Raw genomic sequence first — 288,358 nt, forward strand, 5'->3', positions numbered from 1 at the left:
GTTCAGCTCACCGGGCTTGCCAAACTTTCGGAAAGTGTTCGGTAGTGCAACTTAACTCTTTTGTCACAGTGCTCTGGCCAAGCATGGAAGGAGTTACTTGGCCCTGTTGAGCAGTGCTAGTTAACTCCTTTGGGGCTGTATACATTAAACAGCCATCTATGTGGCTGTATAATGTATACAGTGAAGAGAGTGATGCTTACCATATTGTCACTGGTCTGGGCCTTTTCTTGTGAAGCTCCACCAAGACACAAGAAGAGGACTGAACAAGTGATGAGATGCAGCGAGTCCGGCAAGTCTAACTTTCAGAAAACTTGGTCATTCTTGGGCCTGTGCCTAAGGCAGTAGTGTTGAGAGTGGCAGCACTTCTTTGATGCTGTTGCTGCAGACATGTTGTGGCCTGGAGAAAAAAATCAATTTCCCCTTTTAGGTAAATCCACAAGAAGTATAATGTATACACTAGGGATCGACCGATTATCGGTTTGGCCAATATTATCGGCCGATATTCACAATTTTGGGCGTTATCGGTATCGGCAATTACCTTGCCGATTATCTGATAATGCCCCACCGCACCGCCCACCGCACCGCGACTGCCCCCGCTGACCCACCGCACCGCGCCGAACCCCCCCCCCCACGACCCACCACACCAGCCCCATTGCCTCCCCAATCCCCGGTTTTATAATTTCCTGTTCCCGGGGGCCGGGGTCCACGCTACTTCTGGTTCCTGCTGAGTTCTGTGTTACGCTGTGCGCTGCGCAATGACGAGTGACATCCTCAACGCGACGTCACTGTCAGTGCGCACAGTGACAGCTCAGGAGGACGCCACTGGAGCCAGATGTAGCGTGGACCCCGGGCCCCGGGAACAGGTAATTATAAAACTGGGGATGGGGGAGGCAATGGGGCCGGGGAGGTGTGGTGGGGGGTGCGGCGCAGCGCGGTGGGGGGTGCGGCGCAGCGCGGTGGGGGGCGCAGTGCGGTGCAGCGTTGGTCGCGGTGATAGGACTCAGGAGGACGCCTGGACAGGCAGGGGGAGAGAAGCGGGTGGCAGCGGCCTATGGCACTGCAAAAGCCGCTGCAGTTCATTGATTTAAAGCGCCCGCTTTAAATCAATGATCTACAGCGGTGTCGCGGGAGGGGGGATAAATAGCCGATAACTTATACCGGAATATCGGTATAAGTTATCGGCTATCGGCCCTAACCTCCACAGATTATCGCTGTCAGCCCTAAAAAATCGATATCGGTCGATCCCTAGTATACAACCCCCCCCCCCCCCAGGAGTTAACTAACGCTGCTCAGCTGTGCTGATTAAATTCTTTCTTGCTGGGCTGAGCTGTCCCCTTGGCTTTCAGCTGCAGGCACAGCTCAAGCCCAACATTGCCAGGTTCAACTCATGCATCGAATTTGAGTTTGGGGGGGCTTGTCTCACTTAACGCTAGTGCCAAATGGCTAAAATAGCCTTCTACTATTAATCTTTTGGATAAAGTTATAACCTAATGTTGCACTGAATAATGTACTACACTGTGCTACTACTACTGAGACATTCACCTGTTGATTTATTGTTGCATCGTTTGGGGGCACCATACATTGGAACATGGAATGTCAGTGGAATAGTGCTAAATTAAAAAATAATAAACAAAAAGTTAAAAATAAAAAATTAGTCAGCACATCCAAAACAAGTGTTCTAAATATTCAGGTGAACGCTGCCATGGCTGCAACAGAAATGGAAACATACAGAAATGACAGCAGTGCACTACAAGGGCTAAGATATATGTATATTATGAATCAATTAAAATTCATTACTGCTATAGTAAAAGGTAAGGTTATTAGCATATTATTTTGGTCAAATAGTGTGTACCATCCCACAACCGTAAGATGACCTTATTAGGACAGACCCTATACTGTAGATATGCCTCTCCTTGGCTAGTATTAATTTCGGGGGATATAGGGTCCAGCTTTTTCCTGATTAAAATCTACCTGGGGATGGGTGGAGTGTACGACCAAGATGGAGGCAGCCACTCACTTCGCATGCAATACAAAAAACAAAAAATTGGTCTGCACATCTAAAACAACTTGATATAAATACACAGGTGCCCACTGAAATAGTAGAAAGCTGTATGATTTTACAAATCTTCCCCCCTTACCCTTTGTGCCACATCACTTTTCCCCTTCCCTCCACCCCCTTCTTACATGGTCCGCAAGCAGGCTCAGTTGCAGGAGCTCTCAGCGGGTTTGACATTATCCTGCCGGCGCTGTACTTACTGAGTGCAGCAGCGGTGGCTGCAGGCACTGACACAACCGCCGCTGCTCACAGCCTTTCAGTGAGCTTAGCAGAGAGGACTTCAGGAGAACATCAAACTTGTTGAGAGCCCCTGCACCTGAGCCTGCTGGCAAGGTAAGAAAAACAAAAGGGGGGAGGAGGGAATGGGAAAAATTATGTGGCAAAAGGAGTAAGGGGGATGATTTGGCACAAGGGGAATAAAGTGACACAGGGGGTTAAAGGACGAATGAAATTGCACTAGGGATAAAGGGGGGGATGAAATGGCACAGGGGGTGGTAAAGAGGGGGTGATGAATTTGCACAGAGGGTAATAAAGGGGGAATGAAATGGAACAGGGGAGGTCAAGGTGAAATAATGTGGCATAGGGGGTAAGCGGGGGATGACTTGGCACAGGGGGATTAAAGTGGCCCAGGGGGATCAAAGGTAACGAGTAAAGTGGCATGGGAGGGATCAAGGGGGGAATAAAAAGGATGAAATGGTGCAGGGGGTGATAAGGGGTGATTACACAGCACTAGGAGATTCTACTGTAATTTAGCTTTTTATCGTGTTTCATAATTACACTCTAGAGTGAGTACAGTACAGTATTCCGTCATTTAGAAAGATTTTTTAGCCTTTTTTTCCCCCAATAGAGGACATCTCTCAAAAGCATACACTTTTTTTTTCCCCATGAGTGTCCGCTTTTGGGAGATTCTACTATATTTTGCGGATAACCAAAGGTTTCAATGAATTGTACAACTGCCCTGCTCACAAAAGACTGAGGTGAACCCCAGATTGGCGGAGGATGTGAACTTTCAGAGCACCAGAATTTTTGTACTCTTGGAGCTCCAGTTTTGTGCCTCCACATAAGCCTGTCTCTGAGCTCTTCAGACAGTTCTTTCCTACTCTTGGCTTTGTTTTAGCTTTGATATGCATTGTCATGAGATCTTATATACACAGGACCTTGTCTTTTTAAATCCTGTCCTGTCAGCTGAATTGACCACAGGTGACTCCAAAGAATGTGCAGAAACATCTCAGAGATGATGAAGAGAAATGGGAGGAGCCAGATCTACATTTCAAGTGTCGTTGTAAAGGGTTCATTCAAAATGCTATTTTTACGTGATGGGGGAAACATTTGATTATTTTATTCATTTAGCATTGGGCCACAACGTAACAAAATTAGAATAGGGCCTGCAAATATTCCCAATGCATTGTATACAGCTTGAATACAAACGAAGCTGAATAAATCTGCTTTAAGTAAGCATCCTCATGGCATTTTGGACCACTGAAGGAAAACTTAGGTGTGGATGAGCCCATATCCATCTGCACATATGGTATGCCTGCCCATTCATCCCTATACAGCTACACCAGCTGCACATATGGTACATCTGCCCACTCACAAGGCTTTAGGGTGCCATGGAAAAAACGTAGAGTTAGCTAAGCAACTAAACGAAATAAACACAGTTCACCCACAATAGATGCAATAATGATACAAATGATACATTTATGTAAATTCACAGTAGCTTGCAGTTTGGAGCTCCGTGGCTCATTTATGGGTAGCAGACTATGAATAACCAAAGTTCAGCTCCTATGTGGAAGGAAAGGTCAAATGCTAAGATAATGTCAAATTCTTACATCCTAAGACTCATTTATGCTCCTTAAAGGTGCTTCATAATATTTCAACAAATGCCTCATTTTACAGGAGAAGGAACGTTGCAAAAGTGACATTTCCCTGACAACTTTTACGATGATAAATGATCCCCTATGGGGCGTTGTTGTGTATTGCGCGATGGCGGTGCGGCAGTCATTTACCATATTTTACCTATGCCACTTTAATGGAAATTTATCGAGGTAACTGACTCCACTGTCACCTCGGTTTGTGGTGACGCATATAAGTACTCGCTTAAAATCAGAACAACACACGTAGGATGGCTGTGTAGACATTAAGCGAATGTCAGGGAGAGCAGGACGACATAGCAAGTTGTCAAGGTGTTACACTAATAGAATGGATGTTACAATGTAGCATATGGAGTCATTACATGTTGTGCAAGTACTGAGGAAGCATCAGTATCTAATATATATCTGTTAGGGGAAGTGTCATTGCATATAAGATGTTCAGAGGAGTAACTCCATTCATCAGAGCGGAGTTGAATTCTCTCCACCTACCATAGATACAGCTAGGTTTTTTTCTTTTCTATTGTGATATATCATTAGGGCTAAAATATCAGAAAATAAAAGTGGTGGGCAGCAAATAAATGTACCCCAGGTAGGAACCACATATATGTCTTTAAAACTATCATGATTTATTTGCGGCTAGGAATATTTGACCTTATGACTTCACTGTGTTAGTGTTGTTCAACGGCAGTGTCCCAGTGCAGTATGTTTTGTGCAGTTTGATGGCCTATAAGCTGACCTTCTCCTACTATATGTAGAATGCACATACAGTACTGTGGTTTAAATGGCACTTTTTGCATGTTACCAGGCATTGGCAGATGGTAATGTGGTATCCCAGAGTGGGATTACCTTGTGCTATCGTGAATGCTGTTCGGGTGTCTGTCGCCTCAAAGGTCCCCAGCTTAATCTCAGGTTTATGCTTTTAAATGTATTGCGATGCAATGTATTTTTGTGTGTCTTGTTTCCTGTTTCCTGCAACCTTCTAGCGTGTCCCGCTACAGGAGTAGTACCAACATAAGTGGCAGCTTTAGGGACAGTAGTAGCAAAGCTGACGGGCCGTCTAGCAAAGTAAGGACTAGGTTGGGGTATTCTCTAGGTTGGCCTGTCAAAAGCGACAGACGAACATCTGGAATCTTCATTTTGGATGTTATTCAATAGTAGAAAAACAAACTCGGCACAGCTCGCCTAATCACTAGCACCTGTCATCCACTGCCTCTGCTGGCTCAACCATGTCTGATGGTGCTCACTGGTAATAGCAAAGTCCAATGCAATATTCAAATGAAGAGAGAAAAGAAAACCAGGGCAACTCACCAAGTACGTAAACTTCAAGCTTCTTTATTAATCCATGAAGGGTATAAACAGTGCAAGACACGGGTGGACAAAACACAGGGGGACGTTTGTTCGGACAAACATCCCCCTGTGTTTTGTCCACCCATGTCTTGCACTGTTTATACTCTTCATGGATTAATAAAGAAGCTTGAAGTTTACGTACTTGGTGAGTTGCCCTGGTTTTCTTTTCTCTCTTCATTTGAATATTTCATTTTGGATGTTCTCAGTGATGTCTCAAAGTAACCCAGGTAAAGATAGGTGAGGGAGACTTTGCAAAGTTTACCACGGAACAGTCCCCCATGAAAACCCCTGAAGTATGCACTCTCACTTGGATAGCGGGCAGCATAGGAGTGCAGCCACAAAGGCTGAAGTCTCAGGTTTAGTGTATCCTGAAAGCCATGAGGAAATGTATCTACAGAAGCTACTCATAGCAGTAGTTCACTGGACTGCAAGCCTGTGAGTCTGTGCGTGCTTTGAGGGAGAAGCTGAGTTAAGTAAAGTCTGTCCCCAGTTAAAGAAAATATGCAGCGGAAAGTGGTAAAAAAATAATAATAATAGGTTGCAAATAAACTACACAAACCATCAGCCCCTGCACATGTTTCCTGTGTGAGCTGCAGGGAGGGGCTTGCTTTAAGAGAGTAGGTCACATGTTAGAGAAGCAGTTAATATAGATGAGAGAGGTGTATGCAGCCACAGCCAATCACGGACAATCACACACTGCTTTGAAACCTGAGAAGAAGGTAGTGTGACCTTATATAATGATTTGTAAGGCAAAATGGTGCCGATCATGTTGTATGATACACCAATTTAGGTGCACTAGTTGGTAGATGTAAACAATGACATTGGCTAATCCCTCAACACTGATGTTTAAATTGAGACATTAGCCAGTAAATCCTTGTATGAAGGACATACCTGAGCCCGCACACCAATGCCAAGGTTTCTCAAATGGCACAGGACCTAACACTAAACCTACCTGTGCGTGATAAGCAAAACAGGGGCCAGTGGGCAATTACGGCAGCATTAGGCCGACTTACAGCCTCCCCCCAGATACCCTCCAGTGTGGCTGAGCACACATACAATGGGAGGAGGGAGGCAGACTACAAGCCCCACCTGAGTTGGCTGATGCAGTTGCCGGCCTCACATGTGCACCTTAATGCTGCCTTGAGGTATTCAAGGCGCACTACATATGGAGTTTACACACCTCCAAGTATAAATTTAAAGCAACACTGAAAACGTGGTCTCAAATGGCTGGAGGTGCTCAACCCCAAATGCAGTTGTGCATTTATACTGGGGGAGCAGATCCTGCCCTTGTAGTCCATTGCTAGGGGCGATCCCCAGCATAAAATGCATACAATGGATGATGCCTACAGCGGACTACAAGTGCCACAATAGAATCCTACACCAGATAGACAGTGTGGATGTGTAACAATTAGAATAATACAATACAGGAATTAAGTTGCACTAGGTGGTAGATGTATACAATGACATTGGCTATCCCTCAACACTGATGTTAAAATTGAGACATTAGCCAGTATATCCTTGTATGAAGGACATACCTGAGCCCGCACACCAACGCCAAGGTTTCTCAAATGGCACAGGACCTAACACTAAACCTACCTGTGCCGTATGGGCAATTATGGCAGCATTAAGCCAACTTACAGCCTCCCCCCAGATACCCTCCAGCCATTTGAGACCATGTTTTCAGTGTTGCTTTAAATCTGATTGACAGGCAGGGAGAGAGCGCATGCTGAATGAATTCGGACCGATTGCCCGGCCGGCATCGGTCTGAATTCAGGTGTGACATCACGCCAGACTGCAGCCGGGCACTAGGAGGGAGACCCCTAGTGGCCAGTTTTCAAACGTAAATTAAAAGGTTTTAATAAAAAATAATAATAATGAAAATATATTAGAGATATGTTGTAGTACATATGTACTACAACATATCCCAAAAAAAATTTGATGACAGTGGCCATTTAAGGTATTTATTCCCCGGGCTATGATACAGATAGCTGATTTATTGAAGCAGTGGTTCGTGGGAACTGTCAGTTAACTACAGGGTTGTCACACTTCAGCCACTGGACACTACAACCCTCATCAAAGTCACACATACTAACTATAACCTTACTTCTGACGTCACAATCCTGACAACCTGCCAGCCAACCATCCATACTAACTGTCTAACCCTCATTATCCCGCCTTCCACAGTAAAAAGGAGTTTAACAAAAAATATCTGTTGTGCTGCAATAACCCTTTAAGTCCCAGTGTCTTGGTTTCTACTACACGCATAATTCTAATGCCTTTCACACACTCCCAGCCAGGATATCATTGCCAGGGAAGTGGCCCAGGGGATTATAGAAGATTAACTTCTGCTGCAGGGGAGATACCAGGTCGCTACCAAAAGAGTGGCCCCAGTTAGGTGGCGACTGGCCTGGTTGGCCAGAATGCTCTGGTGCCAAGCACTGGGGATATAGGCAGGAGGAGCGAGCTGACACTGTAGCACAGCAGAGTACAATGTAGCAGAGCTGAGTGGGTGATATATCTGTGCTGAGTCCGTAGAACAGCAGAGCTGAGAAGTTCAGATGCAATCAGGTGGTGCAGACTTGATGGGAGCACAAGCGTGGCCAACAGTCCGGATCATACACTGGAGAATCAGGCAGGATCAGGATAACAGAGGTCAGAAACACTATTGCTCAGGCACCAGAGAAAGGATGGAGCAGAGCTATATAGACAGTTCCTAGTAGGGATTGGTAGGGAAAGGGAATCAGGAACTCTGGCTCTATAAGGGGTGGCTCGGGAATGCGCACAGCCCTTAGGGGAGAAACCAGAAACTCGCAGCACACTGGTCGACTCCATCCATTGGTGTTACTTGTGATGAAAGTGCTTTGTACCTATCTATTGTAAAGGAGAGATTGTTTTTCTAGTTAATCCTGTGTTGTCTACTAGAGATGTTGCGAACATAAAATTTTCCATTCGCGAACGTGAATTTCCGCAAATGGTCGCGAACCGGGCGATAGACTTCAATAGGCAGGCGAATTTTAAAACCCACAGGGACTCTTTCTGGCCACAATAGTGATGGAAAAGTTGTTTCAAGGGGACTAACACCTGGACTGTGGCGTGCCAGAGGGGGATCCATGGCAAAACTTGCATGGAAAATCACATAGTTGATGCAGAGTCTGGTTTTAATCCATAAAGGGCATAAATCACCCAACATTCCTACATTGTTTGGAATAACGTGCTTTAAAACATCAGGTATGATGTTGTATCGATCAGGTAGTGTAAGGGTTATGCCCGCTTCGCAGTGACAGACCAAACTCCCCGTTTAACGCACCGCAAACAACTGCAAACAGTCCATTTGCACAACCACAAACTCCCCATTTGCACAAGGTTGGATACCAAGCTAGCCATGTCCCGTTCCTTGTCCTCACTGATGTAATTGAAGGTCTCTTCCTCCACCCAGCCACGTACAACACCAAGGGTCCCCAAAAGTTGACAAGTCCCCTGGGACGCCTGCTGTGTTTGGTCTTCCACCTCCTCAAAGCCACCTTCCTCCTCTGACTCCTCTTCTTCAGACTCCTCTCTCTGCATTGCCTCTCTCTGTGTTATTATAAGGTGTGTTAAGTAGTACTATTCCTATCAGTTTAATCCCTGTTACGTCCCCTATCAGGGGACGTGTATATGGCATCTATTTTAGGAACCGGGAGATGGAAAAAGATGCTTTGTTGGTCCTCCTACTTCAAATTTGGGGCACTGCGCGTGCAATCTAATGTGCCACCAGATAGAAGTGGTGTGCTAAGTAGTTCTATTCCTATCACTTTAATCTCTGTTACGTCCCCTATCAGTGGGAAAAAAAATGCAGACTGATGTTCTAGCCCTAAAAAGGGCTTTTGGGGTGCTGTCCTTACAGCAGAGATCAGATGAGTCCTTCAGGACTTTAGTGGACACTGAATACACTAGCCTAGCTATCGATTTCCCTATTAAATCAGCAGCACCTACACTATCCCTCCTCTCACTAAGAATGCAGCTTCAGAATGAAGCTAAAATGGAGTCTGTCCGGGAGGTGGGAGGGTCTGCTGCTGATTGGCTGGAATGTGTCTGCTGACTGTGCGGTACAGGGTCAAAGTTTACTCAATGATGACGAATAGGGGGTGGATCGAACATCGCATATGTTCGCCCGCCGCGGCGAACACGAACAAGCTATGTTCGCCGGGAACTGTTTGCCGGCGAACTATTCGGGACATCTCTATTGTCTACTTCTCTCGTGTACCTCTTCATCACTGACTACACTCCACTCCGAGGCATGGATACGTCAGGAAACTGTGAACATGACATGCTGAAAATGACGTAATCAGGCTGACATTGACTCTATTCATTTCAATGTCCTAAGAGTAGTCAGCTAGTGACTACGTTCTGGTCATTGTCCCAGCATACCTTCAGGTCATTGTCTGAGTTTTGACTCGGACTGAAAAGTGCTGCAAGCCACGTTTCTCAGTGCGGCCAAAACTAGCATATGTTCTGGAAATTACCTGAACATAGTCACTAGGTGACTACTCTTGTAACACTAAAATGAATGCTAACAAAGTGAGCCCTTTATGGATAACAGAAAATCATGTAATCCCACACTTTGAACACCGATCTACATTAAAGCACATCTGCAGCAAAAGACAACTTATCCCGTATCCACAGGATAGGGAATAAGTGTCTGATCGTGAGGGGTCCGACCGCTGGGACCCCCCGCGATCTCCCAAACGGGGCCCCCACATTGCCGTTCTATGTGTGTGAGTGGCTAATGCGCATAGCATCGACCTCTCTGAGGTTGACGGTACACCCCCTCCACACCCCCTCCCCATATAGTTCTCTAGAGATACATGGATAGGGGATAAGTTGTCTTTTGCTGTAGATTTCCTTTAAAATGGGTTTTCCTAAACTAGGCAACTTAAATGTATTTTTTCAGGTTCCCTTTGTCTAATATAACATTATTTTAAAAGACCGTAAACCATTGTGTTTAAGAAATCTAGAAGGGGCAAATGCTCACAGCAGTATTGGAATTGACTATATAAATGAGCCGTAGTCCGGCTATGAATTATTCGGAGAAATTGTTATGTGTATTATTTAATGATTGTGTAGGAGTATATACTGTGCAGAAGGGAGAAGGCCAATACCATTACATTGTTCTTGACTTTTATTAAATATTAAAAACATGGGTCATGACTTTATGAGGAAAAATAAGTGGGATTTATGTTAAGAAAGGTAAGGCTGAAAGTAAAAAGTAAGAAAATGCAGAAGATAAGTCAAAATATAATAATTTAAAGGTCGATAAAGTAACATTTCAAATCAATAAACTTCATATATAATTTTCTGCTCCCTGGTATAAATAATAATTGTATTTTCTTCCACAAAACAGCTGAAAGAAATAATGTTTATTGTCTCTTTATCAGATTTATATCTTAAAGGGGTACTCCAGGGGAAAACACTATTTTTTTTTTATATCAACTGGCTCCAGTTGATATGAAAACAGATTTGTAAATTACTTCTATTAAAAAATCTTAATCCTTTCAGTACTTATTAGTGTTAGGATTCGGCTAGCTGGATGTGGATCCTCTGTGTCAGCGAGGGATTGGGTGGACCGGTTCTAGGCTGCCACCGGTTTTCACCAGAGCCCGCCGCAAAGCGGGATGGTCTTGCTGCGGCGGTAGCAACCAGGTCGTATCCACCGGCAACGGCTCAACCTCGCTGACTGCTGAGAAGGCGTGGGACAGAAGGACTAGGCAGAGGCAAGGTCAGACGTAGAAGAAGGTCGGGGCAGGCGGCAAGGTTCGTAGTCAATAGCAGAAGGTCTGGAACACAGGCTTTGGACAACACTAAACGCTTTCTCTGGCACAAGGCAACAAGATCCGGCAAGGAAGCGAAGGGGAAGTGAGGTCAAACAGACAGGGAGCAGGTGGAGGCCAACCAGACTGACTGGGCCAGGCACCAATCACTGGTGCACTGGCCCTTTAAATCCTAGAGAGCTGGTGCGCGCGCGCCCTAGAGAGCGGAGCCGTGCGCGCCAGAACGTGACAGCCGGCGACCGGGACGGGTAAGTGGCTTGGGATGCGATTCACGAGCGGGCACGTCCTGCTATGCGAATCGCATCCCCTCCGGCAGTGTCAGTGCAGCGCTCCCGGTCAGCGGGTCTGACCGGGGCGCTGCAGAGAGAGGAACGCCGCGAGCGCTCCGGGGAGGAGAAGGGACCCGGAGCGCTCGGCGTAACAATTAGCTGCTGTATACTACAAAGGAAATTCTTTTCTTTTTGGATTTCTTTTCTGTTGACACCTCCTGTCGGGAACCTCTGACTGCTGACACCTCTGTCCATGTCAGGAACTGTCCAGAGCAGGAGCAAATCCCCTTGCTCTGGACAGTTCCTGACATGGACAGCGGTGTCAGCAGAGAGCACTGTGGTCAGACAGAAAGGATTTTCAAAATGAAAGAACTACAGCAGCTGATAAGTACTAGAATGATTAAGATTTTTTTTTTAAATAAGTAATTTACAAATCAAGTTAACTTTCTGTCATCAGTTGATTTAAAAAAAAAATTATGTTTTCCAGCGGAGTACCCCTTTAAGTCCACAGCTCCATTATGGCTTCATATAAGCTTCAGGTTCTACAGATCTGTAATACATTAATACAGCACTTACAGGAGTCTGTGGAATTGTACCCGGGGATGGTCTTTAGTTGTATGGTGGATTTCCAGTGTGGTACTTCCAATGGTAACCCCTTCCCCCCATGGAGTACCGTTATACAGTGTACTATCAACCATAAAACTCTGTGCCTAATTGTGTGCCATAACGTTGGGCATCCAAATAACAGTGCCATACTTTACTCATATAACTCTTTTTTTTTTTTTTTCAATTCAGTTTTAATGAAAGTTAAACATATGAAATCACGAATTGGTAGTTTAAATGACATTTAAAAAACATATCAACATAAGAAAGATGTCAAGGAAACAGGTAATTTGACAGACCAGACACATCAATGTTGCATAGAGATAAGTTGTTCATCTAGAATATAATGGTACATTTCAGAGATTCGGATATGGTTAAAGCTAAGTTATGTGAAGTCTGATCAGTAAGCTCGTAAAGACATCATTAAAAGTAAAATAACCAAACAAACATGGTTAACCGAGAACACTGCGTTGTCATGTTGCTGAGCCGTGCGATCTACAACGTACTACAGGAGCAGAGTAAATTGAATCAGAAGATCAACAGAAGCTAAGTTTTTAAAGAAGTGAGATCCCGGGACCCCGTCCATCCCCTATATGTCATGTGGTCTTAGCATCGGTTGGTAAAGTAGTGGATTGATCAATGAGACTATGTGCAGTTGTATTGGCCAATTTTCCAATTGTGTAAGAAACCTATCATATCTGTGTTCTTGTTTAGCTATGACTTCCTCAAAGAGAAGGTTGTAGTTAACCATGAAAATGATTTCTGATGTAGAAGGGACATTGTGAGATTTCCATTTTCTTGTAATTAGGAGTCTATAGTTGTGAAGAACATGGCATATGGGGACACGAATTTCAGCAGGAAAATCTTCAATAGCTAGCAATAAGATGGCCAGTTCATTCGGTATAGTCTTTATCGAAGGCATAAGGGATTGTAGGAGGAGAAGTAAATCTTGTTTTGATTTGGCTAGTTTTGGGCATTTCCAAAAAAGATGGGAGATTGAGCCCACCATGCCACATATAACTGCCTAAATAATAGTACTAGAGTCTCCTTTCAGTTGTACAGTTTTCCCCAATAAATGTATCTTTTCACTCTAATATTGTAATCACTTATGTATATCATTACATTCACACGTATATTGTTACATTTAATTCCAACAACTTATGCTTGATACGTAAGGTTTTTTGTTTTGTTTTGGCATTGAGTGTACTGTATTTTATTAAAGAGTACCTGTCATCAAACCATATTTTCTAAAGTAACTCAGATTATGTAACTATTCTTAACACCTTTCCCCTTTCTCACATTGTATGAGTTCCCGGCAGGAGAAAGTGGGCGTTCCACAGCAGGTGTGACGTCACTGCAGCCTGTGAGAGCTGTGTCTCTCCATGCCCCACACGCACGTCCTGAGTTTGGTCTTCTGCCAGGCCAGGAGGAGACCGAACTGTACCACCATCTCTTGCTGTTAAAAGATGGAAACCATTATGGAACTGGTAGAATCTATTCAGCAGAATAAGCACCACATCATAGCTGGTGAACAGAAGCCAAGTCTAACCCAAAGGAATATCCGCTGACACATGGAAAACCAGCTTTGTCACCAACCAGCCATGGTGTCATTGCTGGACAGTTGATGAGAACCTTTTGAGTAACACAGTGTTAAATAGGATGTTTTACAACAGTAACATTAATGATTCAACGTAAAAGATTTGTTATGATTCGGCAGGCTGGAGGTGGATCCTCTGTGTCAGAGAGGAATTAGCGTGGACCGTACCGGTGGACCGGTTCTAAGTTGCTACTGGTATTCACCAGAGCCCGCCGCAAAGCGGGATGGTCTTGCTGCGGCAGTAGCAACCAGGTCGTATCCACCGGTAACGGCTCAACCTCTCTGACTGCTGAGACAGGCGCGGTACAGAAGGACAAGGCAAGAGCAAGGTCGGACGTAGCAGAAGGTCAGGGCAGGCAGCAAGGGTCATAGTCAGGGGCAACAGCAGAAGGTCTGGAACACAGGCTTGGGACATACACAAAACGCTTTCACTGGCACAAGGCAACAAGATCCGGCAATGCTGGGAAGGGGAAGTGAGGTTATAAAGGCGTGGAGCAGGTGGAAGCTAATTACACTGATTGGGCCAGGCACCAGTTAGTGGTGCACTGGCCCTTTAAATCTTAGAGAGCTGGCACTCGTGCGCCCTAGAGAGCGGAGCCGCGTGCGCCAGGACGTGACAGCCGGGGACCGGGACAGGTAAGTAGATTGGGATGCGATCCACGAGCGGGCGCGTCCCGCTATGGGAATCGCATCCCCGCCGGCAGTGTCAGTGCAGCGCTCCCGGTCAGCGGGTCTGACCGGGGCGCTGCAGAGAGGAGAACGCCACGACCGCTCCGGGGAGGAGCAGGGACCCGGAGCGCTCGGCGTAACAGTACCCCCCCCCCTTAGGTCTCCACCTCTTTTTGTCTGCTTGTCCCTTCATACGAGACGAGACCATTGGGAGCGACTCTTGAGTTTCCTTCCGGAAGAAAGAGAAGACCTGGGTAACTTCATCAACGGCAGGCAATCCAGAAGAAGTGGGAATGGGGAGGGGGGGCAGAGGGTGAAGCTTGCCACGGAGCAGAGTGTTACCAGGAAGGGGGCTATGAGGAGGCAAAATCTCAGCTTGCTTTTTGCCGAAGATATCCTGGTAAGCCTTGGGAGGGGCCGGTATGGGTGGAACCTCAGGAGTTAGACAAGTGGGAGCAGATGTGAGGCATCGTTTGTGACAAGAGGGGCCCCAATTTTTGATCCCCCCGGTGGTCCAGTCAAGGGTGGGAGAATGACATTGGAGCCATGGCAGACTGAGGAGGACTTCAGAGGTGCAGTTGGGCAGAACAAAAAATTTAATTTTTTCGTGATGCAGTCCAATGCTCATAAGCAGGGGTTATGTGCGGTAACGCACAGTGCAGTCCAATTTTTCTCCGTTGACAGAAGAAATGTAGAGCGGCTTGACGAGACGGGTTACTGGGATGCTGAACTTATTAACAAAAGAGGCCAAAATAAAATTTCCTGCAGAACCAGAGTCCAAGGAGGCCACAGCTGAGAAGGAGGAGTTGGCAGAAGAAGAAATCCGCACAGGCACAGTGAGACGTGGAGAAGCAGAATTCACACCAAGGGACGCCACTCCCATGTGAACAGGGTGCGTGCGTGCGTTTCCCAGACACGGAGGACGAATAGGGCAGTCCACTAGGAAATGTTCGGTACTAGTGCAGTACAGGCATACGTTTTTATCTCTGCGACGAGACCTCTCTTCATGGGTCAGGCGAGACCGATCCACTTGCATAGCCTCCTCGGCGGGAGGCACAGGGGTAGATTGCAAAGGATACTGGGAGAGAGGTGCCCAGAGATCAAGGTTCTTTTCCTGGCGGAGCTCCTGGTGTCTTTCAGAAAAACGCTTGTTGATGCGGGTGGCCAAAAGGATAAGTTCAGACAGGTTAGCTGGAATTTCTCGTGCGGCCAGTACATCTTTGATGTTGCTGGATAAGCCTTTCTTGAAGGTCGCGCAGAGGGCCTCATTGTTCCAGGCTAGCTCTGAGGTGAGGGTACGAAACTGGATGGCGTATTCGCCTACGGAAGAAGTTCCTTGGACTAGGTTCAGCAAAGCAGTCTCGGCAGAGGAGGCCCGGGCTGGCTCCTCGAAGACACTACGGACTTCAGCGAAGAAGGACTGGACAGTGGCTGTGGCAGGATCATTGCGGTCCCAGAGCGGTGTGGCCCAAGACAAGGCCTTTCCAGACAGAAGACTAACTACGAAAGCCACCTTAGACCGTTCTGTAGGAAATTGGTCCGACAACATCTCCAAATGTAGGGAACATTGAGACAGGAAACCACGGCAGAGTTTAGAGTCCCCATCAAATTCGTCCGGCAGGGACAAGCGGAGGCTAGGAGCGGCCACTCACTGCAGAGGAGGAGCAGGCGCTGGCGGGGGAGATGGTTGCTGTAGCTGTGGCAGAAGTTGCTGTAGCATGGTGGTCAACTGCGACAGCTGCTGTCCTTGTTGGGCGATCTGTTGGGATTGCTGGGCGACCACCGTGGATAGGTCAGCGAGACTTGGCAGCGGCACCTCAGCGGGATCCATGGCCGGATCTACTGTTATGATTCGGCAGGCTGGAGGTGGATCCTCTGTGTCAGAGAGGGATTAGCATGGACCGTACCGGTGGACCGGTTCTAAGTTGCTACTGGTATTCACCAGAGCCCGCCGCATAGCGGGATGGTCTTACTGCGGCGGTAGCAACCAGGTCGTATCCTCCGGTAACGGCTCAACCTCTCTGACTGCTGAGACAGGCGCGGTACAGAAAGACAAGGCAAGAGCAAGGTTGGAGGTAGCAGAAGGTCAGGGCAGGCAGCAAGGGTCGTAGTCAGGGGCAACAGCAGAAGGTCTGGAACACAGGCTTGGGACATACACAAAACGCTTTCACTGGCACAAGGCAACAAGATCCGGCAATGCTGGGAAGGGGAAGTGAGGTTATAAAGGCGTGGAGCAGGTGGAAGCTAATTACACTGATTGGGCCAGGCACCAATTAGTGGTGCACTGGCCCTTTAAATCTTAGAGAGCTGGTGCACGCGCGCCCTAGAGAGCGGAGCCGCGCGCGCCAGGACGTGACAGCCGGGGACCGGGACAGGTGAGCAGATTGGGATGCGATCCGCTATGTGAATCACATCCCCGCCGGCAGTGTCAGTGCAGCGCTCCCGGTCAGCGGGTCTGACCGGAGCACTGCAGAGAGGAGAACGCTGCGAGCGCTCCAGGGAGTAGCAGGGACCCGGAGCGCTCGGCGTAACAAGATTAAAGGAAAACTGTCAACTTGCTCCCCCCACATTAACCAGCGGTACTGGCTGGTAGTGCGGGGGACGCCGATCAGTTTGTTGCCTACTGTGCCCGGATCCGCCCCATCGTTCGGCCGTAATCTTCTATTTTCGATATATGCTAATTAGGTGCTAACTTGCACCGGCCGGGCTAACTGGCACTCTGACGTCAGCGTTTTTGGCCGCAGTGCCGCCCAGCTCATCAATATTCCTCCCCTCCCTCCGTCTCTCCCTCTTCTTCCCGCTCTGTAATGAATAGGGAGAGGTGGAGGGAGGGGAGGAATATTGATGAGCTGGGTGGCGCTGCGTCCAAAAACACTGACGTCAGAGTGCCAGTTAGCCCGGCCGGTGCAAGTTAGCACCAAATTAGCATATATTGAAAATAGAAGATTACGGACAGTAGCGCTGGTTAGTGTGAGCAGAGCAAGCTGACAGTTTCCCTTTAACTACACTTTTTGCTGATGTGGTAACCACGAGTGAAACCTGCGACTACGCTGGGGTTAGCTACTTGGTTCTTGGGGGGGTTATGAACCCAGGGTCGGATGGTATTAACCCTTAATGTCACGTGACGCCACTGTAGTCTTGGTATCTCCCGGGGTACTACAGGTCTGGGGAACTCCGTCTCCCCACAGGCTAGCAAGGAAAGAATTGACTCCACACTAGGTTGCAGTATAACGAAGGCTTTACTAACTTGAAGATAGGTGGTACAATCTCCACAGCGCTCAACCAAAGTCTCCCAAAGGTTTAACAGACAGTCTCTAGAGAACCACACAGCTTGCAGTGCCTGGACTTGATATTGCATATATGCTTGGCTCTTACGGCCGGACTAGGAGTTTTAGGTTTGTGCTATATTAGGCTTGAGATTAAAGTCACTTACTGAAGTGTCGGTAGATTTGTGGCTTTTCACCGGAAGATGATGAATTGTCCTTTAGGAATTCTCTGATCAAGGCTGAAGTAAAGGCTTGCTATTAGTTCTGGTTACTTCATGCTTTTCTTATCTCTCTCTCATCTTTGCTCTCACTCCTCTGCGGATTCTTCACTCTGCACTCTGAACTCAACTCCTTTACTCCTCTACTCTCCTACTCTTCTCAACTCCTCTCCTCCTCTACTCCTACTCTCAGGAAATGCCACCCCTTCTAAGGGAAGGCTAAACTAAAGCCCATTGGCCAGGCAGCTGTGGATCATAGAGTTGTCTGTATCCCCTTTAGGATTTACAATAAAGTTACTTACAAGTAATAACATAATATAACACCTTACACAAAAGTTTAGTCTATGCCATCAGTCCTCCACTCTCATATACCCTGACTAAGCATGAGTTTGCTAGGTAACATACTTAAAGCTACATACACCTAATAACGGATTGCTAAGTTATAGCAGTGCAAATACACATTAGAAATGGTTGAGTCCCTGCAGGGGAGCACCCAGGACACTGGAGGTCTCAATCTGACAGGGCCTACAATACCTTGACACAATGTACCTGTACTGGGACACCACACTGACAATCGCAGTTGACTCAGTATATGCAATTTATTTTAGCACACAAAGTGGTGGAAGTATTGTATGTCCACTGTTTATGGTCCTTGTGACACAGAAGTTCAGCAATCTCCATCTCCTGGGGAATTGCAGAAACTTTCAAAATTGTCCCCGACACCTTCTAAATGTCACTAATGGTGATAGGAGTGATTGAAAGTAGGGTGTAAGATAAAGTTTGTGACGCCAGGGCACCATTAACCTTCACGGTCCGAGGATGAGATAGCTTCTCCTGGGCCAGGCGCGGGGTAATAAAAACTCTGATGCAAGTTTGCAGATAACTATCTTTACTGTAGCTAAAATTACTGAATTCCTGACAATACAAGCTTTAGTGCAAAGGGATGTGCAGGGATTAACCCGGGGAACCTGTTGCCTTGCTGAGAGTTGTAGTTGCTGTTGCTGCAGCTTTCAGATGAGTAGCAGCCCACGCTGATTTGAGAGATTTAACTTGACTGACTGAATGAAGACATGGTTTTCCCCAAGAGCTTTGCTTATCACCAGGCTTCGACATCGCCAGGGCCTTCTTGAGATTGGCGTGGCTGTGGAATTTTGAGAATTTCTTCTCCCTAGGCTTCTCCTCATGGTACCTGCACTCCACTCTCCAAACTCCTTATTTAACTCCTCTAGAACTTTGAACAGCTCCTCCCCCCTACACTACATAAGGGATTTTTGGGGGTCCCCATTGGGGTGTCAGGGTCACCTGGTTGCTCTGCCACAATCCCTTAAATGTACAGTGCATCATAAAGACATAGCACAACCTAACAATATATCACATTACAAAAGGTCATTCCATGGAGCAGTGGGCCCAACACAGAAACAGCAGGGATGCCTGAGGCAATCTTTAGCCCACAGAACAGCCTTTGGTGCTGGAGCACCACTTGTAACCTCCCACGGGGTCCAGATCATGGAAGATGACTGCATTAATAGACAGATCGCAGCGAGTGTCACTTCTGACACCTGTTGCGATCTGTCTATTAATGCAGGTACTACAGCTCCCAGCATAGAGCAGAGTGTGCTCCATGTTGGGAGCAGTAGTACCTGCAGTTAAGAAAAGATCACAGCGGGTGTCACTCCTGACACCCGCTGTGATCCTCCTGTATAATGTATAGATGCGGCCGGCGCTCTTCTATGGTCCCCTGCACTGACGTGTATATATATATATATATATATATATATATATATATATACACCTATTCATATTTCCCACAGAGAGCTGTGATTGGCTGGAACCATCTGGAACCAATATAAATAGGTGTATATATATATATATATATATATATATATATATATATATATATACGTCATTGCAGGGGACCATAGAAGAGCGGCCGGCTACATCTATACATTATACAGGAGGATCGCAATGGGTGCCAGAAGTGACACCCGGGGAGATCTGTCAATTAGTACATGTACTACTACTCCTTTCATGGAACAGTGTGTTCCATGCTGGGAGTAGTACTACCTAAAACATTTAAAAAAAAATTAAAAAAAAGTGAAAAAAGTGAAAAACACACACACACTTTATTCAACACATTATTAAAATACTATTAATGAAAAGTTTAACGAAATTAATTATAACAAATAAATTATTTTTACATTTAAATGGCCCCTTTCTACATTTTTATTATTGTCGGCTACATTTTTAGTTCCTTGCCCGCCCACATCAATTGATCCCTGTTTAAAAATAAAAAAAAATTTTGTTGTAAAAAATATTTTATAAATAAAAATCATTTTTTAATGGTACCCTACGAAACTTTAGTAAAAAAGGTATCTCCATAATTTTTTGGGATCGCTAAAGCTCAAAAAAGAATAAAAACCACAGGCAAAAACGCCAAAGTTAAAACACACATGGCGTTTTTCTTGGCGTTTTTTTTTTTTACTCCTATAGACTTTTATGGGAGAAAAACGCCAAGGTTTTCCCCCCAAAAACCCAAAGTCTCAACAAGAGGTCGGTTTTGAAAAACTGCCAAAGAGCCAAAAAGAGCTGAAAAACACCCAAAGGATTACAAAAACGCCAAACTGAAAAATGCCAAGTGGATCTGGCATTTTGCAGTTCACTATTGACTTGCAGCTAACATCTGGCCGCCGTGTTTTTTCCGGGAAAAAACGCTGTAGCAAAATGGGAGTTTTATCTGTGTTTTTGTATGAAAAACCTCAGTGGAATCCTAGCCTAACACTGGTTGGTTTGCAGATTTGACTCCTCATCAGATTCCATCTTGCCGACTACACCAATATGAAAGGATTACTGCCCAGATGCTCAGGGTAGTGTCATGGCAGTATGGGCTTCTGACCCATCAGCTGGTGGACAGATTCAGGTTGTGGTTTTCTTTGGTCTTTACTATGGAACTACGACTATAAACAGACTTATGATCTTCCAACTGGGATGGGGCTGTTTAATTGTTTTTTTTTTTTACCCCGGGCTTTGGCCCTTGGATTTGGAAATTACCAACTGGAAGCGCACACATGGACATTGCTGGGACAGTACTGCTGTCCCTGTTTACCCTCTTGGTTCACTGGCTGATTCTTCTGTAACATAATAGTAGGTCTTACTCTAAATCATAGCAGGGAATAAGGAGTATCCTATCAGGCTCCGAAGCTTGTGGGATCACCTGGCTCATTTCGGATGGACCTAGGTCCTAGCTAACTATCTGTAGCAATGGAGAGTCTTCTCTGCAGCAGTAGGCTTCTCTTGGTCTAGTAGCTTTTCATACTCTCTAATGGGCCTTCTACCACTGCCTATTTGTCCTATACTGGATGCAGTAGTGTCTCCCTTTGAAGTTGCTTGGTCACCATCCACTTGAAAAGTAAGAAAACCAACCTGTGTTTCCCAGTACGTGAACAAGCCATGGCCCCAGGACTAGGGTTGCCACCTGGCCGGTATTTTACCGGCACAGAAGGTATTTTGGGCACCCTGACGGTATTTTTATATTAAAAATACCAGCTATGCAATGGCAGGTATTTATCCAACCAATCCTCCAACTCCCGGAATGTTGCACTATAAGCTATACTAGTTTTTCCCAACCAGAGCGCCTCCAGCTGATGCAAAACTGCAACTCCCAGCATGCCCAACAGCCAACGGCTGTCCTGGCATGCTGGGAGTTGTAGTTTTGCAAGAGCTGGAGGCACCCCTGGTTGGGAAACACTGATGTATACTTTATTCTACTATATAGTAAACATTGGGGCACTCTGGCTGGCGCTATACATTGGGGCACTCTAGCTGGTGCTATACATTGGGGCACTCTGGCTGGCACTATATACAGTATTGGGGCACTCTGGCTAGCACTATATATTGAGGCACTCTAGTTGGCATAGTTGGAGCACTCTAGCTCGTACTATAAAATAGGGAACTCTAGCTGGCACCATACATTGGAGCACTCTGGCTGGCGCTATACATTTTGACACTCTAGTTGGCTGGCACTATATATATTGGGGCACTCTGGCTGGCACTATACATTGGGGCACTCTGGATGGCATTATATATTGAGGCATTCTAGTTGGCACTATGCATTGGGGCAATCAAGCAGGCACTATACATTGGGGCACTCCAGTTGGCACAGTTGGAGCACTCTAGCTGGCACTATACAATAGGATACTCTAGCTAGCACTAAACATTAGAGCACTCTGGCTGGCACTGTACATTAGGGAACCACACTAGTTGGTACTGTACATTAGGGAACCACACTAACTGGCACTGTACATTAGGGAACCACACTAGCTGGCAGCCTGGCATTGTACATTAGGGAACCACACTAGCTGGCAGCCTGGCACTGTACATTAGGGAATCACACTAGCTGGCAGCCTGGCACTGTACATTAGGGAATCACACTAGCTGGCAGCCTGGCACTGTACATTAGTGAATCACACTAGCTGGCAGCCTGGCACTGTACATTAGTGAACCACACTAGGTGGCACTGTACATTAGGGAACCACACTAGGTGGCACTGTACATTAGGGAACCATACTAGTTGGCACTGTACATTAGGGAACCACACTAGGTGGCACTGTACAGTAGTGAACCACACTAGGTGGCACTGTACATTAGGGAACCACACTAGTTGGTACTGTACATTAGGGAACCACACTAGTTGGCACTGTACATTAGGGAACCACACTAGTTGGTACTGTACATTAGGGAACCACACTAGTTGGTACTGTACATTAGGGAACCACACTAGTTGGTACTGTACATTAGGGAACCACACTAGTTGGTACTGTACATTAGGGAACCACACTAGTTGGCACTGTACATTAGGGAACCACACTAGTTGGTACTGTACATTAGGGAACCACACTAGTTGGCACTGTACATTAGGGAACCACACTAGGTGGCACTGTACATTAGGGAACCACACTAACTGGCACTGTACATTAGGGAACCACACTAGTTGGCACTATACATTAGGGAACCACACTAACTGCCACTGTACATTAGGGAACCACACTAACTGGCACTGTACATTAGGAAACCAAACCAGCTGGCAGCCTGGCACTGTACATTAGGGAACCACTCTAGCTGACGCTGACACAGTTTTATAAACCACATGCTGTTTCCTGACTCACTAACATCAGATACTTCCATCTGATCGGAATATAAAAAGTGTCAGGGAGGAGACAGAAATATAATACACATCTCTGCGGTATAAAAAATGTCAAACGCGAGCGCGCGAGTAAGTTTGTCCCAACGGGCGCGCCGTAGCCGGAGGACAGCCGCGCGTCACGTGACCAGAAGCAGTTAGATACAGTGTAGCAGCTGCGGAGCGAGAGTAAGAGGAGGAGGAGATGATGCTGCAGATGTAAGTACAGGGCTATGGGCGACAACATGTCCTCTTACTGGGAGAAGCTGACCTATACTGGAATGCGGTCAAGGACTCGGTGGGACTACAAGTCTCAGCAGAGAGGCTTGTAGAATGGTCTCTAGAGCCGTGTTTCCCATCCAGTATACCTCCAACTGTTGCAAAACTACAACTCCCAGCATGCCCGGACAGCCTTTGGCTGTCCGGGCATGCTGGGAATTGTAGTTTTGCAACAGCTGGAGGTATACTGGTTGGGAAACACAGCTCTAGGGAAATAGTACTGGTGTTATATGAGGCTATAGCTGCTGTGGAACTACAAGTCTCAGTAGCTCTTACATTACAGGAGAACTACAAGTCTCAGCATTTCACACACTTGACTCCTGATCTGTCTCCATGGTGATGCGGACAGCAGTAGATGTATCCGGGCTGGTTCTAGTAGCTGGTGATGAACTACAAGTCCCATCTTGCCTTGCAACTGTCAGTTGGTACCCTAACTGCCTCTAGACGTGGTGGAACTACAAGTCTCAGCCACCTGTTATGCAAAAAATTCCCCATATCTTATGGCTGGTATGTAATGGGTTGTAACAGTGTTTCCCAACCAGGGTGCCTCCAGCTGTTGCAAAAGTACAACTCCCAACATTCCTGGACTGGCCGAATGCTGTTTGAGCATGCTGGGAGTTGTAGTTTTGGTAGTACACATCTAAGTTATGCAGGACATTCTATCTTATGGCCTGAATGTAATGGTTTATAGCAGTGTTTCCCTAGCCGAAGGCTGTCTGGACATGCTGGGAGTTGTAGTTTTGCAAGAGCTGGAGGCACCCTGGTTGGGAAACACTGACCTATTCACAGGATAGAGAAATCTCTGGAGTTCCAAGTGCCTTTGTTTAAATGGCGTTGTGGTTGAGTGTGCATGGCTGTTCCACTCAGATATATATATATATATATATATATATATATATATATATATATATCTCTCTATCTCTATCTATTTGGCTGAGTACTCAGCGTTGCCCGGTTTTTCCTTCCTAATCCTTGTTGGGGAGGAAAATAAACAGAGGAGGAAGCTTTTGACCCCATATCCCCGGTCCTCCTATCCCCGGTCCGTAATATGTGTACCAGTTATTGAAATATCTAGAGATGAGCGAACTTACAGTAAATTCGATTCGTCACGAACTTCTCGGCTCGGCAGTTGATGACTTTTCCTGCGTAAATTAGTTCAGCTTTCCGCTGCTCCGGTGGGCTGGGAAAGGTGGATACATTCCTAGGAAAGAGTCTTCTAGAACTGTATCCACCTTTTCCAGCCCACGGAAGCACCTGGAAAGCTGAACTCATTTATGCAGGATAAGTCATCAACTGCCGAGCTGAGAAGTTCGTGACGAATCGAATTTACTGTAAGTTCGCTCATCTCTAGAAATATCTCCAGCCGTACAGAAGTTATGTGGGAACATACATTTCCCATTGATTTGAATGGGACTTTAAACAAAAACCCCGACCCTCACAAATGGGGGTAGTTAAGGGTTAAATTAACTATCCTATATTTTAAGTGGATATATAAGTAACATGTGACCAAGTATTATAGAAATATCTCCAGCCATTTGGAGGTTATGCAGTAACAAATATTTCCCATTGACTTGTATGGGACTTTAAATATAAACCCTGCCCCTGGCAAATGGGAGTGAGTAAGAGTTAAATCACCTATCCTATGTTTGTTGTTGACATATAAGTAACATGTGGCCAAGTTTCATGTTAAAATCTTTAGTGGTTTGGACGTGATGCTGGAATATAAATACATACACACACACACACACATACACATTGAGTTATATATAGATAGATAGATAGATAGATAGATAGATAGATAGATAGATAGATAGATATATAGATATATATACATATAGATAGATATATATAGATATAGAGAGATAGAGATAGATAGATAGATAGATATGTGTATATTAGGGATCGACCAATTATCGGTTTGGCCGATATTATCGGCCGATAATCACGATTTTGGGCATTATCGATATCGGCAATTACCTTGCCGATAATGCACCGCGACCGCCTCCTCACCAACCCGTCGCACCGCCCCGGCCCCATTGCTTCCCCCATCCCCGGTTTTATAATTACCTGTTCCCGGGGTCAACGCTACTTCTGGCTCCTGCTGCGTCCTGCAATGATGAGTGACGCGACACGACGTCAGTGCGCACAGTGACAGCTCAGGAGACCAGGCCACCGGAGCCAGATGTAGAGTGGGCCCCGGGAAAAGGTAATTATAAAACCGGGGATGGGGGATGGTGGCGATGATAGGACTCAGGACCCCTGGACAGGCAGGGGGAGAGAAGCGGGTGGCGGCGGCGGTCTATTGGGGGGGGGGGGGGGGGGGGGGGTAAATAGCCGATAACTTATAACGGAATATCGGTATAAGTTATCGGCTATCGGCCCTAACCTCCACCGATTATCGGTATCGGCCCTAAAAAAAACGATATAGGTCGATCCCTAGTGTATATGTGTGTATGTCAGATGTAGCAGAGTGTTCTAGTCCTTCAGCTGACTTTCCCCTGCCCTTTGCCCGCTCAGTTTAGTGATCGGTGGGCATCTCACCTCTCATGTCAGAACTTTTTCACAGGGATAAGCATCCAATGATACCAGCGCTCAGTGCTCTGCAATGTCCGGAAGCCCCATAGAGAATGCATAGGGCACTGGCCGCTCATGTGTGCTGCTGCTCTATTTATTTGGAGGACATTTTACCTTCATTCTCACAATCGGTGAGGGTCTCAGATAGAGATTGGAGGTCAGATGTCGCCTGAATGGATGGATTGGCAGCACATAGGCGCAGCCAGCGCTCCAGTCATTCTCTGTGGAGCTTTTGAACATTGTTGAGCACTGAAAGTGGTGAGATTGTTGGGGGCCCCAGCAGTTAGACCCCCCCCCCCCAAATCAGCTACTTATCCTGTGACTTGGGACTAGGGCTGGGCTGTATGACCAAATATGTGTATCACAGTATTTTTTAACTTACGGCGGTTCCACGGTATATAACGCTATTTTCACTCCCCCCCCCCCCCCCCAAAAAAAAAATCATGTGACCCACGTGCTGTGTTCGGCGACCCCCCCCCCCCCCCCCCCAATCATGTTACCCGCCAGCGCTGTTCTTCCCCCCCCCAATTAATGATCAGCCCAGCGGGTTACTACTCACAAATGTCGCCTTCAAGCACTGCCCTCCTCTTTGTTGCGGGCCGCTGGAACTCACTGTACGCCAGTGGTCTCCAACCTGTAGACCTCCAGTTGTTGCAAAACTACAACTCCCAGCATGCCCGGACAGCCGTTGGCTGTCCGGGCATGCTGGGAGTTGTAGTTTTGCAACAGCTGGAGGTCCGCAGGTTGGAGACCACTGCTGTACGCTGTATCCCTATGCCCGGGCTGCCAAAGATACAGAAAATAAACTTTAAACTCTCCTACATCGGCCACACGCTGGGGACTGGAACGCCGGACAGCCGTCAGCCTATCACCGACCGCAACGATATCCCGCCCCGGCCAGTGATAGGCTGAGCCCACTGTCATGTAAGAAGCCGGCCAGAGCCGGTGTTCCAGTCCCCAGCGTGTGGCCGACGTAGGTGAGTTTTAAAGTTTATTTTCTGTATCTTTTGCAGCCCGGGCATAGGGATACAGCGTACAGCAGTGGTCTCCAACCTGCGGACCTCCAGCTGTTGCAAAACGACAAGGCTGTCCTGGCATGCTGGGAGTTGTAGTTTTGCAGCATCTGGAGGTCTGCAGGTTGGAGACGACTGGCGTACAGTGTAGAGCTCCAGCGCCCGGCGGCCCCCAACAAATAGGAGGAGGGCAGTGCTTGATCGTGACATCTGTGAGTAGTACCCCGCTGGGCTGATCATTAATTGGGGGGGGGGGGGGGGCAGAACAGCGCTGGCGGGTCACATAGGATTAGTTCCCCAATGTGGGGACAGCGCTGCGCTGGGCTGATAATACATTCCCGAGGGGGAGGGGCCCAACCGGTATTGCGGTATGGGGGGAAATTCATATCGTGCAGCCCTAAAAACTTCGGTATGAACCGGTATACCGCCCAGCCCTACTTGGGACCTTGGAACAACGCCTTTTAAGAGTGAAATCCTACTGTTTTGTTTATTTATTTGTATTCATGTTATTATTTTTCCCTTACAGTTTGGCCGACGTAAAATCCTAACACTGGAGAAGGCACGAAGCATCTGAATGTGCAGGTAGGTAACATGTATGACGGTGGGTGGATTATGTCTACCGTAATAGCATAATGGCTACTTGTTACAGGAGTTTCATGATAATACAGTGATGACCCTTTAAGCAGTTATTATACAGTGTAATTGTTGGGTGGATGAGCTGTAATCTGAATTATTGCTTTTATCCTTTTATACTCGTGACAGTCATTCCAGATTTAAAAGGGTTTTGGCAAAATAGACAGACAAGTGGATTTGTAATGTACTTAGTACTTCAATTCCCTGATAGATGAAAGATTTTTATATTGCGGTCATTGAATCAAAACATTCTTGTTCGTTTTCTCTTTAACTGGAGCTGACGAAGGCACATGGTTCATTAAAGGGGTACTCTACCCTGTCTGATCGCGGGATCCCACCGCTGGGGACCCCCGCATTATTGCATGCGGCACCCACCTGGTTTTTCACCGGAACCGCTGGAGGGTCTGAGTCGCGACTCTTGGAACGGAAGTCCGTGACGTCAGGACTCCGCCCCCGTGTGACGTCACGCTCCGCCCCTCAATGCAAGCCTACGGGAGGGGTCGTGATAGCTGTCGCGCCCCCTCCCATAGACTTGCATTGAGGGGCGGAGTGTGAGGTCACACGGGGGCGAAGTAATCGGACCCGGAGCGAACACGCTCCAGGGACTGATTACAAACGGGGTGCCGCGTGCAAGATCACGGGGGTCCCCAGCGGTGGGACTCCCGCGATCAGGCATCTTATGCCCTATCCTTTGGGTAGGGGATAAGATGTCTAAGCACCGGAGAACCCCTTTAACCCCTTAACGACAATGGACGTAAATGTACATCCTGGTGCGGTGGTACTTAACGGTGCTTGCAGCAGGTCCCGGCTGCTATGTCCGCCATTAACCCCTCAGATGCCGTGATCAATACAGATCACGGCATCTGCGGCAGTGCGGTACTTTAAATGGATGATTGGATCACCCACAGTGCTGCCGCAGGGATCCTATCATCCAGCATGGCCGTCTCCCGGGGTCTTCTACTCTGGTCTGAGCAGACCAGAGCAGAAGATCACCAATAATACTGATCAGTGCTATGCCCTATGCATAGCACTGAACAGGATTAGCAATCAAAGGAGTGCTATAGATAGTCCCCTATGGGGACTGTTAAAGTGTAAAATGAAAGTTTAAAAAAAGGTTAAAAAAAAAGAAGAAAAAATTGAAAAATCCCCTCCCCCAATAAAAATGTAAAATGTCCTTTTTTTCCCATTTTACCCCCATAAAGTGTAAAAGAAAAATTAATACACATATTTGGTATCACCTCGTGCGTAAATGTCCAAACTATTAAAATATAATGTTATTGATACCGTATGGTGAATGGCGTGAACGCAAAAAAAACAAAAAAAAACTAAATTGATGATTTTTTGTCACATTTTATTGAAAAAAAATTATAATAAAAAAATTATAAGTTTTATATAAACGTGGTATCAATAAAAAGTACAGATTATAGCGCAAAAAATGAGCCCTCATACCGCCGCTTTTGCGGAAAAATGAAAATTATAGGTCATCAAAATGGGATTTTAGACATACTAATTTGGTTAAAAAGTTAGCGTTTTTTTTTTTGGTTTTTTTTTTTAGCGCAACAATAATAGAAAAGTATATAATCATGGGTATCATTTCAATCGTATTGACCCTCAGAATAAAGAACACATGTCATTTTTAACGTAAATTGTACGGCGTGAAAACGAAACCTTCCAAAATTAGCAAAATTGCGTTTTTCTTTTTAATTTCCCCACACAAATAGTATTTTTTTGGTTGCGCCATACAATTAATGGTAAAAAGAGTGATGTCATTATGCAGGACAACTTGTCGCACAAAAAACAAGCCCTCATACTAGTCTGTGGATGAAAATTATAAAAGAGCTACGATTTTTAGAAGACGAGGAGGAAAAAACGAAAAATGCAAAAATATAATTGGCCTGGTCCTTAAGGGGTTAAAGAGAAACTGACAGCTAGTTCACCCGCACTAAACCAAATATACCGGGTTATAGTGCGGGGGAATATCTGTAAAAAGTGGGGTTACTCGCTTATTTAGGTAAAGTATTTCCAGAGTTATGCCTGTTACTAATTCTACAAGACCTTTGGCTGTCCGGGCATGCTGGGAGTTGTAGTTTTGCAACAGCTGGAGGCACCCTAGTTGGGAAAGACTGCTTTAGAGTTTTGGAGGTTTTGTAACAGACCCGTCGACATGTTTACACTATTAATGTTCTACCAGTATGACTTGTTCCTATGCTATAGGATTCTTTAGGATAATTATATCTGTGGGACTCGGACTCTATTATAAATAAAGACATGTATATGCGGTATGTTTTGGATATGATTAGATCCTGATACACTTATGGTTTTTATTTGTTTTTACGTCTGTTCTTATGGATGTAGTGGGAAACGATGCACGTGAAGGGCTAAATGCCTTTTGTGTATGCAAAACATAATTATTATTATTCTTCCTGCTTACTTGATATTTGTGATCATGACTAAAGGGGTGTGAGACGCCAGAAATGTGTTGGTCATTTTGTGGCCCTTGAGCAATGTGTGTATTTTTAAAATGCCTTAATAAAGTTGGCGTTTCTTCATTGCTCGAGCCTGATCCACCTGTTTTAAAACTTTTAGCGGTGACTTCTCCAGTAGCCGCAGTTTGCAGGGGGTATTGTGAGTCCTTGTAGCGCTTTGTGACGTGATTTTGGACAAAGATCATTCTGAGCAAAGGGACATCTCATGGGTGGAACTATTGTTTAGAGCAGTGGTCTCAAACTGTGGCCCTCCACATGTTGCAACACTTCAACTCCCAGCATGCCCGGACAGCCGTTGGCTGTCCGGGCATGCTGGGAGTTGTAGTTTTGCAACATCTGAAGGGCCACAGATTAAGACCGCTGGTTTAGAGAGAGCGTTTTGGGAACCCAGAGGCGAGTGAGTAAAGCGAGACAATACAATCCATAATAATCCATTGTGTCTGAAATATCTGAATCTTCTGACGCGTTTCAGGCATAATTCACGTATACATTTCAATCACTTTATATGTCTGACAACAAACCTAAGTGGGTACTCCGCCCTTAGACATCTTTTCCCCTATCCAAAGTATAGGGGATAAGATGTCTGATTGGAGGGCGTGTGGTATGACGTCACAACCACGGCTAGCCAAACCCAGCGTTCTGAACTTAAAGGGGTATTCCAAGAAAAAAAGTTTATTTTATATATCAACTGGCTCCAGAAAGTTAAACAGATTTGTAAATTACTTCCAAAAAAAAAAAAAAAAATCTTAATCCTTCCAGTACTTATTAGCAGCTGTACTGTATACTACAGAGGAAATGATTTTCTTTTTGGATTTGCTATAGGGATTTTCTTCTGCTATGGACAGCAGAGGTCAACAGAGAGCTGTGGTCGTGACAGAAGAGAAATCCAAAAAAGAAAATAATTTCCTCTGTAGCATACAGCCGCTTAGAAGTACTGTAAGGATTAAGATTTTTTTTAATAGAAGTAATTTGCTAATTTTTTTAACTTTCTGGCACCAGTTGATTTAAAAAAAAAAAAAAAAACACATTTCAACCGGAGTACCCCTCATGTTTAGAAAGCCGGGATGCCTGCACAGAGATCGCAGTTGGTCCCAGCGGCCGGACCACCGCAAAGTGATATGTAGTAGTAGTAATAGAATACTGCTGTGAGATGTGGCCTCAGTATGGTGTCACGAATGTATTATAGGGGCATTTTTGCGCCTGTGTTACAGCAAACTGTCCCAACCATGGGTTTTATTTCTATGATGCTGTGAGTTTGGGTCACTAAACCCACAGATGAGCCTAAACATGCAGCAAAAATGTCACCCTAATGCAGCAAAAATGTCACCCTAATGCAGCAAAAATGTCACCCTAATGCAGCAAAAATGTCACCCTAATACCGTATGAAAGTGTCTTATAGAGTCATTAATGGATCTGACTAGGGGGTTTATATGAATCTTAAACTGTTTCCCTGACTATCCCTAAATGCTCTCATTTTCACCTTAATTAATTAATTATTTATTTATTGTTATTTTTAATTCCTCTTTTCCCCCTTCCCCCTTGAAGCATTAGGCTACCTACCTGTATTTTTTTTTTTTTTAACTACTTTTTGTTGACTACAATATATAATCTAATGATTGTTAATTTGGTCACGTTGCGACATAACGGAGCCACGACACAACAGTTGCTTAAAGAGTACCTGTCATCAAACTATATTTTCTAAACTAACTCAGATTATGTTCCCTAACTACTCATAACACCCCTCCTGCCCTTAAAGGGGTACTCTGTTGCTCAGCGTTTGGAACAAACTGTTCTGAATGCTGGAGCCTGGAGCTCGAGACTTCATAGCCCCGCCCCTCATGATGTCACGCCCCACCTCTTCAATGCAAGTCTATGGGAGGGGGCGTGACGGCCGTCACGACCCCTCCCATAGACTTGCATTGAGGGAGTGGGGCATGATGTCATGAGGGGCGGGGCTATAACGTCACGAGCTCCCGCCTCCAGCGTTCAGAACAGTTTGTTCCAAACGCTGAGCAGCGGAGTACCCCTTTAAGAAAAAAAGAACTCTGAGCCTTAAAAAGCTGTGTATCATACGTTTCCCCTAGCTCCTGGCAGGAGAGATTGGTTGTTCACCAGCAGATGCAACATCAATGAAGCCTATGATAGCTGTGCCTCCCCATGCCCCCCGCACACGCTTTGAGTTCAGTCTCCTGCCAGGCCGGTAGGTGACCACACAATTGTTTGACTTCCGCAGGGAACAGAACAGAGCCACCTAGTGGCTTGTTTTTCAATCACATTAAAAATAAATAAAGGTTGAGAATTTTAAAAGGGTTCTCCACTGGCCAGCATCCGGAAGTAAATGTTCTGAACGCTGTTTTCATGCTGCAGGGGTCGGCCATGCCCCCTCAATGCAAGTCTATGTCCATTGACTTGCATTTAGGGGCAACCTGGAGCTCGTGATTTCATAGCCCCACCCCCTCATGGTGTCACGCCCCACCTCCTCAATGCAAGTCTATGGGAGCGGGCGTGACGGCCGTCACGCCCCCTCCCATAGACTTGCATTGAGGGAGTGGGGCATGATGTCATGAGGGGCGGGGCTATAACGTCACGCTTTTTTCATGCTGTAGGGGTCGGCCATGCCCCCTCAATGCAAGTCTATGTCCATTGACTTGCATTTAGGGGCAGCCTGGAGCTCGTGACTTCATAGCCCCACCCCCTCATGGCGTCACGCCCCACCTCCTCAATGCAAGTCTATGGGAGCGGGCCCCCTCCCATAGACTTGCATTGAGGAGGTGGGGCGTGACGCCATGAGGGGTGGGGCTATGAAGTCAGGAGCTCCAGCGTTCGGAACAGTTTGTTCCAAACGCTGAGCAACAGAGTACCCCTTTAACTACACTACACAAGGGGCGTGGCCGACCCCCATTCCCCCGCAGTGCAAAAACGGCGTTCGGAACATTTACTTCCGAACGCTGGCCAGTGGAGTACCCCTTGTAAATAGCAAAGTGTCTTCTATTAATATAAGGAACAATATGCTAAAAGTTTAGTTTGGTGACAGGTACTCTTTAAAATCCAAACTTGATGGATTTTTGAGCACAAGTTGCACGTGATTCTGCTAGTGCCGACCTCCATGCACGTTCCTTGCGACTGTTCCCGTTGCAGCTCCTTCTGGATCCCCACTGCTCAAACCTCCAGTTTTTTCCTGGGATGTAGGTTTCAATTATGTGTAGGGACAAAACAAAGCTGCATCATAGTTCACGTTATAAAGTGCAGCACGAATTCTTATTAGAAGCAATGGGGCTGGGAACCCTGTGCAGTTTTCTCACACAACATACTTAAGTGCACAAGGACTTTCTTTCCTGCCTATTTCAGCTTTTTACTTGTTATTGCAATAACGTTTCTGATCCGGCGTGAGGTTTTTCTAATTCCGCGTGTCTTCTCCGCATATGACTTGTAGAATTAATTAATATGTGACGGCTCCTATGGCAGCTAAGGTTGTCTGAGAAATCTGCATTATCGGGGCCGGTGAGGGAGATCGATGTCTGCGCTGACTGGTGTCGTCTCATTATAACTCTGCTAATTACATAGGTAAAATCTATCCGCATAGATTAGTTTCTGCAGATCGGGCGCGTTACTATGTCCCAGGCTTGGGATGGAATAATTACCTGGATGAGAAACATCTGCAGTGCCTGGTGGTGTGGTTTATGGAGAATTTATCATTTGGTTTTAGATTTTTATTTTTATTTTTTATTTTTTTGTGGTGTCATTTTTTATTTGTTGCAATTGTAGTTTTGCGACTTTTTTTTTTTTTTTTTTATAGACAACTTATTTTTTTTCTAAAATAGCCAAAATCCGGTTGAGATGCTGCAGTGGTTCTGAAGTTATCACGTGCGTCTTTTTACTCCACTAAGGCCCCTTTCTCACTGCCCGTATACGGCGGCAATCTCCCCTATTTTTCTGTTTGACAGCCGTAATTTTGACGGGTCATAACGGCCAATAACTGATCCCGATGGACCCCATTATAGTCAATGTCATGCAACACACTTTTTTAATTTTTTTTATATTTTGGTTAAAGTTTGTACTGTTAAAGGGGTATTCCAGGCATTTTTTTTATATATATGAATTGGCTCCAGAAAGTTAAACAGATTTGTAAATTACTTCTATTAAAAAATCTTAATCCTTCCAATAGTTATTAGCTTCTGAAGTTGAGTTGCTGTTTTCTGTCTAACTGCTCTCTGATGACTCACGTCCCGGGAGCTGTCCAGCTCCTATGGGGATATTCTCCCATCATGCACAGCTCCCGGGACGTGACATCATCATTGAGCAGTAAGGCTGGGTTCACACCACGTTTTGTTAAATACGGTTACCGTATATGGCTTGGAGGAGGGGGCGGGGCTTAATCGCGGCGCCCGCACTCAGCCGTATTCGGGAACCGTATTTAAAGGAGTAGTCCAGTGGTGACTCAGTGGTGAGCAACTTATCCCCTATCCTAAGGATAGGGGATAAGTTGCAGATCGCGGGGGGTCCGACCGCTGGGGCCCCCTGCGATCTCCTGTACGGAGCCCCGACAGCCCGCGGGAAGGGGGCGTGTCGACCTCCGCACGAGGCGGCGGCCAACACGCCCCCTCAATACAACTCTATGGCAGAGCCGAAGCGCTGCCTTCGGCAATCTCCGGCTCTGCCATTGAGATGTATTGAGGGGGCGTGTCGGCCGCCGCTTCGTGCGGGGGTCGACACCCGCTATCTGGGCCGAGAGCCGGGGCCCAGTACAGAGAGCGCAGGGGGCCCCAGTGGTCGGACCCCCCGCGATCTCAAACTTATCCACTATCCTTAGGATAGGGGATAAGTTTTTCACCACTGGACTACCCCTTTAATGTATGTCTATGAGCCGACCGGAGTGAACCGCAGCCTCCGGTCGGCTTCGTTTTCGGCCGTATGCGGTTTCCCGACCATAGGCAAAAACGCGGTCGACCACGTTTTTGCCTGCGGTCGGGAAACCGCATACGGCCGAAAACGAAGCCGACCGGAGGCTACGGTTCACTCCGGTCGACTCATAGACATACATTAAATACGGTTCCCAAATACGGCTGAGTGCGGGCGCCGCGATTAAGCCCCGCCCCCCTCCTCCCAGCTGTATACGGGAACCGTATTTAACGAAACGTGGTGTGAACCCAGCCTTAGACAGAAAACTTCAGAAGCTAATAACTATTGGAAGGATTAAGATTTTTTAATAGAAGTAATTTACAAATCTGTTTAACTTTCCGGAGCCAGTTGATATATATAAAAAAAAGTTTTTGCCTGGAATACCCCTTTAATGTTGTATAATGCTACCTATGTTTAAATCTCAAAATAAATGTTGTTATTCTAAAGAAATGTTCCTGATATTTCTACTTTTTTTTATTTAAAGGAGGTTTAGTTACCCCGAACTGCAATTCATATAGAGGGACATTTATCAGTGTTTGCTTATATATTCTTTTTTTTTTTTTAGTAATTTTTTCCTTACTTTTTTTTGCTTATGTGCGACTTATTTATCAACTGGGTTCATCCTGTTGATAATTTTCTTTCACGTAAGCAATTTTTTCTTTTTTACTTTGGTAGTAGCTTTTTCTGCTCCATGTTTGAGTAAATTTAGTAAATTTTTAACCCTGTTGTGACTTTTTTTTGCGCAGGTGCGACTGTCGCAGTTAATAAATACCTGACTACCCGAAGTCCATTTTAAAATTATTACTACGTAGTAAATTTTTGGAAAACTTGCTTTTCTCGCTTTCCAGTCAAAATGTCGCACGAAAAATCGCGTAGTCGCAGTTGTGACAATTTTGCGACAATTATAGTAAAGAAAACCTGACTAAACCCGTTGATAAATGTCCATAATCGTGCTTTACATCCCATTTTAGGGCCAAAACTTCAGACCCTGGTGGCTGAGGTGCTTTTTGTGAGGTGAATTTTCATTTGCGCCAAATTTATGAATTGATGTGTGACTTTTATAAATTTGACAAAAAATATGCCAGAAACACTAATTCCCCCCCTATATGTCTATACCCCAGGCTTTGTTGAATGGTAACATACATACACACACTATATTAAACTCATGGCTCTGTTCATATCTGTATTGGAGTCTTCCTCACAGATTCAATCACATTAAAGGAATACTCCGGCCATAAGACATCTCATCCCCTAGGGGATAAGATGCCTGATCACGGGGGTCCCGCCTATGGGAGGAGGCTTGCATTAAGGGGGCAGAGCGTGACGTCACATAGTGGCGGAGCCGAGACGTCACAATACTCCGGCCATGTGATGGGCAGTCATCAGACCCGGTGCGAACATGCTTCGGGGGCTGTTGGTAACGGGGTGCTGCGTGAAAGATCACGGGGGTCCCTAGCAGCGGGACCCCCGCGATCAGGCATCTTATCCCCTATCCATTGGATAGGGGATAAGATGTCTTAGCGCCGGAGTACCCCTTTAAGGGTAGGGACATACACGCCATATTTTACTGTGTATTTTCCTACCCATTGAAGTCAATTGGTGGCATAATGCACAGCTGACTTTGCTGGTCATTCACTTTAATGGGTGGGAAAATAAACAGCAGCAAAATATGGCTTGTGAGACCGTTTTCTTAAGGTCTCTTCACACGTACAGGATCCTCCGCATATTTGATGACCAGATTTGAAGCTGCAGATTTCAATGTAAACTAAATGATGGAACACAGCTTCTAATATGTGCAGGATACTGTATGTGTGAATAATCCTCAAAGGGGTATTCAAGGTATGAAAAATATAGGGGACAGGATAGGAGGTAAGTGTCTAATCAGGGGGTCTGACCGATTGGACCCCTCCACGATCTCCAAAACTGGGCCCAGCTGTCCCCGATAAGCTCTCCGGCACCCACTTTCTGAGACAAACCAGTCTCTGCAGCGGCGGTCCAAAGGCATGTACTTCATATCGGTGGGTTGTCTGTGGAGGACCTGGCCCATCTTTCATCACACAGTAAGATTGACTTTGCCATTCTGGCCAAATGATGAGGATGCTACCCATAGCAATAACAATGTTTTTTGATTATTATTATTTTGACTGGCAGCTTTAGAGGGAGGCACATACTGCAGTGCCCCTCCACCACTTATAGCTCCAGATTGCAATCACAGGAGTGAGACCTGGTGCGAGTGCATTTTTTGACATGGTTGGGCAACATGTCAAAAGTTGTTTTAAATGACAGTAACTCTTTAAAGCGCTCTCTCTCTCTCTCTCTCTCTCTCTCTCTCTCTCTCTCTCTCTCTCTCTATATATCTATATCTATATATATATATATATATATATATATATATATATATATATATATATATATATATATAATCTATCTATATATACGGTGTATGTGTATATATATATATATATATATATATAATATATATATATGGAGAGGGATGGATGATAGCGATGGGCGGCTGAAACGTTGCTATGGATTGGAATAAAACTACTTGAAAATTTACTTGTGTGCTGCAGCTAACCTCCCCTTTTTGGGTGTGTGTGTGTGTGTGTGTATATATGTATATATGTATATATAATATATATATATATATATATATGTATATATATATATATAAATATTTATATATATATATATATATATATATATATAAATATTTATATATATATATATAAATTTATATATATATATATATATAAATATTTATATATATATATATATATATATATATATATATATATATATATAATATTTATATTTATATATATATAATATTTATATTTATATATATATATATATATTTATATATATTTATATTTATATATATTTATATTTATATATATATATATTATAATATATATATATATATATATATATATATATATATATATATATATATATATATATATATATTATATATATATATATATATAATATAATATAAAATTTTGTATCTCGTCAACCATTCGTTCGGTCAGTAGCTCTCTCCCGAACTAGCCTGATTCTCCGATGTACATGCATGCTCTGCCAAGCATTCTTCTATGCCAGTGTTTCCTAACCAGCGTGCCTCCAGCTGTTGCAAAACTAAAACATCCAGCATGCCCCAACAGCCAAAGGCTCTCCTCCAGGAGTTGTAGATTTGCCTCAGCTGGAGGCACCCCGGTTGGGAAACACTGATCTTTGCAGTATGGAGGGGGCAGGTTTGCTACTGTCGGACTCCTCAGGCGATAGCTTCCCTCCCTGAGAACAAAAAGGATCGGGAAAGTTAAATTTCATCTGCCTGATCCTTATGACATCTGCCATTAGAGGGGGAGTCTGTAGGCCTCGTACACTTAAGATTAGAGCTGCACAATATATATCACAATCCCATTGCGATAATTGGAGATTGCGATATAACGGGGAGGAGAGACAGTGAGCCGCACGTCGGGGGGGGGGGGGGGGGTGGTTGGTCCGCACACATGGGAGCCGAATCAGGGGAAAGATGGGAGTAGAGTCTGGCTTCGTCGGCGGCTGTATTCTATGCTCCCCTGCGGCACGGTCCGGGCCCTTCACTGTGCGGCTGACTGTCTCTCCCAGCAGTGCCGAGCACTGGGAGGAGGTGAATTAACCCCTCTACAACTGGCCGCCGTATGTATACAGCGTGGCCGTGCAGCGGGTGTATGAAGCGAGCTAAGGAGCTGAGCTCACTTTATACTGGCTAATGTCGGCCATCACCGATCCGGCTGATGTCCGGAATTAACCCTTTAGACGTCACAATCAAAGTTGATTGCGGCGTCTAAAATGCCAGCAGCTCAGTGGAGCTGATCGGGACACCCGCGGCTGAGAGGACTGGCGGAGGTTCCCTACCTTCGTTCGTTCTGTCTGATAACACTGATCCGTGCTGTGCTGTAGGCGTTGTGCTGTGCTATAGGTTCCTATGGCACAGCATTGATCAGTGTCTGCAATCATAAGATTGCATCTAATAGTCCCCATGGCAGTGTTTTCCAAACAGTGTGCCTCCAGCTGTTGCAAAACGACAACTCCCAGCATGCCCGGACAGCCAACGGCTGTCCGGGCATGCTGGGAGTTGTAGTTTTGCAGCAGCTGGCGGCACACCTAGTTGGGAAACACTGACCTAGACTATATACTACTGTATAGTCCAACATGCTGGGAGTTGTAGTTTTGCAGCAGCTGGAGGCACACCTGGTTGGGAAACACTGACCTAGACTATATACTATTGTATAGTCCAACATGCTGGGAGTTGTAGTTATGCAACAACTGGAGGCACCCTTGTTTGGAAAACACTGCCCGATCCTAGCTCGGCCTCCTCACCCTTATGTGCGCCTTACCTGTGCCAGTGCCTCTGTTCCTCCTTTCTTCTGTAATGCTAGGTATATAGCGGTGCCCACTTTATTTAGTATGGCCTTTTTATGTTCTCCAGAATGCAGCTTTATTGCTTTTTCTCAGTACGGCACATGAGAGGATAGCGACTCCCCTGACAGCCGGTAACTGTTTCCTTCTGCTAAAAGCAAGATGTTTGGTTTTCGGTGTGTACCCCCCCCTCTATTTATGTGTCACACCAGATATAAAGCCAAGGTTAGCCCGCTCTCCTGCTAAGAAGCAAAGCTTCACTGCTAGAGCCTAGAATCCATAGGAATGGCGACAAGGCTAATGATGTGGGCATTACTCTTCATATATGTTCACATGGAGGCAGAACACAAGGGTTAAAGAGGTACTCCGGTGGAAAACTATTTTTATTTTTATTTTTTTTTTTTAAATCAACTGGTGCCAGAAAGTTAAACAGATTTGTAAATGACTTCTATTAATAAAAAATAATAATAATCTTTACCCTTCCAGTACTTTTTAGCAGCTGTACACTACAGAGGAAATTATTTTCTTTTTTTAATTTTTTTTGTCTTGTCCACAGTGCTCTCTGCTGACACCTGATGCCCGTATCAGGAACTGTCGAGAGAAGGAGAAAATCCTCATAGCAAACCTATACTGCTCTGGATAGTTCCTGATACGGACAGAGGTGTCAGCAGAGAGCACTGTGGACAACACAAAAAAGTTATTCAAAAAGAAAAGTTTCCTCTGTAGCATACAGCTGCTAAAAAGTAGTGGAAGGATTAAGATTTTTTTATGGAAGTAATTTACAAATCTGTTAAACTTTCTGGCATCAGTTCATTTAAAAAACATTTTTCTTTTTCCCACCCGAGTACCTCTTTAAGCAGATTTTGTTTTATTCCTTTTGAGTCTGTAGCAGGACCCCCTGGATTACAGCTGGTAAAAGGGATTGTACAGAACTAATCAAATATAACAGAAAACAGTACCACATCACTTCATAAAACATATTATCTCCTTTTCATAGAAATCATGGCTTATAAAAAGACCAATAGGGGTCCCCATACTATCCAGAACATAATCCTCTCCGGCTGCAGTATTCTCTTTGTCCCAGCTGAAGCACAGACTGGGATAAAGTCCATAAAGTGAGGGTGGGACTAGCACTCTTCTGTGCCCACTCCTGTCCTATCAGACTGCAGCATGAATACAGAGAGGAGGGGGTTACAGAGCAGCCTGCAGTGATTGGATGAGGAGACACAGCACAGCAGACTTGAGGAGCAAGATGAGTCTTATAGTGTGAGGACATGCCCCCTTCGAAGCACAGAAAGACAAAGTGAGCAACAGTAAGAAGGTATTTGTGAGAGAAATATAGGTGCTAGACATATTCAAATTATATGTACATGATCAGGATTAGGTACCGAGTAATATAACTCAACAGGTAATCTTTAAGGCCCCTATATAACCTATATAACAACGCGGCCGAGAGACTTTAGTTGATTTCAGTGAATTGAGTTATTACTTTGCGCACCAATTATTATTACGGTATTTATTTTTTTTTATTTTTTTTACATTGACCCCCAGTTACAGCTTCACATTACATGGGGCCATTGAGGTCCGCCTGGTAATTCTTTTTAATTGTCCTACATTGTTTCTTTACTTCTTTGTTGCGATATCGGCAATTAAAGCCGCTCCGATCCTCTGACCCCTGTGCTGAGATACAGATGTATATATATTTTTTCTGGTGGAATATGAAATGTATTACCGAGTAGCGGGGTTGTGCTCATTTATCTTGCTTAACCTTTGCCTCAAGCCGTGCACTTATTTTCCCACTCACCCGGCTAATCCCTATGACATCTTTTGTTCTACAATTATAGATCGCATCGTCTTTTACAATATGCAGAGGGAAGAAATAATAAAGCTGATTTGTTAGCATTAACAGTAATTTAATCTTTACTAGATGTCCATTTATAGACATACGGCTCCTGTGAGTAACGCCCCCTGTTTTTCACATAGTATCCAGTTTTATATTTATGAAATTAGTTCATAGCTGTGTTTAGCACTGTTTTTCAAACAGTGTGCCCCCAGCTGTTGCAAAACTACAACTCCCAGCATGCCAACGGCTGGGAGTTTTGCAACAGCTGGAAGCACCCTGTATAGAAAATACTGATTTAGTGGCTCCATAGTCCCTGTTTACATCACGCTTTTGACATATTACCCTACCAATGGTGACCGAACTATGCTGACAATATGGAGCATGCTTGGCCATTTAACCCGCAAAACACTGTGAGGAACAAAGACTGTGGCCTCAATGGGGTTAGACAGGTAGGGGGCTCTCTCGTTCTTATTTCAGCCAAGGGGCCTAGTAAAAGCTTACGTTCCTTCTGGATGTTAGCTTATCAGCAAAAAGGTATCTCAACTTATACTGAGGTTAGTGGACTAAAAGTAGTCTAAGTCTATGGGGGACATTTATCATTGTTTGCTTTGGTAAGCAAGTTGTGAAAGCACTTTTTTTTTTTTTTTTTTTTAAATCCCTTCGTCATGTAGATCCTGGTCGGGCAATCACTGAAAATCAGCGATCTCCAGTCCACACACAATATGATAGTGACTGCCCGATCAGAGATGCTCTGTACCTACTGAATGGGGGGAGGCTGTGGTCATGTGACAGTCATGTGACCTGTGCGGGTGAAGAAGGTCCTATAGAGCAGCCCGGTGCCTGGGTGAGTTCTTCCTACAGGTGCTGGTGTGAGCGAACTGTATAAGTGTTTTCCAACTAGAGTGCCTTCAGCTGTTGAAACCTACAACTGCCAGTACGCTGGCAGTTGTAGTTTGCAACAGCTGGAGGCATCCTGATTGGAGTTATATCCTGATCCTGAGTTATATCCTGTATTATACTGCAGAGCTGTACTCACTATTCTGCTGGTTAGGTCACTGTGTACATGCATTACATTACTTATCCTGTACTGATCCTGAGTTATATCCTGTATTATACCCCAGAGCTGTACTCACTATTCTGCTGGTGTGGTCACTGTGTACATACATTACATTACTTATCCTGTACTGATCCTGAGTTATATCCTGTATTATACTCCAGAGCTGTACTCACTATTCTGCTGGTGAGGTCACTGTGTACAGACATTACATTACTTATCCTGTACTGATCCTGAGTTATATCCTGTATTATACTCCAGAGCTGTACTCACTATTCTGCTGGTGAGGTCACTGTGTACATACATTACATTACTTATCCTGTACTGATCCTGAGTTATATCCTGTATTATACCCCAGAGCTGTACTCACTATTCTGCTGGTGTGGTCACTGTGTACATACATTACATTACTTATCCTGTACTGATCCTGAGTTATATCCTGTATTATACTCCAGAGCTGTACTCACTATTCTGCAGGTGGAGTCACTGTGTACATACATTACATTACTTCTCGGGGGGTTTGATGTCAGCAGTGATCTTAAGGGGTGATGTCAGTAAGCACTGGTGATATCAGGGTCCATGTCAGGGGGCAATGTGAAACGGGATATCGGGGGTGAGGTCATTGAGCACTCAGTGGTGATATTAGATGACAAAAAAAATATCGAAATCCAGAATTGCTGATTTTTGGTCACTTCAAATACCAAAAATTTATAAAAAGTGATCTAAAGTCCCATCTAAGCAAAAATGGTACCGAAAAAATCTACAGATAATGGCGCAAACAATGAGCCCCCATACAGCGCTGTAAAGGAAAAAAATATAAGTGTTATTTTTAATATCATCGCTCTCACACACTCTAATACTGGTCACTAGAAGTTCAACAAGGCACGTCACATCAATAAACTCTCTAAGGATCTGAACAAAAGAATTGTTGCTTTACATAAAGATAGCCTAGGCCAGTGGTCGGCAAGCCGCGGCTCTTTACACACTTTAATGCGGCTCTTCTGTGTGCCGGGCGCCCGCAGGCCCGACGCTTGCATTAGGCAGACCAAGTGGTCGCTTAAGGGCGCAAGGACCAGGGGGCGGAAAAATGAAGGACTTTTTTATTTATTTTTTATTTTTTGCTTTCTTGCGCCGCTCGCTGTGTTATTCGTGCCATGTGTCCAAAAGCACCTCCTTCAGCTGCCACCCGCCCCTATCCCGTAGCACCCCCGAACCCCCTGTCATCCAATGCGCCCGCTCCTGTCCCATAGCACCACTGTAACACTCCCCTTTCCCCGTCTGATGCGGCCACTTCAATAGCGCTCCATTACCTCCTCACAGTTACGGCGGCAGCCCGGGCCTGCCGAGAGACGTCGTGCTAGTGACGTCACTCCGCAGACCCACGAAGGAGTACGCCGTCGGAGAGGACTCGTGGGCCACCGCCGGAGAGGAGAAGCGAAGCCTATGCCAGGTAAGTGTTGCCATGTGTCTGTGTGTGTGTGTGTCTGTGTGTGTGTGGGGGGGGGGTTAACTATGCTACCGTGCTGAACCTGCTACTTAATGTGGGGAAGCCTAATGTGGGGAACCTAATACTTAATGTGGGGAAGCATAACGTGGGGAGCCTGCGACTTAATATGGGGAAGCCTAATGTGGGGAACCTGTGACCTTATGTGGAAAACCTGCTACTTAATGTGGGGAACCTGCTACCTAATGTGGGGAAATTATGCTACCTTATGTGTGGAAACTGGGGGTGTGGGGCAGGAGTACACTTATCATCCACCAGCAACACCACAATTCCCCCCCCCCCCCCCCTCCCGTAGTAATAGCATCAGCTTATGGGATATATGGGGTGCTGCTGCGGTTGTAAATTGAGAAATCGTCTCATCGATGAGAACCTGGAATCGTGCCTAAAATTAAAAACAACAATATACAAACCTGCCTTACTCAAACTATCCAAGGAAATGCAAGGCCAATGTTCACATTAGTGGTTGTGACTTTGTCAGTCATTGTCAGGATGTAATTTTCTCTACACATTGTAAGGCAAATCTTACGGAATTTAACGTTATCGATAAATATCGTTCTAAAGTTTTTGTTTTATTAGTTGTGTTATTTGTATCCCCCCGACCTATGTGGATACTTGCATGCAGAAAATTCTCAATAAAAACTTATTGAAACTAAAAACAGTGTACCATCCTATGTATTTTCGGTTTTAAAAATGTGGCTCTCAAAATAAATTTCACTTGTGGTTTTGGCGAGATTTGGCTCAGTTGAAAAAAAAGGTTGCCCACCACTGGCCTGGACTATAAGAAGATTTGAGATTCAATGGACAGGAGTTTCCCTGAAAGGACAATTCCAAAAATTCCATAAAAAGCTTTCTACTACCAAATATTTAGCAATATAAAAAAAAAAAAAAACATAAGCCATAGTAAAAAAATATCTAATTCATTGTTTTTCCTTCACAACAGATCATCTCAGGGCATCTAGGATAAAATGGATCCATACCGACCTAGACTTCGAAGGCCTGATAAAGCCTTGTATGTCCCAAAGGCCAGACGACATGCAGCAGGTGACGAAAAAGTCAGTAGCGAAAACCCCACTGAACAAACTGGTTCCTCTTCTGATAAGACCCCAAACCAGTACAGATACAGGAATTCTACCGTCCAAGAGTATGGAGAACATCAAGATGGCAAGTTGTCGAGATCGCCCATTTTGAAGAAGCAGTCTGAGCACGAAGACCAGAGAACAGACTACACGTTGACAGAAAAGTCTGGAAATGATTCATTATGTGAAACTCTTAATAGCCTAAGCATTAATGAGAAGATGTTGCCGGGCTCGGTTGAAAGCCGTTTGTCTGCGTCACACGTTGATTCCTCTGCTACAGTGACCGAAATTAAACCCTTTCTTCCCCATGCCACTTCTGCCAACCATCGTCAGCGAAAACAGCCCAACTTTAGTAGAAGAAAGTCCGAGGAGACTTGGTCAGAACGAGATCGAGTCAGAAGGAAAGAACAAAACAAGGGAAAGTTCAAGTTTACGAAATCAGAAAGTGCTGCCGAAGCTTTACGAAGGAACGAGGGCATGTCCTCGCCAGGCTTAGCAGGGTTATCCGGCAGCACAGAGCAGTTAAGAGGCGACGCCGCGTCTGTATGTAATCAGGCCAATTTAGGTTTACCATCTCATACCGTAGATAACAGCTGGGAATGCAAAGTAGAGAATATAGATGGCACGACTGTACAACAAAGTGCGGTCTTATTTCCCGGCGCAGATAGCGCTGAAGTAATCTTTGTAAGTGACACTACTAAAGACCCATCTGGACAGCTTACAGTCTTAGAAAGCAGTGCAGATAACATGGGTAATGCACTCGCGTATGAAAAGCCAGAAGATATTACAGAAAGAAAATTAGATCCCTCTGCTGTTATAGCAGAATGTGTCTTAGAGGAGGATAACAGAGCCATTGTCTGCGCCATTGAGCCCAGCGTCGGAGCTGATGATGAACACTGGGCTGATTTAACTACGTACCCGTCTGAGAGCTCCAAAGCTGGATTAGATGGCGCACGTACTTGTGTATCACCAGTGCATGGCAATGAAGCTCAGGTTAGACTTCAAGGTATTAGCGAGGAGGAGGATGGAGAACAAGAGGGTGCGGTGGATGATGTATATAGTTATGTTGAGTATACAGAGTTGAGTCTGGTGGGTACGGGTAGCACAACAGACTTTGAAAGCAATGTAGAACAGCAGAGTACCAAAGAGGCACAAAGTATGGAGGGTTCAGAACCTGAGGAAGTCATAGCAGAGCTACCAGAGATGGTGGCGGAGACTTCAAAGCCTGGACCTGCACTGGAAAATGCAGAGTTCGCTGCATTGACAAGCCTGGAAGTTGCAGATAAGTTGCCCACTGCAGAACTTGTGGAGTCTATGCCAGCAGGGGTGAATGCGGAGGCACCATCAAAACAAGCAGAGCTTTGTCCAAAGGTTAACCATGTGAAGCCGGGTGTGTGCTCTAACAAAGTGATTGCCTTGAACTGTTCAGATGACCTAAGGGAACACAATTCATTGACTGGAACAGACTGTGTACTGGAAGGGCATTCAGACCCTTGTGGGACATCTTCATGCATAGCGGGTGCTACTGATGAAGAGAGCTGGGATTCTCTCTTTAATGACGATGGAGAGTGTCTTGATCCTCACCATATTAAAGAGGTAAATTCTGATTGACCTATCCCTTGTTTTAAGGGTGTGATCCCACATAGCATATGCCATGTGGCTTGTCGCAAATTTGAACAAAATTTTTAGCCAATACAGAATACTCTACTTTGCATAGCCATAGAGTTAAAGGATACCATTCGAGCTGCTTCAAGCCACCACTGGGGGGCGCTCATACCATACAGATTTATACAGTTCCAACTGAACTCTGTATGAAAGGTTAGGCGATAAGTGATGTGGGGGTTTAATTGCTGTATTCAGGATGCTCTTAAAATGGGTACTCTGCTGCTCAGCGTTTGGAACAAACTGTTCCGAACGCTGGAGCCGGGAGCTTGTGACGTCATAGCCCCGACCCTCATGATGTAACGCCCCGCCCCCTCAATGACGTAACGCCCCGCCCCCTCCCATAGACTTGGATTGAGGGGGCGGGGTGTGACATCATGAGCGGCGGGGCTATGATGTTATGAGCTCCCGGCTCCAGCATTCGGAACAGTTTGTTCCAAACGCTGAGCAGTGGAGTACCCCTTTAAAGGGGTAGTCCAGTGGTGCAAAACTTATCCCCTATCCTAAGAATAGGGGATAAGTTTGAGATCGCAGGGGGTCCGACTGCTGGGGCCCCCTGCGATCTCTCTGTACGGGGGCCAGGCTCTCCGGCCAGATAGCGGGTGTCGACCCCCGCACGAAGCGGCGGCTGACACGCCCCCTCAATACATCGCTATGGCAGAGCCGGAGATTGCCGAAGGCAGCACTCCGGCTCTGCCATAGAGTTGTATTGAGGGGGCGTGTCGGCCGCCGCTTCGTGCGGGGGTCGACACGCCCCCTTCGCGCGGGCTGCCGGGGCCCCGTACAGGAGAGTGCGGGGGCCCCAGCGGTCGGACCCCCCGCGATCTGCAACTTATCCCCTATCCTTAGGATAGGGGATAAAGTTGTTCACAACTTGTTCACTACTGGACTTCTCCTTTTAAGTTCCCCCCAGTGGTGGTTATTGTTTCAAAAAACGCTACATAACATTGAAGGATGCTATAACCATTTTCCATATAGATATAAAAACATTTAATGGTGTTTTTATGTTTTACATAGATTATGGGGAAATTGTAGGTTTTACTGCATATTGTCACTTGGGAACCCTGGCAGGCTTTGTGTGAATCCGGCCCTAGTCATTCCTTTAACACTGGCTTTGGAGCACTCTATTAAAAGAAATAAAAGTTGTTTCTATGATATATATTTTTTTTAGATACAGTATTTAATCCTAACTTCTTGCTATATAAAATAGGATCACTTCTAGTTATTTTTTTCTTTAAGCCGACCTTGAAAGAGGACGAGAATGAGGGCCCGAAGGAGTCCAGATATGACTACTATGGCTACGAGCCTAAAGAGCTGGAGATAGATGATCTGGAACTGTCACATGTCATTGAGATCTATGACTTCCCTGCAGACTTTAAGACCGAGGATTTAGTCCGTGCATTTGCAAGTTACCAGTGAGTCCTGTCCTCCCTGTTATTCTAGTATATTTATTTAATGTTTTATTGTATATGCAATAGATAATAGGTCCGTTTGTTTTCTGAAAATGTATCTGTCATAGCCCACAAAAAAGTTAGGTTACTCATACCTAATCCTAATCATGTGTATATATATATATAATTATGTATCTAGGACCTATATTTCTCTCACATTTCTTATTTCTTTTGCTCACTTTTTCATTCCTTGCTTTCGAAAGGAGTGTCCTCACTGTGCATGACTCCGCTTACTCCCTGAGTGCTGGGTCTCTTCATCCAATCACTGCAGGCTGCTCTGTAACCCCTTCCTCTCTGGTTTCATGCTGCAGTCTGATAGGACAGGAGTGAGCACAGAGGAGTCTCACTTCCTGGACAAAGATGATGATGATGCTGCAGCCAGACAGGATTATGTTTTGAATGCTATGGGGGCCAAAGTGGTCTTTTCAATAAGCCATAATTTCTATACATAGGAAATAAAAAATAAAAAAATGTATGAAGTAGATAAAGTAAATGTTTTGCCAATATGTACAACATATTAAAAAAATTTAAAATTTAAAATTTAAAAAAAGAATTGTGTCTGACAATGTGCACATTTAAGTATGTATTTTTCTGGGAAAGCTAAGTGACCACCATTCCTACGGTTACAGCTTGAAAAGATTGTCGCACTGCATTTCCAGACTATTAAATGGCAAATCGGTGTGTAAGTTATACAGAAGTGCTTTCCCCAAATTTTCTGTCCTGTACCCTAGAAAAGCTGGGAGATGATTATTTAAACAACTGTGCTCGCAACCAAGCGTTGAAATATATCCAGATTAAAAAAATGGAGTTGTGGCCTAGTCTTGCTCACAGCCTTGGTTTATAACCGTGTATCAAGTCAAGATTATGAAAGCCTAGTCTTCAGAAGAAAGGATTATTTTGCTGGTGCATATGTGTATCATGAAAATAGGAGGACCTGATGCTGAAACAAAATAAATTTTAATATTCAGAACATTTCCTTATACAGCGATTAAAGGGTTAATGTCATTTAAATGGTAAATGGGCAATATCACATGTCAGAGACAAGTAAAAAAAAAAAAAAAAGCTTTGATCAGTCGGAGTGGAATGAGCCAAGGAATAGTGTGTAAGCAAATTATCACCTGACTGAGACTGACCCCCAATGTAAGTCTATGGGGCCGTCTTGCTTGAATGCGCAGAGAAACGGGGGAGGAAAGGTGCTCAGATGCGTGCTTCGCTCCACACGCTTTTTTTAATTTTATTTCTTTTAAGCAGTCATTCGGGGTATGAACACTCAAACACGTCATCATTTTGTTTTGTTTTTAAACTGATAGGTACACTTAAAAAAAATAAATAAAAAAATAAAAAAACATAGTTTTTACTAGTTAAAGGGGTACTCCGCTGCTCAGCGTTTGGAACAAACTGTTCCGAACGCTGGAGCCGGCATCGGCAGCTCGTGACGTCCCATCCCCACTACCTCATGATGTCACGCCCCACCCCCTCAATGCAAGTCTATGGGAGGGGGCGTGACGGATGTCACGCCCCCTCCCATAGACTTGTATTGAGGGGGCGGGCATGACATCATGAGGGGGTGGGGCTATGACATCACAAGGTGCTGGCTCCAGCGTTAAAGTACCCTTTTAAGGTCTCATTGCTGAGACCCCTACAATCTAGATTGTGTGCTTCACTCCCCGGCTCGCCACTCGATCTGACTCATTGCGGGAGCTCTGCTCCATTGTAGGTCCATTGGGTAGACTAAGAGTGAAGCCCACAGCCGCGTGCTTCTCCTGACTGTATTTACAGATCTGTGGAGGTCTGCACACAGAGACCCCAACAAATCAAAACTTTCTATAAATAACAGTAACGCTTTATGTAAATAAACCTATACAACTTTAGCTCTAATTTAGAGGCTTCATTACTACATAAATCTCCCAAAAATTCACACATTCTCACCTCTCCAATTCCACACTTTATTCCCTATATGTACCCATAGCTGGGTCACATATGAATTAACATGGTGCATTGTGAGCAGATACATGGTATGTAGTAACTGGACACAGTGACCAGGCTTTATATGTGTGCAAGGCATACAGTGCCCTGGTAATAACTTTATTACCTATATGTCTCTCCCTTGCCTGCAGCTCTTTGTGTGACTTGTGTATTTAAACGTATCCATCTTTTATTCCACAGGAAGAAAGGTTTTGATATCAAGTGGGTAGACGATACACATGCTCTTGGAGTGTTCTCCAGTCCTATCACAGGTATGGTGATCTGCCTGAGAATGCCATGCATAAACTAGATGCCCTGCCTTTAAATAGTGCAAAGGGAAAAAAAAATACTACGCAAACACAGGCCTTATCTGTTTTACATTATAGAGAAAATTTAGGAGTGTATCCAAACCCTGTTTCTTACCCTTTCAGTATCTTGTTAAGGACCAAGCCCATTTTGATCTTAAGGACCAGGCTCATTTTATGCAGTGATCTGTATCTGTATTGCAATCGCGGATGTCTGCCATTACCGGCGGGTCCCTGGCTGCTATCGGCAGCCGGGACCTGCCACACATGACCCGAGCATCGCTCCGATGCTCGCAGTCCTGTACAGGACTTAAATGTACGTCCAGGTGCGCGAAGTACCACCGCACCAGGACTTACTTTTTCGTCCTTGGTCTTTAAGGGGTTAAGGGAAATCTGCTGTAAAAGACAACTTATCCCCTATCCACAGGATAGGGAATAAGTGTCCGATCGCATGGGGTCCGACTGCTGGGATCCCCCGCGATCTCCCAAAAGGGGCCCCCACATTGCTGAGGTCGACAGTACGCCCCCTCTCCATACAGTTCTGTGGGAGAGGCAAGGAGGCACGAACGCTGCCTCCCCGCCTTTCCCATAGAACTACATGGAGGAGGCATGTCGGACGCGATGTCATGCTGCGGCCGGCACGCCTCCTGCACGGGAGAGCTGCGGCAGAGCCGTGGCCCCGAACGGTAGATCGTGAGGGGTCCCAGCGGTCGGACCCCCCGCGATCAGACACTTATCCTCTATTCTGGGGATAAGGGGATAAGTTGTATTTTGCTGAAGATGTCCTTTAAGGATCTATCCAAACGTACAGTATCCTGCGCATATTTGCTGCACAGGATTTGAAGCTGCCGATTTGAAGCTGTTCAGTCATTTAGTTGACATTGAAATCTGCAGCTTCAAATCATGTGCATATTGCAAATATGCGCATACTGTACGTGTGAATAGAGCCTTAAGTGACTAAACAAATATCGGCAAGGTTGGACAACTTGGTGATTTTGGCAGAACCAGCCAACTGATCTTAAATGGTTTGGGGATGTACCAGCTCTTGTCGAATTCCAGCATATGGCACTTTTGTTCTCAAGGGAGTTAATCATCCACCAGAGGCATCTGGCAGCACATTATTCCCCTCTCCCCACTAACCATACATACATACATACATACATACATGCTCGGCCTAACTGAGTGTACATATGTGTATTGGAGGCCAGGAAAAATAGATGGCAACCGAACGAGTAGGCAGGTGTATGGGAAGGACAGGAGGAATAGCTGTCTTTGTCATCATCTATGGGAGCTGTATGGCTAACTTTAAATTTTAAAGGGGTATTCCGGTCTTATACATTACATCTTATCTCCTATCCAAAGGGGGACCCCTGCGATCTCTGTGCAGCCCCCAGCATTCTGTGCTGGGTGCTGTCTCTACAACCATGCCACCTCGTGACATCACACCATGCCTCCTCAATTCATGTCTATGGGAGGGGGCTTGACGGGTCATAGACATGAATGAATAGAGGGGATGTGGCATGATGTCAGGAGGGGGCATGTTCATGACGTCTCATCTCGGAGGCAGCACCCGGCACAGAATGCCGGGGGATGCACAGAGGTTGCGGGGGTCCCAGAAGTGGGACCCCTGCAATCATACATATCTATCCTTTGGATAGGGGATAAGATGTATAGAGCTGGAATACCCCTTTAAGGCCCCTATAGGCTGCCACACAACACTGTGTGCCCATACACATTGGGTAATTGTTGGCTAGAATCACTGATTGTGATAATCTAGTGAAGTGTTTTCCAACTAGTGTGCCTCTGACCGTGCATGCTGGGAGTTGTAGTTTTGCAACAGACAGCCTTTGGCTGTGACTACAAAAAACAACTTGCCTTATATAAAAAAAATGTCAATAATCAATTAAAACTTCCATGAAACGCTCAAAGATAATCAATTATAAAGTAATCACTGATGTAGTTATCATATAGGCCTATTGATTATGTTTTTCTTTCAGCTCGTGATGCATTGTCCAGCAAGAACCCATTGGTGAAGGTCAGGCCTTTGTCCCAAGCCACCAGATCATCTAGGGCTAAAGCCCGCTCCTGTGCTGGTAAGATAAAGATTTTCTAGACTCTTTGATAGGGCTGGGCGGTATACCAGTTCATACCGAATACCGAACTTTTTGGGCTGCACGATATGAATTTTCCCCCATACCGCAATACGGGTTGGGCCCCTCCCCCTCGAATGTATTATCAGCCTGCTGCGCTGTCCCCACATCGGGGAACTAATCATATGTGACCCGCCAGCGCTGTTCTGCTCCCCCCCAATTAATTATCAGCCCAGCGGGGTACTTCTCACATATGTCTAGCACTGCCCTCCTCCTCTTTGTTGGGGGCCGCCGGCGATGTAACTCACTGTACGCCAGTGGTCTCCAACCTGCGGACCTCCAGTTGTTGCAAAACTACAACTCCCTGCATGCCCGAACAGCCATCGGCTGTCCGGGCATGTTGGGAGTTGTAGTTTTGCAAAAGCTGGGGGTCTGCAGATTTGAGACCACTGCTGTACACTGTATCCCTATGCCCGAGCTGCAAAAGATAAAGAAAATAAACTAACTTGCCTACGTCGGCCTCACGCTGGGGACGGGAACGTCGGACAGCTGTCAGCCTATCACCGGCCGCAGCGATGTCCCGCCCTGGCTTCTTACATGACAGTGGGCTCAGCCTATCACTGGCCGGGGTGAGAGATCGCTGCGGCTGGTGATAGGCTGACGGCTGTCCGACGTTCCCGTCCCCAGCGTGAGGCCAGCGTAGGTAAGTTACAGTTTATTTTCTTTATCTTTTGCAGCCCGGGCATAGGGATACCCCGTACAGCAGTGGTCTCCAACCTGCGGACCTCCAGCTGTTGCAAAACTACAACTTCCAGCATGCCCGGACAGCCAACTGCTGGGAGTTGTAGTTTTGCAACAGCTGGAGGTCCGCAGGTTGGAGACCACTGGCGTACAGTGAGTTCCAGCGCCGGCGGCCCCCAACAAACAACAAAGGGCAGTGCTTGTGGGTGACATATGTGAGTAGTACCCCGCTAGGCTTATCATTAATTGGGGGGAGCAGAACAGTGCTGGCGGGTCACATGATTTGGGGGGAGCAGAACAGCGCTGGTGGGTCACATGATCTGAGGGGGGGGTGAAAGAAATACCGTTATATACCGTGGAACAAGAATACCGTGATACACATGTTTGGTTATACCGCCCAGCTCTACTCTTTGATAATCTTTCGCACTGGCTCTTTCTAGCTTTAAGCTTTACAGTAACAAGAAACTTTATTAAAGGGGTATTCTAGGCAAAAACTTTTTTCATATATCAACTGGCTCCGGAAAGTTAAACTTTCTATTAAAAAATCTTAATCCTTCCAATAGTTATTAGCTTCTGAAGTTTTCTGTCTAACTGCTCAATGATGATGTCACGTCCCGGGAGCTATCCATGATGGGAAAATATCCCCATAGGAACTGCACAGCTCCCGGGACATGAGTCATCAGAGAGCAGTTAGACAGAAAACAGCAACTCAACTTCAGATGCTAATAACTATTGGAAGGATTAAGATTTTTTAATAGAAGTAATTTACAAATCTGTGTAACTTTCCAGAGCCAGTTGATATATAAAAAAAGATTTTGCCTGGAATACCCCTTTAAGACTTAGTGCCCATTCACACTACGGATATTATGAGCAGAATTCCACTTGGAAAATACGGTGCCTCAGCCTCCTATTGTTCTCAGTGTGATTCTGCTGCACTATTCACACTACAGAACTCTGGACCTCAGAATCTATTTATCCTTTCGCCAGAATCTGCTCTGCTGTCTATTGACAAGTCGCCATCTTTTGCCGGCATCACCTCCAGATGAAATCCGTAGTGTGAATGAGCCCCTAGGTTGGCGCAGAATGAAAATGATTTTCAGTCCTATTTTCTACAAAATCTACTTTGTGTGAATCCACCCTTATAAATATTTTTAAGGTCATTCTAGAACTTTCTAGTCATGTTTTCGTGCTCAGGGTTGTAAGTAGTAGGCTACATTCACACAGGACAGAAATCTAGAGGAATCTACATTGAAAAAGTGTGTGCAGATTTTGATGCAGTTTTTTGTTAAATGTTTGGTTTTTGCACAGCAGCAAAAATGTATATATGTGTTTATTTTTCAGACCTGCTTTTCCACAGCAGAATATCGTGCTGTAAAGTGGAAATTCAGCAGCAAGCCTCCATACATTTTATTTATTAATATTTATTTTTTATTTTTTGCATTTTTGAAAAAAAATGAATGGATAATACAGTGGTCCCTCAAGTTACAATATTAATTGGTTCCAGGACGACCATTGTATGTTGAAACCATTGTATGTTGAGACCATAACTCTATGGAAACCTGGTAATTGGTTCTAAAGGCACCAAAATGTCATCCAAAAATAGGAAAAAGTGAGGATTAACGAAAAATAATTAGAAAACTAATATGGATAAAGCAAATCCTTACATAAAAGTAAGAAAGATCTAAAAGTAAGAAAGATCTGCTGGGAGCTGTAATCACGGTCTATGTCAGTGTTTGCTAAGCAGGGAGCCTCCATCTGTTGCAAAACTACAACTCCCAGCATGCCCGGACAGCCAAAGGCTGTCCGGGCATGCTGGGAGTTGTAGTTTTGCAACAGCTGGGGGCACCCTGCTTGGGAAACACTGGTCTATGTAGAGGACAGGAGCTTCTTCAGGGTCCTGAACAGTACACAGTGTCCTAAAAAAGTAACATGGAGTCTACCTCACCTGGTGTCCAAAGGAGCAGGTAACCCTGGTACAGGTAAAGTGCACATGTAATACCTCCCTGTACTGTAGGGAGCTCTACCAGACATCAGTCAGTGCATACGCTTCAGGCATACAGGGGTTTTACCAGTGAAATGCCCATTCTGATTGGTCAGTTCTTCCGGCCATTGACACGTTTCACAGATCTGGACTGTCTGTAGCATTGTATGTTGAGTCTGGTTTCAACTTACAATGGTCCAGAAAAGACCATTGTATGTTGAAACTATTGTATGTTGAGGCCATTGTAAGTTGAGTGATCACTGTACATGGATTTTAGGGCTTGCTGCAGATGGCCATTGTAGGAGGGGGAAAAAAAAGATGGTCATTTTTCTGCAGTGATAAATCCACAGATCTAAACCCCCAAAACATGACCTCTTTTGTGATACTTTTGTGCCTTGGGTAGCAAAAAGGCTACATGGACTTATAATTACCTGATATGTCACCAAATATTTGCTTTCATTAGATTTTTTTTTTTTCAGGCTACAGAAAGAGATATTACTATATTTACATATATTTACACTCCTTACTAAGTCCATTCATTATTAATAAAGGACTGAAATCAATAAGGACAGGATTGCAGTTCTTGTATGCATTAATGCTGCATAAAGGAGGAATGACCTTGTTGAGGTCAGTATCACAAGGGTATTAAATGCAGAAGTCCGATGAATGAAAGAGGTGAAGACTGCAGGGCTGGTCCTTCACACGTCCATCCATGGATAAGTGGAGGAACATCTTCTGCTCTTCAGCATTCTGGCACAAAGGAGTTTTTGCACTTCAAGGCATTGTACTATTGCCCTGGAACAGTGGACTTCAAACTGTGGCTCTCCAGATGTTGCAAAACTTCAACTTCCAACATGCCCGGACACCCAATGTCTATCCGAGCATGGTGATGGTTGTAGCCTTGCAGCATCTGGAGGTCCACCGTTTGGAGACTACTGCCATAGAAGGATACGGAGGGTGTAAAACGGGACCTTATGACTCCTCAGCCTGTTGGCAGATATAATGCTTGACCCATTATGGTTAATATAGCATCACTTACACCACACACTAGTTCCTATGACTTGCTACCAGTCGATTTGAAAAAAAATTTCTTCTCCTCCAGAGTACCTCTTTAGACAGGTACGTTTGCATTTAGCAACTTATCTGCCACACATAGGAAAAGTAATAAGTAGTGTCAGAAGATGGACCTTCTGAGATCTTCAGAACACGGCGCCGAATCTCCACGCCACATAGAATTTGGGGTCACCAGGCTCTCGATACATTCTCTATAGAAACTAGAGTGCTCATATATCTCCAGTTCTCCCATAGAAAATGTCTGGAGCGCATGCTTACCCAACCCTCCATACAGTGTGGAGATTCAGGGTCCTATTTTGGGTATCATGGGGGGGGTACCTGCGGTTGGACCCCCTGTCCCCACAATCAGACACTTATCCCCTATGACAGTGTTTCCCAACCAGGGGGGCCTCCAGCTGTTGCAAAATTGCAACTCCCAGCATGCCCGGGCATGCTCGGAGTTGTAGTTGTGCAACAGCTGGAGGCTCCCTGGTTGGGAAACACTGCCCTATCATGTGGATAGGGAATATGTTGTTAATCGCTGGAGTACTCCAAGTTTGTTTCCTTTTTATTTTTTTATTTTTTTTTCCAGTCTAGAATGGGAACATTTTTGTGCAAACAATTTTTCAGTGCTCAGCCACAGTTATCTATGGTAATTAAAGAGTATACAAAAAAGAAGGTTGCAACAGCACTCGAGGCTCTTAGAGCACTTTATGATCAAAACGTGTCCCCCATCCGCCACGCAGAGGTGGCCTCATTTACTCTTTGTTTTTCCTCTGGTAGTTAAAGCCTGAAACGCTGGCACGTCAGCTACACTATAGCCCTACAGGATGTCCGGCGAGAGCTGCAGAAAAAATGACGGCCAAATTGCGGTCATTTAATCTGTTGTATAAGGAGCGCGAACATCTAGTTTGGTGAATATTTCTGACATTACAGAGCCGTTCTGCTGCTCACAGGCAGTCACATTACCCTCCAAGCTTTTAGCAGCACTTTTAAGGAAAGGGAAAACATCACGCTGAGGAATGAACAGGAATCCTCCGGGGGCTCAGCTTTTGTGAACTTTCTCCATTCTCTCTCCTTCAAACACTAAAGCTTTTTCCGTTGAACAGTGATCTTGACCTGGCTTTGTCCGCTGCTTAGGGAATGCAAAAGAAAAAACTTCATTTTCTTAAGCCCTGCTCTCCTCAGGACCTCTATAGAAGTGTGTCAGGCAGAATACGTGCGTCTTTACTGCCTGTTGAACATTGGGGCAAGATGTCTCTAGATCCAGACTTCTCAGCCAGTCCTCATGCATCGGATTATGTTGAAAAATTCCTTTTTTCTCTAATTTCTTGAAGGCTATCGTTTATATTCCTTGTGCCTTTCCCATCCTCTGGGAATATATAAACCCGTTTATAGACGTCTTATGTAGACACCCCTGTCCTTATGTCCTTTGAACCTGCATCCTAAAAGGTCTCTGACAACCCCTTTGTGAGAATCTATAGATTTATTTTGTAAATTATTTTACTTTTTTTTTTTTTACTTTGCCTTACCCTGTGTCCTATTCTCCATTTATATCAAAAGCTAAACTCAGAATCCCTTTACAATTCCTAGCGAGCAGTGCATTGTGGGAACTCTGTTGACCTTTAGAGTGCAGCTAGATCCTCCTGAATCGGTGCTAATGTCTGGATGTAAATAAAGTGTAGCCTGGCACTCACCAATAATGCTTGAAGTGGAGAGTCTATTCACATCACAAGAAAAAGGTACAGGACGTGTTTTGGCATGAGCCTTCCTCTGCTGTCACTGAGACAGCAGAGGAAGGCTCATGCAGAAACGAGGCCTGTACTTGTGATTCTTGTGATGTGAATAAACTCTCCACTTCAAGCATTATTGGTGGGTGCCAGGCTGTACTTTATTTACACCCTGGTTTTTTTTTTGCCATGAGTACCACCCCTACGGAAGTCCTGACCCATACACTATCCTAATGTCTGGGCGGACATTTAAGGGTACCTCTAAACATGCTCCCAGTGGCAGGCTATGTAAAAAATATCGGGCCACTTGAAACCCATTTGACTTGTTTGCAGACTATCACGATTCGACGATGGAATTGTAAGAAGTATTATAGACCTGTATAGGACTTCTCAAAACTGTTTCCTGATCATGATAGTTTGCAAGCAAGTCATGAGATCAGAAGCAGCTCCATATCCTGCTACAAAAACGGTAAGGGGTACCCTTTAAAGCGCTGTCCCCATTGACAGCAATACAGTTCTACCTTTCATTCATTTGGCGGAATCTCGGATTTCCACAGTGTACACAGCTGCAGAATTCCATTGAAAGCAATGATAGTCTGCTGCAAATGGAGCGGAAATTCCGTAGTGTGCATGGGCTCTTGCGTATTTGGGGCCTAGGTTCCTTTTTTTGACAGACAGACTAGCTGCAGGAAATAAGTGGGGGGCGATTAACAATGATTTATCTGTCGGCTCCATTGGGGGACACAGAGACCGTGGGTATATGCCACTAGGAGGCTGATACTAGCCAACAAAAAAAGACTGCCCCTCACGGCAGGATATACCCTGCCTACAGACTCTGAGCTAATCAGTTTTAGCTTAGTGTCCGTAGGAGGCAGACACAGGTCTGGAGCTCTCCAGACGTGGTCTTTTGCTTTTTTTTTTATTTTCTAGTTAGGGACTACCCCCACCCCACCCCAAAATGCGAAGAAGGGGCATAGACTATGCACTGTTAACTCCATTTCTCCACTGGCCAGCACCTGGGGTTGTACCTTGGGTCTGGGTCCCCCTATCTACCTGCTCTTCTCGCTGTTTCAGCCTGGCATGATGCAAGGCGACACCTAGCTGGCTGAAGACATCTCTAGGTGAGTATTCTGGGTAACAGGGTGAGTATTCCTGCCCCCCCTTCTCCTTCTTTCCTATTCTTGCCTGGAGCGTCATATTTTATTATCTCTCTGTCTGTCTCTCTGTCTCCTTCCTGGAAGTCGTATTACCGTTTAGGCCACTTTGCAGCCAAGTTAGGCACCGGAAAGCCTCCCTCCGTCTGAAGGGACTCCCCCACCCGAGAATTCCTTTAGTTTGTCCCTGTTCAGGGACGTTTGGCTTGTTTAGGTGCAGGATTCTTGGGTCCCAGATGTCATTTCCGATTATCGGATAGAGTTTGCTTCCTTTCCAAGGGAACACTTTTTTTTTTTTCAATCACGACCTCCTCATTCTCCTTCCTTGGTGGCGGCCTTTTGGGTTGCTCAGGGAGTGATAGTCCCAGTTCCTCCCAAGGAGCGTTTTCCAGGGTTCTACTCAAATCTTTTTGTTGTCCCCAAAAAAGGGGGTTCCGTACGCCCTATCCTGGATCTGAAGCTCCTCAACCACCACCTACTCCTGCGTCATTTCCATATGAGTCTCTCTGTTCTGTGGTGGCATCCATGGATCAAGGAGAGTTTCTTTCATCGCTGAATATCCGGGACTCGTATCTTCACATCTCAATTTTTCTGGCTCATCAGCGGTATATCTCCGATTCGCCTCTCCGGAGGGCCATTTTCAGTTTGTAGCCCTTCCCTTCGGCCTGGCCTTGGCCCCAAGGGTCTTCACAAATGTCCTGGTGGCGGTGATTGCCATCCTTCGAGCCCAGGGTGTGTCCGTGATCCCTTACCTGGATGACCTCCTGAACAAGGCTCCAACCAGGGACCAGAATCAGGAGAGTCCTGTTTCGGCTGGATGATCAACCAGGAAAGGTCCAACCTGAATCCCACCCAGTACCTCATCTTCTTGGGACTCCAATTCGACACGGCAGCTGCCCAGGTTTGGCTCCTGCCGGACATGCACCACTCTGAGCAGGCGTTCGTCTTCCCCATCGTCCTGTTCCAGTTTCCATTCGCTTCTGCATGGAAGTGCTGGGTCGGATGGTGGAGCCATGGAAGCCGCCCCCTCGCCCAGTTTCATTGTTGCCGTCTTCAACTGGCCCTTGTCCCACCGGGACACAAGTCTCCGCTTTCCCTCAATCGCAGGATTCTTTTTTCCCCTGAGGATTTGCCAGTCCCTCCTGTGGAGGCTCCAGTCTCCCCTTCTTCGGCAAGGACTGCCATTCCTGCCTCTTCACTGGCAGGTTATTTTGACGGATGTCAGTCTCAGCGGTTGGAAGGGAGACTTTTGGGATCAGACGATCGAGGGTCGTTGGTCCTCTCAGGAAGCACTTCTCCCCATCAACATCCTGGCACTGTGGGCAATTTACCTTTTTGCCTACTCCATTGGGAGCGGCATCTCCAGGACCGTCATGTTCGTGTCCAGTCGGAAAACTCCACAGCTGTGGCGTATATCAATCGCCAGGGCGGCACTCTCAGCCCCGCTGCAATTACCTAGGTCCCCAGGATCCTTCTCTGGGCGACTCCAACTTGGCGATTCACATCCCGGGGGTGGACAATTGGGATGCGGACTTCCTCAGCCGATCCTCTGCCGAACACAGCGAGTGGTCCCTTCATCTGGAGGTGTTTGCGGAAATCTGCAACCTCTGGGGGATTCCGGATGTGTCTCTCCACAACCAGAAAGCGATCCTCTGGCCGTGGACACCGTAGTGATCCCCTGGTCGCACTTCGTCCTCCCCTATCTCTTCCTCTACTTCCCAGGGTCCTGAGGAAGCTCAAAGCAGAGGGTGTCTCCACCATTCCCATGGCTCCAGACTGGCCCAGACGCGCATGGGACGCCGACGACGTTCGCCTAGTGGCTCACGTACCACTGCGTCTCTCAGTTCATCCAGACCTGCTCTCTCAAGGTCCTCTTTGCCACCCCCTTTACTGTCCCTGCATTTGACGGCGTGGCGGTTGAAACCGTGGTTCTAGGGGCCAGTGGGTTCTCTCCCCAGGTGATCCGGGCTCGTAAGCCTTCCTCTGCGAAGATTTATCACTGTACTTGGCGGTCTTACTTTCGATGGTGTGAATTCGATGGTGCTTTTCTGTAGGGCGTAGCTCATGTGGCTCCACCGTTCAGATCCCTTACTCCTCCGTGGGATCTGAAGGTCATTCCTTTGAACCTCTCCAGGATGTTTCTCTTTGCATCCTTTCCTGGAAGGTGGCCTTCCTCATTGCGGTCACTTCCATCCGGAGGGTTTCAGAGTTGGTGGCTCTCTCCTACCGTTCCCCCTACCTGGTCCTGCACCAGAACAAAGTTGTTTTCCGAGCGATCCCCACCTTTTTACCTAAGGTGGGCTCCTTTTTTTTCACCTGAATGAGGATATCCTCCTTCTGTATATATAGAAATAGACATAGACAGACTGGGAATTGCACTTAAAAAGTTCTTTATCTCCAAATTCATCCATGTACTAAACAGTAAAGAGATATACAGAACATAATCACCCGGTGCTCGATAGACTGCTCAGAGGTAATTCCACTCGGTGTCTTCAGAACCTTCCATCCCAGACTTGCTGTTTGCTGGACGGTGTGTTCCTGGCCATGTGGACGCTAATTCTGAGGGGGGGTGAAAACGCTCGCTGGCATGCCACTATGCTCCACTATGCTGCATGTGCCAGGCTAAAGCCAATAGTACTGTGCACATTATTGAACAAAATAATTGTTGATGGCCATTTTGCTTTTACAAGACAGAAGCTCTTTTTGGTAGGGTCACACATGCCTTATTTTGCCTTGTATTTTCTGCAGCTGATTTCGATACCCGTTGACTCTGAGTAGGAAAATATGCAGCAAAATAAAGCATGTGTGACCCTACCCTTAAAGTGTACCCGTCTTGGTCATCTACAAGTTTCCTATAGAACATTGAAGGGGGGGTTTAGCAGTAGAGTGACTGCATTTATGCTGTCTGTTCATTGTATGTGAAAGCAGCTGAGCTGAACTACCAGCCATGGACGAGTGGCACTGACATAAATGATACTACTCTGCATATAGTCTTCATTAAAAAAAAATATATATAATATATTTTTTTATAGAGAGAGTGGGTGGGTATGTGTGTGTGTGTATGTGTGTATATATATGTGTGTGTGTGTGTGTGTGTATATATATATATATATATATATATATATATATATATATATATATATATATATATATATATATATATATATAAATATTACATATACACACACTCTTTATCTCATAGTGCTGGGCGGTATACCACTTCATACCGAAAAAAAAATTTACTGCACGATATGAATTTTGCCAATACATGTTGGGCCCCTCCCCCTCCAATGAGTGAATTATCCGCCGCAGCGCACTGTCCCCACATCGGGGAACTAATCCACGCTGTTCTGCTTTTCTTCCCCCCCCCCCCCCCCCAATGAATTATCAGCTGCGCTGTCCTGTGTCCCCACATCATGTCACCCGCAAGCGCTTGCGGGCTGCCGGCACTAGAAATCTGTACTGCACTACAAATAACATTTCTTGGGCTGCAAAAAATAAACAAAATAAACTTTAACTCACCTGCCTACTTTCCCCGTTGGTCCAAATTCCACCCATCACCGCCTTGCCTGCTTCCTGGGGATGGGAACGTCACAAAGCCGTCAGTCTATCAGCGGCCGCAGCGATGTCCCGCCTTGGATGATGATAGGCTGGCGGCACTGTGAGTTTCCCGTCCCAAGGCAACAGCAAGGGGATCGCAGTGCAGGACAGTGAAGACGGTACCATAGCAACGGGGGAACGTAGGCAGGTGAAAATTTATTTTGTTTGGTTTTGCAGCCCGGGAAACATTATTTGTAGTACAGTACAGATTTCTAGCGCCGGCGGCCCGCAACTCATAGGAGGAGGAGGAGCAGAGGCGCGCTTGCGGGTGACATGATGTGGGGACAGAGCAGCTGATAATTGGGGGGGGGGGGGGGGTGTTGGCAGAGAAGCGGTGCCCAGGTTACATGAATGGTGGGAGGGGGGGGGATACCGTTAAATACCGTGGAACCGCCATCACAAAAATACTGTGATACACGTTTTTGCTCATACCGCCCAGCTCTAATATATCATAAATTTATTTGCGTGTGTCTAGATGGTAACAGACTACATACATATGCTATGTAGTCTGATCTGGCAAACAAACTCCCTTCCATCTTAACCCAACTTCTTGTCAGTGTAAAAAGTGCATCAGCAGGAAGTAAAGCGAAGATAGAAGAGAGAATATGTGCAGGATCAGACTACACAGGGTTTGTAGTCTGTTACCATGGTGACAAATATTTTGCATAGGAACTGTATACCATATTTTTGTTGTTTTCGATTCATCCAAAATATAAAAAAAAATAAAATAAAAAAAAATAACAGAATTGGTTTCCTTTTATGTATCAGGTGGTTAATTTGTTCTTATCTTTTATTATCCCTTTGTGCTCAGGGTTTGACCTAATTATCATTCATTTTATTGTTGGACCCATAATTATCATTCCTTAACGTTACAGCGTTTTTCATCAACCAGCGGCGAGCGTTTTGTCTGCCATTATCTCAAGTGTTACAGTAATTGCACAGTGTTTGATGAGTCTTTTATTGGTCAAGAACAAGCATTACCAATCTGAGCTTCTGTGTTGGGGAGATAAGGATCTGAGCTTGGGGGGGGGGGGGGCGCGGCACAGAGAAACCTTTGCAATTCTCAATGTCTGTATTGTGTGACACCCTGTACTTTTTTTTTATTCTTCTTTTGTTCTTGTGTGACTTAGACTTTCTGCAGCCCGCTAAAGACCGTCCAGAAACGTCTGCGGTTCTTGCAAGGAGACTGGTGATTAGTGCCTTGGGAGTGCGAAGTACCCAGAGCAAAGCCGAAAGGGAGGCAGAGCGCAAGAAACTCCAGGAAGCCAGAGGTGAGAGGAAGCAATTAGATTGCGCACAGTCTTCTGTTCCGTAGGATTCTGTTGTTAACAGCTGCAGACGCTGTCAAACTGTATTAAGTGGCACAATCTTCTCACTGCATATGTACAAGTACTTATCTCTCCTCCTCTTACTCCGACTGGGGATGAGCAAAGCCTTACATGTGGGATCATGACATTTCTGACGCCTTACAATCGGGCTCGGAATGGCATTAAAACAATGGGGTTTATGTCAAGAGACCTCTATTAAGAGTGTGAAGCTGTTGCGTCATTGCACAAAGTCTCCTAACTATGTATTGTACATCTCATAGTTCATTTTGTACTTTTGAAATATCCACGACATTACAGGGTTAACCTAGTCTCTGATACATGTAAACGGTGTTTATCAGGTTGATAGACCTGCTTTCCATTTCTCTAAATGCCCAGTTTTTATGCAATTAATGGTCTAGACCAGTGGTCTTCAACCTGCGGACCTCCAGATGTTGCAAAACTGTAACTCCCAGCATGCCCGGACAGCCGTTGGCTGTCCGGGCATGCTGGGAGTTGCAGTTTTGCAACATCTGGAGGTCCGCAGGTTGAAGACCACTGGTCTATACTATACTCCGGTTTTTCCCAACCAGTGTGCCTTCAGCTGTTGCTAAACTTCAACTCTCAGAATTTCCTGCTATAAATCAACAGAACAAATGGCAATAGAAACTCCCTCTGTCTCCTGCAGCGGTCACTCCACTCGATTTACTGGTCCAATCCATCTTGAGTCACAGTTAATGCTGCTCTATAATGTCCTCCATACTGCTGCTTCTGAGAGTGTGCTATAGAGATATAGAGGAGCAGTATCCTCTCTTCTTTGTATGTAAAGTGCAGTGTTTCTCAACCAGGGTGCCTCCAGTTGTTGCTTAACTACAACCAAAGCCAAAGGTTGTCTGGGCATGCTAGAAGTTGTTGTTTTGCAATAGCTGGAGGCACCCTGGTTGGGGGAACACTGCTATACTCACTAGAGAATTTGGGACAGCTTTTATAGGTGTGGGTAGATGGAATTTCCTTGTGAACATTTTGGCAGGATTCCACTTAAAGCAGCAGCAGCCACCTCCGGAATAGGCGCTTAATGTCAGCAGGAATCTCCCATTCACAACAATGCTGATTTGGTAGATTTAATCTGCTGTCAAAATCCAATTCTGTGCCGAAAGTTCATCTACAAACCCTCAGTTGTGTGAACCGAGCAGGAGTTCCTGCTCCTCTATATCTCTATAGCACACTCTGAGAAGCAGCAGCATGATGGACATTATAGAGCAGCACCGAGCAGCATTAGCAGCAGCAGTGCTGGAGGCATGGGGAGCAGGAGAGGAGTCTGAAAAGTGTATTAGAGGTATTTTGTGTAACGTGATAGTCACATGAGTTTCTATCACCGCTTTTACTACTGATTTATAGTCGGGGGAACAAATTGAACCGACTTTTGCTCTGTAAGTCTTGGGAACCTTAATCCTGACAGTACAACTAGTGATTCTGGATAACATTGCACCTATAGAATACAAATAAAATGTGAGTAAACCCTCCGCAGTTTTGATGGTGGCGTTCTTTCAAGTCTTAGTCGCTGCACGCTTTGTGCTCCTGGCCTTATTTTGCCTCACTGCTGTTATGAACTTGTCATTGTGACTGTCACATGTGCTGAAAAGCTCTGAAACCTTGACAGCTTCGGCTTTCTGTAGAAATAAAGAAGGAAATAAACATTGTGCTAAAGTGTTTATCTTGGAGGAAATATGTGTTTTTGCCCATTTTTATTTTCTTCTTTTTTACCTGTGGAAAACGCCTCAATTTTCATAAATGCTTTGTAGCAGGTTATCGCTTGACAATACTCCGCTCTTAATTTGGCATTCACTGTGTCCAATTTATTCCCCAGGAGGCACCTCTCTACTGTTGTAAACCTTGTAGCTCAGTACTGTTATTGTATTATTAGTCCCTGGATATCTGCTTGTAAAAATGACTTATGTATGTGTGTTAATTTTGTATTATTTCTCATGTACAGCAATGTTTTCCAACCATAGGATCTCTGTTTGTTGCAAAACAGCTCTAGGCTGTCCAGGCATGCTGAGGGTTGTAGTTTTGAAACAGCTGGAGACACCCTGGTTGGGAAATACTGATATACAGCAATAGTGCTTATGGAACAACAGCTTAAAAAGCGTGTCCCTGGACATTAGTTCTCTTGATGAGACCTGATACCCATGTAAGCCCGGACATTCCGCTGCAGCAGAGTCCCATTGTTTTTTGTGGGATTCTACTTCATTGTGCACATGGCAGAATTTCTGTGACAGATTTATCTATTCTTTCTGCATATTCCGCTTGGAAATGCATTGCCGTCTATTCACCCTGGAAGTGGCGCATGAGCCGTAGAGTAAACCAGCAGCACAAGGAGGGGTTATGCATATCGATGAGCCGGGTGGAGTGCCCGCCTGGCCGAAGATGACGTAGGGGTGCCCGTAGCTCCGCCCATGCCCCAAGGACCTAATTTACATATCGTTAAGGCGGAATAACTGCTGGACGGTTCCAGACACTGCGTCATTTTGATTATCACCCACACTACAAGCCTGTATGACAGCTAAGCTAAAACAGACACTTTGACAGGTATAGTGCGTTACCTGTGTACATAGCGGGTGCAAAATAGCTGACAAAGGGTCCCTTGCAGACCAGAAACGTGTTGTGCTTATTAAATTCTGTTTTTAGAATCCTGTCTTAGAGAACTTTGCTGGATTCTCACTGTACTTAAAGAGGACCAGTGCCAACTGCAAAAAAAAATTTTGGGGGTTGTTACTGTCATTAAATAGCTTTGGGTGCCCAGATCAAAAATATTTTTACAGTTTAATATGTTTTTCCCATTCCCAAGATATTTGGGTCTCTAACTTGACAGATTATAATGTCTTTGATGTTCAATGCTTTATGACGTTTCCTATACCGTTTATACACATAAGAGGGGATCCGGCTCCCTGTATTTCTATAGCACACCCTTAGAAGCAGCAGCATTGTGGACATTATAGAGCAGTGTATAGCAATGCATAGCTTGCTAGAAAGTTTAATACAATTGTGCTGTTCAGGAAGAGCTTGTATAGAATTAGCACAAGTGTTAACTCCGCACATTGCCTTTTCTAGAAGCAGCTTTTCTATCATTGTTTACTAAAGAAAATAAGTAAAATATCAGAAATAACTTTAATCAAGTTTGAATAAACTAAACAGCACAGGGATTACATATAACACTCACTCCAAGCTGCTGTAGTCTCTGTGTACCTCTCTGCGTCTCTTACTCTGCAGCTAATTTCTCCTCGCTGTCCTCTCTTCATGCACTTCTATGGGCAGCATGGTACCTACCTGATGCGTCAGTGAGCGGATAGACAATCTAGTCTCTTACGTAGTTTTTCATCTAGTCTCTCACACGGGGATGGAGCAGGATTGTTGCCTCATAAATGAAGAACGAGGCATTTTTCTCTTATAAGATATTAGAAAGTTTCTTTTATTTGATTATAATTTTGAGCTATGCAAAGTTTGTTGAGAAATTATTGACCCTCTAGCTCTAAAAAATCTGATTATTGCTGAGGGGAAAATCTATTTTATGACTGGCATCAGTTCCATCTCTCCCAGTTACAGTGAGGGGAAAAAAATGCATTTGCTTTAATAAAAAATACTTTAGACTGGATCGGCGAAAGATGTTCCTTGTGGCAATTATTTAATCACATGTAGTCAAGTGAAGCCGTGAAATTGCAGAACTGTTAATTATTCACACATACGGGGAGCAAAATCGCAGATTAGACTAAATGAAGTATCCATAGAGAATGAGCACTTGGAGTGAGGTCGGTGGGAGAGCAGAGTGTGCCGGGGTGCGGGATCTTGTTTTTGGTTCACATGTGCATTTTCACTCTGCTTTAATTTTCTAGTATTATTGAGGTCTAGTTTTGCACTGGAAGTGAATACGAAGCGGCAGAATCGGTGTTCACCGTGATTATTATCCAGCAGTTGAAGCTTTAGTGGCCAGATGACTATTGGGGACATGCCCAGAGAGGGATTGGTGGACATGGCCACGGCCACCTTTTTAAAAAGTTCCTTTTATCCAGACAGTTCCTGCCCATGTAATTTTTCTTTAAAAGAGTGCCTGCTGCTCGGGCGGACCCGGTCTGTCCATGTTTTACATGGATTTCTGTCATTTATATCTCTGTATGCTGCACTCATGTTATCAGAGGTGACCCACAGCATGAATAGTGTGCTAGGGCTGGGCGGTATGGCCAAATATGTGTATTGCGGTATTTTTGTAACTTATGGCGGTTCCACAGTATATAACGGTATTCCAACCCCCCCCCCCCCCCCCACAGTGGGCTCAACCTATCACCGGCCGAATCAGAACATAGCTGCGGCTGGTGATAGGCTGACGCTGTCCGACGTTCAGGTCCGGACCGACGGGGAAGGTGAGTTAAAGTTTATTTTGTTTTCCTTTTGCAGCCCGAGCATAGGGATACAGTATAGAGCAGTGGTTTGCAATCAGCAGACCTCCAGATGTTGCAAAACTACAACTCCCAGCATGCCCGGATAGCCCACGGCTGTCCGGGCATGCTGGGACTTGTAGTTTTGCAACATCTGGAGGTTGAAGACCACTGGTATAAAGTGTCAGCGCCGGCGGCTGCAACAAGCAGGAGGACCAGGAGGACAGCGCTTGCGGGTGACATATGTGAGTAGTAGCGCTGGGCTGATAATTAATTGGGGGGGGGGGGGGCCCGAACAGCGCTCGCGGGTCACATATGATTAGTTCCCCGATGGGGACAGCGCAGCGCTTGGCTGATAATTCATTCCCGAGGGGGAGGGGCCAAACTGGTATTGCGGTATGGGTTAAAATTCATATCGTGCAGCACAAAAATTTTGGTATTCGGTATGAACCGGTATACCGCCCAGTCCTATATTGTGCACCTAGCACTGCAGCAGATGATCGCATGCCTATACTCTTTATAGGATGTTGCTGACTCACCAAAACAGGGTGTTGACTAGCCGACTATTTGGTGTTGCTCACTGCCGTGTAGACAATAACATAAATCTGATATAGGTAGAAAGAAGGCACATAAAGTAGCAGGGGGGGGTGTAGAGACAGATGGAGCAGGGGTGTCAAAAGAAAACAGCCGTTTTTGCCTGTATGGCACAAAACTGCTGTTTCCTTACGACACCCCTGCCGCAAGGCAACATCTGTTTCATGCCTTTTACGGCATGAAACGGCTGTTACCTTATAACACCTCTCCGATAGGAGGTAGTGGGGAATGTAGAGACAAACTGGGCAGGGGTGTTGTAAGGCAACGACCATTTTATCCCTTTGCAGCAGGAAATGGTTGTTGCCTTACAACACCCCTGTTCGGTTTGTCTCTACGCCTCCGATACCTTGTGTGTCTTGTCGTTGGATAGGAATAAAGGAACATACTACAGACTGGTGAGATCCCTGAGACATTTCTACCTATATCAGATTTATGTGCCCCAATCTTCAATTTACTGCCCGTACACCTGGGGAGCTGGTCTCGCGGTATTCAAGCAAAGAGAAAGGAGAAAGCATTGACCGCTCACCCAGCAATCACACGCCTTCTGTGCGCGGATCCACCAGTCCCGCCTCCGGCTTCAATAGTAGACAATAGTCACTCTATGACTAAGCGCGAAAGCGTGAAACGCGTCAGAGATTTCATGTATGTAGCTGTCTTCATTGAATAAAGAAACCCGTTTTTATCCACATCCTGGTGCTGGACATAATTTTCGTTTTGTCTACTATTGAAGCCGGAGGCAGGACTGGTGGATCCGCGCACAGAAGGTGTGTGATTGCTGGGTGAGCGGTCAATGCTTTCTCCTTTCTATGTGCCCCAATGGTAAATCTGTAGTAGGTCCCCACCTGCTAGTATATCTTTTATATTTCTACCTCTGCGTCCTCTATTGCGATCCCTCAGCATGCGATGACGTGTATATGAATTCTAGCACATCGTAGATTCAAGAGGTGACATTGCTCTTTTAGTGATATCTATATGTGACTGTAATGGCGTTGAGTCTCCATTGTTTACAGTGCTGGTCGCCTACAGCTGCAAAATAGTTTATAGAAGAAAGTTTCCTTTTTGTTATTTTAGAAGTTAGGACCCTTTTTTTTTAAAGAAACATTATCAGAACTGAAGCCCCAGAAAGAAAAGAGCTGTGACTATGATAGATTTTTATATATCTTATGTGGGTTCTTTTACAGCACGAAGGCATCTTGAAGCAAAACAGCGGGAAGATGCCTGGGAAGGAAGGTGAAGGCAGCGGTGCCTGAACGCAGCGGGGGGAACGACACGTCTCTGAAACATGGAGAAGCAGCGAGGACATTGGCTTGAGATGACACGCGCCGGTGACCTGTTTTTGAAGTCCCTCTGCTCGGCCGGCAGAGAATAAAGAGTTTGTCGTACAGAACAGACGCTGTCAATTGTGTCACGCACTTAATAGTTGGGAAGAGATGGATTTACCAAATTCATCCTGGATTGGGCTCGATAAGAAAAAAAAGGTTACGATTTTTGGGAAAACCATTTTTTTTGTAGTTTTTTTAATAATGTGATTTATGTTCTTTCTGTCCTGTGAGTTATCAGAGTTTGGAATCTTGAGACGCTCCGCCCCAGTGATAGCTCTTCCTGGTTCTGTGCAGCTCGGTGTTGTCATGGGCAATGCTGGGCCTCATTGTATTCAACTCAATGTTTTAATCTGTGTGTAAGTAATAAGTCCTTTTGTGTCTGGGCTGTATGTCTAGGTAATTATGATAACACTGAACAGACATATACAGGAAGGTATAACAGATGGGCTCTGTTTTCAGCATCTGATAACTCTGCACAGAAGAACAAGATTATTCATTTTTATTATTCTTAAAGTGGTACTTCGCCCCTAGACATCCTATCCCATCCTATAAGATGTCTGATTGCGGGGGTCGCACCGCTGGGGACCCCCACAATCTCTGCTGCGGCACCCCAGACATGGTTCACTCAATGCCAGATGACTGGGGATGTGGGGCGGAGACTTGTGACATCATGGCGCTACGCCCCCTCATTGCAAGTCTACGGGAGGGGGCGTGGCGGCAGCCACGCCCCCTCCCATAGACTTGCATTGAGGGGGCGTGGACATGACGTCACAAGCCTCCGGCAATGCACCCGACGCTCTAAAGAAACACCGGGTGCAGCAGGGAGATTGCAGGGGTCCCCATCGGTGGGACCCCTGCAATCAGGCATCTTATCTCCTATCCTTTGGATAGGGGTTAAGATGTCTAGGGGCGGAGTACCCCTTTAAGGACTTCTGGGAGTTGTTATCTGTTTTTGCTTGGTTACCCAGGAATAGAAAAACTGAGCTAGTTTATCCCACAAAACAGCACCACACCTGTCTTTTTGGGCATGTCTGGTATTACAACTCCATTCACTTCAACTGAATTGAGCTGTAGTACCATACACAACCTGAGGACCAGTGTGGTGCTGTTTTTGGAAAGATATCAGCTCTGTTTTTCCAATCCTGGATTACCCTTTTAAAAATTAATGTACAGGCATGATGTATAACATCAAAATCTTCTCATGTGGCTGGATGCATACTTATGTACAGTAGTTATGCCCTTCTGTCTACCCAGAATCAATTTAGAGGGGAAAAAAAAGAAACCTTTCGAATCAATTTCTTTTGGGAATATTTTGGTTCCACCATATGAAATGTTTTTTTGTAGCCCTTTTATTACACATTTTTTGACATTCTATGTCTGCAGCTTTAATGCAGACCTTGGTGTCTCCCTGGTAACAGACAACAAACAACCCCTTTTGTAGTCTGGTTTTTCAGCTATACCATCTGCCCCCCTACTTCATGCTAATTTAAAGGAGTACTCCAGGTTCTGAAAACGTATACCCTATCCTAAGGATAGGGGATAAGCGTCAGCACTATGGCGGAGCCGGAGATTGCCAAATGCAGTGCTCCGCCTCTCCCATAATGTTGTATTGAGGGGGTGTGTCTGGCACTGCTTCGTGAAGTTGTCGGACCCCTCGCGATCTGACACGTAGGATAGGGGATAAGTTTTCAGATCCGGAGTACTCCTTTAACAATTTGTAGGTTAGCAAGAAAAGGGTTTCCCAACCAGAGTGCCCCCAGCTGTTGCAAAACTACAACTCCCAGCATGCCTGGAACGCTTGGAGACCACTGCTCTATGGCAATAGTACAATGCCTGGAAGTGCAAATACTCTGGGCATGCTGGAAGTTGTAGTTTTTCAATGGCTGGAGGCACCCTGGTTGGGAACCAACGGGTTCTACACTGTATGCTACTGTGGAGATGCAAACCGCATAGGATCTGTAAACAAACCTTGTGGTAGTTGAGACTTTTTTGCTTTTATTTTTCATTTTGCAGCTATGGTGTACACTGTTATCTGTGACGATAATGGGATTTGTTTTTATTGGAGGTATTTTCATGGTGCATATGGTAACTAAATAGGTTGGCCAAATATTAAAATGAACCCTAAAAACAAAGAAAAATTCTACAAATATTTCCCTTCTCCCTTGGAGAGGTTGGTGTCCTAATTTTTAGTAGCCGAGGTTACAGAATGTAAGTGTACATACAGCCTTTGAACTGGAAGCTACTTATTGCAACATCAAATTAGAATAAAGACCAACATTTTAAGGGGACCTGTCATCACTTTTCATGCTGCCTGAACCACAAGTCATCAGGATGGTCCCTAGTTGTTTCTCCCCACCCTACCAGCCTTAAAGGAGTACTGTATTCCAGTGCAGTAAAACTTATCCCCTATCCTTTGGATAGGGGATCAGTTTTAGATTGCAGGGGTCCAACCTGTCAGAACCCTGAGACTTCCTGCATGGCACTCTGGCAGTCCCCAGGAAGCGGGCATGTTGACCCCCGCGCAATGCAGCAGCTGACACGCCTGCTCTATGTATATTTATGGGAGAGCAAGAGACACTGTATCTCCGACTCTCCCATAGAGATACGTGGAGGGGGCGTGTCGGCAGCCATTTTGTGCTGGGCCCCATTCTTGGGGACTATGGGAGTGCCGTGCAGGAGATTGCAGGGGGTCCTAGTGGTTGGACCCCCCACCCCCACATGATCTAAAACTTATCGCTTATTCTTTTGGATACGGGATAAACTTTACTTCACTGAAGTACTCCTTTTAAGGAATAGATTTTTCCGAGGACCATCCTGGTGCCTTGTGGGTCAGGCAACATGAAAGGGATAACAGGTCCCCTTTTAAAAAAATATTTTTTTTAGCCTATCGTGTGGCTCCAATCTAGCTGGAAATGCTGTTTTTGGGAATTTTCATCTGTAGCAATTCAAGAAGCTCTGGGTGTTTTCATTATGTTAAAAAATGTGGAGATGCGGTGATAAATGACTTAACTTTCCACAGGGCTTCATTATCATAAGGGGAATCGGTGAAGTGAGAACGCTTCTTCATTTAGCACAACAAACAGTGGCATGTGCCTGACCTAAAGCAATATACTGCACACATCTCCTGCGTTCCTGTATATGCGGGATAACCTTTTATATGAAGGCATTCTAATCCTGTTTTATGCCGAGAACAAATCAGGGAAAATGCTCTTCAGACCCCCCCCCCCCCCCCCTTAGAGAAAATATTTTATAAAGAACATAAATTATGTTCCTTTCCATCATACGGTTTTATCAGTCACTATTTAGTCCATGTTTCCATGTTCACACTGATGCTGGGTTTTGTTCCATCTCCCCAAAAAAAGGAGAAAAATAAAAAATTATATAAGACTGTAGGAAACCAGTTCCATCAAAGCTGGATCGTCTTATGGCTGCCATTAAAGGGAAGGTCCACCTTAAAGGAGAACTCTGGCGGGAGGGTGTTTGTTTGTTTTTGAACTATGGCCATTGTGTGCAATATAAAAAAAAAAAAGCTACTTACCTCCAGCACTCCCACCATGCCTCTGGTGTCCTGCTCCGATCCCCTGATGATAATGAGACAATAGTCTTCCTAAGCTGCAGCATGAATATCTATGGAATCACCTGGGCCCAGTGTGTGTGGCCGAGGTGGGTTATCACTGTGGCCAGCAATTCACTGAGCTGCAGTGCAACACATTGGGCTCTGGTGCTTCCGTACATGACAATCATGCTGCAGCTCAGGAGGACTATTGTGGCGGTGGACCGGAGCAAAACACCGGAGGCATCGCAGGGACCTTGAAGGTAAGTATCTTTCTGTTTTTCTTATATTCCACACAGTGGCCGTAGATAGAAGAAAAAAAAAACTTCTACTGGAGTTCTCCTTTGACACTATACTATTTATCACTAAACTCTTGTATTTCAATGCATCTAAAATAAAGAAAATTGAGCAGCTTGGTAAATAGTAATAAAAAAAAAAAAATTGTCTACAGATCAAATACAAACCTATGTGACCCCATGGTAACAGACTACAATCAAACCCTGTGTGGTCTAGTTTTATCCTGCCCACTTTTAGGATAGGATCACACGTGATGGATCTGCAGCTTATTTTACGCCGATGACCGACCCCAGAATGTGCGTCCTGCTGTGCCCGTGTGTCTACTGTAGCTGCAATCTGGCGCTACAAGCAGACATTCAGGGATCTGTGCGACTGTAGTTAACTGCGCGTGGGCACGCTGTTTACTACAGTCTTACAGATCCTGCTTGTAGCACCGTATTGCTGCTACTAGTGGACACACGGGCACAGCAGGACGCACATTCTGGGGTCGGTCATCGGTGAATCCGCAGTGTAAAATACATTGCTGATCTGTTACATGTGACCCTACCCTTAGGCAAAAAATCTCATCCAGTGCGTTGCCCATTTTTCTTAGGAAGATAGTGGCACATAAAAAATAAAAATAAAAAAAAGCAGACTACATAGCAATATATTTTTATCTGTTCTTTTTTTTTAATTATTTTTATTAAATTAAAAAATAGGCCACAATCTACTACAAAAAAGATCATTTGGAGCTACCGTAGCCGTTGTGGGTGAACAGTGTAGGATGTTTCATGGGTTTCAAAACTAGATGACCTTTCATCTATTAGGACTAGAAAAATTGCTTCTGTAGTTCAACCCTATCTGCGACCATATTGGAGTTCACTCAGCTTTGCTTTTTAAGTGATATAAATGAGGAAACTGAATAAAATTCCGAAGGGGCCGACTGAATTTAGGGGAAATGTTCTTAAATTAGTTTTGTGGCACCAACAGATGGATATGTAAGAACCCAAGACCCCTGGGGCTAGTCGCTTTCTTATGCACCGCCTAATGTTTTCTGAACATAACACCATAGCATTAAAATGGTTTTATGATGTGATACAATAAAGCTGGGGAAAAAACAGAACAAATATTCTAGAATTCTTTTAATCCACCCTTTGATTAAAAAAATGGTGATCTTTTCAGTCAATATGTAAAAATTTGCAGAACTAGAGGCAGAAGTCTGAATGGAAAGAACTAACTAGGTTTAATAAATATATATATATATATATATATATATATATATATATATATATATATATATATATATATATATATAATTATATAAAAAAAAATTTTTGCTTTCTATCCAAGTTTTATGTACATTTCTATAGCCATTTGATCAAGAATGAATCCAGAATAATTGATAATGAAATTTTGTGTTACAGAAATAAGGGACTTATTGGGTAACCAGGACATTGATTGATTAGTTTATTGGGGCTAAATTTGCATTCTAAATAGTGTGGAAAGATCAGTTGTGTGAACAGGGCCCTGAACTTGAATTGTAGTATGCTAAAGGAATCGGTCTCCTTTTTGTAATCAGAGGCTCCCAGAAAATGGCCGTCCTGTATCATAAGGGTATGTTCACACAGTGCATTTTTTGCCAGGGGAAAACATATGCCACAAAATACACTGCATACATTCTTGCCTTAGATTTTTTGGAAACGGGCCTATATATTTTTTTTTTTTTAGGTTTCTAACAATTGGAATTAGTACTTTTGGCCTCCTTTTTGCATTATACCGGTCACCATTTTCATGCTGTCTCAACCAGAAGTCATAAGGGTGGTCCCTGGTGGCTTCTCCCCTCCCTGTCTGTCTTGATTGATGGATTTCTCCTTGTTCGGGTATAGAAAGATGTCTATCAATTAAGTCTGGTCAGATAGGGGAAAAGCCTCTTGGGACCACTCTGAAGACTTTCCTCTTTGACTCAAGCTCTTTAAAAGTGTGGGTCAAGCTGGAATAGTAACGCCTATGAACAGAGTCTTATGAGGGTAGATTATTTTACATAACATATGTAAAGAAGATTGAGGGCCTGATGCTCATGAGTGAGTGTGGGGGGGGGGGGGGCAGGGCACTACTCAAATGCATATCTGAAATCTTTTTTATTTTGCTTTTTTATTTTTAGTTTTGTTCCCTGAAGGATAATCTCAAGCAGTTTTTACAGCCTTTTTTTTGTTATAAACATTTCTCGAATGTACAAATTTTCAATTTTTTCTCTGTAATATTTTTATAAACTTTTTCATTTGTTGTTGTAATAAAGATATCTTTTATGAATTTGTGATCCTTTAAAAAGAGTTTCTAGAAATGTTCCTTGTATTGTTTTTAATTTAAGATTAAACAGTCATGATGAATGTGACTTTACAATACTTGTGTCTTACAATTCTTTTCCACTGATCCAATTGTTTCGCTTTTGTACTCGCCTCAGTTTTTCCTTAGACCGCAGCAATGGTGCTTGGCCCAGTCATCTGTTTTAACCCAGAGACAAGGTTGTACACATTAGTTTGAGCCACCATTGTATTCATCGGCAGTTTTTTTTTTGACTGCGCACCTTCTGACCCCTTTTGATGAGTTATTTCCATCCATAGGAACCTCTTTTGTAGGATGTTTGTCCACCATTACATCATTCTCTATATATTCTTGACACCATTGTAGGATAAAACAAGGTTTGCCGTTGACCTAGGCCAGTCTACGACCATAGACCAGAACTCATTCCAAGATTCAATTTTCCCATCTAATGTGGATTTTTATTTTATTTTATGCTGCGCTCCAGAGTCATTGTTCCAATCTCCAGTCATAGAGGGAAGGTCCAATGGTGAAAATGGAAGTGTCTCTAGCAAAGTTGCCACTCTCGTAGTTTTGATACTAGGATGAGGCTGAATCTAATAATAGAGTTGATGAGGTTATCCAGCTGTTACGATGTTAAAAAAAAAAATAATACTAATAATTTGGTGCAAAACAACCAAAGCTATGGTTACTCACCTGTCTGATCCAACAGTGATCTCCCTGGAGACAGTGCTTTTTGCTATTTCTTATATATTGTTTTAAATCTGCTTTTTATAGCATACCTGACTGGTTTAGTATATTTAGAGGTTAGTACCCATTACTTATTTTTTTATCTTTTTTCAGTTTCTATTTTTATTGCTTTAATTGTGATCTCCTTATCCAGTTCTCATTCCATTATATACGTTCCCTATTACCTAGTAGGACTGTTAGGCTTTTATTCCCATACAAACTTCACTAGTCAGAACAACAAAGCAATGGCTACTCCTCTGTCTGAAGCTTGTACAGGAGGATGTCGCCACTGGGTCAGACAGGTGAGTAGCGATTGCTTTGGTGTTTTGAGACATTGAAGCTTTTACAGGAGATCACCACTGGATTAATGTCTCAAAACAACAAAGCAATGGTTACTCACCTGTCTGATCCAGTGATGATCTCCCGTACAAACTTCAATGGTCCAAAACAACAAAGCAATGGTTACTCACCCTTCCGGTCCAGCGGCAATCTCCTGTACAAGCTTCAATTGGACTCTGGTCTCAAGGGGTCATGTCCTGGGAAGAAAATTGTGGGAACTCGCCCAAGATTTCCACTCACGGGCTGGTTCAAGGACTGCTGGTCTTCCTGCACTAGTGGAGATCAGAGACCTCAGCGGTCACTTTCCTTACTCTTGGCATCACAGCTTTGATCACTGAGTAGCCATTGCCAGTTTAAGGAAAGAGATAACTGCAACCACCGATTGGCCGCAATGTGGTCTGAGAACAGAGCGCCAACTGGAGCATGTATGGGGATCACCGCTGGATCGGATGGCCGTAACCATTGTTTTACAGCCTTTTGGGCCCTTTTTTAACAAAAAAAAAAAATTTTTAAAGAGTACCTGCCACCAAACTAAACTTTTAATATATTGTTATTTATGTTATTATAAGACCCTTTGCTGTTTACTTGCTGTTAAAATTCTCAACCTTTTATGTTTTGAATGTGATTGAAAAAAAAAACTGCCAGTGTCTCCATTCTGTTTCCTGCCTCAAGTCAAACAGTTTGGTCTCCTCCCAGCCTGGCAGGAGACCAAGCTCAGGAAGTGCATGCGGGTCATGGCGAGGAACAGCTTACAGGTTTCAGTGACGTCTCTCCTGCTGCGGAACGCCCTGCCGGGAGCTCACACAATGTGAGCAAGGGGAAAGGTATGATACACAGCTTTTTAAAGCTCCCAAAAAAAAAAATGTTTTTAAGGGCAAGAGGGGTGTTAGGAGTAGTTAGGGAATATAGTCTGTTAGCTTAGAAAATATGGTTTGATGACAGGTACTCTCTAATAAATCTGGATAACTCTTTTAACCAAGTACATAATCTGGAACTGAGACAGGAGTTACTGTAAAATGACAGCCAATGGGGGAGATTTATCAAAACCTGTGTAGAGGAAAAGTGGTGCAGTTACCCATAGCAACCAATCAGATCACGTCTTTCAATTCTCAGAGGCCTCTTTAAAATGAAAGAAGCAATCTGATTGGTTGCTATGGGTAACTGCACCACTTTTCCTCTACACAGGTTTTGATAAATCTCCCCAAATGACTGGACTGCAGCCAGTGTTTCCCAACCAGGATGTCTGCTTGGTACAAAACTACAGCTCCCAGCATGCCCAGACAGACAAAGGCTGTCTAGTGGTTCTGCAGGTGATGACCACAGACCACTTCTCAGTTTCTATGCTTGTCTTGTCTATCAGCGTATTGGCCAGAGCATGGAGGCACTACCAGGAGACAGGCCAGTACATCAGGAGATGTGGAGGAGGCCATAGGATACAAACCAGCAGCAGGACCACTACCTCTGCCTTTGTGCAAGGAGTAGCACTGCCCAAGCCCTGCAAAATGACCTCCAGGAGGCCACAAATGTGGATGTGTCCACTCAAACGGTCAGAAACAGACTTCATGAGGGTGGTATGAGGGCCCAACAACCACAGGTGGGGGTTGTGCTTACAGCCCCATGCAGGACATTTGGCATTTGCCAGAGAACACAAAGATTGGCAAATTCGCCACTGGCGCCCTGTGCTCTTCACACACACTGAGCACATGTGACCGAGTCTGGAGATGCCGTGGACAACGTTTTGCTGCCTGCAACATCCTCCAGCATGACCAGTTTGGCAGTGGGTCAGGAATCGTGTGGGGTGGCATTTCTTTGGGGGGCCGCACAGTCCTCCATGTGCTTGCCAGAGGTATCCTGACTGCCATTAGGTACCGAGATGAGATCCTCAGACCCCTTGTGAGACCATATGCTGGTGCGGTTGGCCCTGGGTTCCTCCTAATGCAAGACAATGCTAGACCTCATGTGGCTGGAGTGTGTCAGCAGTTCCTGCAGGAGGAAGGCATTGATGCTATGGACTGGCCGCCCGTTCCCCAGACCTGAATCCGATTGAGCACATCTGGGACATCATGTCTCGCTTCATTCACCAACGTCACGTTGCACCACAGACTGTCCAGAAGTTGGCGGATGCTTTAGTCCAGGTCTGGGAGGACATCTCTCAGGAGACCATCCACCACCTCATCAGGAGCATGCCCAGGCGTTGTAGGGAGGTCATACGGGCACATGGAGGCCACACACACTACTGAGCCTCATTGTGACTTGTTTTAAGGATATTACATAAAGTTGGATCAGCCTGTAGTGGGGTTTTCCACTTTGATTTTGAGTGTGACTCCATATCCAGACCTCCATGGGTTGATAAATTTGATTTCCATTGATAATTTTTGTGTGATTTTGTTGTCAGCGCATTCAACTATGTAAAGACGAAGGTATTTAATACGATTAGTTCATTCATTCAGATCTAGAATGTGTTATCTTGGTGTTCCCTTTATTTTTATGCGCAGTGTATTTGTTGTGTGTCCCAGTATGATTGGTCATCACTTTATATGTCTACACAAGGTGCTGATAAGAATTCACACCCCTTCCCCGATAACCCACTGATCCCTGACCTCTTGTTTCCTTTATGTTGTTTCTTTTATAACCCTTTATCCATCTCCATGTTGTAGGACGCGGCGTGAAATTGCTTTCTTTCATACGTTAATTCTGTCTCCCAAGGTATACCCCATATAATTAATGCATGTCAGTGAGCTTCATTTTCGGCTTAAAAGAAAGCGATGCCTAGGGGGACCCGTTCATCAGAAATCAGCTTGTTTTTATATGAGCGATCAGGCTACAAGTTAGGGGGGAAAAAATAATGTATATTTATATTCTGGACGAGTAAACTTATAGCCGAGAGAGGTTGCATATATTACGGCATGCTCACCGGCTATAAAATATCCGCACCTCTGCATTGAAATTGCACATGATTTTTTATGGTGTACGGCCTGAAATTAGAAATAAAAATGTTCTATCTTCAAAGGAGATACCTCATGGATAAAAACATATCCCCTATCCGCCCCAGCACTCGGACCCCCTGCAATCTCCGGCACGGAACACTGGCTTTCCCCTGGAGCGGCGCGTCACGACCCCTTCCTGAAGCGGGAGCCACCACGCCCCCTCCATATATCTCTATGGGACGACCGTTCAGCTATCTTTGGCTCTCCCATAGAGATATATGGAGGCGGTGTGGGGGCTCCGCATTGGGTGGGGGTCGTGATATGCTGCACCAGGGGAGAGCCGGGGCCCCAGCGCAATCTAAAATAGGGGATACGGATAGGGGATACGTTTTTATCCATGAGACTACTCCTTTGACGTTATTAAAGGGCTACTCCAGAAAGATATACAGAAATTACTTCTATTTCAAAATCTTAATCCGTCCAGTATGTATCATCTGCTGTATACTACAGAGGAAGTTCTTTTCTTTTTTTAATTTCTTTTCTGTCTGATCACAGTGCTCTCTGCTGACACCTCTGTCCATGTCATGAACTGTCGTGAACAGGAGAGGTTTGATATGGGGATTTGCTTCTGCTCTGGACAGTTCCTGACATGGACAGAGGTGTCAGCAGAGAGCACTGTGGTCAGACAGAAAAGAAATTCAAAAAGTAAAGAACTTCCACTGTAGTATATAGCAGCTGATAAGTATTGGAAGGATTAAGATTTTTAAACAGAAGTCATTTACAATTCTGTATAACTTTCTGGCACCAGTTGATTTTATAACAAATTGTTTTCCACTGGAGTACCCCTTTAATAACGTACCGAACAGATCATAAAGGTGGCTGCTGCTGGGCTCAGTCGAGCAATCGCATTAAAAACTAATGCCCAATGTTGTTCAGGCTGTGATCACATGTTCAGGTTTTTCTTTGCAATTACTGAATACAAAGGAGAAACTAAGTAGAAAAGTATCGGGTATCTACCCACCACATATATATAGACTGTAGACGGCGCGGTGAGAGCGACGAGCCCGGGCAGCAGAGACGTTCCGGAGCGGCAGGGATGTCACGGGGACGCGGCGACAGCGATGGAGCGCAACATCCAGGGTAGCGGTGACGGTCCGGAGCGGCGGGGACACCTTCAATACCAGTGGTCTATACTTTACATTGCACGGATCCCTCAACATACGATGGTTTCAACAAACGATGGTCCGTTTGGAACGGATTACCATCGTATGTTGAGGGACCACTGTAAGTGGTTTTTTGAACACTTTTTTAATTACATTTTTTCTGGGATGAGATGTGACCATGTGGGATCGATAATTTTACAGTATATTTCAATAGTTCTGACTAGAGATGAGCGAACTTACAGTAAATTCGATTTGTCACGAACTTCTCGGCTCGGCAGTTGATGACTTTTCCTGCATAAATTAGTTCAGCTTTCAGGTGCTCCGGTGGGCTGGAAAAGGTAGATACAGTCCTAGGAGACTCTTTCCTTGGACTGTATCCACCTTTTCCAGCCCACCGGAGCACCGGAAAGCTGAACTAATTTACGCAGGAAAAGACATCAACTGCCGAGCCGAGAAGTTCGTGACAAATCGAATTTACTGTAAGTTCGCTCATCTCTAGTTCTGACAATTCTGCATGCGGCATTACCGAATGTTTGTTTTATTATTATTTTTTTTAATTTTTTTATTCAAATATCCATAACTCTTTCAGTTTTCGTCCTACAGACCCATATGAGGCTTGTTATATGCGGGACCAATTGTACTTTGTAATGACATCAGTCATTTTAGCGCAAAAATCTACTGGGCAAAAAAGCAAAATTTCTTCTGACCGCTCAGACACTTTTATTTTTTTTGTATACAGGGCTGGATGAGGGCTCAATTTTGGGCCGTGATGTTTAGTTTTTATCTGTACCATTTCTGGTTAGATGGGAATTTATGGGAATTTTTTTATCGCTTCAAGTAAATGTTTCTGAAAAGTGACATTCTACTGTGGTTCCAGCTGATCAGGAAGCCTGCGATTTCCCCTTAGTGGTCCTGATCAGCCCCACCGGCACTAGGAATTTTACACTTTAAAGGGTACCTCTCATCAAAAAAACTTTTGATATATTATAGATTAATGTATGCAGAATAACTTTACAATTGCATGTTATTAAAAAATATGCTTCTTTCTATTTAATTTTCCACTTTGAAGAAATGACCACTAGGGGTCTCCCTACCAGTCCTGGCAGCAAGCATTTCAGACTCATGCTGGAGTCCTAAACACTACGAGCTGCCAGTCTGCTTTGTTCACAAAGGAGAACACTCAGAGCTGCCAGCCTGCTTTGTTCACAGCCTGTTTGGCTGTGAACAAAGCAGGCTGGCAGCTCTGAGTGTTTAGGACTCCAGCATGAGTTAGAAATGCTTGCTGACAGGACTGATCGGGAAAAATACAATAGAAAGAAGCATATTTTGCCACCCTGGTTAGAAATCACTGGCCTTTTGAACGTAATGCAGCTCATTTGTGTTTCAATGGGTGGGGTAGGAGGGAGGAAAGTGACCTCACACTTGCAAACTATGAAACTATGGGATGTGTAGTTTTAGAGACCGAACGGCAATAGGTAATATCAAGTTCACAAAAAGATAGCCACGTATTATGGTAATCTTACAACACAGCCCAAGGCAAGCACAGATCCTTCCTAAACATGTCCATTACTGTCTACCAGGTACGTACTAAAATCACCTGATGGTGGAGAACCCCTTTAAATCCTGGGATCAATTTCTCACCATCTCTAGGTGAAGCTCCTGCGTTTGCTTCAAAGAAATTATGTGAATGTACATATATATATATATATATATATATATATGTGTGTGTACACTGCTCAAAAAAATAAAAATAAAGGGAACACAAACAACACAATGTAACTCTAACTGTAAAGTCAATGACACTTCTGTGAAATCGCACTGTGCACTCAGGAAGCAACACTGAATGACAATCAATTTCACATGCTGTTGTGCAAATGGAACAGACAACAGGCGGAAATTATAGGCAATTAGCAAGACACCCCCAATACAGGAGTGGTTCTGCAGGTGGTGACCACAGACCACTTCTCAGTTCCTAAGCTTCATGGCTGATGTTTTGGTCACTTTTGAATGCTGGCGGTGCTTTCACTCTAGTGGTAGCGTGAGACGGAGTCTACAACCCACACAAGTGGCTCAGGTCGTGCAGCTCATCCAGGACGGCACATCAATGCGAGCTGTGGCAAGAAGGTTTGTTGTGTCTGTCAGCGTAGTATCCAGAGCATGGAGGCGCTACCAGGAGACAGGCCAGTACATCAGGAGACGTGGAGGAGGATGTTGGAGGGAAATAACCCAGCAGCAGGACCGCTACCTCCGCCTTTGTGCAAGGAGAAGCAGGAGGAGCACTGCCAGAGCCCTGTAAAATGACCTCCAGCAGGCCACAAATGGGCATATGTCCACTCAAATGGTCAGAAACAGACTCCATGAGGGTGGTATGAGGGCCCGACGTCCACAGGTAGGGGTTGTGCTTACAGCCCAACATTGTGCAGGACGTTTGGCATTTGCCAGAGAACACCAAGATTGGCAAATTCACCACTAGCGCCCTGTGCTCTTCACAGATAAAAGAAGGTTCACACTGAGCACATGTGACAGACGTGACAGAGTCTGGAGCCGCTGTGGAGAATGTTCTGCTGCCTGCAACATCCTCCAGCATGACCGGTTTGGTAGTGGGTCAGTAACGGTGTGGGGTGGCATTTCTTTGGGGGGGCGCACAGCCCTCCATGTGCTTTCCAGAGGTAGCCTGACTGCCATTAGGTCCCGAGATGAGATGCTCAGACGCCCTTGTGAGACCATATGCTGGTGCGGTTGGCCCTGGGTTCCTCCTAATGCAAGACAATGCTAGACCTCATGTGGCTGTAGTGTGTCAGCAGTTCCTGCAAGAGGAAGACATTGATGCTATGGACTGGCCGCCCGTTCCCCAGACCTGAATCCGATTGAGCACATCTGGGACATCATGTCTCGCTCCATCCACCAACGCCGTGTTGCACCACAGGCTGTCCAGGAGTTGGCGGATGCTTTAGTCCAGGTCTGGGAGGACATTCCTCAGGAGACCATCCTCCACCTCATCAGGAGCATGCCCAGGCGTTGTAGGGAGGTCATACGGGCACATGGAGGCCGCACACACTACTGAGCCTCATTGTGACTTGTTTTAAGGACATTACATAAAGTTGGATCAACCTGTAGTGGGGTTTTCCACTTTGATTTTGAGTGTGACTCCATATCCAGACCTCCATGGGTTGATAAATTTGATTTTCATTGATATTTTTGTGTGATTTTGTTGTCAGCACATTCTACTATGTAAAGACGAAAGAATTTCATAGGATTAGTTAATTCATTCAGATCTAGGATGTGTTATCTCAGTGTTCCCTTTATTTTTTTGAGCAGTGTATATATATATATATATATATATATATATAGATAGATATATATATAGATAGATATATATATATAATTGTATTTATACTTTTTGGACACTACCTCACTAGAGTGCTAATACTGAACCCCGGTCACCAATGAAGTCTATGTCGCTTTAGTGTCGCTTTAGAGCAGAACTTCTCATGTAACTTTTTTATAAATATATATAAATACCACAAGGAAAACCAATATCCCATTGGGAAATGATCCGGCCATACGGTGAACCGCTCTCTTTTAGGAAACAAACCATTTATTTTAATGTTTAATTCGGCAAAATAACTCCTCCAATTATGAGCATTAATAATTGTACTAAATATAACCCTGCGCGGGGCGAAGCTTTTGGGAGATGATTGATTCCCTTTATGATGAAATAAGTTAAGCGTGAACTCTCTTCTCTCGGCGAGATCACTTTGTAACAGATGAATACGAAATTGACAGGGCAGAAAAATGATTCTCCGTTGTATTTAGTAATTGCTGCGCGCCCACCTGCCTGTACATCACATTATCCGGAACAGCAGAGCTCTGCGTAGATGGATGTAGTGCCTGTCATGCCCTCCTCCGTCACTCCACCCTCCTCGCCTCCTCTCCTGAGTGTTACCTAGAGGATAGCTCAACTTCTAGCAGTCCTGGCCTTCCAGTTTACGGGGAATGTATCAAATTATTTCTTTGCACAATTATGAAGGCGGCCATCTTGTTTGTAATGCTGCGAAGATTGGCACCGGAACATCGGGGGCAAGAGAGGGTTGTGGGCATGCTCTGTGAGTTGTGCAGGGAAAAGAAGTTATCAAGTTGTCCATTACAACTTGATGAGGTTGTTTGGTTTCAGCACCGTTTGCCAACCCGTTGCAAAACTACAATTCCCACCATTACAAAAATCTTAATCCTTCCATTACTTATTAGCTGCTGTATACTACAGAGGAAATTCTTTTCTTTTTGGATTTATTTTCTGTTTGTCCACAATGCTCTCTGCTGACACCTCTGTCCATGACAGGTACTGTCCAGAGCAGGATAGATTTGCTATGGGGATTTCTCCTACTCTGGACAGTTCCTGACATGGACAGAGGTGTCAGCAGAGAGCACTGTGGACAGACAGGAAAGAAATCCAAAAAGAAAAGAATTTCCTCTGTAGTATACAGCTGCTAATAAGTACTGGAAGGATTAAGATTTTTTTGATAGAAGTAATTTACAAATCTGTATAACTTTCTGGCACCAGTTGATTTTAAAAAAAAAACAAAAAAAAAATGTTTTCCATCGGAGTACCCCTTTAAAGAGAAACTGACAGCTAGCTTACCCGCACAAAACCAAATATACTGGGTTATAGTGCGGGTGAATATCTGTATTATGTGGGGTTACTCGCTTATTTAGGTAAAGTATTTCCAGAGTTATGCCTGTTACTAATTCTACAAGACCTTTGGCTGTCCAGGCATGCTGGGAGTTGTAGTTTTGCAACCTGGTTGGGGAAACACTGGATTACAGTCTCACCTTCCCACCATAAAAGGCAGCAATCAGCATATGTGAATGTCGGATGGCAGGTAAGGGTTTAAAGTGGTACTCAGGGGGAAAAATATTTTTTTTTGTATTTTCTTTACAGATTTGTATATTACTTCTGTTTAAAAATCTTAATCCTTCCAGTACTTATCAGCTGCTGTATGCTGCAGAGGAAGTTGAGTTGTTCTTTCCAGTCTGACCACAGTGCTCTTTGCCTCTGTTCATGTCAGGAACTGTCCGGAGCAGAATAGGTTTGCTATGGGAATTTTCTCCTACTCTGGACAGTTCCTTACATGGACAGAGGTGTCAGATTAGAGCAGACTGGAAAGAAATACACAACTTCCTCTGGTGCATAGAGCAGCTGATAAGTACTGGAAGAATTAAGATGTTTAAATAGTAATTAAGTAATTAAATAGTAAAAAAAAATCATCCGGAGTACCCCTTTAAAGCTTTCACATAATACTTCATTTAAATACACACAGATAACCACCATAATCTCCTAAGTAACACTGGTTTTAATTTGTGCCTCGGGTTCTAAAATATAAGGGCCCAGGGCATTGCCTAGTTTGCCACCCCCTAACGCCATCCCTGTAAACCAGTGGTCTTTATACTGTTGACCTCCAGATGTTGGAAAACTACAACCCCCAGCATGCCCCGATAGCCATGGGCTAGTAGGTTTAGGCAGATGTTGTCTACACCAGTGGTCTCCAAATTGTGGACCTCCAGATGTTGCAAAACTACTACTCCCAGCATGCCCGACAGCCATCGGCTAGTAGGTTTAGAAAGATGTTGTCTAAACCAGTGGTCTCCAAATTGTGGACCTTCAGATGTTGCAAAACTACAACTCCCAGCATGCCCTGTCGGGCATGCTGGGAGTTGTAGTTTTGCAACATCTGAAGGTCCACACTTTGGAGACCACTGGTGCAGACAGTACAGTGCTTCTGATGCTGCACAGTGCTAGTGTTGAGCACGAATATTCGTAATGCGAGTTTTTATCGCGAATATCGGCACTTTGCGATTTCACAAATATTTAGGATATAGCGCTATGAGGAATATTCTGTTTTTTTGTATATTTTTTTTACATGCAAATTTTTATGCAAATTTTTAATCGCATGGAAAAAAAGTGAACGAACATAGCGAATATGTGAATTTCACGAACATAGGACAAATAATCGTCTCTATCGCGAATTCGATCAAAGAACAACTCAACTTCCTCTGTGGCATACAGCAGCTGATAAGTACTGGAAGGATTAAGATTTTCTTTTAAGTCATTTACAAATCTGTAAAAAAAAAAATAAAAAAAAATTATAAAAAAATATTTTTCCTCCAGAGTACCCCTTTAAACCCTTCGCGAATTCGAATATGTCCCCTGCCGCTCATCACTACACAGTGCCCCCTATGATGGTGCCAACCACCATGAACCTGCTACTAATACTTACCAATTCTTTTTGTCTCCGTAGATAGCGATAATAACTGCAACATTTTCAGGCAAGCCATAATGATCCCTCAGATGGAGGTAGGTGGCCGTAAGCCGCCCTGATAACGTCACGCTGACTTGTTCACCTGATTGTTGGCTACAGAGGATATATCAGGGACTTTCTCATTTCTGGGGATAAACATGTCCATCTGTTTCTTTGTGAGTATGAAATCCAGCTGAGCCTGTCATCTGCCGCTGGTTCACATGCAGGTTAGATCTATAGATAAATGAGTGACAAGAGGGAACTAACAGCAGGTTAAGGTTGTGTACATTTTTGCTTCAATATTTACTGCTCCATGGCTTTAACCCCTTAAAGGAAAACGGTCACATGTTCACTCCCGCACTAACCACAGGTACTGATGGATAGTGCGGGGGACGCTGATTCATATGATCCCTACCTTGCCCGGATCCGTCCGGCCGTTCACCCGCAATCTTATTTTTTTCTATATATGTGCATAAAGCTGGCATGGGCGGGGTTAAGGTTGGCTGCTGGTTAGGCCTTAAAGGGGTACTCCGGCCCTGAGACATCTTATCCCCTATCCAAAGAATAGGGGATAAGATGTCTCACCGCGGGGGGTACCGCCGCTGGGGAACCCCTCAATTTTGTATTCGCCACCCACCTGTTTGAGCTTCACGCCGCAATGCCAGCTCACAAACAGCCTGGTGGCGACCACGGGGCCGGAGTATCGTGACGCGACGACTCCGCCCCCCGTGTGACGTCACCCCCCTCGCACACGGGGGTAGAGTCGTGACGTCACGATACTCCGGCCCCGTGGTCACCACTCGGCTGGCGAATAAGCATCAGAACAAATGTTGGTATATATCTCCTTCTCAGCATACCAGCTAAGGAGCTGTCCCAATGAGTTCTGTTTTTTTATACGAAAGTACATTGGTTTTTACATTTGACAAAAAGGGGAGGTTAGTTATCACGTCAAAATCATCATGTTATATTTTGATTGGTTATTTGAGCATTGCATCTGTATATATTAGCATATTTAAGCATACATTTCTTTCTTAGCCATAGGTCACTTATGTTGGAATTTCCCTATTCTACCAGAAAATTCCAGATGTATCCGTCCTGCACAGTCTATATTTTTTCAGATGTTTTGTCTTCCAACTTCCAACCTCTTCTTTATCTTGCGTCTTTTGGCCTCATCCCAAGGTCTTCATCTTAGTCACAAGCAAGTAGCAAGCTGATATGTCTCATGAGGAAAATAATGTTTTTCTTCAGCATATTATCATATATGTCCATTTTTAATAAATATATATTGATCAGTAATCAAAATCATAATGGTCATCCTTATCAGTGGCACTGTGATGTCTGCTCCTCCCGTCTGCAGCGCGGCCCGCTTATGAATATTCATCCCCCTCCCTCCGGCTCTCCCTCTCCCCGCCGCTCCTAACTGGTCTTCACTGCGCAGGTGCCGCTTCCTGACATGCGCGGTGAAGACCAGTTAGGAGCGGAAGGGAGAGGTAGAGCCGAAGGGAGGGGGGATGAATATTCATAGGTGGACGGCGCTGTGGACGGGCGGAGCAGACGTCACAGCGCCACTAGACTCCTGAATCCCCGCCCGTGCCTGTTACAGCCACATTTGCATGTATAGAAAAACTAAGATTGCAGGTGAACGGACGGACAGATCTGGGCAAGGTAAGGATCATATAAAGCAGCATCCCCCACACTATCCAACAGTACCTGGGGTTAGTGCGGGAGTGAACATGTGACAGTTTTGCTTTAAGGACCAAGCCAATTTTAGTTTTTGCACTTTCGTTCCCCCCCCCCCCCTTCTAAAGATCATAACACTTTCAATTTTGCACCTACAGAGCCATATAAGGATTTGTTTTTTGCGCCACCAATTGTACTTTGTAATGATAGCAATCATTTAATAACAAAATCTACTGCAAAGCCAAAAGAAATATATTTGTGCGGTGAAATAAAAAAAGAAAAACACCATTTTGTTAATTTTGGGGCTTCTGTTTCTACCCAGTGAAATTTTCGGTAAAAATGACACCTTATCTTTATTCTGTAGGTCCATACGGCCACAAGGATACCCAATTTATGTAGGTTCTGTTTTATTTTACTACTTTAAAAAAAATTATAACCACATACACCAAAATTAATATGTTTAAAATTGTCATCTTCTGACTCCTATAACTTTTTTTACGCATACAGGGCTATATGAGGGCTCATTTTTTGCGCCATGGTCAGCAGTTTTTATTGATGACATTTTTTGATAGGTCTTTTTGATGTCTTTTTATTAGTTTTTTTTATGGTATATGAAGTGAGCAAAAATGCACAATTTGGACTTTAGTGTTTTTTTACATGTGCGCCTAACCAAAAAAAAAGAAAAGAAAAAATATTTTGGTTTTGGGGTAACATACATAAAGTAATACACAAATATTTCATATACTAGCTGAGTACCCGGCGTTGCCCGTTTTTTCCTTCCTAATCCTTGTTGAGATGAGGTTGGATGGGAGGGAGGTAGCATAGGCCATTATGATCTACTCTCTTAAGCAGTGCCTGAACTAGTTTAGAAATACTTGTGGGGTCGTGTGTAACCAGTCTTATAGATTGTAAGCTCTTCCGAGCAGGGCCCTCACGCCGCGCGCAACTACTATCATGCTATTTTTGATGAAATTTCCGAGACTTTACCTTAGGGGCGCACAGCTGTCCACTCTGCATATGATTTTGTGACACATAGCATCACCAATGGGCGTCAGCTGCATTGACCTGGTCCCAGTCTTCATGTAACTATGTGAAACCTGAAAAAGAAAGGAGAAAAAAGAGGGACCGCGCCTCGTGTATTACTCCAGGGTATATAGCCGTAAGGGGGTTTTATGGGAGTGGTCGCCAACCCGTGTGGGTGGGCGCTCACCTATTGAAGATGAAATGTGCGCTTATCACCCCTGTTAAGTGGGATATATGCAGGAATACAGCCGAACTGCCGATGCCCAACAGGTCACAGGAACCAGGAAACCAGGTCCCTTCAGTGAATGGAAAATCAGGAAAAGAAGACCTTGATGCCAGGCGCTGTTCCATGCTTGTGTTCCAAAGAAACAAATGGAGGTAGGTAGTATTAATAGTACCAAGAGGTACTGTATATTTATTAAATAGTACCAATGATGCGTTTCGGTGGAGCACCCTCCTTCCTCAGATTGGCATGGCAATCTGAGGAAGGAGGGTGCTCCTCCGAAACGCATCATTGGTACTATTTAATAAATATACAGTACCTTTTGGTACTATTAATACTACCTACCTCCATTTGTTTCTTTGGGACACAAGCACGGAACAGCGCCTGGCATCAAGGTCTCCTTTTCCTGATTTTCCATTCATGTGACTATGGCCTCTATAAATAAGGTTCAACCGGAGCAAAACTTTCTAACAGTCCACCTGACGACTTATCCTCCCCCCAACCCCCCCCCCACCCCGCCCCCGCCCATGTTCCCTCAAATCTTGAGCTATTTTGAATAGGTCTAGGACCCATTAGCCTTTCTCAAGCACCAGGGATGGTGCACCTGCTTCCTCTGCACACCCTACATCTAGACCTGGGTCTCACCCTAAACTATGAAACTGTTAAAATAAATAAATGAATAAATAACATTACACAAGTTCCCGATCCTCTGAGGTGCGTAACAGGATATGTAAGAGAACACTGTTCTTGAAGAATTATTTCCAGGTTTAGGAGGAAACTAGGTGGTAATGCAATAATATTGTCATGTTTCGATGTAAGTCTGGTCTCATTGGGCTGGACTTTAGAGTTGGCCATACATTCCTGTCCTCTGAGGTGTAAATATCGTCTCTATGTAGAAGGCCTCTGTGTCTCCCCGGCCTCTGGAATCGCTGCCCTATTTCAGGAATGAAGATTATGTCAAATATGTGAATAGACCTGAAGTGTTTACCACAAACCTGGTCTAAGTGAGTTGACTTTCCCCGTTTCGAGCTGTTGCCTGCCAGGACATTCATTGGCCGTTCCCTTACAATCCTCCCAGTAACTAAGTCCCATTGAAGAGCTGCCTAAACCAACTTGTATTTTCTGCTGCTGTCCGCCAAAAAAACGACATCTATACCCACAGTGAATGGAGCGTATTTATAGTGTCTTCTTAGTCGCTTTCAGTTGCCTATTTAATTTAGCATTTTTGCTGCATTTTTCTGTAGACATATTTATTCAAAGTTTGTAGATATTAAACAACATACTTTCTTTTTTTATTTAATTTAATTAATACTTACACCTGAAATACCTTTAAAATAAAAATGTGGCGTTGTATGCAGAGTACATAGCAACCCTCCTGTTTCTCCGCAGGTGGTATTGGATACACAAAGGCAGAACCCGGAGCAGTCGGTGACTAAAAAACCATGTTATCCTACAACCTACTGAGGCTTGTTTAGCTAATAGACAGATGTACTGGTTGGAAACCATGGGCGGCTATGAAATGGGGTCATCGGGACCAGAACCCCTGTCCATATACCCTAATAATGCATTTGGATTAATAAGGCTGGGTTCACACTACGGTTTGTAATTACGGTTCCCAGTATACGGCTGGGAAGAGGGGTGGGCGGGGCTTAATCGCGGCGCCCCCACTCAGCCGTATTCGGGAACCGTAGTTAATGTATGTCTATGAGCCGACCGGAGTGAACCGACCACGTTTTTGCTTGCGGTCGGGAAACCGCATACGGCCGAAAAAGCAGACGACCGGAGGCTGCGGTTCACTCCGGTCGGCTCATAGACATGCATTAACTACGGTTCCCGAATACGGCTGAGTGCGGGCGCCGCGATTAAGCCCCGCCCACCCCTCCTCCCAGTCGTATACGGGAACCGTAATTACAAACCGTAGTGTGAACCCAGCCTAAAGTGGGGCCAACTGCTTTGGATTCCCCCTATGTGTCAGAAGGGTGAACAATTGGCAGCGCGTTTCGAATTCGAAATTAATTCTTCGTCAGGCCAAGCATTCATTTCGAATTTGAAACGCGTTGCCAATTACTAATAAAACCCATCTCCGACCGATTAAAGGGATACTCTGCTGGAATTATTATTATTTTTTTTTTAATCAACTGGTGCCAGAAAGTTAAACAGATTTGTAAATTACTTCTAATATAAAATCTTAATCCTTCCAGTACTCATCAGCCGCTGTATGCTCCACAGGAAGTTCTTTTTGAATTTCCTTTCTGTCTGACCACAGTACTCTCTGCTGACACCTCTGTCCATTTTAGGAACTGTCCATAGTAGGAGCAAATCCCCATAGCAAACCTCTCCTGCTCTGGACAGTTCCTGACATGGACAGAGGTGTCAGCAGAGAGCACTGTGGTCAGACAGAAGGGAAATTCAACTCTTGAGCATCCAGCAGCTGATAAGTACTGGAAGGATTAAGATTTTTAAATACAATTAAAGGGGTTATCCAGGAAAACACTTTTTTATATATATCAACTGGCTCCAGAAAATCTTAATCCTTCCTGTACTTATTTGCTGCTGAATACTACAGTGGAAATTCTTTTCCTTTTGAAACACAGAACTGTCTGCTGACATCACGAGCACAGTGCTCTCTGCTGACATCTCTGTCCATTTTATGAACTGTCCAGAACAGCATATGTTTGCTATGGGGATTTTCTTTTACCCTGGACAGTTCCTAAAAATGGACAGAGGTGTCAGCAGAGAGCGCTGTGCTTATGATTCAGCAGAGAGCTCTGTGTTTCGAACAGAAAAGAAGTTCCACTGTAGTATTCAGCAGCTAATAAGTACAGGAAGGATTACGATTTTTTAATAGAAGTAATTTACAAATCTGTTTAAATTTCTGGCACCAGTTGATTAAAAAAAAAAAAAAAAAGTTTTTCACTGGAGTACCCCTTTAACCCCTTCATGACCCAGCCCATTTTCACCTTCATGACCTGGGCATTTTTTGAAAATCTGACCACTGTCACTTTAAACATTAATAACTCTGGGATGCTTTTACTTATCATTCTGATTCCGAGATTGTTTTTTCGTGACATATTCTACTTTATGTTATTGGTAAAATTTCACTGATATTTGTATCCTTTCTTGGTAAAAAATCTAAAAATTTCATGAAAATTTTGAAAATGTTGCCTTTTTCTAACTTTGAAAGTCTCTGCTTGAAAGGAAAATGGATATTCCAAATAAATTACATATTGATTCACATATACAATATGTCTACTTTGTGTTTGCATAAAAAAAATTGACAAGTTTTTACTTTTGGAAGACACCAGAGGGCTTCAAAGTTCCGCAGCAATTTTCCAATTTTTCTCAAGATTTTCAAAATCGTAATTTTTCAGGGCCCAGTTCAGGTTGGAAGTGGATTTTAAGGGTCTTAATATTAGAAATACCCCATAAATGACCCCATTATAAAAACTGCACCCCCCAAAGTATTAAAAATTACATTCAGTAAGTGTTTTAACCCTTTAGGTGTTTCACAGGAATAGCAGCAAAGTGAAGGAGAAAATTCTAAATCTTCATTTTTTACACTCGCATTTTCTTGTAGACCCAATTTTTGAATTTTTACATGGGGTAAAAGGAGAGAAATCACCCTAAAATTGGTAACCCAATTTCTCTCGAGTAAGGAAATACCTCATATGCGTATGTAAAGTGTTCGGCGGGCGCAGTAGAGGGCTCAGAAGGGAAGGAGCGACAATGGGATTTTGGAGAGTGAGTTTTTCTGAAAGGGTTTTTGGGGGGCATGTCCCATTTAGGAAGCCCCTATGGTGCCAGAACAGTGGACCCCCCCACATGTGACCCCATTTTGGAAACTATACCCCTCATGGAATTTAATAAGGGGTGCAGTGAGCATTTACACCCCACTGGCGTTTGACAGATATCTGAAACAGTGGACTGTGCAAATCAAAAATTTTATTTTTCATTTTCACAGACCACTGTTCCAAAAATCTGTCATACACCAGTGGGGTGTAAATGCTCACTGCACCCCTTATTACATTCCGTGAGGGGTGTAGTTTCCAAAATGGGGTCACATGTGGATATTTATTGTTTTGCGTTTATCAGAACTGCTGTAACAATCAGCCACCCCTGTGCAAATCGCCTCAAATGTACATGGCGCACTCTCCCTTCTGGGCCTTGTTGTGCGCCCACAGAGCACTTTGCGCCCACATATGGGGTATCTCCGTACTCAGGAGAAATTGCGTTACAAATTTAGAGGGTCTTTTTTCCCTTTTACCTCTTGTGAAAATGAAAAGTATAGGGCAACACCAGCATGTCAGTGTAAAAAATGTATTTTTTTACACTAACATGCTGGTGTAGTCCCCAACTTCACCTTTTCATAAGGGGTTAAAGAAGAAAAAGCCCCCCAAAATTTGTAAGGCAATTTCTCCCGAGTACGGCGATACCCCACATGTGTCCCAAAACTGTTGCCCTGAAATACGACAGGGCTCCAAAGTGAGAGAGCGCCATGCGCATTTGAGGCCTGAATTAGGGATTTGCATAGGGGTGGACATAGGGGTATTCTATGCCAATGATTCCCAAACAGGGTGCCTCCAGCTGTTGCAAAACTCCCAGCATGCCTGGACAGTCAATGGCTGTCCGGCAATACTGGGAGTTATTATTTTGCAACAGCTGGAGGCTCCGTTTTGGAAACAGTAGCATACCAGACGTTTTTCATTTTTTGGGGGGAGGGGGGCTGTGTAGGGGTATGTGTATATGTAGTGTTTTTCACTTTTTATTTTAGGTTAGTGTTAGTGTAGTGTTTTTAGGGTACAGTGACATGGGCAGAGGTTCACAGCAAGTTTGCCGCTGGAAGTTTGAGCTGCAGCGCAAAATTTGCGCCATCTCAAACTTGCAGCACTCACTGTAAACCTCCGCCCATGTGAGTGTACCCTGTACATTCACATTGGGGGGAGGGGGCAAACATCCAGCTGTTGCAAACTCCGAGCATGCCCTTTGCCTGTCCGTGCATGCTGGGAGTTGTAGTTTTGCAACAGCTGGAGGAACACTGGTTTGGAAACACTAAGTTAAGTAATAAACTTTCAAGTGTTTTGCAACCAAACTTAGTGTTTCCAAACCAGTGTGCCTCCAGCTGTTGCAAAACTACAACTCCCAGCATGCATGGTCTGTCAGTGCATGCTGGGAGTTATAGTTTTGCAACAATTGCAACAGCTGGAGGCAAATTTGCTCCTTTCTTTATCCTGTAGGATAATTAAGGGGGTTACCCCACTGGTGACCCCCATCTGGGAACCAAAGAGCTCCTATAAACCGCAGATCGCAGCCTGAATGACTTGACCAAGTGATAATCTAACCTGTAATGAGTCTAACCCGTCCGGTCCCTGTCCTTTACATTAACAATAAAGTAGTAAGAGTGCAAAATTGTCCACAACCGTAGGGGCTGTCAAATACAGTCTATCATTGATGTAGATGTTTCCAGGGCTCGAAGTCCCACAGGAACAAGTGGGAACTGAGTTCCTGCACTTTTTCACAGTAGAAACACCGTTCCCATTAGCAGGAGTCCTGCAGGACCAACCCTTAAGTGGAGGTTTTGGGTTTATCCCCAAACTTTTTTTTTTCCCAGGACTTGACCCCTGGATGTTACTGTATAATTTACCACCTATCTAAACATGGAAGTGGCCTCTTTCAGCAGGAGCACCCGGCCACACTGACAAATATATGAGATACATGGTGACCTACCTCCAAATTCCCCAGATCTATGGGATGTTCTGGGAAAAACAAGTCCGATCCATGGAGGCCATGAATCTACAGCTTCTATAGCATGTTTAAGGGGTCCTCTGGTGCTGAACAATGCATCCATCTAGACATAGGATAGGGGATATGTTTCTGATCATGAGGGTTCCGACTACTGGGACCCCTCCACGATCTGCTGCCTGGCGCCCGCTTCTTCTTATGCGGCTTCTTCTTATGCATGGAACTGTGGCCAACACGCCCCCCCTATGTTTCTATGTATATATGGGAGAGCTGGAGATAAACCCCTCATGTGCCCGCTCCATTCATGTGAAAAAATGCTTTCCACCGGAGTACCCCTTTAAGAGCTTCTACTCCCCCCCCCCCCCCTCTCTTCATTTATCTGTAAAAGAAAACCTTTTTTAAGTTGTTAACATTTTCTGTACGAGTTTACAGATTTTTCCAATCTGCGTACAGTATATACCGGGGACAGTAGTGTCTACCATGTTATGTTAGTTTTAGAAATAATTATACGTTCTCATTGATGCTTTTTTGTCGCTGCCTTGTTATCTACAGATCGCACCGTGTTATATTTAGGTGGGTGCAGCAGATAACATGTACATTTCTTGCTTTGTGTCTGATCTTTTTTTTTTATATTTGTCTCCTCAAATGATTTTGTCTCTAATTTATTTGAGCCCAGCAGAGATCTGTAGGCAGAGACCATATATCTTGGTATAAAAAGTGAAAATATACTCCCATTAAAGAGCCGGTACAAAACATGTACAGAGCCGTAATGGGACCGCCATAGAGGAATATAGACCATGCGGCTCTGTACTATGGAACTATGAATGAGCCTTAAAGGGGTACTCCTCTGAAAACATCGTATCCCCTATCCAAAGGATAGGGGAAAAGATGATAGATCGCGGGAGTCCCACCACTGGGGACTCTCGTGATCTCCGCTGCGACACCCCTGTCATTTGGTGCACGGGTGATGCCAGCCGCCACACCACCTCCATTAACGTCTATGGCAGGAGGCGTGATGGCTATGTACTAGCCGTTACACCCCCTCCCATAGACCTGAATGGAGTGTTCCGGATACTGCCGGCCTTGAGATCGCTGCCCAGCGGCAGAACCCCCACGATCTAACATCTTATCCCCTATCCTTTGGATGGGGGATAACATGTTTTCAGCAGGCAGAGTACCCCTTTAAGGCTACATCAACACTCGACGGAAAGTCTGATGACTTGTATATGACCCTGATTACTTTTGGATCAGGAGCCATGAAAGTGATGACAGGTTCCTTTAACTCTTTAATGACACATGCCCTATATATATATATATATATATATATATATATATATATATATATGGTGTCCATGCTTTGAGACCGATCCTGCTTCATAGCCTGTGACTGCCAGCACTTACAGTTATTGACGGACATCAGGGATTACTCTGATATAGGTGTCATTTAACTAGTCACAATCGGTACCAATCTTGGCATATAGATATCAAAATGAAAAGTTATTAAGGCCGGGGAAGGCCTATGTGCTATATACTGGTTCCGCTAATACAGTCAGCCTCAGGCAGACTGTACTAGCAGAGTCCGATTCACCTGATCAGTTCTATGCAATTGCACAGCATTGAACAGTATAAGCAATTTATTGGTAGCTTATCATTTTTGGTATAGCCGTGTGCAGTATTGTCTAAACTATTAAAATGTAATGTTTATGATCCTACATGGTGAATTGCGTAAACGAAAAAAAAGGCAGAATTGCTGATTAAAAAGTCCAACCTAAACTAAAAGTATAGATAATAGTGCAAACAATGAGCCCTCACACAGTTCCTTAGAAAGGAAAAAAACGAAAACACATTTATTTATTATTTTTTAGTAGTAAATAAGTTAGTAAAATAAAACAAAACCTATATAAATAGGATATCATTATATTGCAAGTGCCCAAACGTTGGACCCTTCATGATCAATGCCCACAGTGATAAGTCTTAGCCCTAGTGTCCAATCAGGAGAGAGTCAAATTCTCTCAGATGAGAAAGCAGTCAGTGCATAGAGCTCTGGGCACCTAGCCAAAATGGTCCGCCTTCTGGGCACTTGCAATAGCAGTGCTCCAGATGCTACAGGGCATTTTTACTGGTCATGTAACCTGCATTACTTGAACCCTTAGGTAAGTTTTAACTTCCTTCCCCATCCCCTGTGTTGAGCAGTCTGTGGACAAATGCCGCTTCATAAGAAGAGCCCACCAATGGAAAGATGACCACAGGGTGTCCTACTTGCACAAATGTGAGAACTTCATCCTTAAGAGAGACTGTTTCCACACAATCCTTTAAAGGGGTACTCTGCTGCTCAGGGTTTGGAACAAATTGTTCCGAATGCTGGAGCCGGCAGCTCGTGACATCATAGCCCCGCCCCCTCATGACGGCACGTCCCACCCCCTCAATGCAAGTCTATGGGAGGGGGCGTGACGGCCGTCACGCCCCCTCCCATAGACTTGCATTGAGGGGGCGGGGTGTGACATCATGAGGGGGCGGGGCTATGATGTCACAAGCTCCCAGTGTCGGCTTGTTCCAAACACTGAGAAGTGGAGTACCCCTTTTAATTGGGTTTCCCAGGCTAATATGGTTAATGGCCTATCCTCAGTATAGCCACCAATGACTGATTCGTGGGGGGGGCCAAAACCTGGTACCACCACAATCAGCTATTTAGTGCCCACACTACACAGGGTAGGGATCTGAAGCAGTTGGCTCCAATCAATGTGCATTGGCCCGGCCTGGTAATTGCAGCTTAGCTCTCTTTCTCGCCAATCAGCCTTGGATGGTCTATCCTGTGAACGGGCCAACAATGAAATTAGCCTAGAAAACCCCATCAATTTTTTTTGGGCTCATGTTGCATTAATGATGCAATTGTGGACCAACTGTTAATTCATATGTAGAATTGCCATCCATATTTAATCTATGCAGGTCTGACCACTGGGACCCCTACCAATCAGGGAAACAAAGAATGACCAACACCTCTACCACCCCCTCCCCCCACATCCCATATATTGGCTTTGTCCAGTCAGAGAGCACTGTGGTCACTGGTCAGAATGAAAAGATCAATACAACTTCCTCTGTAGCATACAGCAGCTAAGTATTGAAAGGATTAAGATTTTTTAAATAGAAGGAATTTACATATCTGTTTGTTTATCTTTCTGGCACCAGTTGATTAAAAAAAAAAAAAATATATATATATATATATATATATATATATATATATATATATATGTTTTCCACCAGAGTACCCCTTTAAGAGCTTCTACTTCCCCCTCTTCATTTATCTGTATAAAAAAAACTTTTTTGTTCTTTTAAAGTTGTTGAAAAGTTTCTGTACGAGGTCTCTGATTTTACCAATCTGCGTATAGTATATACCGGGGACAGTAGTGTCTACCGTGTTTTAGAAATAATTATACGTTCTCATTGATGCTTTTTTGTCGCTGCCTTGTTATCTACAGATCGCACAGTGTTATATTTAGGTGGGTGCAGCAGATAACATGTACATTTCTTGCTTTTGTGTCTGATCTTTTGCAGAAGTTTTTATATTTGGTCTCCGCAAGTGATTTTGTCTCTAATTTATTTGAGCCCAGCAGAGATCTGTAGGCAGAGACCATACAGTGGGGATCAAAAGTTTGGGCACCACAGGTAAAAATTTGTATTAATGTGCCTAAAGAAGCCAAGGAAAGATGGAAAAATCTCCAAAAGGCATCAACTTACAGATTAGACATTCTTATAATATGTCAACAAAAGTTAGATTTTATTTCCATCATTTACACTTTCAAAATAACAGAAAACAAAAAAATGCCATCTGCAAAAGTTTGGGCACCCTGCAGAATTTATAGCATGCACTGCCCCCTTTGCAAAGCTGAGACCTGCCAGTGTCATGGATGGGAAGACCAGGTGATGTAGATCTCAAAGGTTTTAAATGCCCAGACTCATCCAACCTTGCCCCAACAAACAGCACCATGGGTTCTTCTAAGCAGTTGTCTAGAAATCTGAAACTGAAAATAGTTAACACTCACAAAGCTGGGGAAGGCTATAAGAAGATAGCCAAACGTTTTCAGATGTCAATATCCTCTGTTTGGAATGTAATTAAGAAATGGCAGTCATCAGGAACAGTGGAAGTTAAAGCAAGATCTGGAAGACCAAGAAAAATATTAGACAGAACAGCTCGCAGGATTGTGAGACAATTCAAAACCCACATTTGACTGCACAATCCCTCCAGAAAGATCTGGCAGACACTGGAGTTGTGGTACACTATTCCACTATAAAGAGATACTTGTACAAATATGGCCTTCATGGAAGAGTCATCAGAAGAAAACCTCTTTTACGTCCTCACCACAAAAATCAGCGTTTCAACTTTGCAAATGAACATATAAACAAGCCTGATGCATTTTGGAAACAAGTTTTGTGGACCGATGAGGTTAACATTGAACTTTTTGGCCGGAATGCGCAAAGGTACGTCTGGAGAAGAAGGGGAACAGAATTTTATGAAAAGAACCTCTGTCCAACTGTTAAGCATGGGGGTGGATCAATCATGCTTTGGTGTTGTATTGCAGGGAACATCTCACGAATAGAAGGAAAAATGGATTCAATAAAATTTCAGCAAATTTTGGATGCTAACTTGATGCCATCTGTGAAAAAGCTGAAGTTAAAGAGAGGATGGCTTCTACAAATGGATAATGATCCTAAGCACACCTCGAAATCCACGGGTGATTACATCAAGAGGCGTAAGCTGAAGGTTTTGCCATGGCCTTCACAATCTCCTGACATCAACATAATTGAAAATCTATGGATAGACCCTAAAAGAGCAGTGCATGACAGACAGCCCAGAAATCTCAAAGAACTGGAAGTCTTTTGTAAGGAAGAATGGGCAAAGATACCTCAAACAAGAATTGAAAGAGTCTTGGCTGGCTACAAAAAGCGTTTACAAGCTATGATACTTACCAAAGGGGGCAGTACAAGATATTAACTCTGCAGGGTGCCCAAACTTTTGCAGACACCATTTTTTTGTTTTCTGTTATTTTGAAAGTGTAAATGATGGAAATAAAATCTAACTTTTGTTGACATATTATAAGAATGTCTAATCTGTAATTTGATGCCTTTTGGAGATTTTTCCATCTTTCCTTGGCTTCTTTATGCACATTAATACATATTTTTACCTGGGGTGCACAAACTTTTGATCCCCACTGTATATCTTGGTATAAAAAGTGAAATTATACTCCCATTAAAGAGCTGGTAGAAAACATGTACAGAAATTCAAGCATTCCGTGCACAGCCCACTTATATGTACATAGCTGCACCAGATACTGTGCTGACCCATTGTTCTATAAGTGCTGCTATCACTTTGCTCTTCAGATTAATGGCGATCGTGAGATTCACAATCCCACGGACATTTACGGTCATCATTTAAAAATTCCTTATATCTCCAAAAAAACTCTAAATTGGACCATTCTCCCCCAGACTATATGTGGCGTTCTTATTTTTCTCCACTATAATGCTGGCAGGGATGGCACGTCTGCTGCTCTGATTACTTTCCAGGTCCCGGTATTGCAATATCTGATTTTGCTTTTCAAGTTGAGCATTAGCAGAAATTACAGTCCGGAGTCAAATTCGGGAGAATCACATAAACCTGATGAGCAAATTCTTCACAAAAAAAAAAACTTGATTGAACAACCTCTTACTGTAACCAGAAGGAGGATGCGAATACTAGAAATGGCGAGGAGTCATCGCGAAGAATTCTGCCTGGCCCGGAGCTTGTGTGACCCATCTATTTCACAATCAATAATATTTCAGATTTGGTTTTAAGAAAATTATGGTCTGGACAGTTCTCCGAGAAACCGTCTGAGCACTAAGCCTTAATCCTTGTTTTGTTTGATAACAAAGTGTAGAATAATCGTGAAAATGTCAATAGTATGTGATCAACCATCGAAGCTCCTCTATAATTTCTCTACAAGGACCAGCAGAACTTAAAGGGGTACTCTTATGAGAATAACCCATGTCTATTGCCTTACTGGGGTTCTTGTACATCACTGAGGAAGGTCTCACCATTGGGAGCACACAGGCCTATTGGTCTAACGAGGGGGAGGGAATAACACAAGAGTCTCTGGCCAATAGGTAATTGCGATTGACAATCTACTTGTTTACAATAGTTGCAGTAACAGGTAGGCCAGAAGTGATCAGCTGATCCGCAAGGCGACATTTTTCAGAGACAATTGCTCCTCTTCAGTTTTGGGCTCCACTGAATGAGGTAATTATACCAAGTGGGGTCAGGATGTTGTTGTGCACCAGTATGGAATTCTATCTTAATTCTGGCACATCCACCATTTGTAATTTGATCTACTTGCTTCTCTGCATAATTTCAAAAACTAACAGGTTGTTAGTATACATTTTGATCAAAAAGTACAAGCCCACTCGCCACGTCAAGGCCACCTATCCAGAGTGGGTCCCTAACCTGACAGTGGCGTAGCGCCGGGCAGCGACCACTGCCTCCGAGACACCATGCCCAACGGGGGGGGGGAATGACCCAGTGGCCAGGCAGCCCCACTGCTGCCTGACCAAGTCCCTGCCTCTGGGCCACCCCACCCGACAGACAAAGCATCACATAAACAATGGCCGCCACAGAGAACCACACCAGTGTGAACACCTACCATGTGCTTCCTGCCAGAGGGCTGGGAGAATGTAAGGAGGAAACCCTTATGCAGTATCCTGTTAATTAAAAATGCCTGGGCCGAATGGGTAGAGTGGAGTGCTGGCCATGGAAGGAAGGAGAGACTTAAAGGGGTACTCCGCTGCTCAGTGTTTGGAACAAACTGTTCCGGACGCTGGAGCCGGTCCCGGGAGCTCGTGACATAATAGACCCGCCCCTCATGATGTCACGCCCCGCCCCCTCAATGCAAGTCTATGGGAGGGGGCGTGACGGATGTCACGCCCCTCCCATAGACTTGCATTGAGGGGGCGGGACGTGACAGCATGAGGGGGCGGGGCTATGATGTCACAAGCTCCCGGCTCCAGCGTCCAGAACAGTTTGTTCCAAACAATGAGCAGCGGAGTACCCCTTTAATTCTGGTTATAGCAGAATATACACATATTACATAAAGGACCCTTTCTAAGTAGCATATGATGTACTGAAAACATCCAGTATTGAGGAGAAATAGGGTTAAATAGGCACTGTCAGAATCCAAAACTTTTTATGTTTTGTCAAAACATTAACCTTTTTGAATGTTAGCTCCTTTTTTTAAGAACTTATGGCTTACAAAAAAAAAGACCACTAGGGGTCCCCATACCATCAATAACCATTTTTGTCCCAGAGAAGCACAGGCTAGGACAAAGTCCAGGAAGTAAGGACGGGATTAACACTCCTCTGTGCTCACTCCTGTCCTATCAGACTGCAGCATGAAAAGGGGGAGGGGGTTACAGAGCAGCCTGCAGTGATCGGATGACGAGACTCAGCCCAGCACAGCAGACTCAGAAAGGAAGTGTATGCATGGTGAGTGAGGGCGGGCTCAGTGCTTGCCTCGGACATGACCCTTCCTGAGCAGTGGATATCAGAATGAGTGTGCAGAAGAAAAGAGGGACTTGTGAGTAAAATACAGAAGCTAGACACATAAAGACATGTAAAGAATCTTCATGACCTAGTGAGTAACACATATAAGTATAATTTTTTTCTGTGATATGACAGGTACACTTTAAGCAAGTAGGTTTGTTTTTCCTAAAAATGCTCTTACAATAGTAACAATACAAATATATAATGTACTTGATATTTAATTATTTGTGAGGTACATGGTGTACAAAGACATTGCAACTGTGGTAATACAGTACGTTTGTATGTTTTAATGAAATGTTTCCTGTAATGTGAAGTCTTCATCTGAAGGTTCCATTGGGTAGCTGCAATGTATCTGGGTTTACTTGTCAACTGGTTTTATACGAAACTTAGACAGCACCTTTATAGGGGTTATCCCATGAAAAAATATATATGTATAAATGATAAGAATGTGTAAAAATAAATCAGTTTGTAATATCAATGCATCATTTTTTTCCCCCCTGTGGTCATTTGTGGCAGTGATAGCGCCCCCTAGTCCTTCTGTCAGGTCTTTACAGTCCAGTGTACCTTTAAAGGGGTATTCCACGAAAAAACTATTTTTACATATATACATATACATATATATCAACTGGCTCCAGAAAGTTAAACAGATTTGTGAATTACTTCTATTAAAAAATCTTAATCCTTTCAATAAGTATCAGCTGCTGAAGTTGAGTTGTTGTCTTCTGTCTGGCAACAGTGCTCTCTGCTGACATCTCTGCTTGGCTCGGGAACTGCACAGAGTAGAATAGGTTTGCTATGGGGGATTTGCTTCTAAACTGGGCGGTTCCCGAGACACGTGTCATCAGAGAGCACTTAGACAGAAAAGAACAACTCAACTTCAGAAGCTCATAAGTACTGAAAGGAATGAGATTTTTTAAAAGAAGTAAATTACAAATCTGTTTAATTTTCTGGAGCCAGTTGATAAATAAAAATGTTTTTTTTTTTCTCGGATAACCCCTTTAAATTCAGGCAGTGGTGTAAGGCACTACTGAGAGCAAAATAAGAACCTGAAGCCCTGGACCCCAATACATAAGCTTTAACATCCTCTGTATTTAGAATTTTGGTGTAATTTGTGGTAGGGATGCCTTTGGGCCTAGGTACAACTGCTACCACTATAGCTATGCCCCAGACCGGGAGAGAGAGGCAGGGGCACAATTTGGTGCGGCTCTCACTTGCAACCAACTAAGCAGAATAAATAGTGGGATATAGATGATTGTAACGCAGGTGAAAATGTAAGTTTTAACATAATTTATATGTATAGTTTATACCTTTTTAAAGGGGTACTCCGCTGGAAAACATTTTTTTTTTTTTTAAATTAACTGGTGCCAGAAAGTTAAACATATTTGTAAATTACTTCTATTTAAAAATCTTAATCCTTCCAGTACTTATCAGTTCTGTATGATCCACAGGAAGTTATTTTCTTTTTGAATTTCCTTTCTGTCTGAGCACAGTGCTCTCTGCTGACACCTCTGTCCATTTTAGGAACTGTCCAGATTAGGAGCAAATTCCCATAGCAAACCTATCCTGCTCTGGACTGTTCCTGAGATAGACAGAGGTGTCAGCAGAGAGCACTGTGATCAGACAGAAAGGAAATTCAAAGAAAGAAATAACGTCCTGTGGAGCATACAGCAACTGATAACTACTGGAAGGGTTAAGATTTTTGAATAGAAGTAATTTCTGTCATCAGTTGATTTAAAAAAATTTAATAAAATGTTTTCCAGTGGAGTACCCCTTTAATGTCTGGGGTTCTTTGTGCAAGAAGCTTTGTGGGATAACCTGATCAATAGTTAGAGAGGAACTCTGGTCACCCCCAGTAGGATCCCAATGATCTGCCTTGTAAACTGGAAATGACTATACTTGTGAGTTAAATCCCATGATGCCTCAATTCCAGAATTCCAACCCCCCACTCTGGGTGGAGCTTAGCTGTCACATGATCTGCCCTGATAATTAAGATATAACTGACAGAGTTCCTGGTCAGACCTAACTTGTCCTGGAAAGCCACAGATTGCTACAATGCAGAGACCATACTGTAACAGAGAATACGAGGGACTCTTACAAACACTAAATAGGCCATTTCTTAATTTGTGGGCTCCAAAAACTTGTTCTCCATCAGGTTTGACTGTAAATCTTTCAACAAATTTTCCTAAAAATTGATTGATCTTCTTGATTCGCCCCAGTTCACCCATTCAGTAGTCCTCTTATTTTTGGCAGTCCGATCATGGGGCGAGTTGTTCCGATCAGTAGAGACGTGGCCTATCCAATGTATTTTTGAGGGACAGGTTTGGGGTTGAATCTCCTTCTATATCCAATGGGAACATCTATTTTGATCCCCTTGTAAACCCATCTATACAAGGTTGTTTGCAAGTCTTTGCTGGTTCTCGAACTCCTCTTCCAAATCCGCACTGTATGCGTCACCTGATGAGAGAAAAGAACAATGGTGTTCATCAGCAACGCTATTACACTTTAGAAACCTTGCTTTCTTTCCTCCATCACAAAAAAAAACACAAAAAGGAAAACATTTTTGGCATCTTAGTGAAGCCCCCCCCCACCCCCCACCTAGGGCCCCATAGCATAGCCAGAGTCTTTGACATTGCGTAAACTTCCCTTATTTGACCTTTTTTTGTGGATTTTCTTTATGCTTATGTGGTGCGCCACTGTGGTTAATGGCGGGACCATGTGTATTGTGGTGTGAGTGGTGGGATCAGATGTTATTAACCCCCGGGGGTCAGATGGTATTAACCCCTATGTGTTCGTGATGCCAGTGTGGTTTTCGGGTTCCAGAAAACCACTCGCCTGGATTTTCCGCTATCCCACGGTCTAGTAGTGAATAAAGAGTCCACAACTAGTTTGGGTCAAACGGAGGCTTTACTGAGCAGAAGACCGGTGTAATTATCTTCACAGCTATGGCCAGATTTCCAAGAGAGGTGGCCAGGACCCAGAGGACCTCGCAGCTTGCTGGACCAATACTTGCAATGACCAAACTTGACGTGACTATGTGCAGGACTCGACTAGATGTAGTGGCAGCAGACATAGACTTGAGACTTACTGTTGACTGGATAGACGTCAGCCTCTGGAAGGCCACAAAGCTAAACACTTGCCCTGAGATCTCTGGCAGCTGCCTCAGCAAAGACTTAGATGTTACTCTCTAAGTCTGAGGAAAAGCTAGCTAATTGTAATGGCCGCCTCTTTATATAGTGGGGGCTGGACTAAAGCCCATTGGTCAAGCTGTGGGTCATAGGTTAAGCTGGTGCTCTCTGGGAGTACTTGTGACAACAGATCATGTGACTGCATAACATGACACGTGAAAGGCTTACTCACACGTCCTTGAGACCTCCCACAGGTCCTTTATACTATCTATACATAAGGATCCTGTCTATGAATTAAAGTGACATACACACCATATAAAACAACAGGGGGAGACCCTGCAGGGGAGCCCCCAGGTCACTGAGGAACTCAACCTGACAGGGCCTACAGGTAGTATAGGACCATGTACCTGTACTGGGACATTACACTTACATGAGGGTTATTCTCATTTTTGTTCACCGCGATGGATCTTTAGAAAATTATTCTCATCTTAAGGAACTACTTCCTCTATATTAAAAATCTTTGTTGCGGGAACAAGCCAAATGTTCGAGCTTTATGGTCTGGCCTAGATTTAAAGGGGTACTCCACTGCTCAGTGTTTGGAACAAACTGTTCTGAACGCTGGAGCCAGTGCCGGGAGCCCCTCATGATGTCACGCCCCGCTCCCTCAATGCAAGTCTATGGGAGGGGGCGTGGCATCCGCCACGCCCCCTCCCATAGACTTGCATTGAGGCGGTGGGGCGTGATGTCATAAGGGGGTGGGGCTATGACATCACGAGCTCCCGACACTGGCTCCAGCGTTCAGAACAGTTTGTTCCAAACGCTGAGCAGCAGAGTACCCCTTTAATGCCATTGTACCCCCTCTGGTACCTAGTGCCCTTCCTCCACTCTGCTATGGGTCACAAGTATGTGCAAACTGCTAGACTCTCAATGGCCCAGTCGCTCAAGTTTTACAGCATTTATTCGGCTTTCTACCAAGGTGTTTGTTCATGATTCTCCTGTTACTAATCTATCTTATATATTTGACCTTGTCTAGCTTTCTGCTGCCTGTCCTGAACTCTGACAGTAAGCCGTATGTGAATGACCTCCATCTGCCTTGACCTATAAATTGTTTGACTATTATTCCTGCCTGTCACCTTGGTACCTCGTTCTGGTGTCGAGTCCATATATATGTGACTATTAATTATATTATAGACTATAAAGCTTAGGAATCCCCTGTGGGAAAGTCCACTCCCCTTTTCAGGGATTGAGAGTGAAGAACTCCCAATTTCTTAGACTCTGTTCCCTGGTGTTAAGCCAAAGCCAAATATTGTAGTGACTCAGAGGGTCCACGTCTCCATTAGACCATTGTTACATGCACTTTTCATAAATGTTGAGATCAAAGCCACCACCTAGTAGTACGAGGGCCAGGGCAGGGCAAGCTTCTGAACGGATCTAAACTAAACTATGAATCCCTGTATTTATGTCAACATTAAGGGATCCATGTATATTACTTTTATAGTAGATGGCGGCAAACAAAACTTTTGCCCCGGTCTTAGGCTGTAGGAGCAGCTCATGTAGCTGCTATGGAACCACTCAAGACTGGACTTTAATGGGTAGTGAGAACCTTCTAAGACACTTATTCCTCCTTTAAATCTAGATAGTCTCAGCGGGCTAATTCACATACTTGTACCACATAATTGTCCTTGTACACATACTATACTTACTTTTATTATAATAACATACTCTAATATTATTCTATTTGTTTAAGATATTGTGCATTTTATATATTTGTAGGAATTACTTAACTTACTTTGGACGCATTACTCCTTAATGTACTATACAGTGCTTCGCGACTTTGTCAAGATGTATCTTATGTGTCATTTTGTTTGTTTTATGTTTATTGTATTAACTTGTACTTAAAACTCCTAACAAAAAACTATTTAAGCTGATAATTGATAATACCAAGCATATTGAAAGGGGTACTTCGCCCCTAGACATCTTATCCCCTGTCCAAAGGAAGAAGGAGACCCCCGCGATCTTCCTGCTGCACCCGGTGTTCATTTAGAGTGTTGGGTGCAGCTCCGGAGGCTCGTGACATCACGTCCGCGCCCCGCTGGTGATGTTACTTCCACGCCCCCCCAAAGCAAAACATTGGGGGGGGCATGAACGCCGTCACGCCCCCTCCGATAGACTTGCGTTGAGGGGGTATGACTGTGACGTCACAAGCCTCTACCCTGCATCGCCAGTCGTCCGGCACGGAGCAAAGTTCATTCCGTACACTGGATGTCTGGGGTGCTGCAGCCGAGATCACAGGGGTCCCCAGCGGTGGGACCCTCCCGATCAGACATCTTATCCCCTATTCTTTGGATAGGGGATAAGATGTCTAGGGGCGGAGTATCCCTTTAAGTCATGAAGTGATTAGGTGTGTGATGGTGTCAAGTGGTTTCAGAAAGGGACCTAATTTTTATGGTTGCTATGGTAATCCTCTTCCTTTCTATGTTCCTTTGCTCCAGGTTAACGTAAACTAAGCTTCATCCTTCCTCAGTGTATATAGTGGTTGAAAGGCGTCTTTACCTGTGTGACAATTATGCATCCATATACGATGGCCGTCGAACTTGCACCGACACCTCATCACGTTGTTTCTGAAATCCGATTCTGCTACTTCAAATTTTGGGTTCAAAATGACCTATAAATAATAAGGGAGAAGCGGTGGCCGCTCTATATTATTCATTTTACAACATAAGAAATAAAATTCTGCAATCTATTAGACTCTATAGGAATTCCATTCGGCCAATCTGCTAGATGCTCTGAACAAGCTAATATGGCTGTAAACCTTAGACCCAAGGTCAGCACATCCAGTATTCTGGTAATGGGCCCACGATATATCAAGCAGCTCCTGGATGAATTGTATCTTTACCCCAGTGACATTGTGGGTAATGACTATAGATTTATGAAGAGTAATGCGGTGCTGGAGACAGAGCTGCTAATATCGGGATTCGGTCATATTTATTTCATCTAACTTGCAAACCAACACAAAAAAATCCCTGTTCTGTTTATAGAAGAAGAGGATTTATGGTCGTTCTGGGTTCAGAATGGATTTTTACGAAATCAGAAGATGTACGGTATTTCACGTTTTATTCTCAGATTAGAGACCGTCTTTTCATATTTATTTTATTGTTACAGCCGCAGCTCATTGTGAAGGACCTGGGTGGATTCCTTCGACCGAGTCGTATCCAGATGTATTATGGATCCGTCATGTAGTGCCCCAGTGGGTCCATACTGCACCTCTGTGTGCCATATATATTATACAGTGGTCCCTCAACATACGATGGTAAGCCGTTCCAAATGAACCATCGTTTGTTGAAACCATCGTATGTTGAGGGATCCGTGCAATGTAAAGTATAGGAGGTAATACTCACGTGTCCCCGCCGCTCCGGAGCCGTCACCGCTGCCCTGGATGTCGCCCTCCATTGCTGTTGCCACATCCCGGGGTGTCCCCGTCGCTCCGGAACGTCTCTGCTGCCCTGGATCCTCGCTCTCCGTCACCGCCATCACGTCGCTACGCACGCTGCTCCTATTGGATGACGGGACGGCGTGCGTGACGACGTGATGACGTTGAAGGAGAGCGACGGCGGAGCAGGAGACCCCGAAGAGGACGCTCCGGAGCCCCGAGGACAGGTAGGAGACATCACCGGAGCACATGGGGCACCGTAAACGGCTATCCGGTGGCAGCTGAAGCAGTCTGCGCTGCCGGATAGCCGTTTATGCGATGGCCCCGACATACAAAAGCATCGTATGTTGATGCTGCCTCCAACATGCGATGGCCTCTGAGAGGCCATCGTATCTTGAAATGATCGTATGTCGGGGCCATCGTAGGTCGGGGGGTCACTGTATGTACTGTACTACTATGGCTGAGAAAAGCGGGGCAGGCACCAATGCTGGAGCACTAGGGGTTAATAACACAGCCTGAGGAGTAGAACGGCGCAGAGGTTTATGGATGAGCAAACTCCAGGGGGTGCCAATCAAGTTTGTTCAGGAGTAGTATATGCAATACACAATATAGAAAAAAGTAGATTGCACTCACCCAATGGATAAGTTAAAACATCCTCTATATTGAGTGTTCACTTTAAAATATTTCGAAGGAAAAGGTAGAGAGATGCGGTCAGCATAAGCTGACTGACCGGCCTTGGCCGGTCAGTCAGCTTATGCTGCCCGCATCTCTCTACCTTTTCCTTCAATATATTGGGTGAGTGCAATCTACTTTTTTCTATATTGTGTATTGCATATACTACTCCTGAACAAACTTACTGCTCCTGAACAAAAAGATATTTACCAGGAGTGCAATAGCAAAAATTCGTTTTAAAGACCTTCCAGTACTTATCAGCTGCTGTATGCTCCAGAGGAAGTTGTGTAATTCTTTTCTATCTGACCACAGTGCTCTCTGCTGACACTTCTGTCCATGTCAGGAACTGTCCAGAGCAGGAGAGGTTTGCTATGGGGATTTGTTCCTGCTCTGGACAATTTGTGACATGGACAGAGGTGTCAGCAGAGAGCACTGTGGTCAGACAGAAAAGAACTACACAGCTTACTGTGGATCACAAAGCAGCTGATAAGTACTGAAAGGATTAAGATTTTTAAATAGAAGTAATTTACAAATCTGTTTAACTTTCTGGCACCAGTTGATATATAAAAAATAGTTTTCCACTGGAGTACCCCTTAAAACCCAGATAAGCCAAGGTAAGAGAATAACTTTGCAGAGATCTATATCAGGTCCTCTAGAAATCTGTCTGACAGGCGCCCAGTCCCCCAACATCCCCACCCCTCTCCCACAGAAAACTTTCTGCACCTTCTCTTTTGGAGGTCTCATAGAATGAACACAATCTGCTATCCTAATATCCTGGCTGGGAGCCTCTTCGATCTCTTTTCATCACTCAAAATGTGCTAAATTCTGTAATAAACACTTGTCATGGTAATGACTGACACAAACAGATGCATTTCGTGACTACTCAGCAAGATGAACGCGCATTTCTGCAGATTTAGCCGCCAATAGCAGAATGGACTTATTCCAGAATATTACAGACAGTCGGTAACTTTAAATAGAACAATCACGAAAAAAGGATCTGTCACAATATCCACATTTTCCATTTCACGTCTCATTAATTAACTATTTGGCGGTCACAATGATAAGGGTTATGCTGGGTGTAGTAGTCTCTGAGTGGTGCTCCCCCTAGGTTCCTCTGTGACCCACAACCTTTTGTCAAATAAAGCTGCTTAAAGGGGTTATCCAGGAAAAAACTTTTTTTTATATATCAACTGGTTCCAGAAAGCTAAACAGATTTGTAAATTGCTTCTATTAGAAAAATCTTAATCCTTTCAGTAGTTATGAGCTTCTGAAGTTAAGGTTGTTCATTTCTGTCTATGTCCTATTAGAGGCAAATCCCCATAGCAAACCTCTTCTAAACTGGGCGTTTCCTGAGACAGGTGTCATCAGAGAAGACTTAGACAGAAAAGAACAACCTTAACTTCAGAAGCTCATAAGTACTGAAAGGATTAAGATTTTTTAATATGAAGTAATTTACAAATCTGTTTTACTTTCTGGAGCCAGTTGATATATAAAAAAAAAAGTTTTTTCCTGAAATACCCCTTTAACCATACAAAGCATAGGAATGAGACTTCTGACACTAGGATTTTATGAAACACCTTAAAGGGGTACTCTGCCCCTAGACATCTTATCCCCTATCCAAAGGACAGGGGTTAAGATGTCTCAGCTGCACTGGATGTGCACGGAAGGAACTTGGCTCCGTGCCGGATGACTGGCAATGCAGCGTGGAGGCTCGGGACGCCATGGCCACGCCCCACTTGTGACATCACGGCCACGCCCCCTCAATGCAAGTCTATGGGAGGGGGTGTGACGGACGTCACACCCCCTCCCATAGACTTGCATTGAGGGGGCGTGGCTGTGATGTCACGAGCCTCTGGGGCTGCATCCGATGCTCTAAACGAACGCCGGCTGCAGCTGGGAGATCACGGAGTCCCCAGCACCGGGACCCCCGTGATCAGACATCTTATTCTATTCCTTTGGATATGAGATAAGACGTCTAGGGGCGGAGTACCCCTTAAAGGGTCTACTCACATGGCCTCAAATTAAGGCCCATAGACTTCTATGGGATTCCGCACTCCCATTCACACTTCTGAATTTCTGCTTGCGGAATCCCATAGAAGTCTATGGGCCTTCATTTGAGATGGAATTCCGCAAGTGGAAATTCTGCCGTGTGAATAGACCCCAACTTTACTCAACTCCTTTTGTAAAGCCAGAGAAATACAAATACCTGTACATATTTGAATAGTACAGCATATGAGTCAGGAGAATGTAGATTTGGCTACTGCCCCTTGAAATAGTGCTACAGCTTGGCTGAATATTAGAAATCTTGGAGAGACCTAAGCACCTGCGAATGAACTGGTCTCCTGCAGATTTGTATGTGCAGGGATTTATGGTTCTTTACCTCACAAAGTCCAAATTACTAAAACTACTGGATGAAGATTTTTAAAGGGGTACTCCGGTGGATAACGTTTTTTTATTTTTATTTTTTTAAATCAACTGGTGCCAGAAAGTTAAACAGATTTGTAAATTAAATCTATTAAAAAATCTTAATCCTTCCAGTACTTATGAGCTGATGAAATTATTTTCTTTTTGGAACACAGAGCTCTCTGCTGACATCACGAGCACAGTGCTCTCTGCTGACATCTCTGTCCATTTTAGGAACTGGCCAGAGCAGCACGTTTGCTATGGGGATTTTCTCCTACTCTGGACAGTTCCTGAAATGGACAGAGGTGTCAGCAGAGAGCGCTGTGCTCGTGATGTCAGCAGAGAGCTCTGTGTTCCAAAAAGAAAATAATTTTCTCTGTAATATTCAGCAGCTAAGAAATACTGGAAGGATTAAGATTTTTTAATAGAAGTGATTTAAAAATCTGTTTAACTTTTTGGCACCAGTTGATTTAAAAAATAAATAAAAAATAAAAGTTTTCCACCGGAGTACTCCTTTAAGGTTGGTTAAACCTGATTGTAAGCTCAAAAGAGATCAGTGAAAGGCGGAAAGGTCCTTGTACAACTTATCCTTACTTGAAAATACTCTCCCTTTTGGAGGCTAAGATAATATAGAACGTATTCCTTGCAGCGTGGACCTGAACCTAGCTTAGGAATAGTAACCGAAGCTACATGTGGAATAGATATTTGTAGGCCTATTTAGCAATGATTGGACCTAGCTGATACAAGTGGGATTTTGGCAAAGGCCAGGCTCTACAGTACAACAGATGAGAGGAAGAGAGGCCTAGGGAACTTGTTCTGCTGTCACTGGCCAGGAGATAACATGTGACTATCTCACCATTTAGCTGTACATGTCAGACATGTGAGAGATATTAATCGTCGTCACTCTGGTTACCTCAGTGTACCTTCCCCTCAGTAATGGGAGAGGGAAGATTTATTTTGAGTTAAGACAAGAGTGGCAACATTTTTTGACTTTTTATGGTCCTTTTCTAGCATTGCTATACATTTGAGGTTGTCATCTAATTTAAAGGGGTACTCTGCTGCTGAACGCTAGAGCCGGCGCCGGCAGCTCGTGACATCATAGTCCCGCCCTCTCATGAAGTCACGTCCTGCCCCCTCAATGCAAGTCTATGGGAGGGGGCTTGATAGCTGTCACGCCCCCTCCCATAGACTTGCATTGAGAGGGCGGGACATGACTTCACGAGCTCCCGGCGCCGTCTCTGGCTTTCGGAACAGTTTGTTCCAAGCACTGATCAGCGGAGCACCCCTTTATGGTAACATTTTTTCTTTGCTTTTAAAGCCTGCTGTATACGGATCCCTCTTGAGTAGAACGTGTAGTCCTTTTCCCTGTCGTGCATACATCTCCATATGTCCAAGAGAGTGAGGGTGGAGAGAAGACATCAGTGCGGGGGGCAGGGAGAGGGCATGGCAGCACTGCTCCAGTAACGAGTGCAGGGAGGATGAACAGCTGATGACTGCTGGGGCTTCAGGAGACTGAGAAAGCTGGGTTGCATGCAGTATGTGTACCACCCAGCTTTCCAAGTCTCCTGAACAGCCCCAATATGGCTGCTTTACCAGACATATATTCTCTTCAGGAGACTGCCAAAGCTGGGTGGCAGGCAGTACATAGTACAGGGCTCATTGTACTCCGTCAGTATTCCTTAAGAGATTCCCAGCAAGCTTGTAGCAACTCGACAACTCTAGTGGGTACACTGGTTCTGTGGCGGCCATTGTTTCTGTGATGCTTTGTCTGTGGGGTGGAGTGGCCCGGAGCCGGGGGGCTTGGTTGGGCAGCAGTGGGGCTGCCCGGCCACTGGGTCATTCCCCCTGTGGGCTTGGTGTCGCGGAGGCAGTGGTCACCACCCAGCACTACACCTGTGTTAGGTTAGGGGCCCATCTGAATAGGTGGCCTTGACATGGCGAGTCGGCTTGTACTTTTTGATCAAAATGTATAAGAACAACCTGTTAGTGTTTGAATTTATGCTGAGAAGCAATTAGATCAAATTATAAATGGTGGATGTGCGGCCATGTTACTGTTTCTCTATTTTTGTTTAACTCTCGTGGGTAGTAGCTGAAGCTGCTTTACTGGGACACCATGACTATACCTATAAATCCAGCTTTGGGGCTTTTGTGATAGACTATGCCAAAAATCATTAACCAAGAAGGACCTTCTCACCTGGAAAATATAGTCCCCAGGGCCAACATCTGTGATATCCACCCACTGGCAGTCAATGTCATGTCGATAGGTGTCCCAACAACCCACGGTTATTCCTTGTTCACCGAAGTTGGCGCATTCATATCTCTTTTGTATTCCTGTGTATTAAAGGCACGGTTATTTTCACACTATCTGAGACGTGCAGCTTAGCTTTTCCAATTCCCCAACCCGACGTGTAGTATCAATTAGTTTAGGAGATGAAAGCGGGAAATGTATTTGGAGTTTACAGGCTGTGCATAAAATTATCATCACAAAATATTAAAAGGTGACTTAAAAGTAAAAAATGAAAAGTACAGGTGAAAGTGCTGAGTGGATCATATTAATACGGAAATAGGAAGTTTGCTAATTTTCTCAACATTTTCATATGAAAAGCACGGAGGGGAACAATTCTAAAAGTAAAACTTATGAAAGAAAAACAGTGTGTTACGTAACACATTGGCTATTGAGACAAACCCTACCCTAGCCTTAAATGGGTACTCCTGCGTTCTGAACATTTTGTGATGTCACGGCCACGCCCCCTCTATAGACATGAATGGAAGGGCATGGCATGATGTCACGAGGGGGCGTGGCTGTGACATCACGACCCCTGCTGCAGGAACCAAGTGTTTGTTTAGAACGCCGGATGTTGAGGGAGATCGCGGGGGTTATGCTGCTCCTTTGGATAGGGGATAAGATGTCTAGCAGCGGAGTACCCCTTAAAATATATTCTGCTGTCCCCAAAAACATCATATAATGCTGGGTTTACCTCCAGTCTCCCGCAGGTCCCAATTTCAGTGTTCTGCCACTCCAGTCTTCTGCCTGCTTCCAAGACCAAAGGTCAGTGCAGGACCTTACCACTTAGTCAATCACTGGTCACAGTGGTGGCCAATGATTGGCTGAGAGGACAGGTCCAGCATGCAGAAGAGATGAGCAGCAAGGGATCAGAAGGGGCCTCAACAGAAGTTGCAGCAGAGGCTGCAGGGGACCAGGGGAAGGTGAGTATCGCTTTTTTCTTTTCTTTTTTTTTTTTTGCTACTGCCCCACCATTATATGAAGTTTTTTTTAATACACTGGAATACCCCTTTAGGTCTTATAGAAAAAGTGGCTTGCACTTTGGAGAACTCAATATGAGCATGTATTGCATACCCAGCAGTGGCCACTGCAAGAGAAATATGTGGCCACCCAAGGCAAATCTGATCAATGGGAATTTCAGCTGCTGGGAATATGTTGATCAGCTGATCTCCAGTGGGTCCTAATAAAAAAACATTCACTTTCTTAGCCACTTATTGTATTTTATATGGACAATTTCTACTCATAAGGAGAATTTCTAGTATATTTTGTTAACTTGGCGGATGGGATTTACATCCTTGTAACCTAAAAAACATTATTGAGGTTGCAGACGATGAGCCAGCAAGGAATGCTGGAAAGGTTAAAGGGGTACTCCACCCCTAGACATCTTATTCCCTATTCAAACGATAGGGGATAAGATGTCTGAACGCTGGGGTCCAGCCACTGGGGACCGCCGCAATCTCCCTGCTGCACCCGTTTGTTTATTTAGAGTGTTGGCTGCCGTGCTGGGGAGCTGGAGGCTTGTGACATCACGGCCACGCCCCCTCAATGCAAGTCTATGGGAGGGGGCGTGACATCTGTCACGCCCCCTCCCATAGACTTGCATTGAGGGGGTGTGGCCGTGATGTCACGAACGGGGCACAGCCGTGATGTCACGAGCCTCCGCCCCACATCACCAGTCATCCGACACGTTCCGTGCACCGGATGTCTAGGGTGCCACAGCCAAGACATTTAATCTCCTGAAGCCTGTATAATTGTGAATGCAGCTCCGATTTTAAATATAGGTTATAACTCTGGATCAGTACAAGATAAGAAATGTAATGCCTTTTTTAAGTTGCTCAACTTTCTATGTAGATTCATTTAATAGAGAGATAGAGAGATGGATATATAGATAGATATGAGATGGATAGACAGAGATAGATATGAGATAGATAGATATGAGAGAGAGAGATAGATAGATATGAGATAGATAGATATGAGATAGATAAATATGATATAGATACATAGATAGATAGATATGATATATATATATATATATATATATATGAGATAGATAGATAGATAGATAGATATGAGATAGATCTGAGATAGATAGATAGATAGATAGATAGATATGAGAGAGAGAGATAGATATGATATATATCTATATATATATATATATATATATATGAGATAGATGATTGATAGATAGATAGATAGATAGATATGAGATAGATAGATTGATAGATATGAGATAGATCTGAGATAGATAGAGATAGATAGATATGAGATAGATACATAGATAGATAGATAGATAGATATATAGATATGATATATATATGTATGAGATAGATAGATAGATAGATAGATTGATAGATATGAGATAGATCTGATATAGCTAGAGATAGATAGATAGATATGAGAGAGAGAGATATGAGATAGATAAATAGATAGATATGAGATAGATCGATACATAGATAGATAGATAGATAGATAGATGACAGATAGATATGAGATAGATAGATAGATAGATATGAGATAGATCTGAGATAGATAGATTGATAGATATGAGATAGATAGAAATAGATAGATAGGAGATAAATAAATAGATAGATAGATAGATGTATAGATAGATAGATAGAGATAGATATTTTGATAGAGAGATATGAGATAGAGAGATATGAGATAGATAGATAGATATAATTTTGCCTATAGGTGAAAAATACCCATTAAAGAGAGGTTATCTTTGGTTATCTATGGGCTCTGTTGTCTTCCATAAGGATAACCCACAGTATCTCCAATAGTTTATATATCAGTACAAACCTTTCCCACAATTGGTGTCCTCCAAGCAAAAACTGGCTTTATGTCCTTCAGCAACTTTGGATCCATTCAATGTCAGGAGGTCGTAGTGGGTGAAAACTTCAATACTGTGATAATGCCTGCAGTATAAAAATATAATAATAGTCAGGCCTGACGCTCATAAACAGCAGTGGATGAAGATATAGATAGAGACATGGTGGATAGTAGTGTTGGGCGTGAATATTCGCATTTCAAATTTTTATCACGAATATCGCAAATTCCCAAATTCGCGAATAATGCGAATATATTCGCTATATATTCAAAATTGCGAATATTTGCTTTTTTCGCATATGTGAATATTTGCATATTCCTTCTTTTCACTTGTGGGCCAATTAGAATGATGCAAATACACTTGTCAGAGGTTATCAACAACATCCCTAGCAACCAATAGTAAAGTTGCCCATCCCCTCACTGTTTTCTTCCTCGAATAAGCGAATATGCGAATATAACGAATATGCGAAATATAGGATGAATATTCATCTATATATTCGCGAAATATCGCAAATTCGAATATGGGCAATGGCGCTCATCACTAGTGGATAGCTATGATACAAGTGATGTTATTACATACAAATTAAAGGGGGCTGCCAACACTGTACTCGGAGTCTATGTATGGAGCTTTTTCCGGACCACTGAGAGAATATAAAGAGATTCCACCCACCCTGTGCTCTAAAATATCTCACGGCTGTCCGGGCATGCTGGGAGTTGTAGTTTTGCAACAGCTGGAGGCACACTGGTTGGGAAGCACTGCCTTAGAATATCTGTATATTTCCTCTGCAAGGTAAATGAGCAGCCGCAGCCACGTCAACAGTAACATATGACTTAAAGGGGCACTCCGGTGGAAAACAATTTTCTTTATATCAATTGGTGTCAGGATGTTAAACAGATTTGTAAATTACTTCTGTTTAGAAATCTTAATCCTTCCAGTACTTAACAGCTGCTGTATACTACAAAGGAAGTTCTTTTCTTTTTGAATTTATTTTCTGTCTGACCACAGTGCTCTCTGCTGACACCTCTGTCCATGTCAAGAACTGTCCAGAGTACAAGCAAACCCCCATAGAAAACATCTCCTGCTCCGGACATTTGCTGACATGGACAGAGGTGTCAGCAGAGAGCACTGTGATCAGACAGAAAATTAATTCAAAAAGAAAAGAACTTCCTTTGTAGTATACAGCAGCTGATAAGTACTGGAAGGATTAAGATGTTTAAATATAAGTAAATTACAAATCTGTTTAACTTTCTGGTACCAGTTGATTTGAAAAAAAGATGTTTTCCACCGGAGTACTCCTTTAAACTGGTTGCTATGCACTTGCTTCCCCTGGAAAAATATGAGAAAAACTGTTTGCTATAGACTCACTGATTGAAAACCTTGTATAAATCCAACAATAATCTGGGAATGTATGATGGACTGTATGTTGTATCCCTGGTAATCTGTCCGTTTTTTATCTCCATTCGCACTGTTATGTAAGTAGAGAAGGAGAAAAGCAGCGTGACAGCAGACATGTCCGGCCATTACCCACCTTAGGTTACTACGAATCCGATTTTTCTCCCTATACATTTAGATTAAACCTATTTTGACCAATTGTGTTTCCAGCTATCAGGGCCGGCTCTGCCTATAGGCAAAATAGGCAGCTGCCTACAGCCCCCTCTTGATGGGGGGCGCCGCTCTGCGTGCCACAAGAAAGTTAGACAACCAGCATCCGAACCATTCGTTTAGCCAGCAGCATGAGGAGGAGGTTTGTTACAGTGTGTCACCCCAGTAGTAAGCTAATTACACGAGGAGGGGACTTGTTACAGTGTATCAACCCAGTAGTAAGGAGATTACATGAGGAGGAGATTTGTTACAGTGTGTCACCCCAGTAGTAAGGAGATTACATGAGGAGGAGGTTTGTTACTGTGTGTCACCCCAGTAGTAAGGAGATTACATGAGGAGGAGATTTGTTACAGTGTGTCACCCCAGTAGTAAGGAGCTTACATGAGGAGGAGGTTTGTTACAGTGTGTCACCCCAGTAGTAAGGAGATTACATGAGGAGGGGACTTGTTACAGTGTATCAACCCAGTAGTAAGGAGATTACATGAGGAGGAGATTTGTTACAGTGTGTCACCCCAGTAGTAAGGAGATTACATGAGGAGGGGATTTGTTACAGTGTGTCACCCCAGTAGTAAGGAGATTACATGAGGAGGGGACTTGTTACAGCGTATCAACCCAGTAGTAAGGAGATTACATGAGGAGGAGATTTGTTACAGTGTGTCACCCCAGTAGTAAGGAGATTACATGAGGAGGAGGTTTGTTACAGTGTGTCACCCCAGTAGTAAGAAGATTACATGAGGAGGGGACTTGTTACAGTGTATCAACCCAGTAGTAAGGAGATTACATGAGGAGGAGATTTGTTACAGTGTGTCACCCCAGTAGTAAGGAGATTACATGAGGAGGGGACTTGTTACAGTGTATCAACCCAGTAGTAAGGAGATTACATGAGGAGGAGATTTGTTACAGTGTGTCACCCCAGTAGTAAGGAGATTACATGAGGAGGAGGTTTGTTACAGTGTGTCACCCCAGTAGTAAGAAGATTACATGAGGAGGGGACTTGTTACAGTGTATCAACCCAGTAGTAAGGAGATTACATGAGGAGGAGATTTGTTACAGTGTGTCACCCCAGTAGTAAGGAGATTACATGAGGAGGGGACTTGTTACAGTGTATCAACCCAGTAGTAAGGAGATTACATGAGGAGGGGACTTGTTACAGTGTATCAACCCAGTAGTAAGGTGGGGCATGTCAAATGGCGGGCCAATGTGCGGAGTCAAGGGAGGCGGCAAAATTCGCTTTTTCCTAGGGTGGCAAAAAGCTCTGCCTGCTATTAATATGCCATCCCTGGTGCCTCTAGTACAGTATAGTATCTGCAGCTGCCTGCCAACATCTTGGGAGCCACATGTTAAAGGGGTACTCCGGTGTCTCTGCTGACATCACGAGCACAGTGCTCTCTGCTGACATCTCTGTCCATTTTAGGAACTGTCCAGAGCAGCATATGTTTGCTATGGGGATTTTCTCCTACTCTGGGCAGTTCCTAAAATGGACAGAGATGTCAGCAGAGAGCACTGTGCTCGTGATGTCAGCAGAGAGCACTGTGTTCCAAAAAGAAAATAATTTCCTTTATAGTATTCCGTAGCTAATAAGTACTGGGAGGATTAAGATTTCTTAATAGAAGTCATTTACAAATCTGTTTAACTTTCTGGCATCAGTCGATAAAAAAAAAAAAAGTTTTCCATCGGAGTACCCCTTTAAGGGCCTCTATGGCTTTCCATACATATAGGATATGACAGATACAGATATGTGGATGCTGGCTGTCTCCATAAACCAGAAAATATATATTGATCAATATTGGGAGCCTGTGCTGTGGCAAAACATCATTTTTTAAGGGGGTTGTCTTCTATAATAAATAATACTGAAATCCTTTATTAGTGAGTTAATAAAAAGAAGGGGGGGGGGTCTCTGTCCATTCCCATCTTTTAGCCAGGAAGAAGAGTGGCTACAAAAAGTGTCTCTTGCGCTGGAGGACTCAGCATGTCTATGTATTACCCAATTCACTCGCTGATTTAAATAGAAACTGTGTAATGCTTCATTCCTCCTGTGGGGGTGCTATAGGGCAATTGAACATTTGCTGCTTGTTCCCCTCAGAAATTATATCTGATCGCTAGGACAGGAGATTGTACTTTTTGTTAGGGTCTTATCTAACACAAAAAGTGGACAATCCCTTTAAAGGGGTACTCCACTGCTCAGCGTTTCGAACAAACTGTTCCGAATGCTGGAGCCGGCACCGGGAGCTCGTTATGTCATAGCCCCACACCATCATGACATCCCGCCCCCTCAATGAAAGTCTATGGGAGGGGGCGTGACAGCTGTCACGCCCCCTCCCATAGACTTGCATTGAGGGGAGGGATGTGGCAACATAAGAGGGGGCAGGGCTGAGACATCACAAGCTCCCGGCATTGGCTCCAGCGTTCGGAACAGTTTGTTCCAAACGCTGAGCAGCGGAGTACCCCTTTAATCTACTACCTATACCAGTCCGAAGCAACTATAGAATCAGAAATTGTCATTTTCATGGTCACCAGCAGGGGTGCTGGATATACTGGGTCTCACCTCCATTGTGCAGAACCGGCCATTTCCATATTAGCAATGCCGGCTAATACACCCTGTATCTCTGGAACTGTGGATCCAGGTAAGTGATCCCTCATTGTAATCCAGTTCAACCGCAGTTCGTTGTCAGTTTCCCTTTAAAGGGGTACTCCCGTGGAAAACTTTTTTTTTTTTTTTTTAAATCAACTGGTGCCAGAAAGTTGAAAAGATTTGTAAATCACTTCTATTAAAAAATCATAATCCTTCCAGTACTTTTTAGGGGCTGTATACTAAAGAGAAATCCCAAAAAGAAATGCATTTCCTCTAACGTCTTGACCACAGTGCTCTCTGCTGACTTCTGCTGTCCATTTTAGGAACTGTCCTGAGCAGCATATGTTTGCTATGGGGATTTTCTCCTGCTCTGGACAGTTCCTAAAATGGACAGCAGAGGTCAGCAGAGAGCACTGTGGACATGTCATCAGAGGAAATGCATTTCTTTTTTGGATTTCTCTTTAGTATACAGCCCCTAAAAAGTACTGGAAGGATTAAGATTTTTTAATAGAAGTGATTTACAAATCTGTTTAACTTTCTGGCACCAGATGATTTAAAAAAAAAAAAAAGGTTTCCACGGGAGTACCCCTTTAAAGCATTACTATCATCTTTAAAAAGTTTTGACGCAACAAATATTTAAGAGACCGCAACCTCCCCTTTTTGGACAGAAGTAGAGACTTTTCCACCCTCTTTTCAGACAGAAATTTTAGACACTTATCCCTTTATCCAAAATCTTTCTAAACCCGGACTACCCCTTTAAACATCCCCTTCAATGTGTTATTTATAGTTTTGCTTAGGTTTGCAGTTAAAGTTACAAACAGTTAAATGACAAATTCAGCTGTATATTTATTATGTAGATCACATTTTTGTTTCCTTGTTTTTCCTTTGTTTTTTAAATTATTATTATTATTATTATTTTCTTGAAAAACGAAACAAAACCATAACACCATTGTTTCATCTGCCACCGTCTTGAATGGCTATTTGTTGGCTTTCAATGTGCGGAATTCAGAGCAATGAATGTTCACAACAAAATATTTCTTCTTAAGAATCGCAGTCAAATAAATTACTAATCTTTTACTGATCTTAAAGGGGTACTCCGCTGCTTCGCATTTGGAACAAAATGTTCCGAATGCTAAGAGCCGGCGCCGGAAGCTCGTGACGTCATAGCCCCACCCCTCATGACGTCACAGCCCACCCCCTCAATGTAAGTCTATGGGATGGGGCGTGACAGCCATCACGCCCCCTCCCATAGGCTTGCATTGAGGGGGCGGGGCGTGACATCATGAGGGGGCGGGGCAATGATGTCCCGAGCTGCCAGCGCCGGCTCTTAGCATTCAGAACATTTTGTTCCAAACGCTGAGCAGCAGAGTACCCCTTTAAGAAAAAGTTTTTATTATTCCTCCGAGCTAGAAACAGTAGAAACTGTCAACAAGTTTCATGTCAGATACTCATGTCATGCCCCCTCCCATAGACTTGCATTGAGGGGGCGGGGCATGACATCAAACAGGGGCAGAGTCGTGACATCACGATACTCCGGCACCTAGTTCGTGACGCATCACTCACAAAGGTGGGTGCGGAATAACAGATTGCGGGGGTCCCCAGCCGCGGGACCCCCGCAATCAGACATAAGATGGATAGGGGATAAGATGTATTAGGGGAGGAGTACCCCTTTAAACCTACAGTAAGTTACTATCAATACCTCTTTTTTTTCTTTTAGGTTGTTCTTTTGTAAAAAAACAAAAACAACAAAAATCTTTACTAAAAAATGAATAAATAAAAACAACCAGTATTATTTCATCTGTCAGTGTGAGGAATTTAGGATGGCGATAAAGGCGCAAAAAATATATATTTGTTCTGAAGAATGGCAGCCTACACCCTCTTGGGTATAATGTAGTGTTTTGTGCATTTCGCCGGCTCTGGTTTTCGGTATTCCTCTGAAGCTAATTGCTGGAGCAGGCAGCCGTGTGCTCGCGGGCGCTGAGGGAACATGCTGGGGGGGCCTATATTAGTGATGCGTTTTTCTGCTTATAGAAATCACTTTCCCAGCGCTTAGACGCTGCCTGCTGCTCCTGACAAGGTACTGCTGTGCGGAAGGGCTTGTTATAAAGGAACTCATCTGACATGATCACAACTATTCTTTTCTGCGGCGTGAGCTCCTTCAAGGGATGAAAATCCAATACAAATCAAAGAAAAATCTAATTTGACCTTAATTCTATTTTTGTAATCTTATTCATGGGCCTTAAAGGGGTTAAACTACATACAGTGATTTTAGTACTTTCCTTTCAGACAGTAATGGACTTAGAAAGGATCCGTGCTTGTCTTGGGGCTGAATGGCTGTGTTGTGAGTCCACCATAATACTGCTGATTTCTTTTTATAAAATGTCTATTTGCTGTTTGAGTTATCTCCCTCCAAGTACAAGTCCCAGGATCCCTTGTTTGTGTGAAGTCACTTTTCTCGCTCCCACACATCAACCACCCCACCTATTGCAGCACAGCTAGGCTCCCTTCCATGCATGCTGTGCTTGATACTACAATTTCCTTCAGCCCTGTGGAGAATGATCTCCCTCCCACCCAGTGGTCACTCTAACAATTGAAGCACTGCCATGCTCCCTTTTAACACCCGGCGTTTAATGTATTGTCACTGCAACCTGAAAAAAGCCTGAGACGATGCTCATTTTGTTTGCTGCTAAAAAATTAACACGGAGGCAAAGATCACATAAGAATTGTGAGACCACCATCAAACACAGGTACAGACATTATACTATGAACTACACTAACTTGACAGCCCCTGTAGCACAGTGAAATAAAAAAAAAATCCAGAGTGCCCCTTAAAGGGGTGCTCCAGTGGAAAACATTTTTTTTCAAATCTACTGGTGCCAGAAAGTTAAACAGATATGTAAATTACTTTTTCATATTATGATATACATTTTTTTTATCCTAAGTACTTATCAGCTGCTGTATGCTCCAGAGGAAGTTGTGTCGCTATTTTCAGTCTGACCACAGTGCTCTCTGCTGACACCTCTGTACATGTCAGGAATTGTCCAGTGCAGGAGAAGTTTTCTATGGGGATTTTCTCCTGCTCCAGACAGTTCCTGATACAGACAGAGGTGTCAGCAGAGAGCACTGTGGTCAGACTGAAAAGAACTTCCTCTGTAGTATATAGCAGCTGATAGGAACTGAAAGGGTTAATATTTTTTTAATAGAAGTAATTTACAAATCTGTTTAACTTTCTGAAGCCAATTGATATTTAATAAATTGTTTTCCATCAGAGTACCCCTTTAAAGATGAACATAGTAAAGGATGTAAGGGATAAGGTATGCAGACTAATGTTTTGACAGGGCTTCACAAATCCTAGATGCCAGACCGTCATGGCAACTAAGAATGTCAATGTGGCATCTAGGTTTTTGTCAGCTCTTTCCATTAGGGGTTATTCATCTTTGAAAAAAAAAAAAAATGTTTTACTTACCTTTACCTCAGTTTCTGCACTGATCCCCCATTCTACCTCCAGTGCTACAGTATTTTTTCAAAGATGAAGGGACACTACAGATTGTGACACATGATAGGGACACTAATGATCATGACAGATGAGAGGAGATGAGGGGGACACTATTAATCGTGACATATGAGAGTGGAGATGATGGGATACTAATAACAGTGACACGGGGAGATGAGGGGACACTAATGATCGAGACCTGTAGAGATGAGGATACATTTTTGATTGTGACACAGGGAAAGATAAGGAGACACTAATGACTGTGACACAAGGGGAAAAACGAGGGGACACTAATGACTGTGACACGGGGAAAGATGAGGGGACATTAATGACTGTGGCAAAGGGGGTGATGAGGGGACACTATTGACTGTGACACAGGGACAGATGAGGGGACACTAATGACTGTGACACAGGGACAGATGAGGGGACACTAATGACTGTTACACAGGGAAAGATGAGGGGACACTAATGACTGTTACACAGGGACATATGAGGGGACACTAATGACTGACACAGGGACAGATGAGGGGACACTAATGACTGTGACACGGGGAAAGATGAGGGGACATTAATGACTGTGGCAAAGGGGGTGATGAGCGGACACTATTGACTGTGACACAGGGACAGATGAGGGGACACTAATGACTGTGACACAGGGACAGATTAGGGGACACTAATGACTGTTACACAGGGAAAGATGAGGGGAAACTAATGACTGTTACACAGGGACAGATGAGGGAACACTAATGACTGTTACTCGGGGAAAGATGAGGGGACATTAATGACGGTGGCAAAGGGGGTGATAAGGGGACACTATTGACTATGACACAGGGACAGATGAGGGGACACTAATGACTGTGACACAGGGACAGATGAGGGGACACTATTGACTGTGACACAGGGACAGATGAGGGGACACTAATGACTGTGACACAGGGACAGATGAGGGGACACTTGACTGTGAGACAGGGACAGATAAGGGGACACTAATGACTGTGACACAGGGACAGATGAGGGGACACTAATGACTGTTACACAGGGAAAGATGAGGGGACACTAATGACTGATACACAGGGACAGATGAGGGGACACTAATGACTGTTACACAGGGACAGATGAGGGAACACTAATGACTGTTACTCGGGGAAAGATGAGGGGACATTAATGACGGTGGCAAAGGGGGTGATAAGGGGACACTATTGACTATGACACAGGGACAGATGAGGGGACACTAATGACTGTGACACAGGGACAGATGAGGGGACACTATTGACTGTGACACAGGGACAGATGAGGGGACACTAATGACTGTGACACAGGGACAGATGAGGGGACACTTGACTGTGACACAGGGACAGATAAGGGGACACTAATGACTGTGACACAGGGACAGATGAGGGGACACTAATGACTGTTACACAGGGAAAGATGAGGGGACACTAATGACTGATACACAGGGACAGATGAGGGGACACTAATGACTGTTACACAGGGACAGATGAGGGGACACTAATGACTGACACAGGGACAGATGAGGGGACACTAATGACTGTGACACGGGGAAAGATGAGGGGACATTAATGACTGTGGCAAAGGGGGTGATGAGCGGACACTATTGACTGTGACACAGGGACAGATGAGGGGACACTAATGACTGTGACACAGGGACAGATGAGGGGACACTAATGACTGTTACACAGGGAAAGATGAGGGGAAACTAATGACTGTTACACAGGGACAGATGAGGGGACACTAATGACTGACACAGGGACAGATGAGGGGACACTAATGACTGTTACACGGGGAAAGATGAGGGGACATTAATGACGGTGGCAAAGGGGGTGATAAGGGGACACTATTGACTGTGACACAGGGACAGATGAGGGGACACTAATGACTGTGACACAGGGACAGATGAGGGGACACTATTGACTGTGACACAGGGACAGATGAGGGGACACTAATGACTGTGACACAGGGACAGATGAGGGGACACTTGACTGTGACACAGGGACAGATGAGGGGACACTAATGACTGTGACACAGGGACAGATGAGGGGACACTAATGACTGTTATACGGGGAAAGATGAGGGGACATTAATGACTGTGGCAAAGGGGGTGATGAGGGGACACTAATGACTGTGACACAGGGACAGATGAGGGGACACTAATGACTAAGATAGGGACAGATGAGGGGACACTAATGACTTTGACACAGGGACAGATGAGGGGGACACTAATGACTGTGACACAGGGAGAGATAAGGCGACAGAAATGACTGTGACACAGGGAGAGATAAGGGGACACAAATGGCTGTGACACTAGGAGAGATAAGGGGACACAAATGACTGTGACTCGGAGAGATGAGAGGACACTAATGACTGTTACACAGGGACAGATGAGTGAACACTAATGACTGATCATATGATGTCACATAACTTCAAGTTGCGTAGTGACATCACGTTACATGACGTGGGGCATCTGGCTCCTAAATGTGTTCACACATTGAATTGTTGCTGCATTTTTCTCATGTTTTTACAGCATTTTTGGTTTTGGTTAATAAAGTGATTTACAATTATGTTCGGAATCATCTAGACGAGTGGTCTTCAAACTGCGGACCTCCAGATGTTGCAAAACTACAACTTCCAGCATGCCCGGACAGCCAACGGCTGTCCGGGCATGCTGGGAGTTGTAGTTTTGCAACATCTGGAGGTCCGCAGGTTGAAGACCACTGATCTAGACTATCACATGGAGGGGAAGGTGTTTGATACAACAGCGACCATTAACATCCTAGTGTCTCCCACTTTTAGCAATGTGATTACCTGTGACATTCGTGCCATGTCCATGTGTGTCTCCCGTTTCGAGGGGTAAAATCTGCTCTCCCAATGTTGTGTATTTGAGATGAGAAGCGTAAGAGTCTTCGGTGCCCATAGGGCCAGGCCATGTCATCTGCAGACTTAGACAGGCATTCCTCCTCGTGCGCACACTCCAGCATGCTCAGGGGTCGGTCTTCGAGGTAGGATGACTCCTGAACCAACTGTGCGTTCAAGATGAGGTCAGGCGCATCTACCAGGACATCACATACAGTTACTGTACATTTCTGCTGCCTCATATGATCCTACTACTACAACAGTATATAACATTTTATCTACATCAAGTAAAAACTAAAGAAATACTCTAGATCTTTCGTTGAATTAGGAAAGGGACATGTGTAGCGCAATTCCTTTTGGATGGCAGTATGAAATCACTATAGCTAGTAAATTACCTCTCACTATGTACTATATTTGTGACACACGCGTTTCAAAGGTTTTCCTTCTTCTTCAGGTCCTTTTTAAAAGCACCTGAAGAAGAAGGAAAACCTTTGAAACACGTTGTCCCGTTCACACTGCATGTTTTATGAATTAATAAAGCCCGCTTCTTTGCACAACATTTGGGTGTGCGCCTCTTAGCCGAAATCGGAATTTTCTGCCGGAATTCCGCGGGAACCTTGCCAGGGTCTCACAGAACCAATTGTTTTTTCCCATGTCTACCATGTGCCATTCCTACTACTGGTGTCTTCCTATGGATCCTTGGCAGGGGCGGACACAGACATATAGGGCCATATAGGGCCCCTGTGCAAAGAACGTGCCTGCGCCCCCCCCCCCCCCCCATACATCAATTGTTCAGGTAGGAGATAAATATGAGATATGAGATAGATAGATAGATATGAGATAGATAGATGATAGATAGATATGAGATAGATAGATGATAGATAGATATGAGATAGATAGATATGAGATAGATAGATAGATAGATATGAGATAGATAGATAGATAGATAGATAGATAGATATGAGATAGATAGATATGAGATAGATTGATAGAGATAGATTGATAGATAGATAGATAGATAGATGAGATAGATAGATATGAGATAGATATGAGATAGATAGATATGAGAGAGAGAGATAGATAGATAGATAGATAGATAGATATGAGATCGATAGATAGATAGATAAATAGATAGATATGAGATAGATATTAGATAGATAAATAGATAGATATGAGATGGATATAGATAGAAAGATAGATAGATAGATATGAGATAGATAGACAGATAGATATGAGATAAATAGACAGATAGATATGAGATGGATGTGAGATAGATATATAGATAGATATTAGATGGATGGATAGATAGATGTGAGATAGATAGATATGAGATAGATAGATAGATAGATAGATATGAGATAGATAGATATGAGATGGATAGATAGATAGATGGATAGATAGATGTGAGATACATAGATATGAGATAGATAGACAGATAGATATGAGATGGATATGAGATAGATAGATAGATAGAGAGATATTTAGATAGATATGAGATAGATAGATATGAGATAGATAGACAGATAGATATAAGATGGATAGATAGATGTGAGATAGATAGATAGAAAGATAGATAGAAAGATATTAGATGGATAGATAGATGATAGATAGAGATAGATATATATAAGATAGATACAGTAGATAGATAGATGATAGATAGGACATGGATGTCTTTTTACCAACCAGGGTGCCTCCAGATGTTGCAAAACTAAAAAACTACAACTCCTGGGCCTTTGGCTGTTGAGGTATGCTGGGAGTTGTAGTTTTGCAACAGCTGGAGGCACCCTGTGGGATGGATAGATCAATAGGTAGATAAATAGTGTTTTCCAACCAGGGTGTCTCCAGCTGTTGCAAAACTACAACTCCCAGCATGCCTGGACTGTAGTTTTGCAACAGCTGGAGGCACCATGGTAGGAAAACACTGATCTATGCCCAGTCAATCTATCTCAGTGTTTACCAACCAGTGTGCCTCCAGCTGTTGCAAAAATACAACTCCCAGCATGCCCGGACAGTCTTTAGCTGTCCGGAAGTTGTAGTTTTGCAACAGCTGGAGGCTCCCTGGTTGGGAAACACTGCCTTAGTGGATTAATGATAATTAAACAAGCAGTGTGTCCACATGTTGTGGCCCCAGTGGGGTCACTTTCCCTCTTCCGGGGTCCACAGGTCACCTACAGGTCACATTACAAGGACAATTTTTTTAAAAAATTGCAGCAAAAATGGCGCAGTTTTATCGCGATTTTTCAAAATCGTGGTAAAAAACGCGCCATTTTTGACGCAATTTTTCCCAAAAATTGTTCTTGTAATGTGACCTGTAGGTGACCTGTGGACCCCGGAGCAGGGAAAGTGACCCCACTGGGCTGCTACCCCCCAGCCCCAGGTTATACTGCTAGTGAGAAGAGAGGCAGGACAGGGACATAACTTCCCCTCACAGCCGCTGTGCTCCTGGGAGGCCTGTCAGCTCTTGGCCTCTGCCCTCTTCCTGTGCTGGGGGCGGAGCCATGAATCAGGTGACTTCATCCCTGCGCTACTGCCGGTCTCCCTAATGATACCGGAGCAGGAGCAGCGCAGGGATTGTAAAAAAAAAAATAGCGCTTGTCTGAGTGGGGATCGGGACAACTGTCCTGGATTCTCACCAGCTGCACCTCTCTCTCAAGGGGGCCCTTGGCCAGTGCCTGAGGGCCCATGTGTAGTGGTGGGCCCCTGTGCAGCTGAACATGCTGCACATGTGGTTTGTCTGCCCCTGATCCTTGGGGCCCCCTCAGTCACAGGGTCCCGGTGCAACTGCTACCTCTGCACTCCCTATAGTTTCTGCCCCGGCCCTGGAGACTTCCAGTCATGAAGATGCAGAAAGGGTTCTTGAGGGCATCTATTAGTCACCAGGGGTCAAGTCCTGAGAAAAAAGTGGGGGAATTTACTGTATAGATTTCGACTCAAGGGCAGTTCCTACAGGACTCCTGCTAATGGGAAAGGTGTTCCTGCTGTGGAAAAAGTGCAGGAACTCAGTTCCCTCATGTTACTTCTGAATGTGTGGTACTATATAAGTGAGGACTCCTGGTATTCAAGAGAGTATTGGGAGAGAAAACCAAAAAACTGAAAACAGGGGCGCTCGCTCGTAACATATATCAAATGGTGTGCACCCTCCACCACACCAAAGTGATATACTGACCTGCTGAGTTTTTACACCTCAGTGTACAACTCTCTTGGAGAGTGGACGGTGTATTAAGGAAAGGCTGCTGCACTCTGACCAAGAACCAAACCCCTGAAAGATCCAGGTCGGCACAGGACAACGTATAGTTTATTACAGTAAGGACGACGCATTTCGGCACTAACTCGTGTCTTCCTCAGATCCAAAAAGGGCACCCCAGATTGTAGAGCATACAGAATGGGGTAATGGTCCGGAATGGAGTACTGGTCCGGAGGTCCTGTGTATTCAAAGGCAGCACGCTGAATACACAGGACCTCTGGACCAGTACCCCATTCTGTATGCTCTACAATCTGCAGTACCCTTTTTGGACCTGAGGAAGGCACGAGTTAGTGCCAAAATGCGTCGTCCTTACTGTGATAAACAATATGTGGTCCTGTGCTGACCTGGGTCTTTAATGAGTCAAAGTTTTTATGCAGCACCTCCTTGACCAATTTTTTTTGTTCACATTTTCACTGGTATTCTAGAATAAGTGACCTATACTGCATCTTCGTTTGTGAAACCAGTTGTACTCCTGGTGTCCAATCTCCAACAAAGCCTTTTCTGAATTTTTCTAGTATTGACACCTTTAAAATCTTGTGTTGGTCTGGATGGTGGGTGATAAGGAAACTTAAAGGGGTACTTCGGTGGAAAAAAAACATTTTTTTAATCAACTGGTGTCTGAAAGTTAAACCGATTTGTAAATTGCTTCTATCAAAAAATCTTTACCCTTCCAGTACTTTTTAGCAGCTGTATGCTAGAGAGGAAATTCTTTTCTTTTTGAATTTCTTTTTTGTCTTGACCACAGTGCTCTCTTCTGACACCTCTGTCCATGTCAGGAACTGTCCAGAGCAGGAGAAAATCCCCATTGCAAAACTATGCTGCTCTGGGCAGTTCCTGACACGGACAGAGGTGTCAGCAGAGAGCACTGTGGACAAAACAAAAAATAAATTCAAAAAGAAAAGAATTTCCTCTGTTGTATACAGCCGTTAAAAAGTACTGGAAGGGTAAAGATTTTTTAATAGAAGTCATTTACAAATCTGTTTAACTTTCTGGCACCCCTTTAACAATTTGCATGACTAAACGGTAAAACAGGGAAATAGCTACAAAAGCTGCAGAGGTGGCAGGCTTGTGTCTTAGGGCAGTGTTTCCCAAGCACGGTCCTCAAGTACCCTCAACAGTTTATGTTTTCAGGATTTTCTCGGTCTTTCACAAGATACATAGTTACATAGTTGGTATGGTTGAAAAAAGACTTACGTGCATCAAGTTCAACCAAGGAATTGAAGGGAAGGGGATGAAGGGGAAGGGATGTGATTCTATATTTCTGCATAAGCATTAATGTTATATTGTAGGAATGTATCTAACCCTGTTTTGAAGCGGACAACTTTACCTGCTGCGATCAGTTCCTGAGGTAGACTGTTCCATAAAATCACAATTCATATGGTAATAAAATTGTGGAAATGCCTGATACACTGACCACAATTGTATAACCAGTGAAAGACTATGACAATCCAGATAACATGACCTATTGGTAGAACTTGATGACCACGCTTGGGGTTGCCTTAGGGTATTCAATAGCCTGTATTATACATGGTGCCTGGTAGATGGAATGCTTCACTGCAAATGTTGCATTGAGAACTTCAAGTTAAACCTCTGAGAATAAACTATCCACTTGAAAAGTACATTTTTTAGGCTGAAGCTTTATTCTTTTATGATCACCTTATGAGAAGATCCAGCTTACTGGAAAAGAACATTATGTCTCAATAACTTCAAAGAAGAAGAAATGTGTCAATAAGATGAAGAAACCCAGAAATCGTGCTCATACTATGGAGATGTCTGAAGGCCCAAACAGGAGACACAACATTCTGGAGAAACCGATGTAGGGCAAAGAGTCAAAGAAGAAATTGACAAGACTTTTTCTTATGACACCCCCCTATATAAAGACTAAGTAAGGTGGGATTATATAGGCCCCAATTGCCAGATGCTATTAACACCCCTGCTACTGCCGATCAATATGGCTAACGTTTTTGAGAAAACCAACACATCATCCACTCATCCCTAAGTTTAATAAAACCATTTATTATACTTACGTTCTGTACAGGTAACTCCAGCAGCTCGGCGCCCCCCTCCTCGAGGACAGTGTACTACGCTATGGTGACGGCACTGCTGAATAGACAGCTCTGTGCCTGAGCAGCGCACACCGCTTAGCACAACATCTTCAGCACCAGAAGTTCCTTGCCAGTACCAAGTCTCCTAATGTGATAATGAGACAAAACATTGGGATAATCTGCCATTCCATATACCACTACTCAGGCATGAGGTGTCTACAACTACTATGGGCCAAAAACTAGATACTTCTAGATGTGAGCAACACAACTCTCAAAGTACTAGACTAATGTACATAGGGTATAAAGGATGTTTTTTTTATATATATCAATAGTGTTGAGCGGCATAGGCCATATTCGAATTAGCGATACTTCGCAAATATATGGACGAATATATGTGAAAATTCGCATATGCGAAAATTAGTATATGTGAAAATTAGCATATATAAAAATTAGCATATGCAAATTTTCGCATATGCGAAAATTCACACGCCAGTCTCACACAGTAGTATTAGAGCCTTCTTTACACCACACAAACTGGAAGCAGAGAGGGATGATCACTGTGATGTGTGCTGTGATAAAAAAATAATAATAATATTAGTAGTTACGAATATATAGTGCTATATTCGCGAATATTCGCAAATTTGCGAATATTCGATATTCGTGAATAAAATTCGCATTTCGAATATTTGCGAGCAACACTATATATCAACTGGCTCCAGAAAGTTTAAACAGATTTGTAAATTACTTCTATATATATATATATATATATATATATATATATATATAAAAAAAAAATCTTAATCCTTTTAGTACTTCTGAAGTTGAGTTGTTCTTTTCTGTCTAAGTGCTTTCTGATGACACATGTCTCGGGAACTTTCCAGAGTAGAAGCAAATCCCCATAGCAAACCTCTTCTACTCTGTGCAGTTCCCGAGACAAGCAGAGATGTCAGCAGAGAGCACTGTTGTCAGACAGAAAAGAACAACTAAACTGCAACAGCTGATAATTATTGGAAGGATTAAGATTTTTTAATAGAAGTAATTTACAAATCTGTTTAACTTTCTGGGGCCAGTTGATATAAACTTTTTCCTGGAATAACCCTCTAAAGGTATATTCCTATCTCCATGTTATCCCCTATCTACAGAATAAGGGATAACAAAAATCTACACCGATCATAACAATTGTCACTCCAAATGAACAGAAGTGCATGCAAGGTAATTTATTCTTTATGGGAATCCATATTCCTATACAGAATGCTATGGTACTTCTTAACATTGCCCGACACTGCGCTGGCAGCGCACATTCAGGGCAGTCTGTTCATTCAGGGTAACAATTTTCCTGCATGATCGGTGGGGGTCCAAGTGGTTGCCGCCAGCCCCCCACTCCCCTCCCCAACGATCAGCTTGTCGCCTACTTTGTGGATAGGAGATAACTTCTTTAGGAGATAGCAGTATCCCCTTTAAAATCTGTATAGTTGCATACATTCTTGATGCTGAGCCCCCCGGCAATGATAAAAAATTGGCTTCCTTACAGAAGACCACATACTGAACCACTCGTGACAGTAGGTTCAGGTGCCTTCACCCATAAGTCCACTTCCAGGTTTGTCTTATAATTCTTCAGTAACTATGAAGAACTATATGGAGGTTCTCATTGAAATGCATACAACACCCACAAGATATGGGCCCAATATAACAGCCAAATGGTCTCTTTGGTACAAACACCCTGGATACCACCCTGATACAAAGTTCTTCTTTAATAACATATTATACGTTTCATGCATCAAACAATATTATAGATAGGGTCCTTACTTGTATGGCATGGTTGGCAAATCCCAAACCGAGCTGCCGACACACAACCATGGCTTCATTAATTCCCCACAGTTCACCACATACTGCTCCCCATTTCTTTACACCTTTAACAACCATCTGGACCTCCACTTTACCTTCTTCGGTTGATCTTCCTCCTACCAGACGTATCTGAAATAAAATTGTGAGGTAAATAGTTTTCTTACACAGTAATATTGGATATTCTTTAAATACAGTTAATGCTTTTATAGTAGTCTTGGGCTTTTATTAATATACATTTTGAATCTGTGGTATCTGGAGGAGAAGCCCTTTATAAATAAGGTCTTATTACCAATTCGTATATGTCCTCATGTTGTCAGAATCTATAGGGTTAAAAGGTTCTGACAGGTTCTTTGTTGTTTTTTGTTGCTGGATTACGCCTGGCTGGCTGGACTGGTCAGCTGACCTTGATTGGAGCACCTGTTCTGGCTCCATATAAGCTGGCAGTCTACTCCCAGTCTTTGCCTGCTAAAGAGCTCAGTTTGTACTCCTAGCTAGCTTTCTACTGTTTCTGTTATATCTGGCATTTTGACCCTTTGGCTCTGCTCTCTGACTTTTCTTCTGCTATTAGCATTTTTGTACTTTGACAACTCCTAGTTTTGACGCGGATAGTGGACTTTGACTTTGTGTGTTGTGTTTGTTAGTTTTGTTTCTGTTAGTCTGTCTGCTCCCTACTGTTCCTTAACCTGTGTCTGTATTATTGTATTTTATTTATTTTGACAGTTGACTCCCCTCACTTGTCTAGGGAGGGACTGTCAGCATGGTTACCAACCCAACGCCTAGGGCAGGTACATAAGTCGGCAGGAATTGGGGAGTGGGCGAGTATAGTGTGGAGTATAGTGTGCACTCATTTCCTGCCAGACATGACATTTTAGCAGGTCCATATACCTGCATTTGCCTTGTTCCTGCATTATGGAAACAATGTCTGCTTTGCTGTAGCAAATGCAGGGCTTGACTCAGCTTGTCCATGATTTAGCTGAAAGACTTCAGCAATATAAGTGATCTCAGTCAGCATTAGTCCAGATCTTGACTCAGAGGTTGCAAGATCAGGAGCAGTTAGTTCAGAGCTTGCTAGCCAGAATTTAGGAGCTGGAGTCTGCCCGAACTTAGGTGTCATCTGTTCCTGCTTCAGCTCCTGTCGAGCTACAAGTTAGTCTCCCTGACCAATTTTCTGGTAACTGCTAGATGTTCAAAACCTTTTGCGAGAGCTGCAAATTGTACTTCAGATTAAGGCCTTACACATCTGGTACTGAGGCCAAAATAGTGGGTATCATTATGTCTCTTTTGCAAGGGTTTCCCCAAGAATGGGTATTTTCCTTTGGTCCCGATGCTCCGGAGTTGTCCTCAGTGGACGCCTTTTTGCGGGATTGGTTCTCTGGTACACTGAACTGGACCATGCTGTGCACACTGACAGTCAACTGCGTACATTAAAGCAAGGTCGCAGACCAGTAGAGGAGTACTGTGCAGATTTTAGAAAGTGTTGCATGGCCTCCAACTGGAATACTCCAGCCTTGATTTGTCAGTTTAAATTGGGATTATCTGACACCTTAAAAGACATGCTGGTGACTTACCCCTCTCCTTACACCCTTGACCAAGCTGTGATGTTAGCTGTCTGTTTAGATAGACATCTACGTGAGCACAAACAAGAGTGTTCATCTTCCTCCAATTCTCCTCTTTTGCTTGACTATTTCCTTGTCTATAATAACCAACCTGTGTCTGAGGTGGAGCCCATGCAAATAGGGTCAATTCGTACCCCAGAGGAGCACAGAAGATGTTGTCAACTAAACGGCCTGTGTTTTTACTGTGGGGAGAATACACACTTCATCGCCTCCTGTGTCAAGCACCCACATCCAAGTGGCAATCGTGGAGGCCACTTGGGCACACAGATATGTCATGCCTACCAGAGAGCTACGCCTTGCAGAATTCTTTTAGGGGGGCATTGTTCCATCTAGTGTACAATCTGACTTAACACCTAAGAGTATTGTAAAGCCTGTTTTGCATCAGTCTCTGGCTGAACCGGCGTCATGTGACACCATGGGCAATAAGAGTTTGGCGTGTACTCCTGTTGACTTGCAGTCAGAGGGAAGTAGAGAGATTCTGGAGGATGACTGTGAGGACACCAATGAGTGGTGTGATTTGGAGGATGAGGATACAGATGAGGACATTGATGGTCCATCTGTATCCAAGTCAAGACCTCTTTACTCTCAGGTTGTGAAGGGTCCGGTGGCCCCTCCTAAAAGGGGGGTACTGTCAGAAACTATAGGGTTAAAAGGTTCTGACAGGTTCTTTGTTGTTTTTTGTTGCTGAGTTAAGCCCAACTGGCTGGACTGGTCTGCTGACCTTGATTGGAGCACCTGTTCTGGCTCCAGATAAGCTGGCAGTCTACTCCCAGTCTTTGCCTGCTAAAGAGCTCAGTTTGTACTCCTAGCTAGCTTTCTACTGTTTCTGTTATGTCTGGCATTTTTTCCCTTTGGCTCCGCCCTCTGAGTCTTCTTCTGGTATTAGCGTTTTGACAGTTCCTGGTTTTGACACGGATAGTGGACTTTGACTTTGTGTGTGTGTTTGTTAGTTTTGTTTCTGTTAGTCTGTCTACTCCCTACTGTTCTTTGACCTGTGTCTGTGTTATTTTATTTTATTATTTTGACAGTTGACTACCCTCACTTGTCTAGGGAGGGACTGTCACCATGGTTACAGACCCGTCGCCTAGGGCGGGTACATAAGTAGGCAGGGATTGTGGAGTGGGCGAGTATAGTGTGCACTCCTTCCCTGCCCAGAAGTGACACATGTCACTGCCTTTATTACTGCATTGTGCATTCCCATATATCCCTTAATGTGCTGCTGTAAATGTATAACTGCTCTACTGGTGCAGCATGACCAACACTTACCCGGTCACCATATCCCATCTGAGCAACATTGCATCTCACAGCTGCATCTTCTTCATGTTGGCAGCCGGCTATACTCGCCTCTTTAAACTTGCATTCAGTAATGGACTTCTCCCGGCCAGTGCAAAGCACCTCATTCATGTGAATGGGGCCATATCCTAAAATACAGGAACAGCCTAGTGAGCAGTCCGTGTGTGTCTAGTAAGAGCCCGTATAGATCAGAAGAGGTGCCGCCCACAAATATACAACTCTGAAGCAGAGCAGGGAAAATTACTAAACAGCTGAATTACCTTTTTCCACCAATAGGGGGAGTATTGTTCATGGTTTCTACCTAACTAGACACCATGTGGTCAGATATGGTATTGCTGGCTTATTTCCTAATTTTATTTTGGGAATTGCTATAAACAAAGAGCTATTAATCTGACTGTCCTAAATGAATGTAAACCAACATCTGAGGAAAAATACACCCACACATCAATTTTTTTTTTTTTCTGCAGGGATGTGTATTGTCATAAGTGACGAAGTGCTACCTTACCCTGTCTAGTGCTGCTCTTGGTCATGTTTTTTCTTCAGGATAATGAATCTGAATCTTTGGACTGAATTAGTTTCATGCCAAATGGATATGCTCCTCTCTACCCTTGACTATGTTGCCTACATCTCAACTGGCTCCAGAAAGTTAAACAGATTTGTAAATTACTCCTATTAAAAAAATCTTAATCCTTTTAGTACTTATGAGCTGCTGAAGTTGAGTTGTTCTTTTCTGTCTAAGTGCTCTCTGATGACAAATGTCTCGGGAGCTGTCCAAAGTAGATGCAAATTCCCATAGCAAACCTATTATGCTCTGTGCAGTTCCTGAGACAAGCAGAGATGTCAGCAGAGAGCACTGTTTCCAGACAGACAAGAACAACTCAACTTCAGTAGCTGATAATTATTGAAAGGATTAAGATTTTTTAATAGAAGTAATTTACAAATCTGTTTAATTTTCTGGAGCCAATCGATCTTAAACAAAAGTTTTTTTTCCTGGAATACCCCTTTAAGGAGGCAGTGGCTCCCTATGATCTATCCTCAGCAGCACATTTGACTCCAGTCGGTGACTTCAAGGGCTGCAGCCTGGAGATCTAACTAAAAAAAAGTTCACACATCTCAAAGGGGTATTCCCATCTCAGGTTGCTGTCCCCTATTTACCAACATGATCAGGGGAGGGTTCTGAACGCTGGAACCCCTGCCGAACTTTGGGTGAATGTTACTCTTGTACACTCTAGCTGGGATGTTAGCCAACTAGCTTCCTTCCACTACACCTTCTTAACTATTACCCTATCCATCAGACCCAAAGGAGCCTTCCATTGAGTGGAAGGGAGATACACTTGACGAAATTACCACTTCATTGATTCTCTATGGGGCTGCTGAAAATTTCTGAGTACTGATCTTGAAAGCATTCGGCAGCATCATAGAAAAGGAATTAGGTAGTACACCATTCATTTGGGGACAATTTAGCTCCCATTTTCGGGATAGATGGGTATCCCGTCGGTTAGACCCCCACCAATTTTGGTAGGGAATAACTATAGATAGTGGATAACAACCTGAAATGGGAATGCCCCTTTAAGGGTTAAGGCATCAGACATTGTAAATATGGTGGGAGATACATTACTGTGCACCTTGTCGGCACAGTCATTTTCTTAAGGACTATCCAGCAAAATATGTCTCATTGCAGCCTCTTCTATGACAAAAATAAAGACGATACATTGCATTGAATAATTTGCTGCTATTTCTAATTCACCCCCGGAGCAAATAAATTGCAGGCCTTTCTTGTACCACTGGGATAACAAGGAAAAATGGCAGCTACAAAACAGATAATAAACACTCTGTGAAGATAAAAGCCGAGTGAATGGAAAACATTTCCAAGTAGAAAGAAAAATTAATGGCTGAAATGTGATTTGATTAAAAACCACTTTCTCGAGGAAACTGCGCTGAAGGAATAAGTCTTATTGGCGATCTCTCTCTTTTTTTCATAAACATTTGCATAGAGCCATTTAACAAACACCGATATTTCCACTTCTCACATCTGCTGCCAAGTGTAATAGTTTACTGCTGACTGTATAATTACTGGGCTGCGGTAACAAGTAGGATGTTAGTATTGTAATTATATTATCATAAAAGTTTTACTACTAATTTATTACCAAGGAACAGGCCGAGTTAATAAAGTTTCATTGGCAGTGTGTTAATATGGAATGTAATAACTCTAGTAAAACTATAGTCTTACCTTGTCCCAACTGGGCTCCTAAAATGGCCTCTTTAGCAGATCCGTAACCGAGCTCCCGACATACCACACTGGCCGACAGGAGATTCCACTTATCGTCACACACCGTTCCCCATTTGCCGTTTCTTAACACTTCAACTCTGCCCTCACCGGCATGGGGCCCGGACCTCAACCTTACAAGGGGCTCCTACAGGCAGAATCATGTGAGAATATACAGAATAAAATGTGGATTTGTGAGGTCACTTAGTGGGGGGGGAGGGGACACTGAGCTTTGGGATATGTATTTATACATGATATGCAGTTTTTTGTGATTTCATTATTTCATGTAAAAAGCTGTGAAAGTGCCTGTGAGTCCTGTTTCCCCCGCCCACTCAGAGAAAGCATGTGAGTCCTGATTCTCCCACCTATTCATTGACAAAGCCTGTGAGTCCTGCTTCCCCCATAGAGAAAGCATGTGAGTCCTGATTCTCCCACCTATTCATTGACAAAGCCTGTGAGTCCTGCTTCCCCCATAGAGAAAGCCTGTGAGTCCTGCTTCCCCATAGAGAAAGCCTGTGAGTCCTGCTTCCCCCATAGAGAAAGCCTGTGAGTCCTGATTTTCCCACCTTTTCATTGACAAAGCCTGCGAGTCCTGCTTCCCCCATAGAGAAAGCCTGTGAGTCCTGATTTTCCCGCCTTTTCATTGACAAAGCCTGTGAGTCCTGCTTCCCCCATAGAGAAAGCCTGTGAGTCCTGATTTTCCCGCCTTTTCATTGACAAAGCCTGTAAGTCCTGCTTCCCCCATAGAGAAAGCCTGAGTCCTGATTCTCCCTGCCATATATTTAGAGAAAGCCTGTAACTCATTCTTAGAATATGAGGCGTCAGTCACACATAGACAGTGACTGACCCTTATCGTCTGGTCCCAGATAGCCACTTTAAAGTTTAGTTCCAATAGTGATCCATTCATATAAATAAAATGTGTCCTATATTAGTCCCACAGTGTTTGGGAACCTGGGGCAAGGATTGGTTCTGTGTTTGTTTATATATAATATATATAGGATTAGACTGTACAGTGATATTTATAAAGGTTTCTATGTGAGATAATACACCTACCATAGTCTTAAATGCCTTCTTGAAGTTGTTTCTGTTTCCGGTTCCAGAGTTTGGGGAGGCCACACATTTCACTATGGCGTGCATCCCATTTCTGCATGCCGATTTATTCTGCTTTGGAGAAACCTGGACTTTGCAGTTCGCTAGATGCGGTTCTGTCCCCAAACAGTTGACTTTATGAATCCAGAACATTTTCTTCTCACTTAGCATCTTTAACCTGAGAGGAAGTCAGTATGAACAGTCCACTGAGTAAAGTAGGAGATAATACAGTCCTTTCCGATAGCCCCCTGCCTTCCCCCCAGATTGTCTTAGAGAAATGGATCTCTGCTAGGTGTCTGAACAGAACCCTCCCTGTGTACAGATTAAAAATGTCCTTATAGCAATACTGGCGCCCATCCTGGACATTTGCTGAGTAGTTGTACTTCAAATGACCCGATACCGTTCCTGATACCCACAGACCATAAAAAAAACATCCCTCTCACTTTACCTCCGCTCCCACTCTGAGGCCTCTTCATCATTAGCTTTGTTAATTTAAGTGGTGCAGACCTGCCACATGATGATGTCATTCCATTGTGCGGCAGGTCCTGCAACACTCCCGGCTTGAAGAAGGTCCTGCACCACTAACAGAGTTATGGATGCAGAGGCATCAGCGCAGGAACAGAGGGCAGGTAATAGTGATTTTTTAATTATCTTTTTTGGGGGGATTACTTTGTGGGGGGGGGGGGGGTCTACATAATAGGAGGTCTCCTTCCCACCTAATTACAGAACTACTATGGGCTTCTACCTAAAAGGGAAGGGTTCCTCTCTACCCATTGGGCGCTTCTACCTAATAGGGGGATTCCCTACCTACCTATCTTCTGAAGGTTTCTACCAACTTGCTAAGGGCTTCTACTGAATAGTTGGGGGGGGAACTACCTACCATCGGGGGGCTTTTACTTTAAAAGAGGGATTTCCCTGCCTACCTACTCGGGGCTTCTACCTAACTAGTGGGGGCATATCTGAATTATGAGGACCTCATGTTCAACTTTCACCTAAGGCTTTACAAAGTCTAGAGCCACCTCTTCTGTCACATGACATTAAAAAATGTATAGTTATCTGTAAGTACTTGAAACAAAGTATTGGTTTCCACACACACAAAAAAGTATCGGGACATCCCTAGTACTAATGGACAAAACAAGACCACCAAGTCTTTTCATATAGTGTCACTTATAGCGTCACTCATGGTGTCACAATGTACCAGTGCGGATGTGGGTATTGTCATTGATCTGTGCTCAGTGACTAGTTCTTCAGTACTTGTCTTTAGGGATTCCCTACACTACACATAGTAACAACCATCAGTTGTGTGAACAGGATTAGGCATGTGTTGGTTTATGTAAAAAAAAAAAAATGAATAATAATTTGCAATCCTTGACAGCAAACAGAGATGTTGAAAGTGTTTAGTATTACTATGCTTGCAGGTATTCCCTGATCAGAACTGCAGATTTCTGGGAATGTAGCTTTACAATTATAAATACCTTCATTTCATTCAACTCACTGAAACTTTTGGGGAAAGAAAAAAACATGTTTACTGACCTGGATTTTGGAGCCTTGATCTTCATGTTCCAGAGTTTTCTGTAATAATAAAAATAATTACAAATAAATAATTTTATTTCTTCACATACAGGTCTCCTTTATAATATTGGAATTGTTTTCCTGTCTTGGTAATTCTGAATATGGTGCTTTATAGCAATAGGACTTCCTGTGATCGCTGCAGCATGGGCAGCTACAGTTCATTAGATGGATGCTTTATAGGTGGCTGCAATCCTTTCGGGTCTTCTGACTTCCCAGTTTCCCTGCTAGACCTTTTCCATCAGTGCAGTCGCTGGAAGCAGCGATATACATCATTCATGTGGCATAACCATCTTATTTACAACTACAAACATCCGTACGGAGAAAAAAAAACTATCCGTTAATTAAAGCGTCTATAAACATTTTGCTTTCCCTAAACTTTTAATTAAATGTGTATTAATATTTAAGACTCCTGATATTTCATTTACTTTCACTGATGAGAATGTTAAATGTTACTTGTTCCTGGAGAACGTGGTTCCTGACAGACGCTGAAACCGTAGATTAAAGGGATATTACTCCATAAATTTGTGCATAAGAACTATCTCATTATTAGAATGAAGAAACATGTATGATAAAGTAATAGCTTATAAAGAAGAATCCAGCGCTCCAACAGTACAAAAGCTTGTTACTTTATTTCAAAACCATTGGGAACAGGGAGGTATGCAAGACAAAAAAGGCTTGACGTGTTTCAGGGGTTACCCCTTAGTCAGAAGCCTAACCCTGACTAATCTTAAAAGCTTTATACTTTATTGCAAATCCATTAGAAACAGGGAGGTATTCACTTCTCAAACTGGACAAGACAGGCTCAACGTGGGATTTCTTGTAAATCAGTTTCCCCCAGCCTGTGGCTCGCCAGCTGTTTATTTTTATTTTTTTTTATCTTTGGTCACTTTTATGGCCATAAAAAAATAAAAAAATATAAGTTTGGACATTTTTTGTATGCAACAATGTCAATTGTGTTGGAATTTTTTTCTTTTAAAATGGAAAACAGGGGGTTGATTTTAAGAGAATTTTTTGTAGTCTTTTAGTCAACCTAGGGTATATTGCAGAAGTGGTGTTGCAGTGTACAGTCATTTTGCTGTTCTATTCTACTATTATACCCTGCTTGGTTTACAATAATAGAAGCCACAGAGATTAATTGGATGAAGAAATCACATGGAATCTAACTACTTAGATGCCGCAGTCTTCTTTGAACATGGCATCTAGGTAGTTAAACATCTTAGGTCGGTGTTATCTATGATGTCGGTTATTGGTTCATTCTTGTGTAGTCATTGTCTCTGTATCTTGAAGTTGCTGTTGTTTCTTCCTCTCTGAACTTGTTGCAGCTTAGCTTTTTGTCTCTATGTCTTCCTTTTGCTTGTCTTTCCTTTTGTTTTGTTTGTGAGGGTAATTGGTTTCTGGTGTTAGGGTCAGTGTCCAGCAATAGATCTAGGGTCAGTTTTTCTTGTTTGTTCACATTCTTCTCCCACCTACTAAAATTCCTTATTGCCATGTCATTGGCCATTATGTGCTTATCTTCATCGTTCTTTTACATTCATCTGTTGGAGAGTTCTTATGATTGTCTTTTGTCCCCTGATTTAAATTATATATGATTTCAAATATTTCTTCTAGCAACTATCTGGTTATTTCATTATTCAGCCCTGCTGTAAGTACTGGGGGTATCCGAGTAATGGATGCCACTGTAAGGACTTTCACACTTCCTTTGTGACACAGCAGTGTGATGTCCGTCGGTGAACCCGGGGAGAATAGTCGGAGGAAAAATACATCATGGAATGTTTTTTCTTTCCGCTACTCCTGTCAAAAAACAATGGTGCCCAACAGACCCCATAATAGTAAATGGGATCTGTGGGGGCCCATTGTTTCCTGTTGTGCCCCATCAAAAATAACATCCATTAAGGCACAAAAAAAATAAAAGAAAAAGGGCCTGACGGACATTTGCCGACAGGGCATAACGTCAGTGTGAAAGGGGCCTTAAAGGGGTTCTACGGTGAGAAATTTTTTTTTCAATTCAACTTACTTCTATAAAAAAAATATGGGATAAGATGTCTTGGGACGGAGTACCCCTTTAACAAAGGTCCCAAAGAAGACAGCCTGGCCTGTACTGCTGTAGGAGAGAGCAGTCTGTACTATAGTATGGATAACGTTGTTGGTCATGGGGTACGTAAGCTACTTTTATAGACATCTATAGGCAGACAGAATTGTACCATTTAACTCTTTCTATGTAGGGAATTTGGAGCCTTGTATCAGAAAAACTAATTTCCAAGCCATATAAATATAAATTAGGATAAATAAGTATAAAATGTTGAATCTTTAAAACAACAAGAAGGTGGATCTCCAGCCCCGCGCCCTCCCTTAGATCAACAGGTGATATTTAGAGCATTCACTGCAATGAATATATATTATCACCTCTATAAATTATTAAGTCACTGAAATAGATTAAAAGAAACTCTGCATATAAGCAAAGAAATTGTCAACCACGGCCCCTGCTGAGAGACCGTGAAAAAAACTGCTTACTTTACATTTCTGTATCCGAGACAGAAAAAAAGCTGTGACCAGATGGTTTTCTTCTCTCCTCCAATGTGAAGTTTCTATAGCAACTTTTAGAGCAAAAGCAAATTATCCTGGAACTGCACTATTTATTTATGATGATACATTGTAAACCTAATTTAGTCCAAAATTCTGATATTTTTGGTGAAAACTTATTCTTATTTTATGTCAGTTACTTGGGGATAGATGATAGATAGATAGATATGATATATATATATATGTATATATACCGTATTTTTCGTCCTATAGGACGCACCGGCGTATAAGACGCACCCAATTTTTAGGGGCAAAATCTTAAAAAATAAAGATTTTGAACCCAATAGTGGTCTTCAACCTGCGGTCCTCCAGATGTTGCAAAACTTCAACTCCCAGCATGCCCGGACAGCCGTTGGCTGTCCGGGCATGCTGGGAGTTGTAGTTTTACAACATCTGGAGGTCCGCAGATTGAAGACCACTGCATAGGAGGTAATACTCACATGTCCCCGCCGCTCCGGACCCGTCACCGCTGCCCTGGATGTCGCTCCATCGCTGTCACCGTGTCCCCGTCGTTCCGGAACGTCTCTGCTGCCGGCCGGGTATCCTCGCTCTCCGTCGCCGCCATCACGTCGTTACGCACGCCGACGTACGTACGCGACGACGTGATGACGAGGAAGGAGAGCGCCGGCCATACAGGGGATCCCGGCACGGAGCAGACACCAAGGAGGCAGGTAAGGTCCCCCCCGGTGTCCTGTAAGCACTATCCCGGCTATTCAGTCGGGCTGTTCGGGACCGCCGCGGTGAAATCACGGCGGTCCCGAACAGCCCGACTGAACAGCCGGGTTAGTGTCACTTTCCCTTCAGACGCGGCGGTCAGCTTTGATCGCTGCGTCTGAAGGGTTAATACAGGGCATCACCGCAATCGGTGATGTCCTGTATTAGCCGCGATAGGGGTGTATTCGCCGTATAAGACGCACCGACTTTTTCCCCCCAGTTTTGGGGAAGAAAAAGTGCGTCTTATACGGCGAAAAATACGGTATATATATATATATATATATATATATATATATATATATATATACACACACTGTAGATATAAGATAGTTAGACCCTGTCTTAGCTGGTGAATAAAACAAAATGGAAGAGCGCTTCATAGTGTAAAACCTCCTATAGGTAATCCACCAATATCACTAAACCAAAGGGGGGTGCCTCGTGTGTTACCACTAAAACAAATGGCAGTATTGCGACGGGCACCGCCACTAAGTGAAAGTCGCCCTTAGGTAATGGCCGCTCACCTTAAGCGAATAGGAAATTCGCATATCAACCCAACCAGTGGATTACCAAGAAGAAGAGAGCCAGCTGCTGAGCCCGGGTCCCAGGAGAAGGAGCGATCCAATCCTGAAGGAAGTCAATGTAGAGAGGAGAAAAAATGACCCTTACAATGGCGCTGCTGGTTCAAGTAAGAAGTGAAATCCAAGCCAGGAGTATTTTCAAACACCGGAGTGGTTTATTGAACATAAAATAATAAAAGTACAGGAATGACGTGTTTCGGGGGAGCCACCCCCTTCCTCAGATCAGTCTGGGTACAGCAGGGTATAATAGGTTTAAATAGGTTTAAAACATCACAAGTTACATTTGAGGTATATGTCAGAATCAAACCATAATGCAAGTCATAATGCAACCATTATGTCTGTACTTGCATTATGGTTTGATTCTGACATATACCTCAAATGTATCTTGTGATGTCATCCTCTGGATCCACCCCCTTTTTGCATTGGCACCAATTTTAAACCTATTTATACCTTGTATATGTACCTGCTGTACTCAGACTGATCTGAGGAAGGGGGTGGCTCCCCCAAAACCTGTCATCCCTGTACTTTTATTATTTTATGTTCAATAAACCAGCAGCGCCATTGTAAGGGTCATTTTTTCTCCTCTCTACATTGACCAATGTAACTAGGAACTCTTACCATAGGAGGTTGTGTGGACTCACACACATCAATGGTCTGCGTGAATGAGCAATAGAACCGGGTCTGCAGCCTCCCCGACCAAGCGATCAATATCAGGTGAAGACTTCCAAGAAGGAAGTGGGGTTCAACGGCGCTGACCAGGAGCAAGTACGTCAGGTAGGATAAAAGGTTTATTGGATAAAAGAATGCAATGCGTTTCACCGTGCTTGCGCGGTTACATCAGCCATGAGATCAGATGCCTGACGAAACCGCGCAAGCACGGTGAAACGCATTGCATTCTTGTATCCAATAAACCTTTTATCCTACCTGATGTACTTGCTCCTGGTCAGCGCCGTTGAACCCCACTTCCTTACTGGAAGTCTTCACCTGATCTTGATTAGCTGGTGATTGGCTGAGTGAGCCGTCACTTTTGCTTATCTCGGAAGGAGGGGACCAAAGTGCTCCGGAAACGTACCATTCGAGAGATTGCTGGGGGTCTCAGTGGTCAGAAAACCACAATCAGACACTTATCCCCTCTATTCTGTGGATGGGGAATAATTTTATTTCACCACAGCACTTCTAAGAGGTAAGAGGAAGTGATCTCTCCGGGGTCAGCTGACTTCCTGTGAAGTACAGGATGACATCATCACTTATCCCTTGCTGTATACAGACCTCCCCATCCAGTTCCATCTGTATAGTGCTGCTTTTTACATGAGTTCAGGATATATAGTAGTTATACCCCTCCCCTTAAGCTGTGTTCACTTTGCTGGATTTTTGCCATGATTTTTCAGAAATCATAGGAAAATTACGCTATTTTACGGCAGTTGCACAAATTGTCTTATCTATCTATTTGTCTATCTAATTCATATATATCCTATGTTTAATCATCTATCAATTAATTATTAATGTATCTATTTAAAGGGGTATACCAGTATCTTTTTTTATTTGACTATGCTACAGGGGCTGTAAAGTTAGTGTAGTTCATAATATAGTGTCTGTACCTGTGTGACGGTTTTCTCACAATTCTTATGTGATTTTAACCCCAATATTTATTTTTAACAGCATACAAAATGACTACTGTGGAGACCTGACATCACTAGTGAGGTGATCAGAGGGAGCCTGTCCTGCTTAAATGGGTGGAGCAACTGCTGGGTGGGAGAGAGTTCATTTTGCAACAGCTGTAGGCACCCTGATTAGGAAACACCGGTGTATTGCATTGAAGGGATCACAGGTGTGTTTCAATGGGTGGGGTGGCTGATGTGTGGGAGAAAGGAAAGAGACTTAATACTTACAAACTATGCAACTATGGGTTGTGTAGTTTAGAGAACGAAATTCAACTGGAAATACCCAGTTATGGCCGGTACGTACTACTAATATCACCTTATGGTGGATAACCCCTTTAATCAGGGCTGGTTCTGCCTATAGAGCGCCTTCTTGATGGGTGCAACGCTCTGCCAGCTGCAAGAAAGTTAGTAGCCAGCCAGTATCCGAAGCACCCGCCCCGCCAGCACCACCGTCGCACCCCCTAACCAAATCCCCCCCCATAATAATCTGCATTCTTCAGCCTCGTGGAGGAGCGCAGTGCCAGCTCCAAGGCAGACAGGCAGGTCAGGTCCGTCTAACATCCTGATTATCGTGCGCGCCTCCATACATCTGCCCCAACCCCCTCGTCTCTTCTGAGCGATCACGTCTATATGCCTCAGAGGAGAACTGCTTCCAGCGGCAACATGCTCCTCAGAGGCAGACAGGCATGATCGCTGATGTCCTCCGCCTCATGAAATCACAACTCCGTCTCCGCCCCTCCGCCACCGCTCGGGCTATAGAGGACAAAGATGGCGCTACTGACAGCCTATGGGGGCGTGTGTGCGGATTCTTACAGCATGTTTAAGTGCATGATTATGTGTGTTACAGTGTGTCACCTCAATAGTAAGGACATTACATGAGGAGGGAGTTTGTTACAGAGTGTCACCCCAGAAGTAAGGTGATTATATGACGAGGAGGTTTGTTACAGTGTGTCACCCCCGTAGTAAGGTGATTATATGACGAGGAGGTTTGTTACAGTGTGTCACCCCAGTAGTAAGGAGATTACATGAGGAGGTGGTTTGTTACAATGTGTCACCCCAGTAGTAAGGTGATTATATGACGAGGAGGTTTGTTACAGTGTGTCACCCAAGTAGTAAAGTGGGGTGTGTGAAAGGGTGGGACCAATGGGTTAGGTCAAGGGGCGGCAAAATCAGCTTTTACCTAGGGTGGCAAAAATCCTTGCACCATATTTATCAATCATCTCATATCTATCACATATCTATCTATCTCATATCTATCTATCTATCTATCTCATATCTATCTATCTATCTCATATCTATCTATCTCTTATCTATCTCATATAGTGATGTCGCGAACATAAAACTTTCGGTTCGCGAATGGTGAATGCGAACTTCCACAAATGTTCACGAACCGGCGAACCGGGCGAACCGCCATTGACTTCAATGGGCAGGTGAATTTTAAAACCCACAGGGACTCTTTTTGGCCACAATAGTGATTTAAAAGTTGTTTCAAGGGGACTAACACCTGGACTGTGGCGTGCCGGAGGGGGATCCATGGCAAAACTCCCATGGAAAATGACATAGTTGATGCAGAGTCTGGTTTTAATCCATAAAGGGCATAAATCACCTAACATTCCTAAATGGTTTGGAATAACGTGCTTTAGCCCCCTTTAGGCAGCACATAGAGCCCCCTTTAGGCATCACATAGTTAGATACCCCCTTTAGGCAGCACATAGATTCCCCCATATTAGGCAGCACATAGTTAGAGACCCCCTTTAGGCAGCACATAGGTAGAGCCTCCCTTTAGGCAGCACATAGTTAGATCCCCCCTTTAGGCATCACATAGTAAGATCCCCCCCTTTAGGCAGCACATAGATTCCCCCATGTTAGGCAGCACATAGTTAGAGCCCCCCTTTAGGCAGCACATAGATTCCCCCATATTAGGCAGCACATAGTTAGAGCCCCCCTTTAGGCAACACATAGATTCCCCCATATTAGGCAGCACATAGTTAGAGCCTCCCTTTAGGCAACACATAGAGCCCCCTTTAGGCAGCACATATTTAGATCCCGCCTTTAGGCAGCACATAGATTCCCTCATATTAGGCAGCACATAGTTAGAGCCCCCCTTTAGGCAGCACTGGTTTTATTTCACAGCCAAAAAAGGTATTTTTTATTTTTATTTGAACAACTGTCACACCAATGTGATTTGCACTAGTGTGACAATGAGCAAAAAAGGTTGCCAGCGGAGTTCCCCTTTTAAGCAGAGGTCCCCAACCAGTGTGCCTCCAGCAGTTGCGAGACACACGGACCGAACGTATAGCCCTTTTAATACTGTAGTTAGTTGCTTGAAGGAACTTAAGTTCTACACTGGAGTACCCCTTTTAACCAGCGGTTCCCTCCCAACCAGGGTGCCTCCAGCTGTTGTAAGACACACGGACTGATATTTGAGCCCTAAAAAGGGCTTTTTTGGGTGCTGTCCTTAAAGCAGATGTTAGACTAGTGCTTTAGGAGTAAAGTGGACCCTGAATACACCACCTAGCAGCAACCTAGCTATCGCTTTCCCTATTACAGCAGGAGCAGCTTCTCTGTCCCTCCACTTTCTAAGCCTGCAGCATGCCGAATGAAGGTAAAATGTCGTCCGTGCAGGAGGTAGGAGGGTCTGGAAGGGAGGGACTGCTGCTGATTGGCTGTAATGTGTCTGCTGACTCTGTCTCACAGGGTCAAAGTTTACCGCAATGTTAAAGTATAGGGGGCGAATTGAACTTCACATATGTTCGCCCGGCGATGTGAACGCGAACATGCTAAGTTCGCCGGGAACTGTTCGCAACATCTCTAATCTCATATCTATCTATCTCATATCTATCTATCTCATATCTATCTCATATCTATCTATCTATCTATCTCATATCTATCTATCTCATATCTATCTATCTCATATCTATCTATCTCATATCTATCTATCTATCTATCTATCTATCTATCTCATATCTATCTATCTCATATCTATCTATCTCATATCTATCTATCTCATATCTATCTATTTATTCCATATCTATCTATCTCATATCTATCTATCTCATATCTATCTATCTCATATCTATCTATCTATCTCATATCTATCTATCTCATATCTATCTATCTCATATCTATCTATCTCATATCTATCTATCTCATATCTATCTATCTCATATCTATCTATTTATTCCATATCTATCTATCTCATATCTATCTATCTCATATCTATCTATCTCATATCTATCTATCTATCTCATATCTATCTATCTATCTCATATCTATCTATCTCATATCTATCTATCCTCATATCTATCTATCTCATATCTATCTATCTATCTATCTATCTCATATCTATCTATCTATCTCATATCTATCTATCTATCTATCTATCTCATATCTATCTATCTCATATCTATCTATCTATCCTCATATCTATCTATCTAGCAAAAAATAAGAGCAGCACAGCCAAAAAATTTAAATAGTAGGTACAAGCGGCCAGTTGGCCCTGGTTAAAGGCCCAAATCCAGATAAAATAACAAAAGATGGCCGCAGCACTCAAAAAATATGGCCTTATTCCATATCCCAAATACAGGAGCAACATTTCGGCTGCCCGTGCAGCCTTTTTCAAGCATGCTGTATTTGTGATATGGAATAAGGTCACTTATATTTTTTCACAATTTTTTGAGTGCTGCGGCCATCTTTTGTTATCCTATCTATCTATCTCATATCTATCTATCATCAGATTATCATTCATTACTTTGAATACATTTCTGTGGTTCTCCAGCCATTGTCATACTCCAACTCCCATCATGCCCTGAGAGCCTGCATCCCCAGCTGCTGAGCCCAAGATTGCAGACGCGAGGTAAACTCCCATATTTAACAATGGGTAACAATTTTCTACATGGTCATTTACCTTTATAATAAAAAAAATCCCACCAAAGACTCCAGACTGTCCTCACAGGGCGCTGAGAACCATTGTCATTCTATCTATTTAAAGAACATTGTGCTGGAAATATGTACAATTACCGCTCAGCTAACCATATACTGCTCTCCCCTAAATCACATAGCGCCGCTCCCTGTATAGTAATGACACCTTGTGACAATGGCTGACCGGCCGACCGATGAACTTACCTCTGAAAGGTTGCATAGTATCTAGAGAGCGGTGCCCATTTAGTGCCTAATGTCACCCAGTCCCATACAATAGAAAGCATTAATTACTATGTATACTATTATTATGGCTTGATATTTAGCTGAACTTTTATATGTGATATTAAAGCTCTTTAAAAATGCCAGCCTAGAACCTGGCAATAGCGGGAGTGCAGAGCATGTATTCAGCGGTGAATGGTACCCTGTGAGAGTGGGCACCATAATAAGCTCAAATGTATTTAACAAAAACACCATTAGAGCACATATCCGGGATAATAAAACATAACTATGAGGCCCGAGGTCTAATGCCACTAGTTACAAAAATTCACAACTTCCATTTGTCTGTTTTTTTTGGTTATTTCACCTCCAAATAAATTAATAAAATGTAATCAAAAAGTACCCCAAAATTCTACTACTGAAAACTACAAAGGGGGAGATTCATCAAAACTTGTGCTGAGGAAAAGTTGTCCAGTTGCCCATAGCAACCAATCAGATCGCTTCTTTCACTTCTAATAAGGCCTCTGAAAAAGGAAAGAAGCGATCTGATTGGTTGCTATGGGCAACTGGGCAACTTTTCCTCAGCACAGGTTTTGATAAGTCTCCCCCAAAGTGTCCTGTATAAAAACGGCAGAAATGGGGGAGAAAAAAAACGACTTCATACACATTCGGGCCTGGCTTGCTTCAGAGAAGAATACCAACCAACAGGCTCCGAAGTATTGAACACTGGTGGTGCTTCTTTATTAAAAGTTACAAATACAGTGACGGGTTTCGAGGGTACTAGCCCTCTTCCTCAGATTGCCAAAGCCTTTTGGAATCCTTCTCTGGAGCAAGCAGCGCCCAAATGTGTATAAGCTTGTTTTTTCCCTAGTTTTGAACAGGACAGATTACTCCAACCCTGGGACCCCAGAGGCTTTGCTCGCTTCATGATATTTGGTAGCCCTATGTAGGGGTATTTTGCGCTAAATTTACCTATTTGAGGTAAGAGACCAGCATGGCATCAGTCTGCTGCTATTTATGCTGTTTGCCCTAGTCAGGGTCCCGTTAACCTCTTCAGGACACAGGGCGTATGGATACGCCCTGCATTCCGAGTCCTTAAGGACCGAGGGCGTATCCATACGCCCGTGGGAAATCCGGTCCCCACCGCTAGCCGGTTGGGGACCAGAGCCGGATGCCTGCTGAAATCATTCAGCAGGCACCCTGGCACATCGCCCCATGTCGGCGATCGGAGAAAATCGCATGTCAATTCAGACATGCGATTTTCTCCAATTCCGGCTGATCGGGTCTCTGGTGACCCGATCACCCGGAAAATAGGGCTGATCGGAGCTGTCAGCAACAGCCCCGATCAGCTTAAGTGATAGGAGTGAGGTCGCAAAGCTGCGATCTCCTCCTATCCCCTGCCATTACTCAGAACGGAGTTCTGACCAATGGCAGCGCAGGACAGGGGGTTGCCATGGCAACCCCCGTTCTGCTCGCCCCTGGATGTCGAGGGGCTCTGGGAAGAAGATGGAGGCCGTACCTGCAGGAGAAGATGCCTGGGGACCTGGGATCTTCGCTGGAGCCTGCTGGATCTTTGCCCAGGTAGGGAATCGACAGTGGGGGGGGGGAATTGAAAGTGAAAGTAAATCGATCTTTACTGTGGCAACCACTAGGGGGGCCAAACTGCAACTCCCAGCATGCCCAGACAGCCAAAGGCTGTCTGGGCATGCTGGGAGTTGTAGTTTTGCAACATCTGGAGGGTCACAGTTTGGAGACCACTGTTACAGTGGTGCCCAAATGGTAGGCCTCCAGATGTTGCCAAACTACAACTCTCAGCATGCCTCGACTGCCCAGGCATGCTGGGAGTTGTAGTTCTGTAACATCTGTCCCTTCAGATTTAGCAATTTTCATGACATTTTTGACAATTGCTGCTCTACTTTGAAGCCCTCTAATTTTTTCAAAAAGCAAAAGTATGTCCATTTTATGATGCCAACATAAAGTGGACATATTGTATTTGTGAAGAAAAATAAAATTTATTTGGAATATCCATTTTCCTTACAATTAGCTTCAAAGTTAGAAAAATGCAAAATTTTCAAAATTTTCATGAAATTTGGGGATTTTTCACCAAAAAAGGATGCAATTAACGCCGAAAATTTACCACCAAAATAAAGTAGAATATGTCATGAAAAAACAATCTCAGAATCAGAATATTCGGTAAAAGCATTTTCGCGTTATTAATTCGTAAAGTGACGGTGGTCATAATTGCGAAAAAGGGCTCAGTCCTTAAGGTGAAAAAGGGCTGCGTCCTTAAGGGGTTAAGGGTGCATTCACACCATATTTTTGCAGTACAGTTCCCATATACGTTTTCAATGTGAAAACCGTACGAGACCGTATTGAAAACCGTATGCATTGACTCTACATTGAAAATCGTATGCCAAAAGATGCATCAGCTTGTGCTCGTTTTGCATCCTGTAAGATTTTGTCAGTTTTTTTTCCCGTACCCAAAACTGTAGCCTACTAAGGTTTTTGGTCCGGGTGAGAAACCGTATTAAACCGTACACTTTTTTTTTTTTTTTTTTTTTTTTTTTTTAACATGGGAGTCAATGGGAACCTTACAGAACAATATGTGCATACGGTTCATCTGGTTTTCACCATACGGTTTTTGACTTTGCAGGTTTTTTTTTCTTGGAATTTCAATCAAACAAGTGAAACTTTATTCATAATGGAGTGAAAAGTTAAAAACGTATACTTTTTTTTTCTTAAAAAACTGATGCAACCGGACACCATTTTTTTAAACCGTATACAGTTTTTAACTGTACACACGTTTTGATACAGTTTAGTCAGGTTTTGAGGAATCAGTTTTTCATCAAAAACCTGATACGGGAACTGTATTGCAAGAACGTGGTGTGAATGCACCTTAACACAGTGTTTCCCAACCAGAGTGCCTCCAGATGTTGTAAAACTACAACTCCCAGCATGCCCGGACAGCCAAAGGCTGTCCGGGCATGCTGGGAGTTGTAGTTTTGCAACACCTGGAGGCACCCTGGTTGGGAAATACTGCGTTAACGCCTTTTTTTTTTTTTTTCCATTTAGGTCTGCATAAAACAGTCCACCATGAAGCTCCATCAAATCTGCAGATGAATCCTTAAAAAAAAAAAAAAAAAGCCAAAGAAGCTGTGAAAAATGTTCTGTTTTTCCCATCACCCACTCCAAAAATGAGAAAATAAAGGAAGGGATACCCACATGCACGAATCCCCTGCCATTGCTGTTCCCAGCGGAGCAGAGCTTTCTGCGTACATCCTGAAACACAAGAAGCAGGTCTTCTGGGTGAGGGAACAGGACAGGTGAGTATCACTTTTTTTTTTCTCTTCCAGTTTATGCTAGTCTAAATCCTTGCACAAATTTTTGTGGGGATTGGATAATACCAATAAAGGTGTTTTCTGTGCCTTTTATATTAGTGTCCCATGCTAAGGACAGGCCACCAATTGCATATGGGGTGCGACTCCCAGTACGTCCGTCAGTCAGATGATTAACCCCTTAAGGACCACAGGTTTTTCCGTTTTTGCACTGTCGTTTTTTTCCTCCTCACCTTTTAAAAATCATAACCCTTTCAATTTTGCACCTAAAAATCCATATGATGGCTTATTTTTTTGCGCCACCAATTCTACTTTGCAGGGACATCAGTCATTTTACCCAAAAATCTACAGCGAAACGGAAAAACAATTATTGTGCGAAGAAAAAATGCCATTTTGTAAGTTTTGGGGGCTTCCGTTTCTACACAGTACATTTTTCGGTAAAAATGACACCTTATCTTTATTCTGTAGGTCCATACGGTTAAAATAATACCCTACTTATATATAGGTTTGATTTTGTATTACCAACTTCTAAAGAAAATAATAACTACATGCAGGAAAATGTATACGTTTAAAATCGTCATCTATAACTTTTTTTATTTTTCCACGTACGGGCCAGTATGAGGGCTCATTTTTTGCGGTACCATTTTTATATTGATTGGACTTTTTGATCGCTTTTTATAAATTTTTTCATGACATAAAAAGTGACCCAAAATACGCTATTTTGGACTTTGGAATTTTTTTGCACATACGCCATTGACCCTGCGGTTTAATTGATTATTTTTTTTTTATAGCTAGGACATTTACGCACGTGGCCATATCACATATGTTTATGTTAATTTTTGTTTACATGTTTTTTTTTTTTTATGGGAAAAGGGGGGTGATTTGGACTTTTATTAGGGAAAGGGTTAAATCACATTATTAACTTTTTTTTTTACTCTTTTTTTTTGCAGTGTTATAGCTCACATAGGGGGTTATAACATTGCATACACTGATTGCCAGCACTGTTCACTGCACAGCCATAGCTTTGCATTGATCAGTGTTATCGGCGGTGAATCTCAGGCTTGGAGCTATCATTCGCCGATGGGACGCACCGGAGGAAGGGGAGTGACCCTACGTTCGTGTCCCAACTGATCAGGACACCGCATTTTCACTGCGGTGGTCCCGCTCAGCTCCACTGAGCAGCCGAGAAGGTTTTACTTTGGTTTTAGACGCGGCGTTCAACTTTGAACGCCGCATCTAAAGGGTTAATAGCACGCGGCTCTGCGTTCGCTGCTGCGCTCTATTAGACCCAGGTTCCGGCTTCAGTTACATCCCGGGACCGAACCAATATGACACGCGGTCACCGCGTGACCGCACGTTATATCGCGGGAGTCGGCCACAGACGTAAATATACGTCTGTGGTCGTTAAGGGGTTAAAAGAGCTACGGCCCTTGTGCGAGTCCTGAAGCCCCCTCACTGCTTACCAGGCAGCTGTATCTTGTATCTGTATCAGCTGCGGCGGTACTGTATGTACAGAGCTATGTATGGTAAGAAATGTAGAGCTCACAGTGTTCATACACGACCCCTTCAATGAGTTTATTGGGGTGCAGAGTCTGACCCCTGACAATAGGTATGTATACAATGTATACTGAAAGAAAAAATTATTTGACCCCCTGGGGATTTTATACATTTCCCCTTTGACAAAGAAACGATCAGTCTATAATTTTAATGGTCCGTACATTTGAACAGTGAGAGACAGAAAAACAACAAAAAATCCAGAAAAACGTATTAAAATAAAAAGTTATGAACTGATTTAAATGATATATTCAGTGAAATAAGTATTTGATCCATTATCAATCAGTAAGATTTCTGGCTCCCAGGTGTCTTTTCTGCAGATAACTAGCTGAGATTAGCAGCACTCTCTTAAAAGGAGGACTCCTAATCTCATCTTGTTACCTGTATAAATGATAATCGCACCAAGTGTTGCAAACTTCTCCCCAAGATGCTCGGCGATGGTCTTGTAGCCCATTCCAGCCTTGTGCAGGTCTATAATCTGGTCCCTGATATCCTTGGAAGGCTCTTTGGTCTTGGCCATGGTGGAGAGAGTTTGGAATATGATTGATTCTGTAGACAGGTGTCTTTTATATAGGTAACAAGCTGAGATTAGGAGTTTCCTTTAACCCCTTAAGGACTCAGCCCATTTTCACCTTAAAGGGGCACTCCGCCCCTAGACATCTTATGCCCTATCCAAGGGATAGGGGATAAGATGTCAGATCGCCGCGGTCCCGCTGCTGGGGACCCCGGGGATCGCCGCTGCGGCAGCCCGCTGTCATTACTGCACAGAGCGAGTTCGCTCTGCACGTAATGACGGGCAATACAGGGGCCGGAGCATCGTTACGTCATGGCTCCGCCCCTCGTGATGTCATGGCCTGCCCCCCTCAATACGAGTCTATGGGAGGGGGTGTGGCGGTCGTCACGCCCCTGCCATAGACTTGCATTAAGTGGACGGGCCGTGATGTCACGAGGGGCGGAGCCATGACATCACACTGCTCCGTCCCCTGTATCGCCCGTCATTACACACAGAGCGAACTCGCTCTGTGCAGTAATGATAGCGCAGTGCCGCAGCGGCAATCCTGGGGGTCCCCAGCAGCGGGACCGCGGCGATCTGACATCTTATCCCCTATTCTTTGGATAGGGGATAAGATGTCTAGGGGCGGAGTACCCCTTTAAGGACTCAAAACAATCTTTCGTTTTTTCCTCCTCATCTTCTAAAAATCATATTTCAATAGTTCAATTTGACATCTACAGAGCCATATAAGGGCTTGTTTTTTGCGTTACCAATTGTACTTTTTAATTACATCACTTATTGTATAACATAATCTGCGGTGGAAAAAACAAATATTTGTGGCGTGAAAGGAAAAGAAAAAACGCCGTTTTGCAAATTTTCAGGGCTTCTGCTTCTACGCAGTGCACTTTTCAGTAAAAAATTACACATTATCTTTATTCTGTAGGTCCATACGGTTACAGGGATACCCAATTTATGTAGGTTTTATTTATTTAACTACTTTAAAAAAAATGATAACTACATGCACCAAAATCAGTATGTATAAAATTGTCATCTTCTGACCCCTATAACTTTTTTATTTTTACACGTATGGGGCTATATGAGGGCTTATTTTTTGCACCGTGGTCTTATGGTAGTTTTTATCAGTACCATTTTTGTTTTGATGGGACTTTTTGATTGCTTTTTATTAATAGTTTTATGGTATATGAAGTGACCAAAAATTCACAATTTTGGACTTTGATATTTTTTTACGTGTTCGCCATCGACCATGTGGTTTAGCTAACCTTATATTTTAAGGTTAGCTAAACCACACATTTATTCTCTCTATTTTTTTTTTTTACCACTTTTTACTTCTTTTCTTTAGCCCCCTTAGCATACACAGTTCAATGCTATGGCATGGAGCAGCAGATCGCCGATCAGACGACGAGGAGGAAGGTGAGGACCCTCTTGTTATCCAGGATAGTCCCAATCAGCTCCGCTGAGCTGCCGCCATAGATTCACTTTCAGTTTAGACGCCACCCTCAACTTTGATTGCACCATCTAAAGGGTTAATGCCGGGCATTGGCCCGATCGGAGGTGCCCGGCGTTAGCTGTGGGTCCTGGCTGCCCATAGCAACTGGGACCCATGGGGTTTAACCTGTTCTCCGCTCGTGAGAACGGTTTAACCCTGTTAATGGGATCAGGGCATACAGGTACACCCTCAGTCCTTAAGGACTCGGGAACGGGGCGTACCGGTACACCCTGCGTCCTTAAGGGGTTAAAGGGGTACTCTGGTGGGAAACTTTTTTTTTTCTTTAAATCAAATCAACCGGAGCCAGAAAGTTATACAGATTTGTAAATTACTTCTATTTAAAAATCTTAACCCTTCCAGTACTTTTCAGCTGCTGTATGCTTCACAGGAAGTTCTTTTCTTTGGAATGTATTTTCAGTCTGACCACAGTGCTCTCTGCTGCCATCTCTGTCCATGTCAGGAACTGTCCAGAGCAGGAGGAAATCTCCATAGCAAACCTCTCCTGCTCTGGACAATTCCTGACATGGACATGTGTGTCAGCAGAGAGCACTGTGGTCAGACAGAAAATAAATTAAAAAAGAAAAGAACTTCCTTTGGAGCATACAGCAGCTGATAAGTACTGGAAGGATTAAGATTTTTAAACAGAAGTAATTTACAAATCTGTTTAACTTTCTGGCACCAGTTGCTTTAAAAAGAATGTTTTCATGTTAAAAAATAAATAAATAAATAAAGAATGTTTTCCTCCGGAGTACCCCTTTTAATAGAGTGCTCCTAATCAGCCAGTTGCTTGTATAAGAGACACCTGGGAACCAGAAATCTTGCTGATTGATAGGGGATCAAATACTGATTTTACTGAGAAAAATGCAAATCAATTCCTAATTTATTTGAAAGGTGTTAATCTGGATTTTTTGTTGTTATTCTGTCTTTCACTGTTCAATGCTGAGTGTAGGACAATTGTATACGGTCTAGGCAATCCTCCAGGCTGATCCATTTATCTGCACTGATAGATTGTAGCAATCAGGACAGGAGATAGATTTGTGCTGCTGATGTGTCTGGCACAGGGCATTGTCTAGACTGGGTGCATTTAACCCCTTGGTTATTATTATTTTTTTATTTTTTGTTTTGCCATTGTTTCCAAGAGCTTCTATTTTTTCATATTTCCTTTAACAAACCCTTTTTATGTTTAATTTTTTATTTGTTTTCTAGACTTGCTGTATTATTTAATGGAGTCATTTTGACATATATAAAACTCAGTGTATGTGTGTATACAGTATGTGTATATGTATGTTCCAGCATAACTTCCAAAAGGATGGAGTTATTTCTATTTATCTTAGCACACATGTTTTTTATAGGTTATACAAAAATATAGTAGAATGTATGGATATTCTGATATAGACAACCTCTGCTGCCGTGGAGCACATGCAAGTCTATGGGACTTCCGATACATCTCTCAATCACATTACTCTTGAGCTGCGGAGATTACCCAGGAGTTTTTAAATATACTGCTGCTGGACTAACATGGTGGTAAAATATGATTCAACTGTCAGCAGGCAGGTGCAGAGAATAGTAAGTACTGGGGCAGGGAGAGGGGACAGGGCGTGCCAGAGAGAAGATTTATTATGGGTTGAGAGAAAAATGAAGGGGAGAGAAGACATCAGTGTGCGGGCAGAGAGAGGGCATGGTAGCACTGCTGCAGTAAGGAGTGCAGGGAGGTCGAGCGGCCTATTACTGCTGGGGCTTTAGGAGACTGGAAAAGCTGGGTGGCATGAAGAATGCATTTGCATAATGCCCTTTTTTTTTTTTACTTAAGGCCAGAAAAAGGCCAAAACACAGTAATAAAAAAGTAAAGTAAATAAATAAGTAAATAAATAAATAAATAATAATAATAATAACACCAATAATAATAATAATATTTGAAACATTATTTAAAAAAATGCCAGAAATAAGTTGTGTGGATATAAAAGCATTAAAGGGGTATTCCGGCCTTATACATCTTAGATAGGGGATAAGATGTATGATTGCACCTTGGGATAGGGGATAAGATGTATAAGGCCGGAATACCCTTTTAAAATGTGCCAATATTATAGCGGCCTAAGATCTGTAGGGGTTTTTGGCTTACAAAAATGTAAAAAAGTAATACCGAATACACAAACTGCATTACAAAGTTGCAGAACTTTTCATAATACAATGATTAAAAATAGAGATGAGCGAATTTTTGAAAAAATTTGGTTCGATCCGAAAAAATTTGCGGTGAATCGCTATTAAAAATGGCTATTTCCGGGCTACAGAGAGCGTCAATAGGGGTGTAAAATTGCCGTAAAACGCATAGGGAGTGTGCTGGGTTAGTGAAATAATACTGTTATTCAGTATGACATGTAGATTACAGACATTGCTATTAGAATCACTGTCACAGAGCGTCTGGATGTGGCAGCAGGGTCAGGAGACCACATGGCGTCACAATTGAAAAGAATTAAGAGATTTTTTAATTACATTATTATCTAATTTTTTTAAATTCTTTTTTGAGGACCCATTAAAAAGATAGTCTGAGCATTGAGCTGGCAGTCTGCCACAAGGTGATCTGCCACCTGCTCTCCAGCCCCTGCCTCTCAGACCCCCCCCCCCCCTCGATGCTCATGATTGAGTGTCCCGGGTGCTCGAAGCAGTTACTTTGAAAAATTACCATATGACAACCAAAGAAATATAACAAGGAGATTACATGGTGGCTCAATGACAGAGCCTGGAGATCGCAGCAGCATGACAAGACAATAGGGCGGCACTATGATAGAGCCTGGATGTGGCAGCAGTATGAGGAGACCATATGGCGGCACAATGACACAGTCTGGAGGTGGTGGCAGCCTATGTAGGTCGCAGAGTGGCACAACAACAGAGCAGTGTGCCAGTTTGTCCTCCCTCTGGAGGGCTACTGGGTAGCCCGGGAGGGCTACTGGGTAGATCCTGCCAGTATCATATACTTGTCTAAAATATTAAGCAATGCACTTGTAAGTAAACATGGCTGGTACTGTGAAACTTCGTATGAAACTGGGAATGTTTCATTTAATCAGTTATGGTTTATTTTTATCGCTCCAACCTGTTTCCTTGGATTCTTGTGGTAATTCCAGAGCTAATATATGACGACGACCATAGGGCCTCACAATTGAAAAGATTAAAGAGATTTTTTTTTATTTAAATTGAAGATTTTGAATTGATTAACAAGTTTAATGTGCCAGCAGCAAGCGGAGATCACATAGTGGCATAATGACAGAGCCAGGTAATAAGAATGAGTGAACTTTAAATCCTTTTCTGAGGACCCATTGGAGGGCAAGTCTGGTGCCAGCAGCCGTGGTAATTCCAGCTCCAATAGTGTCTAATTGCTGCAGTGTATAAGTTACTGCAGTGAAAAAGCCTGTACTTGTATCTTAAAATCAAGCTGCCGATCCGCCTCGAGACGAGCTACCACCTGTTTCAGCCCCTGCCAAATGGTGGCAGAATGGCACAGCCTGGAGGTGGCAGCAGCATAAGGAGACAAAATTGCGGCAGAATGACACAGCTTGGAGGTGGCATCAACATGAGGAGACCATCTAGTGGCAGAATGACACAGCCTGGAGGTGGCATCAGCATGAGGAGACCATATGGTGGCAGAATGACACAGCCTGGAGGTGGCATCAGCATGAGGAGACCAAATAGTGGTAGAATGACACAGCCTGGAGGTGGCATCAACATGAGGAGACCATATGGTGGCAGAATGACACAGCCTGGAGGTGGAATGACACAGCCGGGAGGTGGCGGCAGCCTATATAGGCCGCAGAGTGGCAAAATGACAGAGCCTGGAGGTGCCAGCAGCATGACGAGACCATAGGGTGGCACAATGACAATGTCTGGAGGTGGCAGCGGGGTTGGTAGACCATATGGCATCACAATTGAAGAGATTTTTGAGATGTCATTTGAAGATTTTGAATAGATTAAAGGGGCACTCTTGTGGAAACCATATGTTTTTTTTAAATGAACTGGTGCCAGAAAATTAAACAGATTTGTAAATTACTTCTATTAAAAAATCTTAAAGGGGTACTGGAAAACATTTTCTTTAAAATCAACTGGTGCCAGAAAGTTAAAAAGATTTGTAAATTGGGTAAAAAGAAATTGGGGATGTGCAGCTCACAATTAGCTAACTGAGGTAAGAGGGCTATACACCTACACCAGGTGTTAGGGAATAGCAAAGAAATTGTTTAAACAGTAGCCAACCCCTCAAAGTTAGCATCAGTTCCCTGATACAAGAATGAGAATTAATAATAATATAAACTGGATTGTGCTTCAATTAAAATATGAAAATGTATATTTATTACACTGTTTAAAATATATATCATTTTTTGTCAGTATATCCTCTAAGCACAGGGCCCTTGTGCCGAGGAAATTATATAAAATATAATAAAGACAACAATATCAACAAACACCGATAACTTGCATAGAAAATGTATAGGAATGTAACAATTTTAATGTCACTTTGGATGATCCGGCCTCCGGTGATCCGGAAAGTGAGCTCCAGTCCTATAAATGTTGTAAATTCCAAAACAATATAGGTGAATGGGGTAAATTTATAATTACCAGTCTGCAATATACTTGTCACCTGGACTTATGTTGTGAGGTCCGCACTTTTAAAATGGTAGCGAGGTCCGCAATATACTAGCGTCTGCTACCATTTTAAAAGTGCGGACCTCACAACATAAGTCCAGGTGACAAGTATATTGCAGACTGGAAATTATAAATTTACCCCATTCACCTATATTGTTTTGGAACTTACAACATTTATAGGACTTTCACCGGAGGTGATATAAAAGTGACATAAAAATTGTTACATTCCTATACATTTTCTATGCAAGTTATCGGTTTGTTGATATTGTTATTTTCATTTTTATTCTATTTTATATAATTTCCTCGGCACAAGGGCCCTGTACTTAGAGGATATACTGACAAAAAATTATACATATTTTAAATAGTGTAATAAATATACATTTTCATATTTTAATTGAAGCACGATCCAGTTTTTATTATTATTAATTCTCATTCTTGTATCAGGGAACTGATGCTAACTTTGAGGGGTTGGCTACTGTTTAAACAAGATTTGTAAATTACTTCTATTAAAAAATCCCAATCCTTCCAGTACTTATAATACACAGGAATTACTCCAGTACTCCAGTGTATAATACACAGGAAGTTCTTCTCTTTTTGATTTTCCTTTCTGCCTGACCACAAGTGCTCTCTGCTGACACCTCTGTCAATTTGAGGAACGGTCTCTCTTGCTCTGGACAGTTCCAGAGAGAGCCTGGAGGTTGCAGCATCAGCATGAGGAGACCATATGGCGGCACAATGGCAGAGCCTGGAGGTGGCAGCAGCAGCATGAGGGCCATGCCAACTGAGGGTTGAGTCTGAAGAACCCACCGACTGTTGACTGGGGGTGTCGGATGTCACTTGGGATGAAGTGGATGACCGAGTGAACCAATCAATAATGGATGCCGAGTTGCTGGTTGAGACACGACCACTAGCTGACACCGGGAGCTCAGACCTCCCGCTGCGACTCCTGCTGACACTAGCCCTTACTCTGCTGCGACCTCTGCCTGCGCCTGATAAATTTAGGCCTCTGCCACTCCTCTGTGCATGGCCTGGCACTTATCTGCCTGACATACTTGTACAACAGCTGAGTGCGTATATATTATACTTATTATAGGAAAATACCTCCAGTATGGTTACACCTGAATTAGGCGTTAAAAGCAGGTGTGTAGGTAACTCTGGCCTTTAACAATAACTGGCCCCTATGAGTTTAACAGGAAAAAATGTAAAAGCGCTGAGTGCGTATATATTACACTTATGATAGGAAAATACGTCCCAGTACGGTTACACCTGAATTGGGCATTAAAAGCAGGTGTGAAGCCCTATTTTTTTGCATCTCCCCTTGAACTCTAGTCATAGATTGCGGGGTTCTCTGTGGCGACTGAACCCCTTTTGGCTTCAGGTCCTCTCTGTAGGCCTTACGCTCAAGACTGATGTGGAAGCCTTTCTCGAGATCAATGCGGGAACTGCTTCGGTGGGTAACGTATGGGATTATTTAAAGGCGTATGTGAGGGGTCTCTTTATCAGGGATATTACGACCTGTAAATCTAAGAATAGGGCGATCCAGGCCTCATTACAGCAGCAGGAGCAAAGGTTTTTTGACCCTTCTGACCTGGCTACAGATTATTGGCAGTCCCTGCAGGCTCTGTTAGACTCACATCTGTTGCAGATGGTGGACAACAAGCACCTCGTGGTGCCAGAACAGTGGACCACCCCCCCCCCCCACATGTGACCCCATTTTGGAAACTACACCCCTCACAGAATTTAACAAGGGGTGCAGTGAGTATTTACACCCCACTGGCGTTTGACAGATCTTTTGAACAGTGGGCTGAGCAAAGGAAAAATTACATTTTTCATTTTCACGGACCACTGTTCCAAAAATCTCTCAGACACCTGTGTGGTGTAAATGCTCACTGTAACCATTATTACATTCTGTGACGGGTGTAGTTTCCAAAATGGGGTCACATGTGGAAGGGGTTCAGTGTTCTGGCACTATGGGGGCTTTGTAAACACACAAGGCCTTCAATTTCGGACATATTTTCTCTTCAAAATCCCAATGGCGCTCCTTCTCTTTTGGGCATTGTAGTTCGCCCGCAGAGCACTTTACATCCACATATGGGGTATGTTCTTATTCTGAAGAAATGGGGCTACAAATTTAGCTTTTTTGCTATTTTCCCTTGTGAAAATGAAAAATTTAGGGTAACGCCTGCATTTTAGTGAAAAAATTTTTTTTTTTTATTTTCCCATCCAAATTTAATGAAAATTTGTCAAACACCTATGATGTGTTAAGGCTCACTATACCCCTAGTTACGTTCCGTGAGGGGTGCAGTTTCCAAAATGGGGTCACATGTGGGTATTTTTTTTTTTTTGCGTTTATGTCAGAACCGCTGTAAAATCAGCCACCCCTGTGCAAATCACCAATTTAGGTCTCAAATGTACATAGTGCACTCTCACTCCTGAGCCTTGTTATGCATCCGCAGAGCATTTTACGCCAACATATGAGGTATTTCCGTTCTCAGGAGAAATTGCGTTAAAAATTTTGGGGGTCTTTTTTTCCTATTACCTCTTGTGAAAATTAAAAAGTAAAGGGCAACACCAGCATGTTAGTGTAAAATTTCTTTTTTTTTTACACTAACAAGCTGGTGTGGCACCCAACTTTTCCTTTTCATAAGGGGTAAAAGGAGAAAGAGCCCCCAAAATTAGTAGTGCAATTTCTCCCGAGTACGTAAATACCCCATATGTGGCCCTAAACTGTTTCCTTGAAATACGACAGGGCTCTGAAGTGAGAGAGCGCCATGCGCATTTGAGGACTAAATTAGGGATAGCATAGGGGTATTCTATGCCAGTGATTCCCAAACAGGGTGCCTCCACCTGTTGCTAAACTCCAAGCATGCCTGGACAGTCACTGGCTGTGCGGAAATGCTGGGAGTTGTTGTTTTGTAACAGCTGGAGGCTCCGTTTTGGAAACACTGCCGTACGATACGTTTTTCATTTTTATTGGGGGGGGGGACAGTGTAAGGGGTGTATATGTAGTGTTTTACCCTTTATTATGTGTTAATGTAGTGTAGTGTAGTGTTTTTAGGGTACATTCGCACTGGCGGAGGTTTACAGTGAGCTTACCGCTAGGAGTTTGCGCTGTGGCGAAAAATTTGCCGCAGCGCATACTTGAAGCAGGAAACTTACTGTAAACTTGTCCGTGTGAATGTACCCTGTACATTCACATGGGGGGGGGGAACCTCCAGCTGTTTCAAAACTACAACTCCCAGCATGTACTGACAGACCGTGCATGCTGGGAGTTGTACTTTTGCAACAGCTGGAGGCACACTGGTTGGAAAACCTTCAGTTAGGTTCCGTTATCTAACTCAGTATTTTCCAACCAGTGTGCCTCCATCTGTTGCTAAACTACAACTCTCCCAGCATGTACTGATCGCCGAAGGGCATGCTGGGAGATGTAGTTATGCAACAGCTGGAAGTACGCAACTACAACTCCCAGCATGGCGAGACAGCTGTTTGGGTACGCCCTTGGTCCTTAAGTACCAGGGAGCAAAGGCGTACCTGTATGCCCTTGGTCCTTAAGGGGTTAAAGGGGTTATCCAGGAATAGAAAAACAGAACTTATTTATTTAAAAAAATTAAAAATAAAATGCTCCCCGTCTGTCTCCTGGTTGGGTGTGGTTCTGCAGCTCAGTTTCATTGAAGTGAATGAATTGAAGTTGTAATATCACACCCAACCTGGAGACAGACATGGAGCGTTTTTTTTAAATTATCTATTCCTGGATAAACCCTTATGGGCACTGCCATAAAAAAAATGTTTTGCTATTGCACTCCTTATGGTAAATAAAAACATTTTTCTAATTTACTTTGTTTGAAAAAAAATAATATATATATATATATATATATATATATATATATATATATACTGTATATATATATATATATATATATATATATATATATATATTTTATTTGTGTTAAAAAAGCTGCCACTAGGTGTCTCCCTATTTGTCCACAGCACATTTCCCTATCTCTTGCACAAACTTTGGACTCCTGCTGGCCTGGCAGAAAATTCCACAATCATGAAATACTGAGGGGTGTGTGCAGCCTTATCCAATCATAGCTCATCTCACACTGAACTGCTCTGGGCTGTGTGTAGCAGAGTGAGGGAGGAAGTTCTCCCCTGTAGGGCTTCAAATGATGTCACGCCTGCTGGGGAATGCTCCTTCCCAGTCTGTGAATCTGACTGAGCAGAAAATACAGAGCAATATCAAGGTAGAAAACTAAAAAAAAAATAAAAAAATAATAGCAATAAAGGCAGGGGGTGGTTTATCATGATGGGGGCAGTGAACTGGGAGGATTATAAAATTTAACAAGATCATGACAGGTACTCTTTAAAGGGGTACTACCGTGCTGACAACTTATCCCCTATCTAAAGGATCTCGCACGCAGCACCCCGCTCTCATCAGGCCCCGGAGCGAACATCACTCCGGGTCTGATGATTGCCGATCACGGGGCCGGAGTATCGTGACGTCACGGCTCCGCCCCCATGTGACATCATGCTCCGCCCCCTCAATGTAAGTCTATGGCAGTGGGCAAGACAGCTGTTTCGCCCCTGCCATAGACTTGCATTGAGGTGGCGGAGCGTGACGTCACACGGGGGCGGAGCTGTGACGTCACGATCACCGACCCCGTCATCAGGCCCGGAGCGGATGTTTCCTCCGGGGCCTGATGAGAGCGGGGTGCTGCGTGCAAGATCGCGGTGGGTCCCCAGCGGTGGGACCCCACGCGATCAGGCAACTTATTCCCCTATCCTTTAGATAGGGGATAAGTTGTCAGCACGGTAGTACCCCCTTTAAGCCCTGCTTAGTGTTCAGCTCTATGGGACAATTTTTTTATACCAAGCACAAAACTTTCACAATATCAGAACGAGGCGACTATGGATTTGATATGACAGAAGAAAAAAAAGAAAAGAAAAGAAAAAATAAAGGTATGGAGAAACGTGTAATTCAGGTTTGGAAATAAAGAAAGCTGAGGCTGGTGAACTATATCAGGGTTCAATTTTAACTTCAACTAAACACTTCACTTTCTCCAGATTTTTCGGTTCTTCAGCCGGGAGCTTTATTATAAATTCTCGCGCAGATAGCAATGAATCGAAGATGAGAGTCCTATGATGTAGCCAAATCTATTTGTCGGGAGAACAATTCTGAGGTTTGCTCAGATAATTAATGTTCCAGTCTCGCTCGGAGTTATCTCCTGCAAGACAGAAATTGACCTGTCTCCTGCTACAGTATTGAAAACGTACATCCTCGCCTTTCTGCTTACTCAGTCCTTGGCAGCCATTTCCACCCTGACTGCAGAAAAAAAATTATCTTCCTTCCGACCGACTGTAATCACACAATGACTGTTTACTGCAACACGCCAACAACATGCTACTTAGCGTCACGACGGGAGCTACAAGGATCCAGAAGGACGGGAGGCGACGTGGAACTAAAGTCGCGTCGGAACAGAGCTGAAGTAGATGAACAGAGCTGAATTCTTCAAAAAAAAAAACAAAACAAAAAAAACAGCACCACCCCTGTTTTCAGGTTGTTTGTGGTATTACAACTTGGCTCCATTCACTTTAAAGGAGATCTGTAGTGTAAAATAACTTATCCCCTATCCGAAGGATAGGGGATAAGTTATTTTACACTATAGATCTCCTTTAAAGGGGTACTATCCTTCCAGTACTTATTAGCAGCTGTATGCTACAGAGGAAATTCTTTGATTTTTGTTGCATCAAAGTTGCATCAGAACAGAGCTGAAGTAGATGAACAGAGCTGAATTCTTCCAAAAAAAAAAAAACAGCACCACCCCTGTTCTCAGGTTGTTTGTGGTATTACAACTTGGCTCCATTCACTTTAAAGGAGATCTGTAGTGTAAAATAACTTATCCCCTATCCTTCGGATAGGGGATAAGTTATTTTACACTACAGATCTCCTTTAAAGGGGTACTATCCTTCCAGTACTTATTAGCAGCTGTATGCTACAGAGGAAATTCTTTGATTTTTGTTGCATCAAAGTCGCATCAGAACAGAGCTGAAGTAGATGAACAGAGCTGAATTCTTCAAAAAAAAAAAAAAAACAGCACCACCCCTGTTCTCATGTTGTTTGTGGTATTACAACTTGGCTCCATTTACTTTAAAGGAGATCTGTAGTGTAAAATAACTTATCCCCTATCCAAAGGATAGGGGATAAGTTATTTTACACTACAGATCTCCTTTAAAGGGGTACTATTCTTCCAGTACTTATTAGCAGCTGTATGCTACAGAGGAAATTCTTTGATTTTTGAATTTCTTTTTTGTCTTGTCCGCAGTGCTCTCTGCTGACACCTTTGTCCGTGTTAGAAACTGTCCAGAGGTAGCAGAGGTTTGCTATGATAATTTTCTTCTGCTCTGGACAGTTCCTGATACGGGCATCAGGTGTCGGCAGAGAGCACTGTGGACAAGACTAAAAAGAAATTCAAAAAGAAAATGATTTCCTCTGTAGCATACAGCTGCTAAAAAGTACTGGAAGGATAAAGATTTTTCAATAGAAATAATTTACAAATCTGTTTAGCTTTCTGGCACCAGTTGATTTAATACATTTTTTTTCCACCGAGTACCCCTTTAATTGAAACTGAGCTGCAATACCACGCACGACCTGAGGACAGATGGGGTGCAGGTTTTTTTTTAAAGAAATCAGCTCTGTTTCTAAGGCTTCCTAGCCTTCTTCCTCAGAATTGTGTAGTGTGCCAGTACTGCCGTGCCAGCTACCATCCACTAGAGAGTTGGCGGGTGGCTGAGAGCTTAAGGGTTTCCAATTACATAATGTGTATTTTATTTACTGGAGAGTTTTGCAACTCTATTTACTTGCACTGCACTTTACTTTATACATATGATTCAGTCTTCTAGGGTGCTAAGGGTTAATATTTCTCACATTGCTGCATCTAATGTACAGTTGAATGGTAATGTGGCCACACGTGTGTTCCTCAGCTCTGCCTTTACTGAGGAACCTAATTTAAGTGGTCCTAGGGTTGGTAATGCTAGGGATACCTTATGTATAGGCCACAGGCCACCTGTCTAAGGGTACATTCCCACATGGCGTATTTTGCTGCGTATTTGCTGCGTATTTGGTGCTGCGTATTTTCCTACCCATTGACTTCAACAGAGAAAATAAAATACGCAGCAGCAAATACGCAGCAAATACGCCGTGTGGGAACGTACCCTAAGACTACAATCAAGTCAATGTTTCTGAACCTTGTTCCTCTCCACACTGTGAGGATATCGTCTTACATTTCTAGAGGAAAAAAAGAAAGTCATCTCTACAGGAGAGGAGAAGTTATACAAGGACCTCGCTGCATTAAACTGATCTATTTTGCTAACGCTCAGGTCAGTGCTGTCTGTCTCCCATATCAGGAATAGTGTTGCTCGCGAATATTCGCAATTCGAATATTATTCGCGAATATAGCATATTCGCGAATTCGCGAATTTCGCGAATATAGCGCTATATATTCGTAATTACGAATATTGTTTTTTTTTTTTTGTTTTTTTTTTCTTCACAGTACACATCACAGTGATCATCCCTCTCTGCTTCCAGCTTGTGTGGTGTAAGAAGGCTCTAATACTACTGTGTGAGACTGGCGTGCAAAAAATCGCATATGCGAAAATTAGCATACACGGTTTTTCGCATATGCGAATTTTGTATATGCTAATTTTCACATCTGTAAATATTCGCATATGCGAAAATAAAACGAGGATATGACGAATATGCGAATATTAGCGAATATATGACGAATATACGTCCATATATTCGCGAATATTCGCGAATTCGAATATGGCCTATGCCGCTCAACACTAATCAGGAAGACTTCCCAAAGGCTGTGCAGGCATGCTGTGAGTTGTAGTTTTGCAATAACTAGAGGCACTCGTGGTGTAACGGTACAAAACTACAACTCCTATAAGTCCCAGTATGCTGGGGGAGTTGTAGTTTTAGAACAGCTAGAAAGCTGCAGGTTGGAGAAAAATGCCCAGGGCAACACAGCGAATTTGGTTGCACAATATGAAGATTGTAAGGCCGGTGTGAGGTGAGATTTCCGAACCCATGCAAAAATCGAACCGCTCCTCCCCTCCGCTCTCCGAAGTTTTCAGATGCTAGAAGGGGGAGGAGCGAGGGCAGAGCCCGAGGTCGCACGTCTGCAGGAGATAATTAAGCCAAGCCCCTAGGTTTGGAAATCTCACCTCACACCGGGCTCACAAGTCGCAATCTCCTGCTGGGACCAACAAGAGTCCCAGCAGTCAAACCCCCCCCCCCCCCCGATCAGACACATCCCCTATGGCTATGGCTGCAAAATTATCCCCTAGCTAAAGGATAGGGGATAAGTTTGAAATTGCTGGGGGGTCCTACAGGTGGTCCCAATCTCCTGTACGGTGCCCCGTCTCTCTCTGGGAACGTTGTATCACGAACCCCGCACGAAGCGCCGGCCCACCCGCCCCCTCCCATATATTTCTATGGGAGAGCCGGTGTGAGGTGTTTTTTTGCGCCCCCGTAGATCCATGCGTCCGCTCCTCCCCCAGCTCTCCGAACATTTCCGAAGCTAGAACTGGGGGAGGGCAGAGCAAGGGAAGGGAGAAGGTTCACACCCCCTCCCTCATCTCCCCTCTCTGAGCTCGGCTGGACGCAGATCTCTACGGCCACGCCCCCTCCCTGAGGACATAGATCGCCACGGCAGGTCCCCTCCCTCATCTCCCCTCCCTGAGGACATAGATCAGTGCTCCCAATGAGCTCTATGTGTAAAGGGGGACATACTGCAGGGGCTAAAGGGTGACATACTGTATGGGCTAAAGACCCTTTACACATAGCGCTCATTGGGAGCACTGATCTATGTCCTCAGGGAGGGGAGATGTGGGAGGGGACCTGCCGTGGAGATTTACGTCCTATGCTCGGGGGAGATGAGGGAGGGGGCGTGCCGTGGAGATCTGCGTCCAGCCGAGCTCAGGGAGGGGGCGTGTACCTCCTTCCTCCTCTTGCCCCAGCTCTAGCTTCGGAAATGTTCGGAGAGCTGGGGGAGGAGCGGACGCATGGATCTACGGGGGCGCAAAAAACCAACTCACACCGGAAATAGCTGAATGGTGTGAGGTGCAGAACTGCGCCCCATACAGCTTTACGTAGGCCCCTCCCCTCGGCTGTTCAGAGATTTCCGAACATACAGTGAGGGGAGGGGGAAGACAGAGAAGGGCAGGACGCAGTTCTGCACCTCCCTCAGCCTGTACACAGTTCTCTCCTCGCCTCAGGAGGAGGACGCAGATTCCCACAGCCCCGATCCAGGATGGAGATTTTGACAGCTGTGAAAATCTACATCCAGGGGGCTGTGAGAATCCCTCTCCTCCAGAGGGAGGTGCATGAAAATTTACGTCCAGGAGCAGGGCTGTGAGAATCTATGTCCTCCTCCTGATGGAGGGGCGAGGAGGGAGCTGTGAACGGGGTTAGGGAGGGGCAGAACTGCGTCCTGCCCACCTCTGCCTCCCCTCACTGTATGTTCGGAAATCTCTGAACAGCTGAGGGGAGGGGCAGACGTAAAATTGCACGGGGCGCAGTTCTGCACCTCACAACGGCTCTCCCATAGAGATACATGGAGGGGTGTCGGCCGGTGCATTGCCATAGAATGAGATGCTCCGCCTCCATCACATCCTATTGGCTCACACTTGTCACGTGACATATTTAATCGACACACATTGACGCGCACAGCAGTCTCAGTTTGGCGAGGATCATGCTCAGCTCACAGGGAGAGCCGAGGCCCCATGCAGGACATTGCGAGGGGTCCCAGCGGTCAGACCCCCCCGTGATCTAAAACGCATCCCTTATCCTTTATATAGGGAATATGTTTTTCGGGGTGACATATCTCCTTTAATGTAAGGGTGCATTCACACTACGGAATGTCCGCCCGGAATATCATGCTAACTAATCCAGAATTTTTATTTTCAGCAGTGTGCAAGGTGCGGCAGAATCCTATTGGAAACTGCTGCCCTGGAATTTCCGGGCAGAATTTCTACGCTGGGAAATTTCTTAGTGTGAAGGCGCACGCAACTGCGACCTGCGGGCATCTTCTCTGTGACTTCACTAGTTGTATTTACATTTTTTTGCAACCAAAATCGCAAATGCTAACAAAAGTTGCCCCAATAATTTTGATACTGCTTAGCCTTAGTTCGGCCATATTGCTTGTTACCCCCCAGCTTTCCCGGAAACAGATATAAACTGCTTGACCGCTGAAGACATTTGGTTAACCTTATAATGCCCAGGACAAATTATCATTCAGACTTAGACTTTTTTTTCTAAAAGGTCAGGGCAGGTGACTGTTCAATTTCTTCCTGCGAGAAAAGCGCCCGCTGCGAGCGACGGCTAATGGCATCAATGTCACAAGGCAGCGCGCTGTGCGGAGATCGCCAATTAATATCTCAGGATTCAGGTTATTTCATAGTCCTGCTGCTTTTACTCCTCTTCAACATAACACATGACCCAATTTGACTCTCCAACCTTATTTCCTGAGCCACGTCCAGAGCAGTGTTTTCCAGCCAGTGTGTCTCCAGCTGTTGCAAAACTACAACTCTCAGCATGCCCGGACAGCCGTTGGCTGTCCGGGCATGCTGGGAGTTGTAGTTTTGCATCAGCTGGAGGCAAGCTGTTTGGGAAACACTGTCATTTTTAGCATCCATTCACATATCAGGTCTTAGGAAAGCTGGGTGGCGCCTCCTCTGGGCATTATAATGTTATTGTAGTTTTGCAACAGCTGGAGGCTATGGAGACAATTCTTTTTGCCCTGTCCCACTACTATCCCAACTTTACCTTTTATTTACATTTTTAGCTGTCAAAACATCCATTCACATATCATGGAAAGCTGGGTGGCGGCCCCTATGGGCATTAGCAACAGCTGGAGGCATGCTGGTTGGGAAACACTGTCATTTTTAGCATCCATTCACATATCAGGTCTTAGGAAAGCTGGGTGGCGCCCCCTCTGGGCATTATAATGTTATTGTAGTTTTGCAACAGCTGGAGGCTATGGAGACAATTCTTTTTGCGCTGTCTCACTACTACCCCAACTTTACCTTTTTATTTACATTTTTAGCTGTCAAAACATCCATTCACATATCATGGAAAGCTGGGTGGCGGCCCCTATGGGCATTAGCAACAGCTGGAGGCACACTGGTTAGGAAACATTGTCATGGAGCTCTGGAGCCTTTGCTTTTTGCCCTGTCCCACTACTACCCCATCTTTACCTTTTAGCATCCATTCACATATCAGGTCTTAGGAAAGCTGGATGGCAGCCCCTCTGGGCATTATAATGTAATTGTAGTTTTGCAACAGCTGGAGGCACATTAGTTAGGAAACCCTGTTATAAAGCTATGGAGACAATTCTTTTTGCCCTGTCCCACTACTACCCCAACTTTACCTTTTATTGACATTTTTAGCTGTCAAAGCATCCATTCACATATCATGGAAAGCTGGGTGGCAGCCCCTATGGGCAATAGCAACAGCTGGAGGCACACTGGTTGGGAAACACTGCCATAGCTATGGAGCCTTTGCTTTTTGCCCTGTCCCACTACTACCCCAACTTTACCTTTTATTGACATTTTTAGCTGTCAAAACATCCATTCACATATCATGGAAAGCTGGGTGGCGGCCCCTATGGGCATTAGCAGCAGCTGGAGGCATACTGGTTGGGAAACACTGCCATAGCTATGGAGCCTTTGCTTTTTGCCCTGTCCCACTACTACCCCAACTTTACCTTTTATTGACATTTTTAGCTGTCAAAGCATCCATTCACATATCATGGAAAGCTGGGTGGCGGCCCCTATGGGCATTAGCAACAGCTGGAGGCACACTGGTTGGGAAACACTGCCATAGCTTTGGAGCCTTTGCTTTTTGCCCTGTCCCACTACTACCCCAACTTTACCTTTTATTGACATTTTTAGCTGTCAAAACATCCATTCACATATCATGGAAAGCTGGGTGGCGGCCCCTATGGGCATTAGCAGCAGCTGGAGGCACACTGGTTGGGAAACACTGCCATAGCTTTGGAGCCTTTGCTTTTTGCCCTGTCCCACTACTACCCCAACTTTACATTTTTAGCAACCATTTACATATCAGGTCTGAGGAAAGCTGGGTGGCAGCCCCAGTGGGCGTTATAATGGAAAGTGACAATAAGACACCACAAGTACACCAGCTTCCGAGAAAAGGCTGCAAACAACACGAGGATCAGAGTAAATTACACAGGACGGCCCATAAGAATAGCACATTGGTGTGATGCAGGAATTACACCCGGCTCTTCCCCACCACAGGCTTTTCCTGGGGGACAAGACGTATAATTATATTCCTCCGCTGATGGGGGGTTTGCACCGCTGTGGACGATAAAACGTGGCATCCAGCATTGCTGTGTACTGGGAAGGTAGTAATACAGTGTCCTCATGAGACATCCGACCTACAAACAACACAAAACAACTCCGAGTCTACAGCAGCAGAGTCCCCAACCAAAACTCCCAGCATGTCCTGGTAGCCATCAGACAGACACAGGGTTTGGGGAAGGGGGAGCAGAACTATAGGAAAGGGACTTATACTAGTTTTATTACACTAAATGGGAAAACCGAGCAAAAAATGTATTTATTTTTTAAAATATTGCTTACCACCATGTGGTATTCCAGGTCATTAAAGGGGTACTCCTCTGGAAAACATTTTTTTTTTAAATCAACTGGTGCCAGAAAGTTAAACAGATTTGTAAATTACTTCAATTTAAAAATCTTAATCCTTCCAGTACTTCTCAGCTGCTATATGCTGCACAGGAAGTTCTTTCCTTTTTGAATTTCCTTTCTGTCTGACCACAGTGCCCTCTGCTGACACCTCTGTCCATGTCAGGAACTGTCCAGAGCAGGAGAGGTTTGCTATGGGGATTTGCTCCTACTCTGGACAGTTCCTAAAATGGACAGAGGTGTCAGCAGAGAGCACTGTGGTCAGACAGAAAGGAAATTCAAAAAGGAAAGAACTTTCTGTGCAACTTACAGAAGCTGAGTAGTACTGGAAGGATTAAGATTCTTAAATAGAAGTCATTTACAAATCTGTTTAACTTTCTGGGACCAGTTGATTTAAAAAAAAAATGTTTTCAAGATGAGTACCCCTTTAAACTCATTTGTCTCATATCTATACAATATTGACATTGCAGGTCTGGGGACCTTTGGCCAATAGCTGCCATGGTGACCCATTGGCCCCAAAAAATTCCTCTCTCAGCATGGGGTGACAGTCTACTAAAATAAGAAAGGAAATGCAAAGCAGCTCTCTCACACCACTTTTTCCAGGTAACCCTCCGGCAAAGTCAGTGTTTCACTCCAATTAGGATTCTAAGAACATGACTGGGAATGTCTGCCAAGCCAGAAATCTTTCCAAAAGGACAAAAAATACCCCCTCAAAGAGAAGCCTTATCCCTTTAGTCTATTTAGGTGTTACAGCTGCCACTTATCAAAACATTTAAATGGGCACTGTCAGATTCAATAACTTTTACATGTTGTGCATCTTGTCAATGTTATCTCCTTTTTATAGTAATCATGGCTTATAAAAAAAAAAAAAAAAAAAGACCACTAGGGGTCCCCATGCCATTTAGAACATAATCCTGTTTGGCTGCAGGATCATCTTTGAAGCACAGGCTGAGACAAAGTCCAGGAAGTGAGGGCGGGGCTAGCACTCCTCTGTGCTCACTCCTGTCCTATCAGACTGCAGCATGAAAACAGAGAGGAGGGGGTTACAGAGCAGCCTGCAGTGAAGAGACCCAGCACAGCACAGCAGACTCAGGGAGGAAGTGAATGCATGTTGAGTGAGGGTGGGGTCAGTGCTTGCCTGGGACACGCCCCTTCCTGAGCAGTGGATGTCAAAATAAGTGAGCAGCAGAACGGAAAGACCACCATTATCCCCACCACAGCACACATTCACACTACGGAATTTCTGCCCAGAGATATTCCGGGGAGGAGATTACATTACTGCGGCGGGACCACTCAAAAATGGGCCATTTCCATAGACCGTAATGTATTTCTGAGCGCATTTTGCCAAAAGAATGAACATGGAGTCTGGGGTCCAAAAATTTTGTAGTGTGGATGATGCAGCTCGGAATAAACGTAGTGTGAATGGGCACTCACACGAACAGGATCTGCTGCAGATTTGAAGCTGTTTTTCAATCATTAAAGGGGTTATCCAGGGAAAAAACTTTTTTTTATATATCAATTGGCTCCAAAAAGTTAAACAGATTTGTAAATTACTTCTATAAAAAAAATCTTAATCCTTTCAGTACTTATGAGCTTCTGAAGTTAAGGTTGTTCTTTTCTGTCTAAGTGCTCTCTGATGACACGTGTCTCGGGAACCACATAGTTTAGAAGAGGTTTGCTATGGGGATTTGTTTCTAAACTGGGCGTTTCCCGAGACAGGTGTCATCAGAGAGCACTTAGACAGAAAAGAACAACCTTAACTTCAGAAGCTCATAAGTACTGAAAGGATTAAGATTTTTTAATAGAAGTCATTTACAAATCTTTTTAACTTTCTGGAGCGAGTTGATATATATATATAAAAAAAAAAAAAAAAAAGCTTTTTCCTGGATAACCCCTTTAAGTCAGGTTGCGTTGACATTGCGGTAGTGCTGTCCATTTAGAGTATACACGTTACAGGAAAAAATTTATATGCTAAATAACGGATGCTGCCGTATGCCACGCAGAAACACAGGAGCATTGAATATAGCAATAATTGTCTTTCAAAAAAAAGAAAAATGTCACCCACCCCCAGTTGGGATGCAATGGCGGCCATATTGGTGACCCAATACGAGCAATGGGTGTGAGGATTTACCTGTAAAACTTGACGTTGGGTTGAACCTCTCCAGGAAAGCCCAGCATGCCGCACACCACCCTGCTGTTATCTATGGTCCAGCCGTGGTCACAGACCTGCCGCCACCTGCCATGATGTTTCACTTCGACGATGCCCTCTGTGACCGGGAGGCTTGCCTTGGCGCGGGCAGAAATCGGCTTTATTCTAACCTCCTCGATTTTCTTTGTGTGCTGAAAGATGGAGACAAACAAGTGCAATCACTATACGTACATCATATAGCTGTGTAGCATACCGCCATACCACAAACCACCATAGGCTGTCAGTGTTTCCTGATCAGGGTGCCTCCAGCTGTTGCCAAACTACAACTCCCAGCATGCCCGGACAGCCTTCGGCTGTCCGGGCATGCTGGGAGTTGTAGTTTGGCAACAGCTGGAGGCACCCCTTTGGGAAAGGCTGTGCTAAGTGAGGAAAGAAAAGGGTGTCCTCTATGCTGAACGCTCCTCATTTTTTGTCCACTATTACGGTATTTAGAAGAAACATGTTCAGTTCTGCAGTGTTTGGTATCTACATAAATAGTTTCCATGGTGCGGCAAAATTATGATTTCATCCGGCCCTTTTTTTTTGTTTTTTTGCCAATTTATGTACATTTGATGTCCCAGTATGGGACATAGTCCCGTACAGTACTCAGTCCCTCTGTGTCCTAGGGGCCGTCCTGCAGTGTCTCCCCCATAGTAATATATATTATGTATAGTGTTATGTATAAAGGACCTTTAAGGACCTTTTAGTTGTCACATGATAATGTGTTCACATGATGTGTTTGTTACCCAGAGAGCACCAGCTAACCAGGTGACCTGCAGCTTGAGCTATGGGCTTCTGGTTCAGCACCCCCTTTATAAGAGGGGGAGCCATTACAATCTCTCTCTCTTATCACTCTTGATCCTGAGATACAGTAAAGACTAGACGTCTCAGAACCAGTGTCCAGCACATCTGGAGGCCTCAAGCCTACTTACAGCCACATGCCAGTAAGTCAAGTCATCTTTGTTTGCTGTCACTACCTACAGTCAAGTCAAGTCTATAGTCAAGTCTATTATAGTCAGCGTGGCTGTCCTAAAGTCTATCGAAGTCCCAGCAAGCTGCGAGGTCCTTCTGTGTTACTGGCCACCTCTCTGGGATCCTGGCCTAGCTTTAAAGACTATTTCCATCTGTCTACCTCAGTAAAGCTACCGTTAACCCTAAGCTGGTCTTGGACTATTATTGCCCTGCCTAACTTTGGGATAGCGGTACTACTGTTCGGGTGGTTTACCAGGAAAACCACGCCCTGGCATCACGAACATTTAGGGGTTAATAACACCTGCCCCTGGGCTACAACATCTGCACCATACACCTCACCTTTGTACTCCAAGACACCACATACTGATGTAGCAGAGCTGAATGGGTAAACAACAGGAAAGGATGGTCAAGACAGGCCTCTCTTTCATAATAAAGACAACAGCTTTTCTGGACAGTTTATGGCGATGTTATTTTAAATGGGCCCTATCATTAAAACTAATTTTGCTATTGCACTCTGTCAGGCCCAAGGCCTGATTATGGACACATACATGTGTTTTTATTGTATCTGTGTATAACCTAAGACCTGGGGGTGAGAGGTCATTCAGACTGTGGGTTTGTGTATTGCATTTTATTGGGGGTCTGGCTGTTTGTTTACATCTCCTTTGAAGTCAAAGGCTTTTTTGAAGTCATGCACTCTGGTCCCATCATATAATCAAACAGATAAGGGGCCAGGAAGAGAGAAGACCCCCTGGTGGGATCAGAGGGGAGGGGGGAATGGAGTCTCCCTTCCAAAAAGGCAGATAGATAATATTTAACAATGCTAGACTCAAAGTAGTGTGTTCAATGCTGTGGAACAAGCTGACAAGATCATCCTAAGAACAGCTGGAACTCACTCTCATGGACTGATATCATCATGCTGTAAGAACTTCATCTTTTGTTTTCTGAACTTGTCTTACTAAACTCTTTATATATTTTTGTACCTGTATGTCATTTGTTCCTGTATTTTAACATATATAGCACTGTGATACCTCTTATCAGATTAAATGTTTAATTAATCAGCTCTGGTCTTTGATCTGTAAATATATGAGCTCACCTTTCTGAAGGCAGCTCTGGTGGAAACACGTTTATCTAAGGGTTAATTTGGTGACTTGCTGGGACTAGTAGTGGATACCCAGAGGTCTGGTGGGCTTAACCCTTGCACCATCACACTCTCTCTTTCTCTCTGACAGAGGTCAGACGTTTCATGTCGTTGGCCACAGGTTTGCACACATCCCACAAGGGATTTTGTTCTATTATTCTTTGCATATACTCTCCAAGTCTTTAAAGGGATACTTTGGTGAAATATAAGTTATCCCCTATCCACAGGAAATAAAAGTTATCCCCTATCGACCTCTAGGGCCCCCCTGTGATTTGCTGTGCGCTCTGCCTCCCACTCCCAGGCTTTAATGTCGGCCCACTCGGCAAATCACTGGCTGAGTAGGATGTCACTGAAGTCTGTCTCCGAGGGTGGGGGGCTGTAGACCACCAAGGATTGGTAAGTAGTTTGCCCCCGTACAGGAGGTCGCGGGGGATGTGTATAGGGGACAAGTTTTATTTCCTCAGAGTAGCCCATTAAGGTTTCAATGCTGATGACTGACAACTCTGGAACACCAAACCACGACCCATTTTCAATGCCCTGAGGGAAGACGGTACTCCCCCAAGATTTGATGGTACATGCCCCATCCATCATCTCTTTGATGCAGTGAAGTTGTCCTGTCCTTAATAGTGATGAGTTGCAGGGGTCATATTCGAATTCACGATATTTTGCAAAAATATGGACAAATATTCGTCCTATGTTTGCGAAATTCACATATTTGCTATGTTCATTCTCTTTTTTTTCCATGCAAAAATTCTTAATGAAATTCGCATAGTGCGCATGCGCAATTATATATTTCAATTAAAAGAAGGGAGGGATCTGTGTCCAGTCTGGAAGTGTCAATATTTGCATAAATATTCACATAAATATTCGCATAAAAAAAAAAAATATATCACTATATTCTAAATGTTTGCGAAGTGCCGATATTTGCGGTAAAAATTTGCATTTCAAATATTCGCGCTCAACACTAGTCCTTAACAGAAAAACAACTCCAAAGCATAATGTTTCCACCTCCATGTTTGACGGTAGGGATGGTGTACTTGGGGTCATAGGCAGAATTCCTCCTTCTCCAAACACAACAAGTTGAGTTGATGCCAAAAAGCTTGAATTTGGTCTAATCTGACCAGAATTTCACCCAGCTCTAAGAGATTCACTGGCAAACTTCATTGACCTGTACAGGTGCTTTCATGAGCAGGGGGACCTTGCGGGCACTGCAGGATTTCAGTTCTTCACGGTGTAGTGTGTTAACAAGTGTTTTCTTGGTGACTATGGTCCCAGCTAGGGATCGACCGATTGTCGGTCTGGCCGATATTATTGGCCGATATTCACGATTTTGGACATTATTGGTATCGGCAATTACCTTGCCGTTATGCCGATAATGCCCAGCCCCCCCGCCTCCCCGGCCAGAGACCACCGCTGCCGCTGCCCCCCCCATTGCCTCCCCTATCCCCGGTTTTATAATTACCTGGGCCCAGGGTCCGCGCTACTTCTGGCTCCTGCGACGTCCTGCTGCGTCCTGCGCGCTGCACAATGACGAGTGACGTCCTCAACGCAACGTCATCGTCAGTGTGCACAGTGAGAGCTCAGGACGCCGCCGGAGCCAGAAGTAGCGCAGACCCCGGGAACAGGTAATTATAAAACCGGGGATGGGGGAGGCAATGGGGCAGCGGTGGTGGTTGGACTAGGGAGGACCCCAGGACAGGCAGGGGGAGAGAAGTGGGGGGCGACTGGCCTGCGCGCCGCTTTAAATCATTGATCTGCAGCAGCTTCTGCGGGGCCGGGGGGGAGGGGGGAAATAGCTGATAACTTATACCGTAATATCGGCCTGAAAGGTCACAGATTATCGGTATCGGCCCTAAAAAATCTATATCGGTCGATCCTTAGTCCCAGCTGCCTTGAGATCATTGGAAAGATCCCCCTGTGTAGTTCTGGGCTGATTCTTTACTCATTTGCATTGAGAGTTCACAAGGAAAGATTTTGCATGGAACCCCAACTGTGCAAGATTGACAGTTCCAGTCTGCAATATATCATAATCTCATAAATGATCTTTATTTGAACCCAGAGTTAGTGTTTCTTGTTGAGTAAAATCTTCTGATTTGTCTTGAATTCTATCCTTCCACCGGCCATGAAATGACGGATCTCCTCCCGTGCGAAGTTCTGGAATGCCGAGGAAACACCTCTGGTATGTCAGGCAGGGGTGGAGTGAGGTAATGCGGGCGGACGCTCTATGACACTATTCATACAGACAAGTCTCTAGTTTTACATAGTCAGTCGGACACTGTGCGCAATTGTTGCTCTTGGAACGTGGCCCGATTGAACTCTTCTGCTTTCTTTTGGCCAGAAAAGGCAAACGATTCCAAAAACCCAAATTTTTGTGACATGTCACACGGGCCGCTTCACTTCATTGAAAATTTTGTAGTTTAACCCCTTTATTCTGCCAAGATTAGTTTAAAGGGGTATTCCAGGAAAAATCTTTTTTTTATATATCAACTGGCTCCAGAAAGTTAAACAGATTTGTAAATTACTTCTATTAAAAAAAATCTTAATCCTTTCAGTACTTATGACCTTCTGAAGTTAAGGTTGTTCTTTTCTGTCTAAGTGCTCTCTGATGACACGTATCTCGGGAAACGCCCAGTTTAGAAGCAAATCCCCATAGCAAACCTCTTCTAAACAGGGTGGTTCCTGAGACAGGTGTCACCAGAGAGGACTTAGACAGAAAAGAACAACCTTAACTTCAGAAGCTCATAAGTACTGAAAGGATTAAGATTTTTTAATAGAAGTAATTTACAAATCTGTTTAACTTTCTGGAGCTTATCCCCTATCCCCAAAGGATAGGGGATAAGGTGTTAGATGCCACCACTAGGCACCCTTGCAATCTCTGGGCCGGCAGCTCCGGTGTTTTGCCGTAAAATGTGTTTTGCCGTAGAATGTGTTAGCTGACTCAGCACTTTCCAGTGCTGGACTAACACAGCCCTATTGGCTGACACACGCACACCCGCCCTTTGTCCAGCCCTGGAAAGTGCTGAGTCAGCTAACACATTCTACAGCAAAACACTGCCGTCCGGAACACAGAAGCTTGCCGCTTCCGCGTTCGTGATGTCATGCCACGCCCCCTCCATTCATGTCTATGGGAGGGGGCATGACGGCTAGTACAGAGCCCTCACGCCTCCTCCCGTAGACTTGAATGCATGGGTGAGGCGGCCTGCATTGCCAGTCATCGGGCACGGAGCGGAGTTAGCTCCGTGACCCAAATGACAGGGGTGCGGGCCCGGAGATCGCAGGGGTCCCACCTATGAGGAGCCTCTGCACATGTCCACAGTATAAAGGTGCCTCTGTGCTACAAGAGGTTCAAACATATTTACAGACTTGCGCTTTTCATCATGCCGTGGCCCCTACTGGCCCCTGACATTTATGCTCTGCCCATATACAATTTTTTTTAATGCATCTGCAAATCCATCCACACCATCACCAGGCACAGATTACATAGGGCTAAGGAGGGGATCCGACCCTATGAATCATTTACACAGCCACCGGTGTGCGGCCCTGTACGGAGAACTCACTGACTCACATAGTAACGAATATAAAGGGAATCACTGGGAATGTTCTATTATTGAGGACAATTAGACCGTCATTCCTCTGAAGGATGAGACACGCTTAGAAAAATACCAGAACAGGATTATTAATGTATAATGCATTTCACATTTGTCTCATTTCCATAGCAATTACCTGGGAGTAAATGTGGCTTTGACATTTAGTGTTCGGGATCTCATGATCTCTAATGCGCTGCTACAAGCAAGGTCTGAACCTGATGGCACAAAGCCATCTCGGGGCTCTTTCCTATTACGGTAGGTGTTCTGGTTGTCTCTGTATATTGATATCTGACTGCTGCACCCATATGAGCAATGTTACTGATATGGCAACCTGTAGGACTCTCATAGGACATACAGGATTTCAGTTGGGACAGTCCCACCAAGCGTATAAAGACACCAAATCTCGGCCAATCTATGGGTCTGGTGATCCAAACTGATAGTGTGGTGCCGGGTGAGGCAATAATGTTACAGGGTCTGATGGTATTAACCCTTGATTTGTCATGACGCCAGGGTGCGGTTGTTTTGTATAGAAGGCCCTGCCGACAACCGGTCCACAAACAGCAGGATAATAGACAAAATGTCCGCAGCAGAATTTATGAGATAACTGGAACTTTTACTGAACTTCTTATGCAAACAGTCTTTATAAACATACAGTCTCTCTTGAGGTAACCGGGATACAGGTTCCTCACAGGCTTTGCTGGGACTTATAGTCTTTAGCTTTAAGCAGGCCCCTGTGCTACCAATTGTATGAGTTGAGTTGAATAGTAGTCACAAGGATTTAGTAAACAGAGCTTTATAACTCACGGTTTTAGTGGCTGCTGGTTCTTTAGGCTTTGGCCTAGTTGAGATGAATTGAGATATGCTCATTGGGCTTGGCTTAATGTCCAGCAAGAAGAGAGTGCGGGAACAAGAGAAAAGAGAGTGAATTTACAGACTACAGCCATTTATATACTAAGAGGGCTGGCCTAATCCCATTGGTTGAAAAGCCTGTAGGTCCTGAACCCAGAGAACTCTGGGTACATCACATGACCCACGAAGGTCCTAAATATCTGTAAAACCATTATAATATATCACGTGACCTAGGTAGATCCTATACATTTGTACACTATACAGAAATACATTTATATGAGGCGACCAAGGGGATAGCCCTGCAGGAGAGCCCTGTGGAATGGAGGGACTCTAGCTGAGGGGACTTTAGACAGGGACAGGACAAGGTCCTGTACCGGGACACCACAATAGCATCTTAGGGATTTGGGATCCCATCTTCTACATATAGCTATGTAAGGCCCCTTTGACACTATCGTTGTCACCCTGCAAAATCTTCTGTCATGAACTCCTATCTGAAAGTCCCTAAATCATGTCAATGGGATTTTTTTGACCATCCTGCAGCACCAGTTATGTCCCGTTATCACTAACGTCCATAATTTTTGATGGTGCAAAAAACGATGCATGCAGTAATTTTAACATTGAAGTCTATGGGTGATGGATGTTCCCAATTGCGCCCGTTATTTTCACCTTCCGTTATTTGTACTGCGCATGCTAAGAACATGGAATAAAATAACGGACATAAAATAACGGACATAACATAACGGACTATAACAGATGAAATAACGGGTGATAGCGGATGGAACATGTCTGTTATTTTGACAGAATGCCCGTTAAAATAACGGACACTGTCCATCCGTTAGCATCTGTTATGTTCAGTTATTTTGTCTATTTTTTTTCATGACCTCTTTTAGCAGAAAAACGGCTGTCAAAGTGCAGGAACATGACGGTAGTGTGAAAGAAGCCTAAACCTTCTAAATCCACATGTATGCAGATCGTGACTAAGGGCTAATGTGATCAGAAATATGTTGAGCTTTCCATTTGGGAAAGTTTTTACCTTTTCTTCTTCCCTGCCTTTTTGATGGTTTTTATTGCAAATTTCTACAAATCAATAGAGAGTTTTTATTCTAACAAAGTGCTGGACAGACTTTTCTACTTGCTCCCATTTTCTACAGTTACTTTTAGAATCTGCCCTAGCATTACAACCGATGTGGGTCTGAATCCTGAGAATGAATAAATAAACCTATGTCAGTGTTTCCCAACCAGTGTGCCTCCAGCTGTTGCAAAACTATAAATCAAGGCGTGCCCAGACAGCCTTTGGTTTAATCACCCAGTATGTTCTTAGTTTCCCAAAGTTTAATTTAGCAGAAGATGAGATTATTCACATAGTATAGACCAGTGTTTCCCAATCAGGGTGTCTCCAGCTGTTGCAAAACTACAACTCCCAGCATGCCAAAGGCTGTCCGGGCATGCTGGGAGTTGTAGTTTTGCAACAGCTGAAGGCACCCTGGTTGGGAAACACTGGAGTAGACAGGAGCGTATCACAAGACCCAGGCCTAGGGTGGCACATAACAGGGGGCGGCTGGTTTCCCTGCCCCAATCCTCCGTGTGGTGTCCCAGTACCGCATTCTATACGGTACTTGTTTATTTATGGGTCCCCATAGCCAGAGTCCCTAGGACGTGGGGATCCCTGTAATCTAGTCTACCCCTAGTCGCCTCTATCTTAACGTATAATTAGTAATTTATGCATAGATAATATAAATAGTATAGTATAAATGTAAATAAATGGTTAATTACTTGTTTCCATGGCGTCGCAGGGCCTTCGGGTCATGTGATGCCTTCCAAGCCTCACTCTGAATGCGTTCCAGACCTCACTTTGGTATTTCTAGTCTCGTTTTGGTATTATTATGTGTATGGGAAGTCAGATGATCACCCAGAAGCCTGTGTGACGTTGAGTGACAGCTGACCTTGGACCTATCAAAATAGGCTCCGCCCCCTGTCCATATAAGGGACGCGGCAGCCATTTTAGCTCTCTTGCTCCTGTGCTCTTGATGAGAGAAGACCTGTACAGCAGTAATCGCAGTGAGTTAGGACTGAGCCTTGCGGCAACGGTTGAACAATTATAGTTATAGAGTGTATCAATCCCCAAACACTCTGCAGGACTACCGGACCTAAATCCGGACGGATCCACGCACCAATTACCTTGATTCTATTAACCTGCAAAAGACGCAAGGTCCACAGCAACTGTCAGTCATTGAAGTCTATACAAGTGTATTACAGAGACTGTTACTGTATTCTGAATGTACCGCAAGTTCAAGAGTAAAGTTTACTTCAGTTCAAGTATAACTCCAGTTTGGACCTTCAGTCATTATCTGCATACGCCTGTCGTTTCTGGGAAGGGCGGCGATAGGCCGAAGCTATACCTCAATAATACCAGCCCTCACCCTTGCGTCACGAGTGACAGGGTTAATATTAACCCCTCATATACCGTTACCATACCACTACTACCATACACCCCCCCAAGGGCTACCACATCCGTATCGCTATTTTAAGATCAGGGGGGAGGGAAGGGAGGGGAGATGATGGCAGACCCAGGTGTAAGGCAGCAGAAAACTGAAATACATCACTGAATGCAGGTTAACCCTTACCTGGGCAGCGATTGCTTGAGGATGCTCTGATGGCCTCAGCCGAGTTGCTGAGCAGAGTAGGCCGACATCCTCGGAGTGCTTGCAGTCAGTGACACCCCAGCCATTTGATTCACATTCTGCTAGGGAGCTCTCAGCACCAGAGCAGCGGACGTTATCCAGCCAGATGGGACCTATAGAAACAGAAGATACATTAGGAACTGTTAAGAGACTGAGTTATTATATTACATGACTTATCTTTTACTGATCCTAAATTAAAGCCTCCAGAGATGCACTTACTATTCTGCTGGTGGGCTACTGTGTACATACATTACATTACTTATTCTGTACTGATTCTGAGTTATATTCTGTATTATACTCCAGAGCTGTACTCACTATTCTGCTGGTGGGGTCACTGTGTATATACATTACATTACTTATCCTGTACTGATCCTGAGTTATATCTTGTATTATGCTGCAGAGCTGTACTCACTATTCTGCTGGTGAGGTCACTGTGTACATACATTACATTACTTATTCTGTACTTGTCCTGAGTTATATCCTGTATTATACTTCAGAGCTGCACTCACTATTCTGCTGGTTGAGTCACTCTGTAGATACATTACATTACTTATCCTGTACTGATCCTGAGTTATATCCTGTATTATACTCCAGAGCTGTACTCACTATTTTGCTGGTGGGGTCACTGTGTACATACATTACATTACTTATCCTGTACTGATCCTGAGTTATATCCTGTATTATACTTCAGAGCTGCACTCACTATTCTGCTGGTTGAATCACTCTGTAGATACATTACATTACTTATCCTGTACTGATCATGAATGCATCATGTATTATACTCCAGAGCTGTACTCACTATTCTGCTGGTGGGGTCACTGTGTACATACAATACATTACTTATCCTGTACTGATCCTGAGTTATATCCCTGTATTATACTCCAAAGCTGTACTCACTATTCTGCTGGTGGGGTCACTGTGTACATACATTACATCACTTATCCTGTACTGATCCTGAGTTATATCCTGTATTATACTCCAGATACTCACTATTCTGCTGGTGGGGTCACTGTGTACATACATTACATTACTTATCCTGTACTGATCCTGAGTTATATCCTGTATTATACTCCAGAGCTGTACTCACTATTCTGCTGGTGAGGTCACTGTGTACATACATTACATTACTTATCCTGTACTGATCCTGAGTTATATCCTGTATTATACTCCAGATACTCACTATTCTGCTGGTGGGGTCACTGTGTACATACATTACATTACTTATCCTGTACCGCTCCTGAGTTATATCCTGTATTATACTCCAGAGCTGTACTCACTATTCTGCTGGTGAGGTCACTGTATACATACATTACATTACTTATCCTGTACTGATCGTGAGTGCATCATGTATTATACTGCAGAGCTGCACTTACTATTCTGCTGGTTGTTATTGTAAACAGTCAACAAGCTTGTAGTAAGACACCATAACAGCGTTCCTGGACCAGCTAGTTTCTGATGCATCCAGTGACTTTACAATGTCTGGTATAATACTGACACATCCTGTGATTGCAAATTACAAAAAATGACTGCACCTCTGGAGAACCATACAAGCTGTAATTCACCATAATTTTAGGATAAGTAATGTAGTACATAAAAGTCACTCAACTCTTTATATTCATTAATTATATATGTAAACTGTGAAATGCTGTAATTTTACACAATAAATTGAAAGCAGCCTTTTCCAGGAGAGCAAATTTACAGCAATTAATTGATATTTTTAGCTGTCCGCGCTCACTCCTTCTAATACAGAGCTACAAAAAAAATCGCCTGCAAAATATTAGATTTACATGATGAACTTCAACCAGGGAGAGTTTCTATGAATATATTAAAACGTAATAATAAAACAGTATGCAGTAAGCTCAAAAGCTCCACTCACTGGCAGCTGCAAGTATGGAGAATATTTTTGTTTAGCTTAAAGGGGTACTTCAAGGAATCTAACTTCACTGGGATCGGTGCTATCTCCTGTACTGGGCCCGGGTATTTACCAGTCCCTGGAGTGCTCCGTTACCTTTAAAGATGAGCAGGAGTGACTGCACGCTTAGACTATCACCGGGTGACATGCTGAGATGGCATCACGTCTCAGCAGGTAATTGGTTGAGCGTGTCTTCGAAGGTGGGGGTCCCGTGATTAGATACTTATCCTCTATCGTGTATATAGGGGATTATTTATGTTCCTCGGAATACCCTTTTAATATCAATGTAGAGAATTTGAAGCTCTGTAATCATAAAAAATATTTTTAACCTGCTAAACAGATATATTGTGAAATGTATCAGGCTTTTGGATGTAAAATAGAAGGAACCAGTGCAACCGCAATATCACCCCAACCACTATTCCTACCTACTTAGACGATCTTTCCTAACTGGTGGCCTCGAACTGGGCGATGGTCCCTATACTGAACTACATGCAGGAGCGTGAGGGTAGTAAGAATAGTCAAACAAACCAGGTTGGCAACACATGGGCAAAACAGCACAAAAACAGGAACCAAAGTAGGAGAAAGGACAAGCAATGGGTGAAAACTAGACAGTGACGCAGTACAGAATCAACAGACAGGAGAATGGTCAAGTCACAAGAGGTCAGAACAACATGTTGCAAAATTACATCTCCTGGCATGCTGGGAGGTCTACAGTTTGGAAAGCACTGCAATGGAACATACATGACACATTTACCTTCTCCTTGTCCATATTTCGCACTATGCGCCCAATTCATGGCCATTTCGAAACCCAGCTGCTTGCAGACCACGTGAGCCACTTCTATGTTGAAGTCATCATCACACACAGTGCCCCATTGACCATTATAGAGGACCTCCAGGCGACCTTCATTTGGGACCCGCGAGTTTCCGGCTAATCTCAGTTGGATTTGTGGTGCACCCGCTTGGAGCTGTTGCCAGCAGAGGTCGATGAGTGATGCAATAAATATTAATATGAGGTGGACCATGACTTTAAGACTTTGTCTCACAGTGAATAGTGGGTGAAGGGTTTCGGGATTTGCACCTATGGATAAAAGAAGAACATTTTAGCCATGTATAACGTATACAATATTGTAAATGACTGATTTTGCTATCAGCTGACACCTCCAACTTGTCTCATCTGTCAGATTTATAAAATATTCACAGCAGAACAAAGTATTTCAGGAGAAGGTTAGCTTACTGTAGAGCACTGACCAGCCCAATTAGAAGTATTGTTTTGAATTAGACAACGCTTTCCAGTATGTCCATTGGGGCACATGGTCATCATGGGTTACTCCCTTCTTAGGGCTTCTCTTTGTAAGCTATGGCATACAATCTGAGGACAAGAGTGGCACTATGTTATTCCAGTCCTGGCTAGTCCCTTTAAAGGCGCCATGTAATATTGGTGCATCGAGGGAAGTCCTTCCTGACTTGACAGAAAGGCTGGCACTGAACAGACCATAAAACCAAAAGGAAGGAGAAAAATACTGAAAGGTCCTTGTACAACTTCTCCTTTCTGGAAAATATTCTCCTCTTAGAGGCTTTAGCAATGAAAACGATATTCTCACAGTGTGGACTGCTCAGCATTTGGAACAAACTGTTCCGAATGCTGGAGCCGGCGCCAGGAGCTCGTGACGTCATAGCCCTGTCCCCTCATGATGTCACGCCCTGCCCCCTCAATGCAAGTCTATGGGAGGGGGCGTGACATATGTCACGCCCCCTCCCATAGACTAGCTTTGAGGGGGCGGGGTGTGATGTCATGAGGAGGCGGGCTATGACGTCACGAGCTCCCGGCACCAGCTCCAGCATTCAGAACAGTTTGTTCCAAATGCTGAGCAGTGGAGTACCCCTTTAAAGACTTGAGGGAAGCATAAGTGACTCTGACAAAGGCCCGGTCTTCAACTAACTAGAACTGCTTTAGGTCTAGGTTTTGGTTGGACATGGGAGAAAACTGAAAACCTTGGGTGCAAGATTTTTTTTTTCTTGCAGACCTTTTAGTTAGAACAATAAGCTGATCTTATAGAGGAGATTTATCATTATCGTCTTTGGTAAGTGAGTATTGAATATTTTGCTATTTTTTTTTAGTTTGGTTTTGCTTATGTGTGACACATTTATAACATTTACATTCATACTATCAAGGGGGGGGGGGTTGATAAATTTGGCGCATGTAAGCAAAATATAAACAAATCATTTCAGAACACAATTTTGTAAATGTTTGGGCTGCACTAAGACCTTCATGAAGTTATTTCGGAATGCATTGTAAAACCCAGTCCTTTTCCTAGTTCAGTCTTTAAAAAAAAAAAAAAAAAGAACCAAAAAATAAAATTTGGGCTGCGGCCACAATTTCGGCTCAGGTTGGTCTCACAAGGCGAAACTGGAAACCATCCAGAGCAATGGAGATACAGTCATTCATTATGCAATAACCATGTGCCACGACCATTAATGTCCCAACCAGTAAGACGAATGAATGCGATCGTATAATGGTCTTCAACCTGAGGTTTCACAGCTGTTGTGATACTACAACTCCCAGCATGTTGGGGTAGCTGCATGCTGGTTTCTATGGTTTCACAACCACGGTTAACCCCAGATAGAACTTCATCACCAACAAATAGCAAAACTTTCAGGATCATCCCGTATGTTACGTCTTCAATAATTCAAGAAGGGGACATATAACTCAACAGCTCGGGAGCTGAATTATGGATCAGATGTAATTCCGGTGTAAAATAGACCTACAGAGGCAGAAGTCAGCAAATATAAGGTCTTGTTGCATCCCGTATGCGAGGCTTAGGTTAGTCATACCTGGCAGCCATGAAGAATTTGATGATAAACCAGTAATGGAATGTAAGGTTGGGTTCACACTACGATTTAACTATACGGGAAACGGATACGGCTGGGGAGAGCGAAAACCAGGCGCTCCCGTATCCCAGCCAGACCCAGCCCGTATCTAATTCATTTCAATGTGCCGACCATAGTCAAACGGTGACTCCGGTCGGCTAATTTTTGCCCTGTATCCGGTTTTTTGACCGGACCTAAAACCGCGGCATATCACGGTTTTAGGTCCGGTCAGAAAACCGGATACAGGGTAAAAATGAGCTGACCGGAGTCACGGTTTGACTATGGTTGGCTCATTGAAATGAATTAGATACGGGCCGGTTCCTGTATAACTAAAATGTGAAGCCAGCCTAATACATGTTCTCAGGTCTGGCCATATTCTCAGTGATATCCTTACATCTTCTATTGGGACTGACTCGTGTGCTTTAAAAGGGGTACTCCGGTGGAAAACATTATTATTATTATTTTTTATTTTTTTTGTTCAAATCAACTGGTGCCAGAAAGTTAAACAGATTGGTGAATTACTTCTATTAACTATCCTATCCTAACTATTCTATTAACTATACTTCTATTAACTATCCTACTCTGGACAGTTCCTGACTCAGACAGAGGTGTCGGCAGAGAGCACTGTGGTCAGACAGAAAATAACTACACAACTTCCTCTGTAGTATACAGCAGCTGATAAGTACTGGAAAGATTAGGATTTTTTTAATAGAAGTAATTTACAAATCTGTTTAACATTCTGGAGCCAGTGGAAAACAGTTGTTTTCCACCGGAGTGCCCCTTTAAAGCTTAGGTCTCCAAACTGTGGTCCTCAAGCTGTTGGGAGTTGTAGTTTGGCAATATCTGGAGTTCTACAATTTGTAGACCACTGCTTTATAGCATAGACTAGAGCAGTGGTCCCAAACTGTGGCCCTTCAGATGTTGCAAAACTTCAACTCCCAGCATGCCCGAACAGCCGTATAGTTTCAACTATAACTCAATGGAGTGGAAATCTTTAAATGGCAGTGACTCGCTCCTAGCCTGACCAATAGATCGTCCTGCTGAGGTCACATGACAGCCAAGGCCTTACGACATAGACTTCATAGTAGAGGGTAGCCCCCATTTAGACCCATGGGTACGAGAAGAGAACCCATCATAATCAGGTCTGAGCCTCATGTGCATCCATATGGCAGCAGTGTCACCAACCTCAAAACTGCCTAATCTAATCATCACAATGTTACAGTTGTATCACTATCTCCTTCTTAAAAGGGTACTCCGGAGGAAACAAATATGTGTTCAAATCAAATTAGCAAACTTTACAGATTTGTAAATGACTTCTATATAAAAATCTTAACCCTTCCAGTACTTATAAACTGCTGTATGCTCCACAAAAAGTCTAGTGTAGTTCTTTCCAGTCTGACCACAGTGCTCTCTGTTGACACCTCTGTCCATGTCAGGAACTGTCAGAGTAGGAGTAAACCCCCATAGCAAACCTCTCCTGCTCTGGACAGTTCATGAAACAGACAGAGGTGTCAGCAGAGAGCACTGTGGTCAGACTGGAAAAAACTTAACGGCTTCCTGTGGAGCATACAGCAGCTGATATGTACCTGAAGGGTTAAGATTTTAAATAGAAGTAATTTAAAAATCTGTATAGCTTTCTGTCACCAGCTAATTTGAAAAAAAAAAAAAAATTTCCCCTCCGGAGTACTCCTTTTTTCCTCCCGTGGAATCCTTTTTTATTTTAAATAAACTGGTGTCAGAAAGATAACAGATTTGTAAATTATTTCTAATAAGTACTGGAAGGATTAAGATTTTTAATAGAAGTAATTTACAAATATGTTTAACTTTCTGGCACCAGTTGATTTAAAAAATAAAAAAATAAAAAAAATAAATGTTTTCCACTGGAGTACCCCTGTTCAGTAAAGCCTACCCTCTGGTCAACCATCTTTTTGGTTGCCTCCTGTGTTACTCCAATATATTGCAGATGCATAAAGAGAATCACACAGGTTGTCACTAGTGTTGAGCGGCATAGGCCATATTCGAATTCGCGAATATTCGCGAATATATGGACGAATATTCGTCATATATTCGCGAATATTCGCATATTCGTTATATCCCCGTTTTATTTTCGCATATGCGTAAATTCGCGTATGTGAAAATTAACATATGTGAAAATTAGCATATACAAAATTAGCATTCGCGAAAATTCACATATGCTAATTTTCGCATATGCGAATTTCCGCATATGCGAATTTTCGCACACCAGTCTCACACAGTAGTATTACAGCCTTCTTTACACCACACAAGCTGGAAGCAGAGAGGGGTGATCACTGTGATGTGTACTGTGAAGAAAAAAAAAAAAAAAAAACGAATATTCGTAATTACGAATATATAGCGCTATATTCGTGAAATTCGCGAATTCGCGAATATGCGATATTCGCGAATAATATTCGAATTGCGAATATTCGCGAGCAACACTAGTTGTCACCATAGCAGGTTTTCTCAACATAGCAAGTTATTCCATATCACCATAATCCACTGATCAGTGTCCATCCAGGGATCAGTAAATTACTATGATAGTAAAACCCCTGACATCAAATTAAAGGGATTATACCAGGAAAAAACTTGTATATATATATATATATATATATATATATATATATATATATATATATATATATATATATCAACTGGCTCCAGAAAGTTAAACAGATTTGTAAATTACTTCTATTATAAAATCTTAATACTTCCAATAATTATCAGCTGCTGAAGTTGAGTTGTTCTTTTCTGTGTGGCAACAGTGCTCTCTGCTGACATCTCTGCTTGTCTCGGGAACTGCACAGAGTAGAAGAGGTTTGCTATGGGGATTTGCTTCTACTCTGGACAGTTGACAGGTGTCATCAGAGAGCACTTAGACAGAAAAGAACAACTCAATTTCAGAAGCTTATAAGTACTGAAAGGATTAAGATTTTTTTAATAGAAGTAACTTACAAATCTGTTTAACCTTCTGGAGTCAGTTGATAGATATGAAAAAAAAAGTTTTTTTTCCCTGGATAACCGCTGTGGTACTCTGCCCCTACACATGTTATCCCCTATGCAAAGGATAGGGGATAACATGTCTGATCATGGGGGGTCCAGCTGCGGGGGGGGCGGCGCTGCAGCGTTACAGTCACGGAAGCCTGGGGCTTTGGTGATCATGACATCATGCTACACCCCCTCCATTCATGTCTATGGGAGGGGGCGAGGCGGCTGTGTTCGCCATTCATCCAGCACTGCAAGGAGTTCGCTCCATGCAACAGATAACTAAGGTGCCGCGGCAGAGATCGCGGGAGTCCCCAGCGTCCTGCGATCTAGCATGTCTAGCGGCGGAGTAACCCATTAAAGGGGTACTCCCGTGGAAAACTTTTTTTTTTTAAATCAACTGGTGCCAGAAAGTTAAACAGATTTGTAAATTACTTCTATTAAAAAATCTTAATCTTTCCAGTACTTTTTAGGGTCTGTATACTAAAGAGGAAATGCTTTTCTTTTTGGAACACAGAGCTCTCTGCTGACATCTCTGTCCCTTTTAGGAACTGCCCAGAGCAGCATATGTTTTCTATGGGGATTTTCTCCTACTCTGGACAGTTCTTAAAATGGACAGAGATGTCAGCAGAGAGCACTGTGCTCATGATGTCAGCAGAGAGCTCTGTGTTCCAAAAAGAAAACCATTTCCTCTGTAGTATTCAACAGCTGATAAGTACTGGAAGGATTAAGATTTTTTAATAGAAGTCATTTACAAATCTGTTTAACTTTCTGGCACCAGTTGATTAAAAAAAAAAAAAGAAAAAAAAAAAAGTTTTCCACGGGAGTACCCCTTTAAGGAAATCCAACATAGCTCACATGATGATACTTTCGGACTCACCTGCTCAGCCTTTTTTTTTTTAAAGCACCTGGAGGTCTCTTCAGTGTAAGACAGTATGTCGCTACTTCTCAGCTTTACATGGAAGGATTCGGGGGGTTCCTTTACTCCCTAAATGCACAAAATGCATATAAGACCATTAAACCGTCAAAAAAACATTTCATAGGATGTTCTCATAGGAAGAACCAAGACTGGACGACAAGATGGGCTCATTTCCAACTGTGCACCGAAAACTAGACTGCGCCTGGTCCATAGTTCATGTTCACTGGTGAGGTCTGGTTTGCCTCGAGCTGTTGCAAAACTACAACTACCAGCATGCCCGGACAGCCGAAGGCTGTCCGGGCATGCTGGGAGTTGTAGTTTTGCCACAGCCGGAGGCACACTGGCACACATTTTTTTTTTTAAATGAACTGGTGCCAGAAAGTTAAACAGATTTGTAAATTACTTCTATTAAAAAATCTTTACCCTTCCAGTACTTTTTAGCAGCTGTATGCTACAGAGGAAATTCTTTTCTTCTTGAATTTCTTTTTTGTCTTGTCCACAGTGCTCTCTGCTGACACCTCTGTCCGTGTCAGGAACTGTCCAGAACAGCATAGGTTTGCTATGGGGATTTTCTCCTGTTCCTGATATGGGCATCAGGTGTCAGCAGAGAGCACTGTGGACAAGACAAAAAAAAAATCAAAAATAAAAGAATTTCCTTTGTAGCATACAGCTGCTAAAAAGTACTGGAAGGGTAAAGATTTTTTAATAGAAGTAACTTACAAATCTGTTTAACTTTCTGGCACCAGTTGATTTATAAAAAAAATAAAAAATAAAAATAAAAAGGTTTTCCACAGGAGTACCCCTTTAATGGAGCCAAGCAGCAATACCAGACACAACCTGAGGACAGGAGTGGTGCTGTTTTATGCAAGAAAGAAGCTGCATTTTTCTGATCCCGGACTACCCCTTTAAGGAAATAAAGAAATAAACAATGACATAAACTAATTTCTTCCCAAATGTTTTCAGCGCATTAGTGATATGAAAATTACACGTATTTTTTTTTTGGGAATTCTAAATCGTATATTTACCTATCAAATCCCTCAAGACCTTTTTCAAGCAAGAGAATGGAAAGACACATCACAGCCCGAAAACCTCCAGTCCCGCTGATTCAGCTCTGCTTCATTAATGCATTTCTAATGAATTTGACTTCATTTTAATTAATTTTACTAATTTTAATTTTTATTCTTTTTATTTTTTATTTTTATTTTTTTATTTTTTTCAAGTTTACCTGCAATGTGAGCGGAATCGCCAATTTCTCTCTAGACTATTTCTTAACATTATTATTTTCCGAGAAGATGCTGCTTGGCTCAGACCTATGTAGAACCCATCAGGGTCAATTTAGATCAGTTTGGAAATTCTCTCGGCGCCGTAAAGTCCATCGACCGATGCACAAAAAAAATGCAGAAAACAGATTTGCACTTTGTTGGTCGGAGAAAAAAAAAATAAAAAATCCTCATCAATATTTCCCAGGATCATGTCTAGAATGTTAAGACCCTCGCACAACGCATATTGTGGAAGAAGATGAACATCATGGATACGAGGAAAAAAAATGACCAAAAATATTTCTAAAAATTCAATAAATTGAAGAAATAAAGTGTAAACTCACCGGGGCAGTGGTTAGGAGCAGCTGGATCGCTCAGTCAGATTCTTGCTCTATGCCAAAATTCCAGCTTCGTTCCCTTTTCCTCAAATATACACTCGCAGGCTGGGATGACTGGTCGGCTTTCACAGGGATGTTTGTTCCTACAGGCACTGAGTAGATTTCGGGGCCCTCCCACTTAATTCAAGGTAGACTGTCAGAACTTCCACAGAAAGGTATTCCGCAGCCTCCTATTGCCCCCTCAAGGTCCAACACCCAGTGACACATATATTCCACCAGTGCAGCAAACCGGCTGGGGTACCGTATAGATCAGTGGTCTCCAACCTGCGGACCTCCAGATGTTGCAAAACTACAACTCCCAGCATGCCCGGACAGCCGTTGGCTGTCCGGGCATGCTGAGAGTTGTAGTTTTGCAACATCTGGAGGTCCGCAGGTTGGAGACCACTGGTATAGATCAGGGATGTAAGAAAAAAAATCGATTTGCGCGATTATCGCGATTTTTCACTTGGCGATACTGAATCGATTCAAAATATTTTTGAATCGATCCTTTTAGGGATGTGGAATTTGGATCTCCTGACGCCCGGAACGGCATGACCCGGGCGTCAGGAGATACAAACTCCACATTTGTGGAGCCGGGCAGGCCGGATCTGACGCGGCGGCGCTCTGGGTGTACGGAGCGGGCTCCGACTCGTTCCCGCACCGTACTCTGTAGCCCCCGGCTGTTCTCAGCAGTCTGTATGGAGCGGGCTCCGGACTCGTGCCCGCTCCATACTCTGCAGCTCCCGGCTGTTCTCAGTAGCCGGGGGCCGTCGCTAATAGACAGCATGTGGCGATTGCCGCGGCTGGCTATTAACCCTTTAGATCGCCACTGTCAAAGCTGACAGCGGCGTCTAAAGGGATCTGTGTATGCTCCCTGGTGGGCTAGTGGGGTGGATCGCCCCCCCGCAGCACGATCGTGGGCGGGGCGATCCACTATAGAGGTAGCCGGAGGGCTTACCTCTGCTTCCTGCTGTCCCGTGGCTCTGTCATTGATAGATCCTGGCTGGACCAGGCTCTATCAATGGATCACAGAGCTCACAGATCAATGGAGTTCAATAGAACTCTATTCATCTGTATGAGGAATCTAATGATTCCTCCTAAAAGTCTAATAAAGTGTAAATGAATAAAAAAAAGTAACGTTTTAATAAAAGTGTAGAAGACATTGTTTTTGAGACAGAATCGGGATATATCGCGATGTATCGCCACCTAGACGGAATCGCGATATATCGGGATATATCGAATCGCCACACTGGTATCGCGATTCGAATCGTATCGCCAAATTCTTGGCGATTCACACCCCTAGTATAGATGTTCTTCACTGTAGATCAGTAGTCTCCAAACTGCGGACCTCCAGCTATTGCAACACTACAACTCCCAGCATGCTATTGGCTGTCTACTCAACTCTGCCACTTCTGTAGTTATTTTGGAGATTTAAATGTATAGGATGTAAAATAGTCTTGTCTAGCAAGGATCTACAGAAGAGTCATTTTTAGGTGTAATTCACTTTAGATCAGTGGTCTTGAAACTGTGGACCTCCAGCTGTTGCAACACTACAACTCCCAGCATGCCAGGGCTCTTGGCTCAAGTCTAAAAATCTGTATTAGGGGTCCCCCACCTGTGTCATTTTTTAATACTGGTAGAGGGGTTTTGGGACACCATGGCCTGAGAACTACTATAGGAGTGTTTATCAACCTTGTTCAGCTTGGGGCACACCCAGCGTAACATTTTTACTGTGTGGCACATCCCCCCCCCCCCCCCCCACACACACACCCCATGTGCTGTTACCTATTATGGACAGTTTTCCCCAGATATAGGGTCCCCTGTAGATAGTTTTCCCCAGAGCTCAAGTCCTGCAGGAACTCGTGGGAACTGAGTTCCTGCACTTTTTTCAAAGCAGGAACACCGTTCCCATTTGCAGGAATTCTGCAGGACCAGCCCTTGAGTAGAAGAGTTCCCACACTTTTTTCCCCAAGACTTGATCCCTGGTTTTCCCCCAGTATGTAGGATCCCCTGTTGATAATTTGCCCCTGTAGGTAGTTTGCCCCTGTAAATGGGACCCCACTGTAGGTCATCTGCTCACTGTAGTAGGACCCTCCCTGTTGGTACTTTGCCCCCTGTATATAGGATCCCCTGTAGGTAGCTTGTGTGGTAGAGTAATTTGTGGTATAGCCTTGTGGGGGTTGTAGGGTAGTTGGGGGTGTTGCTGTTCTGAATAATAAAGGGTGCTGTTAACCCTTGTCACTCGTGATGCCAGGGTGAGGGTTAAATACTGTAAAATGATGCTGGGCCTATCACCACCCTTCCCAAGAGTGATAGGTGAATGCGTAATAAATGGATTGTCCACAACCACTGTTTAACTGAAAACTTGCAGGAACTTTTACTGAAGATTTTCTGTAGCAGGCAATATCAATAACAGTCCAGATAACAGAGTTTATTTCTAGTTGAGCAGCGATTGACAGTTGGTTGGGATCAGATAAGCTCAATTTAGCTTCTAAAAGATTCCGTAGCATAGATCCGCTGGATTTAGGGGTGCGTTTAGGTCCAGTGATCTTGCGTAGAATAGCGGGGAATTGTTGTAGTACAACAGCTTTGGTATAGGCCGAGGCCGCAAGGCTTTGGCCAAGTAAAAGTACTTGAAAGTTGCGGAGGTCCTACCTCATTCAGTGACAGCAACCCAAGAGAGCGAACAATGGCCGCAGCTCCCTTATATGGGCAGGGGCTGAGCCGTTTTGGATTGGTCCATAACAACTGTCACTCACCGTTACACGGCATTGTGGGTGAACACGTGACACAAGAACCACCAAAGGTCCTTTAGCAAACAATAGAGTTCTGTGAACCAAGTCACATGACCCGTAGGTCCTGCGACGCTAGCAAGGTAGGAATCTTAACCCCTTAAGGACCAATGACGTACCGGTACGTCATTGGTCCTGCTCTTCTGATATAACGCGGGGTTACACAGTAACCCTGCGTCATATCATGGCGGGCCCGGCGTCATAGTGAAGCCGGGACCCGCCTCTAATAGCGCGCAGCGCCGATCGCGGCGCCGCGCGCTATTAACCCTTTAGCCGCGCGCTCAAAGCTGAGCCGCGCGGCTAAAAGTGAAAGTGAAAGTTCCCGGCTAGCTCAGTCGGGCTGTTCGGGATAGCCGCGGCAAAATCGCAGCATCCCGAACAGCTGACAGGACAGCGGGAGGGCCCCTTCCTGCCTCCTCGCTGTCCGATCGCCGAATGACTGCTCAGTGCCTGAGATCCAGGCATGAGCAGTCATGCGGCAGAATCGTTGATCACTGGTTTCTTATGAGAAACCAGTGATCATCATAGAAGATCAGTGTGTGCAGTGTTATAGGTCCCTATGGGATAATAATGATCAGTGTGTGCAGTGTTATAGGTCCCTATGGGACCTATAACACTGCAAAAAAAAAGTGAAAAAAAAAAGTGAATAAAGATCATTTAACTCCTCCCCTATTAAAAGTTTGAATCACCCCCCTTTTCCAATAAAAAAAAAAAACACAGTGTAAATAAAAATAAAAATAAACATATGTGGTATCACCGCGTGCGGAAATGTCCGAATTATAAAAATATATCATTAATTAAACCGCTCGGTCAATGGCGTGCGCGCAAAAAAATTCCAAAGTCCAAAATAGTGCATTTTTGGTCACTTTTTATATCATTTAAAAATGAATAAAAAGTGATCAATAAGTCCTATCAATGCAAAAATGGTACCGTTAAAAACTTCAGATCACGGCGCAAAAAATGAGCCCTCATACCGCCCCATACACGGAAAAATAAAAAAGTTATAGGGGTCAGAAGATGACAATTTTAAACGTATTAATTTTCCTGCATGTAGTTATGATTTTTTCCAAAAGTCCGACAAAATCAAACCTATATAAGTAGGGTATCATTTTAATCGTATGGACCTACAGAATACATATCAGGTGTCATTTTTACCGAAAAATGTACTACGTAGAAACGGAAGCCCCCAAAAGTTACAAAACAGCGTTTTTTTTTCAATTTTGTCGCACAATGATTTTTTTTCCCGCTTCACCATAGATTTTTGGGCAAAATGACTGACGTCATTACAAAGTAGAATTGGTGGCGCAAAAAATAAGTAATCATATGGATTTTTAGGTGTAAATTTGAAAGAGTTATGATTTTTTAAAGGCAAGGAGCAAAAAACGAAAATGCAAAAAACGGAAAAACCTCCGGTCCTTAAGGGGTTAAATATACATATTTACACTTTTATTTACATGAATTTTAGCTAACTGAGGGGTGACGAGGGGTTAACTAAAGAAGAGGACCCCCACTGTTCCTAGGGACTCTGACTTTGGGGACCCCACCACAAGGTACAGTATGAAATACGGTACCGGGACACCTCACTTGCCGATAGGACACACCTATAATTAGTTTGGTAAAAAGGACCCCTTTTAGCTACTTTGCACCCTATAGGTAGGACCCCATTGTTGGCAGCATGCCCCCTGCATATAGGACACCCCTCTAGGTAGTGTGCCCCCTATAGTTAGGGCCCCTCTGTAGGTAGAATGCCCCATTTAGGTAAACCCCACATTCCCAGGATACTACTGCTACCTTTCTACAACTCCCTATAGGTATGTGACCGTGCAGAAACCAGTGACAACCCCCCTAAAGCAGTGGTCTCCAACCTCCGGACCTCCAGATGTGGGCAAAACTACAACTCCCAGCATGCCCGGACAGCAAACGGGAAAAATCGCGATAATCGCGCAAATCGATTTTTTTTCTTACATCCCTGATCTATACCAGTGGTCTCCAACCTGCGGACCTCCAGATGTTGCAAAACTACAACTCTCAGCATGCTCGGACAGCCAACGGCTGTCCGGGCATGCTGGGAGTTGTAGTTTTGCAACATCTGGAGGTCCGCAGGTTGTAGACCACTGTCCTAGAGGTCACAACTTGGTGGCATATGCCTGATTTGCATTGTTCTTCATGAACTACAACTATCACATAGTGTCTGGTCATTACATCATAGATCCCAATTCAGATTGCACTGTTATATGATGATGGATCCTAATTAGAGATGAGCGAACTTACAGTAAATTCGATTCGTCACGAACTTCTCGGCTCGGCAGTTGCTGACTTTTCCTGCATAAATTAGTTCAGCTTTCAGGTGCTCCCTTGGGTTGGAAAAGGTGGATACAGTCCTAGGAGACTCTTTCCTAGGACTGTATCCACCTTTTCCAGCCCACCGGAGCACCGGAAAGCTGAACTAATTTATGCAGGAAAAGTCAGCAACCGCCGAGTCGAGAAGTTCGTGACGAATCGAATTTACTGTAAGTTCGCTCATCTCTAATCCTAATCAATATAAAGTAAAGTCATCTCACCATAAACCTATGACATTGAGGGTGATGGGGTGACCTTGTCCTGCCCAGCCTGGTGCTGAATTGGTTGGTTTTTGGTTGTATAGATGGTCACCCAGTTGTCGCCCCCATTAGTTGTACTTGAATTCTGCTTCATCTCTTTAGATATTGCAATAGTTGTCCAGCACCGGGGGCCTTGGAGGATGTCCATTACTGCATTCATAGTCTGATAATCAGACCTCGTCCTTCTTACATAGGAACAGTCTGTTAACGTAGACAAGGGCAGGTAATGTACTGTGCGATACACACAGCAGCGACACAAAGCTGCCTTTAGGTTATACGGATACATCAAACTGTAGCTGTGTTAGGGTCTGTTCACCCTGCGGAACTCCACTCCACCGAGAGAAAGTACTTCGGCGGTAGGACGCGGGGCACTGTGCCGTCGCCATTGACGGCCAAGCAGTACTTGCGGAATTCCGCGCAAAGAATGAACTTGTTCTTTCTTTGCGCTGAACAAATTCAACCGGGGGGGAATTGTCTGCCTGTGAAATTCTGCAGTGTGAACGGGTCTCGTGGAAGATCCATTCCCACTTATGGTACTGTTCACAACGTGGAATTCCGCAGAGTGACGTACCCTTACAGTGGAACTGGTCCCCTACCCACACGATAGGGTATTAGTGTCTAATCGCAGGGGATCTGATCACTTGGAACCTCCTCCCCCCCCCCCCCCCCACGTCTCAGTTGGTTATTAGCTTAGCGGGCTGTCACTTTTGCTTGTCTCCAAAGGTGGGGGACCAAGCTCCTGCAGGTCTGGTGAATAGCCAAGCCCCATTCTGGAGATTACGGTTTGTTATTGGTCACAAATCACACTTATGGAGCGGCAGCATGCCTGCCTGGCCTGACATCCCTACCATAGGCCATAGTGACCGCAGCATCTGTGATGTCCCACTACGGGATATGCATCTCACAGTCCTATCATCTTGGGTCAGGTCTCCAGGGCCCACCTGCACTGCACCCCTATAATCTGTATAATTGTATGTTATGTGTAAAGGACCTTTAATATGGTCACATGGTTAATGATCACATGATAAGGGTTGTCACATGTTAAAGTCACATGTTTTGTTACCCAGAGAGCACCAGGAGACCAGATGACCCACATCTAGCCTATGGGCTCCTTGCTCAGCCCCCTTTATAAGAGAGGGAGGTATTTCAATCTCTCTCTTTTCTCTCTGCCACCACACTTTCTGCTGAGGTCAAGTCCAGTCCAGACGTCTCAGGGCCAGTGTCCAGCACATCTGGAGGCCTCAACCTAAATTACAGCCACAAGTCAGTAAGTCATCTCTGTCTGCTGTCACTATCTTCAGTCAAGTCAAGTCTATTATAGTCAGTGTGGCTGTGATCAAGTCTGTCAAAGTCTCTGCAAGTCCCAGTCACCCCTCTGGCTGTAAAGACTGTACCCTCTGTCTACCTCAGTAAAGCAACAATTAACCCGAACCTGGCCTTGGATTATTATTGGCCCTGCCTAACTAGGACTAGCGGTGCTACCGTTCGGGTGGTTCGCGGTTAGAACCACACCTTGGCGTCACGAACATTTAGGGATTAACTCCTTCTGCCCCTGATTTACAACATCTGCCCCTACACCTCACCTCACCTCCCCCCCCCCCCCCCCCCCAACTCCACCGCACATCTAAGTGGTTTCAGAGGGAGGAGCTCTCTGTCATTCTATTGGCATCTCAACAACACAGTCGGAGGAGGAGGCTGAACAGGGGGCTGCCATGGTTCTGGGGGAACTAACAATGGAGACCAGGTCTGCTGTGCAAGGAAAAGTACTGGAGACTGGATCTAACAGACTGCTTGCCACAAGCTTAGTTCTTTAGAATACAGAAGTATAGGAATGTATTATAGACACCATCAGAAGACCTCCTGTGCAAAAAAAATATATATATATTATATAATGTTTAAAATGTCTCAGAGACACGTCAAAAGTTTTGATCATTAGAATGAGCGGAGAGAAGTGTGCTTCACTCCCTGGCTGGCTGCGGTCTCTGTCCAGCTGCACTAGAAGGGCTCCATAGACTTATAATGGTGCCATCTAGTGTTCAGATACATATTACGAGCTGGGAGAAGTGAGTAGTGTTGAGCATGAATATTCGTAATGTGAATTTTTATCGCGAATATCGGCACTTCGCGATTTCGCTAATATTTAGAATATAGTGCTATATATTCATAATGACGAATATTTTTTTTTTTCACATGCAAATTTCTATGCAAATTTTCTATGCGAATTTCCATGCTCCAGAAAGTTAAACAGATTTGTAATTTGCTTCTATTAAAAAATCTTGATCTTTTCAGTACTTATGAGCTGCTGAAGTTGAGTTGTTCTTTTCTGTCTAAGTGCTCTCTAATGACACCTGTCTCGGGAACTGTCCAGAGTAGAAGCAAATCCCCATAGCAAACCTCTTCTACTCTGTGCAGTTCCCGAGACAAGCAGAGATGTCAGCAGAGACCACTGTTGCCAGACAGAAAATAACAACTCAACTTCAGCAGCTGATAATTATTGGAAGGATTAAGAATTTTTAATAGAAGTAATTTACAAATCTGTTTAACTTTCTGGAGTCAGTTTAAGGGATAAAGGCAATGGTTTCCAGTAGGGATGTCCCGATACCATTTTTTAAGAATGAGTACGAGTACCGATACTTTAATTCTGGTACTTGCCGATACCAAGTACGAGTACTTATATTTTAAAGGGAATCTGACACCAGGGTGACCCGGTTTCTGGCGCTGCTTACCGTGCTGATATGTGGGTCCTTGTTGTGTACAATGGAGGCGACTGCTGTAGTATGAGCCAAGATTCCTCTCTTCTCCATTGGACAGAACAGGGAATTTGCATTGGTGGCAAAACCAATGTCTCCGTCGCGATTGCGCTGATGTTCACATGATGAGCAGCGGTAGAAACCGGGTCACCTGCACTATCTATCTATAAATTCAAGTTAGTGCAGGTGACTCAACTGTGAGATTGCCTTTAATAGTAGGTAGTATCCCCTTGTAAGTACTTTAGATAGTTGCAGACATTAGTAGCAGCCCCCCTGTAGACCGCAGCCCCCCCCCCTTGTAGACAGGGCCCCCCCCCCCTTGTAGACAGCACCCCCTCTTGTCCCCCCTGTAGACAGCGCCCCCCGTGTCCCCCTTGTAGACAACATCCCCCCCTTGTAGACAGCACCCCCTCTTGCCCCCCTTGTAGACAACAGGCCCCCCCTTGTAAACAGTGCCCCCCCCCCCCATGTCCCACTTGTAGACAGTGGGCCCCCTCCTTGTAGACAGGGAGCAGTGTCCCCCCATTTAGGGAGCAGGCCAGCCCCTTATAGACAGCAGGCCACCCCCCCCCCTTATAGACAGGAGCCCCCCCCCTATAGACAGAAGCCCCCCTAATAGACAGCAGACCCCCCTATAGGCAGCAGCCCCCCTATATAGACAGCAGCCCCCCCCATTATATAGACAGCAGCCCCCCTATATAGACAGCAGCCCCCCTTATATAGACAGCAGCCCCCCTATATAGACAGCAGCCCCCCCTTTATATACACAGCAGCCCTTCCCCTTTATAGAAAGCAGCCCTTCCCCTTTATAGACAGCAGCCCCCCTTATAGACAGCAGCCCCCCCCTATATAGACAGCAGCCCCCCCTTATATATGCAACAGCCCCCCTTATAGACAGCAGCCCCCCCCCCCTTATATAGACAGCAGCCCCCCCCCCCCTTATAGGCAGCAGCCCCCCCCTTATAGACAGCAGCACCCCCTCCCCCTTATAGACAGCAGCTCCCCCCCCTTATAGAAAGCAGCTCCCCCCCCTTTATAGACAGCAGCCCCCCCTTATAGACAGCAGATCCCCCCCCCCCTTATATAGACAGCAGCCCCCCTTTATAGACAGCAGCTTCCCCCTTTATAGACAGCAGCCCCCCCCCCCCCTTATATAGACAGCTCCGCTGTCCCGTTCTCCCGATCGCATCATTGTGTCCTACGGAGGAGCATACACGTCACTCTGCTTCCTCCGCAGCGTTATGCTGGGCACAGGGGAGGAGGAGTGACGTGTGTGTCACATGATGCTCCTCCATAGGACAGCGGAGAACGGGACAGCGTTGCACAGCATCAGGTATCAGGCAAGGTATCGGGGGCATTAAACGAGTCCCCGATACCATGCAAATGCCAAGTTTCGGCCCCGATACTGATACTAGTATCGGTATCGGGACATCCCTAGTTTCCAGTGTATAAACCTTTCTTGTCTTTTGAATTAGATGGGTTATCTGCAAGGCCGGCTCTGCCTATAGGCAAAATAGGCAGCCGCCTAAAGCGCCCTCTTTATGGGGAACACCGCTCTGCCTGCCACAAGAAAGATAGACAACCAGCACCCAAACCACTCGCTCAGCCGGCAGCAAGAGGAGGAGGTTTGTTACAGTGTGTCACCCCAGTAGTAAATTGGGGTGTATCAAAGGGCGGGCGAATGGGTGGAGTCAAGCTGCAGCAAAAATCCTTGCACCAGCCCTGATTGTCTTTACCCTCAACGATTAGCTGGAACAGGAACATAGAAGTATATGTTTATTTCTCCTACAGCACCCCCACAGGGGAAAGGAAGCATTACATGATACACTGAAATAAGTTGATCTACAGCAGTGGTTTCAAACTGTGACCCTCCAGATGTTGCAAAACTTCAACTCCCAGCATGCCCGGACAGCCGTTGGCTGTCCGGGCATGCTGGGAGTTAAAGTTTTGCAACATCTGGAGGGCCACAGTTTGAGACCACTGGTCTACAGTATGTTAAATATGGACACGCTGCATCTTCTCTCTCTGAAGCTACCCAGAGTCCGGTGCAAAAAGGTGTTACAAACAATCCAGTAGGGACGTTATAAATGTGTCACCACACTACCGTATAGGGATTTATATTCTGGCAGTAACATGAATGTAACGTCCTGCCCTGTACGTGTAACACGTGCCCCTGCTCAATAGATGGGAAGTGACACCAGACGCACCTTTCACTCACAGCCTGTGGTTTGCTGGAGCTTATAAACATCCCCGCCCTACACAAAACCCATAGTGAACAGTTCACCATTCATACACGTCCTGTACGGGCCGATAACAGAGTTTACACATTTTTAATTACTTGCGCCAAACTGAAAATGTCTTGTTTTTTAATCAGATGCCTGTTTTATAGAAGAAACCACAACATATAACTAAGGCATCCTTAGAATAACATACATACCAGCACATCACATAACCAATGGAGGCCCAATGTAGGCCGAGGAATCAGGACCACCCATTAACTTCAAGGTCTCCACTGAATATTTTTACATTCTCAATAAAAAATAAATAAAAAAAACAATGTAAATATTAAGGCACCCCAAAGCTTTCTGAAACGTGCACGTGCACCCTCTCTTCCCCGGCCCCGGCACTAGGTCTCCCAGGCTTGTAGCCTAAGGGTCTGTTTGCTGGGTGGAGTCAAATGACATTTTGGTGATGTTATTGCACCCGATCAATAGACTCTTAAAATGTATAATATCTCTTGTGTGAGGGGTGGGGGCAGGGGAAACATGAAGTTCAGAGTCCTTAAAGGGGTACTCCGGCGCTTAGACATATTATCCCCTATGCTTTGTCCCGCCACTGGGGACCCCTGTGATCTTGCCAACGGGGACCCCGTTAGAATCAGTCCCTGGAGTGTGTTCGCTCCGGGTCTGATTACTGTCGATCACGGGGACAGAGCTGTCACGCCCCCTCCCGTAGGCTTGCATTGAGGGGGCGGAGCGTGATGTCACACAGGGGCGGAGCCATGGCGTCACAATGCTCTGTCCCCGTGTTCTTCAGTAATCAGACCCGGAGTGAACGCACTCCGGGGACTGATTCTAACAGGGTGCGGCGTGCAAGATCACGGGCGTGACAGCTCCCATAGGCTTGCATTGAGGGGGCGGAGCGTGACGTCACTCGGGGACGGAGCCGTGATGTCACTATGCTCCGTCCCCGTGATCGACAGTAATCAGACCCGTAGCGAACACGCTCCGGGGACTGATTCTAACGGGGTGCGGCGTGCAAGATCACGGGGGTCCCCAGTGGCGGGACCCCCCCCCCCCCGATCAGGCATCTTATCCCCTGTCCTTTAGATAGGGATAAGATGTCTAAGCACCGGAGTACCCCTTTAAAGGGGTACTCTCTGCTGACACCTCTGTCCATGTCAGGAACTGTCCAGAGCAGGAGCAAATGGTAGCGCTCACCAGCTCTGTAGCATTAAATTCCAAACTGATGTGGAAAAAAACAAAAACACAATGTCTAGGGACAGGAGAACTAAAAGCTCCATGGAGCTCAGTAAGGCAATGGGCGTTTCATGGCTCCAAATTAGCTACAGTAGCTCTAAATTGATCCACTTATCTTGTGAGAAACTTAAAGGGCTATTCCATTAATATTTTTTAAGGGTAAAAAATTTTTTTTATAAAAAAGTGACATCTACTGTGATCCCTGTAGCTTGCGTTGCTGCTCTTTCTGCTCCCTTGCTGTTGGTCTCTTCTGTGTCGATCACTGACCAAGACAAGACACCACTGCAGCCAGTCATTGTGTGAGTGGACAAGTCCTGCGCCAAACTCTTGTGTTGGAATTAGGGAACCAGGGTTGGTATAATTATTTTTTATTTTTTTCCCTTAACCCTAGCACCATAAAAGAGCTGAACTCATTGTCATGTATATGGAACAAGCTCGAGAAGATGTTAAAGGGGTATTTCTCCTCTATACATCTTATCCCCAATCCAAAGGATAGGGGATAAGATGTCTGATCGCGGGGGTCCCGCTACTGGGAACCCCCGTAATCATTCCTGCAGCACCCCTGTCATCTGGTGCTCGGAGCGAGCTTCGCTCCGTGCCTGATGATTGGTGTAGCAGAGGCCAGAGGATCGTGATGTCACGGTCACGCCCCTTGAGACATCATGCCTCGCCCCCTTAATGCAAGTCTATGGGAGGGGGCGTGACGATCATCATAGACCTCCTATAGACTTGCATTGAAGGTGTAACGTCACGATGGGGAGGACCATGATGTCACGATCCTCCAGCCCTGGCATCGCCAGTCATCAAACAGGGGTGCTGGAGGAGAGATGGTGGGGTTCCCAGTGGCGGGACCCCCGGGATCAGACATCTTATCTAATAAGATGTCTAGGGGTGGAGTACCCCTTTAAGGAAGAGGCGTTACCTGATGGAAGTAACCACTAACGATTGTGTAGACTGGGACCATAAAGGGAAGCACGGGGTCAGCAGGAATATTAAGGTTGTAGTATGTCAGCAATGCTCAATAGGTATTGAGTGATTCTCAACTGTGTGAGATTGTGAGAGTGTGAGACTGAACCCATGTGAGACTGTGTGAGATTGTGAGAGTGTGAGACTGAACACATGTGAGAGTGTGAGAGTGTGAGACTGTGTGAGAGTGTGAGACTGAACACATGTGAGAGTGTGAGACTGTGTGAGATTGTGAGAGTGTGAGACTGTGTGAGGTTGTGAGTGTGTGAGACTGAACCCATGTGAGAGTGTGAGACTGTGTGAGATTGTGAGAGTGTGAGACTGAACCCATGTGAGAGTGTGAGACTGTGTGAGATTGTGAGTGTGTGAGATTGTGAGAGTGTGAGACTGTGTGAGATTGTGAGTGTGTGAGACTGAACCCATGTGAGAGTGTGAGACTGTGTGAGATTGTGAGAGTGTGAGACTGAACACATGTGAGAGTGTGAGACTGTGTGAGATTGTGAGAGTGTGAGACTGAACACATGTGAGAGTGTGAGACTGTGTGAGATTGTGAGAGTGTGAGACTGTGTGAGATTGTGAGATTGTGTAGGGTTTTCTGTGGAAACCTTAGTAAATAGGTTGGGTTTTTGTGAAAATGTCAGGGACACGCCCCTGTTCATGGTCACACCCTCTTTTCCCGATGGCCACGCCCCGGGTTTCATAGTAAAATGGAGCACATTCTGGCGCAGAGAATCTGGCGCACAACCCAACAAAACAGGTCTGGTTTATAACAGTAAATCAGGGCCAATGTGTTGGTGTTCTCAGGAAGTTTTTTAATTTTATTTTTTTATTTTGCTCCCTACGATTCCCTAGAGACATGTTAAAGGGGTACTCCAGTGGAAAACATTTTTTTTTTTTTATCAACTGGTGCCACAAAGTTAAACAAATTTGTAAATTACTTCTATTAAAAAAATCTTTACTCTTCCAGTACCTTTGTTACGCCGAGCGCTCCGGGTCCCCGCTCCTCCCCGGAGCGCTCGCTTCTCTCTCGCTACCGCAGCGCTCCGGGCAGCTCCACTGACCCGGTGCGCTGCGATACCGTCTCCAGCCGGGATGCGATTCGCGATGCGGGTAGCGCCCGCTCGCGATGCGCATCCCGGCTCCCGTACCTGACTCGCTCTCCGTCTGTCCTGTCCCGGCGCGCGCGGCCCCGCTCCCTAGGGCGCGCGCGCGCCGGGTCTCTGCGATTTAAAGGGCCACTGCGCCGCTGATTGGCGCAGTGGTTCCAATTAGTGTGTTCACCTGTGCACTCCCTATTTATACCTCACTTCCCCTTCACTCCCTCGCCGGATCTTGTTGCCATTGTGCCAGTGAAAGCGTTTCCTTGTGTGTTCCTAGCCTGTGTTCCAGACCTCCTGCCGTTGCCCCCGACTACGATCCTTGCTGCCTGCCCCGACCTTCTGCTACGTCCGACCTTGCTTCTGTCTACTCCCTTGTACCGCGCCTATCTTCAGCAGTCAGAGAGGTTGAGCCGTTGCTAGTGGATACGACCTGGTCACTACCGCCGCAGCAAGACCATCCCGCTTTGCGGCGGGCTCTGGTGAAAACCAGTAGTGACTTAGAACCGATCCACTAGCACGGTCCACGCCAATCCCTCTCTGGCACAGAGGATCCACTACCTGCCAGCCGGCATCGTGACAACCTTTTAGCAGCTGTATGCTACAGAGGAAATTCTTTTATTTTTGAATTTCTTTTGTGCTCTCTGCTGACACCTGATGCCCATACCAGTAACTGTCCAGAGCAGGAGAAAATCCCCATAGCAAATCTATGCTGCTCGCTGCTCTGGACAGTTCCTGATACGGGCGTCAGGTGTCAGCAGAGAGCACTGTGGGCAAGACAAAAAAGAAAATAATTTCCTCTGTGGCATACAGCTGCTATAAAAAAAAAATTATAATAATTATTCAGATCCATCGGACATGGATCTGATTAATTTTAAAAATTTATTATATTTTTTTAAAGAAGTGTATCTAAACTGAGTGATCATTTCTAAAGAATTTGTATGATTCTGTTCTATTTATTTCTGTATTGTTCTTTTGGCCGTGTTTGTTATCTATTGGCCAATTCTGTTTTGTGAAAAAAAATTATTGAAAAACTCAATTAAAAATTATTTGAACCTCCATACAGCTGCTATAAAGTACTGGAAGGGTAAAGATTTTTTTTTATAGAGGTAATTTACAAATCTGTTTAACTTTCTGGCACCAGTTGATTTAAAAAAAAAAAAAATGTTTTCCACCGAAGTACCCCTTTAAGGTCCAAGGAGATCAGCAGTTTCCTAATTACCCAAACTGGCCCAGTCTGGGACCATCAATCTTTCTATAGTCAGTCACTAAGGTTGCATTTTTGCTCTGTTTTTAGTAAAGAAGAACAGTGCCTTTGGCCATGTCTGGAATCTTCACTTATTCCTTTAGAATCATTGACTTATTGTTATGGTCCCATACTGAAGATGTAGATTCTCTATGCCAGTGGTCTTGAACTGTGGCCCTCCAGATCTTGCAAAACTTCAACTCCCAGCATGCCCGGACAGCCGTTGGCTGTCCGGGCATGCTGGGAATTGAAGTTTTGCATCATCTGGGGGGCCAAAGTTTGAGACCACTGTTCTAAGCCAAAATTAATTCGGAACTAGAGACTTTGGGGTATGGAATTTAAGGGATCCCCTGGTGTTTGCCCTTGAGTCCAGCATGGAGATGTTGTCTTTGTTGCAGAACGATCCCCAGGCGGCCATTCCCAGAACAGTCATAGATTGGATGCAGTAGCTCTGATGTTATAGTAGCATAGCTGGGAATGGTAGTGGGGTCGTCACCCGGAGAGAAGTCAGAATTGAAATGGCCAAAGGACAAGGTGGAACCAAAGGCAGGAATTAACCCCTTAAGGACTCAGCCCATTTTGGCCTTAAGGACTCAGACAATTTAATTTTTACGTTTTCATTTTTTCCTCCTCGCCTTCTAAAAATCATAACTCTTTTATATTTTCATCCACAGACTAGTATGAGGGCTTGTTTTTTGCGCGACCAGTTGTCCTTTGTAATGACATCACTCATTATATCATAAAATGTATGGCGCAACCAAAAAACACTATTTTTGTGGGGAAATTAAAACGAAAAACGCAATTTTGCTAATTTTGGAAGGTTTTGTTTTCACGGCGTACAATTTATGGTAAAAATGACATGTGTTCTTTATTCTGAGGGTCAATACGATTAAAATGATACCCATTATTATATACTTTTATATTATTGTTGCGCTTAAAAGAAATCACAAACTTTTTAACCAAATTAGTACGTTTATAATCCCTTTATTTTGATGACCTCTAACTTTTTTATTTTTCCGTGGCGGTATGGGGGCTCATTTTTTGCACCATGATCTGTACTTTTTTTTGATACCACATTTGCATGTAAAAAACTTTTAATACATTTTTTATAATTTTTTTTTTATAAAATGTATTAAAAAAGTAGGAATTTTGGACTTTTTAAAAAAAATTTTCGTTCACGCCGTTCACCGTACGGGATCATTAACATTTTATTTTAATAGTTCGGACATTTACGCACGCGGCAATACCAAATATGTCTATACAAAATGTTTTTTACGCTTTTTGGGGGTAAAATAGGAAAAAACGGACGTTTTACTTTTTTATTGGGGGAGGGGATTTTTCACTTTTTTTTTACTTTTACTTTTACATTTTTTTACATTTTTTTTTACACTTGAATAGTCCCCATAGGGGACTATTCATAGCAATACCATGATTGCTAATACTGATCTGTTCTATGTATAGGACATAGAACAGATCAGTGTTTTCGGTGATCTTCTGCTCTGGTCTGCTCGATCACAGACCAGAGCAGGAGACGCCGGGAGCCGGACGGAGGAAGAAGAGGGGACCTCCGTGCGGCGTTATGAATGATCGGATCCCCGCAGCAGCGCTGCGGGCGATCCGATCGTTCATTTAAATCGCGAACTGCCGCAGATGCCAGGATCTGTATTGATCCCGGCACCTGAGGGGTTAATGGCGGACGCCCGCGAGATCGCGGGCGTCGGCCATTGCCGGCGGGTCCCTGGCTGCGATCAGCAGCCGGGATCAGCCGCGCATGACACGGGCATCGCTCCGATGCCCGCGGTTATGCTTAGGACGTAAATGTACGTCCTGGTGCGTTAAGTACCACCTCACCAGGACGTACATTTACGTCCTGCGTCCTTAAGGAGTTAAAGGGGTACTCCACTGGAAAAAAAAAAATCTTAAATCAACTGGTGCCAGAAAGTTAAACAGATTTGTAAATTACTTCTATTAAAAAATATTAATCCTTCTAGTAGTTGTCAGATGCCATATGATCCACAGGAAGTTGTTTTCTTTTTTAATTTCCTTTCTGTCTGACCACAGTGCTCTCTGCTGACACCTCTGTCCATATCAGGAACTGTCCAGAGTAGGAGCAAATCCCCATAGAAAACCTCTCCTGCTCTGGACAGTTCCTAAAATGGACAGAGGTGTCAGCAGAGAGCATTGTGGTCCGGCAGAAAAGAAATTCAAAAAGAAAAGAACTTCCTGTGGATCATAACAGCAGCTGATGAATACTGGAAGGATTAAGATTTTTTAATAGAAGTAATTTACAAATCTGTCAAACTTTCTGGCACCAGTTGATTAAAAAAAAAAAAAAAAATTAAAAAAGTTTTCCACCGGAGTACCCCTTTACCCGATAACGACCATGGACGAGTATAGACATCCAGGTTGGCGGGCGTTCCGGCACCTGGACGTCTATACTCGTCCACTATTCTCGTGGGTGCTGCCCAGTGCACCCACGAGATCGCGGCAGGGACTCGGCTGTATCACACAGCCGGGACCCTGCTGCACTGCCAGGACCGAAGTAAACTTCGGTCCCAGCAGTTTTAACCCTTACAGCCGCGGTCGGAATTGACCGCGGGCTGTAAGTGTTATGACAGAGGGAGGGAGCTCCCTCTGTCACCCCTGCAGCACCCCGTATCGCGATCGCGGGGTGCTGTGTGTGGCCGCGGCTGGCCGGGGCCTGCCGCACTGCTGGGAGTGAAGTTCACTCCCGACAGTTTAACCCTTACAGCCGCGGTCAGAAGTGACCGCGCGCTGTAAGGAGTTCTGACAGAGGGAGGGGGCTCCCTCTGTCTCTCCTGCAGCACCCCGGAGCATCGCGGGGTGCTGCTGCATACCTGGGCAGCCGGGGGTCCTACTAAGACCCCCAGGTCTGCCCTGGGTATTGCCCGAAAGGACGTGCCAGAGGCACGTCCTAATATGCTGCCTGCTAGTGAAAACTGGCAGGGAGCATATAACTGCAATGCTTTGGAATACTAAGTATTCCAAAGCATTAAAAAGTGTAAAAATAAATAAATAAATAAATAAAATAAAAGTGTAAAAATAAATAAAAATGTAATAAAAGTGTAAAAATAAATAAATAAATATTAAAAATACATTTATTAAATGAATCTAATAAAAAAAAATGCATAATGTGTAGGATCACATTGGCGGACATCCGCAGCATGTAATATGCTGTGGATGTCCACCATGTGATCCTACACATTATGCAGCAGTCACGGTAATGAGCTCCCTGCTGCGGCTGGGTAGCTTTGTGTGTCCACTCATAGCGGCGGATTTCCCGCCAGCAGTCATGAGCGGACGCACTGAGCTACCCAGCCGCAGCAGTGATGGATATATTCGCCATGAGCGGGTGCTTATTCCCACAACATGGCGGATATATCCATCAGGAGCCTTAACTGTCACAGACGCGTTATACTGCCAGCTGACCAAGGACCAATCAGAGAGGTCCCTGGTCCAGCCAATAACTTGTAGGGGTGCGGTATATAAATGGGGTCACTTGTGAGGGTGGGGGTACTGTTCTGCCCTGAAAGCCAAATGGCGCTCCTCTCCTTCTGAGTCCTACCACGCGGCCAAGGAACCATATATGGCCTAAGCGGGGGTATTTCCGAACATGGGACAAGCAGCTAAATAAAATATAGGGTGCATTTCTTTCAATATCAGAAGTGATGTACAAAAATTGTGCCCCCCAAATGATGCATTTGTGAAAAATTGCTAATTTCGAATTTTTAACACTGACTTTGTAATAATTCCTGCCAAAAAACTATGGTGTTAAAATACTCACTGTACCCCCTAGCGAATACCTTGAGGGGTCTCGTTTTTTAAATGGGGTCATTTGGGGGGGGGGTTCCTATGTTCTACTAACTTTTAATTTCTGCAAACCTTGCATAGCACACAAAAAAAGATGTACTTTTCAAATTTTCAAAATTTTCTAAATTTCAAGTTAAATTGTTAGGCTTCTAACTAATTTAAAATGTTAATTAAAAACAAAAAAATGACGTAAAAATAAAGTAGACATCTGAAAGTATAAGTTTCATAAGCTATTTGGTCAGTAAGTATAAATATATGCAACCTATTAGTGTTAAAATAGCAAAAAATCTTAATTTTTTGTAAAAATGTCATGATTTTTTGCATTGTAAAAAAAAAACTACAAATGATTTCGGCTTACTTTTACTATGTACATTAAGGACAACTTGTGACAAAAAAACAATGTCAGAATTATCGTGATTGGCAAAATGTTACCAGAGTTATTCTCTAATAAAGACAGACATCCCCGATTTGAAAAAACAGGCCTGGTCTTTCAGGGGCGTACAGGTGAGCCAGGAGAGCAGCCAGGAAGTGACAGGCCACGGGACGAGACAGGATTGTTAATATTAGATATTTGGATTAATGACCTAAAATATCTATTAAAACCACATAAAGGGGTAGAAAATCTATAGAAACATTCTGCAGATACTGTAGCTTTAATGTAGAATACCATCTACTTCTGGATATGGCTGAATAGAAAAGTGTGATTTTTGGAAATTCCAGGATCACTTTGAATTCCTTAGGACTACAGGGACATGACCTGTTCTACAAACCAGAAGTATGTCATGCATGCATGGTTATTCTCGAAACATTAAAATAAAGATTTATTGAAACTCTCGAGACTGGCTTGCAACAATGGTGGAATTGTTTTAGGTATAACACATGATTATATCGCAGCAAGAAAGTGCTCACATGAGATTCCTTTAACCTATATGACATGTTTTTTATAAATACATAGGACCACCTTCCTGATGAGTATTGTAGGTGTCGGTCAAGTACCTTAAAGCTTAAAGGGGTACTCTGCCCCTAGCATCTTATCCCCTATCCTTTGGATAGGGGATAAGATGCGAGGGGCGGAGTACCCCTTTAACTCTGTTGTTGGTCCCACAGCAGGATTCTTGTTTAAATCTCCAAGTAAATTCGGAGCCCAAGACTTGCCTGCTGCCAAATCATTCAGGATACAGACTTTTGGCCAATCTGTATCCTGATCGCTTCAGTCTTAGGCAAGTCTTTGGCTACGAAGTTGCCAGAAACTTAAACAGGTATCCTGCCTCCAGACCAACATTGGAGTTACACTTGGAAACAGTAGTCCAAGAGTTGTCCAATGCCAACCTTCCATATAGGCTAGGCTGGAGGTGTATGATGGTCCTTAGGCAAAACATTAGCCTGTGGTGGCCTAAGGGGTGGCGTGTTTGGTGTACTGTGGAGTGATGCGACTGTGACCAGAGTTCGTGACACTAGGAGTGTTAACCACCACACTTCCAAGGATGAAGCGTTTGCCGGTGCCAAGCTCTGGGTAAAGAAATACCTCCAATGTAAGGTTAGGGAAACCACTTGTAAACCTTACTTAGGAATAGCAGGCAAATGTTACAATTAGTACAGTTCTGCTTTAGTGCAGTTTTTGAAGAAAGCAGGAGGGAATCACGTTTTTCTCTTGGCACTTTGGGACTTGAAGTCATTTCTGACTAAGATATTGCTTGGACTGGTCTGAATATATTGTGGACAGACTTGACTTAGGCTGGGTTCACACTACGTTTTCTCCCATACGGGAGCGCATACGGCAGGGGAGAGCTAAAATCTCGTGCTCCCGTATGTCACCGTATGCGCTCCCGTATGTCATTCATTTCAATGAGCCAGCCGGAGTGAAACGTTCGGTCCGGTCGGCTCATTTTTGCGCCATATGCGCTTTTACAACCGGACCTAAAACTGTGGTCAACCACGGTTTTAGGTCCGGTTGTAAAAGCGCATACGGCGCAAAAATGAGCCGACCGGACCGAACGTTTCACTCCGGTCGGCTCATTGAAATGAATGGCATACAGCAGCGCATACGGTGACATACGGGAGCGCGAGATTCTAGCTCCCCCCTGCCGTATGCGCTCCCGTATGGGACAAAACGTAGTGTGAACCCAGCCTTAGCTAGACTTAATTTGACTAGACTGACAGTCTTAGACTTGACTGAGATAGACATAATTGAATACAAAGTAGGAGACAAAGACTTAGAGACTGGAGGTACTGCCGCCGGCCTAGACTTTCAGACACAGGGTTCCTGGTTAGTGCTTACCAGCCAGGGTGAACCTATTTGGAAAGGAGTTTCCTAAGGCTATCAATTTTGTAATCCATTTGGTTACTATGGGGCCTGTCGGCTCTCTTGGCACTTTTTCCCAAAGCTAACTTGACTTGTCTGATCTTGACGTGCACAGACAAACTGGTCAGTGGGATCTGTGTACGGAGCAGATAGTCACTCCGGGAAAGGTAGACTAGAAGGGGCACATGGAACCTGTCCCCATTAAAGGAATGGGGCAGGTATGCTGCAGAGATCCTTACATTGCTCTGACTGGACTCACACTGACTAACTAGCTAGCTTCTCCCTGTCTAGACAGAACTGGCGGAGCAAGGCATGAGGCCCTAATTGGCCACAGTGCATTTGTGACAGACAGTTAACACTTAAAATGACAGGGCAAGCTACAATTACATTTAAAAAGCACCTGTCACTAAATAAACTTTCCAGACTAACTCAGGCTATGTTCCCTAACAACTCCTAACACCCCAACCCCAAATGATGGTTATAGGAAGCGACTGATTTCAGTCATGTTTTCCAAAGGGTGTGCAACCAAATATTAAGTTAAGGGTGCCAATAATTTTGTCCAGACAATTGTTGGAGTTTGGTGTGACATTATGTCCAATTAGCTTTTTTTCCCTCCCTTTTTTTGGTTTAGTTCCACTACACACAAAGGGAATAAACATGTGTATAGCAAAACATGTGTTACTACAATCCTTTTCTGTGAGAAATACTTCATTTTCTAGAAACATTTCAGGGGTGCGGACATTTAAGGCTATGACTGTAGATTGCGAACCAGGTTTTAATTTATTGCATTGGAGATCATCATTTTCCACAGAAGATGTGAATTTTGTTTACTCTCATATGTTGTTGAGTGATGAGGACCTTTCACTGCATTCATAGCTGTACTTAATGTGCTTCTAGCGACTAATATAAAACCAACGCCGGCTTCAAGGACAGAGCTCTGTACGAGGAACGATCAGCCTCTACTTCCCCGTGTTACATTAATGTTCTGAGGATTTTTAATTGAAACGAGATGTATAGATGTGACAAGTTATTAAAAGCTAATGGCATAGATAATGCAAAAATTTCACAGCGCTCGCCCGGGAGACGGGTTTTCTAGAACAGAGGACACCATAAATAATACAACATTGGTTAAGCGGCATGGTTAATCTGTGCATTATGTTCATTATAAATATCATAGATGATACTTAGCTAAAGAAAACAGAAGGCAGCTTAGAAAAAAATGGCGCACGTTGTGTCAAATGTATTAGAAATGGCATACTCAGTAGGCATGATAGACCTATTCTTTCTATTCCATTTGGATGGCATACATATATACCAGTGGTTTGCACCAAAAATATGAATGTGGCGCATGAATGGAGACATGAATGTGGGGCATTTTATGACTTGACATTTTGACGAAACTGTCAAAATAGATCAAATAAATTCTATATATACATATATATAAAAAGAGAAGGACTAACTCACTGACTCATCAACACCCAGCCTAAACCCTTGGACCTTGAAAGCTGAATTTTTTCACAGGTGTTATTTTTAAGACGTAGACGAGGAATAAGAAAGGATTTTTTTTAAATTCAACCCTTAAGGGGGTGAAAAAGGGTTTTTTGTTTAAAGTCCCATACAAGTCTATGGGAAATATATATTACTGCATTACTTCCAAACGGCTGGAGATATTTCGATAATACTTGGTCACATGTTACTTATATGTCCACTTAAAATATAGGATAGTTAATTTAACCCTTAACTACCCCCATTTGTGAGGGCGGGATATGGGGACAGAACATGAGGACGGTATATGAGGTCGAGATAGGAGGTCGGGATATGAGGACGGGATAGGAGGTCGGGATATGAGGACGGGATGTGAGGACGGGATATGCGGTTGGGAAATAGGGTTGGGATATGGGGACAGGATATGAGGAAGGGATATAAGGAAAGGATAGGAGGTCAAGATAGGAGGACGGGATAGGAGGACAGGATATGAGGTCAGAATAAGAGGTCGGGATAGGAGGACGGTATATGAGGATGGTATATGAGGTCGGGATATGAGGAAGGGATATGAGGATGGGATATGGGGTTGGGATATGGGGATGGGATATGAGGACGGGATATGAGGATGGGATATGAGGTCGAGATAGGAGGATGGGATAGGAGGTTGTGATATGAGGACGGGATAGGAGGTTGTGATATGAGGACGGGATAGGAGGTCGACATAGGAGGTCGGGATAGGAGGTCGGGATAGGAGGACGGGATATGAGGATGACGGGATAAGAGGTCATGATAGGAGGACGGGAAAGGAGGTCGGGATAGGATGTCGGGATAGGAGGTCGGCATAGGTGGTCGAGATATGAGGACAGGATATAAGGTTGGGATATAAGGACAGGATATGAGGTTGAGATATGAGGACGGGATTTTGGGACGGGATAGAGGGTTGGGATATGACAACAATATGTGAGGATGGGATATGAAGTCAAAAGCTTCCTCCTTTGTTGATTTTCCTCCCCAACAAGGATTAGGAAGGAAAAACCGAGCAACGCCGGGTACGTAGACGAGGAATAAGAAAGGATTTTTCGAAATTCAATCCTTAAGGGGGTGAAAAAGGGGTTGAAAGTCCGTAATTTTTGAAGCTAGAAGCATGAAACTTTGTTTTTAGGCTAACAATTAGAGATAAAGAAACACATGTTTTAATGTTTTCTAAAATTCCATTCCTGAAGGGGTGAAACAGGGGTTCAAAATTTGTATGAATTAGCCCCTTGACGCAGAACGCCGTGTATACCTGGCGCTGCGGCACGGGAGGGTTATGAAGTGAGCTCAGGAGCTGAGCTCGCATCAAACCCGTATGGTACTGGCTGCTATCAGCAGCCAGGACCCGTGGCTAATGACGAACTTCGCCGTTCCGGCAGTTGTCCAGCATTAACTCATTTGATGCAGCGATCAAAGTTGAAAGAATTCGGGTTGTTTGGATGCCCGTAAACTTTACCCAGAGCGGCCTCATTACTATAGGATCGTAAAAAGTAGATCTATGTTACCCCAAATTTAACGCAAGCGAAGCAGTGGGAAAAAGCTAGTATAGCATATACATGGCAGCCATATGGTTAAAAAAATGGCTCTAGGGGAGTTTTCATATTGCATTTGCACACTTTATTCTGCATTTGCAACAGTGCATGTGCTAAATATATCGATAAAGGTCCTTGGCAGTGTAAGCCACTTTATGATTATACAGTGACATAAACTGGTATCTCCTGGCAATGGCATACTTCAGGGATTATATAAATTGTGGAAGGATTACCACCTCTTACTAGTTGCAACTGTTTGTTGTTCATTGGTTTTACTAGTTTGGCAAGTCGTTGCAGCATCACTGCCAAACACTCATACTATCACTGGTTGCAAGAAAACCACATTTGTCCTGGTGTCCAATCAGAAAGAGGTGGTTGGCATTAGTGGTGGCCAAGGGAGAGGCTTCATGTTGGTAACAGGCTTGGCATTGTGGTGCCGAGCTTTCCCAATTGCATTGCCAGAGGTAGAGATCCAGTGGAGTCAATATTGGTAGGTGGTACCAGGATGTGGGAGTAAGTGTGGTTCTAGCCACGTGTCCTGCAGAGTTACCCAATACCAATGCTAAGGTAGTAGAAGGCCCAAAGCAAACTTAAGACACCTGCCTAATGCCACTAAGAAAATCCAAGACAGACCACAAACACACCTTTATAAAGGGCTGGTGTGGGGACGCTACGTAAAAATACTTGGACTGAATGAACGGGAATAATATTGATGGTTACTCTATTGAAGTGTCCCAGTGGGCTGGAGCGATTGTGGAAAGCCGCCACAACTTCTCATTCTGAGTGTCTTAAAATAAGTGAGGAGAAGGATTACTGTGTAATTTGGCTAATAATGTTCTGTTGCTACACATTATTATCTCATGTTAAAGTTAGTTTGCAGCCCATAGGAGTGGCCATGTGTTCCTTAAAGGGGTATTCAAGGCAAAAACATTTTACGGGACTGGGGACGTGAAGTCACACCACGCCCCCTCCATTCATGTCTGTCACGCCCCCCTCCCATAGACATGAATGGAGGTGGCGTGGCGTGACGTCCCCAGTCCCGGAAACCCGGAGGTTTCCAAAACTGGAGATTCAGCACCCACATAGAATGCGGGTGCTGCAGGGAGATCGCGGGGGGTCTCAGCAGCAGGCCCCCCGCGATCAGACATCTTATCCCCTATCCTTTAGATAGGGGATAAAATGTTTTTGCCCGGAATACCCCTTTAAAGAGACAGTGCCCTAATGTGAGTGTTACGCCTGCTCCTCCCCGGAGCGCTCGCGGCGTTCTCCTCTCTGCAGCACCCTGGTCAGACCCACTGACCGGGAGCGCTGCACTGACATTCACGATGGGGATGCGATTCGCATAGCGGGACGCACCCGCTCGCGAATCACATCCCAAGCCACTTACCCGTCCCGGTCCCCGGCTGTCACGTTCTGGCGCGCGCGGCTCCACTCTCTAGGGCGGGCGCGCGCCAGCTCTCTAAGATTTAAAGGGCCAGTGCACCAATGATTGGTGCCTGGCCCAATCAGTCTAATTAGCCTCCACCAGCTCCCTGTCTATTTAACCTCACTTCCCCTGCACTTCCTTGCCGGATCTTGTTGCCTTGTGCCAGAGAAAGCGTTTAGTGTTGTCCAAAGCCTGTGTTCCAGACCTTCTGCTATTGCTATTGACTACGAACCTTGCCGCCTGCCCCGACCTTCTGCTAAGTCTGACCTTGCCTCTGCCTAGCCCTTCTGTCCCATGCCTTCTCAGCAGTCAGCGAGGTTGAGCCGTTGCCGGTGGATACGACCTGGTTGCTACCGCCGCAGCAAGACCATCCCGCTTTGCGGCGGGCTCTGGTGAAAACCAGTAGCAACCTAGAACCGGTCCACCGACACGGTCCACGCCAATCCCTCGCTGACACAGAGGATCCACATCCAGCTAGCTGAATCATAACAGTGAGTAGACATAGACTGGAACCACCATTGCCCCATTGGACATGGGACCCTTCCCTAGTTCTGACTTGATCCACAGAGGCACCGAGCAGGGATTGGTGTCGCTGTGTGCATACTGCAAGGTTGGGGCAGGCTTTGGTAGAGGGTTGCCTCTCTGAGAACTACTCCATAACAGTAAGACTGATTGCATGGCCTATGGTCATCCTAGCGCAAGCCATCCTGGTGGGACCTACTGCATAGTATTGTATTGAACCATTCAATTAAAAAAAACATGGTGGTGTTGTCCGTAGAAGAAAGCAGCCATGTTTTTCTGCACTTATACAACCCGTTCTATGTCTCAACAGGTTGGGCAACTTAAATCCATCAAGACAAGAGAGTCACTTCTCCTCATTTCCTAATGTATTATGAAGTCTTAATGAGTCTAAGCTCCTGTAGCAGATACCCATGAACCATGACTGCTTTTGTCGCTCATTAAAACAGATCCTTTTTTTTGTAATGTCAAATATTCTCTTTAAATAAACAATACATCATATATGTAAATTATTTTGCAGATTTCAATGAGTTTTATACAAACTTGACAAACCTACCACGGTCAGAACAAGGTCACTGCTGAACAACACAATGTTTGTGCAGCGCCAAAGAGCCCGAGGCCAACAAACAAAGTGAACTTTCAGATAACATCTCTCAGAACTGTGTTATCTCAATGCTGCGCTCCTGGATGTTGTCTCAGAGACCATTTACATTTGTCTTTTTTACATGGCCTGAGGCCATTTCTGTAGATATTAAAGAGGTTGTCCTAGGGTATAATAAATGGAAGTACCTGCAGGAAATGTTATAAAATAACAAACCGACCGTAACTCACCTGTCGAATCCAAATGCTCTGGTGGTCCCCACTGGTCCATGTCTACTATGTCTACTTGTCCTTTCTTTCATGTTCTCATAATGTACTCGTATTGTTAGTAGTAATAGAATTCCTGACATAAATCAGTAGTACATGTGAATAAAACTATAAAATATATATAGAAAAAGAGACGTCTCACTTACCTTTTTAACAGCCTGCAAATCGCATTACCTGTCTGCCTTTTGAAATAATAATAATAATATTATTAATAATAATATTTATATATCACCAACATATTCTGTAGCACTTTGCAAATCCAAGGGTACAAATAAAGAAATTCTATGAGATTAAAAGATGCCCATTCAACAGAATATTTATTTTCAGAGCAGCGGCAAAGGGGAAGAAGGTCTTTGAGCTGCAGCTTCTCTCTCTCTGTCTCTTGAGCTGCAGCTTCTCTCTCTCTCCATCTCTTGAGCTGCAGCTTCTCTCTCCCCGTCTCTTGAGCTGCAGCTTCTCTCTCTCCGTCTCTTGAGCTGCAGCTTCTCTCTCTCCGTCTCTTGAGCTGCAGCTTCTCTCTCCCCATCTCTTGAGCTGCAGCTTCTCTCCGTCTGTCTCTTGAGCTGCAGTTTCTCTCTCTCCAACTCTTGAGCTGCAGCTTCTCTCTCTCCGTCTCCCGTCTCTTGAGCTGCAGCTGCCCTCTCTTCCTCTATGATGTGAGAGGGGAGAGCGTTAGCAGAAGTAGGGAGACATCTGATTGTAAAATTTATGGACAGCAGGAAACTTCACCAAGTATGTGCCAACTTAAAGGGGTACTCCGCCCCTTGACATCTTTTTCCTTATCCAAAGGCTAGGAAATAAGATGTCTGATCGCGGGGACCCCCATGATCTCTGTGCAGCACCCAGCATTCATTTAGAACATTTGGAGCGGGCGGCAGGGGTTGTGACATCATGAGGGGCGGGGCTGTGACGTCACAACCCCCGCCACCAGCTTCAAGCATTCGGAACAAAATGTTCCGAATGCTGGGGCAGCGGAGTACCCTTTAACGCTAGGAATGGGATCTTTTCTTCAGTAAAACAATGCCACCACTACACAGTGAATGGATCGGACTGCTCTAGGCCCCATTCACGATGTATTGGGAGAACCAAACAGCTGCTCTGTGGTATCAGCGATTAATAGTCTTTCCACAACAGTGATCAGCCATAGGCTAACATACCACTGCAAGAAAAATTGAGTATTAGGGCCCATGCACACTATGAAATATCCCCTGGAGAAATTCCGGGCAGACATTCTGTGTGGAGTAGACACCGCCATAATGATAGGCGCTACGACCTCCCGCACCTGCACCATCCCCACTGATGGTAATGCAGTTCCACGTAGTATTCAGATGAACAAATTACCATGTTCATCTTTTGGCGGAGTCCAGAATTTGAATTTCCGCAGCAGAAATTAAGGCAATGGAAGGCTGTTACACCATAAAAATTCTGTAGTGTGCGTGACCCGTTACATGTAGCCAATGCACACGGACAGACCATAGCAAGTCACTGTGTGCCTCTCTATGATATCCATAGGCCTTAATAACAGGCAAAACAGAACTCATTATCTCATATTGCTAATATAAGCAATATAATTATTTTCACTGGGAAGATATAGAATGCTCATTTACATATGTATGGTGAACAAGGCCTATTGGGAAAGTAAACAACCAATGAAGCAGAGAAAGAACAATTAGTCAAGTAGCCAAGTGGTAAGATCCATGTAATCTGGAATATTCTGGAGACAAGATGGGAACACGTTGAAGAGCTAGGAAGCATGGCAACACTTGTGTTAGCAGAAAAAATGCATTATCGTTCCTTGTTACGCTCTTTAAGATGTTGTTGTATAATAAAGACCTTTAGCACCTGTACTAGGCCATATAAAATAAAACCAATATAGAAACAACACAGAGCACATTTCAAGAAAAGCTAATAGCATTAACCAGTTGTAGACTAAGTATACTCATTCACTAAAAAATAACGCACCCAGATAGAAATTTAGAATTACTACTAATCACGGCATGCAGTTGTGGGAAGGTGAGGTGTCTGGTGCAGGTGTTATAGCCCAGGGGAGGATGGTATTAACCCCTAAAATGTTTGTGACGCCAGGGCGTGGTTTTCCGGATAACCGCCCGAACGGTAGCACCGCTAGTCCTAGTTAAGCAGGGCAAATAAGAGTCCAAGATCAGGTCAGGGTTAACGGTAGCTTTACTTAGGTAGACAGATAGAAATAGTCTTTACAGCTAGGCCAGGATCCCAGAGAGGTGGCCAGTAACCCAGGGGACCTCGCAGCTTGCTGGGACTTGCAGTGACTTGACAGACTTTAGGACAGCCACGCTGACTATGATAGACTTGACTTGACTGAAGCTAGTGACAGCAGAAAGAGATGACTTACTGACATGTGGCTGTAGGTTAGGCTTGAGGCCTCCAGGTGTGCTGGACACTGGATCTGAGACGTCTGGACTGGACTTGACCTCAGGATCTAAGAGTAATGAATGATCAAAGAGCACAAGAGAGAAATTGCAGCTCCTCCCTTCATTCTAAAGGGGGCTGAGCAAGGAGCCCATAGGTCAAGCTGCAGGTCACCTGGTTAGCTGTGCTCTCTGGGTAACAAACATGTGAATTGAACATGTGAACACATTATCATGTGACTAACTCAAAGGTCCTTTATAAATAATACATATAACACTATGAGGGAGATGCCGTAGGAGAGCCCCTAGGGCACAGAGGGACTCAACCTGACAGGGCCTAAGTACTGTAGGGGACTATATCCCGTACTGGAACATCACACAGTTATGTAATATGTAAGTGATTACAGGTGAAGTCCGATTAGACACTGGGTCTTACCACAAGAGGGTGTAACAATGCTTTCCCCACTGACCTATAAAAAGGCTCTCAGTGGCTACTTTTGGGTAGTATACCTTTTGGTGAGCAATTGTTGACTTCTAACATGCATCTACAATAAACGCAAAAACATTTTGCCTAGTTGACAAACATCACTGGAGTGAGAGAAGCAGGACGGCTGTTTGAACAAATTGCTAATCATTTAGGCTGTTCTGACCAAGTTGGCAAACCCCCGGACCATTTCCAGATGCGGAGCAAAATGAAATTTGATGTCCCAGCGCTCATTACATGTCCTGCCACCACCAATCCTAAACATACTGTATCTTATATTGTATCTAGGCTAGAGGCACCCAAAAATGTACTAGAGTTTTCATTTCATTGTACAGTTTTCCCCCAAAACGTACCCTTTTGCTCTTATATTGTAATCAATTACATATAATATCACATTCACACAGTAAAAAACAACAAAAACAATTCCCTTCGTACCTGTACAAGGAAACTTCCATTGCGTGTTTGAATGTTCCACAGATTTCTACAGTGCGAGAAACTCTAATGTAGCAGAAATTAACTAGTGCTAATAATATGACAAGTAGTAATGCTTAGACTAGAACGTCATATGTAATACATTGGACAAAGAGCATATAAAGCAAATCACTGGGCTTAAAGGGGTACTCCACCACTAGACATCTTATTCCCTATCCAAAGGATAGGGGGATAAGATGTCAGATCGCGGGGGTCCCACCGCTGGCGTTCGTTTAGAGCGTAGGGTGACGTCACGGTCACACCCGCTCGTGATGTCTAGGCTACGCCCCCTCAATGCAAGTCTATGGGAGGGGGCGTGACAGCCGTCACGCCCCCTCCCATAGACTTGCATTGAGGGGGTGGGGCGTGATATCATGAGCGGCCCGGGCTATGAGGTCACGAGCTCCCGACGCCGACTCCAGCGTTCGGAACAATTTGTTCCAAACGCTGAGCAGCGAAGTACCCCTTTAAGAAAGATAAATTGGAGCCTACTGGTCGGTCTGCACTATTATGGTACCAGATATTTGGCATTCATATTTATACTTATGGGGGAGATTTATCAAAACCTGTCCAGAGGAAAAGTTTCTGAGTTGCCCATAGCAACCAATCAGATCGCTTCTTTCGTTTTTAAAGAGGCCTTTGTAAAATGAAAGAAGCGATCTGATTGGTTGCTATGGGCAACACAGCAGCTTTCCCTATGGACAGGTTTTGATAACTCTCCTCTCATGATGATCATACAGTACAAGCCATATTCTCAATAATTACGATATTATCGAAAAAGGGACCATAAAGGGACAAGCAACAAAGTAAACACAGTGCTAACAAAGGACCATCCAAAAAAAAAAAAAAAAAACATTATTAGAGTAACAAAACTATTCTTTAGCAGTAAGTGAATACAAAACACATTATAGTTAGTACAACCCACAAGAGAAAGAAACAGCCCATTTCTCCATTTTATAATCGATAATGTAATGTACAGTAAGATCGCCAGGAGCCACTTATCCCCCCCACACACACCAAATAGGTACAAAGAAGGAAACATAGGGGGAGATTTATCAAAACCTGTCCAGAGGAAAAGTTGCTGAGTTGCCCATAGCAACCAATCAGATCGCTTCTTTCTTTTTTCAGAGGCCTTTTCAAAAATGAAAGTGAAAGTGACCTGATTGGTTGCTATGGGCAACTGGGCAACTTTTCCTCTGGACAGGTTTTGATAAATCTCCCCCATAGTCTCACGGCTTAATAGTCCACGCACATTCATTTCTTCCTTAGATGTTCTAAGCCATAACCCCTGATCTTTATAAAAAGTAAAAATGCAAGATGTTATCCTGAATATCTGGAATGAAAGAAGGAAAGAAAATATTTCAGGACGCTTTTAACGTTTGGATGAAAGGGAATTTTTTTTATTCCATATACTCACAATGGGTTATACACAGGCACTTTGTACATCACTTTAAAGGGGGTTCTCCGGAGGAAAACAATAATTTAAAAATCAAGTTAAATAGATTTGTAAATTACTTCTATTTAAAAATCTTAATCCTTACAGTACTTATCAGCTGCTGTATACTACAGAGGAAGTTCTTTTCTGTTTGAAAATATTTTCTGTCTGTCCACAGTGCTCTCTGCTGACACCTCTGTCCATGACAGGAACTGTCCAGAGCAGGAGAGGTTTGCTATGGGGATTTTCTCCTGCTCAGGACAGTTGCTGGAGAGCACTGTGGTCAGACAGAAAAGAAATTAAAAAAGAACTTCCTCTGTAGTATACAGCAGCTGCTAAGTACAGGAAGGATTAAGATTTTTAAATCAAAGTAATTTACAAATCTGTTTAACTTTCTGGCATCCGTTGTTTAAAAAAAAAAAAAAAATGTTTTCCACCCAAGTACCCCTTTAAAACATATACCGTATTTTTCGCCGTATAAGATGCACTTTTTCTTCCCCAAAACTGGGGGGGAAAAGTCGGTGCGTCTGATATGGCGAATACACACCTATCGCGGCGGTCCCTGCGGCCATCAACGGCCGGGACCCGCGGCTAATACAGGACATCACCGATCGCGGTGATGCCCTGTATTAACCCTTCAGACGTGGCGATGAAAGCTGACCGCCGCGTCTGAAGGGAAAGTGACACTTACCCGGCTGCTCAGTCGGGCTGTTCGGGACCGCCGTGATTTCCCCGCGGCGGTCCCGAACAGCCCGACTTAATAGCCGGGTTAGTGCTTACAGGACACCGGGAGGGACCTTACCTGCCTCCTCGGTGTCTTCTCCGTTCAGGGATCCCCTGTATGACCGGCGCTCTCCTTCCTCGTCATCACGTCGTCGCGTACGTGCGTCGGCGTGCGTAACGACGTGATGGCGGTGACGGACAGCGAGGATACCCGGCCGACAGCAGAGATGTTCCGGAGCGACGGGGACACGGCGACAGCAATGGAGCGACATCCAGGGCAGCGGTGACGGGTCCGGAGCGACGGGGACACATGAGTATTACCTCCTATGCAGTGGTCTTCAATCTGCGGACCTCCAGATGTTGCAAAACTACAACTCCCAGCATGCCCGGACAGCCAACGGCTGTCCGAGCATGCTGGGAGTTATAGTTTTGCAACATCTGGAGGTCCGCAGGTTGAAGACCACTATTAAGTTCAAAATCTTAATTTTTTTAGATTTTACACCTATAAATTGGGTGCATCTTATACGCCGGTGTGTCCTATAGGGCGAAAAATATTGTAGCTGATCTTAGCCCAAACGTGAGTTTCTCATACCTGCGGCTTCTTCGGGGACCCCAAAGACTTGTCTATATGTTGACTATTCTCTTGAATTATATGTTATGGTGATACTTTTATGCATTAAATATCTTCAGATGATACTTCAAGATTTAATGGACAACACCATGATACAAGCTTTGACATTAGACCAATAATTTCCCCATAACATCTTAATAAGGTGGTCTTAAACTGTGGTCCTCCAGATGTTGCAAAACTTCAACTCCCATGCTGGGAGTTGAAGTTTTGCAACATCTGGAGGTCCACAGTTTGAGACCACTGTCTTAATATATACAAACTATTATATACATATTTCCACAATAATCTTAATATATACAAAATATCATATTAATATGTATAAAAAATGACTTTGATGACATTATGCCTACCTAAAGTCTTCCTGGACAAGTCTTTTCCTTTTTATAGGACCTTCTAGGACGTTGTTCCTCTGCAATTTGTTGTCTTTTTCGTGTCTCGTAAACTCCATTGACCTTTAAATATTTACATTTGTCCTCATTGTCTTCAGAATGTTGTCCCAGAAGTCCCAAGAACTTTCAAAAGGGTCTTAGAGAAGCATCATATTGTACTAGAGGAGATCGCTTTGGAGGTAAAAAGTTGTTGTTTATCCTTGGAGGACCAGCTGGACAAATGAGTTTTTACTATTCTTATTGTGGTGGCCTAGTATGGGAGGTGTTATCCCGTGCTCCTGCTGTCCTGTCAGGCAGCTTCCTTCAGTTTTACAATGTTTTTATTGAATTTTAAACATAAGAGATACAACATATAACATAGTAAGACATCAAGCATGTCAGTTGTTACATATGAATATTGTCCTTAATTCGGAGGTGCGTATTCAGTCTTCCGAACAATGCTGTATACATTACAACGAAAGGGACAATTGGGTCCAAGGAGGACTCTATTTGTGGTTAAAGAACAAGACAGTAATAGAAAAAGAAATTAAAATAATAAAATAGTGTGTCTCCATACTTTCTACAGTGCCCCCAAGGCCCCTGCACTTGTTTCCCCATTGTAAATATGTTTTACCATGTAAAGTGTTATAAAATGTAATGTTGCTTTAAGAGTTATACCATGTGATATGTCATGTGATTGTTACCAGTGACCAGGTGATCCCAAGAGTGACCTATGGGCTCCCTGCTAGTCTCCCCCATATAAGCCTTGGGTGGAGTTTCTCTCTCTTTGAGCTCTGCTCTTCTGCTAAGCTGGGGTCCAGTGCAGTCGCCTAGTGTGTGTATCCAGAGTGTTGGAGACCTCAAAGTCCAGTCCTGATAAATCAAGATAAAGTCAATCAAGATAAAGTCACAGCTTTAGGAGTCAAGTCAAGTCAGTCTCTATCATCTGTCAAGTCAGCGTGGTCTGCAGTCAATTGTCCAGTCCTACTACATGTCCCAGCAAGCCCTTAAGGTCTCTGCGTCACTGGTCACCTCCTTAGGCCCTGGCTGAACTGTATAGACTTTACCATCTGTCTAACTTCAGTAAAGTTACCATTGTCCGTAACTTGGTGTCGGAGTCTTTATTGCCCAGCCCAGGATCCAGCGGTATACCTTCAGGTGGTTATAGGCTAAACCACACCCTGGCGTCATGAATAGAGATGAGCAAACTTACAGTAAATTCGATTCGTCATGAACTTCTCGGCTCGGCAGTTGATGACTTTTTCTGCATGAGTTCGGCTTTCAGGTGCTCCCGTGGGCTGGAAAAGGTGGATACAGTCCTAGGAGACTCTTTCCTAGGACTGTATCCACCTTTTCCAGCCCACCGGAGCACCTGAAGGCTGAACTAATTTACGCAGGAAAAGTCATCAACTGCCGAGCCGAGAAGTTCGTGACGAATCGAATTTACTGTAAGTTCGCTCATCTCTAGTCACGAATACAAGGGGTTAATGCCATCTTCCCCTAGGGCAGTGGTCTTCAACCTGCGGACCTAGAGATGTTGCAAAACTACAACTCCCAGCATGCACGGACAGCCAACGGCTGTCCGTGCATGCTGGGAGTTGTAGTTTTGCAACATCTGGAGGTCCGCAGGTTGAAGACCACTTCCCTAGGGTAACAACATCTGCCCTCATCACACACCCCGCCACCACATTATTGTTGGACAGGTTTTCACTTGGCCACATATGGATTCCATGTCTCCCCTGTGACCTCCGAGGCTGAGGTTATACAAACACACGAGGGCATCCTGCAGATTCCTTCATGTTGTTTTAGGCTGCTTTGTGACTCCATGGATGGTATTCTCACCTTCATCTGAGCAGTAGTCTCCAAGTACAGTGAGACCTCTTTAAAAAGACCACCCAAAATTTCACTGGTCTTCGCAAAGAAAATGCCCACTATGCATAATGTATGGTGGACTGAAAATCCATCACACAAAATCTGGTCTAGGTAAAAGGGTGGTCTTCTCAAAGAGGGAGTTTTTGGAGATTTTGTCCCATGCACCGGATGTCTATGGTGCTGCAGCTGAGATTGCGGAGGTCCCCAGTGGCGGGACCCCCCCCCCCCCCCCGCGATCAGACATCTTATCTCCTATCCTTTGGATAGGGGATAAGATGTCTAGGGGTGAGTACCCCAATAATAAACAGCTTCTTCCATCAATACTTTAAACAAAAACTTATTTTTAATGTACAGTATGAAGCATCTGTAAAATATTTGTGTAGAAAACCTCTGTATTGAAAAGGCTCTGTTTAAAGGTCTCGGAAACTCTGCATACTGTACATGCCTGTTCACAGGGGTTATCCTCTACATGTATGATGCTTGCTTTGGAAAGCTCAGACACCATTGACTCATAGAAATGTATTGGCAGATAAGAACCATGTGGCCCATCTAGTCTGCCCAATATTCTGAATTCTATGAATAGTCCCTGGTCCTGTCTTATATGAAGGATAGCCTTATACTTATTTCTATCTTATATGAAGGATAGCCTAATACCTATTTCTATCTTATATGAAGGATAGCCTCATACCTATCCCTATCTTATATGAAGGATAGCCTTATGCCTATTCCTATCTTATATGAAGGATAGCCTTATGCCTATCCCTATCTTATATGAAGGATAGCCTTATACCTATCTCTATCTTATATGAAGAATAGCCTTATACTTATCCCTATCTTATATAAAGGATAGCCTTATGCCTATCTCTATCTTATATGAAGGATAGCCTTATGCATATCCCTATCTTATATGAAGGATAGCCTTATGCCTATCTCTATCTTATATGAAGGATAGCCTTATGCCTATCTCTATCTTATATAAAGGATAGCCTTATGCCTATCTCTATCTTATATGAAGGATAGCCTTATGCCTATCTCATATGAAGGATAGCCTTATGCCTATCTCTATCTTATATAAAGGATAGCCTTATGCCTATCTCTATCTTATATGAAGGATAGCCTTATACTTATCCCTATCTTATATGAAGGATAACCTTATACCTATCTCTATCTTATATGAAGGATAGCCTTTTACCTATCCCTATCTTATATAAAGGATAGCCTTATGCCAATCTCTATCTTATATGAAGGCTAGCCTTATGCCCATCTCTATCTTATATGAAGGATAGCCTTATACTTATCCCTATCTTATATGAAGGATAACCTTATACCTATCTCTATCTTACATGAAGGATAGCCTTATACCTATCCCTATCTTATATAAAGGATAGCCTTATGCCTATCTCTATCTTATATGAAGGATAGCCTTATACCTATCCCTATGTTATGTGTAGGATAGCCTTATGTGTATCCGTACCTTATATGAAGGATAGCCTTATACCTATCCCTATCATATATGAAGGATAGCCTTATGCCTATCTCTATCTTATATGAAGGATAGCCTTATGTATATCCCTATCTTATATGAAGGATAGCCTTCTGCCTATCCCTATCTTATATAAATGATAGCCTTATGCCTATCCTTATCTTATATGAAGGATAGCATTATACCTATCACTATGTTATATGAAGGATAGCCTTATACCTATCACTATCTTATATGAAGGATAGCCTTATACCTATCCCTGCCTTATATGAAGGATAGCCTTATACCTATCCCTATCTTATATGAAGGATAGCCTTATACCTATCTCTATCTTATATGAAGGATAGCCTTCTGCCTATCCCTATCTTAAATGAAGGATAGCCTTATACCTATCCCTGCCTTATATGAAGGATCGCCTTATACCTATCCCTATCTTATATGAAGGATAGCCTGATACCTATCCCTATCTTATAAGAAGGAAAGCCTGATGCCTATCCCTATCTTATATGAAGGATAGCCTTATGCCTATCTCTATCTTATATGAAGGATAGCCTCATACCTATCCCTATCTTATATGAAGTATAGCCTTATGCCTATCCCTATCTTATATGAAGGATAGCCTTATACTTATCCCATGCATGTTTAAACTCATTCAATGTATTTTCAGCTACCATTTCTGCAGGAAGGCTATTCCATGTATCCACTACTCTCTCAGTAAAGTAATACTTTCTGAGGTGTGTTGTATTGTGGTAGCCACAGGGGTGCTAGAATACCTGATCACTTTGATGCCAGGGCACTGTTAGCCTATACACTGTCCGAGGTATCTGAATGGCACCATATAATGCTACATTTCACCCCTGGCAAAATCATTGGCTCTTATGTGAAAGAGGTGACACAATTCTTTTGAAGGGAATCTGTCAGCAGTTTTCAGGCCTTCTAATAGAGCAGTTTTTCCCAGCCAGGGTGCATCCTGCTGTTGCATAACTACAACTACCAGCATGCCCAGGCAGCCAAAGGCTGTTCGAGCATGCTGGGAGTTGTAGTTTTGTAACAGCTGGAGGTGCACTGATTAGAAAACACTGCTATTAGAAGCCCTGAAAACTGCTAACAGATTCCCTTCAAAAGAGTTGTGTCACCTCTTTCACATAAGAGCCAATGATTTTGCCAGGAGTGAAATGTAGCATTATATGGTGCCACTCAGATAAAAAACTGACACTGATATTAGTCATTCTATTCAAACTATGATCCAAGCAGCGTAAAGAGTGACAGTATGTATTGCAGTATGTATTGCAATAACCGGTGGCGTGTTTACCACTAGGCCAATAAGGCCAAGGCCTAGGGCGGCAGTTTAAGGGGGAGAAGAGAGAGGAAGAGGAGAAGAAGAGAGATGAGTAGGAGGAGAAGAGAAAGGAAGAAAAGAAGAGAGAGGAGAAGGACAAGAGAGAGGAGGAGGAGGAAGAGAAGAAGAAAGAGGAGGGGAAGAGAAAGGAGAAGGAGGGGAAGAAAGAGGATGAGGAGAACAAGAGAGAAGGAGGAGGAGGAAAAAAGAAAGAAGAGGAGGAAGAGAGAGGAGGAAGAGAGGAGGAGGAGTAGAAGAGAGAGAAGGAGGAGGAGAAGAGAGAGGAGAAGAGAGAGGAGGAGGAGAAGAAGAAGAGAGAGGAGGAGAAGAAGAAGAGAGAGGAGGGGGAGAAGAAGAGGGAGGAGGAGGAGGAAAAGAGAGAGGAGGAGAAGAGGGAGGAGGAGAAGAGAGAGGAGGAGGAGAAGAAGAGAAAGGGGGAGAAGAGAGGAGGATGAGAAGAAGAGAGGGAGGTGGAGAAGAAGAGAGAGGAGGAGGAGGAGGAGAAGAGAGAGGAGGAAAAGAAAAGAGAGGAGGAGGAGGAGAAGAAGAGAGAGGAGGAGGAGGAGGAGAAGAGAGAGGAGGAGGAGGAGAAGAAGAAGAGAGAGGAGGAAGAGGAGAAGAAGAGAGAGGAGGAGAACAAGAGAGAGAGGAGGAGGAGGAGAAGAAGAGAGAGGAGGAAGAGGAGAAGAAGAGAGAGGAGGAGAACAAGAGAGAGGAGGAGAAGAAGAGAAAGGAGGGGGAGAAGAGAGAGGAGGATGAAAAGAAGAGAGAGGAGGAGGAGAAGAAGAGAGAAGAGGAGGAGGAAAATAAGAGAGGAGGAGAAGAAGAAGAGAGCAAAAGATTAGAAGAAATAAAAAGCCGGCCTAGGGTAGCAGGAAACCTTAATATACCACTGGCTATACCACTTAAGCTGCAATCCCACATGCCTGTAAACGTATGCATCCTAAATCACGCCCCATGCGTTCACTTATAACCTGGAATTATTGGCAACACCTCAAACCCGTCATGTGGGAACACAGCCTAAGGTCATTAGAGGGCACACATTTTTTTTTTTTATATATAAAGTACCTATTCTGTCCTGCATTACTCAGACAACCCATTGACTTGAATTGGCATTGTGTAATGCCTTATTCCACCTGTGGTGGTGCTCCAGGGAAATTGAAACACCTGCTGCCTGGTTTTAGTTGAAGGTTATCCAGCACAGAATGGCGTAGCACTTGGCTGTCTCTGGCGCTCCCATAGAGAATGCATGGAGCGAGCATGTTTACCCCGCCCTGTGCAGAGGGAGATTTGGTGCGCCATTCTGGAGATCACAAATTAGTCCTAGCAGTTGGACCCCATGGGAACAGACCCTTATCTGGCGGAGTACCCCTTTAATGCTAATTATTGAGGGTTCCAGCAGGGTGATACTTTGGGAGAGAACTCCTTAAAGGTGTACTCCACCCCTAGACATCTCATCCCATATCCAAAGGATAGGGGATAAGATGTCTGATCACTGGGGTCCCACCACTGGGGACCACCACGATCTCAGATGCGGCACTCCAAACATCCGGTGCACGGAGCGAACTTTACTCCGTGCCAGATGACTGCATAAGGTATAAGATGTCTAGGGGCGGAGAACCCCTTTAAACTCTAAATTTTGTAATAGTACATTTAAAAAAAAGGTTAATTTCTTTACATTTGAACTAAAAGTGACTACAGCTAAGTCTCTGTTCATCTGGAGGCATTGGTCTCTGCTGGGGTCTCCAGAATTTTAACAGGAAAAACACTGAAATCTGTAAGCACTGCTCTTGGCGCAACAAATAATGGAACCCCGATGGAAACGAACACTCCTCTGTATGTCAATGGATGCATCAGAATTCATCAGTATGAATTCAAGAACAAATCCAACTCAGATGTCATAAATAAATGGAAAGATGAATGATAAATGAAAGACATGGCACTACTGTGGGCGAGCGTTACCTTCTATTTTAGGCAATGGAGGCCATTATCATGTCTGTCCTCCGAGTATGGAATATTGCAGGAAATCAGACACACGAAGCCTTACTAATAACAAAGTGGCTGGATACAAACCTTAATAAACCGGATTTACATCTAATGGCTTTTTCGGCAGCAAAAATAGTCAATGGCGTTATTCATGGATTGTATTGATAGTTTGCGGACAGGCGGACACCTGGATCTCAGACATCACTGAGAATCAGCATCCGCTGCCGCTGTGGTTTTGGACAGGCTGAAGAAAAGAGGAGAACATCACATAAAAGCCTCAGGGGATATTTTGTCATTGATACAAATGATATAGACAATACCTTCAATTACCTTGACTTATCAGTGTCTAGCAAAGCGTAAATGTATGAACCTTTGAAATCTCGCGAAAACACAACAAGTCCTGAAATGAAGATAAAGTGCAAGCTGCGCGTTACATCGCGGATGTGATCTTTTTTTAAAACATAAAAAATATTATAATATAATATTATAATAAGATATATATATATATATATATATATATATATATATATATAGACAAAGAATAAGTCAGCCAGCACTTTAGTTGACACCAAACTATTATATGGACCTGGCCTACAGGTGCACGCTACTAGGCTAGATATACAGCAAATATACAAAGAATGCAGCAGCACACTGCCAGCACAAGGATATAGGTGAAACATGAACATGCAGATAAAACATGGAGAGCTATACAGCTATGGTGTAATAGATGCAAATGTGAAACTATGAAATAGTGAGGCACTTAGCTCGCAAATTTGTCTCCAGCTCTATCAGGTGTGCATATAAGGTGTTTTGGATGTTCCAGATCCTGCCATGCTTACTGAACTGTTCACACAGAGGCATATTCACAGTGTAGGGTCCGTCCCAATGAGGCCACCTTATCGCGGTGGGACGGTCCAAGCTATTTGACCGCCGGCGGAGACAAATTTGCGAGCTAAGTGCCTCACTATTTCATAGTTTCACATTTGCATCTATTACACCATAGCTGTATAGCTCTCCATGTTTTATCTGCATGTTCATGTTTCACCTATATCCTTGTGCTGGCAGTGTGCTGCTGCATTCTTCTGTTGCTGTATATATATATATATATATATATATATATATATATAAATATGTCAATCAGAATAAAAATCAGGTCATGCATGACAAGATAAAAAGGATTTTTGGGCCTAGAATTTTTTTTAGCCTATCCTTGCATAGGCCATGATTATCAGATCGGTGGGGGGTTTGACCCCTGGCACTACCACCAATGAGCTTACTGAAAGAGTACCGAGTTTTACATCCCCATCAATATTTACCAGCCACAGCACCACATATTTTGTAGTGGTTGTGTCTGGTACTGCAGCTTATTGAAACTCTGTCCCATTCATTACCACCAAAAACAAAAAAGGCAATGTAGAGAATCAAAGGGGTAGAGCCATGCAATATATTGCATGCAATTATCCCCAAAAAGAAGAATGGCGCAAATATCAGTATATTTATCAAATTACAAAATACTTTATTAGATGAATACAATAAAACACATAAAAAACATCAGCATCCACCCACTAAAAAAACACGACACTCACAGAAGAGAGGTGTTAAATGCAAAAAACAGATGGATGTAATCAACACCTAATAGGCTGTAGTGGCAGGGCAATATGCATACATATACATACAGCATAAGTAACTGAACAAAGTGCAAGTGCAGAAAACATATAGAAAATGCAGCAGAATTAAAGTGCAGTGCCAAGCCAGGATACCAACCACAATGTCTGCTGTGTTGAAAAACACTTCTGGAGCACGTGGACCCCAACGCTCGTTTCGCTCAATAGAGCTTTGTCAGGGGGCGTCATTCTGTCCCATACATGTGCCCAGCCATTACAAATATAGAATTGTGCCTGGTAAACAGTGAGGGGGTCAAGGCACTTACTACAGTGCTAGGGACCCCCTAAAGGGATATTCCACCTAAAAATACTTGCACGCCCTGCTCAATTCATGGTCTATGGGAGTGCTGTACATAGCCAAGCACAGCAAACCCTTATCCTGTGGATAGGGGATACATTTTGAAGTTGAAATACCCCTTTAAATAAGAGTTGCCAAGAGTAATATCCCCATAAAATATCAGACCCTCACCGATCAGATTTGATTGCCTGATCCCTTTACCTTCCCCCCATAAATCCCCTACAGACATCTGTTCTATATTAAAGGATAGTAGCACTCACCTTTCTGTAAAATATCTAATCGTCTCTTTATGGGAGCACCCCCTTGCAGCTACACCCGTTTCTTGCGTCAACACGCACTTCTTCAGGCCGACAGCTACATCCGTTTCTTGCGCCAACATGCACTTCCTCGGGCTGTCGGCCCGAAGAAGTGCACGTTGTCACAAGAAACGTCTGTAGCTGCCAGGTACCGCTTCCGTTTGTTTTATGTCTCCCTGCTGTTTTTGTACCTGTACTTTTTGTAATAAAGATATGAAGAGTGCTACCATAATTTTTCTACCCCCTACGTACTTGCATGCAATGCCTCTGACATTAGTGAACACCCCCCTACAGTAATAGCGGTATTCGCTGCTTGGATTGATCAACTCGCATGCCTTCATAAGGAATAGTAGTGCCAAGACTGTGCTACTCTAGGTTTAATTGATGTTCTATGTTAAACGTGCAAGGATTTGTGCAATTTAAAGATAATCAACATTTGGGAAATAAATGCTGAAATAAAGATTATTAAACTCGGTTAAAGATCCCGCTAATATGTTCCTAATGTATTATCTATTATGCTGTTAGTTCAAATCATTAGGAACACAGATGGGCCGGGAATTTGCAGCTGTAATGCAGGTGTAAGAAAGCGTACATATTACCTTCATGTGAAACTGGCCATAGAGAAAGAGATTTGTTTTGACCTTCACGATTATGGAAATAGTCAGTAATGCCTCACGCACTGGGCCAGAAGGCAGAGTGCCGCGTCCCTACGGTTCCATAGTATTTAGCTGTAGATACTCTGTGTGTCACCATATGTTGCCACCATACGGCTCCATATTCTTTCTAGATATAATGTTTCGGGGGAGATTACCCCTGTAATATGGCATGCAATGGAATGTATCACAGTTACTTTCCTTGGATTCCATGTGAATATGTAAGAAAAAAAACATGTTTGTGAAATAGGAGGGGGCCTATAATTGTACAATATGAGTCCATGCCAGCCTTACCTTCAAAAGTCCATGTGCATGAGTCAATAGAAGCCATTATTATGATATCAAGGCCACTGGGACAGAAGAGTACTGTCACAGCTCACCCATATTGTCCCCACAGAGCATTTAAGCCACTAGGACAGTGTAGAGTACGATCACTGACAGAACTGATGTGGCCCATCTGCCAATCTCCATCCAACATGTAGTGGAGGTGGGGGAATGGGTAAAAGAGAGTCTCAATTTTTTGGCAGCAAAGAGGAGAAAGGAGGCAGCGCAAAGGAGGTGGGAATTGAAGCTTCAGCCAATTGAAATTACCTCAATATAGCTGTGCATGTTAAAGTTATACAACAAAAGTGCCATGTGCTTTGCTGAGCACATACACTTTTCTCTTAGCTTTTCCTCCAGGTTGGAAATCCGGTAGATCTTATCACACATGCTGACTAGTGACTACATGTCACTTTCTGTTCTCCTCAGCTTCAAAGAGTGAGTCCATGTGTGATTGTCCCTGAATGGCTTAGGCACCGACACCTCCCTCATCTATATGCACTGCACACTCTCTGAAGGCAGCCCCTCCCTGTAGCTCACACAAGAAACTCATGGTCAGAGGCTCATGGTCTGTGTAGGTTTTTGCCTCACTCAGCTGGATTTTCAAAGGCTGTTTATGAAGGGGCTATAGTGGTCTGATTTTTTTAAACACATTCGCTGAGTTACCTTGTGGAGTCATGGTTAGTATATATATATATAGAGCTTATTTAAGTTTACATTTTTACCACTTTTGGCTGGATATCTCCTATAAGAGTACATGTGTCGAGAAACAGTAGGAGTGAGACCTTATGGTGCAAGATGCAGTTTTCCAGCTGTCAGTAGTGCTGAAATTACCCAAGAAGGAGCTGTATCTACTTCAAAATTAGCAGAGCAGGAGGGTCCTAAAGAATACCACTTGGGGTGTAGGATCATCACTAATATTCATCAGGGAATATTAAGTAAAGGTCCCAGCTCAGACTCAGAAGACACCCTATCTCTCAAAGGATATTATACAGAATATGGTGTGTCCCCAAGGGCCCTCTTCTACTAAATATTGTCCCATTGGGACCTTGTTGAGATTTTCCCAGCAGATTATTCATTACAGTAGAATCTCCCAATAGTGGACACTTACGAAGAAAAATAAAGTAACCGCTATTGGGAAATAAAGAATCAAAATCATTCTTGATGACCAAAAAGTAATTATTTATTACAGAACAGTATTTAAAAACAAACACGGTCATCGTACTGTAATACTGTAACAACAAAATTGTTCTGTTTTCTGTTAAAACACTCGTCAGTGCTGGCACATTTTAAGTGAGCAGCGGTGGCTGCCAGCACTGACAAGTCAGTGCAGTGCAGAGGATGTCAAGAGGACATCAAGCCCGCTGAGATGCCAAGCCCCTGCACCTGAACCTGCGGGCTAGGTAAGAATAATGGGGGGGGGGGGGGGGGAATTATATGGCATAGGGGGTAATGATGGTGGAATGAAATAGCATGGGGGGATAAAAGGGGTGATGAATTTGCACAAAGGGTAATAAAGGGGAAATTAAATGGCACAGGGAAAAATCAAGGGAAAATTATGTGGCACAGGGGGGTAATAAAGGGGTGGGGGTGATTTGGCACAGTGAAATGTGACTGGCATGGGGGAATGAGAGGAGGGTGGCGAATTATGTAGCCGTCAGACGTACTGAAGCAGGAGTCCACTGTTTAAACAGTGATCTTCTGCTTTTGTGCTGGGGCTGCTGCAGGGGATTACTGGGGTATTGGCTGTACCCCCCCCCCCCCCCCCCTAACAGCGGTCCTGTGTACAAGGTAAGGCCTGCACATAAGCTTGGTTGTCTGCCATTGAGAGTCTGTGGCTCAGCCCGGGAGTGTCTGCATCCGCTATTGGGAGTGTCGCCTATTCCGAGGGTGCATAGAGAATACATTAAGTGCTATGAGAAAATGTCGGGAGATAAAAAAATGTCTGCTATTGGGAGGTGTCCGCTATTGGGAGGTGTCCGCTATTGGGAGGTGTCCGCTAAGGGAGATTTTACTGTATCCAGTGATTGTATGTGTGCTGCACACCTAACATAGGGTGATCTCCTGATTCAGCTGGTGGTTCTCACCCTTTATAGTGACCATATATTCAGCCAGTTCAATACCATAACAGTGAAAAGGGCCAACATTGGAGAGAGCTATGTGTGTACTGGTTGCTGAACCCACACAACTACCCAACTACTACACAACAACATGACAACTTTCCAGCCTAGCAAAGCCTGTGGATTACAGTAGTGTTAACCTATGAAATCCTGTGGAGTTTGTGGATTACAAACCCTTTTTACTCAAAGACCCTATGGATCCCCAACACTGGGATCTTCTAAATAATTTATTAATCAGCTGGTGCCAGAAAGTTAAAAGGATTTGTAAATGACTTCTATTAAAAAATCTTAATCCTGCCAGTACATTTTAGGGGCTGTATACTACAAAGGAAATGTTTTTCTTTTTGGATTTCTCTTATGTCACGACCACAGTGCTCTCTGCTGACCTCTGCTGTCCATTTTCGGAACTGTCCAGAGCAGCATATGTTTACTATGGACAGCAGAGGTCAGCAGAGAGCACTGTGGTCATGACATAAGAGAAATCCAAAAAGAAAAACATTTCCTTTGTAGTATACAGCCCCTAAAAAGTACTGGACGGATTAAGATTTTTTAATAGAAGTAATTTACAAATCTGTTTAACTTTCTGGCACCAGTTGATCTAGACAAAAAAAAGTTTTCCACGGGAGTACCCCTTTAAGGTTTTACTTGTTCTGAGTAATTATTCTTCTTCTCGACACAATCCAAGCTGTAAGTTAGTACACTTGTTTATCTTAAATTTTCTCTGCACTCTGTGATAACGAATTGTTAAAAAATTGTTAAGCTCTGTGTCTGTCTAGCTGCAGTGCAGAGATCAAGGATCTTCTCATAGAAATATTTCCAAGGACTTTTTTCTTACTGGGTGTAAACACGACCAAAAAATAGTGAGCGATGCAGATTGTTCTACATTCAGTTCAGTAGAACCACAGAGGGTTCGAGTGTTTTGCTGTAATAACATATAGCCACAAGAGCAGTCCAATGTACTTGAAACAAAGTTTATTAAATGTTTATAAAGTTGAAATCCCTAATAAATGCACCAAAGCTCAAAGGTTATTCTCACACAAGGTGGCACTTTAGCATAAGTGTTACGGACAATACAATGTTAGGGTTCTTATTCTCTACACAGGGGTTCCTTCCTGAACTGTGTTTCTTCACACAGGACCACAGTCAGTCACTCACTTGTCAGTTCCTATTACCTTCTACTTGATAACTACATTCACCACACCCTGACTTTAAAGGGGTACCCCGCCGCAAAACATCTTATCCTCTATCCAAAGAATAGGGCATAAGACTGTAGAGACCCAATTAGCTCCTAGCAGGCTATAACTTCCCCTCCCCCTTATTACAATAATTAATTAAATAATAACTGAGACAACAACAATTCAACTTTTTTATGGGTGGGGATCGGCCACAGCTTTATTTATAAAATTACTTATATAAATAACAATTTAACTGTAACAAAGACACCGATTGGCTTCTTGCCAACCCGAGAGGTGCTGCCACACTGTCCTGTGTGGAGGTCTACCCCGGGTTGACCCCGCTTTCACCGTCTTCTTACCGCCAAGCTGTGACTTACAATAAACAGAGATACAAAAAAGGGAGGGAGGGAGGGCAAAACTCCGGGTCCTGGGCAGATTGAGGGGGGAAGGGAGGCACCACAGCTATAAATACCCAGGGGAGGGCCCCTGAAAGCCCGGGAAACTATTAAACCCCTGATTGGTGCACTCCTTCCCCCCCACCCATGGGACATACCACTATAGTTACCAACAAGTTTTTACAGGCGGGGGAGGGGGCTAAAAACCTTGCCTGTACATTTCTTAACCCCTTAACTGCTCACCAGTCAGGGGGCAAGCTAGTTATGCACAGCTTGCCCCTCCAGATGTCTGATCATGGGGGTCCTGCCACTGGGGACCCCCACGATCTCTGGGCCAGCAGAGACGGCATCCAGAACACGGAAGCTTGGAGCTTCTGTGTTCGTGACATCGTGCCACGCCCCCTCCATTCATGTCTATGGGAGAGGGCGTGATGGCTCCTCCCATAGACATGAATGGAGGGGGCATGGCTGCTGTAGTCGCCAGTCATCCGGCACGGAGCGGAGTTTGCTCCGTGCACCAATGCCGTACCAAAGATCGGGGGGGTCCCCAGCAGCGGGACCCCCGTGCTTAGACATCTTATCCCCTATCCTTTGGATAGGGGATAAGATGTTTTCCGGCAGAGTACCCCTTTAAGGGCTCTGAAAGTAGTTTCCCACCAAATCATGACACAGTAGGTTACTCTTCCTACTGGCACTATAAGTTCTCACTAAGGGCCACCTCCAGTTCTTTTAACAAAACAGCTAGGAGAGCGAGGGGAATTTGGACCCCAGTCTCAGGAACTACACTTTGACAACTCTTTCACTGCCTACAAGGGTCAGCCCACTGCTTCCAAGACTGCATTAACTGGGCCCACTACCCAGGTCCCACATCCCGTGACACATTTACAGGCCTAACCTTTCAGGTCACCTTTCAGCCCTGCAGGGAAACCAGTTCCCACTGTAGAAAGGGAAAATTGACTTCACATCCCCTGTAGCTATATGAAAAATGTGGTCTCCAAACTGTGGACCTCCAGATGTTGCAGAACTACGACACCCAGCATGTCCGGACAGCTATTGGGAATTGTACTTTTGCAACAGATGGCGGTCCACAGTTTGGAGACCACTACTCTACAACCTAAGGCAAACCTCAGTGTCATTTCCACATCTACCACTTAAAACTTAAGAGACTGTGGAATACATTGCCGTCTATGGGGACCAGGAATGTCTGCATGGTCCTAGCACCGACTGATGTAGTTGGCATCGGGATCCCTCAGAATCTCCAGCTGGAATACTTATGGCCAGAGATTTCGAGGGCACCCAGTGCTAACTGAATCAGTCGATGCCAGGACCACACAGACATTGCTGGTCCCTATAGATGGCAATCTATTCAGCACAGTATTGGCGGATGAATTTCATTGGCGGAACGCTCCGTCGCTAATATTCCGTTGTGTGAATTGTACAGAAGAATCCCATGAACAGCAAGGGGACCGCACCAGAATTTTGGAGCTGAATTTCAAAACAAAATTCCTCACGTAAATTCCATAGTATGAACCCAGCCTAACTATACTGCAGTAATGATAGTTTTATTAGTATTCTCTATCTTTGCTCACTTAAAGTGGTACTCTGCCCCTAGACATTTTATCCCTTATCCAAAGAATAGGGGATAAAATGTCTGATCGCGGGGTCCCACCGCTGGGGCCCCCCGCCATCTCGGCTGCGGCACCTTAGACATCTGGTGCACAGAGCAAACTTCGCTCCGCACTGGTTGACTGGCGATGTGGGGCGGAGACTCGTGACGTCACAGTCACGGCCCCTTCATGATGTTACGGCCATGCCCCCTCAATGCAAGTCTATGGGAGGATGTGGCTGGGACGTCACGAGCCTCCGGGGCTGCACCCGATGCTGTAAACGAACACCAGGTGCAACAGGGAGATCGCGGGGGTAATCAATAGCGGGACCAGACATCTTATCCTTTGGATAGGGGATAAGATGTCTAGAGCGGAGTACCCCTTTAACCCCTTGCAGCCAGACAATTGCATTCTGCAGGGCTCATTCATTCAGGTTGCCCACCTTCTTGCCTTGGTGACTACCATTTTTATTCCATACCTTGTTCCTATTCATATACAACATCATGGTGTAAATTCTATCCCCCCCATACGTAAGCAAAAAACAAAAAATAAAACATGCACGACAAGGTAAAGGCATAAAAAATATTCTAAGCATTATGTGTGCCAAGAAGCCTATTGAACAGGCCTATTCTTGATATTAGCCCACCTCCCCCACCCCAAATCACATTGTTCCACCATGATATAAAATCTGTCATAAAGCAGTGACCCGTGTTGTGAAATACTGCACATCTCTATCCTCCTATTGAACATACAGCTGATGTTCCTGCTGACGCCACATTACATCTGAAGACGGACTGATCTTTGACTGTGAAACATGCCACAACAGCAAGTAGGCGTAATAAGAGAGAAAAGCGCCGACTCCGGCAGAAGAAAATCAATCGGCCAATGAGGCCTGAGTTCACTTTGCTTTACTCCTCAAAGTGCGGTAAATCTGGCGAGGATGCGTTCCTTTATTTTACATTGACAGGTCGGGCTGAATATGTGCCATCACTAAGGAGCCGTCTATTGTCAGAGGAGAAAGAGCCGAATGCAGAACTCACTCTCTTCCGAAGTGCGAAGAGTGAACCTCAACTCTCTAAACTACCGTAAATCGCTCCACATCATGACTGGCTGAGGTGAACCTGACAAGATCAATAAAAAAAATTACAAAATTCTCGGCTCACTATAGCCCTGAAACTGTGTCAAAAAAAGTTTCCACCGATCTGTTTGGCATCAGCTGTAAACGTTTCTTGAATTTTTCAGCTATTTTCTCGTGTGGTGCGCCACAGGGTGCGATGTGAGGTGTAACGCAGGCTAGGGTTAATGGTAGCTTTACTGAGGTAGACAGATGGTAATAGTCTTTACAGCTAGGCCAGGATCCTAGAGAGGTGACCAGTAACACAGAGGGGACCTTGCAGCTTGCTGGGACTTGCAGTGTTTGGACAGACTTCAACTCAGCCACGCTGACTATAAAGACTTGACTACAGACTTCACTTGACTGAAGGTAGTGACAGAAAACAAAGATAACTTGACTTAATAACATGTGGCTGTTGGTTAGGCTTGAGGCCTCCAGATGTGCTGGACACTGGCTCGGAGCCGTCTGATCTTTACTGTATCTCAGAAGGAGTGATAAGAGAGTCCTTTATGCCTAATACATCTAATATACAGATAACACAAAGGGGGAGACACTGCAGAAGAGCCCATAGGACACAGAGGGACTCAACCTGACAGGGCCTAAGTACTGTACGGGACTATATCCCGTACTGGGACATCACACTTGTTTGTTTGTTTTTGTGGTATTGATTTTTTTTTTCTCCTGCTTTTTTCGGTAACACGGAACGTGGTGTAACATGTATTTTAGAGACATTGTCTAAATACACCTCAGCGCACCTCCCTATATAGAAATAAAGTGGTGAGCTCAAGGCCACAAAATACAGTTCTCCCAAGTGGTTTCCTGACCCATGAAAGCCCAAATTATAAATGCGCCATTCACACGTACATTAAGGTGTTTTTCTGCTTAAGTAGACAAATCCTTAAAGGGGTACGCTGCCCTTAGACATGTTATCCCCTATCCAATGGGGATATAGTATATATAGTGTATATAGTAAAAAGAGTGATACTTACAACTCTTTGCTGGTTCGAGGCCTCTTCTTGTATAGCCCACCTCTGGTGATGACGTCACTAGGGGGCTGAGCTACACAAGGAAAGGCCAGCGACGAGATGTAAGTATCACTCTCTTCACTATATACCTTATCTAGCCATATAGATGGCTACATAATGTGTACACCCTCCTCCCCCTCCCAAGGAGTTAACTAGCTCTGCTCAGCAGCGGTAATTAACTCATTTCTTGCTGGGCTGAGCTGTCCCTGCCGCTTTCAGCTGAGAGCACAGCTGAGCCTCAACATTTCTAGGTTTTCATGAGCATACCTGGCAATGCTATAAAGTTCGGCGAGCAGCAACCTCTCCCCCCCCCCCCCCCTCCAAAGTTCAGATTGAATACAGTTTGGGGGGGGAACGTCTTGCTTAACTCTAGTGGAAAGTGTCTGATCGGCAGAGGTTTGACCAAAAAGACATTCACGGATCATGAGAACGGGTCCCAAGTGCCCATTTCAATATAGCAGCAATAAAGTTTACTGTATATAGTGCTACTTCGGTGAACCTCTTTGGGACTGCCAAAGATAGCCAAGCTCTGTATTTGGCTATTTTCGGTAGAGTTTGAATGGAGCAGTAGTGCATGTAATCGATTGCCAATTTACTTAGACAGGGGTAAGTATTGGGGGTCATAGTTAGGAATCGACCGATTATCGATTTGGCCGTTATTCACGATTTTTGGACTTTATCGGTATCGGCAATTACTTTGCCGATATGCTGATAATGCACCACCGAACCCGCCCCCCCTCTGCCAGAGTCCGCCGCCACCGCTGCCCCATTGCCTCCCCCATCCTCGGTTTTATAATTACCTGTTCCCAGGGTTCGCGCTACTTCTGGCTCCGGCGGCATCCTGCACTATTGCTGTGCGCTGCGCAATGACGAGTAACGTCCTCAACGCGACATCACCGTCAGTGCGCACTGTGACAGCTCAGGATGCCGCCGGAACCAGAAGTAGCGCTGACCCCGGGAACAGGTAATTATAAAACCGGGGATGGGGTAGGCAGTGGGGCAGCGGCGGTGATTGGACTCAGGGTAGGCAGGGGGAGAGAAGCGGGCGGCAGCGGTCTCTGGCCAGAGGATAGGCAAGGGGGAACAGCGATGGTGGTGGTTTGACTAGGAAGGACCCCAGGACAGGCAGGGGGAGAGAAGCGGGTGGCGGCGGTCATCTCTGGCCCCGCAAAAGCCGCTGCAGTTCGTTGATTTAAAGCGCCCGCTTTAAATCATTGATCTGCAGCGGCTTTTGTGGTGCCGGGGGGGGGGGGATAGCCAATAACTTATACCGGAATATCTGTATAAGTTATCAGCTATCGGCCTTAAAGTTCACTGATTATCGGTATCGGCCCAAAAAAATCAATATCGGTCCATCCCTAGTCATAGTGATTGGCCTCCCTCGATTAGACACTTATGGTCACCCTAAATTTCAGCACATCCTTATGACAAAAATGTGAATGAAATGCCAGAAAAATGGAATAGCTTGTAAAACGAAAAATTGAAAGCATGAGTTTGTACATGAGAATGTGGATCCAGCATTTCGTACGACAGCAACAATTACATTTCTTAATAAACATATGTTCAGTTCACTTTAAAGAGGGGGCGCTCTGGGACGTGAGGTAATTATTCGACGCCACGTTCATTAACCTCCTATGTTCTGGGAATAGCAATTAAATGAGATCCAGGAGCGATGAAGACGAAATGTGAAAGCCGGATCCCCAAATGTAACATACATTTATGATGATCTATAATGTGTTCATTTTACACCACCAAACCAGAAATCTACGGCTCATATTCAAATTACAGTGTACTCCACTCCTCGTCGGACTCCGCCAGGAGACCAGAGCAAAGGGCTATACCCCATAGTCCAGGCAGATATCAGCTTCTAGGCAGTAGCTCCAATAATAACGCATTATACAATGTAAAGCTATGTAAAATATTTCAGCATATTTAGGATAACACATTTTTTAATAAATCAGGAAAAATATCTCCTCTGGCTAAACAATACTTGAAGCTGGAAACCTAAGCATAATGGTGGACATGTATCAATAATGGTGTAGCAATGTGTGATTTTATGTATGTTTTTTTGCGTCAAATGGAGCATATTTGCGCCAAAATTATCAATTGTCGTACGCAAGTTTGTAATTTTGGCACAAATGTAGCCCTACAAAAGGCGCAGACCCCAGAATTCCAGGCAGTAAATCTGACTTTGGGACATTCTATTGTTGTAGTTATTTTCTCTGTCACTTTATTCATGGTGCAGATTTGCGCCTAAATGAAGGTATTTGCGCCTAAACTTGCGCCAAATCGAAAAGTCGCAATTAATGAATTCCAGACCAAAGAATGATTGTAACTGAAATCACCACTAACAAAGTGAAATCAGTGATTTTGTTCTAAACCATTTGGCGCAATTGTTTGTCGCAAAAAGTGACATAAAAGGAAATATGAGACAAAGTAAAAAAAAACAGGGTAAAATCCTTCATACATACCCCCCAATGTTACTGTGTTACTATAATGCCCTCACAAAGTGGACTGAAATTGACCTTTTGGGCGAAATCCAACTCTGCACAGTGCCATGAAGCGGCCGCCAGCGCCATGATTCCACTGGTCTATTGAGAGGGCAGTGGAGGGAAATTCTTGAAGGCACAAGGGCTTAAAGAGGTACTCCGGTGGAAAACTTAAAAAAAAAAAAAAAAAAAATCAATCAACTGGTGCCAGAAAGTTAAATTCTTTTCATTTTTGGATTTTTTTTCTGTCACGGCCACAGTGCTCTCTGCTGACACATCTGCCCATATCAGGAACTGACCAGAGCAGAAGAAAATCCCCATAGCAAAGATATGCAGGAGAAAATCCGAAAAGCAAACATATGCTGCTCTGGACAGTTCCCAAAATGGACAGAGGTGTCAGCAGAGAATACTGTGGTCAGATAGAAAAAAAATCCAAAAAGAAAAGAACTTCCTCTGTAGTATACAGGCGCTAATAAGTACTGGAAGGATTAAGAATTTTTAATAGAAGTCATTTACAAATCTGCTTAACTTTCTGGCACCAGTGAATAAAAAAAAAAAAAAAAATGTTTTCCACCGGAGTACCCCTTTAAGTTCATGTACGCCACTGGGCAGGATTGTAGGATTTGCCCACAGCTTGTGTTGACCTGTGCCTTCTACTGTTCACATTGTCCATAAAGGGGTCCCAGCTTGGTGCCAAAGCCGGATACTTGTAGTAATTAACACGGTGCCAAAGCAGTAGTGTGGGTATTGGGAACCTATGTGGTCCCTATCAGCTCTCATAAAAATTCTTGCCAATGGCCCTATTGTTGTGCCAGGGACCCTGCTCGCTGCAGTGGTTCCAGGGCTCCTCGAAGAACACTTCGCTGTGCACATTGGAGATTTATCAAAACCTGTCCAAAGGAAAAGTTGCCCAGTTGCCCATAGCAACCAATCAGATTGCTTCTTTAATTTTGCAGAGGCCTTGTTAAAAATGAAAGAAGTGATCTGATTGGTTGCTATGGGCAACTGGGCAACTTTTCCTCTGGACAGGTTTTGATAAATCTCCCCCATTGTGCTTTACAAAGCTGGCGTATAAGCAGAACCCTGTGCTGATCTTATACATATGGGGCAGGATTTCCTAGTCTGATGTTTCCCAACCAGGGAGCCTCTGGCTGTTGCAAAACTTCAACTCGCAGCATGCCCGGACAGCCTTTGACATGCTGGGAGTTGTAGTTTTGCAACAGCTGGAGGCACCCTGATTGGGAAACACTGTCCTAGTCTGTTGTGGACAATCCCTGCTTCTTGCCCCATGACAAAGAGAAAGAGAAGCATGCCATCCTCATTTATAGCTAGTCCAAACAAGTGTGATAGCCTGGAGGAGTAGGGTATATGGGGTGTAGCTGTACGGTGACTAAAGGGTGTCTGGTTAACCCTTGCTATTTGTGACGCCAGGGTGAGGGCTCCTCTGTAATGCTTGTCCTACTGCCACCCTTCCCAAGAGTGATAGGGAGGTAGAGAATAATTGAATGTCCACAACCGGCGAGTTTGCTGAAAACAGTTGGAACTTTACTGAAGATTTTATGCAAGCTTCATAACCGGAACAGTCTCTATACATGCAAATTCTCTTGGAGATTGGCAAAGGTTGGGACCTTACGCAATTTAGAGTCTTTAGGATAATATGTGTTGTTCCACTAGATTTAGGGGATTTAGTTGCGGTCCAGTAGTCACGCTAGCTTTAGCAGGGATTAGTTTAGAACTCACAGTTTAGTTCAGCTGAGGCCGGTAGGTTTTCTGGCCTAGCGTGTCTTTGAAAGTTGCGTAGATCCGTCCTGCTAGTCCGGCATCCATGAGAGCAGCAAGCCAAGAGAGTGATTATTGGCTATAGCTCCCTTATTTGGGCAGGGGCTGGACTAGAGCTAATTGGTCCAATACTTCTGTCAATCACCATTACAAAGGATTATGGGTAGCATGTGACCCAAGGACCTCCAAAGGTCCTCCAACATACCATAGAGGAATTAACATAGTCACATGACTGAAGGTCCTGCGACGTTAACAAGGTAAGTACTCTATACATTATCTTAAATACACACATTATTAAATACATACACATATAAACACTATAGAATTAGAGTAGAAGAGAGGCGACTAGGGGCTGTCCCACCTGGGGGACCCTACCTGAGTGTAGTAACTCTGACTTTGGGGACCAACACACTAGGTACGGTAGGCAATACGGTACCGGGACACCACAAAAGCCTTTGGGAGAAGTATACACGGGTGTCAAATCAGACTAAAGAATGTGGAGATGCTGATCACCCAGGTGTAGAGCCACTGACAGAAAATGTGGACTAGGTGACCAGGGTTGGGAGCCTAAAAATGGATGACTTAGAGTAAGACTGGTTGAGTTGATATGTGTCCCATAGGCTGCAGGCTCTTCAGGGTTATCATGATAGTGTTTTATGACTCCAAGAACAGAGGACTTAATGTGGATTTAAGCTTCTTATCCCATTATCAAAATTTCCTATAACCTTTGCTAAACTCTCTACTCTCTCCCTGCTCTAACACCATTACACCCCTGCTCCACCTCCCCTGTCTAAGTCTTATCTTCAGTCTATGGTTCTGTAGTAAAATTGTCTGTCCAGCGTAACCACTATTCTCACCTCTGCTCTCCAGCCCCCCTCCTCATCCTTATCTGTATCTATCGTCCTATTGCTATACAATTTATGGCACAACTTAATGTCCATTCTCCACTAATGTTGTTTTAACCCCTGCATATTTTGTGAGATAGAACCTGTGTTTTCTCCTTGTGAGCTCAGAAATGCTTATGACTTGATAAAGGGAGGAATCCCGAAAGCTTGTCTCTACAAAATCTTGTTAGTCCAATAAAAAAGATATTACAAGATACTGCAACTACCGATGATTTTGCTTTTTGCATCACTGGACTAATACAGCTACTCCTAACTTATATATATATATATATATATATATATATATATATATATATATATATATATATATATATAATGCCCTCCTGTTCTCATATAAAAATGTGCTATCTGTGTCCCTTTCATTTATATAATGCCCCTGTGCCCCCTCATTTTTTAAATATGCCCCTGTGCCCCTTCATATTCAAATAAGCCCTTTTGTTTCCCCTTATGTATAACTAAATAAATAATAATGCCCACTGTGTCCTCTCATTTATAAATATACCCCCTTATTATAATATTGTACGAGGGCTCACTTTTTGTCAATCATCAATTCTGGACTTTGGCATTTATTTTATGTTTACACCATTGACCTTGTGGTTTATTTAATTAAAGTTATATTTCAATAGTTTGGACATTTGCCCATGCGGCGACACCACACATGTTTATTTTTGTTTACATTATTTTATTTAAAAAATGGGAAAAGGGAGGGTGATCAGAACTTTTATTAGGGAAGGGGCTTATTTACTTTTAGGGGCTGATTGTATAAACTGGAGGCAGGTAAGGACCCTCCGCTCGCCGTCTGAACTGATCAGGACACCGCAATTTTGCTACATTAGACCTGATCAGCTCAGAGGATGTTTTAGAAGAATGTCCATTCTACAGGTACAGTATTTAAAAAAATAAACCTGTACTCACCTCCAGAGCTCCTGCTGTGCCCTGCTCCAGTCCCCAGGTGCAATCCTCTTCCTGAGCTGCAGCATGTTTTGGGCCTGGAGTGACATCGAGGCCCAGTCTGTCATGCTGCTGCTTAGCTACGGTCAGTGGTTGGCTCAGCAGCAACTATGTCACTCCGGGCCCAAAACATGCTGCAGCTCAGAAAGAGGATTGCACCTGGGGACCAGAGCAGGGCAGAGCAGAAGCGCTGGAGGTGAGTACAGTTTTTTTTCTATAATGTAGTATGGGCATTCTTCAAAGGCCTCCCTATTACATTCTCATCCTATATTATACTGCAGAGCTATACTCACTATTCTGCTGGTGGAGTCACTGTGTACATACATTACTTATCCTGAGTTATATCCTGTATTATACTCCAGAGCTGTACTCACTATTCTGCTGGTGAGATCACTGTGTACATACATTACATTACTTATCCTGTACTGATCCTGAGTTATATCCTGTATTATACTCCAGAGCTGTACTCACTATTCTGCTGGTGAAGTCACTGTGTACATACATTACATTACTTATCCTGTACTGATCCTGAGTCATATCCTGTATTATACTCCAGAGCTGTACTCACTATTCTGCTGGTGAGGTCACTGTGTACATACATTACATTACTTATCCTGTACTGATCCTGAGTTATATTCTGTATTATGCTTCAGAGCTGTACTCACTATTCTGCTGGTGAGGTCACTGTGTACATACATTACATTACTTATCCTGTACTGATCCTGAGTCATATCCTGTAGATCTTTTATTAAAATTTCAAACATAACAATAAAAAAAAAATTACAAAACATAAACATATCATATCCGACAGAACATATCAATATAATGATCATAAAACCAACACAATAGCATAAAATACAACACCGGTCCACACCACACTCATTCCTGCACACAAACAAATATATACAATATTTACAAAAGACAGATTCCTATAATACCCTTAATACCCATACCATACTAATAAACTATATACATTAATACTAAATGTGAATTTCCTGGCCCAGTTGCAATACCAAAAACCCAATACCAGTAATATACCAAAAAGAATAACAACAACAACAATAATAATATATACAAAATAATAAAAACCAACACAAACAAAATAACACCACTTTTTTTTTTTTTTTTTTTTGGCCCTGAGCTGGTCCCGCATCCCATGCCCCCAGTACATGTTACCAGACGTCCATGAACCAGTCCAGGATTTTCTGTATATATAAAAGTCCCATACAAACCCCCTCCCCCCTTTTTAACCCACCACCCAACCTAAACTAAACCCAAACCCCAGGTGGCATCACACAATATATACAATATATACATTACATAAAATATACACAGACTAACAATATATACAATACATAAGTATACAAATAGACTACAACAATAAATACAATAACAAATACATATAACACTATAAGCCAAACAACAAACCCCTAAAGCTCAAGTTCAGTGCCTGCAAGCCCTATATTACCATAAACCAACTGCTCAAAACAAAAAGACTAATGTGCCAGCATCAGCCCACCACCAGGGGGAGACAACAGGCTAAGGCACTTTAAAGGCAGAGCCCCTCCATAGACGAGAGGCCCTGCCAGCACCCAGCCTCTCGTACTCCAGAGAACGCACCTTCACCAGGTCACCGAGAATGTTCCTAACCACCACATCCACAGGGAGGATTTTACGCTGCGTCGACACTAAACACCGTGCGTTCCACGTGTAGTACCTAACCACTGAGCTGACTAGGAATAAAGTGCACCGGTCCCAGCCTCCAAGGTTTCTGAATGCCCCATAGGCCCATTCCGCATAGGAGAGACTGGCCAGCCGAGGCCAACCAATGGAAGCGCCCACCCTGTTGTAAACCTCTGTGTTAAAGGGACAATGAAGCAGAAAATGCTCCATGCTTTCCAGCATGCCTCCACACTCTTCGCGAGGACATCCCCGGTCATCAGAGCTCCTGCACTTCAGATTGTCCCTCACACACAGTTTCCCATGGAAGCAGCGCCAAGTCAAGTCCCAAAACTTCAAGGGGATCCTGATAGAATTCAAAAGCTCTAAACCCACCTCCAGATCCCGACTTGGGCAGTCCTTGAGCGCCAATGGCCTCTCGAAATGAGAAGACAGGACCCTCTTGTCAAGGAATTTCCTCGACAGAGTCCTAATCTCCCACATCCCCAGACCCCACCAACGAATAATCTTCAGAACCGGGGTAGCATAAGCCGGGAGATGCCCGTGTGGTGTGCGAAGATCCTTCACTTGCCCTCCTGTCTCCCATTCCTGGAAGAAAGGCTGAAACCATCCCCTACAGGAGGATACCCACGGAGAAGCCCTCTCTGACATGAGGTTTGCTATATTGGTCTTAAGAAAGGTATTCACTAGGAATACCACGGGGTTGACCATACACAACCCCCCTAGTCTCCTTGTACGGTAAGTAACCTCCCTCTTCACTAGGTTCAGTCTGTTCCCCCATAACATCTGGAAGAACACACTGTAGACTCGGGTCCAAAGAGGTTCTGGCAACATGCATACACTGCCCAGGTATATCAGTAAAGGGAGCAGGAATGTTTTGATCAGGTTAACCCTTTCCCGGAGGGTCAAAGACCAACCCTTCCACTGATCCACCTTCTGAGCGGCGATCTTAAGCCTGCTGTCCCAGTTTTGTTTGGGGTAATCCCCTTGGCCAAATTCGATGCCGAGAACTTTTGCAGATTCCTGGGGCCCTGGAAGGGCGTCCGGGAGATCAAAACTAGGATCTCCCCCTCCCAGCCAGAGACTCTCGCACTTATCCCGGTTGATCTTGGACCCGGATGCCTCCGAGTAGCGGTCCACCTCTGACATCACCCATTGGCCTTCCTCTTGTGAGGAGACAAACACGGTGACATCATCAGCATACGCTACCGCCCTCAGAGCCAAATCCGGCACCGCCAGGTCCATTCTCACCCCCGCCAACGGTCCACAATCAATCCTCCTAAGGAAAGGATCAATTGCAAACACGTACAGCAACGGGCTCAAAGGACAACCCTGACGGACGCCAGACCCAACCTCAAAAGAGCGGCCAATCCAACCATTCACAAGCGGGAAACTCTCTGCCCCTGCGTACAAGATCTTAAGCCAATCAACAAACCCCCCCGGAAGGCCATATCTCAGAAGAACAGACCAGAGGTACTCATGGTTAACCCGATCAAACGCTTTTGCCTGATCCAAGGACAGCAAGTACCCCTTCCAGTGGCCAGCCCTACCCTGCTCCACAGCCTCTCGGACACTGAGCACAGCACTAAATGTACTGCGGCCCGGAACAGAGCAATTCTGAGCCCCCGAAAGGAGCCGGGGTGCAAACTCCACCAGCCGGTTAAACAGCACTTTTGCCAGAATCTTTCGGTCCACATTGAGAAGCGCTATGGGACGCCAATTCTCAATGTGGAACGGGTCTTTACCCTTTGACAGGATGATCAGCGCTGACCTCCTCATTGACTTTGGCAGAGTGCCCGAGGATAGACACTCATTAAAAACCGCAGTCAAGAGGGGAACCAAAGTGTCCTTAAAGGTCTTATAGAACTCAGATGTTAAGCCATCTGGACCGGGTGACTTCTTGAGGGCAAGCCCATCAATAGCCATCCTGACTTCCTCTTCCCGGATCATCTCTGTCAAAACGTCAAGAGAGGGGTCTACTCCTGGTTCAGGGACGGTTTCAGCCAAGAAAGCTGATACCTTATCTCGATCTAGATCCTTCCTTCCCAAGAGGTGCGAGTAGAAGGATCTGACGACCTCCAAGATCCCTGATCTGGACCTTTTCAAGGATCCCGTACTATCAATCAGTCCTGAGACTATTTTACTATTCACTGACATCTTGCAGTTTCTGTAAGGGTCAGGCGAGCGGTACTTCCCGTAATCCCTCTCAAAAACCAAAGATGCGTGTCTGTCGTACTGGCACTTCATCAACAAGGACTTCACTCTGGAGATATCGTCACGACTACCTCCAGTCGAGACAAGGTGCTCAAGTTTCTTCCTCAGGCCCTGGTACAAACGGTACCTGTTTAGGCTTCTGAGGCCCGAGAGCTGGCGGAAGAATCTCGCAACCCTTTCCTTGAAGATCTCCCACCACTCTGACTTACTGCTACAAAGGCCCAGCAATGGTACCTGGCTCTGAAGAAAATCCTCAAAGGACTGTCTTATCTCCGCTTCTTCCAAGAGAGACGAATTCAGCTTCCAATAGCCTCTGCCCATCCGGGGGGTCTCTGCGACATTCAGAGAAAACAAAATTAAACAGTGATCGGAAAACTCCACCTCAACAACAGATACTGCTGAAGAGACGGCCTCCTCCTTTAAATAAAACCTGTCTATCCTAGACCTACAACTACCCCTATGATAGGTGAATCCCACGTGGCCTGGGGTGTGCCGGATGTGGACATCCACCAGGCGAGCCTCACTCGCTATGCTATTAAGGGCGGCGCTATCATAAGTCAGCTTGTCTCTGGCACCTCCCCTGTCTTGGGGCCTCGTGACAGCATTAAAGTCCCCTCCAAAGACCACCTGCCGACTTGTAAAAAGATAGGGCTTGATCCTCATAAAGAGACACTTCCGGTCCCACTTAGACTGTGGGCCGTAGATGTTAATAAGGCGAAGTTCTTGTCCCTTCATGAGGACATCTAAGATCAGGCACCTTCCCATTTCTAACTCGATAACCCGTCGGCATTCTACCGCTGCGGTAAAAAGGACCGCCACTCCGCTATACGGCTCGGCCCCAAGAGACCAGTAGGAGGGCCCATTCCTCCACTCTCTTTTAGCCTTGTAGATAGATGACATATCTGTTAGCCTGGTCTCCTGCAAAAATAAAATATCAGCATTAATATGGGCAAAAAAATCATAGGCCGCAAATCGAGCCGTATCTGACTTTATGCTGGCAACATTAATGGATGCCAGAGTCAACGGAGAGGGTGCCGCCATCGAGGGTGATTGAGTTAGACAGCTTTCTTTTTCCCACCATCCTTCCCATCCACCCCACCACCCTCCTCATCAGATGATGGTTTACCCCTTTTAAGTGAAATAGATGTGTCCATTTTCCCTTTATATACATTTTCCTCGTCCCCTGACTCTGGGCCAGTCTCCCCCCCTGAAGACATAGATTCCCCAGGGAGAGAGGACTCAGCGTCTCCTGTGAGCCCCACCGCAACATCCGGAACCTCACCCCCAGCCACCCCCTCCTCCGAAGAGGAAATGTCGCGGAGGGCTCGGAACCGGTTGGAGAGACCAATCAGAGGGAGATCAGTTGTACCTTCCTTTGGCATCTGGCAGGTGGGAGAAGATCTTACATCTCTCCTTTTCTTATTCTTCCGAGTACCCCGCTTTGTTTCTGCCCATCCCCCACTGTCCTCATCCGCGCTCCCACCATGGGAGGACAGTGAGGAGACGGCATCCCCCTCTTTGTGGATCCTTCCAGTCTCCTCATCCAGTTCACTATCCCCCAGGGCCTCAGCAGTAAGACTGGCCGCAGGGACAGGATCAGGAGTCACCCCAGTTGGTTGATGCTCCTGTGAGTCCTGAATCTCCCTGTCCCTTTGACGCTTCTCGAGACGCCTCAGTTGGGCAGGCGTCTTCTGCTTACTTTTCTTCCCTGGCCCCTGCACCCCTTCATCCCCGACAGCCATCCCCCCAGCAGAATCCACCTCACGGCTTACTCCCACCGGGGCAACAACCGCGTTGACAAAGGAACGAGGGCAGCGACTGAATGGGTGACCTAAGTCACCACACAGGTGACACCTAATCTCTGCACAAGATGTAGCGAGATGGCCTATTTCCCCACACAGAGTGCACTTCTGCACAGTGCAATTGGCACTAAAATGTGTGGGGTCACCACATCTGTGACAGAGCTTCGGCTGACCCTGGTAGAAGATCTGGATACGATCCCTTCCGAGGAAGGTTGCAGATGGTATATGGGTAACGGTGTTTCCTGAAAGCTTAAGCTTGACCATAAACGTCCAGGCCCCTGACCAGATGCCATATTCATCCCTGTTCTTTTTTGGGACCTCCACCACCTCTCCATACCGACCTAGCCACGTCATGATGTCAATACAAGAAAGTGATTCGTTACGGGTTAAAACGGTCACCTTCTTGACATTGTTTTGGCGAGACACCGCCTGAATGGCAAAGTCTCGCCAGCCGGGCTCATTCTTTACCAGTTCATAATTCGACCAGAAGAGCTCAAGCCCCTCTGGCCGAACAAAGCTGATATCGAACTCAGGGGTACCATAAGGATGTATCAAGGCGTAGATGTCAGCTGCCTTAAAGCCCAACTTCAGCAGAAGCTCAACAACTTTAGATCTTGGAGGACATGTATCACTGCCTCTCCACCTCAGCCGGACCACATTCCTTCGGAGACCACCTGGCCCGGCTGTTGGGAGGGACCACACAGTATCCCCCCCTCTTTCCTCTCGGAAGGCTGAAAGACCATGTCTTTCTATCCAAAAGGATAGATCAACCTCCCTACCCTCTACATTGATTGATCTCTCCCCTCTCCTTAAGGCCCCCAGGAGACGCTGCTGCAAATTGCCCCCCCCAGAGCCAGAAGACGAGGAAGGTGCCCCCCTCCCCCCAGCGGTGACATTTGCGTAGCTGCGTACCGGTGCTGCCACCGCTGGGGGTGCAACTGGACCAGGCCCTACATCCCCACCACTAATCTGTGCCCCTTCACCACCCTCCTCCACATAATCCATACTCACACCATTATTGCCTGTTTTAGCTGATGTGCCCCCCATACCTCCACCCGTGCTACAGCCCATACTACAATTCATTCCAACATTAACCTCCTCATTCATACTGGCTGGACCGGTGCGTTCTGGTGCAGATAGTGTACCATCAGCATCACTGGGTACCAGAGCTGGAGCCACCACCACAGGACAGGTCACCAGTCCTTTATACAAGGACCGGGAAGCCTGCCTAGCCTGTTTATTAGCGGCCCCAGCCCTGTTTTTACTGGTACCCTCCGCCTCATCAGTACTGGAGTTTTCTGCTCCTGGGCGCCGCTGTTCTGGATTAGCGGCGCCAATACAAAATAAAGGTTTTAGTCCAGTCTTTCTGGGAGGCGAAGACATCTTGGCCCCAGCAGCTCTTTCACGATGACACCGCTGCTCCAAAGGAACAGCAGTGTCAACGTTCAGAGCCACCGGAGCTCCCGCAGCTGACTCTGGCACAAAGCCGCCCCCCCCTCCCATTAGGGAGCAGCCCAATGTGCCAGAGCCATCCATGCCCATCGCTGGGCAAATATCACTGTCCGACCTCACAGCCGATACATTGTCTGCTCCACCACTGTTACTACAAACAGTGATGGAGCTCACCGCCACACTAGACTCCATACTCTCCCCACTCTCCTGCACTGAGTCCACAGCAGAACTCAGGCTGGGCTGAGAAATGGGGTTCACACAGTGAGCTGACCCTGCGGCCAGTCTGGGGGGCTCAGGGAGGGGGGTATATACAAATGTTACCTGCTCCTGGAGCTTGGTCTTCTTTAGCTTCTTTTTCCTTCCCCCAGGTGCCTCCTCCGGTAACTCATCCCCAAACGTGAAGTCCTGGAGGCGACCTGGGGACTCCAGGAGCTGGATCTGGGCCATCAGCGCCCCTCCCTGGTGACTGGTGCTGCTCTCATCCCCCGAACCGCCAGAGCCACGGCCAGATGACATCGCCACTTGCCCTGCAGGGAGCCCACTGTATGGGGTCAGATGTTGCAGACCCCCGGGTGGATTTGGCTCAACATTATCGGCCTCCGCAGCGTCTCCTTCCTCCTCCACCCGTGGCTGAAGCCCCCTCAGCCGTCTCTGCTTCTCTCTCTCCATTGTATGAAAGCGGTCTTCATTTAAAAGTTTTTCCCTAAATGGCCCGCTGTTCTCTAAAATAAAAGTTCTCTTCTTCTCCAGGATCCTTATTTCATTTTTCAGCTGTTTAATCCGGGCTGACAGCTCAGCTTTCTGTCGTTTCGCCGCAGTTTCCATCAGGGCTTTTGCTTCCCGTACCTCCTCCTGGAGCCTATACAAGCTGCCCCTTGCTTCCTCATATCCACGGATGTGTTCTGCCACACGAGAGTTATGGGGGACTCCAGACTCCCGGGCCCTAGGCATCCCCCAATCCTCCTCCACACATCCGTGGGCATTTAGCTTTGCTCCAGGAGGAGTATCACAGTCCACATTGTCAGGCCTTGTTGTCACAGTACCTGTGCTTCCGGAACTTCTTGCACTTGTAGTCCCACAACTTGCAGGGCCAGCCTTGCGGCTGCTCTTTGTCTCTACGGGTTCTGGGGTGGCTGGAGATGCATCGCTGCACCTCCTGGCAGAGCGCCTCAACCCGGAGACCTCTGATGCACTTCCTGACGCTGGTCCCTCCACACCTGGTCGCTGGCTCCCCCTGCCCCCCGCGGACCTGATTCGGGGGGCAGGTGTTGGGGTTCTCCTCTCCTCGCTCATGCCTGAACCCACGCTCTCCCTCTGGGGAAGGAAGAACGTTGTCCGGCACAGATGACACGGCAGAGCTCAGAGCGCACACACACCAAACAATCCAGCAAACGACTTCCTCCACACTCAGCAGACTCACAGGAAGATGCTCCCTCTAGTGGCCAGACTCCAGAGCTGTACTCACTACTCTGCTGGTGGGCTCACTGTGTACATACATTACATTACTTATCCTGTACTGATCCTGAGTTATATCCTGTATTATACTGCAGAGCTGTACTCACTTTTCTGCTGGTGGGCTCACTGTGTACATACATTACATTACTTATCCTGTACTGATCCTGAGTTATATCCTGTATTATACTGCAGAGCTGTACTCACTTTTCTGCTGGTGAGGTCTACCCCTTTACACTCTTGTCTATTGTACACTCTTGCTCAGAATTTACTAAGGCTGTGCACTCCTTTGATAAATCTTGTGCAAAGATAGAATCGCCCCTCCCTCACTCTACCGTACACTCCTTCTCTACCTCACAGGAAAAATGGACGTAGGGATTTTGTTCTATTGCTTTGAGGCCATGATTCCATTGTGGGTTTTTTGTACATCAGCAAAAAAACGCCAGAAAAACTATCCCAGCTTTTTCCTGTGTTTTGTCAGTTTTTCTTGGGTTTTTTACTTGCGTTTTTGCTGGTGTGTGGAAACAAAAAAATGTACTAAACTTTGTGTTTGTTTTTTTTTCTTCAAAAATTTAGATACGTGAATGCAGAGGGCTATGTCAGATTTTGTGGATTGCGACGATGAACAGCGTTTTTTTTAAATGTCAATAAAAGGTTTAACGAGGGCTGTGGGGGTGTTTTTTTTAAATAAATTTTTTTTTCAATGTGTTGTGTTTTTTATAATTGAATTTTCAGGCTTAGTAGTGGAAGGCATCTTTTAGACAGAATCCATTACTAAGCCGGGGCTTAGCGTTAGCCCCCAAAACAGCTAGCGCTAACCCCCAGTTATTACCTCGGTAACCACCACCACCACAGGGGTGCCGGGTCAAAAATGGCGCTCCTGGGCCTAGGTTGTAACAGGCTGGCGTTATTTAGGCTGGGGAGGGCCAGTAACAATGGTCCTCGCACACCCTGGTTACATCAGGCTGTTGCTGCTTAGTTGGTATCGGGCTGATACTGAAAAAATGAGGGAACCACACACTTTTTAAAATTTATTTATGAAAAAAAAACGCATAGGGTTCCCCCTATGTTCAGTATCAGCCAGACACCAACCAAGCAGCAACAGCCTGACATTACCTGGGTGGGCGAGGACCATTGTTACTGGCCCTCCCCAACCTAAATAACGCCAGCCTGTTACCGCCGAGGCCCTGGAGCGCCATTTTTGACGCTCCGGGCCTGTTGGTACCGGCACCCCTGTGGCAGTGGGTACCGGGGTAATAATTGGGGGTTAGCGATAGCTGGTTTGTGGCTAACACTAAGCCCTGGCTTAGTAATTGATTCCGTCTATAAGATGGCTTCCACTACTAAGCCTGAAAATTAGCTGGTTTGTGGCTAACACTAAGCCCTGGCTTAGTAATTGATTCCGTCTATAAGATGGCTTCCACTACTAAGCCTGAAAATTCAATTTTAAAAAACATGACACATTAAAAAAAATTTATTTAAAAAAAATCACTCCCCCACAGCCCTCGTTAACCATTTTATTGAAATAAAAAAAATGCTGGTCATCGTCGCAGTCCACCGAATCTGATGTAGTCCTCCGCATTCAAGTATCTGAAATGAGAAGAAAAGAAAAACAAGAAATATGAGTTAGTAAATTTTTTGAGCTCACCCCTGGGAAGAGCGCACATAATGCAGCGTGTTCCTAAACAGGGAGCCTCCAGTTGTTGCTAAACTACAACTCCCATCATGGGGGGCAGTGGTTAAGCAACAGCTGGAGTCTCCCTGTTTGGGAACACACTGCTCTGTTCCCATTATGCAAAACGCATAATGTGAACAAAGATCTGTCTCTCTGCCCTTGGACTACTACTCCTATCATGAGACAGAGTCTGTCCCATCATGGGAGTAGTTTTAGTACCGCAGCGCTGCTGAGGGATGGCACTTGCACATCCCCCGGCTGCGGGACTTTTAGGACTACTACCCCCATCATGGACAGACTCTGTCCATGATGGGAGTTGTAGTCCAGGGGCTGAGGTGCAGATCGCTCCGGGTCATTCTGCAGAGACCCGCTGCAATCCGCATTTAAGTTAGGAAGCCAGGCGGTACATGCGTCTACACTGCGCTGCCCGCGGCTTCTATATACACTGACGTAATTCATAATCCCCGCCGGGAGACGGGAGCTCTGATTGGTCAATAGCTATTCTCCAATCAGAGATCCCGTGTTCCGGCGGCGGGGAATATTAATTATTACAGTGTATATAGAAGCCGATATAGGGCAGCACGATGTAGACGCATGTACCGCCCGGCTTCCTAACTTACATGCGGATTGCAGGGAGTCTCTGCAGAATGACCCTGTTCAATCTGCACCTCAGGGGGGGAAGTGTATTGGACGGGGGGGAAGTGTATTGGACGAGGTGGGGGGGGAAGTGTATTGGACGAGGTGGGGGGGAAGTGTATTGGACGGAGCACAAGGCATTAAGATGGAGGGGGAAGAGGGATAATGGTGGAGGGGGGATGGGGAGTAATAAAGCACAAGGCATTAAGATGGAGGGGGGAGAGGGATAAAGCACCAGGCATTAAGATGGAGGGGGGAGAGGGATAATGGCGGCGGGGGTGGGGGAAGTAATAAAGCACAAGGCATTACATTTTAATGCCTTGTGCTTTATTGATCCCTCATCCCCCCTCCGCCATTATCCCTCTCCCCCGTCCATCTTAATGCCTGGTGCTTTATCCTTCTCCTCCCTCCATCTTAATGCCTTGTGCTTTATTACTCCCCATCCCCCCTCCGCCATTATCCCTCTCCCCTTCCATCTTAATCCCCTTGCGCCATTCCCCCTTCCTATGATCCCCTTTTGCCATATCGGATAATAATGGCACAAAGGGGATTAAGATGGAGGTGGGAAAATGGCAAAAGGGGATCAGAGGGAGGGGGGAATAATGACCCAAGGGGAATAAGATGGAGGGAGGGATAATCAACCCCCCCCCCCCCTCCATATTAATCCCCTTGTACCATTATTATCCGATATGGCAAAAGGGGATCAGAGGAAGGGGGAATAATGGTACAAGGGGATAAAGATGGAGGATGAATAATAACACAAGGGGATAAAGATGGAGGAGGCATAATAACACAAGGGGATAAAGATGGAGGAGGAATAATAACACAATGGGATAAAGATGGAGGGGGAATAATAACACAAGGGGATAAAGATGGAGGAGGAGGAATAATAACACAAGGGGATAAAGATGGAGGAGGAATAATAACACAAGGGGATTAAGATGGAGGAGGAATAATAACACAAGGGGATAAAGATGGAGGAGGAATAATAACACAAGGGGATTAAGATGGAGGAGGAATAATAACACAAGGGGATAAAGATGGAGGAGGAATAATAACACAAGGGGATAAAGATGGAGGAGGAATAATAACACAAGGGGATAAAGATGGAGGGGGAATAATAACACAAGGGGATAAAGATGGAGGAGGAATAATAACACAGGGGGATAAAGATGGAGGGGGGAATAATAACACAAGGGGATAAAGATGGATTTAACCCCTTGCGTTATTATTCCTCCTCCATCTTAATCCCCTTGTGTTATTATTCCCCCCTCCATCTTTATCCCCTTGTGTTATTATTCCTCCTCCATCTTTATCCCCTTGTGTTATTATTCCTCCCCCATCTTTATCCCCTTGTGTTATTATTCCTCCTCCATCTTTATCCCCTAGTGTTATTATTATTCCTCCTCCATCTTTATCCCCTTGTGTTATTATTCCTCCTCCATCTTTATCCCCTTGTGTTATTATTCCTCCTCCATCTTTATCCCCTTGTGTTATTAATCCCCCTCCATCTTTATCCCCTTGTGTTATTATTCCTCCTTCATCTTTATCCCTTTGTGTTATTATTCCTCCTCCATCTTTATCCCCTTGTGTTATTATTCCTCCTCCATCTTTATCCCCTTGTGTTATTATTCCTCCTCCATCTTTATCCCCTTGTGTTATTATTCCCCCTCCATCTTTATCCCCTTGTGTTATTATTCCTCCTCCATCTTTATCCCCTTGTGCCATTATTCTCCCTCCATCTTTATCCCCTTGTGTTATTATTCCTCCTCCATCTTTATCCCCTTGTGTTATTATTCCTCCTCCATCTTTATCCCCTTGTGCCATTATTAATCCTCCATCTTTATCCCCTGGCGTTATTATTCCCCCTCCATCTTTATTCCCTTGTCCCATTATTCCCCCCTCCATCTGATCCCCTTTTGCCATATTGGATGATAATGGTACAAGGGGATTAAGATGGAGGGGGGGAATAATAACACAAGGGGATAAAGATGGAGGGGGAATAATGGGACAAGGGGATAAAGATGGAGGAGGAATAATAACACAAGGGGATAAAGATGGAGGGGGGGAATAATAACACTAGGGGATAAAGATGGAGGAGGAATAATAACACAAGGGGATAAAGATGGGAGGAGGAATAATAACACAAGGGGATAAAGATGGAGGAGGAATAATAACACAAGGGGATAAAGATGGAGGGGGGGAATAATAACACTAGGGGATAAAGATGGAGGAGGAATAATAACACAAGGGGATAAAGATGGGAGGAGGAATAATAACACAAGGGGATAAATATGGGAGGAGGAATAATAACACAAGGGGATAAAGATGGAGGAGGAATAATAATAACACAAGGGGATAAAGATGGAGGAGGAATAATAACACAAGGGGATAAAGATGGAGGGGGAATAATAACACAAGGGGATAAAGATGGAGAAGGAATAATAACACAAGGGGATAAAGATGGAGGAGGAATAATAACACAAGGGGATAAAGATGGAGGGGGAATAATAACACAAGGGGATAAAGATGGAGGGGGAATAATAACACAAGGGGATAAAAATGGAGGAGGAATAATAACACAAGGGGATAAAGATGGAGGAGGAATAATAACACAAGGGGATAAAAATGGAGGAGGAATAATAACACAAGGGGATAAAGATGGAGGGGGGATTAATGGGACAAGGGGATAAAGATGGAGGAGGAGGAATAATAACACAAGGGGATAAAGATGGAGGGGGAATAATAACACAAGGGGATAAAGATGGAGGAGGAATAATAACACAAGGGGATAAAGATGGAGGGGGGAATAATGGGACAAGGGGATAAAGATGGAGGAGGAGGAATAATAACACAAGGGGATAAAGATGGAGGAGGAATAATAACACAAGGGGATAAAGATGGAGGGGGAATAATAACACAAGGGGATAAAGATGGAGGAGGAATAATAACACAAGGGGATAAAGATGAGGAGGAATAATAACACAAGGGGATAAAGATGGAGGGGGGAATAATAACACAAGGGGATAAAGATGGAGGAGGAATAATAACACAATGGGATAAAGATGGAGGGGGAATAATAACACAAGGGGATGAAGATGGAGGAGGAATAATAACACAAGGGGATAAAAATGGAGGAGGGAATAATAACACAAGGGGATAAAGATGGAAGAGGAATAATAACACAAGGGGATAAAGATGGAGGAGGAATAATAATAACACAAAGGGATAAAGATGGAGGAGGAATAATAACACAAAGGGATAAAGATGAAGGAGGAATAATAACACAAGGGGATAAAGATGGAGGGGGAATAATAACACAAGGGGATAAAGATGGAGGAGGAATAATAACACAAGGGCATAAAGATGGAGGGGGGATGCATTAGTATAAAGGTAAAAACACGCCTTTTGTCCGCGGGTACTCCTCGCACGCAAGATCCGTGCGAGGGGGTACCCGCGGACATACTTTCAGCCTTTGGGGGTACAGTTGCCAAAAAGGTTGAGAACCACTGATTTAGAGCATCTCGCTAAGTGCAGTCCAATATGGCTTATATTTGCCTTCAAAAAAAGGTACTTGCAGAAAATTTTGGGGTGTAAAGGAAAAGTACGCAGTTAATAAATCCGTGCCTACTATAGATGTCACTCCAAGGTACCCCCATATCGGGACATCTGGAGGAAATGCTCTATCAGAATGTACGCAAAAAACAGCTTGCGCAAAATTTTGCGCAAGAATTTACACACAAAAACTGTGTAAATTCTTTGATACATGTCCCCCACTGTGTACATACATTACATTAATTATCCTGTACTGATCTTGAGTTATATCCTGTATTATACTCCAGAGCTGTACTCACTATTCTGCTGGTGGGGTCACTGTATACATACATTACATTACTTATCCCGTACTGATCCTGAGTTATATCCTGTATTATACTGCAGAGCTGTACTCACAATTCTGCTGGTGAGGTCACTGTGTACATACATTACTTATCCTGTACAGATCCTGAGTTATATCCTGTATTATACTCCAGAGCTGCACTCACTATTCTGCTGGTGGGGTCACTGTGTACATACATTACATTACTTATCCTGTACTGATCCTGAGTTATATCTTCTATTATACCCCAGAGCTGTACTCACTATTCTGCTGGTGGGGTCACTGTATACATACATTACATTACTTATCCTGTACAGATCCTGAGTTATATCCTGTATTATACTCCAGAGCTGCACTCACTATTCTGCTGGTGGGGTCACTGTGTACATACATTACATTACTTATCCTGTACTGATCCTGAGTTATATCTTCTATTATACCCCAGAGCTGTACTCACTATTCTGCTGGTGGGGTCACTGTATACATACATTACATTACTTATCCCGTACTGATCCTGAGTAATCTTCTGTATTATACTTCAGAGCTGTACTCACTATTCTGCTGGTGAGGTCACTGTGTACATACATTACATTACTTATCCTATACTGATCCTGAGTTATATCCTGTATTATACTGCAGAGCTGTACTCACTATTCTGCTGGTGAGGTCACTGTATTTTCTGGGCTTGTCTTGGGCACTAAAGGAGCTAGCTACAGCTCTGGGTCAAACATTGACCTTGATCAGATCACGGATTGCTGCGGAGTCTGTATGTAGTAAAATGTTTTACTACATACAGACTCCGCAGCAATCCGTGATCTGATCAAGGTCAATGTTTAACCCACATTGCATTATTTGAGTTCCAAGGTCTTTTGTTCTATGAATCTAAGGAGTGGGATCCTACTTGTGCACCATATGAAACCCTGAGAGGGCCGTATTCCAGTATATTGACTTAAAAAATGTATACAGACACTTATACATAGGGATTCATTGTCTGATAGCTGGGTTTCCGACCACTGGGACATCAGGATGGGCTGTCTGGATTATTAACCCATCTTTCCCCACCCCATAGAGATTGGCACTGCAAGAGGGTTGAAGCATTCCAAAAAAACTAAAGTGAGAACAAGAAGTACTGGGTTGTTGAGTCTGGGAATGGATGGTATGAAGTGGTTCCAGGAAGGAAGGGTGGGCTCTTTTTTGTTTTTTTCTATGTGGCCCCTTCTCCTCTTTTTGCAAAGTACTCCCAAAGGGTATTTAGCATCCGCAGCTTTCATCCGCATATCTCGCACCTGTGGACCAGATGTCAACCCAGGTCCCTTCATAAAAAAACTCAACCCAAGATAAATCTATGACTTCAGCCGACTGTCATTTTTGACTTGCTTTCAAAGGGCTTAAAAATAAGTTTGACCCAGTAAGTGCCCGCGCCAACCCACACAGGCTGCTTGTATTCTGCACGCCCTTTTACACTGTACATCCTCTTAGACATTCCAATGGAGTGAAAATAAATTTTTTGGAAAAAAAAATAAGAACTCTCTGGGTTTGGGCCGGTTAAGTGCCTGTTTATCCTCCGCAGCTGAGTCTAATCTTTTCCACTTTTTTTTCCGGTGCAGAGAGCAAATATATCCACAATGTATTACTCACAGATCTGTCTCAGTCTGGCTGAAGAAGCTGAGTCAGACATAGGACAGACACGTGTTCACATCCAGCCATAGGATTTCATTACACCCTCCAGTGGTTATAGGTTTGGAATGACTCAAACATTGACGGGAGTCATTGTCAGCCAGAGAAGCCTGCGGGCTTGCTGTATTTACAAGCAGACCAATATTAGAGGAAAAGAATTTATGTAGTTATCTCCATGAGCGTGTGGCATACAGGACTGATGCATCATGGGATTAGTTAACTTTTTAAATAACTATTCTACTGTACTCACTATTCTGATGGTGGGGTCACTGTGTACATACATTACACTACTTATCCTGTACTGATCCTGAGTTATATCCTGTATTATACTCCTGAGCTGCACTCACTATTCTGATGGTGGGGTCACTGTGTACATACATTACACTACTTATCCTGTACTGATCCTGAGTTATATCCTGTATTATACTCCTGAGCTGCACTCACTATTCGGGTGGTTATCGGTAAAACCACACCCTGGCATCACAAACATTTAGGGGTTAACACCATCTGCCCCTGGGCTACAAAATCTGTCCCATACACCTCATAACACCCTGTGGCATACCACAAAACGTACTCACTATTCTGCTGGTGAGATCACTGTGTACATACATTACATTACTTATCCTGTGCTGATCCTGAGTTATATCCTGTATTGTACTCCAGAGCTGCACTCACTATTCTGCAGGAGTCACTGTGTACATACATTAAATTACTCATCCTGTGCTGATCCTGAGTTATACCCTGTATTGTACTCCACAACACTTACTATTCTGCTGGTGAAGTCACCATGTACATACGTTAAATTGCTTACCCTGTAACATTCCAGAGTTCGAAAGTCAGCTGACCCAGAACTGACATTCTGCTCTGACACATTTAGCACAGGAAGGATTGGAGAGTCAGACTGGTGATTACATGACCAAGTTACTGTGACAAAATGTATAGATGCAGCTGAGCTGGAATAAAACAAATGGCACTTAAAGAGGTTGTCCAGGATTAAATAAAGGGTTTCACTCTTTTCCAGTAACAGTCCCACTCTTTACCCTGGGCCTTGTCTGAGCTCCTGCAGTGCCATCTTCTAAAGTGTCTATAGGGGGAGATTTATCAAAACCTGTGCAGAGGAAAAGTTGTCCAGTTGCTCATAGCAACCAATCAGATCGCTTCTTTCATTTTGCAGAGACCTTGTTAAAAATGAAAGAAGCGATCTGATTGGTTGCTATGGGCAACTCAGCAACTTTTCCTCTGGAGAGGTTTTGATAAATCTCTCCCTATGACATATCAAATAGTTTATTGTTTTTTTTTTTAGCAACCTTAAAAGTCCCAGTAATAAGTACACCATATTTCCCCAGGAGTTCATCCTGACTGAATGCAACCATTACTCATATAGGACACCAGTCAGACTAGACTGACAGCCTGAACTACCTTGAACAGCTTCTCCCAGAATGTCAATTATAGCAGCAAATCAGCCGCCTGCTTAGAAAGCATCAATTCACTCAGCACAATTAATGGCCACCGCATAGGCAAGGACACCTCAGTATGCCTGGGAGATCCACAGCACATAAAGGTCACAGTGTGCAGCCTGGGTGCTGATGACTCGATGTACCAATGATCCGATCTGAGAGTGTCGCAGTCCGGGCTTGTTTTCAAGGGCCACACTTTTGGCTTTTAAAAGTGCATTTTGGAGAATTCACATGTATGTACATTGATTAACCACATTTACCATCTTGTAGCACATTGGACCTCAGAATTGCAGCAGTTTGTCATGGCGCAGATTCCTATAGATGATTACATCATTCTACAGGAAAATCGTCCCATGCGGACAGGATCACATTTTGTAGATGCTGCATATTAGTGGGAGGTTCTGGCATGCTCTTTAAATCTAGCTTATCCTAGATAGTGTTGAGCGGCATAGGCCATATTCGAATTCGCGATATTTCGCGAATATATGGAAGAATATTCGTCATATATTCGCTATATTCGCATATTCATAATATTTGCGTTTTATTTTCGCATATGCGAAAATTTGCATATGCGAAAACTAGCATATACAAAAATTAGCATATGTGAAAATTTGCACGCCAGCCTCACACAGTAGTATTAGAGCCTTCTTTACACCACAAGCTGGAAGCAGAGAGGGATAATTACGAATATATAGTGCTATATTCTCGAATATTCGCAAATTGGCGAATATGCGATATTCGCAAATAAAATTCGCATTGTGAATATTCGCGAGAAACACTAATCCTAGAGATATCTATGGGATTATAGGGGTACTTCGCTGCTCAGTGTTTGGAACAAACTGTTCCGAACACTGCAGCGGGCGCCGGGAGCTCGTGACATCATAGCCCTGCCCCTTCATGACATCACGCCCATTGCATTGAGATGGTGTGACGTCATGAGGAGGCGAGGCTATGACGTCACGAGCTACCTGCTCCAGAGTTCAGAACAGTTTGTTCCAAATGCTTAGCAGCGGAGTACCCCTTTAAGGTCTTCCAACTGTTGAGACTGGGGAAGTAAGGAAAACTACCTGTCATTGTAACACTCACGTTTCTGAAGACAGGAACTCCAGTGTATGTGGATCCGCTGGACCTGTGTGGCAGATGACTCGGACCGTGCCAGGGAACGGAGTCTAAGGTGCTGCTGGTCTTCACCAGAGCCCGCCGCAAAGCAGGATGGGCTTGCTGCTGCAGGCGACACCCAGGTCATAACTCCCGGCAACGGCTCGACCACACAGGCGGCTGAGGAGATGCGAAGCACAGAAGGGATGAGATAACTCGTAGTCAGGATAGCTGTAGGTCAGGGCAGGCAGCACAGTAGCGTAGTCGGGACGTAGCAGAAGTTCAGTAGGCAGGCGGCAGAGAGTCAAGGTCACAAGAGCAGGAGATCTGGTACACGGCAAGGCAATACAAAGGAACGCTTTCTCTAGGGCACAAGGCAACAAAGATCCGGCAGAGAACTGAGGAGGGTGGAGGAATTTATCAACAAGACACAGGTGATTACACTAATGACCGTACTGGCCCTTTAAATCTTAAAGCTCCGGTGCGCGCACGCCCTAAGGGATGGGGACACATGTGCCGGAGCAGAGAGGTGGAAACAGAGGCAGGGGAAACACCCGGAGAGTGACGGACTGGGGCTCGCATGTGGGTGCGTCCCGCAGTGCGTGTCCCAGCCCCGTCGGCAGCAGAAGGTAAGGGGAGCATGCGCTCACGGCCAGCGTGTGAGGCCTGAGCGCATAGCGTAACAGTCATCCTCCATATATAGGGGGAAAAATGGCCCTTTCCAGGAGGGCTTACAACCTAAAAAGGAGAGGAGTGAGATCATGCATGAGGGAGACAGCTGGTCATCTGTGAGAAGTTAGGGAAGGAGCTGTTCACATTGCAGTACAGTTGCAGTGGGGTTATTGAAGGTTGTAGGTTGTCCTAAAGAGATAGGTTTTCAGGTGCTTTTGAAGGTTTTAATGGTGGGTGAGACCTGGATGTGTAGTGAGTTCCAGTCCATGGGGGAAGCACGAAAGAAGTCCTGGAAATGGTTGTGTTAGGTGAGGATGAGGGGAGAGCACAAGCGGAGGTCTTGAGAGGATCAAAGATTACGTGAGTAGCGATATCAGGAGATTGGATCAGAGATGTATGAAGAGGACAGATTATGGACGGTCTTGTCTGTCATTGTTAACAGTTCAAACTGAATTTGTTGGGCAATGGGTAGCGTGTGGAGAGATTGGAAGAAGAAAGAGGCAGAGGAGAAGAAAGGTGGACTAGTTGGGCAGGAGCGTTGAGGATGGATTGAAGGGTAGTAAGAGTGTTCAATGGAAGGCCACAGAGGGGGAGATTGCAGTAGTCCAAGCGGGAGATGCTGAGGGCATGTACCAGAAGTTTAGGGGAGTCACAGTTGAGAAATGAGCAATCAATGTTTTTGAAGTGAAGAAGGCCGGAGGTAGTATACCATCCATGCTGTTGAACCATAAAAACCACCATAAAGTGGACAATATCTGAAATCCTGAGCCTGGCTAGCCCCGATGACCAGGCCTTTTCTAAAGTCAGTCAAACCACTAGAATTTCCCATTCAATGTGATCCAGAGAAAACTTGCGCCCTAGAAGTCAACTACAGCACAAGAACCTCTTTGCCCATCTCTCTATTGAATCCTTGTCTCATATAGGTGTCCTCGGCGGGGGAGGAAGTAGCTAGCTTTGTCTCCTGTTTGTTTGTTTTTTTAGAAATAAATATTTTAGATTTATATGACCATGTATTTTCTGCAGACATTTCTAAAATCCAGTATGACTTACAGACCCATTTATATTCAACATTATATGGATCTTTTGCAGTATCAGTCAGAGTCTCTAAATCAGTGGTCTCCAAACCGTGGTTCTCCAGATTTTGCTAAACTACTGCATGCCCTGTCATGTCCTGTTTTGGATGCGTTCCAAGTGACCGCTCTATGTTGATGTCCTGAGTTGAATTAAATAAATATGTGCACGGAAAAAACACACTCTGACTCTCTCATTGGGTCAAAGCAGTTCTCTGGTTTATTGTATTGTGTACATACAAGATATATCCTTCAGTAGGGTGTAGCACATTGTATAAGCATTCTAATTGGTTAGCAGACTACTTTACAAGCATTACAACATATTTTCTCTGTGCCAAAAGGGAATGGTCATATAGGGAGTGATAGAGGATGTAACCACCATTTTAGAAGAATGATCTTCATTTTATATCTATTATCCATAACAGCCCAGACTAGGAGACCACTGATTTAGAACCTATGGTTTTGCAACATCTAGAGGTCCAAAGTATAAATACCAACGCTTTAAATGCTCTATAAGGCCTGCCCAGCTATCGGGTTGACCTCTAGAGCCCATTAAATGGAGTCAGTACTTACATTTCTATACGTCCTGATGTATTCAATACCATTAAAGACCAATATCTTCTGTTGAGGATCCACGCTATTAACTTTACGAGCTGTAAGGAGTTTATAAACCTTCTCCTTCACATACATAGAGCTCTTCCTCTTTTAAACGTTTATGTAATGTTTTATGGCCGACTTGTAAAAATGATAAAGACACACAGAGTGTATGCTTAACCTGGTTTACAAGGCAGCGCCGCTGCCAGATACAACAGCAGCGTACATGGGTCGGGGGAAGCCGCTAATATTGACAAATGTAGACATGTGTAGTGAGGGAAGAGGAGCCAAGAGGGAACTTAATATAGGGAATGTTATGCTTATATTTTTAGTTCCAAAAATTAGAGGTAACTCTATGAATTATTATAATGAACTATTATGATGTATTATTTCTGTGTACATACATTGTATTTATTTTCTTATTAGAAACTATTTTAGGCGTGGTCAAATTGGAGACATACTATTCCTTCCTATAGTGCAGGGTGTATGCACTTAATGACAACTGTCAGCTGACGGTCTTATGTGTATAGAAGTGTAAAAAAAAAATGGTCAGGGGAGCAGTAAAAATATAAAATATACTCTTTTAAGTATTCTGCCAAATATTGATGAGATGACTCTGCTCATTTTGTCCCAGTCCACACAGTAAAGTTGAAGGAAAGTGAAAATGTCAGCCTATTTATGATATGATGGGTCCTGTGTAAACACTGAAAAATGTAACTAAATTGAAGCTAAGGAACAGTCACTTAGCACGACACTACAGAGCTGTCTTTTTCCGATGTGCATGTCGGTGCCGTGGCTCTGCAGAGCAGCTGATTGGTGGGGGTGTCAGATATTAGTTGTCTATCCTGAGAATAGGCCATCAATGAAAAAGTCCCTAAAATCCCCTTTGAGAAGGGGATGATCCATCTCAGAAATTTAGAGAATGTTCGATCACAGAAATAATGAAGGGGTAGCTGTGAATATACTCCAGTAACTATTAGACATTTTTGGTATATCATGTGGATATACCATAACATTCTAAGATGGGAATACCCATTCAACCCTGTCAGGGACTATGAAGAGAGCTCAGGAGCTGAGCTCGCATCATAAACAGCAGGTGCTGGCTATTATCAGCAGCTGGCACTTATCGTTAATGACTGAAATCAGTGATCCTGTTGAGGTTGGGCATTTAACCCTTTAAAGCCACTATCAATAGCGTTCCCAGCATTTAATAAGGACAAATGACAGCTGTTGGGGCCTTAAGGTGACTGACTGGCACTCCTGCAACACTATACTGGGGTTCTAATGAGTTAATTTGCTGGCCATATAAACTCTGCTGATACACCCTGCCTCAGGCAGACTGTACTAGCAGAGTGCCAATCAAGGATTTATATAATAGTCCACTATGGGGACTTAAAGGAGTAGTCCAGCATGCACTTTTCTTATTTTATCCGGTCCGGGCTGCAAAAAATAAATAAAACAAACTTTCTCTTGCCTGCCTACGCGCCCCCGGAGCTCCGGTACAGGTGTTCGGTCGCTGGGCTGTTTGCTTCTTACTTCCTGTTAGCCCGGCACGTCACACGGAGCTTCAGCCTATCACCGGCCGCAATGATGTCCCGCCTCGGCCGGTGATAGGCTGAAGGTCCGTGTGACATGCTGGGCTAACAGGAAGTAAGATACATAGATAGATAGATATAGATATATTATAGGTATATATATATATATTTATATATATATATATATATATATATAAAGAGAGAGAGAGAGACTCTCATTATAAAAATTAAACCCTCCCCCCCCCCTTCATTTGATATTATCTTATGCAGAATTATACAAATTATTAAAATATAATGTTTATGATCCTGCAAGGTGAACAGTGTAAATGAAAGAAAAAATTAAACATGCCAGAATTGCTGATTTTTGGTTAAATAATATGTCAGTGAAATTTTTTTTATAAAAAGTCCAATCTAAATAATAATTGTACTGATAAAAACTATAGATCATGGCGGAAAAAAATGGGCCTTTATACAGTTCTGTAGATGAATAAAAGAAAAAGTTATAAGGGCCAGAAAAGGGCTATTTTTTGATCCTTTAATTTATGTAGTAAACAAAACCTATATGAATTAGTTGTTTAAAGCGCAACTGTCATGAATTTGTACCCCCATAAACTAACCACAGGGTAGCAGAGTTCTTTAGAATTCCTCTCCATGTATACCTTGTACTTCTTTCTAGCAGCTTTTATCAGGCTAAAAAATGCTTTATAAGACAGTCAGCAACAGTCGGATAGGCGTGGCTATGGCCCTCGGCTGCCACGCCTATATCCTGTATGTCATCGCTAGGACCGCTGATTGGTCCCAGCACATAGGCCCCTTTATTTTCCTTATCTGTGGCTGCGAACATACAAATGTATAAGTAAAACAAGTGCCCGTTCTCCTATTCGGTTACAGTGCCGTCACAGGGGGTTAGTTTCCATAGAAGGCGGCAGAGCATTACGCTGCGCACTGGGTCCGCGGCTAGTTTTCATAGCAATCGCTCGCTCCAGGTCCCAGTGCGCAGCATAATGCTCTGCCGCCTGCTATGGAAACTAACCCCCTGTGACGGCACTGTAACCGAATAGGAGAACGGACACTTGTTTTACTTATACATTTGTATGTTCACAGCCACAGATAAGGATAATAAAGGGGCCTATGTGCTGGGACCAATCACACAGCGGTCCTAGTGATGACATACAGGAGATAAGCGTGGTAGCCACGGGCCATGGCCACGCCTATCCGACTGTTGCTGACTGTCTTAGGCTGGGTTCACACTACGGTTTGTAACTACGGTTCCCGTATACGGCTGGGAGGATGGGTGGGCGGGGCTTAATCGCGGCGCCCGCACTCAGCCGTATTCGGGAACCGTAGTTAATGTATGTCTATGATCCGACCGGAGTGAACCGCAGCCTTTGGTCGGCTGCTTTTTCGGCCGTATGCGGTTTCCCGACCTGCGGTTCACTCCGGTCGGCTCATAGACATACATTAAGTACGGTTCCCGAATACAGCTGAGTGCGGGCGCCGCGATTAAGCCCCGCCCACCCCTCCTCCCAGCCGTATACGGGAACCATAGTTACAAACCGTAGTGTGAACACAGCCTTATGAAGCATTTTTTTTTGCCTGATAATAGCTGCTAGAAAGCAGTAAAAGGTATACCTGGAGAGGAATTCTAAAGAACTCTGTTACCCTGCGATTAGTTTATGGGGATACAAATTCGTGACAGTTGCGCTTTAAATTGACATTATTACCATAAAGTGCACTATGTAAAAACCAAGCCCCCAGTAAGGTGAAAAATTGCCTGTTTTTTGTTTTGTTTTTTAACTTCACCCCACAAATATGTTTGTTTGTTTTTTTTCTTAGATTTTGAGTTAAAAAAAATGAAATGTGTCACTACAAAGTACAATTGATCCTGTATAAATCAATCCCTCATATGGCCATGTCCTGCAGATGGAACATTAAAAAAGAGTTATGGCTTCTAAGGAGGAAAAACGAAATTGTTAAAATGAAAATTGACTGCATCGTGAAGGGGTTAAACAGGGATACTTTTCCCTTTAGTTCCGTCACTTCAGTTGCTCTGCCTCTGTGAGTCTCCATCACAGTCCTGGAATTCTGTTCACAACAGAATGTATAGGAATTTTTTTTTGGGGGGGGGGGGGGGGGGGGGGACAGCAATTTTGGAATTGTGTGGTAACCTATAGTTGGTCTTCCTGAATGAGTTATTTAAGCAGAGGAGACTGTGTTCTGTCTTTTTGGCACTGAATGGATTACGTTTCCGTTTCCCCCTAGGCCAGCACACCTCATGTATAGGCTGTCTGTGAGTATGTGAGGTGCGGCCCTGTTTCCTCTCTTCTGTTCATTGTGCGCTGTTTAATTGGAGCCGAGGGCTTCAAATCTTTGCGAAAAGTTGAAAGGTATCAAAATATAGTCCGGTCCTGTGAAGGGGAACATGATTTTAGCGGCAGTGATGTAATGCAGTGTCTCTGGAATGTACATGACCTGAATGGGGCTCTGTACCAGCCCTGCCCAGCCCACTGCCAGGCACAAGCGCAGCCACACATCCTCTGTAGCAGACATTCTTCTCATACTTGCACCATGTTTCTCTCATTTCTAAACCCGTGGGCTTTTATTTACTATGGGGTATACCTACCCTATCCCTGTCTGCAGTTTACCCCCTGTAGGTAGCTTGCCCTGTGTGTGACAGTAGTTTGTCACCTGCATGACTATAGGTAGTTTGTCCCCCTGTATGTCGGACCGACCTGTAGGTAGTTTGTCCCCCTGTATGTAGGACCCGCCTGTAGGTAGATTGCCCACTGTATGTAGGACCCGCCTGTAGGTAGATTGCCCACTGTATGTAGGACCCGCCTGTAGGTAGATTGCCCCCTGTATGTAGGACCCGCCTGTAGGTAGATTTCCCACTGTATGTAGGACCCGCCTGTAGGTAGATTGCCCACTGTATGTAGGACCCGCCTGTAGGTAGATTGCCCCCTGTATGTAGGACCCGCCTGTAGGTAGTTTGCCCCCTGTATGTAGGAACCGCCTGTAGGTAGTTTGCCCCCTGTATGTAGGACAGACCTATAGGTAGATTGCCAACTGTATGTAGGACCCGCCTGTAGGTAGATTGCCCCCTGTATGTAGGACCCGCCTGTAGGTAGTTTGCCCCCTGTATGTAGGAACCGCCTGTAGGTAGTTTGCCCACTGTATGTAGGACCGGCCTGTAGGTAGTTTGCCTCCTGTATGTAGGACCGGCCTATAGGTAGTTTGCCCCCTGTATGTAGGACCCGCCTATAGGTAGTTTGCACCCTGTATGTAGGACCCGCCTGTAGGTAGTTTGCCCCCTGTATGTAGGACCGGCCTGTAGGTAGTTTGCCCCCTGTATGTAGGACCCGTCTGTAGGTAGTTTGCCCCCTGTATGTAGGACCAGCCTGTAGGTAGTTTGCCCCCTGTATGTAGGACCCGCCTGTAGGTAGTTTGCCCCCTGTATGTAGGACCAGCCTGTAGGTAGATTGCCCCCTGTATGTAGGACCTGCCTGTAGGTAGATTGCCCACTGTATGTAGGACCCGCCTGTAGGTAGTTTGCCCCCTGTATGTAGGACCAGCCTGTAGGTAGATTGCCCCCTGTATGTAGGACAGGCCTATAGGTAGTTTGCCCCCTGTATGTAGGACCCGCCTGTAGGTAGTTTGTCCCCCTGTATGTAGGACCCGCCTGTAGGTAGTTTGCCCACTGTATGTAGGACCCGCCTGTAGGTAGTTTGCCCCCTGTATGTAGGACCCGCCTGTAGGTAGTTTGCCCCCTGTATGTAGGACCCGCCTGTAGGTAGTTTGCCCCCTGTATGTAGGACCCGCCTGTAGGTAGTTTGCCCACTGTATGTAGGACCGGCCTGTAGGTAGATCGCCCACTGTATGTAGGACCCGCCTGTAGGTAGATTTCCCACTGTATGTAGGACCCGCCTGTAGGTAGATTGCCCACTGTATGTAGGACCCGCCTGTAGGTAGATTGCCCCCTGTATGTAGGACCCGCCTGTAGGTAGTTTGCCCCCTGTATGTAGGAACCGCCTTTAGGTAGTTTGCCCCCTGTATGTAGGACAGGCCTATAGGTAGATTGCCAACTGTATGTAGGACCCGCCTGTAGGTAGATTGCCCCCTGTATGTAGGACAGGCCTATAGGTAGATTGCCAACTGTATGTAGGACCCACCTGTAGGTAGATTGCCCCCTGTATGTAGGACCCGCCTGTAGGTAGTTTGCCCCCTGTATGTAGGACCCGCCTGTAGGTAGATTGCCCACTGTATGTAGGACTTGCCTGTAGGTAGATTGCCCACTGTATGTAGGACCCGCCTGTAGGTAGTTTGCCCCCTGTATGTAGGACCCGCCTGTAGGTAGATTGCACACTGAATATAGGACCCGCCTGTAGGCAGTTTGCCCCCTGTATGTAGGACCGGCCTGTAGGTAGATTGCCCACTGTATGTAGGACCGGCCTGTAGGTAGATTGCCCCCTGTATGTAGGACTCGCCTGTAGGTAGATTGCCCACTGTATGTAGGACCCGCCTGTAGGTAGTTTGCCCCCTGTATGTAGGACCCGCCTGTAGGTAGTTTGCCCACTGTATGTAGGACCCGCCTGTAGGTAGTTTGCCCACTGTATGTAGGACCCGCCTGTAGGTAGTTTGCCCACTGTATGTAGGACCCGCCTGTAGGTAGTTTGCCCACTGTATGTAGGACCCGCCTGTAGGTAGTTTGCCCCCTTTATGTAGAACCGACCTGTAGGTAGTTTGTCCCCTGTATGTAGGACCCGCCTGTAGGTAGTTTGCCCCCTGTATGTAGGACCCGCCTGTAGGTAGTTTGTCCCCTGTATGTAGAACCGACCTGTAGGTAGTTTGTCTCCTGTATGTAGGACCCGCCTGTAGGTAGTTTGCCCCCTGTATGTAGGACCAGCCTGTTGGTAGTTTGTCCCCTGTATGTAGGACCCGCCTGTAGGTAGTTTGCCCCCTGTATGTAGGACCGGCCTGTAGGTAGTTTGCCCACTGTATGTAGGACCCGCCTGTAGGTAGTTTGCCCACTGTATGTAGGACTTGCCTGTAGGTAGATTGCCCACTGTATGTAGGACCCGCCTGTAGGTAGTTTGCCCCCTGTATGTAGGACCCGCCTGTAGGTAGATTGCACACTGAATATAGGACCCGCCTGTAGGCAGTTTGCCCCCTGTATGTAGGACCGGCCTGTAGGTAGATTGCCCACTGTATGTAGGACCGGCCTGTAGGTAGATTGCCCCCTGTATGTAGGACTCGCCTGTAGGTAGATTGCCCACTGTATGTAGGACCCGCCTGTAGGTAGTTTGCCCCCTGTATGTAGGACCCGCCTGTAGGTAGTTTGCCCACTGTATGTAGGACCCGCCTGTAGGTAGTTTGCCCACTGTATGTAGGACCCGCCTGTAGGTAGTTTGCCCACTGTATGTAGGACCCGCCTGTAGGTAGTTTGCCCACTGTATGTAGGACCCGCCTGTAGGTAGTTTGCCCCCTTTATGTAGAACCGACCTGTAGGTAGTTTGTCCCCTGTATGTAGGACCCGCCTGTAGGTAGTTTGCCCCCTGTATGTAGGACCCGCCTGTAGGTAGTTTGTCCCCTGTATGTAGAACCGACCTGTAGGTAGTTTGTCTCCTGTATGTAGGACCCGCCTGTAGGTAGTTTGCCCCCTGTATGTAGGACCAGCCTGTTGGTAGTTTGTCCCCTGTATGTAGGACCCGCCTGTAGGTAGTTTGCCCCCTGTATGTAGGACCGGCCTGTAGGTAGTTTGCCCACTGTATGTAGGACCCGCCTGTAGGTAGTTTGTCCCCTGTATGTAGGACCCGCCTGTAGGTAGTTTGTCCCCTGTATGTAGAACCGACCTGTAGGTAGTTTGTCTCCTGTATGTAGGACCCTCCTGTAGGTAGTTTGCCCCCTGTATGTAGGACCAGCCTGTTGGTAGTTTGTCCCCTGTATGTAGGACCCGCCTGTAGGTAGTTTGTCCCCCTGTATGTAGGACCCGCCTGTAGGTAGATCGCCCACTGTATGTAGGACCCGCCTGTAGGTAGATTTCCCACTGTATGTAGGACCCGCCTGTAGGTAGATTGCCCCCTGTATGTAGGACCCGCCTGTAGGTAGTTTGCCCCCTGTATGTAGGAACCGCCTGTAGGTAGTTTGCCCCCTGTATGTAGGACAGGCCTATAGGTAGTTTGCCCCCTGTATGTAGGACCGGCCTGTAGGTAGATTGCCCACTGTATGTAGTACCCGCCTGTAGGTAGATTGCCCCCTGTATGTAGGACCCGCCTGTAGGTAGTTTGCCCCCTGTATGTAGGAACCGCCTGTAGGTAGTTTGCCCCCTGTATGTAGGAACCGCCTGTAGGTAGTTTGCCCCCTGTATGTAGGACCCGTCTGTAGGTAGTTTGCCCCCTGTATGTAGGAACCGCCTGTAGGTAGTTTGCCCCCTGTATGTAGGAACCGCCTGTAGGTAGTTTGCCCCCTGTATGTAGGACCCGTCTGTAGGTAGTTTGCCCCCTGTATGTAGGAACCGCCTGTAGGTGGTTTGCCCCCTGTATGTAGGAACCGCCTGTAGGTAGTTTGCCCCCTGTATGTAGGACCCGTCTGTAGGTAGTTTGCCCCCTGTATGTAGGACCAGCCTGTAGGTAGTTTGCCTCCTGTATGTAAGACCCGCCTGTAGGTAGTTTGCCCCCTGTATGTAGGACCAGCCTGTAGGTAGATTGCCCCCTGTATGTAGGACCTGCCTGTAGGTAGTTTGCCCCCTGTATGTAGGACCAGCCTGTAGGTAGTTTGCCCCCTGTATGTAAGACCCGCCTGTAGGTAGTTTGCCCCCTGTATGTAGGACCCGCCTGTAGTTACATTGCCCACTGTATGTAGGACCCGCCTGTAGGTAGTTTGCCGCCTGTATGTAGGACCGGCCTGTAGGTAGTTTGCCCCCTGTATGTAGGACCCGCCTGTAGGTAGTTTGCCCCCTGTATGTAGGACCCGCCTGTAGGTAGATTGCCCACTGTATGTAGGACCCCCCTGTAGGTAGATTGCCCCCTGTATGTAGGACCCGCCTGTAGGTAGTTTGCCCCTTGTATGTAGGACCCGCCTGTAGGTAGATTGCCCACTGTATGTAGGACCCGCCTGTAGGTAGATTGCCCACTGTATGTAGGACCCGCCTGTAGGTAGTTTGCCCCCTGTATGTAGGACCCGCCTGTAGGTAGATTGCCCACTGTATATAGGACCCGCCTGTAGGTAGTTTGCCCCCTGTATGTAGGACCCGCCTGTAGGTAGATTGCCCACTGTATGTAGGACCGGCCTGTAGATAGATTGCCCACTGTATGTAGGACCGGCCTGTAGGTAGATTGCCCCCTGTATGTAGGACTCGCCTGTAGGTAGATTGCCCACTGTATGTAGGACCCGCCTGTAGGTAGTTTGCCCCCTGTATGTAGGACCCGCCTGTAGGTAGTTTGCCCACTGTATGTAGGACCCGCCTGTAGGTAGATTGCCCCCTTTATGTAGAACCGACCTGTAGGTAGTTTGCCTCCTGTATGTAGGACCCGCCTGTAGGTAGTTTGCCCCCTGTATGTAGGACCCGCCTGTAGGTAGTTTGCCTCCTGTATGTAGGACCGGCCTGTAGGTAGTTTGCCCCCTGTATGTAGGACCCGCCTGTAGGTAGTTTGCCCCCTGTTTGTAGGACCAGCCTGTTGGTAGTTTGCCCCCAGTATGTAGGACCCGCCTGTAGGTAGTTTGCCCCCTGTATGTAGGACCCGCCTGTAGGTAGTTTGTCCCCTGTATGTAGGACCCGCCTGTAGGTAGTTTGCCCCCTGTATGTAGGACCCGCCTGTAGGTAGTTTGCCCCCTGTATGTAGGACAGGCCTATAGGTAGTTTGCCCCCTGTATGTAGGACCGGCCTGTAGGTAGATTGCCCACTGTATGTAGGACCCGCCTGTAGGTAGATTGCCCCCTGTATGTAGGACCCGCCTGTAGGTAGTTTGCCCCCTGTATGTAGGAACCGCCTGTAGGTAGTTTGCCCCCTGTATGTAGGACAGGCCTATAGGTTGTTTGCCCCCTGTATGTGGGACCGGCCTGTAGGTAGTTTGCCCACTGTATGTAGGACCGGCCTGTAGGTAGTTTGCCTCCTGTATGTAGGACCGGTCTATAGGTAGTTTGCCCCCTGTATGTAGGACCCGCCTTTAGGTAGTGTGCCCCCTGTATGTAGGACCGGCCTGTAGGTAGTTTGCCCCCTGTATGTAGGACCCGTCTGTAGGTAGTTTGCCCCCTGTATGTAGGACCAGCCTGTAGGTAGTTTGCCCCCTGTATGTAGGACCCGCCTGTAGGTAGTTTGCCCCCTGTATGTAGGACCAGCCTGTAGGTAGATTGCCCCCTGTATGTAGGACCTGCCTGTAGGTAGATTGCCCACTGTATGTAGGACCCGCCTGTAGGTAGTTTGCCCCCTGTATGTAGGACCCGCCTGTAGTTACATTGCCCACTGTATGTAGGACCCGCCTGTAGGTAGTTTGCCGCCTGTATGTAGGACCGGCCTGTAGGTAGTTTGCCCCCTGTATGTAGGACCCGCCTGTAGGTAGTTTGCCCCCTGTATGTAGGACCCGCCTGTAGGTAGATTGCCCACTGTATGTAGGACCCGCCTGTAGGTAGATTGCCCCCTGTATGTAGGACCCGCCTGTAGGTAGTTTGCCCCCTGTATGTAGGACCCGCCTGTAGGTAGATTGCCCACTGTATGTAGGACCCGCCTGTAGGTAGATTGCCCACTGTATGTAGGACCCGCCTGTAGGTAGTTTGCCCCCTGTATGTAGGACCCGCCTGTAGGAAGA

At 44.5% G+C, this 288,358-nt stretch overlaps 3 protein-coding genes across 11 annotated transcripts; 1 reads left to right on the forward strand and 2 right to left on the reverse strand.

The window, feature by feature from the left end:
- Positions 1-22,980: 22,980 nt before the first annotated feature.
- R3HCC1L (R3H domain and coiled-coil containing 1 like) lies at positions 22,981-70,094 on the forward strand. 5 transcript variants are annotated; one of them, XR_008846116.1, is made up of 9 exons: positions 22,981-23,098; positions 27,272-27,327; positions 44,512-46,243; positions 47,549-47,724; positions 49,927-49,997; positions 52,028-52,123; positions 55,322-55,469; positions 63,510-63,650; positions 69,889-70,094. XR_008846116.1 is itself a non-coding variant. In XM_056529483.1 (8 exons), exons 3-8 carry the CDS (start codon positions 44,537-44,539, stop codon positions 69,939-69,941), a joined length of 2,244 nt encoding a protein of 747 aa, XP_056385458.1. In that variant the 5' UTR covers positions 22,989-23,098; positions 27,272-27,327; positions 44,512-44,536; the 3' UTR covers positions 69,942-70,094. The 5 variants fall into 5 exon arrangements, 4 of the variants coding, with proteins under 4 accessions (XP_056385458.1, XP_056385460.1, XP_056385461.1 ...); XM_056529483.1 differs by lacking the exon at positions 55,322-55,469 and having other exon boundaries at positions 22,989-23,098; XM_056529485.1 differs by lacking the exons at positions 22,981-23,098; positions 55,322-55,469 and adding an exon at positions 23,125-23,177.
- Positions 70,095-105,485: 35,391 nt separating this feature from the next.
- On the reverse strand, positions 105,486-233,490 carry LOXL4 (lysyl oxidase like 4). 5 transcript variants are annotated; one of them, XM_056529557.1, is made up of 17 exons: positions 205,124-205,262; positions 199,738-199,908; positions 198,096-198,203; positions 192,102-192,425; positions 189,379-189,548; positions 180,152-180,360; positions 144,071-144,109; positions 142,502-142,715; positions 141,413-141,596; positions 139,156-139,310; positions 136,235-136,402; positions 134,411-134,573; positions 129,092-129,335; positions 118,574-118,689; positions 115,685-115,821; positions 109,539-109,650; positions 105,486-106,314 (listed from the first exon to the last, which is right to left on the reverse strand). In XM_056529557.1, the coding sequence occupies exons 4-17, from the start codon at positions 192,367-192,369 to the stop codon at positions 106,244-106,246; spliced, it is 2,250 nt and encodes a 749-aa protein (XP_056385532.1). In that variant the 5' UTR covers positions 192,370-192,425; positions 198,096-198,203; positions 199,738-199,908; positions 205,124-205,262; the 3' UTR covers positions 105,486-106,243. The 5 variants fall into 5 exon arrangements, with proteins under 5 accessions (XP_056385532.1, XP_056385534.1, XP_056385535.1 ...); XM_056529559.1 differs by having other exon boundaries at positions 205,131-205,145; XM_056529560.1 differs by lacking the exons at positions 199,738-199,908; positions 205,124-205,262 and adding an exon at positions 233,177-233,490.
- A 26,357-nt stretch (positions 233,491-259,847) lies between these two features.
- LOC130281969 (uncharacterized) lies at positions 259,848-265,260 on the reverse strand. The gene is made up of 2 exons (XM_056529773.1): positions 264,136-265,260; positions 259,848-260,892 (listed from the first exon to the last, which is right to left on the reverse strand). The coding sequence occupies exons 1-2, from the start codon at positions 265,105-265,107 to the stop codon at positions 260,857-260,859; spliced, it is 1,008 nt and encodes a 335-aa protein (XP_056385748.1). The 5' UTR covers positions 265,108-265,260; the 3' UTR covers positions 259,848-260,856.
- Between the last annotated feature and the right edge of the window lie 23,098 nt (positions 265,261-288,358).

This window comes from Hyla sarda, chromosome 7 (genome assembly GCF_029499605.1).
Source record: "Hyla sarda isolate aHylSar1 chromosome 7, aHylSar1.hap1, whole genome shotgun sequence".
NCBI lineage: Eukaryota > Metazoa > Chordata > Amphibia > Anura > Hylidae > Hyla > Hyla sarda.

Excerpts from the sequence above, each read along its gene's own strand:
- R3HCC1L (XM_056529483.1), top strand. The coding sequence starts at position 44,537 with ATGGATCCATACCGACCTAGACTTCGAAGGCCTGATAAAGCCTTGTAT. Across the intron at positions 49,998-52,027 it reads GTTCTCCAGTCCTATCACAG|CTCGTGATGCATTGTCCAGC; the intron begins GTATGGTGATCT and ends TTTTTCTTTCAG. Across the intron at positions 63,651-69,888 it reads GAAACTCCAGGAAGCCAGAG|CACGAAGGCATCTTGAAGCA; the intron begins GTGAGAGGAAGC and ends GTTCTTTTACAG.
- LOXL4 (XM_056529561.1), bottom strand. The coding sequence starts at position 192,369 with ATGGTCCACCTCATATTAATATTTATTGCATCACTCATCGACCTCTGC. Across the intron at positions 142,716-144,070 it reads ATCAAGGCTCCAAAATCCAG|GTTAAAGATGCTAAGTGAGA; the intron begins GTCAGTAAACAT and ends ACTTCCTCTCAG. Across the intron at positions 139,311-141,412 it reads AGGAGCCCAGTTGGGACAAG|GATATGGCCCCATTCACATG; the intron begins GTAAGACTATAG and ends CCTGTATTTTAG.
- LOC130281969 (XM_056529773.1), bottom strand. The coding sequence starts at position 265,107 with ATGAGCGAGGAGAGGAGAACCCCAACACCTGCCCCCCGAATCAGGTCC. Across the intron at positions 260,893-264,135 it reads AGACCAAGCTCCAGGAGCAG|AGACCCCCCGGATGGGCAGA; the intron begins GTAACATTTGTA and ends TGAATGTCGCAG.